At 54.0% G+C, this 243,793-nt stretch overlaps 3 protein-coding genes and 1 long non-coding RNA gene across 19 annotated transcripts; 3 read left to right on the top strand and 1 right to left on the bottom strand.

The window, feature by feature from the left end:
* The first annotated feature begins 1,124 nt into the window (after nucleotides 1-1,124).
* LOC309873346 lies at nucleotides 1,125-7,245 on the top strand. The gene is made up of 2 exons (XR_014316300.1): nucleotides 1,125-1,375; nucleotides 6,644-7,245. It is a non-coding gene; the product is annotated as an uncharacterized lncRNA (long non-coding RNA).
* LRP5 (LDL receptor related protein 5) lies at nucleotides 1,896-99,681 on the bottom strand. Its single transcript, XM_082748739.1, has 23 exons — nucleotides 99,431-99,681; nucleotides 72,063-72,459; nucleotides 66,469-66,666; nucleotides 63,005-63,201; nucleotides 61,802-61,933; nucleotides 45,437-45,833; nucleotides 43,921-44,092; nucleotides 35,093-35,309; nucleotides 32,734-33,023; nucleotides 30,973-31,199; nucleotides 29,480-29,664; nucleotides 26,878-27,201; nucleotides 25,674-25,873; nucleotides 21,119-21,327; nucleotides 19,552-19,742; nucleotides 18,850-19,059; nucleotides 16,562-16,687; nucleotides 13,414-13,650; nucleotides 10,987-11,097; nucleotides 9,004-9,240; nucleotides 8,646-8,785; nucleotides 4,104-4,201; nucleotides 1,896-2,363 (listed from the first exon to the last, which is right to left on the bottom strand). The coding sequence occupies exons 1-23, from the start codon at nucleotides 99,492-99,494 to the stop codon at nucleotides 2,102-2,104; spliced, it is 4,821 nt and encodes a 1,606-aa protein (XP_082604865.1). The 5' UTR covers nucleotides 99,495-99,681; the 3' UTR covers nucleotides 1,896-2,101.
* A 20,633-nt stretch (nucleotides 99,682-120,314) lies between these two features.
* Nucleotides 120,315-130,513, top strand: LOC309873345 (uncharacterized protein C11orf24). 2 transcript variants are annotated; one of them, XM_082748794.1, is made up of 4 exons: nucleotides 120,315-120,477; nucleotides 124,300-124,499; nucleotides 128,191-128,364; nucleotides 129,119-130,513. In XM_082748794.1, exons 3-4 carry the CDS (start codon nucleotides 128,289-128,291, stop codon nucleotides 130,231-130,233), a joined length of 1,191 nt encoding a protein of 396 aa, XP_082604920.1. In that variant the 5' UTR covers nucleotides 120,315-120,477; nucleotides 124,300-124,499; nucleotides 128,191-128,288; the 3' UTR covers nucleotides 130,234-130,513. The 2 variants fall into 2 exon arrangements, with proteins under 2 accessions (XP_082604920.1, XP_082604921.1); XM_082748795.1 differs by having other exon boundaries at nucleotides 124,300-124,512.
* Nucleotides 130,514-172,242: 41,729 nt separating this feature from the next.
* Nucleotides 172,243-225,018, top strand: KMT5B (lysine methyltransferase 5B). 15 transcript variants are annotated; one of them, XM_082748751.1, is made up of 11 exons: nucleotides 172,243-172,430; nucleotides 191,390-191,625; nucleotides 197,316-197,463; nucleotides 200,720-200,788; nucleotides 204,927-205,092; nucleotides 205,311-205,420; nucleotides 207,095-207,261; nucleotides 207,553-207,572; nucleotides 207,653-207,789; nucleotides 213,928-214,124; nucleotides 220,699-225,018. In XM_082748751.1, the coding sequence occupies exons 2-11, from the start codon at nucleotides 191,466-191,468 to the stop codon at nucleotides 222,180-222,182; spliced, it is 2,658 nt and encodes an 885-aa protein (XP_082604877.1). In that variant the 5' UTR covers nucleotides 172,243-172,430; nucleotides 191,390-191,465; the 3' UTR covers nucleotides 222,183-225,018. The 15 variants fall into 15 exon arrangements, 14 of the variants coding, with proteins under 14 accessions (XP_082604877.1, XP_082604875.1, XP_082604874.1 ...); XM_082748749.1 differs by having other exon boundaries at nucleotides 172,244-173,218; XM_082748747.1 differs by lacking the exon at nucleotides 172,243-172,430 and adding an exon at nucleotides 172,737-173,112.
* The last annotated feature ends 18,775 nt before the right edge of the window (nucleotides 225,019-243,793 follow it).

Below are 243,793 nucleotides of genomic sequence, written 5' to 3'. Positions count from 1 at the left end.
ACAGGAACCCCCCCCCCCAGCCCCTGCAAGCAGCTCCCTGGCCCCGAGGGCCCCACCACGGGCCTGAGCGCTCAGGATGCTTCCTTGAGGTCTGTGGGTCCTTAGCTGTGTGACCTTGGGCAAGCCTGTCACCTCTCTGGGCTTTAATAAGTCATAGCTTTCATTTACCAAGGGGGTACTACCTGCCCAGCGCTCACTGGGCAAGGCTTCTCTCCCGATAGGCTTATCTCATGGAAGCCTACGACAGTCCTAGGGCACGGGTGACGCTGCTCTTCCGTAACGGGTGGATGCGGCCAGCAGGGTAAGACGATAAGAGGCGAAGCTGGCCTGCCTTCCAGGCAAACCCAGGCCCTCCTGTCTGCCAAGGGTCCTTCAGTGTAGGTCCCCACCAGGTGGCACAGCAGCCCTGGGGCAGCACTCAGGCCTGGCCCTCCTGTGCTAGCTCTTGGCTTGCAGTAACACCAGGGGCGGGTCACCTCACCCTCTTGTCTCCAGTGTCTGGTCTTGGTCCCAGGGGTTTCACCAGCCATGCTAACTGTGACCTCAGGAAACTCCTGGGCAATCGGAGTGGGGGAGGGGCAGCTCCCCAGAAGTCTAAGGAAACCAGACTTGCGTGCCCCTGCTCTGTCCCCTGTTCCGGCAGTCTTGGGAGCACCAAGGGACACCACCTTTCCCAGGCTGCCTCCGCAGCACTGGGGCCCCAGCATCTCACTGTCCTGGGATTTCCCCATCCCAGAGGCTGTCACCTTCACATTCCAGGCCCTGGGGGTTGGCCCAGGGTTTGATCCCCAGTCCTGCTGGGAAGCCCTTCTTCTAGATCTTTGTGTTGATTCATAAGTGCAACGTGCGCCCAGGACTCCCAGTGGTGATTCTTCTCTGACCTCCCTGTGACATTCCGATCGCGGGTAGGCGCGGGTAGGCCCTTCCTGCCTGGCACGGCCCTGGCGGGGGGGAGGGGGGGAGGGTAGGGCAGCCAGGCCTCCTCATGACTCATGACTTTGTGACTTCTCAGTCTCCTGCAGCCTGGAGACCACCCCCCCAGCCCCACGCAGGGGCAGGCAGCAGGCCCCATCTCTCGGTCTCCTCCCCAGTGGGTAGCAGGACAGGCCTGGGGCTGTGTTTATTGACTGTCTCTGTGACGACCAGGCTCTCTGGGGCCTGTCTGCTGGGAAGGACAGGGCGGCAACCAGGGAAGGCAGGAGAGCTGCGAGGTTCCCACCCGACCCTGGGCCAGAGCGGCTGGGCAGCCCCAACCACTGGGGTCCACATGGAAGGGTGGGGCCGGGAGGGATCCGCCAGCCGGCAGAAGCCAGGGCGGCCACACACACAGATCAGATGGAAGCAGAGACTGGCCAAGAAGTAGCCCAAAACCCAGGTACGTAATCTGCAGAGCCCAGTGCAAAATGAAAATGCAGGACCTCTTAAAAACTATTCCAAGGGGCGCCTGGGTGGCTCAGTGGGGTAAAGCCTCTGCCTTCGGCTCAGGTCATGGTCTCAGGGTCCTGGGATCGAGCCCCGCATTGGGCTCTCTGCTCAGCAGGGAGCCTGCTTCCTCCTCTCTCTCTGCCTGCCTCTCTGCCGACTTGTGATCTCTCTGTCACACAAATAAATAAATAAAATCTTAAAAAAAAATTTTTTAAAAACGATTCCAAATTTCAGCATGGGCAACAGCGGAGCACATAAGAAACAGAGGCCCTTCATGATGGACAAATCAGGTCTCCTGCCTGCGCGCCTCCACCCCGGGGTTCTGCCTACCTTGTGGGGGCCTGATAGAGACACGGTGCTCAGGAGGATGAGTGCACAACTCTGACAGCTGTCCAGGGGAGGGCGGAGGCTGAGATTGCCTCTGTGAGGACACTCGATTCAAAAACACACAAGGCACAAAAGAATGGCAGTGACGTTTTAAAAAAATTAAGTTTATAAATATTTTCTCCACTGTACAAAGTCCCCAGCCCTCCCACCCCCGTCACTGTTCACATTCCTCGTGTTTTTAAAATCCCCACTATATTTATTTTTTTTAAATCATAAAATATATTTTTTCTTTGTTCATATTTAAAACTATTTACAAGGAGGCAGAGAGGCCGGGGGGCCCTCGCGGAGGTCAGGAGGAGTCCGTGCAGGGGGACGGAGGGGGCGGGAAGAGGTGGAAGTAGCTCCTCTCGGTGGCGGGCGAAGGGGGGCAGCTGTCCTCCGCCGACAGGTACTGGCTGTGGGGCGTGGGCGGCGGCGGGTAGGGGTCTGAGTCCGAGTTCAAGTCCAGGTAGTACTTGCTGGCCTTCCAGCGGCTGGCGCTGTAGTCGCTGTCACAGACGTCCGTGCTGCAGGGCGTCGTCGGGGGGGCCATGCCTCGGATAATGTAGGGCCTAAAGGGGACACAGCGGAGTGGGCTCAGGGAAGAGACCCGGGGGCCCCTCCTTTGGGTGTGGTCTCTCTGAGCCAGAGTCCCCACCTCTGAAATGGGGGGGCCTGCACCAAGTGTTGTGGGGGAGGCCCTGGCAAGGACTGTCCCCCTGGGCCAAGGTTGCCTTTATGGAGAAGGGCTTCCAGAGCCTGCCTGGTGGGCCTTGGTTGAGTTAACTCCTCTGGGCTTCAGTTTCACCTTTGTGAAATACGAGTGAAACAGTACCTGGTTCCAAAGGGGCTTGTGAAGGGTCAATGAGATTCTGCATGCAAAGTGCATGGAAAGTGCTAGAAACAGTGCCGGACACCAGGGAGTGCTTGACAACCGTTCCGCATTATATCATTCCTATAAATATCAGAGACCACTGGGCCTGCAAGGGGCCCCCGTGGAGTTAAGGCACCCTGACCCAGGAGGTGGCTCCCAGACATCTCTTGCACCCTCAGGTTCTAGGTGGGGCAGCTGCAGGGCCCGAGCTGGGGATGGGGACTGGGGAGTGTTTCAGAGCCCCAGGGGGCTCATGAGGGCAAGAAGGCGCAGCCAGCACCTCGGGGCCTGCGCAGGACATGTGGTTCTGAGAAGGTGCGGCGGGAGGACCCTGGAGGGCCGGAAGGGACACTGACAGGCAGGGGCGGGGAAGAAGTGGCACAAAAATCAATGTAAGGAATAAAGCCGGGGGTGGGCCAGGGACTGAGGGGTCTGGCGAGTGTGCCTGGGGACACGAGGGCATTGAGGCACTGGGGGGGGGGGGGATGGAACCACTGCAGGTCCCCAACTCGGGCAATGACCCAGTAACAAGGGGCCCCACTCCTCTTCGGGCCCCAGAGTTCCTGAAACGGCCACCAGATGGCAGGCAAAGCCGCGCTCTGGGTCTCCGCACCAGCCTCTCCAGCGGGGAGGAGGAGGGGGAGAGGGGGGAGAGAGGAGAAGGGCGGGAGGGGTCTCCACTCCCAAGCCTCTGCCTCCACCTGCCCCTTCAGGTAGCTCCCGTGGGGTGAGGGGTCCAGGACACCCGTGCAGAAGGCCACCTCAGGCCCTGACCTGGCCCCTGGACGCAGGCCAGCAGCACAACCCAGATCCCTCTTCTCAGCATTCTCAAGTGTCCCCCCAACCCAGGGAGGTGGGGAATGCAACCCCAGCTGGACAACCTGGGGGGCGAGCCGACCTGCGGGGTTCCGGGCAGTGGGTCGCAAGAGAGGATCGTCCCGCTGAGGGCCCGCAGTGGTAGGGGCCACGACAGTAGTTATGTGACTTGGATCTGATCCTTCGGGGACAGTGGCAGCAGGTGGTGGCCCTGCAGCTGGCTTCGGACACAGGCAAACCTTCGCCCCTGGGTACTGGCCTCCACGGGTAGTGGGGGCCCGGCCAGGCCACAGTGGGAAGTCCCTGGTGGCATCATTCAAGGCCTCACCTATCTGGGCATGTCCCCACTGAACAGAATACCCCCAGAGCTACTTCTGGATTCCAGAGCCTGGTCCAAACATGGGATTTGGTTGGTTTCTGGAACTCCACAGGCAAGCCCAGTTCACTCCGTGGGGAGGCAAGCCAGGGATGGTCTGAGGGCCCAGGAGAGCCCACCAGCACCCTGGACCTCTCTGCCAGGTTTTTTCACCCAGGAAATGGGGACAAGGGCCCTCCTGTGTCCTTGGCTTGTCGGGAGGCCCAGCCGGCCAGGGGGTGCAGGGTGGTGGCAGGGACCTCGTACCTGTAGGGTCTCGCGGTGGTGGGAATGTTTGAAGAGTAGAACATGTCCACGTTGTACAAAGAGGGGTCCGTGGCGGGGGACGGCGGCGGGTTCAGGATCTGAGAAGAGCCAGGCAAGGGTTACGGGCTTCTGGTGGTGCCCCCCTCCCCCCAGCGGGTCTGCACGGGGCCTACTTGGCATGAGCCTCATGCTATGGGGAATCAGCAGCTGTCCCCTCAGCCCTGAAGGCCGTCACAGCAGTGCCTGTGGCCCAAATACCGCCTGAAGACCCCATGACCCCAGGCCCACGCCCAGCCACAGATGTCCCCGCAGGCCCTGGGGTGTCCCCCGGTGCCAGCAGGTGCCTCGCGAGGCTCCTCTGGGACTTCTCCCACTCCCCTTTTGGACTCTGACTTCCCCACCTCTCTCCACATGGTGCGAAGACGAATTCCTACAAGAACTTCCTTATTCCTATCGCCGAGGTGGCTCCGATTTCCGGCTGAAACCCTGACCCGGTACAGGGGTCGCCCTGCTGAGGGACGGGCCCTGGCCCCACACGGCCCCACCACGCAAATCAGGGAAAGGTGCCCCTTTCTTGGGATGTATTGCCCCAAACTGTGATGATGAACACGATGTACCCTCCAGAGCCGGGCAGCCCATGACCGGCCCCACAGAGGGACAGAGGGACCTGAGGCCCCCGGTGACACACACCATCTGTGTCTTCCCCAGCAGCCGCCACCGGTAACACCCCACCCATCACACGGCCCTTCTGAGCACACAGGCTTTTATGGGGTCACAGCCAGACCCGGCTTCTGGGGCTCCCCCAGCTGAATGGGAACATGGCTGTCACCACGTGTCCTGAAGGACTGGAGGGCAGCAGAAAGGCCTTTCCCGACAGGCAGATGGGTACGGGCCCTGATCAACCACTTCCCAGCTGCGGCGTGGCCCCGGGCAGATGGGTACGGGCCCTGATCAACCACTTCCCAGCTGCGGCGTGGCCCCGGGTGACATGTGGTAACCCGTAAGAAGTGCTCTTTGTGGGACGCCTGGGTGGCTCAGTTGGTTAAACATCTGCCTTTGTCTCGGATCATGATCCCAGGGTTCTGGGATCGAGTCCCATGTCAGGTTCCTTGCTCGGCAGGGAGCCTAATTCTCCATCTGCCTGGCGCTCCCCCAGCGTGTGCTCTATCTCACTCTGACTTAAAAAAAAAAAAAAAAAAAGTGCCCTTTGGGGAGTAGCAAGAGCCCCCCCACTCCTTATTCTGGGGGAAGGTCCTCCCTGGGCCAAAGAGCCAGCCTGGGGATTCCTCGGGATTTGTCCCCAGAGTTGGGAGCACACGATACTGAGGGGATGTCATTCAGAGGGGGGAGCAGGCACCCGGCAGGGAAGCCCAGCAGAAAGGGTCTCCTAGATCCGCCCCTGCCCCCTGCGCCCTTGGGGTTCTGCTTCCTCTTCTGCCCATGAATCTGACTGGATCTGGTTTCCCCTCCCCTCCGGTGCCGAGGTGAGCTTTGGGATTCTGCCCACCTCCCTTCCTCTGCGGGGCGTGGGGTGGGGTGGGGGGTGGTGCTGCCTCCCTCAGCCCTGTCCTGGGGGCTCTTGCCAAGTTCCAGGGGCGGCCCCTCTGCCACGCGGGCTCAGGAGAGCGCCCCCTTCTGGTCGGGCGACGGAGCGCACAGAGCGCGGTGGTTCTGGGGAGCGGCAGACCAGCGGCGGAAGCCAGCTCTGAGCGGCTCTGAGCGGCTATCCTTGCCTTCAGATGCTGTCGTGTGGGTTCCAGAGGACACGTGTGAACCTACTCTGTGATCCTGGGACGGCACACCCAAGTCCCCGCACGCCAGTCCGAGCCCACAGAGCACACCCCACCAAGAGTGAGCTGTGCTGCTGGCGGCGGCCTTGGTGTGATTCTGATGTGTCCATGCGGGTTTGTCCGTTAGTATGTCACTCTGGTGCAGGACGGTGACCACGAGGGAAGCCGTCCACGTGGGGGGCAGGAGGCATGTGGGGAATTTCTGCACCTTCCTCTCCATTTTGCTATGAACCTAAACTGCCCTTAAGAAACAGCATTTTTTGTTTTTTAATCAGAGAGAGAGAGCACACAAGCAGGGGGAGCAGCGGGCCCAGGGAGAAGCAGGCCCCCCGCAGAGCCGGAAGCCCAACGTGGGACCTTAGGATCATGATCTGAACCGAAGGCAGCCGCCCAACCGGCTGAGCCACCTGGGCGTCCCAAGGAAGAGTCTTAAAAACAAAAAAAGCGCATTTGTAAAACTGGCAAAATCTGAACAGAGCCAAAAATATCCTATCAGGAGCGCCTGGGTGGCTCAGTGGGTTAAAGCCTCTGCTTTCGGATTGGGTCATGACCCCAGTGTCCTGGGATCGAGCCCCGCATCAGGCACTCTGCTCACTGGGGAGCCTGCTTCCTCTTCTCTCTCTGCCTACTTGTGATCTCTGTCTGTCAAATAAATAAATAAATAAAATCTTTAAAAAATATATATCCTATCAGTGCCCTACCACTTATCTTGTGCTACTGCCCTAGACTGAATACTTGTGTCCCCCCCAGAGTCCTGTGCTGAATCCTAACCCCCAATGCGAGGGCATCAGGAGGCGGGCCCGGATAACAGACCCCATTGTGTCCCGTCAGGAGGATGAGGCCGCCTTCTGTGAACCAGGAACGGGGCCCCCATAAGACCCCAAATCTGTCAGCGCCTTGATCTTGGACTTCGCAACCTCCCAAACTGTGAAAACCAGCTGTAAAGCACCCCCCTCCACTGTCCGTGATAACTTCGTCAGAGCGACCCAGGAGGACCAAGATGCTGGTGATGTGGCAGGTTGCTTTTGGGGGGATCTGGGCAAAGCGTATGTGAGCTCTCTCTATGTTCGTGACAACCTGTGTGAGTTGACAATGATCTCAAAATACAAAGTAAAAATAGTTACTCTCTCGGCTGGGAAAAGAAAGACCGGCCGCCAGCGTACTTGCTGTGTACAGATGCCCCGGAAGGACATTCGAGACGCTCGCCATAGGATGTGGCTCTGGGGGGCAGGGTTCTTGCTCGGGGTGAGGGGGTGATCGACCCTCTTTCTGCTGTGCATTCTGTTGTACCTTTTGAATTTTGTACCACGAGCCTCTATTACTGATGTGAAAGAATACAGTTAATTTGAAAACAGCTGGCTTCACAGGGGTTTCTTTCTGGCAAGACGGAAATGTTCTAGAATGGCGGCGACGGTCGCACACACCTGTGACTGTACTAACCACCGCTGAATTCCACCCCTTAAGTGGGTGAACTGTACGGAACGCTAAGCTGCTTATTACCAGCTGGGCTGGTAATAGTATCATCTCTTGCTGCTAATAAGAATCCCCCTACCCCGCCTCAGCTCCCAGCGGAGCCAGGGGACAGGGAAGCCAGGACGCCAAACCTCCTGGGGTCTGCATGGGCAGGCACAGGGGGTGGTCCTGGGGTGAGCTCGTATTTCTAGCGGGTCCCTTGGCGCACATGAGAGTCATGGGATGGGGGCGGCAGAGAGGATCAGAAGGGTGGTGGGGTGGGGAAGGCGGGGTGGGGAAAAAAAAAAAAAAAAAAAAAAAGAAGGGTGGTGGGGAGTGTTCTAAACTCCAGGCTTGCGGCAAAGAGCCAGAGGCTGCCCCTAGACACAGCCCCGGCCGACGCCACGAAGGTAGAAACACCTAGCCCGGGCGGGTGGGGCTCCCTGGAGCCTCCTCCAGAGAAAGCTCAGAGACAGTGTGCAGCTCAGAAGAGCATTTTGTTGCAGGAAGTTGGGTTTTTAAGGATTAAAAAGTGTAGAACAGGGTAACGCCAGATTGTCTGTGATTGTCTACACAGACTGAGCTCGTGCGTCGAGCTCACCCAGGTCCCTGGGGCGGTGCTCTTAGAAGAGTCCCCCCCCGGCCCCCTTCCCAGCCAGCCTCGGGAGAGGTCCCCTGGTAGGAATCTTCAGTGTTCTGCCCTCTGTACGGTCATTTCTCTGTAGTGTGTGGCTTGGCGAGGACCCGGCCCTCAGCCCATGCGGCCTCCACAGACCGTTTCTGCCACAAAAGTCGCCTGTGAGTGCCAGGACTTTGGAAAACAATCCAGCTGTTTTCTGGGACCCAGCAGGGCCTTGGGAGGGAAAATAGGGTGCTCTCAGCAGGGACGCTAAGGAGAGGGTCACACAGGCACCGTTGGGAGCACCCCGTCCAGACTGGCCCTACAGGAGGCGGTCATAGACGGGCGGGCCTATGAGGAGCAAAGCTGGTCACAAGGACACTGAAATGTCCAGCAGCAACGCTAGGAGGTGGGGTTATGGGGAGACTCTGCCCTGGCTCTCTGGGGAGGGGAGGGTTTCCAGGTGAGCCACAGTGAATGAGGGCACCCCTCCTAAGCAGAAAACGCCCCGAGAAAACGGCGAGATGCGCGCAGGGAAGAAGGCAAACCTCCCGCTCTTCTCCGTGCCGGCAGGACAGCTAATAGTTCAGGGAATCCTGAGGTCACACCAAGTATCCCCCGGCCAGCCACAGATGGTGGAGGGTCCCCGGACGGGCAGGCCTGCCCCCACCCCCCACTCACCGGCGGGTACAGAGTGGCCTTGGTGCTAGACGAGCTGCTGGACGAGGCCCCGGTGACGTGGTTCCGGTCATAGAGGGGCACTCCGCCCCGGCCCCCCATCAGGCTCACGGAGCTCATCATGGACTTGCCACATGAGATGCCTGCCACGGGGAGGGGGACCAGGTGAGTCAGGGGCCAGCCCCCCCACAAGACATAGCACATGCTCCTTGGCTCCTGCTGCCCCCTACATGCAGGTTTGGGTGGGTGAGCCCTGTCCTGTCCCTGCCCCCGATGGCCCCTCTGCTCACACCCCCGGTGTAAGTCTCAGTCACTCGCACCACCTCTGCCCAGGGCCTTGCACACAGCGCCAACATCTTACCTGTGAAGGGACCATGCTGGGAGCTGCCGGGGGCTATGAAATTGAGGGGAACGTGGGGGGTCCCACTGACGTACTCATGCGGGAAGGGCCCACTGGCCCCGGCGTAGCGCTGACACAGCACACGCTGGCACACGAAGTAGACCCCGCCCATGACAAACAGGGACAGGATGATGCCGATGACAGGCCCGATGGCGCTGCTATGGGCCGGGCTGTCGTCGGACGGTGGCTTGGTGATCTCTGCGGGAGAATGGACAGGGAGAGATGGTGGTGTTGTGCGAAGGCACAGGCTCCCCTGTGGGGGTGGACCCTGCGGGGCCCAGAGGGGCTGGTTCAGGCCCAGCACCCGTGGGTGGTGGTGGGGGGTGGAGAGGGAGATGCCAGGCTGCTGGGGTGCCTCTGACACACTGCCCCCCGCCAACCCTGTCTGCCCGGAGCGCCCTCCTCCCTCCTCCTCACCCGCCCCTTACCCCCTCATCCCCTCCTGGCTGGCTGAGCTCTACCTACTTCCCAACAACCCCTCAAAAGCGACTCCCCGACGGCAGCCTTGGATTCAGCCCCGGATCTCGGGGCTCCCTGAGTCACGGCCCCCAGACAGCTGGGCCTGGAGGCACCTGGAGCCGGGTCCTGGAGCCCGATTCAGGTGGGGGGCAGGTAGGCAGCTCCCGGGGCTGCAAGCATGTCTAGCAGGGGACGTCACCCACGGGCAGGGGCCGGCTGGACTGACGGCGCACCCAGGCCAGGAGGCCTGCCCTATGCCCCACGCACCTGCCCACACAGAGGCCCAACGTGAGGGCAGCATGAAGGGCGCCATGAGACAGAGCCTGGGCCTGGGGGTTCCGCCAAACCTGCAAAGCCGGAGCCCGCTCAGGGCTGCGAGGAGCCCAGCAGTCCTTCTGGAGGCCCCACCAGTGCGAGGGCCAGGTGGGGGGACTCCTCGGGCTGGCTCCCCGCTCAAAGCCTCGGGGGATGGGGAGGGAGCCCCAAGGCTCGAAACTCAACTTTCACAAAAGGACAGTGGGTTTCCCATCAGGCTGGCCCGAGGAGCTCAAGGGCTTTCCACTATGCCCCTCCTGTCTACCAAAACCCAGGGGAAGGAGGAACATGCTGGCTCGGGTGACAGCACCAGACTACAGATAAATGTCCCCCTGACACCGGAAACACCGTCAGACCGGCACCGGCCCAGCAAAGGGGCGGAGGCTCAGACCCCGGGGGGCAGCCAACTCTGTCCGCTGGCCCCAGGTTACTACTCACTTGCTTGAGATGGTAACTGAGGTGCCTCACCTGGCTTCGCATGAAGGTACAAAACTGTTTGGGCCCCCCCCTTCCCCACTCACAAGACCTCTCTCAGCCCAGGTACCTCGACAGTAAACGGAGAGCCCACGGTCCCCAAACACATGTGTACATTCCCACTTCCTATCTGGGGCTCTAGCTCCCTTCCTGTCTGAAATGAAGACAGACTTTTGAGAGCCACCACCTCCAGGAAGCCTTCCCTGACTGCCCTGGCCTCATGTCCTGTGGCCCCCATCTCTGACTATACAGGCCGCGTCACTCAAGAGGCACAGAGCACGTGTGTGCATGGGGACGTGCACGTCCTCACCCGGAGAACAGGCTGACAGGGAAAGGACCACCCCAACCCCATCAGAGCAGTCTCACTGCCCAACAGATGCCCCGGTGTGAGGTCCTAGAGGGCAGAAGCATGTCCCCTCAGGCACAGTCAGCTGCAGCCCCCCCCATCTACCCCACAGGGGGCCTGTCACTGTCACAGCCAGAAACACCCCAGGGCCAAACCCCCCTGCCCTAGCTCAGCCTCACCACTGCCTCTCCTTCCCGGAAGGCTTCCCTGCCAGCCTCCCTCCCCTACCCCCGGCCTCCAAGGCCGAGTACTCCCAACCTTCTAGCCTCTTGGTTCGGCCCCCAGCCTATTTCCTCCCTCTCGGACCCCGCACTCGTGCGGGGCGACCCCTCTGCGGGAAGCTGGCTCACCGCACATGAGCTCATCGGAGCCGTCGATGCAGTCGGGGAAGGAGTCGCACTGCTGCTTGATCAGGACGCACTGGCCGCTGGCGCAGCGGAACTGGTTGGGCAGGCAGATGGCTGCAAGGGGGAGTCGCGCGTTCAGAGGGGACATGGGCCGTGATGCGGCCAGGTGCACTACGTGGAGAGCCAAAAGCCAGTGCTCCCCACCACAAAGACCCAGCAAGGAGGTCAGGTTCCAGATGCAGAGCAGACCAAAGGGACCCCTTCTAGGATGGGGTCAGGGAGCGGTCACAGCAAACCTGGTCTCTACCCTCCCCACGATGTCCCCCGGTTCCAAGGCCTGTGTGATGCTGGGGTAGGGCTGGCAAGGAAGAGACCTCAGTGACCCCTGGGAGGTATTTATCAGGCTCCTACCACAGGTCAGGCCCAGACAGGGCCAGGACTAACACCCTCCGCCCCAGGGCTCGCCTGCGTGACAGGGAGGCAAGAGCCAACAGGAGGAATGACCTAGAATGGGTGGGGCAGGGGACAGGTGCTTTCCCAGCGGAGTTCCCAGGGCAGAGGAGCAGGAAGGTGGAGCAGATCTCAGCCAGGAAGGCCAAGGCAGGTCACAGCCTCCTGGACCAGGAGGAAGAATTCTGCCTGTGTACTGCCTGCTGTCTCTCTCCCTCCGTGCCCAAGAAAGCGGACCGGGGAGGAGCCACCACTCTCCAAGGAAGACACTGCGGGGGAGAGTGGTGAGCTCATCGGAGCCGTGGATGCAGTTGGGGAAGGAGTGGGGGGGGGCTGCTCAGCCATCGCCCTCCCCCAGAGTCTGCTATTTAATCTCCCCACCGGCCCTGCCCCGAGGGCCCCTCCTTGGGAACCAGAGATGAGGGGACCCTGTCCTTGCAGCGGGTGGGACAATCTGCTGGCAACAAAGCTGGGAGGGGGCTTCCGAAAGACAAGGGAAAGCCCAGAGCCCGAACAGGGCTCACTGTCAGGGCTGAACTTTGCACCAGGATCAACATTCACGGGGAAAGAAGCAGGGCATGGCTCCTGCCATCCTCGGAGACTGTCACCAAAACACTTGCGCTAGGGCGAGGGTGTACAGTGGCACTCCGCAAACTCTCCCGTAAGGCGCCAGGTAATAGGTGTTCAAGCTTTGAGGGCTGCAGGTCTCTGTCCTAAGGACGGAACTCTGCTGTTTCATGGCAAGATCAATATGTAAATGTACATGCATATGTATGTGAATGTATGTAAATGTACATGCATATGTATGATGAACACATGTAAATAGACAACGTGTACACAAACGAACCTGGCAGGTCAGGATGTGGGGCATCTGGGGATCTGGCACTCGCTCAGGTGGCAGTCGGGGTCTGGCGCTGGGGCTGCGTCTGCCAATCCCTAGTCTGCCACCGCCCTCAAATTCTCAAAGGGTCCCTAAGCAGGCAAGACTCCCCGCCTGCAGCTTTCTATAGAAGCAGCTGAGGAAGCAGCACCCCACCCTCAGGCCCTCATCTCCCACAGGATGGCTGCTCATCATGCCGGGGACAGTGGACGGTGACCAATGAGCACGTGAGTTATCTAAGAACACACCTGGGCGCCTGGGTGGCTCAGTGGGTTAAGCCGCTGCCTTCGGCTCAGGTCATGATCTCAGGGTCCTGGGATCGAGTCCCGCATTGGGCTCTCGGCTCAGCAGGGAGCCTGCTTCCCCCTCTCTCTCTGCCTGCCTCTCTGTCTAAGAACACACCTGCCAGCTGTGGGGGAGACAGCGCAGCCCCCCCAAGCTCAGTCGTGGGGCCGTGGTGCTGACGGTGCGCAGCAGTGAACTACGGGAAACTCAGAGGAGGCGCACAGACGGGACCCTGCTGGTCAGAGTGGACTGGCGGTGACTAAAGAACCTTTGTCCCTTGGGCTCAGTGGGGTGCTAGATCCAGCCAGGCGCCACGTTACCCCGTACACCCTCCGCGGAAGACAGCAATGCCTGCGGCCGGGATTGGTCAGAGCGCGCACCCCGGAAGTCCCGCTGACTCCGGGATCTGCCTTGGGCTCTGGCGAAACTCGACCCAGTGCGGGAAGGCTCTTTCAGTGTGTCTTCAAGCCAAATCGCCTGACCGGACGGGGCGGCGTGGATGACATGGTTTTCCTCAGGGGGCCTAAAAGTAACCTTTTCCTCTCCTAAACCGAGGAGCGCCTGGCAATTTGACCCTGGCAAAGGTTCTATGGCAAACCTGCTCTTACGTGGCCCGACTGAGCCCGAGCTCTAGGAGGCATCTGGGGAGGGGCAGGGGTCCGGGGAGGTGGGGAAGGGCCAGGGCCGGCATGGGAGGGGGTGGGCAGAGGTGGGCACAGGTTCTGGGAGGATCTAGCAGGGGGGGGGGTGAGGACGGGGCCTGGAGGGGCAGAGCCGGGAGGGGGCGGGGCCAGCAGGGAGCCCTCCGGCCTCACCATCGCAGTCAGCCTCGTCGGAGCGGTCCTGGCAGTCGGCCTCACCGTCGCATCGCAGGCGCAGGTCCACGCACTGGCCCCGCGCACAGGGGAACTGGGCGGCTGAGCACACAGGGCAGCCCTCCTCGTCGCTCTGGTCGTCACACTCGGGGAAGCCGTCGCAGCGCCAGGCCCCAGGGATGCAGTCAATCTCCCCAGTGGCACAGGCGAACTGGTCGGGGGAGCAGGTGGGAGGCTCTGCGGGAACACGGCGAACACCATCACCCACCGCACCCCACCGCACCCCACCCCCGCCCCGGGCCAGGCGCTGCTGGGCTTCCAAGCGGGAGATAGTTCAGCTCCATCAGGGTGCTGTATGGCCCTGTCTCCAGGGCAGTGTGACCGGTCACAGTCCTGCCTCTAGCCCCAGTGTAAGATGAAGGTGGGGGTCATAAACGTTTGCTGAAGGGAGACACGAATCCCCTTTGTTGCTTTTTGTAACTGTAGGGAAAGGGTGCTGAATGGAAACCTGAGCTTTAAGCAGCAGGTGAACACCAAGGTGAGCAGAAAATGCTCTTAGCTAGAAACTCCACTCTGACCACTGAGAAGCCAGGGCAGACCCACCTTCCTGTGGCTCTCCTCGTCACACGCACCTCAGGCACTGGGCCAGGTCTCTGGGGATGCCCACTGGAGCCCCAACTGGGGCCCTGCCTGGGGTCCCCAGCTGGGCTGTCCGTCTAGTGTAGAGTCTGTACGCATGTCCGCCTGGCCACATACACACACACACAACGCACACAGCCCCCAGGAGATGGGGGGTCAGAAAGCAGGTGCTCGGGACCTGCACCTGTCACAGGTCTGGAGCAGCTGGAGCCGTGGGCTGGGGCTCTGCGGGTGGTCAGCACACCCCCAGATACAACTGGGGGTGAGGAGCAGGTAAGGAGAGGCAGGAGAGTGAGGAGGCCATGGGAGGAGGGTGCACAGGGGAGGAGTTAGGCTCCCAGTGGAGGGAGTCCCTCAAAAGTGGGGGACTGGGTGAGCAGGAGACAGGAGCCCTGGGGCCGGGCCACCTCCTCCCGGGTGACCATTCCTCACATCCACCTTCCTCAGCACAGGCCAGGTACCGGCCAGGACGCAGCTGGGGAGCAGGATGGGACAGGCGGGGAGTAGGACAGGGCTGGGGGTGAACCTCGGTGCCCTTCGGCAAATCTGTACAACCAGACGAGCGCCCCAACCTCGCAGAGCCTCCGTTTCCTCATCCCCAAACAGAAGCAGCCACGCTGCGTCCCACGTCCCTCACAGGATGGCAAGGCGAGCGTGGCTGTGTGTGGCTGCCTCTGGCTCAGGAAGGGCGCAACCGGCTTTAGTGGCAGCGCCCGAGAAAGCTGAAGCACGTGGCTAGCTGCCCCTTCTGCCGTCCGGCTCCTGCCACCTCGGGAGGCACAAGGGCCTTTGTCACCCCCGAGAACCCCTCCAAGCTCTTATGCTTCTGTGCCCCCCCCAGAGAAGCAGCCAGGCATCCACAAGTCTGAAGGACCAAACCGAGGGCTGGGAGAGGGGCCGAGGGGGCACCTCGTTCAAGTAGAGGCCCAGGGTTGGGCTCCAAGGGACAGCTGAGCACTCTGGGTGGTGCCCTATTTCCCAGAGCAGCCTGGACATCTGCGGGGGTCAGAGCCACTCAGACCACAAAACCATGTGAGCCCTGAGGCTGGAACTTGGAAAAAAGCCATAAAGAAGCTCAGGAGGGTCAAGGTGGCCCCCATCAGGGACAGACACAAAGTGTCCCCTCTGCTCTAGGCAAAGATCTCTGAGGTTCACAGTGTAAGACAAGGCAGGAGAAAGTTCCAGAAGGACAGGCCCTGGGGCCCTACCCCCTGAGCTCCAGGGGCAAGGCGAGCTGAGAACGGGCATCTTCTGTGTGTAGGACACAGTGTGGGAGCCCTCAGGGGCGAGGATGAGCAGAAAAGGGACGGAATTAAACCAGCCTGAGTTCTGGGGCAGGAGAGAGGAGAGAGGAAGCGCTGGGATGTGGGCTTCATCGCAGGAAGGGTAACAACGGTCATCTTTCACGGGGACCGCCCAGCGCCCACCACCAAGAGCAAGCTGGCACTCGTGTGGGCCACGTGCTGGGGACCATGCTAAGTGCTCGTTACCGAACACCACACAGCTCCGAGGCAGGTGCTCTCGACCTCTCTTTTCCAGGGAAGAGAAAGCGAGGGCTCAGAGAGGGCAGGTGATCAGGCCAGGACGGCTCAGCTGGGAAGTGGCAGAGCCGGGGTCTGCGCCAGGTGCGCCTGACCCTAAGCTTCCTTACATTCTTGACCACTCCCCGCTCAGCTTTAGGGGAAAAAGAGGGTCCGGGGTGGGAGGAGGGAGAACAGACAAAATTACAAAGAGAAACAGGCAAGCAGAGCTCGCAGGCGGCCTGAACACCACTACCCATCCACTGGCTCTAACGGACTTCGACAGAATACTTCCCCCGACACGAGCAGATGACCTGTCCTCCTCAAGCGGACACGGAACACTCACCAAGAAAGACCACATGCTGGGTCATCATATACACCTGAACAAAGCTCAACAGTAGTCAGACAAAGTATGTTCTCTGACCACAGTGGAATTGAAGGAGAAATCTGGGGCTCCTGGGTGGCTCAGCTGGTTAAGCATCCAACTCATGCTTTTGGCTCAGGTCACGATCTCAGAGTCCTGGGATCCAGCTCTGCATCAGGCTCTGCACTCAGCAGGGAGTCTGCTTGAGATTCTTTCTCTCCCTCTCTGTCTCCCCCGACTCACACCCTCTCTCTCTCAAATAAAACTAAACAGATCTTTAAACTAGAAACAAGTCACAGACAGAGAGCTAGGAAATCCCCAGTTATTTCGATATTAAAACAACACACTTCTAAATAACTCAGGAGCCAAAGAGAAGATCTTAGGAGAACTTCTAAAACAACTGAAACTAAAGGAAGAAAATAGAACTTATCAAAATTTGTAGGATGCAGCAAAAGCAGTACTGTGAGGGAAATTCGCAGCCCCAAATGCATACATTGGAAGAGGAGGAACAGTTGGCTCTGGAGGCTGGATGCCACAGTGACTGTGATTTTAAAAGGCTGTGAAGCGGGGACCTGGCAGGCGGGGAACCCAGGGTCCCAGTAGTAACCCTTGAAGTCACACCTACCGCCACAGGTCAGCAGGTTCTGCAGGAGCACAAGGTGGACTGGGCAGGAGCACCGTGGGGTCCCGTCGCCCTTGGCAATGCAGATGTGGGAGCAGCCGCCGTTGTCCCGGGCGCACGGGTGGGCCGCTGTGGAGACACAAAGAGGGAGCGGGTCGGGCCCTGGCTCTCACCTCAGGACTGCAGCCTGGAGGGTGCTGGTAACCAAGGTGAGGCCAGAACTCACAAGAATGGGTGTTCCTGTGGGCTACACATCGCCCCACTTAGTTCCCAGGGCAGCTCACACTGCCAGTCTCTCACGGTGTAGCGGATTGGGCAGAGGCCCCCACACACCCACGTCCTAATGCCTAGAATCTGTGAATGGGACTTTATTGGGGAAAAGGGTCTTCACAGATGTAATCAAGTTAAGGATCCGGGGAGATCATTCTGGATTTTGGGGGGCCATAAATCCAATGACACGTGTCCCTGTAAGAGACTCCAGGGGAGGCAGAGATGCAGACACAGGGGCAAAGTCTGTGCGATGAGAGAGGCGGAGACTGGAGCCCGGGGGACGCGAGGAACACCGGCCACCACCACAGACCAGAAGGGGCAAAGAGCCGTCCCCACCCACAGCCCCCAGAAGGGACGCAGGCCCCACTGCCCCCTTGACCTCAAACATCTGGCCTCCAGCCTGTAGGAGAACACGCTGCCATTGCATTGGGTCACTTGGGGGCGGTTTGGTACGGCAGCCCCAGGAAGCTGACCCACGCGAGGATAAAGGGCAGGACAGTGAATGCCCAGGGAACTCACAGGTTTCAGCTGTCACACAAAGGGGGCTGTGTGTGGCACAGAAAACGGGCGTGGCCGTGTGCCAATAAAACTTTATTTACAAAATCCCAGACGGGGCCCAGGGGCCGGAGAGCGCCACCTGTGGTTTAGAGCTGAGCTGCAGAATTTCCAGAGTAAGTAGGTTGGGTGCCCCACATCCCAAATCAACACGGGAGAGCTCACTCAAGGAGCTCCCACTCTCCCCAAAACGAGGAGCCTCTCCGTGTCACCCCAGACATTGCACGTTTGCACTCACAGGGACGCCCCCGTTTCCAGCCTCAGCCCGGTTTCTTAAACCCTCAGGTCCAAGGATCTGCCCTTCGGCGTGCTGGGCTTCGTGCCAACACCTGTAGGACTGGACACTCGTGGGCTCAAAGTTCACCATGCTGACCACAGGCCAGCAGTTCTCTAGGCTGTGATGCCCAAGAATCCATGGCTTGGCTGAGAAGGGAAACTCGGGCCCTCGGACCCCCATCCACCAGGCACCCAAGTGACTTGGCAGCCGCTTACCCGGCAACTTCACTTATCCCGGACCCGGCCAAGAACCCACCAGGCCAGAAACCAGCCACCCAGCAGTCAACACAGAAGCCACCGTTCAGTTCATCGGGGTGACGTCCCCAGCTCAAGAGAGAAGCTTATCCACTAAGAGCAGGACACCTGAGTCAAGAGGGAGCCAAGGAATTAGCAGGAGTCCCTCCGAGCAGGACAGGAAAGGCAATCAGAGACAGGGACTCCAGGGAGACGTGAGCCAGCGGGAGGGTGAGGGGCCGTGGGGGAGGCGGGGCGGCCCCCAGGGCCCGGAAGATGGGCAGCTTAAAGGTAGCTGGACAGGACAGGGACAGTGACGGCCCTGCTCACCGCTCTGTCCCAGCAGCAAGCATCCAGCCGACAGCCGAGGTCTAGTTACTGAATACAGACTGGGCAGACAGACAGACAGACAGACACACACACACAAGCTCCTATACCCATCTCTAGCCATATACGGAGGGGGTGGAGGAACAAGAGGTCCCCAGGGGAGGGGTCCCTCCCTCCCAGCCTTTGGGCACAGCCCGGACTGTTGCAGGTAGAATCCTAACTTCCGCCTCCCGGCCTGCTCGCCTGCACGGTGGCGGTGACGAGCCGTCATGCCTGCAGTCTGGTCACCGAACACGACAAAGGGGCTTCGCAGATGGCAGTAAGGCTACTGATCAGTTAAGTGGGAATTCTTCAAAGGGGACACTAGTTCAAAGGTGGGTGGCGCTCACTACAGGACCCCCGAAAAGCAGAGCAGGTTGCCCAGCTGGTAGTGAGGAGGGGTTGGCGTCGGACGGAGGGGCGGCGGATGGAGGGCCCAAGAGCGACCCTGGCCAGCGGCGCGTCCCGCAGCCCCTCACCCCGGCCAGTCTCCTACTCGCTCCGAGGGGTCGGTTCAGAGCTCGGCACCGATGCCCACCCTCCCGGCAGGCTCCTGCCCACAACACCCACCCCCGCCCCCCGACACGTACAGAACTCCTCCAGGCTGATCTCCTCCACGGCGTGGATGCCAGTCAGGTGGGCGACACGGCCCTGGACCCGCGTCCGCTTGTCGCCGGTGGTCTTCTCCACACGCTCAATCATCTGCTGCTGCCGGTCGATCCAGTAGAGGTGCCTGCCCAGCACGGTCAGGCCCGCCGGCTGCACGATGTTGGCGTCCTCCAGGGTCAGGCGGTTGGCCCCTGCGAGTGGGACAAGGACCAACCCCCAGAGCTCAGTCCAGGCATGGCTCCGAACAGAGGCTGCCAGAGACCCCGGGGGGATTCGCTGCTCTGGCCCGGGGCAGGGAGCTCATGCAGCTTCCCTGGAAGCAGCCTCGCTTGGAAGATAAGCGCCTCGGGGGCGGCTGTAAGTGCAGTGCCAGAGGCAGAGGGGTCCGACTCCAGGTCCCGCCTGCACTGGGGGACCCTGGGCAGGCCACCCACCCTCTCTGAGACTCCTCTTCTGCCTTAGCAGGTGGGGATCGTTCAGGACCTACGTCTGGAACACTCGGCCAGGACCGTCTGTGGTAGATACCAAGCCCCAGACACCAAGCCCACCCGACACGGAGCCCTGACGAGCGCGGCGGCTGGTACCCCATGACGGATGACGGGGGGGCGGGCGGGCTGTCCCGGGAAGGTCAGACCTAGGGCTTGCTGAGGGACCCAAGCCCCGGGCGGCCCCCGGGCACATACCTGACAGGTCACAGCTCTCGATGCGCTTCAGGTCCGCGTCCACCCAGAAGAGCTTGCCCAGCCTGTTGTCCACCACGAGGGCCACGGGCCGGATGAGGCCCGTGGTGAACAGGACCTCACGCTCGGTGCCATCCAAGGCCGCTCGCTCGATCTTGGCCGCGCGGTCCTGCATGTTGGTGAAGTACAGGTACCTGCGGGGGGTGCGGGGTGCAGGTGAAGGACGGGGGTCGCGACCCGCCACCTCCGCAGCCAGGATGGAGCACGCCAAGCACCACACAGGCCAGCCCTGGACCTGGCAGGGCTGGCCCCCAAGGCTGTGCAGGACTGAATGGTGTCCCCCAAGAAGTCCTATCTACCCAGAGCTCAGAACGGGACTTTAATTGGAAAATGAGTCTTTGTAGATGCCATTAAGAATCAAGGTGAGGGGATGCCTCGGTGGCTCAGTTGGTTAAGCAGCTGCCTTCGGCTCAGGTCATGATCCCAGCGTCCTGGGATGGAGTCCCACATCGGGCTCCTTGCTCAGCGGGGAGCCTGCTTCTCCCTCTGCCTCTGCCTGCCATTCTGTCTGCCTGTGCTCGCTCTCTCCCCCTGTCTCTCTCTGATAAATAAATAAAATCTTTAAAAAAAAATAAAAATAAAAATAAAAAGAATCAAGGTGAGGCCACCTGGTCAACACCTGGAGCCCCCCCAACCCCGAAGCTGGAAGAGAGACAAGGAAGGGTCCCTGCAGAGCCTCCCGAGGGGGACAGCCCAACTGACTTCAGACTTCTGGCCCCTGGCACGGTGAAAGACCAGCATCTGTTCCTGTAACCCCCTGCTGAGAGTCACTTGCTGTGACAGCCTCAAGGACTAGCAAGCGCTCTGGCTGAGAAGTCCCTGCCTCTATGGAGGCCAGCCTCAAGGGAGACCCATTAGGTTGCTAGAGAGACCCCCGAAATAACTAGGCGTGGGCCCCCCACGCCCTCGTGTGCTGCAGGGGCTGACATCACCACCACCCTCGGATTCCCGGATGGAGACACCGAGGCCCTGAGCTGACGTCCCCTGCCTGGGGTCCCACCGACAGCAAGTGATGGGGTCAGGTTTCGACTATGGGTCTGCCCGGCCCACCGGGCAGGGTTCACACGGGTCATCCCCAGGCCTGAGCCCCATAAGCGGTCCCTCCACAAGTCTGAGCACCACCTGGTGGCAGCCCCGTAGGTACCTGAAGTACCTACCTGCCGCCCACCCGCAGACTTTCACGTGCCTAGCTTTACTCCTGAGCTTTAAGTCACGCAGCTTTCAGTGCCCCCCCACCGCGGTTATTCCCGTTCGGACCCTCCCGAGTCTGCCTGCCCCTTCATGGAAGGAAGAAGCTCCGTGGAGTTGAGAGTGAGCTCCCCGTGATGGAACATATGCAAGTGAATGCACAGCCCTCAGCTGGGATGCTCTGGAAGGGATTTTTGTTTTGGGTTCAGATTTGAGGGGGACGGTGTAAAATCTAGGAACCAAAACTTCTACCCTCCCCATGTCTCCCCGCTGGGATGCAGAACCCCACACTGCGGTGCCCGCCCGCCCCTCGGCCTCGCACCCCCGCTCGGCGTTGACGACGATGGCCCGCGGCTTGTCGCGGTCCCCACGGAGCACCACACCCATGGCGTCTCCGTTCAGCCGGTGGACGTTGATGGTGTTGGTGGCCTCACATGTCCAGAAGAGCATCCGGCTGTAGACGTCGATGCTGAGGTCGTGGGGCTGCCTGTCCGGGTTCTGGCTTGGGCTCGGCGAGGTCAAAACGAAGGGCTGTAACAAGGAAGAGACGAGCCTTGGCTACGGACATCGCCGGAGGGCGGAGGCCTCGGTGCCTGCGTGCAGACTGCAAAGTGGGACTCCAACCCAATCTGGGGTCCCCTCTTGTCGGGTCAGTGCGCACCGCACGCCGACTTGAGCGGGAAACTGAGCAAGCAGCAGCTCGCGGCCGGGCTCTCGGCCAGTAGCTCGGGTCTCCAGCCCAACCACCCACAAATTCACAGTGGGCCGTCAGCTCCCAGGCCCTCTGCGTCCTGTTCCTGCCCCACAGAAGGGCCGCCTGGTGGCTCCACAGTGAGCCCAGGCTCACAGCTGCCTTCTCGAAACATCTGCTCTCTCTTTGCTTTAGTGTCTTGGACTCGTGCTTTAGGAAGGAGACTTTCCAACCTTGTTATTTTTTTCAAATTTAGGGCACCAGGACGACAGGTGCATAGAACAGAAGTCTAGCCCTCGCAGCCCTCTTCCCTAAGGGGAGCCCGGCAGCGTGGCCACCCTGCGTCTCTGCCCCGGGAGGCCCTCTGCGGAGCTCTGCCTGACTCCGCCCACGGCATCTCAGGGTCGAGCCCTGGCTTACGGACCGTAAGAGCTACCGGCAGAGAACGCTGTTTCACGAAATGCTGCGGGAGGAGGGGAGAGCCCAACGTCACCCTTACCTCCCTTACGGCCCGAAGCCTGACTCCTGGGGGATCTGGGCCCCTTGGGTTACCCAGAAAGACCAAAGTTCGGGTTCTCAGGTGATATAACCTGGGTCCAAGTGGGCTTCCCAGAGCTACCACCCAACGGTTTGGATGAAAAGTCACTTCCTCTGAGAGGGCATCATTAGCACGATGCTCGGCTAAGAGGTCATTGTAAACTTTGCCATCTCCTGCTAGCAGTCAGCACGAAGTCTCCGGGTGCAAGATGGGGCCTGCGGCAGAAAGGAAGCCCCTTCCCCACACCCAGCCTCTGGAACCCAGCTAGAAAGGAACACCCCCCCACACACACACAGCAGCCCCTGGTCCAGAAACACTGGGCAGCTAGAAGTGTGTGACACATCTGAATGCAAAGCACCACTTTAAAGGACTGTGTCTCCACAGGTACCAACATCTACATCCCCAAGAGCTGGGGGCTCCAGGAGCCAAGCCTCAGCTCCAACTGGCCACATTCCTTTCCTCAAACCCATAGACTCTGGCCAAAGACCAGAGCCCAGAGCACCTGCCAGGCTGGGAGTGCGGCACGATTCCAGTCGGCCCCAGTAGGAATCAGGTTCCCCAGGGAGGGTGGATCTTCGAGGCCGGGTGTAAAACCAGCCGTTGGGGCACGAGTTCTGGGAACAAGCAGCTGCGAAATGCGTGGGGCAGCCACACCTCTCCTCTGGCGGACGGGCGGTAACGACCAGCCCGTTAGAAAACCCGAACTCCAGCTTCAGTGTCCATAACGATACTGGCGCAAATGCAGAATTCCTTAATAGAATCCTATGGGACACCACAATCAACACCCCTCCCTCTCGCCAGCCCTGGACAGCAGGGCATGTCCAGGACTATGTCCTAGCCATGTGGCAATGTCCACGGCAGGGCAGTCATGACAGCCCGAAGACCCAGCGTCAGTTGTCTGCACCGTGGGGTATACTCCGCCTTAAGAGGAAGGACATTCCGACACCTGCTATGATGCAGATGAACCCTGAGGCCATCATGGTGAGTGGAAGAGGCCAGACACAAAGAGACGAGTACTGCGGGATCCCGCCTGCATGACGTACTTGGAAAAATCAAATTCACAGAGACAGGAAGTAGAAGGGAGGTTGCCAAGGGCTGGCAGAGGGGGTGGGGGAGCAAGTGTTTAGTGGAGACAGACTTTTAGTTTGGGAAGGTGACAGAGTTCTGGAGACGGTCAGTGGTGACAGTGGCGTGACAATGGGAGTGTCCTTCGAAAGGCTGAGCTGCATACTTGAAAATGGTTAAAATGGTAAGTTTGGGGCATCTGGGTGGCTCTCAGTGCGTTGAGCCTCTGCTCTCAGCTCAGGTCATGATCCCAGGGTCCTGGGATCGAGCCCCACATCGGCCTCTCTGCTCAGCAGGCAGCCTGCTTCCTCCTCTCTCTCTGCCTGCCTCTCTGCCTACTTGTGATCTCTCTGTCAAATAAATAAATGAAATCTTTAAAAAATAAAATAAAATGGTAAATTTGATGTTATGTATACTTATTAAAGATTTTTTTTAAATTTTACTTGTTTGCCAGAGAAAGAAGAGAGAGCTCGCACACAAGCAGGGGCAGCAGCAGGCAGAGGGGGAAGCAGGCTCCCTGCCGAGCAGAGAGCCTGATGCAGGACTCGATCCCAGGACCCTGGGGTCATGACCTGAGCCGAAGGCAGAGGCTCAACCTACTGCACCACCAGATATATGTTACATATATCTAGGAAAACAGTTCAGTCAAGTAGATGATTTAAAACATCACCCTTGGGGGATGGGGGGCGCACCTGGGTAACTCGGTCCGTTAAGTGTCTGCCTTCAGCTTGCTCAGGTCATGCTCTCAGGGTCCCAGGATCGAGCCCCGAGCCCCCATGTCCTGTTGGGCTCACCGCCCAGTGGGGAGCCTGCTTCTCTCTCTCCCTCTGCGCCTCCCCCTGCTTGTGCTCTCACACACCCTCTCTCTCAAATAAATAAAAATCTTTGAAAATAAATACGTAAATAAAATAAAACATCATCCTTGGGGGCAAAGGGCGCCCCCGACAAAGAATCAGAGCCACCAAAGGGTGAAGCCAGGCAAGACTCCAGGAAGGGAAACAGATGTTACCCAAATCAAACAGAAACCCAAAAGGTGTCCCTGAAGGACTTTTCCTCCAAAGTCCCTCACTGCTTTTGTCAGACACCAGGCGAGAACACCTCCTGATGCGACGTTAAGGCAATCTGCGCCCAGTACCTTCCTCTGCAGGGACGCTACGGGCCATCAATTCACACTTCCCATCCTGCAAAGGACTGCTTGTGGCTGTCACCTGCATGGGATGGATGAAAGGGACACATTCCCACCATTCTGCCAGGCTCCACCAACCGCAGAGGTGACACCACGGCTGCCCGGGCTCAGCTGCAACTTTTATCACCAACCAGGGACCCAGAACGCAAGGGACAGTTCATCAGCGCCGTGCTGTCCACGGGGCACTCTGTCCAGAGTGAGGCCCAGCCCGGACGTACAGCGCTGGGACCCAGGTCAGGGCGGAGAACAGCCAAGGGACCTTCACAGAGACAGATATCGTCTGGAAGTTTCCACCAGCAGCATTTCTCTGCGTTACCTTGTAACAGCACCCAGACTTCACCGTGAGGACAGGAAGTCCAGCCCCGACTGCGCCGCAGAGACAGGGAGCGCTGGGCCCGGCAGCTCCTGGATGCCGGCAGGATGAGCCGGGCATGTCGGTGAGCGCCACCCCAGCAGAAGGTCAGCGCCGCCGGGCACAGGGAGACCCTGTGAGGGCCCCAAAGCCGCTGGGGGACTGTCCTTCATGGAACAGGCCCCCGACAGCTAACACGAGAGCCGCCAGTTCCGCTACGAGAAGTACTTTGAAAATGCGTGCGGGCTCTGATCTAGCGATTCACCGGGGCCTGTGTGAGCCTCGCACAGAGTTCGCATTTGCCAAAGCACAATCTCAGCTGTAAGAAAACGCTAGGTGACCTCGAGGACGGCCGCGGCCCCGAGCGAGCCGCATGCACAAGCACAAGCACACGCCAGCAGCGCCCTCCACCCCCCATGGGCTGTGAGCCACGCCTGGGCACGCTGGTGGTTCAACTTCCTGCCCCATCTCGGAGGGGCCACCTCCCGTGGGTCCATGCAAACCCTCCGGCCCCAAGTCCCTAGCCAACTTCAGGTGTCTTCAAGGTCATTAGGAGGTGTGCCTTGAATCATTTAACGTAGGCAAAAAGGTGCACCTGTACTTATGAGGTCCCTATCCTCTTGTCCCTGGCCAAGAGCTTCGAGGGCCGTGCACCTCGCCCTTTTCCCACAGCCCTGTGGCTTTGCTGTGTGATTCTGCACAGCGTCGTGAGGTTTGGGAACGCACGCGTTGCATTACAGCGAAACGGACTCTACGGGTCCTATGAACTAAGAATAAATCCAGAATAACCAATACCAACCACCCTGGCACAAAATCCCTGTGGAAAGAAAAAAAAAATCCCATTTCTACATATAATCATAATTGGAGGGTTTCTCGCTGCTCAGGATATACCCCGGATGACATAATTAGAGCGCAGATGGTTGTTGGCACAAGCTGTGCTCTCTTGGCGCTCCTCTGTTAACCAAAATGGTGTGGCAGCCTGGAAACGGTCCTGGGGAGCTCCTTGCAGAAGGGACCCCCGTGTCCCCCCAACAGGTACACTTGCCTGGGTCCCGTCGTCCTTGGCTCGCTTGATGTTCTGGCGTCCATCCACCCAATAGATGAACTTGTCCAGGGGGTCATAGTCGATGGCCTTGACGTTCCTCAGCCCGTGCAGGGGCAGGATGAGGTCTGGGCTGTGCTGGTCGTCGGGGATCATGCGGCTGATGGCACATTTCTGGCTGAACAGCAAGAAGGTGGTGGGCGCTAGAACGGGGCGAACAGACCAGGGGCTGCACGTCAGCGTCCGGAGCCGAAGACGGGGCAGGGAGGGACGGCGCTCCGCTCCCCCGTGAGAGGCGCATTTGCATATGCACCTACTAGAAGCGGCAGGGAGAGCACTGGAAGGACATAAAGTGGCTTCCGGGGGGCGGGGGACAGACTATGGCAATTCTCCTTTCCATGTTATGTGTGTCTCTGCTGTTGCAGTATTTCCTAAATGCATGAGCTATTTTGAAATGGAGAGCATTTTTAAATGATCAAGACTCGAGAGAGAAGAAAGATAACGATAGTAAATATCAAACGCCCCCCCCATAAATGTACTTAATGCTTGGATAGCTCTATCATTTGCCTCGTGCCTACATGTGCTCATGGGAACCGCTGAAACTGTACGCAGTGACCTTGACACGGGAAGGGACTCTTTAGGGGCGTGCCAGTGAGTCAAACAGACTACGTGCAGGAATGGCACAGCCGAGCATGTGTAAGAGGCTGACAGTTCGAGCCACTGTCTGAGAATTACAGTTGGGTGATTTGAAACTAAATCATGGCCCCAGGTCTGCCAGCCCCAAGGGCAGAGACTCAAGTCACAGGCATCCCCACCAGTGGGTTACCTGCAGCTTTCTTGGACTCTTCAAGGTGATGGCCCCCAGGGGACAGGGACTGTAGGACCAAAGGGAGCACAAAAGTAGGGAGGCCCCAGCTGAGCAGAGGACCTGTTGCCTCATCAAGACACGAATGCACGGGCCAAGCCCTCAGCTGCGACAGCCCACAGGGGGATCTCTGGATATAAAATCCAGTCAATGGGGAGAGCACTCCCTCACAGAACCGGGCCTAGGCCTCCAGATACCACATGGCTTATGCAGTGCACAGCCCACTCAACCATCCATGGACGCCAAGGTACCTCCAGAGAAGAGGCTCCTTTGCGCCTCTACCCCCAGAGCCAGCCTGAAGTACCACAGGGTGGGGGTGCGGGGGCCCAGCGAGGCACTCACGGCTGCAGTTGCGGCTGCTGGGGTCCAGGGTGTAGTGTGAGGCACAGCCACAGCGGTGGCCGCCGGGGACGGCGAGGCACAGCTGCCCGCACTGCCCGTTGTTGTGCACGCAGTCGTTGAGGCCATCCTGGCGGGAGGAGTGGAACACCAGGATGTCCATCACGAAGTCCAGGTGGCCCTGGATGAGGGTGCGGTTCCGGCCGCTGGTCTTGTCGGCCCTCTCGATGCTGTGCAGGTTCCAGTCGGTCCAGTAGATGTAATCGCTGTACTGCGTCAGGCCGAAGGGGTGCGGAAGGTCGTCCGCAATCACAACGCGCTCCTGACCTGCGTGGACACACGCCTGCGGCATCAGCGACACACGGCCGGGCCTCCACGCAGGGTCGACCGGTTCAAGGCTGCCCGGGAACCTGCGTTCCCCTACTTTGGAAAGAGGCAGGGGTGACGGCAGCTGGAGGCCACCTACCCTGGGCCCAGGCACATCCCCCCTCACCGCAGCGGAAACGCACGTGCTGTCACTCCAGTGACACAGACTACAACGTGTGCAGAGCCACAACTGGGAGACAACCCGGGCGCCCATCACTAGTAGAGTGGACGGGGCACCTGGGGGCTCAGTCGGTGGAGTGTCTGCCTTCAGCTCAGGTCATAATCCTGGAGTCCTGGGATCAAGCCCCGTGTCGGGCTCCCTGCTCAGCAGGAGGTCTGCTGGAGGCTCTCCCGGTCCCTCTGCCCCTTCCCAGGCTCGAGCACATGCAATCTCTCGCTCTCAAATAAATCAATAAATCTTTTAAAAAACTTTTTCAAAAAATTAATTAAATTGGGGGGCCCTGCAAATAGCTTTGTCCTTGGAGCATGCAACTCTTTTTTTTTTTTTTTTTTTTTTAAGATTTTATTTATTTATTTGACAGAGAGAGAAATCACAAGTATACTGAGAGGCAGGCAGAGAGAGAGAGAGAGAAGGGAGCAGGCTCCCTGCTGAGCAGAAAGCCCGACGCGGGACTCGATCCCAGGACCCCGAGATCATGACCTGAGCCGAAGGCAGCGGCTTAACCCACTGAGCCACCCAGGCGCCCATGGAGCATGCAACTCTTGAAGGTCATGAGTTTGAGTCCCCTACTGGGGGTAGAGATTATTTAAAGCCTTAAAAAAAAAAAAAAAAAAAAAAGAAAGAAATAAACATTTTTGAGATTAGGGGGGAAAATGCTGATACAGCAATATTGATTATCATGGGGTGGTGAAAATTATGAATAATTACTTTCTCTCCCTGTATTTCTGTGTTTTCAGAAATGCCCTACGTCAATTATTTTGCCATCAAAAACAAGCCCGTTATTACATACAGACGCTCCCGAGTGCTTCCATGAAACACAGGCTCGCGCACGCGCCCCTGGGCCCCGCACTCCCGCCGGCCACCCTCGGTGAGACGTGCTTTCACCCAGGTCTCCCCACGGCAGCTGCGTGGGGCGGTGCTATCCATGTTGGGGAACCGAGGGCCCAGGAGGGTTAAGGACCGTGGCTGAGGCCACACCGTCAGAGGGAGGCCCCCGGTGTGTAAATGTCTGCGGCATTAAACGGAGAGCGTGCTAGGGCAGAGTGACAGCCAGGCCCACGGCATGTGGCCCCCTGCACGCAGCAGGGCCGTGGAAGTTTCTGGCACTGATTTCCCCGCAGGGCGTCTTCCCTCTGGGGCCGTCAGTGAGCATCATCACTTCCCACAACCACCGCCATTCAGGGACGGCCTCCTCCTCAGGCATTGGCCTCTCGTAAATCACTGCTAGGGGCTGGTGTGGCTCACTCAAGGACACCTTCCAACCTCGCCAGCGGACTCAGAAACCCAGACAGGCAGCGTGCAGGGCGGGTACGGCCTGCCCCGAGCAGAAGCCAGGACACTGGAGTTCCAGCCTGGCTCTGCTCACACAGTACCTGGGACAAGCCATCCAGCCGGCCCATCACAGGGGCAGCGGCGATCAGAAAATCAAATTCTCTCCATCGCATGGGGCCACCTTATCACTTGGGCATGTGAGAGCTAAGCTAACATAGCCGCTCCCTCCGGCGGTACAGCCTAGATTTGCATGTCCTGCCCCCAGTGGTGGGGTACCTGGAATGAGGTTTATTTTTTTTTTTCACCTGATCCCAGGATGTGGGGTCCATGAGTGGCCTCTCGTATGTGACCTATGAGTGAATCCGAGAGTAATGGCCTGCACAGAGTAGGTGCCCCGGGTCAGACGGTGACAGAATCTGGGCAGCACTCTGCGACCTCAGGGAAATCCTGGCACCTCCCTGGGCCTCAGTTTCCCCATCAGTGAAAACCTACACCATGTTAGTGTCCCGGCACAAAGCTTCGCAGGGCCCTGGTTCTTCGTAGGTGTGCAGGAAACGGCTGTCCCCAGGGCTCTGCAGACATGCCTACAGCAATGGCACCAGGAGGAAAGGGACAAGCCCCAGAAGAAGACAAAGCTGGAGGAGCAGCCGGGGCTGGGTCCACATCTCCGGTGGGGCTTAGCGGCTCGCAGGCCAGAAGGAACAGTGCAGTGGGGGTGGAGAGGGAGTTGCCCCCTCCCCCCACCCAGGGATGGCCCCTCCCAGCAGGACCCCACCTGGCCCTCACCCAGCATGTCGGATGACTCGATCATGTTGGTGTCCAGGTCGGTCCAGTAGAGACGCTGGTCAGCGTAGTCGATGGTGAGGTCGTTGGCCCGACCCACCTTGTCCACCAGCGTCATGCAGTTGGTCCCGTCCATGAAGGCCCGCACGATCCTGGGTTTCCCCCCCCACTCAGTCCAGTAGATGTAGCTGGAAGACACAGGGAGGCCAGGGCGGGCTCAGGCGCGTCCACCCTCACGGCAAGGCAGGGGGACACAACCACCACCGTGCCCTCGGCGTGGCCCTCTCCATCCTGGAGAAAGCCACATCGGGGACATCCCTCCAGGAAGCGGGAGAAGGGCAACACCCTGGGAGCCGCCTACGACCCCACTGTGCCCCCAGGTGCTGTCACCGGGCTGCCTCCTGCCTCCTGAACCCCCACAGCGCTCACCTGCAGGGTAAGGGCAAACACATCCGTTTACAGACCCAGACTGGGGGCACAGATGGGGTGACCTTGTACTAGAACTCCGGGGAGACACTCTTGTCAGAGACAAACGCTAATTAAGCTGGACAGGACACCAGGGTGACCGGGGAAGCCAGGATGAATGTGGGCGAGTCAGGACACACTGTCCCCTTACTCAAAAGGGGGACAGAGGACAGAGGACGAATCGGAGCCCAGCAGGCACTACGGGGCCAGGATCCAAACGCGGCTTTTCCTGCCTCCAAAGGGTCCACCTCCCTCCTTCTTCAGCAGCTCTACAGAAGGAGCCCCTGTCCAGAACCGTGTGCGTCTTACTCGCCCTTCGGCTACAACTGGGCCCTTCTCTCTGCTCGGCCATCCTGCAGTCTCTCCTTCCCTAACCGCGTGCGACAGGCAGCGCTTGGGGTATGGCGGACACAGCTCTGATGCACTGGGGGGCGAGCCCGGGTCTGCAGCACAGAAGACTGTGGCGCACAGGGAGGCTCAACCCTGGCCCCCGCGGCCCCCGTGCCCAGGGCCTCCAGGCTCCTGCCAGGTCAAAAAGAGCAGGTGCCTGGTGAGGCAGGTGGGACCCTGCCTGGGGGTCCAGCAAGGAGCCCCTTCTGAGCTCGCCAGGGTCCAGGGCCTTCAGAGCCAGCAACATGGGGCAAGGGAAGGAGCCCAGCTCTACCCTCCCTGCTTACAGGACGCTCAGTGAGTCGCTCAGCTTCTCTGCGGCTCCGTTTCCCCCTCTGGAAATTCAGGGACAGAGACACTTGCCCCTTGGAGGCCCTCCACCCCCCAGATGCTGCACTGAGACAAGCATCCCCCCTTCCTCCCTGCTGCTCTGGGCCTCAGTTTCCCCTCTGTGAAATAAACTAGAGACCTCCACGGGTCCTGCTGGCCCCAGCCGCCTCAAAGCCGGCCACGCTTGGGACTGCCGTCACGCGAGGGCCCGCTGGGCAGCCACCGCCCCGGGCTACGGTCATCACGCGCGGGCTGATGTACGGAAGCGGCGGGGCGAGGGGACATCCATGGTGGGCAAAAATGGCTCTTACCCTTTGGTGGGGTCCAGGGCCAGTGACCTCGGGTTGTCCAGGTCCCTCCACACGAGGACCTGCCGGAACTGTCCGTCCAACCGGGCCACTTCGATCCTGTTGGTCCCAGTGTCCGCCCAGTAGAGGTTCTTGCCCACCCAGTCGACGGCCATGCCTTCCGGGTAGTCGAGGCCGAACTCGATCACGTGCTCCACGGAGCTCCCGTTCATGAACGCTCGGCTGATGGTCTGTAGCAGGGGAGGAGGAGGCAAGGGCCGCGGGTTAGGAACCGGCCTTCCCCCAGACCTCGGACCACGAGATGGACCCCCCGCCACCCAGAGCAGCTACTGACCGCGACGCGCACCCGATCGCCAACGTGCAAGGGGTTTCTCAATAAACGCTTGAAATGTAGCAAAATACTACGTTTTTAGGGGGAAAAAAGATTTGATAGTATTTAAATTCCATGAAGTTTTGTCCCAGGAAACTAATAAAAAATGCAAAAGATGAGGAGTCATGGAAACCACAGAGAGGCTGGAAGCTAACACGTTTAAAAGAAGGAAACCGGTTACGTAAAATAGGGAGTATCTGTGGAGACTACGTCCCTCATCTAAAGAGTTCCTAGCAGCATATCAGTTACCTCATACATATTTTATTTATTTGACAGAGAGAGAGAGAGACAGCGAGAGAGGGAACACAAGCAGGGGGAGTGGGAGAGGGAGAAGCAGGCTTCCCACTGAGAAGGGAGCCCGATGTGGGGCTTGATCACAGGACACGGGGATCATGACCTGAGCCCACGGCAGACATTCAACGACTGAGCCACCGAGGCGGCCCGAGCTCTTAAGCTGTTAAGTGAAAGACACCAGGATACAGAACCCTCTAGCGCTCCTGACGGGGACTGTGAGCAGCACTGACATGGGGAGCTCCCTGGAAACGTCAGCTGTGGGGAGATGAGGGATTTTTATTGTTTTTTTATTTTTACTTTCTTCGTTATCCTTTTCTCTCTCCTGCCCTCTTTCTTCAGTGAGCTCCCATGACGTTCAGAATCCGAAAAATCTCAAAGAGATGTGCAACACCATCGGGAGAATAAGATCACGGAGTTCGGCTGTCCGGGACAGAACAGGGCCTGGCACACTTCTCCATAAAGGGGCACACAGTAAATATGCAGGCTCCGAGGGCCACATGGCTCTGGGGCCACTATACAAGTGCAGGCGCGGACAAGCCATAGACAAATGGGCATCACTATGTTCCAATAAAACTTTATTTACTCAACCAGGGAGTCAGCCCGCGAGCTAGTTTGCAGAACCCTGCTTTACAAGAAGAAAGGGCCCTTCTGTGTATCCCCGTGTATTTGCGCCATGCATAGAGACAGCATTTGCTAAGCAGGTGGGCACTGCTGAGGGAGCGAAGCCAAAGACAATGTCAACTTACAACAAAATGACTCACAGATCCACAATCGCTCCAGAAAAGCCCATCTGTGTCTAGGGGATCTGCTTGTGATAATCGTTTGTGCTCATTTATTAAAACAGTTTGCTCAGACTTTATGGTCGTAGGTCATGTTACCGTAAATATTACAGCTTTTTTTTTTTCAAGTAGGCTCCATGCCCAGCACGGAGCCCAACACGGGGCTTGAACTCACGACCCCAAGATCAAGACCTGGGCTGAGATCGAGAGTTGGACCGCTGACCGACTGAGCCCCAGGCGCCCCTAAATATTACAGCTCTTCCGAAAAGACCATGAAAGGCTTCAAGACGGCGCCGACGGAGGCCACCTCGCGGACCATACCTTCAGGCTGACGTCCGTCCAGTAGATGTGATTGTTGGACACGTCGAAGTCCAGCGCCGAGGCCTCCTTGACGCCCGTCAGCGGGATGGCCACGTCGTTGTTGTTGGTCTCCAGGGAGATCCTGTGGATGGCGGCTCGGCTGGTGAACACCAGGAAGGCCTCGGGGACGATGCAGGTCTTCAGGTCGCTCAGCAGCTCCAGGCCGATGGGGCAGCCGCACTTGGCGGCGTGAGGCGTGAAGAAGCACAGGTGGCTGCAGCCCCCGTTTCCGTCCGCACACGCGTTGGTTCCTGGAACGAGCACAGCGGCTCTGGACCCGGCAGCCCCGCAGACAGAGGCGTGCGTGGCTCCGTGGTCACACGGGGCTGTGCCCCAGCCAGACCGCACGTGGGGACACCGGAAACGGAGGTCCTCCCCTGCTACAGGGAAGGGACGCTAACGATGTCAGCGTGGCTGGCTCTGCGCCCGGGTGACCCAGTGCCTCTGAACTCGTCCGTCCGTCCGTCCGTCCGTCCGCCCAGCAGCCGGGGAGGCGGGAGCCACTCCCACTCGTTTTCTAGTCATGGAAAGTGAAGCCCAGGGAGGCTGGTGAAGGTGACACGAACAGGAAGGGGCACAGGTGTGAGACCGCCACGTGAGGGGGTAACTCATATGCACACACGCGCGCACACGCACCCACACGCGCGCACACGCACGCACACACATGCACACACGCAGGCACCCGGGCCTGGACTCCGGGCCTGCTGGTCGGACTGACTGCCCCGGTGGCCCCCCGGACGCCGACGCCTCACACACTCAGACTCGCCCAGGAGCGCCAAAGGGGTCTTCTCACTGAAGCAGAAAACTCAGGCTGTTCGTTTGTTTTGGCCCCCGTTCCTCTCCGGTAGCTACTGAGGCGCTGTTGAAAGTGGCTTTAACGTAGAGTTAAGTATTTTAGCTAAAAGAAGAATCCTTCTCCCCATCTCTCTCGGAAAGTTCTAAGAGGAGACAGAGAGATGAACCCAGTCTCTCAACTTGAAAGCACGCCCGATGGACGCATCTTTTTTCTGACCCGCTGGGTTCTCTTTCGTGTATCGCTGAGCTCGCACAGGGGCTCACCTTCCACGGTAGATAATCCGCGGGTTCTAAAGGGTGACGGCGAAACAGAGCTTACCGGTCCCATCGCCTCTCTGTCAGGAACCCGGGTCGCTGGACGGCTAAGGCCTCCCCTCCGGGCCTTTGCACAGCTGCCCCTCGGCCTGGCCCACCCTGCCCCCACCTGCTCCCTCAATTCCAAGTTCAAGTGACCTCCCCTGTGTGTTAAAGCCAGGCATCCCCTCCACCCCAGCTACAGCCGCTGCCTGGAGTAGCGCTACGGAGGGTCTCGGCTGCTGGACAGGGAGGCTGGGAGCTACCGGAGGCCAAGCCCAGGATCTCCTCTGCCCGTTCATTCATTCATCCATTTGTTCGTTCCTCCAGCAGAGGTCCATAGAGCCCCTCCGACGTGCAGGTGCTGCAGCAGGGGCAGAGGCCCCCCGCTGGGCACAGCCCGCCCCCACCACACCTGGATCCTACTCTCTCTCCTGTGTAGCCTAATGACCCACATTTGGAATCGTTTTCAGAAGGAGACAAATCACCTCCGGGCCTTTGCACAGCTTTTTAAGTGTTAAGTGAGTTTTTTGCAGATCCTGGTTTTCAGATAAAAGCTGTGTGTTTGGGTGCCTGGGTGGCCCTGTCAGTTAAGGATCTGACTTCAGCTCTGGTCATGATCTGGGGGTCCTGGGATCAAGCCCCGACCCTGCTCAGCAGGGAGTCTGCCGGTCCCTCTCTCCCTTTCTCTGCCCCCCACCCCGCCTCATGCTCTCTCAAATGAATAAATAAAATCTTAAAAAACAAACAAACAAACAAACAAGGTGTGCATCTGAAGGTCCAGCCTGGCCACACTGGACAGCCATCACAGCCCACCCCAGTGACAAGGTTGAGGCAGACCCAGAGTGAGTCCCGAGCTTGGCCACACCAGCAACGTGGCCATGCGTCCCTCCTCCTTAACAGGGCAAATGCTATGGGGAGGCCATGCTATGGGGAGGCTCCGGGCATTGCGGCACTCAGCCCCAGCCCAGCGCACAGCAGACACCTGGCACACATCAGCCGTGACTGCAACAACTGCGCCAACAGCGCCCGTCCACAACCACGATCTAGTCAATACCCCCGGCGGAGACACCACGCCCCTTCCCAGCTGTCCTCCACCAGATCTCACATACCCTGCCCTGCCCATCCCCGGGGTGGGCGCCCGTGGACCGAAGGGCAGCCGCGAGCCCACTGCTTCTTCCTGGTGCCGCCCAGCTTGGCTCACTCGCGGCTGGAGGCTGAGCAGACTCACCGACAGCCTTGGCCACGTTCACGGCCTTCAGCCCCATCAGGTCGGGCAGCTGGTCGATGATGACGTCCCGGCTGGCCTTGACCTTGTGCACGCGCTCGATGCTGCGACGCTGCCAGTCGGTCCAGTAGATGAAGTCCCCCAGCAGCGTGAACCCGAAAATGTGGGGGAGCTTGTCTTCCAGGAGTGTCCGCCTCTTTGTCCCATCAACGTTGATCACCTGCGGGACGGCAGACACAGGTATGAACCGGCCTCGGGCCTGAGCGGGGACAGGCCCAATGCCTAGGAGGCTCCGTTCTGCCTGCACCCCGCGGGGCCATGCTATGACGCCAGGGGCCGTGGCTCCCGGCAGAGCTGGACGAATGACATTTTCAGTGGTGGGGCTGGCTCGGGGCTCTCCCCGCAGCCTCCCCTGCCTGGGTACGGACACGGCACTGAGAGGGCCAGGCGAGGCAGACAGCTGTGCTCAGCAGGGCTCAGACCGGGCCAGGCTCTGACTGCAACAGTCTGCCGGCCGGGAAGGTGTCAGATCACAGGCTCGACGAGGACGTGAGCTTCCAGGGGCTGCATGACTAACACGCCGGGGCGCTGGGCAAGACGGCGCACTGGTCTATGGACCCATGTCTTGCTTGGTCAGGCCCAGATGACCTCGGAGGACCCTTCTGGCCCTGAGTCTGAGCCCGTAACTCTCAGATGCTTTTCAACCCCCCCCACACGACTGGCCCTTTACTCTGAGCTGTGAAAGCTAGCTCTTCCTCTTGAAGAACCAGTGCTGATAAAAAGCATTAACCACAAAAGCCACAAAGGAAAAAACTGCTGTCAGACATAAAAACGCCTTAACCGACGGAAACACCCAAATGGGGTCAGATGGGATTCCGGTGACAGATGATCCCGTAGCCGCTGATGTTGAAAGCAAGACTCGATAAAACACAACATCGGGCTTCTCCGGCTCCTGGGCCAGGATGAAAGCGACACAACACGTCCCAGCAGGCCCCCTGCAGCCAGATCGCGTTTCCAGCTCCGCAGAAAAGCGACAAACACTCTGTTTTGCAGGTGGTGAGAACAGAAGACAGATCAGATTCACGCTGAACAGAAGAGACTTGGGTCCGTCTGCCATAGGACAGCACGGGACAAAACTGCCAGGTCACCCAGGAGGGGCCCAGCGCGCCCCCACGCCCGGGGGGCCTCAGTTTCTCCACCTGCGACTCAGGGGAGCAGCTGACATCATCCAGACAACTTAAACAAAGACAAGGCCCGGGCCCCCAACCTGGGGCAATTCACACAGAAGTGGGAGGTGCCGGCCCCCTGTGGATCCTGAAAGCGGCTCCCCGCTGGAGTTCCAAGGCGCCCCCAGGCCAGAATACGAGATTGGGGGACACCCTTGTACCCGAAGCAGGGGTGCTGCCCGCCTCACCTGGAAGGAGGAGCTCAGGTTGTACCAACTGCTGTGCTCATCTCCAGGGCACCAGGCCGGCCCGCAGGTTAGCAGCAAGTGGCAGGTGGGGGACGAAGCCTTCCAAACGGTTTGGGCACCGGCCCTCAGAGAACGCTCTGCACAAAACTTGCCCGCGGGTGGGGTCTCATCCTGGGCTCGTGGCCGAGGAGGTGAGGTGGGGAGAAGGGGAAGATGGTACCCTCAGGAACACATCCCGTCGGAGAGCGTGTAAGGGAGTAAGTGAGTGAGCAAGGCTGTGTGTGCGCCAACACAGCATCGTGCACGCAAGAAAGAGAAACAACTCTGTGGACACTGAAATTTGAATTTCCTGTCATTTTCACGTATCACGAAATACTGTTTTTCTTTCGATTCTTCCCCCTGATCATTTAAAAGTGTGAAAACCGGGGCGCCTGGGTGGCTCAGTGGGTTAAAGCCTCTGCCTTCAGCTCAGGTCATGATCTCAGGGTCCTGGGATTGAGTCCCACATCAGGCTCTCTGCTCAGTGGGGAGCCTGCTTCCCTTCTTCTCTCTCTGCCTGCCTCTCTGCCTGCTTGTGATCTCTGTCTGTCAAATAAATAAATGAAATCTTAAAAAAAAAAAAAAAAAAAAACAAGTGTGAAAACCGCCCTGCGTGTGAGAGCGGCTCAGACACGGTCAATCCGGCCCTTGGGCTGTAGAGTCTAAGCCCTGGTCTACAGCTGAGCACCTGTGCCCTTGATCTTCAGGAAAGGAAACTAGACATTTCACCAAGACGTTGTGTCAAGAATGTTCATGCCGGACGCCAAGGGTGCCCAGGGCCAGCGCTGCCCTCTCTGAACTCTGGCTTCTGTCCTCTTGAGCAGGGCCAACTCCATGATCCATGCCCGGGTCTAGGCAGGAGGGCCACAGAGAGGTGGGACAAGTAGATCCCAAGGAAGCGCACCCTCAGCTGTGCTCTGAGGGGCAGCACCTGCGGGGGGTCTACAGGGAGGCCCACAAAGTGGTGGGCTCAGAAAGCCACCTGCTGAGAGTCCGGAGGTCAAGACCAACCCTTTGAAAGTGTACGTTTCAAGGGAAAAAGACTCCTGTTTTCTGATGGAGTCTCCATCACAGTCAGACGTAACCTCCCAAATTAGAACCATCCTGGTTATTTTTTTTTTAATATTCTACTTATTCATTTGACAGAGAGAGATCACAAGTAGGCAGAGAGGCAGGCAGAGAGAGAGGAGGAAGCAGAGTCCCCGCTGAACAGAGACCCTGATTCTGGGCTCGATCCCAGGACTCTGGGATTATGACCTGAGCTGAAGGCAGAGGCTTAACCCACTGAGCCACCCAGGCGCCCCGCCCTGGTTATTTTGTTCCACGTAATAAACAAGATCTTAAACTCGCACTTGGCGGCACACACACACAGCTCCGTTGCCCGGAAGCCCCATGTTCTACCTTCTTCCCGGGGGCACGAGGGACACCCAGCCACCTGGCCCGGCGGCCGTCACTCCCCCGCCCCGAGTATTTACCTGGGCTGTGCCAGAAGTCCCCTCCGCCAACCCAGTCCGTGTCCGGGGGGCAGGGAGACAGATGTATACGTAACTGCTCAGCCATGACTTCTTCTCAGCCCACCTGCCAGCCTGCCCCACAGGCGGTGTGGACCAGGTGCTCTGGCACAGAGCTGGCCCCGACAGCAGGTGTCAGGGGCAGGACCCACCAGCTCCCACTGCCCTGGCCAGGGTGAGACAGCAGGGGGCCCCAGAGAGCCCAGATTTTGGGGTGCAGGGCAGCAAGTCTGCGGCAAGCCACACGCAGGTGACACCCCCTGCTACAGAGACAGGCTAAAGAGCCCGGGTTGGCCTGAGACCTCGGCTTGGTCCATCCACGAGTCCAAGCACCCCAGAGGGAAACAGCCGAGGACGAAGCTTCACAAAGACCGCTCGGGGCTTCAAAGGGGCAGGACTGGTCCCCGCTTCAACTCAGCATCGGCTGAAACCACCCTCCGGGGACAGGCATCACGGTGTGTGCCCGGCCGTCTGAACGCTTTGTCCCTGTCAGCACTGCTAAGGGGCAGAATTCCTCCCTCTACTCCGGAAGCAGAAGACAACAGGATTTGCACAACACGTCCGCGAAGGCAGGGCTTCGAGACACACACGGCTAGAAAATCAGCTCAGGCGCTGTCCGGGGAGCCAGGACGCCGTCCCCCCCCGCGCTCATCCCCTCTCAATGTCCCTCCGACGTGCCGCTGCTGTCCCGTCCCCCCGTGTCTATCTTCCCACCTGAACGTCCGCCCCGTCGGGCCACAGGTCTGTCCCTTGCTGCTCTTCCCGGTGGGGCGGCGTCCCTGGACGCCTGGAAGGGACAAGTGCTCACCAGGGGGTGCAGAGGGGGCGGGGGGTGTGATGGCAGCTCTGTCCAGGGACCTGCTGAGCAGCCGTGGGAAAGGGGCCAGTGGGAGCCACGGCGAGAGCGTGGGAGCAGGCCCTCTCCGTGCAGACCCGGCGCATCCTGACTCCCCGCCCACCGGACCCACGGAGACGGCCGACCCCAAGCTGGGCCCGAGAGAGAGCTCCTATCTGCTTTGGGAGATGAGACCGACTGACAAATGAGTGAGGTGGTGACGATGATGGTGCTGGGGACCCGGCAGCCAATCCGGAGCACAAGCACTGGCCCGGTCTCAAAGGTGCTGTGGCTTCTGGCCGGGAGACGTGGCCTCCAGGTGGGAACCGGGATGTCAGCATTCTGGAGAAGGCGAGTCTTCCCCATGCAGGAGACTGGGCCATGTGGCAGGGGGAACTCTGGGCTTCCGAGGGAGGGGGCTGGGGGCGGCTGGGCACGTGGACTCGGAGGGCACTCGGGAGGGAAGGAGCTGCCCGGGGTAGGGGGGAAGGGGGGCCCACGCTGGGCCGTCACGAGCCTGGTGTCTGCCAAGCAGCAGGGATAGAGGCAGGAAGGGCCCAGCGTCTGCCAAGAGCGGACAGAGAAGTGCAGGGCCGCGGCAGCCACTGGTTAGAGAAGCTCGGGCAGACAGCAAGTCCGAGGGGCTTTTATGAATCTGGCTGACCCCTGTGACACGAGACCTAAGGCCTGTGGTCGGAGGAGGAGGGCAAGCGTTTTCAGGATGGGGGGCCCCGCAGGGTGGGGGGGAGTACAGGAGGCCGGTCCTGAGGGCGTGGCTGGGGTCGTGGGAGGGCTGGGCCCAGGGCTCTAGACTCCGGGAGATGGGTTAGGAGGTGTCCCAGGGAATTCCTAGCCCAGGAGGGTGCGACACGCAGCAGAGGCAGCTGGGGGAGGGGTACGGGGGGGGGCTGAGGTCCGTGGACACAGAGGGGAATCGGGGGCCTGTCCACGGACCTCAGCCCCCACCCACCCCACATGGCTCCAGTCTGCAGGAGGGAAGTCCGGCGCCTCCCAGAGTGAGCAGCCTGAGCCAGCCCCACCGGGGGGAGCCACCCTGCAACTCCCAAAGGTCACGATGGCAGCTAGCAGGCCAGCCGAGGGGCTGGCCTGGACCCGACGTGCAGGACAGCTGTCACAGACAAGGCCGACAGGAGGGCCCACCTGCAGGGCAGCCCAGACATGCCCGCAATTCGGCCTGTCCCGTACGTCGCATCCACATGCCACTAATGCCATCCAGATGAATCCCCGCGTCACCAGCCCGGCCCTTCCAGACCTTTGTTCTCCTCCTGGTTCATCCAGGATTTAGCCGCAGCTGCCCTAGAAAGTCCTTCTCGGGGGCCTGGTGGGTGGGACACGGGAGCCCGATTACCTCTTCAAAGGGACAGCCCGTTTGTCACTGTCTGCAGCTCCTTTCTTCCAGAGCCTTCCCTCTGCGTTCAGAGCCAGGCCGAGCACACAGCCAGGCTGCACAAAATCCATCCTCCCCATCAAAGGCAACTGGGCGAGGTAGGCCCGAGGCCAGCACTCCGGCTCCTTAGCACCTGGCCCGGCCGTTCCGTTGTCACTGGGCGTCATTTCTGGGAAACGTCACCACGGCTAGAAGCATGTCCTGTTGCTGCCCTAGCCTGGTTTATTCCTCCCCGGACCATCCCTCCCACCTGGAAACTGGAAAGTAAACACAGCCCCTGGTCCCTCAGCGGTTCCCCCTGGAAGCCCCGGGGAGCCTCCATGACCGTCAGCATGAAGCCTGTGGCCTGATCCAAAGCGTGGTCCCCAGGGGCACAGCAGAGGAACAGCGGTTGGGCACACGTACCGAGCCGGCCCAGGAACCTGGAACAGAGCTGGCACTCCGCAGGGGCTCGGCAGCAAACTCCGGGGCCCGAGAGCGAGGGCCGAGAGGCCACAGCAGGGACGTGGAGGCAAGGCCCCTAGCACGCTTGGGCCACCTCCAAAATGTTCACACCTGTGTCTGGGGTGTGTCCCCACTGAAAGAATGCTGGAGTCCGAGAAGCCAGCACAACACTCGCCTGGGGCATCCCCACTGCGGGGAGAAGACACGCTGCTTACGTGGAGGTCTCCACGTCCATGCATGTGAGCAGCGCCCCCCCACCGCCCCCGGGGCAGGGGTGGAGGGGTGCCCGGCACAAACCCCGCAGCTAGGGTCAGCCCTGGATGTGTGCGAAGTGGCAGCCACGGGCTCCGCATTCCCAAAGTGTGTGCCACCAAAGCCAAGGCGGGGAAAGAAAGGGACCCTCAGGCATGTAGTTTGAGAACACCGACACACCTGCATTTCCCAAGTCGGCCTGATCAAAGATTCCCCAATTCTAATTCTGTAGCGTCTCTCTTCACACTTTCCGGGGATTAGCTCCAAACAGATAACACGCTCTGCGCAGGCGTTCTTGGTCTGCCTGCGTGGCCCCGTGCAGGTGAAGACTCCGTCCCTGACTCCGGGCCCTCCCTCTCCTCACGCTACCGTGACAGACCGTCTTCCTTGGTCGGTTGCCCTCGAAACCGCGCTCCTACCTGTCCGCAGCCTCGCGCCTCCTGACTTCTGTCCCTTCTACTTAGTGATTACCAAGAGGATAACGTTTAGATTCTGTCTGGAAACCTGACGCTGCCTTAGGGCTTTGTCTGAGGATTGGTTCTAAACGTGGAAAACCAAAACCCACCCACTTGCCACGTGACCTTGAGCAAGGTACCGTCCTCCTGGACCTCAGCTTCTCATCCACGAGTGGGAACCACGCCACACACCTCCAAATACGCTTGGGGGACAAACAACCTTTCGCCCGTCATCGGGAAAATGCCCGTCAAAGCCAGGGACACCCCCGAGCGCCCGGCAGGATAAAGGGCGTGGAATATTCCAGCGGCCAAGGCTGTGCAGAGAGAACACGCGCTGCCGAGGACAGAGAGCGTGGAGGGGGCACACGGCGGAGCACTCTGACGGCGCGTCCGTGAACCACGCGTGAAACCCCACGTGGCCCAGCAGTTCGGCGCCTCCGGGTGCTCCCCGGAGAAGTAACAGGCGCGCAGAGAAAACTAGCACGCGGTGCCCTTGACAGCCTCGCTCACGGCAGCCACGGGGGGGAAGAACGCAAATGCCCGTCAACAGACGCTGCACAGCGCGGTCCGTCCGGGTGCCCAGGGTCATAGGCCGTAAAAACGAAACGAGGACAGATGCCGCCGTGTGGATAAACTCCAGAAACAACGCGCGGCGTGAGGAAGCCCGGCACGGAAGGCTGCGCGCCGAAGGACCACACTCGCATGAAACCCCTGGGACAGCCAGCCCCACGGGGACCACAGGAGATCCGTGGGTGCTGGGGGCTGCTGCGGGGAGCGGAGACCAGGCCTGGCTGCTTAGTGGGCACGGGGTCTCGGGTGACGAAACGTTCTGGAACGGGGCAGCGGCCGTGGCTGCTGGGGTTCAGCTGTGACTGCGGGAGAGGCCGCTGAACGGCACACTTTAAAATGGTTAAAACGGCCATCATCGGTCACGTGTGTTCCCACAGTAAAGGGCCCCAGCACCCCACCGCGGGAGTACACGGAGCCACGCCTGTTACATGTCCGGCAGTGTCAGCCGACACACACATCCCCAGCCCCACAGCTGCTCCCAGGGGCGGGTGGGGTCCCGGGGCGAAGCCTTCTTGGCTGACCACAAGGGAAACAAGGGTTGTGCCTTCAGGCTCAGAGGCTCGAGGGAAACTCCCTTTAGCAACAGGGTCGTCTGTAGGGAATCCAGCAGGAACTGGCCACTCGGACAGCGACTTGGGCGGAAGAGGCACCTACTCAGCCCAGAGCCCCTGTCCAGGAGCGTGGCATGAAACCCTGAGACCCAGACGCACGTCCGTCTCCCTGCTCCCACCCTCCCCTGGCAAGCTGCCTGGTGGGTGGCTCCCCCCGAAGCCAAGAGAGGAGCGAAGTTTACCCCCAGGTGAGTGGTCCATAAGCAGTGATGTGACCAGCACTGAGGGGAGGCGTCCACACCGAGGACAGGCACATACGTCGGGGTTTCCCTGCTGTGGGAACGAATCGAACGACTGTCTCCGGAGCACCTCCAAAAAGTACACCCACGAGCAAAGAGCAAGTTGCCAAAGAACACATCTGCACATCGCTTAAATTAATCACACGGAATCACACAGAACAGGATGACGCTCCGTTCCGGGACACATCCACCTGGCAAGAGAAAACGCCTTGGGAACGCGTCACCAGATTCAGAATGGTGGTCACCTGGCTGCCACCACGTTGGTAAGATTTTTTTGTCTTACGCTGCATGGTGGGCACATGTGTGTGAGTTTTCACTAAGATTTTGTGTTACGAGGGACACCTGGGTTAAGCAACCGACACTCTTGATTTTGGCTCAGGTCATGATCTCAGGGTCGTAAGATCGAGCCCCACATCGGTCTCCATGCTCAGCAGGGAGTCTGCTTGGGATTCCCTCTCACCCCTTCCCTGACCCTTCCCCCACCCCTGCTAGCTGGAGTGTGTCCTTCACCCAGCTCCCCCCGAAAACCTCTCACACAAGCGCAGTGCCCTGCGACGGGGTTCACTTGGCCACACGGCTCCTTACAGGCCTCCTGCATGTTGGAAAAGTATCCTAATAGACTATTTTTTTGAGGATCCTATTTGGCCAAAATGCAGAGCACAGGGGCTCAGTGGGTCAAGCAACCGACTCCTGATTTTGGCTCAGGTCACGATCTCAGGGTCATGAGACCGAGCCCCGCATCGGGCTCTGCGCTCAGTGTGGGGACTGTTGGGATTCTCTCTCCCTCTGCCCACCCCCTGGCTCGGGCGCGCGTGCGCGCGCGCACACACACACACACACACACACACACACACACAGGAGAGCACGCACTCTCTCTCTCTCTAAAAAAATAAAATCTTAAAAAAAAACCCAGCAGAGCACAGGCATCCATCCGCTGCCCGCCTGGTACACGTCATGGGCTCCAGGGCCTCCAGGCCTGCTGGGCTGTGCCAGGCAGCACGACCTTCGTTAAACAGCTTCGGGAACCAGCGTCCACCGGCGGGGAGGACTCACCTCGATTTTGTCCGTCTTGGCATCTCCCCAGTACAGTTTTCCCTCCTGCAGGTCCAGGGCCAAGCCGTTGGGCCACCCGAGGGACGTGTTCACCAGGATGTGCCGCTCCTGTCCATCCAGGTTAGCGCGCTCGATTTTGGGGTTCTCCCCCCAGTCTGTCCAGTACATGAGGCTGGAGGGGAAGCACATGTCCTTGACGCTGTCCGGCCCGTCCCCACCGCACGCCCAGGGCCGAGGACAGCACCCTCCCCATGCTGAAGGGTGCACACGCAGTGCTGGCTCCCTGCCCACATGAGCGCCAAGCCCCCCGCACGCGGGACCAGGGGCTCCACAGGAAACGGGGTGCCCACAGCATGGGCTTCACAACCCGGCGTCCGGGGACTCGAAGGGAGCAGGTGGGACCCTTCTCCGGTCCTGCAGGTGGGTGGACAGCAGATGTGCTGGGAGACCCATGGGCCGGAGGGCCGAGCACCAGGCAGGGGCCCACGTGGAGTGGAACCTTCCTCAAAGAGCCGAAGGGCTCCTGTGCACAAAGCGCAGGCTCCACGGGCCACGAGGCCCCGCTCTGCCAGCAGGCACCTTGAGCGGGTGTCCGTGGTTTTGCACCTCTGAGCAGTACCTGACAGCCCCCGCCAGGGACCACGGTTACAACCACTGCGGCTCTGCTAGTCCCCACAAGGCACAGCTCCCAGGTCCCCCTCCTGTCTTTCCAGCTCCTCCTCCAGGCTGTCTCCAGGATACCACGCGGCACCAGGCACGGAGGGCCAGAGGCTCCCCCTGCAGCCCTGGCTCCACCGCCAGGAGCTCCAACTCTTCCTCCTCCCCCCACCACTTTCCCGTTGTTGGTCATGAGCCCCAGGAAGGGGGCTGCTACCCTGCTCTGAGCTGCAGAGGTTCTCGGAAAGGCTCCTACATCGACAGACGAGCTGTTTTCACAGAATCCCAAAATGGAAAGTTGGAGCCACACTGCCTGGTCCGATCCCAGCATCCTGCTGTGTGACCTTAGGTGAGTCCCCTAACCTCTCTGGGATTCAGCGTCCTCTACTCTACGACTGTACCCACCTCCGGGGGAGAGAGGAGGAGGTAAAGCTTCCCCGTGTGCAATGCTCAGGAAAGGCCGTTAAGTACATCCCATCATCAGCCTAGAAACCACCCTGGTGAAGCATTCTGCTTCACAGGTGAGAAGGGTGAGGCCCCTGGAAAGACTCCCCCCAGCTCTCCAGGCCTGGTACCCACGTACACGACATCATAGCATTGCAAAGTCTGGGCCCTGGGCCAGCAGCAGCATCCCCGGGGGGAGCTTATGAGAAATTCAGGTTCCCAGGCCCTGCCCCAGACCTCCTGAATCAGAATTCCGGGAAGGGGCCCAGCCACCTGCATCTTAACAAGCCTCCTCTGGGGGCATTCTGATGCCGGCAAAAGTTCCAGAGACGCTAGTATCTCTCACTTCTGGTGGCCTGGTTCCCAGCCCCCCACCAGGCTGGAGGTCCAACCCCCCCCACCCCACCCCGCTTACCCCATCACAGGGTGCAGCACAATGGCCCGGGGCTCGTCCAGGTCCTCGGACACCAGAATCTTGCGGGATGTGCCATTGAGACGTGTCACCTCGATGCGGTCGGTGCCCGTGTCCGTCCAGTAGAGGTTGCGGGCCACCCAGTCAACCGCGATGCCGTCGGGGTCGTTGATCTCGGTGTTGACCAGCGTCTGTGCGCCTGACCCATCCAGGTACGCCCTGCGGATGGCCCGCACCTCGTCGTCCGTCCAGTAGACATAGCCCTCCAGCGGGTCGTAGTCGATGGCAATGGCATGTCGGATGTCGTCAACCTGCAGCACGATGTCGGTGAAGTCCGGCGTGTCCAGCGAGATCCTCCGCAGATCCGTCCGCCGGGCCAGCAGCAGCACCTCCTCGGCTCCTGAGGGAGCACATGCGGTGGGGTCAGAGGCCGGCAGCAGGACAGCGGACCAGGCCTGCGCTGGGCATGGCAGGGAGGGGCTCTGCCAGCCCCCAGGGTCAGAGCTTCCGCGCAGCCACCGGTGACAGTAGGTAACACTCGCTGTGACCCTCCTCTGTGGTCACTAGCTCATCCCCCTGAGGGCTCTAGGAGGCCAGCACTGTTTGTATCGTCATAGTATCGAGGAGACCATGTAGGCACAGAGAGGTCAAGCAACCAGCAGAAAGCCACACAGCCACCTGACCTCCACCACCATGGAAGAGCTGCTTCACACTCAGTGTCCCTTCGCCCCTGCAAGCTCCTCTCCTGGCCACAAACCAGTGCCAGATGCAGGTCCCACGGAAACACTGGGCTCCAGACCGCCACTGGCAGCCACACTTCTCAAAGCCCCCACTGGGCCGCACCTTCCACGTGCTCCCCCTTCACGGCTCAGCTCAGATGCCACTTCCTCATGAGCCCCCCCCCCAACCCCGCTCACCCCTCCAAGGCAGCTTCATGCCACCTAACGGCACATATCACTGCACGGTCTGATTCCTTCCCACGTGACTCTCTCACTGACGAGGGCAAGCACCGGGGGGCAGGTGCCCCGGGCTCCCTCTGCCACCCCAGCAGGGCTAACATCTCAACCCCATCCTGGACCCTCCCTGCTGGGATTTGTTGGACCTTCCAGGACAAACAGCACAGGGAGCCTCACGGCACTCCCCAACCCTGACCAGGACACCCCTGGAGGCTGTGTGCCCTCCCCCAGAGCTGGGTCCTTGTCCCCTCATTCACTCTGGCCTCTTCTGGTCTCAAGGACTTGCAGAGCCAAGTTTAGGCCCAGAGACCCCTTCCGGAACTTTGGGACCACTTGCCTGGTCTGAGGAAAGGCCCAGAATGGGGAAGGACCTGCCTCAAGTTATGTAGCAACGCAGGATGGGGACAGGGACAGAACCAGCCAGGCACATCCGTCAACCTCAGGCCCCCAGACCCAGCTCTGCAGGCCTGGTCAAGCCACAGCCCTCAGACAGCAGACCCTCTCCGGCGCCCGGTGCCAACTTCTTGCCCCAGTGGCAGAGCCCTCGGAGCCCAGTGCCTCGCAGAGTCCACCTGGGGTCCCCTGACCTGCATTTCAAGTAAGGGTGGGACGGGGAATCCTCGCTCCGAGGTGCACAGCTCATCACCCAATTCCTCCACTAGAGGGCGACACATGACAGCACTAGTTCTCTGAGCCCAGGCCTGGGAAACTGAGGCAGGCAGTGCCCAGAAGGCACCCCAAGTGCCTGACTGCTTTGGAAACTCCGAGACCCAAATTCAGATTTGGCCTTGATATGGTGTGCACTGGAAGGAGGGGAGGGGAACTCTGAATTTTAACAAATTGTCTTCCTTGGGGCTCTCTTCCCAAAATGTTCTGTTATCTGACCTGTCCTTCAAGGCCCAGGTCCCACACCTCCCCCTCCTCCTCCAGGAAGCCTTCCTACCACCCTTACCCCAGTGGATGGGCTGGCTGCGCGCACACACACACACACACACACACACACACACTGCATGGGCACCACACTTAATGTTTCACTGGGATTTGTGCACATGCCTCCTCGGCTCTCTGCAGACCCCGGGCCGCACCCAGGGCAGGTGCTGACGTCCTTAGACAAGCCAGGAGAACGCAGGGCCGAAATCTCTGTGTGACTCTGCACAGGTCTCTAACTTTCTCCGGGCTCTGGTCTCCCCATTTACACTGAAGGATCAGCCCAACCTGCTGGTGTGTGAGTTTCTTTCTGGCTCTGACATCAAGGGAACCGTAAAACCAAACTCCGGGAAAGGCTCTGGCTTCATCTCCCATGATGGAGGGACAGGGGATGCCCCTCCAGGGCACGTCCAGGAAGAGCCCTGTCCCAAGAGGGTGTCTACAAGACCCATCCGAAGAGGCTGTCGTCGGGCTCCCGAGCGGAGGCCAGGGCAGCTCACCGTGCAAGGCGGAAGGGTGTGTGTCAAACCGCACGTGACCTCAAGCGGGACTTCCTCCCCAGAGAAAACACTGGTCCCTGAGAGGAACCAATGCTCTGTCCCAAAATACATTTTTTTTTAAGATTTTTTTTTTTTTTTAAAATTCGAGAGAGAAAGAGCACACGCGGGAGGAAGAGGGAGAGGGAGAGGGAATACCAAGCAGACTGCTTGCTGAGCACAGAGCAGGACACAGGGCTCAATCTCACGACCCTGAGATCATGACCTGAGCCAAAATCAAGAGTCGGACGCCTGACTGACCGAGCCACCCGGGTGCCCCACAAAACACCTGTAGCACCTGTTTCCCCATCCCCGTTCCTGGGGTCCTCCAGACACAATCACCTAAAATAGTGTGAGCCTCACGCCATCCCAGAGGTACAACTACATCCCATTTTACTGATGAGGAACTCAAGGCACAGAGAGGTTAAGCTCCCCGCACAAGGGTCTACAGGAGCAAGTGGAAAAAAAAGGCCCCGCAAACACTTGGCTTTCACCAGATGGCACACGCAGGAAGCCCGGTGCTGGTGCGCCGCCGGGCGGCTGGCTCGGCCCCCCAACCAGGTCTCTCTCTGCGGCAGCTACTTTAGACCAGGAACTGGGGGCGGAGGTGGACAGGCACAGGATCCCCCGGGCCCCGCCGGTGCTCCTGGGGTCACACACACAGGGCAGAGCCCTTCGGGGAGGAAGAGCGTCCGTGAACGGGTGCTAGGAAGCAGAGCGGGGGTTACAGGTGGGCCTGTAAGGGACCAGCGGAGACGGGGGAATCCTGGCCTCCGGCTCCAAGAACCTCAGATTCGTGCAGCTGTGACCGTGTACTAGACTCCAGCAGAGTGTCCCCGAGGGGCACAGAGCCATCAGGGACCCCAGCCCTCCATCAACCAGGTCAATACAAAGCCTCCAGCACACCCCACGGCCAAGGAACCCCATTATCAGCGTCTCTTAAGTCTCTGTGACTAAGGCAGTAATTAAATGCCAGGATAAATCTGTAGGTGATAATTGACTCTGGGGGGGAATGTCTGACACCCCTTGGGCTGCAGAGCCTTTGAAGTTTTTATTTGAGCTTGGCCTGGAAGACGGGGACCGCGGGTGAGAGCCCCAGCCCAGCCCGCTGCCTGAAGCGTGGAGGACCAGAGCTCTCTGTCCAGGACCAGGCCCGCGGCGGGGTGGGGGCGGGGGGGGGCAGCTGCAGAGAGAGATCTCCCTGCCTGGGCTCCGTGGGCCACTCGCCGAGGCTCCCGCTCCCAGGGGACCTCCAGGGCTGTCTGCAGCCAGGTCTGAGCGGCAGCCCTGGCCTCGGGCTCTCTGGGTGGGTGTCGGGCACTGGGCCGGGCCAGGAGGAGGGGAGGCCACCCCCTTCCCTGGGACGAGACATGGATTCTGGGTAGGGGTTTGTTTAAACACCAAGGAAGTAAATTGGTTAGAAACTAACAGTTGGCCAAATGGCTTTCTTTGGGGTTGTTCAAACAAACAGGCTGCCCCACGGGGCTGCCAAGGAAAGTGAAACCTTCCCCTCGCCGGCTGGGCAGCCGTCCCTGGAGCCTCCTTCAGGCGGACTCCTGACCTCTCCCCTTCCTCCCTGCACGCACAAGCGCAGGAAAGAAGGGCAGCGCTCCTGTCCTGGGGCCAAGCGCAGGGCACGGACCCCAGGCCAGGCCAGGGCACAGCCTTCCTGGCAGCGGGCGTTCTCAAAACACAAAAGCAGACCCAAGGGATGGCCCAGAGTCACGGGCGTGGCAAGTTCAACACCATCCCTGCCTGCCCACGTCCCTCCGGACCAAGCTGGCTTCCATCGCAGGGCACCGTCCCGTGGGTTACACGGAGCAGGCGCGACGCGGGAGAAAGCTGCCGTAACCCATCAGCGCAGACGGGGGGAGGGGCGCCTCGTAACGGCGGAAACGGACTCCACGGTTCTGGAGGCCAGAAGTAAATGCCCCAGGTGCTGGCAGGCCCATGCTCCCCCTGAAGGCTCTGGAGACGTCCTTGGCTCTTTCAGCTTCTGGTGGTTACCAGCAAGACCCAGATGTTTCTTGGCCTGTGTTTTCACCACTCCAGCCCCTGCCTGTCTTCACGCGGCCTCCTCTCCGGCGTCTCTGGGTCTCCATTTCCTTCTTATAAAGGTCACTAGTCATTGGACTCAGGGCCCACCCGACTCCAGGAGGACCTTATCATAACTCGGTTCTACCTGCAGAGACCCTGTTTCCGAGTCAGGGCCCATTCACAGGTTCCGGGAACTCAACACATCTTTTGGGGGGACACGATACACCCCACACGCGGTGGGGAGCAGAGGTGAGAGGAAAGGTTCTGTGGAAGGACAGGCAGGTCCAAGGGCCGGGGGGACCTCCAGAGCGCACAGGGTCACTGCTGCAGCCGGGACGGACAGGAACCGGGCTGGCCCACGTGCGCCGTGCGCACTGGACGCTGGGACAGCGCCGCGCCCGTCGCCGCCTTCAGGACAGCCTCGTGCAAACCACGCTCTCCGTGCAGCAGGGGCCCAGCCACAAGACAAACAAGAGCCTCCCCGAACAAAAGCCTGGCAGGAAACACACGCAGATGTCCCCAGTGACTATCTTTGGTCCATTCCCGGTCTTCCTTCTGGTCTCCGGCGGGGTCTGCACACGTGCGCTGTAAGGGACCCGCCTCTGTGGGCCGGGCTTCATGGAGGGACACCAAAATTCGAATTCCCTATCCTTTTTCCACGTCCCCAAACATTCTTCTTGTGAGTCTCTTTTCAACCCTGCAAAAATAGTCGCACAAAAGCAGGTGGGGAGCCATGTGGCCCTCCGGCCGAGCGAGGCTGTGGGTCCCCGGCCCTCAGGTGTGCCTTTCACAACAGGCGACCGCCCGTCCTAATCACAGTGGAAGCCGTGTCAGGAGGGCGAGCGGGGCCACAGGAACTCTCGGGAGCCCCTGCTCAATTTTCCTGAAACCTAAAACAGCCATACAAGGCAAAGTCTACGCCTCATTTAAGTTCACTGAAAGGCGTCCAAGTCGAGAAAAAAACCACCCAGACCTCAGCAACGACCAGAAGAGACGGGTGATCTGAAGAGGGTTCCAGAGGGGAAAAGGCCAGCCGCTCGGCGCGGCTGCAGCAGGGCCCCCGCCTCCCGGAGGACTGTGCCCGGCCCACGCTTCCTGGACGGCAGTGTGGCTCGGGGACCCCGTGACCCTCCAGTTTCCCCTCTGCAAGCCCAGCCCGAAGCAGCCGCTGGACACACAGGCAGATTCCTGGCTGGGGAGGGTCACCGAGGCCTCTCGATCACAGCAAAACCCAAACCCGCAGAAAAGGGCCTGTGGCACCGTCCATACCCCACAACCTGGGAACAGCGAAAAGGGCCCCCGGGAGCACCGGGCTCGGGGACAGGGCTGGGGTTGGAAACGCCCGGCAGGCGGTGGAGGAGGTCGGGCACGGCGGGGCCCCCACACGATGAGGGACTCGTGCCAACCCAGATCTGAACGCCAGCAGAGGGGACAGGAGAGTGTCACATCTGGGCGGCCACATTGCGGGTGCTTTTATTTTCTGTTATTTTGTGGGATGTCGTCCTTTCAAGGGTGATCACGAATGTTACTTTTCAACCAGAAAACATCAAGACTTTAAAACATGGTGCCTGGGTTGATGCGGAGAGGCCTCGTGGTTCGCGATGGGGGGAGGGAGGGGCTGGGCTCGGCACAACAAGGCTGTCTGACCAGGCAACCAGCGGGAATGGAGTGGCCATGCAGGGCTGACCTATTTGGCCTGAGCCAAACAGGAGGGAAGAACCAAGAGGAGGGACGGGGCGGGGTGGGGGGGCAGTGGAGCCGCAGTCCCTGCCCCGTAGCCCAGGAGGAGGAGAGCCCCCTGCCGGGTGGTCCAGCAGGGAATCCTGGAAGGTCTTACGGTTTTTCCCCTCTGCTCCCCAACATGGGAAAGGATTTTTCACGATGAGCAAAACCACACGTTCCAGGATGTGGACTGACCAAATCAACAGAGGAGAGAGGCGGCGGCCCCAAGCCCCGCGTTCCCCCCACCCCGGCACCCAGCATCGGGGCCCGGCCTTCCCAGCAGGCAGAGCGGACGTCACAACTGTCCCCACTGAACCAGCTGCGTCTCCAAGAGAGGACGGGCCCCCACCCGAAGGCTTGCACCACCCAGTCGGTCCTTCCACCGGCTTCCTCGTGCTGGACTCAGGATGAGGAACCTCCCGCCCCCATTGGGCCCCAACCCCGCTCCCTACCCGCCCCCACCCCGGACCTCGCACGGGCAGAGCCAGGTCCCAGCGCAGCCCGCCCTCCGCGCTACCGTCTCTGAGGCCATAAACAGCTTCACAGCTGGTCCGCAGCCAACTTATTTTTGTTTTTCAGCAATTGATTAAATTTCCCCATGGCCTCCTGGGGTAAGCTGTTGGACAGGCGCTGAGACCACAGCCCGGCGCCCTGGCCCAGAAGGCCGTGCCGAGTGACCACAGGGGAAGTGGCTGGGCCAGGCACTGGCTCCACTGGAAACCAGAGGCCCGAGCAGCTGTCTGTCTGCGCGACCCACCCCGGGCCTCCCGGGAGTCCGTGGCAGGCTGTCGCCTCGGCCCAGAGTCTGGGCCTCCATCTGCACAGCAATAAAATGGGGGAGTCACTCCTCTGCCTTGAGACCTGGAGCAGCCAGGGCAGCGAGCTCAGTGTCAGCCTCCCGACTCCCTTGTTCCCCCTCAGCCAGGGGTCAGCCATGGTCCTCTGCCACCTGACCTTCCCCCTGCCCCTCAGGGACTGCTCGCCACCCAGCCCGAAGGTCACACCCAACTGCAGCCCCCAGCCATAGTTCCTCACTGAGCCACCTGGGGTGAGCAACTTGACCTCTGTGTCCTCACAGGTAAGAATCAGGAATGGCGAAGGCTCCCCAGGGAGGCCGGGAGGTCCTGTGACAGTCAGTGATCACACCTCGGAGCCCAAGGCCACAGCCCTCGCACAGGTCCCCCTTCCAGTGGCCCAGAGCCCACCCCGGGGACCGGCCTCAGGCCACATTCTCTTTGAGCTACAGCCTCAGAGATGCACCCTGAAGGCTCATGACCCAGCCCAGAGGGCCTTGAGAGACTCGTGAACAAAGGACAGCTGATTGGACCAATTAAAGGTGGGCGACTGGGAGCCTGAAACAGGGGGACTCGGGGTCGGATGACATGAAACAGTCAGGGACCCACAGGGAGAAAGCCCGATCCCACCTCTCTGGGCACGTGGCTCAGGTCTTTCAAAACAACCACACAGAGCGCGCCCGGCTGGCTCAGCGGGTTAAGTGCCTGCCTTTGGCTCCGGTGTGAGCCCAGAGTCCCGGGACCGAGTCAGAGCGCGCCCGACTGGCTCAGCGGGTTAAGTGCCTGCCTTTGGGTCCAGTGTGAGCCCAGAGGCCCGGGACCGAGCCCCGCATTAGGGCCTTCTCCCCCTTTCCCCTTGCTCACGCTCCCCCTCACTGTCTCAAATAATTAAAATCTTACAAAAAAAAGAAGGAAAAAAAAAGCACACAGAGTGCCTTCCCGAGCCCAGGCAAACTGCCCACGTCCCATAGTCTTCCTCTGATGACATCCTGTCCTACAGCTCCTGGAGGTGGTGGCAGCCACGCCCCCCTCTGCACTGCCCAGGAAAGCTCCCTCGGGGCAGGCTGCTTGGTCCAAATCCTGCCTCCATCCCTTCCCCTGGGGCCTTGCTTAAGCTCTGGCTGCCCAAACCTCCAAAGCAGCCGGCCCCAGCCCCTCGGACCAGCTCCTGTGAGGCCCCAGTGTTACCGGGCACCGTAACCCGGCAGCGAGGCCAAAACCACGGAGGAGGCTGGGGGTGAAGGGGGGTTCCAGGGTTCGCATGGTTTACCCTAACTCAAGGGCACTGCACCATACAGCGTTTTGTCTGGTTTGGTTGTTTTAAAATAGGCTCCATGCCTTGTATATTGCCCGACGTGGGGCTTGAACTCACAACCCTGAGATCAAGACCTGAGGTGAGAGGTCGTGTCGGATGCTTAGCCGACAGAGCCAGCCAGCCTGGCGCCCAAGCACCTCAGGGTTTATAAGGTTCATTAGGAGACATGAGCCTGTTTGACACTCCCAGGTCAGTGAGACGAGAAGACCCTGCATGTCACCAGGTCACAGCCAATCAGATCCCAATTCCCACCTAACCAGGAGTAGCAAAAAGGGGACAAGGGTGCAGTCAGCCAAGTCCTGGGGCCAGGACGACCAAAAAACCTCAGCGCTTGCCATAGCAGATGCTCTGGAAGTCACCGTGTCCACACTCCCAGCATTCTTCCTGGGCCTGACACTGGTCCCGTGGGAAGCCAGGATCCCTCCTGTGCGGGGGACAAGGGAGCGCATCATAACGCATCTCCTGGAGGGGTGGCAGGCGTCTGAGGACATGCCAGAGGCCCGGGCGTCGGCCTAGCACACGAGCCACCAGCTCACTGCTTCCAGGGCTCTGCAAACTGGAGAGGGTAAACGTGCCGGGCCACGGTCCATGGAACCAAGACAGAGGACCTGCAGCCGTCCCCAAAGCCAGAGCGGGCACGAGGGGCACGTGGCCGACAGGGCTGGGCCAGGTGAGGCCTTTCTCCTGCAGCCGATGGCTTCACCAAGGGCCTGGACCTCGGGCCCAGAACCTGACTCCGCAGACGACAGAAGCCGCCTGAGCTCTGGGGCCGGGCTGGAGCTGGACCTGGCTGGGCCAGCAAGGGGGACACTGCACAGGCTGCGGGGGCGGGGGGTGGCTGGGGCCAGCGCAGGGAGTGACTGCGGCGTCGCTCTCCACCGGGGGACGCGGGGCCCCCGGGAGGCGCCACCCGGTCTCGCCGGGCCCTGGGATGACAGTTTTCTCTTTCTAAGAACAGGGCGTGCTCCCCTCTCGTCTTTTATTAGATTTAGAAGTTAGTCTTCGGGCTCAGACACAAAGGAGCACACGCCGTGCGGTTCCGTTTCTGGGGCGCTGCAGAACAGCCAAGCTAATCCATGGTGACGGAAGTCAGGCGGGGGCTGCCCCGGCGGGGTGGGGGGGGTCTGCCGCGGGCCCCCGGGAACGTTCCGGGAGCTGGAAGCATTCTGCATCCGGACGGGGGTGGGAGCGAGGCAGACGTGCGTGACTGTCAAAGCGAATCACAGTGGACACTTAGACTCTGCATTTTACTGTCTGCAAGTTACACCTCCGTTTCCCGAAGAAAACGAAAAAAAAAAAAAGTTAGTGCCTGGACTTGTGACACCATTTCCTGGGACTGTGCAATCTGATTTCCTTGCTATTAAAAACTCACGGTCCGTGGCTGAGAACAGCAGCTGCCTTCTGTTTGCAGAGTCAACGCCAATCACGGCCCGGGCGGTGGCGGCCCCAGCCACAAGGGCCTCCTTTCTTTTCCCTTTGACCTACTTCCCTGATAAGTGACAAGACAGCCAGACTGGGAACAAACGCGCCCCTTATTCCTCGGCCCCGAGCCTCGGCTAATCCACCCAGAGAGACGGATGGACGTGAGGGGCTGTGAGACATCGGCCCAGTTGTCAGTCTGCCCGTCAGACCCGACAGTGACGCCTCTGTTCCCCCACCCCCTACCCCGGCCCCCACATCCCCTCGTCCTTCTGTTTCCTGTCCCTGCAAACATCTGTTAAAACTACTTCTTGGCGAGGTGCGGCAGGCAGACCCGTAAATCACGAAGCCCGAGCCTCCCACCCGCCCCAACAAGCAGCCACGGTGGAGGGCACAAAACGGGGTGGCAGCCTGCCCCGTCCCCTCCCCGCAAGGCAGTGAAGCCACGTGCCCTGGACATAGCCCCAGCAAGTCACCTGCCCAGGTCACTCAGCCCCGAGCAGGGCACACACCGCCCAGAAGCCCCTGGCGGGGAGGAATGCCCAGGAACAAAAGTCACAACAGGGGCTTGTTCCACAAGGAGCCGCCGCCGGAGCGAGGGGGGCCATGGGCTTGCTCGGGGGACGGTGGGAACTCCCAAATAAGGCCCCGCTACTGCTGTTTTTAGCCCATCCCACATAATTGGAAAAACCTGGGGAAAACCAAAGCCAGCTGGGCGCCTCCATTGGCCAGGCCGCTGGGGAGGGCTGGGGGAGGCCGGCGCTGGAGGTCGCGTGGTGCGTGGGATCGCAGCCTGGCCCAGGCACCCTCCCCCACTGGCTCTGGGGACAAGAGTCACTCAGGCTCCCAGGGTCTCACCAAGTCCCCCGGCCAACCCCCAGAGCTGGGGCCCAGGAGGGGGCCACTGGCTCTGCCATTCTTCCCAGTCTCAGAGCCTACAGGACCCCTAGGGGGCCACATCATGAGGGTCTGGGGGACCGTGAGACACTGTACCCTGCAGCGAGTGGCTGTCCCCCGCCCACGGGGCCAGAGAACACAAGACACTGCTGATTCAAAGGAAGAGAGTCCATATCTGCTGTCCTGTCTGTGTGGCCCCCACCCAGGCACCGGAAAGCAGGCTCTCATCTGACTCCCCAGCCGCGGGGAAGGAAGTCTTCCTGCTCGCATCTCACAGGTGAGAAGGCCACACCCTGCGCCGGCGCAATCCTCTGCTTCTACGGGGCAGTGTGCAGGCCCTAGGCTATCACACCCCCCTTCACTGGGGTCTGAGCATCACGGCCACCGCAGCCCCCTCCTTGGGGGAAGGCACCTGCTCCCTGCACAGGGCAGGCTTTCATCTGCTCAAAAGCAGGGCATAATAGGGCCCGTGCATATCATGACAATTTCTTCCGATTTAACTCCACAGCACAAATGCTCAGACGCCCAGAGTGAAAGCCCCAGGAACCCAGAAGTCATGCCTGAGGCCATGGCTTCGGGTTCTGAGATGCTACCCGCCGTGCGGAGGGTTCCCCCAATGGCAACACATCAGCCTGCCTTGGGCAGGTGTCAAGGGCAGACCCAGCCCTTCACCTTCCACGCCTGCCCCTTGTCCTGGACGCTCTGATTTGCTGGGGCTGGGCCACCTGGATGTGACGTCCGTCAGGCTCCGAGGGATTCTGACACATCCAGACCCCCGCCTCAGACCCCAGTCCCGCCCGGCCCGATGCTGGCCTTCACCCCTGGAAAGGAGCCACGTGTCCAGTGCACTCAGGACACCCACCTCACTCTTCTGCCCGCTTCCCACCGGCTGTGTGAGGAGGCCCCCACCCCGCCTACGCCCCCTCAAACCTCCTCTTGCCACCACCCAGCCTCATCAGCTGCTTCTGATCTCAAGCACTCAGGGAAGAATTCCTCTTCTGACGCCAAATCACACTGCCTGCCTGGCTCCAAGTTCAAGTTCAAATTGAAGCACGGCTCCTACTTGCTGGCCAGCCAGGCCGTCCTCCCAAGAATCAGGTACTTTTTCCAAGTGAAGCAACTGGAAGCACAGAGAGGCCGGGTTATTTTCCCAAGACCACACAGCCAGGATGTGAGTGCCGGTATCATAAAACAGTAACTAGACATACAAAGCCATCACCTGACTGGAAATTGCTCTAAATTCTGGGTCTCCCTGGGACTGAATTCCTCACCACCCCCAAAACTCTCCAACGGACTCAGCTACAGGTCAAAGCCATGTTTCATGCCACGAAGGTCACCTCTGACACCTCCCCTTTCAGAGCAGTGGAAGTTGGGACCCTCGATTTCTCTTTTCCAAAGGCCTTTCCTCTAGACCAGGACCTCCTGGCCTTCAGTGTGCGGCATCAGTATTCACCCCTAAAGGCCCAGACCACACCCATTCCGTGGCCCCGGAGAGGTCCTCCTGGGCTGACGCTGCATCCCATCCTCCCCGTGGCCACCAGGAAGCCCCTCCCCATTGCCGGCAGCGTCCACACGTTCTGCTCAGTGCCGGCCAGCAAGGGGCCCTGCACCACGTTCCCGCACGCTGAGACCTCTGAGCTCCGCTCAGCGCGGGCAATCCGCAGAACTCAGTGTCTGCTTCCTCTGTCTTACCCTTGTGTTGCCAGCTACGCTCTCCAGGCCACTTTCACATTAGCCTGCACAACGTCAGCGGTCAAAATCCACACTCTGTGTGTAATGTACACCCGCCGACAGGCACAACTACACACACCCTTGCACGCGGGGCGGCCTGGAGGGCCAGGCGAGGAGAGGAAAACACCCACAGTGTCTTCATCAAACATTTTGCTTTAATGTGACATTCTGAGGCCAGGAATCAAACCTGGAGGGCAGGAGATCTGCACCCTAAAACCCATCTACAGGCGGAGTTGTCACGTGCTGTAAAATCCCAATACCTAAGCCCCCACTCGCGGCCATCTCTGTGATTATCGCCCCAACAGAAGGAAAGCCCCTGAAGAAGAACGCATTCCTCGCTCATGCCCCAATCCTTCTGGGTTAAGAAACATGCACAGATATCCCCCACATTTCCACCCCAAATTTCCAGAAAGCCACCTTGGTGGCAAACCCTTGCAATGTTCTCAGAAGCTCCTGGATTTCTTCTCAACTCAACCCAAAACTTCTAGGAAACTGTCCCTTCTCACCCCAACTTCTAGTGGCTCCAGGGAAGGAAGCCATAGAAGCCCCACGCAGGCCCCAGAACCAGCCAGTCAATGAGCAGGAAGCACGTGGGGTGGGAACCGCTCTTAGAGAAACACGGAACCCGACGGTCACCCTCGCACACAGAGCAAGAGCCCAGCCCATCCCTTCTGTGTCCTCTGGAAGCTTCCTGCTCCCGGCAGACTGCTGCTGTTTTTAGCCCGTCCCACATAATTGGGAAAACCAGGTGTACACACAGGACACCTGAGCAAAAGCAGGACACAATCTCAGCCCCTGGGTCCCCTGAGCTGCTCCGTGTGCCTGACTCCTGGACCCCCACCCACCTGAGCCACAAGGATGGCTTTCTTCTCACGCGCGGCATTCTCCAACTGAGCGACTTATGAAAGTGCCCTTTCCAGCTGGGAGACGAGACAGCTCTCACAAGACCAGGGATGGTGGCCCTGTGCCGCTGAGTGCCAGGGGACTCTGCACGCTGGCCAGGAGTTTGCGGACCGGCCCCCTGCCAGCAGCTTCCCACTGGGACAGGCTGTGCTGCTAATCCACCAGGTCCAGCCCACGGGGGCCGGTGTCAGCTCTTCGCCATAGCTCCCAGCCCCCTCCCCGCAGGACAGCCGCCTCTGGGAAGCCCTCTTACCCCAGGGCATCTCCTCTCCGCCACCCTCTGTCGACCCCGCTCTGTGGATGTTTGCAGGAGGAACAGAATGTCCTCCAAAGGGACCGTAGGCAGTGGTGCCCAGAGAGCAGAGGCCCCAAGAGGGAGTCAGAACGTCACTGCTCCTCTGCCTGGCAAAGAAATCAGCCCTCCCCCAGGGGGTGGGAGGACCGACAGACGGTGCGGGGGGTAGGGGAGGCAAACTTAGGATGACCCGCCCTACTCCCTCTGGCCCAGCGTGCAGACAGATGGACGCCAAGGGTGTGAACGGTGGAAGGGGCTACCACGTTGTGCCCCGATCACACACCCAGTGCCCCGCACAGGGCTTCTGCGTCCCATCAATGTGCCGTGTCCTTCCCCGGCCTCCCTGAGGAGGGCGTGGCCGTGACCCCCATCGCACGGATGAGGAAGACGGGCGCACAGCAACCAGGCCCCAGACATCATCCACCCCCGGTGATCAAAGGCGGCCCCGGGCAAGCTCCCCAATAAGGCAGGTACTTCTGTGTGTCCTACCTTGCCAGGGGGTGGGGGGAAGTTGTGCCCACCCCTCACTCTTTCCCTAAATGTCACGTGCACCCGGGTCCAGACACCCCATGCGGGCAGAGACGGCAGCCAAGCCTGCATTCGCCACGCCTGCCCTCCTCCCAGAGCCAACCTCGCCTCCCCAGCCAGCACCCCGGCTCGGCAGGGCTTGCCCACAGACGGCAGCGACACACACCAGATTGTGCTCCTCCACCCCGGAGGCCAGGCCCCAGGCCGGCACCGAAACTCGTGTTTTGGAAGCATATACACCTCCTGTAATTACAAATAATGTCCAGTAAAATGCACAGATGCACGTGGAAAAGCAACAGAAAAAGACCCACAAAAATATGAAGACGGCCTCCAGACTGCCCTTGGGTTTCTCCTACACACAAAGCAGGGCTGGCTGCAAAATCTGCAAGGCGGCCCCCAAGCAAATCTGTGGGGCCCCTGTCCAAAAGTGATTAAGCATTTCAAGTCAGCAACAACAGAGCCTTAAACCAAGCACAGGGCTCTTGTGAACTTGGGGCCCTGAGTGATGGTGCAGACCGCACCCCTGTGAGGTCAGTCTGACACCGCCTGGCCCTTGCCTCAGGGCCGCCGCACTCGCTGTTCCTTCTCACCATTCCTTGCCCTTCCTCCCTGATAATCCTCCAGTCTCAGCCTGAGCTGTGTCTCCAGGGAAGACCCTTCTCTGAACTTTCATCCCGCTGCCCCCACCCCCATCTGAGTCCCTCCTTTGTGCGGTTCTCACCCTGACCCAGTCTGAATGGGCTTTATTCATTCCTGCGCCTGCCAGCTTCCTGTCAGCCCCATCCCCACTAGCACATTTGCTCTAGGAAGGGCTGCGGGGGAGGTGGGGGGAGGAGGAGGGGGATAGGGCAGCCACAGGCCAGTGTCACCGACTGCTTTACTCTCCACACCCAGCCCCTGCCCAGCCCCTAACCCGGCGTCATTCCCCGCGGATTTATTTATGTGAGAGAGAGAGAGACTGAGAGGGTGAGCACAATTGGCAGGGAGGCAAGAGAGAGAGAGAGAGAGAGAGAGAGAGAGAGAGAATCTCAAGGAGATACCATAGTGAGTGCAGAGCCCGACATGGGGCTCGATCCCACGACTCTGAGATCCTGACCTGAGCTGAAACCAAGAGCTGGGGGCTCCACCCACTGAGCCACCGGTGCCCCCAAACATCCTGTTTTAGACCCGCGCTCACGGGGCCCCTGGAAGGCTCAATCCACTGGGCGGCTGCCTTCCACTGGGGTCGTGATCCCAGGATCCTGGGACGGAGCCTGCACTGGGCTCCTTGCTCAGCCCGCTGCTCCCTCACCACTGTCTGTGCGCTCTCGCGTGCTCTCTCTCTCAAATAAATAAATAAAATCTTTAAAAAAAAAAAAAAAGTAAAAATAAATAATTTTTTTAAAAAAAGTAAGTAAATAAATAAACGTGTGCTCGAGTTCTGGTAACACTCCCTCCCCGCCGCCCCGAGGTCCCCAGGGAAGCCCTGGCCTCCCTTTCCTTCCCTTCCCCCAACGGTGGCCGGCCCAGGGGTGGCCGCTCCCTGACGCCTCTCACTAGCCCTTGCCAGCCGGTCCGGGGCCCTCGGGGCCAGCCAGCTGCCCTGGGCCCGGGACATCCCCAGCGACAGCGGCGTCCTAGCCGCAGTCCTTTCCGGACGGGCACGCTCGGAAGCCGACACCCGGCAAGGAGAGCCCCAGACAGTGCCCCAGACGAGGGGGTGACGCTTCACGAAAACAGAATCGAACGCGCGTCCTCGAAGAGCCAGTGCTGCGACCTCGGGAGGGGAACAAAGAGGCAGACGAACTCGTGAAACAAAGGAAAACCCGGTGCGTGGGGCGGGCTTTCTCCCATTGAGCATGTGCCTCCGGCCCCAACTTCCAGGGGGTGGGCTATGGGGCGTGAAGACCCCATCGAGATGGGATGCAAGGATAAACACGAATCGTAAATCCCATATCAATGCGGACGAAACCACAGTGCCCTGCGCCGGATTGTGGGGTGCCTCCCGGCTCACGGGGTCCTCCCGCACAGAGGTCATTCTTCCAGTCCCCACGGTTTCCGTGTGGCAGTTCGCGACAGCGAGCATCTGGGCCACCGTCACGGCGTGCAGGCGGCCCCCTGCAAGCTCACCCGACGGACCAGAACCGGAGTCCCCGAGCCCAGTGACAGGCCCGCCGGGCAGCAGAACCCAGATCAGACCCCGGTCCCAGCGGGTGGGAGCCCAGATCGCGTGAAACCCTTGCTGCGGGCAGGACGGGGCGCTGCCCCGGGGCTCACTCCCGACACCCGCCCCCCACCAGGCCAGCCCCCAGCCGGTGCCCCATCTCACCTGCCTTGCACGTCTTGCCGTTGTCATGGAGCTGCACACCGGTGGGGCAGGCGCACGTGTAGAAAGGCTCCCTCGGGGACAGCAGGCACAGGTGGGAGCAGCCGCCGTTGTCCTCTGCACACCGCGTGTGGACTGGGGAAGACGGGGCAGAGTGAGGGAAGGCTGGAGCCGCAGGGCCCTTGACCCCACTCCCGCCCCACGCACCGTCCTGGTGGGGGCTTCCTCCCTGCTCTGCCCCTCCCCCCACTTCTATAGTCAAAAACCCACTCTTCCTCAGGGCCCCTTAGACAACACCTCCTCCATGAAGGCCACCCTTGGCCTTCCCCAACAGGATCTCAGGACCTGCCCGTGCAGTATGGACTGGAGGCTCCTGGACCAGAGGCCTGTCTAATCTCAGTGATGAGCTTGGACCCCACGGGATCGGCACAAGCACTTGGTGGCCAGGCCCAGACGCTGCCGGTGCTGCCGGCAACCCTTTGCAGTCTCCCAAGCCCGTCTACATCCAACACCAACAGACCCGAACACTGCTGGCATTTCACTCTGCCCGGGGCAGGCTGGGGGGGCTGTACCCCAAAATGTAGACTATGAGGGGGCTGTACCCCAAAATGTAGACTATGAACCACCCCCATCAACTGGAGATTTCTGGGGTGGTGTCTCTCCTCTCCCTCATGCTGCCTTCCGGGTGTGGGCTGCCCCAAGCGTGGAGCTAAGGACCAAGATGTTCTCAACAAAACACAATTGCCAAGAACCTGCCCTTGCCTTTGGCACTGACAGCGGTTGCCCCCTTTGGGCCCCTCACTGGTAAGTTCAAAGCAAGAAACTTCTACAGCACCCTGGTGCCCAAGGACCCTGCTGGCTGCCTGTCACCGGAGCCCTGAGCCCACTCGTCACCAACAAGGACCCCAGCCACCACCCTCTGGGGACCCCAGGCTGAGAGCCTCAATTTACAGCAGATCATTCCTCGCTGACTATGTATCTTCTGGAAAAAAGTGACCTTCCTCGGGAGTCCCTCTGTCGCCTGCACAGAGCGGACGGCGCAGTGGGGGTCCCCACCCGCCGCTGCCCCCCAGCCTAGCCCTGCACTCTGAAAACCCCTCCCGCCCGTCTACCAGCACCTCCTCTCTGCCGCTGTTGCGGTCGGCGCCCCCAGCCTGGGGGCCTCAGCCGAGGGAAGCCGCCAGCCACCCCCAGCGCCGCGCTTACAGTAAGGCTGCCGCTCCGGGCTGAGCACTTGAATGTCCATGGGCGAGTAGAGGGCGCTGAGGATCTCCTTCCTCTTCTCTCCGGTCCTCTTGTTACAGGCGTGGATGGAGCGGGTCTGCCAGTCCGTCCAGTACAGAGTGTCCCCAGAGAGCGTCAGCGCAAAGGGGTGCGTCAGGCTGCCCTCCACGACCTTCTGCCTGCAGGGGCGTGAGGGCAGGGCAGGGAGCCGTCAGCAGATTCCCCAGCGCCCTGCGCACTCCCGGCTTCGAAACACCCTCCCCGTCCCTGTGGACCCACTCACATCACACAGGACAGTAGGACATCACATCACACAGGACAGTAGGACACAGCGGGGCAGGCATCCTGGGAACCGTCCCGGTGCGTGGGGGGCACTTCCCAGATGCCGCCAGCCCCCTGCCGTCCCTCCCAGAGCCACGAGCCTCCCCTCCGGACCTGTTTTGAGAACACTGGCTGGTGGCAAAGTGCTCCCCAGGGGAAAAAGGAGGAAGAAAAATGGCAAGCGGGAAGCCGCGGCTGACATCGCAAGGAACTGGAGACCAGCGCGCCTGCTCTGCCCTGATGTTTCGACAGCTTACAGACTGGACCAAATGCGCCTGCTCCTTGCTGTCATTTATAGGATCAGGCTACACTGAATTTGATAACAATGCAAGGGAAAGCAGCTCTTTTCTATGTATTTATAATGTTCAGCAAACCAAGAACTAGTTTTTAATTTGATTATGGATGCTGGTTCTGATTCAGAATTTGACACCTGGTGTGGGGGGGTGATTATCCAGTTTAATGACCCTCCCTGCCTCCAGGCTCCTTGGTGGGGGACGGATGCAGGGGGCTGGTCCCCAGCACCACCCCCCGCCCCAGCACGACACCGTGGAGACAGCAACACGTTCAAGGGGTTACTAAACAACTTAAAGCCACATGCCCTGCTCTTCCCAGACCTGACCCAATGCTGCCCCCCTTTTGTCTTCTTGAAATCACCTTTTAAGATCTTTTTTTTTTTCAAGATTTTATTTATTTGAGAGAGAGACAGTGAGAGAAAGCACAAGCGGGGAGAAGGTGAGAGGAAGAAGCAGACTCTGCACAGAGCCGGGGGCCCGATGTGGGACTTGATCCCAGGACTCCAGGACCAGGACCTGAGCCGAAAGCAGCCACCCAACCAACTGCCACCCAGCCGCCCACCTTTAAAGATTCTTACGTATTTGTCAGAGAGACAGCACAAGCAGGAGGAGCAGTAGGCAGAGGGAGAAGCAGGCTCCCCGCTGAGCAGGGAGCCCCTCGTGGGACTCCATTCTGGGCCTCTAGGACCATGACCTGAGCCAAAGGCAGACACTTAACTGACTAAACCACCCAGGCATTCCCTTGATGTTACTTTTTAAAATAAACTATTGAGAGAAATGCATGGAACACAGAATGAACCATTATGTTAAGTGAATAATTCTGTGCTATGCAGCACGCTTAGAATGTTATTCAACTACAGCCTCCATCTCTTTCCCAACCATTCCCATTATCCTCAGGAGAACCCTGAGCCCCTCAGCTGTTACCCCTCAAATCCCCTCCACCCCAGTCCCACTATCACTATCACCATCACCACCGTCACCATCATTGTCACCATAATCATCACCATAATCATCATCATCACCAACATTGTCACCACCACCACACTCGCCATCAACACCATCATCACCATCACTGTTACCATAATCATCACCATCACTCCTACCATCGTCACCATAATCATCACCATCACCACCATCACTGTCACCATAGTCACCATCATCACCATCGCCACCATCGTCACCATCATCACCACCATTGTCACCATCGTCACCATCATCACAATCACATCACCATCACTGCATCACCACCATCACCATCACCACCATTACCATCATCATCACCATCATCACCACCATCACCATCATCGCCTTCGCCATCATCACCACCATCACCTCCATCATCATCACCACCATCACCATCATCGTCTTCACCACCATCACAGCCGTCACCACCATCACCATTTTCATGTCGTAAGTGCCACCACCATCCCTGCTGGCTGTCACGATCCCTCCACCAGGCACCCACAGACTGCAGCCTTTCCAGCCTCCAACACTCCCCTCACAACAGCCAGGGTCACTCAGCTTCCCAAGGACCACATCTCCGCAGGCTGCCACACTTTCCAAGTCTCCACCCAAGCCCCAGGCCAGTCTGTGCTCACAGAGACAATGGGCTAGAATGTTTCAAACCAGCTGGATATGGTCAGCAGAGGTCAAGGAGGAACTGAGGCCTCCTACCAACAGCCGTCAGAGTGGTCCTCCAGCGTCGGTCAAGCCTTCGGATGACCACAGCCCCTGCCAGGAGCTTGACTTTAACCACAGGGCACACTCTGAGCTAAGTCAGCTAAACCACTCCTAATTCCTGACACTCTTTCCCCACAAGAAAAAACCCTATTTGCTGATTTAGGTGGCCAGGCTTGGGGGTATTTTGGTACACAGCAACAGATAAACTAGTACGCAGGCCTGGATAAAACGTGGCAAACCTGCTAACACCCTCAGATCTGTCAGCCTCATCATCTGCCTGTGTGTGCAGAGATACCAGCCGAGTCCTCCCCATGCCGCGTGACCGCAGCCCACGACACCGGCACCCACTACCTCCCCGCCTGGCTCAGGAGCTCCACCGAGCAGAAGCAGGGTCTGTCCTCCAGGAGGATTGCCCAAGACCCGGCACAAATTCAGTACATGAAAATAAACAAAGCCCTGTGCACAGAAGGCACGTCCCTGTGGTTACAGCATGACCACGTAGAGGGCTGTTAAGCTAAGCCGACCAGAAAGCTCTACAAGCAATCACCTAACGAGTGAAAAACCCTTCATAGCTCACTCATTTAACTCGTTTTACTGAGCAAGTATTAGGTGTGAGGTCCTCTGGCAAGACTGCGGAATGCAGTGAACCCCAAGACCAGCCCTACTCCTGTCCTCAGGACGCGTACTTGGTGATGAGAGGAAGGGGGTATGGTCTACTCTTTACAACCCTGCTGGACCCCTGGGTTTGAGGTCCACAATCCCTTCTCCACCATTCTGAAACCCAAAACAACTTTGAAAATGGCAAGACTTCTGTGACTCCTTTGGTGCAAAAACCGTGTGCGGATGTGGGGCTGTTTTTCGTCTTCCGACCCCGCTCGGAATGACTACTCTGTGTTTTGCCGCGGACATAGTCACATGGCGGATGGCAGGTGCCCCCCCAGACCTCGCTCGGGGTGGAGTCTGACGCCCTGTGTGCACTCACCACTGTGTTAAGTTCTGAAGAGCCCAGAACTCCTCAGGCCCCCAGGGTTTCAGATACGAGACCCCGGGTCTGAGTTAAGAAGGGTCACCTGCCAACATCCAGCCTGGACCTTAGCGGGGGGCTGGGGAGCACAGGGAAAGGTGGGGACCCCCGCGCGGGCAGGCACTTACCGGAACGAGCCATCCAGGTTGGCACGGTGGATGAAGCTGAGCTTGGCGTCGGCCCAGTAGAGCTTCTGCTCCTCCAAGTCGATGGTCAGCCCGTTGGGCCAGTAGATGTCGGAGTCCACGATGATTTTCCGGGTACTGCCGTCCATGCCTGCTCGCTCGATTCGAGGTGTCTCGCCCCAGTCTGTCCAGTACATGTACCTAACGAGGGGGAAGAGCACGAGCAGGGAAGGCTAGCCCGGGGCTGCTTTGTGTCTGTCTTCTGTCTACACGAATGCAAACGTGTTAGACAGAGACCGAGAAATCGTCCCCAAATCTCGCCCACTAGAGGTAACCAGTGCTTAGGGGCTGGGCTAGTCTCGCTTCCGATTGGTCTCCTAAGCAGTTAGGAACATATTAATTCTTAAACCACGTTGGCGAACCAAAATATGCGATTCCAACTTGTCCCCGGCGATCCCCTGTGAGTATCCCCTCTTTCTACTAATAGAAAACCTCTTTGTTCTCTTAATGGCGATAGGATATCGTAAATTAGTTACATGCCGCTAGTTCGACGTTTGAGTTCTTTCTGATTTTTTTGCTCCTACAAAAATGCTGCAAATGAACTGCTAAAGCCAATTAAAAATATGTAGGGAGGGAGAGTGTTCGGCACATTATAAAAAAATGAGGCATTAAGCCAAGGAGGAATCTTAGATGTTTATTACTAAGAGAAAGAGCCAGTCTGGAAGGGTTAGGTACGGTGTGACTCCAACCACAGGACATTCTGGAAAAGGCAGAACTACAGAGACTAGAAAAAGATGAGGGGCTGCCCAGGGGTTTTGTTTAACAAAAACAAAAAATAGAGTCTATTAAAAAAAAACCCACACAGGTGGGCGTGACTGCAGTTCCGGCCGGAGGGGCTTGTGGGTGATTCACCCCTGCCCTTCCCCACCCTCCAGCGGCTGGGAAGGGGCAGGCCCCTCACACCCTGAAGCCCCTCCTGAAAGGCTTCCTTATGTGATAGCCCACCAAGTAGGTGGACACGATGTGCAGTGACACCAGGCATCTGGGGTGACAGGTTCAAACCCTGCCGGCACCCAGAGAACACGTCTAGCTCCCCGGGGAGGCGAAAACGCAGCGTGCTCCCCGAAGCCGGGCCTGGGTTCCCGGGGGCAGCTCAGAGGCACACCTGCCTGGAGGGCACAGGCCCCTCAGGTTCCGGTCGGACGTGGATGAGCCATGGGACACGCGGGTGGCAGACCTGCTTTATTTGGTCCGCCCGTGCCTCCCTGCTGACAAGGAGGACAGTGTCCAGTTTCCCTTGGAGAAGCCCCACTCCCACGAGTGGTCTTTCCCCACGGTGCAGTCTTACCCCCCCCACCAGGGCGGGTGGGCATGGGTGGGTCGTGGCTAATCAGCAAATCCCATAACCCTCGGCCTCAGGGACTGCTTTAAAGGCTCGTCCACTCCCCATGCCAGGCCACAGGGAGTCTGCCTGGAACTGTGACCTGGGAAGGCAGGGAGCTCCCTGCCCCACCTGTGCCACGCTAGGAGGCCCGCGGGTAGTGCAAATCCAGTGGGGGCAGACCGTGCACTGTCCGTTCTCGGGCATCCTAGTTCCCGGTCCACAGACGGCTCTCTTCACTTCGAGCTGCTTCTCTCCAACTTGGTAAGTCGCCCACTGCTCTGGGCTCTATTTCTTCCCAGGTGGGATCTCCTCCCTCTCAGCAAATTCTGAGCCGCTGATGTGGGCCGGGGGCCGGCACACTCGCCAGGGGCATGGGGACAACAAGCCCCACCCTGCCTCTCACGGGTGCTCGTCCAGAGAGCCCCCTGCGACCATGGGAGGTGTGGGTGCCGGAGGCGCCACCCCACGGGTGAAGCCATACAGCCTTCCGGGGGGGGGGTGTCATTCTGAGCCGATGCCAGGACGATCTGCAGGAGGAGCTGGGACAGGTCCCTGAGCCACGCCAAAGGCAGCCTCCTGCCCACATGGCGGCGAGGTTCCTGTCACCGAGCCCCCCTGCTTTCCAACCCAAGTGGGGACCGACAGGAGAAGAAAGCACCCGCACGCAGAGGCCTCTCCTTCACTCTCTCCTCCGCAGCTGGTGAGCACTTGGCGGACACAGGCGGAGCAGGAATCTCTCTTCCCACTGGACAGATGGGAAAACTGAGGCTCTGGGAGACGGACCTGCCACAGGCACGTGCCAGCGGCTCCGGGAGCACTCCATGGCTCTCTGGGTGAGGCCAGGGCCAGGCCGTCGGGGGACTGTCCCCTGGGCCAGCAGCCCCGGGCGGATAGGTGCTGTCCGCCAGCTCAGCAAAGGCTCCGGCCGGCCCGCTGGAGACACCCTCCTTCCCAGTGCCCGTCCCGCCCCCCAGCAGCCCGGAAGGAGCCAGCCCTCCCGCCAACCACCGAGAAGATATCAGGAGACTCGATCTCAGAGCCATCCGCTCGTAACCTCCCTAGATGCTGTCCCGCAGCCGGCGAGAAAGGCCGGGAAATGTGAAGGCTCTGGACCTCTGCAAGGAGCATAATTCAAATTCCTTCCCCGGGGTTTCATAACAGAGGCCCGCTGGTTTCCTTAAATGGGGAGTTTGTGAGCCACGCCGTTCCCAGAGACTCGCTGGCGTGGATGTGCTTTTGTAAAATCCTGAATGCTGCCGCAGACCCAGCCATGTTCCACGGGGGGAATCCACTTCCGAAGGAAAGCACAGGAAAGCAGGACTGCCTGGTCTTTGTGCGGTCGGTTGGTCGTGGGTCTGGCTGTGCGTTATTTTAGGGAAGGACCATTTTGCATTTTAAAGAAGGGGTTGGGTTTCAGCCTGGCTTTAGCTTTAGACTGGGAGTGACTGCAGCCCCTTGCTGGCTAATGCCGGCCTGGGCCTCCCCTCAAGCACTGGGCTGGTGTCTCTCCAGCTCCTGGTACTGGGCTCCCGGTACTTGGGGCCAGAGGGCCTCCCCAGGACTGGTTCTGCCCCACCCAGGGGCCCTTGACCCTGGGGAGGGTGGTGGCTTCCCTTAACCCTGTCTGGATGCTTACTTTGCTACCTGTGCCCAATGGGACAGAATGGGCATCCCAAACCTTCACCACAGGGGACGCGTGGCAGGAGCCAGTTCGGAAGCCCTTCCCAGGGCATCAACACCAAAGTCAACTTTGCCCTAGGGGCTGGGGGTGTTGGAAAGAATTCAGAGGCAAGATCAGAAAAGATTTCAAACATTTAGTAAGAAAGCCCGAGCCAGAGAATGACTGACCCCCAGCGATGGCACAAGCAAGGCCAGCCTGGACATGAACATGGAGAAGATCGCTCCCCACCAAGCGCCAAGCACCTCGCACCGAGCACCGAGCACCTCTCCACCAAGTGCCAAGCACCTCCCCAACCAAGAACCCAGAGCCTCCCCGCTGAGCACAAACCCCTCCCAACCAACCCATGGTTTGTCACAAGGGAGAGATCATGAGGAAGAAAGGTCATGAGGAAGAAAGAAGACACATGGGCACAGACACAGAGACTGTATTTGAGGTAGTGCACGAGGAGTATCTTTGGTGTTTCAACAACTGAGACTCACTGAAGCTGCTAAGTGTTCTTGGCATTTTCTGCATGACATGGGACATGGTCCCACCCTGTACAGATGGGGACACTGAGGCACAGGACAGCAGTGCGCGGCCCTTGCTTCTTGCCTTTGTCTCTAACCCACATGCAAAGAACCAGCAAACCTGTGTGGTTCTGATCCCGAATCTGGCCACTTCTCACCCACAGCCCATTAGCTTCCTGATCCATGCCCCCACCTTCTATCACCAGACCATGGTGACAGCCGCAAAAGACCCCCGGCTCCCACTCCAAAATCCACCCTCACTCCAACGGTCAGAGGAAGCCCCCACCCCGCAACTCTTCCACTCTAAACAGGACCTACCCTTTCCCCTGCTCTGTGTCCTCCATCCTCCCCTTCACTTCATTACAGCCCCACCAACAGGCCAAGCCTCCTCCTACCCCAGGGCCTTTGCACTGGCCACTTACACTGCCTGGAACATTCATCCCCCGGATGGCCACATGGCTCTCACTCTCATCGGCTTTAGGTCTCTGCTCAAATATCATCCACTTGTTCTTAGTCTCCTAACCTACGACAGGAAGCCCCTCGCCTCACCCTCTTTGTCCTCAGGCCCCATGTTATTCTCCTCCGTGGCACACGTCCCTCTGGGACATACTATCTGCTTGTGGTCCCTCCAGTGCATTGCAAGGGCCTCGAGGCAGCGCCCCTTAGCCTCTCCCAACACTGACAATGTCCCCTCTAAGCTGGGGAGACTCAGCCCATGCCAGCCACCACCTCCTGAAGGGTGGTCGGATTCCAGGAGTCCTGGGGTCACGCCGCAGTATGGGAGAGGTCAGAAATAGGAAACATCCTGGAAGGTCAGCCTGGCCCCTGGCAGCTCAGCCTGCTTGGAAGGGGGGAGCAAGAGGGGCCTGAGGGAAGTCACTGTTGAGTTTGGCCGCCCAGGAGGCTGGGGCTGGGGGGGCTCCGCCGGGGTAGATGCACCAGGCCTGTCTGGTCTGACTCCTGGACGATAAACCCCAGACCATCCCTGACCCCGTGTGTGTGTGCATGGAGGACACGAGAGCCGGGGGGGTGGGGGGCGTTTGCTAAGTCAGCACACTGTCAGGCGGGGTACTCGCCCACCACAGCACCCCTTCGCCCGGTTCCCCAGCTATCCAAACACCAGCCTCGGTGAGACAGGCCTCCACCTCCTGGCCCCTGTTCCACCCACCTGGGGCGGGCTGACCAGGAAGAGAAGGCACCGCCGGGACCAGGGCAAGCAGGCGGCATCAGGAGCAGAACCCAGGGGTCCTACTGTGTTCCTGTTCAAGATGTCCGGGAGCCATCCACCTCTGACCACCGAAGCAACAGAGAACCAGACACACACAGCCGTGGGTCGGCTGCCGCCACCAGGTAGCCGGACACCTGCCACCCAGGTAAGGCTGTGTCACTCCCAGGCTGTGGGAAGAGGGGACCGAGCGCGGAGGGGTGACAGAGCAAACTGCTCCCACTCGGAAAAGCCTAGAATGGGACCGGCCAGGCTGGGCCGTGCCATCGGCCACCTCCCCATGATCGGTCCCTCCCACCCAGCCTTCAGACCCCAGGATGTGCCTAGCTTCACTGCCGCTCCCACAGTCCCACCTGGAACTCAGGGCTGGGCCCTGAGCCTTCGTGGGTCACGGTGAGCTCAGCTAGATGGGGGAGCAGAGGGCTTCCAGACAATCCGCCCGGCCAGTTCCACTTCCGGACAAGGACCTCCACCTTGTATAACCGTTTTCAGCAAATGTCGTTAGAAAGGTGTGGAAGGCGCAGATTCAGCCTGCGGGAGGGTCTGACCGCCTCGGACACCATCACACACACAACAGAGGCCTCGTGATTCACCTCGGGAGCCTTGGACGCAGCCGGTTTCAAACAGAAACCGAAGCACGGCCTTTCAAGGGGGAACGGTTCCCAACACCAGGTTCCAAAGGGCAAACTCCTTTCAAGATGGCCAGGTTTGCTCTGAAAAAGCTGCTTGGGCTTAAGTCAATTCAAGAGGGAAACCAGGGACCCCCGGACCCCCGCCAAGGCGAAAGGCAGCTGGGCTTACCCGTGAGCGGGGTCCAAGGCGATGGCCCGTGGCTGGTCGAGGTCCTGCCAGAAGAGGACCTTCCGCGACGTCCCGTTGAGGTCGGCCACCTCGATGCGGTTGGTCTCCGAGTCCGTCCAGTACAGCTTCTTGCCGACCCAGTCGCAGGCCAGGCCGTCGGGGGACACCAGGCCGGAGATGACCACGTTCTGCACGGCGACCCCCGTCTGGTTCAGGTAGGTCTGCTTGATGGCTTCCTCGCTCACGTCCGTCCAGTACACGGCTCCCTTGGAGAACTGGAAGTCCACGGCGGCCGCATCCTCCAGCCCGCTGACCACGATGGTGGACTCCAGCTTGACTCCGCCGGCGTCCACCAGCCGCACGTCCCGGCGGTTGGCGAACAGCAGGAGAGGCGAGGCTGCGGGGGGCGGGGCGGAGCGATGGGTGAGGACCGGCCCTGAGTCGGGGGTCCCACGGCCCGGCATAGGGGGCCACGGGCCTCGAGAGCTCCTGGCCCCCATCCCCGCACCCCGACCCCTCTGCTCCTTCCTCCCGCTCCCCTGGGCGTGGGCAGGCATTATCCCAGGGGACTCCTCCTGCCACGCCTGCCCCCTCACGCCAGGATGCCGCGGCCAGGCCACCCGGCGCCTCTAGGGGCTACAGAGAAGTCACATCAGCCTGATGCAAGAGAAGGGGACGTCAGGGCACAGTCCTGGCTGGGCCTTAAGATTCCCTTACAGTTCCCGGACCCGTTGTCCCAACCCAGGCCCCTTCCTGGCACTGTGGCCTCGGTTTCCCACTCCGGAGTGCCACCCCTCAGCTCATACCCCTTCGACAGCACCATGTGCCGCGGCGGGGCTGAGAGGCTACCACAGCCAGTGCCGGGCTCCAACCCGGGCCATGCCCCTGAGGACATGGGAGACATTAGGAGAGCTGGAGGTCAGGACCCCCTTGGGGCTCCACCCCTGCCGCCAGCACCTGGCATCATGACGTCACAAGGCAGGGAGGGATGCTTGTAAAAATCGGACAGGGGCAGTGCAGCTACACGCGAGCCAGGCATCCCGACCTCCTGTGAGGAGACGGCCACAAAAGACCTCTGTCCCCAGACCTCCCTGCCCCTCCCTGCCCCAAGCAGACGCAGACAGAGAGGAAAGAACCTTCATCGTCACAGGCCACCAGGTCCCTGCAGGTCACCCACGACATGCAGAGCCGTGTAGGCTCCCCTGCAAGTGTCCTGGGGAGCCCGTGAGGGGCCTGGGCTATGGAGAGCATTGCACCCGGTCTGCGGATGGGGAAGAGGAGACCCGGAGGGGTGCCCACACAGCCAAGTTCAACAGCAGCCTCGAGGCCTCTGCACACTGGACCACTTGTGCGCTGGGCGCGTGGGTGTGTTTGGTCCGCAAACATACATTACTTTTCTGTGTATATTTACTTCACTAATAAGTTTTTAATCATTAAGAAATGGGACTTTTCCTGTTTTCCCAGCTTCTCACCGGACGCGCTCCCAGCACGCCGCGGGTCCACCTGCCCGGCTCAGAGCCCTCCTGGCCCTTGCCCGGCACACAGCAGGGGTCCTGCACATCCGGTTCCGGCACCCCACCCGCCTCCCGCACCCCAGCGTTAAGGAGGTCTGTTACCTCTGCCCCGGGAGAAGGGGAAGGAAAAGGGGGACTGTCCCGAAGGGTGTCGGTCCCCATCCCCAGCTAGAGGCCCCAGGGAGCGAAGAGGGACACCCACCGCCAACGGCCCGGCCAGAAGCGGGGCATCGTCTGAGACTCGAGAGCCGGCCAGCTCTAGAGCACAGTGGGGGCAGGAGAGGATACCCAGACTGGGGAGGGTCCAGAACCTTCCGAGGAAGAATCCATGAGGACCAGAGGCAGGGGGGGGCCTTCACTGCAAACAGGGTCATATGCGGGGTCTGGAGGACACAGCGACACAGGCAGGCAAAGCCACCACCAACAGAGACACCCCACAGCACACCCAGGGTGACAGGCAGGAGCACATTCCCATTCATCACTGCCATGCTGTTCCCGGTCACCCAGAGCAAGGATCACCAGCCATCCCGTTCCGCCAGTGAGGTTTACGGCGCCCAGACTGCTGAGGCGCCCAGACCGCTGAGGATCCCCGCGGCCAGGTCCCCTGGCTCGTCGCCACTCACCCAGCCAAGGCAGGACCTGCCCGGGTAGGCGGAGCTAAAATTCCACACTGTGATTCTCTACCTTCTGAGGACCCCAGGGCTCTCTGATAAATGGATCCTCTCCCCGGACACAGACCCCACACAGGTGCGCACACAGTGCTCTCACCAAGACCTCATGACGTCCTCCTACCGGGGAGGACCCAGCTCCGGCCCGACGACCCCTTGCTAAAGCAAGCAGAGGCCAGGGGTAGCTGCTGACTTCTAGAAGCAAGCTCCCTGTGGCCACAGCTATTCAAGCACTAGTAGGGCACTACAGGGGAGGGGCTTCTGGGGAGACGCACCAGGCGTGAGCGTCATCGGGGGCCGGCCCCACAGACAAGCAGTCTCCCATTGGCAGCGGGCAGGGGAAGCCCTATGGAAGAGGTACCCCAGGGGTGGGCGGTGAGTGGCCAGAAACCCCAACACCCTGCGCCGCAGGAGAGGAGGCTGGGCTGGGGAGCAGGAGGGGGAGCTAGGGAGGGAGCTCCGGGGAGCTGCCCCAGGCACAAAAAATCCTAGCTCTGCTCTACTTTCTCCCCAAACTGGAAAGACCACATTTTCACCAAGGCTTACACTCTGGGCAGTTCAGGTGCACCCTTCAAAGGCCACAGATGGGGGGTGTTCAATTTCTTGTGCTTTTCCTAAAGTGAGGCTCTCGGGCAGGGGAGCCACCCTGGAGTGCCAGGGGTGGGTGGGTGGGCGGCGGGCAAGGTTCCTGCAGCCCGGACGGGCGTGGCCCCACCAGGCAGGCCTTTTCCAGAAGGAGCCGCTCCTGCTTCTGGGATGTTTGGAAAGCATGGCACGCTCCACTCCTGAGTCCCCAGAGGCACTCGCCTCACCCTAGTCCCCCGGGGAACTCACAGCAAGGGGGGCTTCCCCAGCTGACACAGGCACACCCACTCTCCTGGTGGCCTGCGCAGGGCCTGGGGAACCTTGGCCAACATGGCCCTGGGAGACACGGCGTCCTGGGGGCCGTTCTATCCCACCGGTGGAGAGACTCCTGGGCAGAACAGCCAGGATCCAGCCTGCCATGCAGACGACGGTGGGAGCAGGGCCAGACAGAAGAGAAGAGCAGAGAGCAGAGCAGAAAGGAGAGAAAGCTCTCAAGACAGCAGTCAGGACGGGTGGCGCTCTGCACGGAGCCTGGACAGAGCCGGCCAGGAGAGTGGGGGCAGAGGGCCGTGACGCACCATCGGCGACACGCGGAACTCACCTCCATGTCCTACGTCACAACGGGGAAACAGACAATAAGCAACAAATACAGTAGATTGGCCAGGTTAGCTCCTTGAAACATCAATGGGTGGTTTGGAAAAACAGCGGGGTATGAGGTCTGGGAGTGGGGGCTGTCACTTCACGTAAGATGGTCAGGACAGTCGCCTTAAGAAAGTGACAATGGGGCAAAGACGTGAAAGGTTGAGGGAAGGAGGAAGGGAAGGCACCACCAGCAGAGGGAATGGCCAGTGCAAAGGTCCTGGGGTGAGGCATGTGGGAGGAACACATGCTGGTCCTTTCCTGTGCACCCATATGCCCAAGACCCTCTCATCTCCCTGGGATGAGGTTAACTACAGCTCTGGGAAAGGGAACCTGACCTACCCCAGGTCACTCCGCCCGAGGACAATTTGTTGACTCAGAACCTGAACTTCTGGGCAGTGAGAAGGAATCGCGGGAAGAAAGAGTGCAACGCAAGAGGGAAGAATGGGGGCATGGGGTGGACAAGAGCAGGAGCCACTGGGCCAGGCCACCTCCCAGCTCCGGAACCCACACGGGTCACTGGGAAAAAACACACCGTCCCTGGGAGGCCACAGACGCCAGGGAAACCCTTTCGGAAAACACGGTAGCAACTAGTATCAAGGACCACAAAAATCCTAACCCTCCCCCTGGGGGGCACCCTCGCAGGAATCACCCCTGGGAGCACCCGAGGGAGGAGGACAATCCCGACTGCAGTACCGGCTGCTGCCCTATTTGTAACCAAAAACGAACAAAACAACTCCAAAGTCGGGGGTTACCAGACTGTCCTTTTAGCTTAACATCACACCCGCAGAACCATAGGAAAGTGGCTGCAGTGACATCGGAGAAGGGGCACGAAAACATGCTGGGTCCCAACACGCCCACCAGCCTGACTTTAAGCTGCGATCTGTACCGGCACAGTTAATGCCAGTGCGCAGGGCGGGAACGGAGACGGAACGGGACGCCAGGGAAGGCGACCTTGCCGGGTCTCTGGGTGGACAGACTTGTCCTGTGTTCACCCTGAATTCCGATTATGTTGCTACATAAATATGTTATCTGCGCCAATATATTTTTCAGGACCCAAAACAGAAGGACCATCAGACCGGGTCCGTGCTCCGAGTGTGAGCCCCGGAGACAGCCCAGGGCGACAGCCCAGACCTGCCCGCTCAGACGGCAACGTCTGGTCTGAAATGAGGGTGATCGTGGTACCTCCACTTCGGAGACTATGGGGCGTGACCCGGGCAATTCACCCAAAGGTCCGGCCCAGAAGCGGCACATCTGAAATGTTCAGCGGAGAGCAGCCGGGGCGGGTAGTAATTCCTTCCTCCGTCCAGCCCCGGGCCGGAGGACCAGACTTCGTGGGGCCTGCGTGGACGCAGACTCCGGGGGCCTGGCCTCTCGCCATGAGACCGGGGGCAAAACTTCAGAGGCAGGAAATGAGAGCCACTCTTAAAAGGCATCCCTGGCCCCGAGCAGACTGAATCCCCCAGCGAAATTCTCCCTTGGTTTAACCAGGCACAGATGACCCTTTCCATGACCCTGGATGTCCACGGCCCCTTCTTGCCACAACCCTCAGGATACCCCAAAGAGTCCTGTGGGTTCTCTGCCCCTCCCTGGTGGGGGACTGGGAGCAGGCCCTCCCACCTGTCTGGAGGCGGTCGGATGTTCCCGGCCCCCCCTCGGCGGAGCAGCGTCGGACAGAGGCCATCTCCTTCTCCCTCCTCCCTTGGGGACCAGGACCTGTGACCAATTCCCAGTCCCCACCGCAGTAGGATCGGGAGTCTGAAAACCCAGCGCCGGCCACTGCGCGCGACCCCGTGTAAGCATATCCAGCATTTATATATAGAATTCTTAGCAGATGTCTGGCCGTCATTCCAATGGCTGTATTTTACACCGTTTACATGGTTACACCGAACACAGCCCGCTCAAGGTAACCCAATCCTCTGCGACTCCACCAAAGAAGCCACAGTTTTGGTGCCTGCCTTCCTGATACCCGGCGAGCAATGTATCACTCCCTGGAGCAGCGAGGCCTGGGCACCAGCTGTGGCGGGGGCGGGGGGCTTTCGTCACACACCAGCCCTCAAGGGAGGGAAAGCTACGTGGGGCCACATTCAGGGAGCCTGTGTCAGTCGGGCAGGACACGTGCTGTGCGCATAGTTAACTTAAACAAGAAGAAATGGCAGGTGAGTGCCACAGACGGGAAGTACCCGGCGCCTGAAGGACAGCGAACCTCCGGCTGGACATGGTGGGCTTCCTGGAGGAAGTGAGACCAGACCCCTAAAGGATGAGTAAGACTGTGAATGCCGAGCGTGCCCAGGCTCAAGACCAAGATGCATCTTTGCACTCAAGGTAATTGTACTCATGACGGCTTAGAGGCAACTCACCCAGCACCTGACAGCTCTGGGGGTTTGAAGCAGTTTCTCGAAGTGGGTACGGACACGACCGGCCTGCACACCCCATCCCCAGCGGCAAGAGCTCCGGCACACCTCTCCTGCTTGGGCCACACCTCCAGCTACACCTGGGTCCACTCCCGCCTTCCCTCTGCTCTGCTCTCACCCTCCTGTCCAGCCCTGAACCAGCCCACACACGCCACTCGGGGCAGAGCCAGCCCCTCCGGATTCCTCCCCAGCACGTCCTGCTGTCTCGGGCCCACTGCGGACCGCTACGCGCTTTCACAACCGGCCCCCTGAGTTGCACGGGCTCTGCTGGGAGGTTTTATGAAATCTTACAGGGTTCTCAGTATGAAAAGGCAAGAGAAGTCACCGCGCAGCCGGTGGGAAGGAAGACACACAAGGATGCTTACTGCACTGCTGTCTCGGAGCGAAGGCCTGGCTTCAGGAGCGCATCGACGTTGCCGTGGGAGGCGGGTGCAGGGGGCGCTCGCATGACTGCGTGACCGTACTTCACGCCACGGGGCTGGATGCTTTTACGCAGTGAGGACGCTACATCTTCTGTGCTGAGTGTTTTAACACAACAACGTAAACCAAAATGGATGGTGCAGTAACATTACAGAACGTTACCAGCTACTGAAGAGAAAGACTTGGAACTCCCCGTAGAGCCTGCATTCGGGGTCTGTTTTATTTTATTTATTTATTTATTTATTTTAAAGATTTTATTTATTTATTTGACAGACAGAGATCACAAGCAAGCAGAGAGGCAGGCAGAGAGAGGGGGGGGGGGAGCAGGCTTCCCGCGGAGCAGAGAGCCCGACGCGGGGCTTGATCCCAGGACCCCGATATCATGACCCGAGCCGAAGGCAGCAGCCCAAACCACTGAGCCACCCAGGCGCCCCTCGGGGTCTGTTTTAAACACCGAGCTCTCATTAAACCATGTCGTGATGCGCTCCTTATCCGTGTATTTAAGCCAGTGTAGACTCACTATTACAGGTTACGATCCAATGTTCCCGTTAGCTCTGATGTCCATTCCTCCCTGCACTTGGACAGCGAGATTCCCTGCGCGCTGGCCTGGTGTGCTCTTGGCACCTCCCCACAGCCCCCCAAGGATTTCTTTACTTTTTGGCCCAATGATGCGCTCCTGACACAGGTGCCCCTTTCCCTCCCCAGGCCTGGCACCGGCCTCTCCTCTGACGAGCTCTGGCTCATCTCCGGGGAAAGTGAGCTTTGGAAGCCTGGACCTGGCCACGGGCTGTGCTCGCTGTCCCTGGGAAGTCACCGTCTCTGGGACTGTCGGGAGACAGAGCTAGGGAACACAAGCACGGGCCACCCGCATCATCTGCACACATCCAGTGTCTGGGCGGGCCACTCACCACGTTTGATCAGAGCCCCCAAGTCACTGGTGGAGCGTCTGTGGTCGTCCCTGGACACGCACGTGCACGCACAGGCAGAAGGAGCCATCGCCCGACCAGCGTGTCCCACTGAGAGGGACAGAGACAACACTCTTGCCACAGCGTTTCCACTCACACGGCAAGCCGGTGTCCTTTCTGCGGCCTTGGGAGCGCTGTGATGCTCACATTCCTGTGCCTGTGGGCGTGGTGTCACCCTTCCAAACGGTCCCCAGGCTGCAGTGCCCAGCGGCGTGGGTTCGCGTGGGAGGGATTTCCTTCGGGCACGACCCCCAGCACAGCGGCCTTGCGTTCCGGGCTCCTGACTCAGCCACGCATGCGATACGAGGGCTCTTTCAACGAAAGCCCGTGGGAAACTAGATTCCACGCAGCTCGCTGCTCGGTGGCCGAAGCTGTGTGACCAGAGGCTCCCGGGAAGCCAGCCCTGCATTTCCCCACCTTCGCTGATTCACATTGGCAGCGAGTTTCCAGAACGCACGACTATAGATAAGGAGAGATGGTCTGGTATACATACGCTTTTACACACGTGTGCTCCTAGAGCTAGTTCTGCGTCTCCTTCTGCGTGGGTCTGTGTGCACACGCAGTAAAAATCCCCCAGCACGCGTGGCACATTTCCCGGGGGCGCTTTCTAATTCTCCCCCTCGCTGGGCAGGTCAGCAGCTTCTCCGAACCGGACACGGGCCGTTGTGACCAGCGAGCCACTTATTTGCTCAGTATAACTGACTTCCCAGGCGCTCCGGCCTCTGCCGCTCACCGCACCCCTCCTAGCTTCTTGGTGGCCCGGCGCCGCAGGCCATGTCACTACCAGCACCTCCAGGCCGCACCCCGTCACCACCTAGTTTCCTCAGGTGCCAGGGGCCAGCATCTGGGCTGGGGGAAGGCAGGACACTGTGGACTCGTGCTGAATCCACAGACCAACGTGGAAGAAAGTTGCCTCTCTAGGATAGTGTGTTCCTATCCATGCACGTTGATTTTAATCTTGTTTAGGATCCTTCTATAAAATTATATCATTTTTCCAAACAGTCTTGTACGTTATTACTGAGAATCCTCGTCCAAACCATCATTAAAAAAAAAAAGTCGCAGGACTCCAACAGAGAGAAACTGCAGAATTCCCGCAACGGCTCTGATAAAGCAGACCTCAAAGGCACGCGGGCTGGCGCAGGGGCTCGTTGAAGGAGCTGTGGAAGCCTCTTCCCACCGCTGGGGCAGGAAAGTTCTATTTCCCCTTTGAGAGGAAATGCAGGAAAGGCGCTGATCTGGCTAAAAGGAGAGGGACGGAGGAGAAATCGGTGTGGCTTCCAAAGTGCGAGGGAACTCGGCTCCAAGTACAAGAATCCTAACCTTGACTGCTTAGCGCTGAAGTCAGGGATGTTAAAATGGCTGGAAATGCCTGTGGCTTGACTGTGAGCACCGGTCTCAGCAAAACCCCAGGGCAGCTTCTCATGGTAGCTTCCAGACTACGGTCATATTAAACGCCCAGACAACCTTTTATGTGAGCAGTTCCTCAAAGTTGGGAACCTCCCCAATGCGGGCTTCTGCACCCCGGGGCCCAGAGCAAGGGGGGCACCCTGTCACTGGGGCCAGAGGCCGCGGTGACCGTTATCCCAGCGACAGAGTCTCCCCTTCTATCTGGGGCTTCCCGCTCAACTAAGAGAGGCCCCTCCATGACACGTCCTGCAGTTCCACAACGTTCCAAAGGCGCGACTTGACATTTACAACAATAATAAATGTTGGGTTTCCTTTAACTGAACAGATGTTCTGCCTTTTATGGAAAGCTCAGGAAAGTCCAAGTGGTCAGACTGAATGGGCCGAGCCGGAGCGGAAACCTTGAGAACCTCTCCCAAAGCCCAGGGAAGACACCGCACCCCCAGCACCCCTCCCCGCACCTGCACTGTCACAGCCCCCAGAGCCCCCCCGACCCAGCTGTTCATCCTGGACCCAGTCCCCGAGGATCTGCCCAAACGCCTCTCCCACCCTCAACCTGGTCCCAGCCCCCAGGCTTCCCGCAGGACCCCACTCCCCCCAGAGAAGACCAAGGAGACCGGGCCCTCCCTGGTCCCACAGCCAACCCAGGTGAAAGCGGGGTCCTCCATGAGACTGCCCAGCTGGCGCCGTCTCCTTGGGGCAGGGATGGTCGCTGCCACCCATGGGCCCAGGCACAGCCCAGCCCAGCTGCCTGGGGGTGGGGGGGACGCACCTCCAAGGCTGGGCCTGGCACCTGGGGCTTCTGGCAGAGTGCTCTCCTGCTGCCCATCCTGTTCCAGGCGCTAGCCCGGGAACCACCCAGCCATCGATCAGGTCTGCTGACGGTTGCACAAGAATTACAAATAAATCTCCTATTTTGCTTCAAACCCAAAGCAGATACAGCCAAGGCTGGCATAAGACGATAACCCATTACAGAGGACCTGCTTATCTCTCCACTCCCACACCAAGGCCGCTTGGGATCAAAAGAAAGAGCTTTCATGACAAGTGTGGGGAGTTCAGAACAGACAAAACTTGAGTGGTGCCTCCTGGGACAAGGCGGGCAGGAAACAGTTAGAAAAAAGCTCGAGGAATCTTCCGGAACACCAGAAGGTCTACTCTCGACCTGGACTATGATGCCAAGCTGTGGACATTCATTGGCGAACGTCTCTGCTGAGGTGTACGCACATTGCTGGGTCAGAAGCGAGACCACACCCTCCCGTGTCCCAGCCAGTCACAGAGGTTGGTGCCAGCCCTCAGGCTTGCCTCGCACCTGCCGGGCTCCCAGAGTCTGCCCACCTGCTCCACCGTCCACAGGCTTGCCAGCCTGGGCTCACAGCGCCGCTCAGAGCCACCCGCTTCCTCTGGCTTGGTGACCCCATTTCTGCTGTCCCCAACGGCCATGCTAGGCTTCCTAACCCTAGCACACACGCGCATGTGCACAGACACACACACACACACACACACACACACACACACACACACGGTAATTAACTCTGAGGCCCAGGCAAGTTTCCAGAGCAGGGACCACATTGCAAAGGTCAGGGACACAGACAGACAGGAAAAGACAGGGGCAGGTTTAGGGGGTGGAGCAGGAAAGAAGAAATCAGTGGCAAAAGATACAAAGAAAATGAAGTTTCAGACACCTCAGAGCACAAAGAAGCTTAGAGGAAAGCCCTTAATTAGGGTTTCCATTAAATAGGGAAAAGGGCTGGTGGGGGGTCCCCGCTCACCCCCTGCGTGTGGGGGAGCTGTGCCCTGGGGTAGGCACGAGGACACTCCGGCCCGTGCTGAGGAAGAGCCTGGTCTCGGGTACTCCGCAAAGTCCTGGGAGGCAAGCAAAGGCCCAGGACCTGGCACGGACCCCGAGACCTGCCAGAGGGACCCTGAGTATCAGTCTGGAGTAGCCCACTACCGCCAGGGGCCACTGTGAGGTTCCCAACCCTGGCCCGAGTGACATGGGCCCCTTCCAGGGGTGACTGTGTGGCCCTAATTCCCACCCAGCATAGGCTCAGCCCTAACCCAGGACATGCGCAGGGATGACCATCAGATGGTCAGCAAGCCGCCCACCGTGCAAGTCCCGGAAACCACTTCTCAACTGAAGCCAGCGCCCCAGCACCAAGCCCCCACCCCAAGTCCCACACAGGTCAGCGGACCCCAGAGGGACTGGCATCTGCCGTGGGCCTACAGCTCATCACCCTGCACCCTAACCCAACTCGATCTCAAAACACATTCCACGCCGGCCTGACAGAGGAACAGGCTTATTTTTATTTTAATTTTTGGAGATGATGAATCTCTCCAGCAGCTCACTGAGGTCACACGGCAGGCAATGGGGGCAGGGGGGGGGGCTGAGGGGTGGAGCCCCTATCCTAACCTGGCTCTTTTCTCCACCGCCTCCGACCATGCCCCCCATCCCACCCAAGTCTATTTGAGGGGACAAATCCCAAAAGCAACCAACAAACAACCTCACGGAATGTCAAAGTTGACGAGTCTCACCCAGTCTCTGGATGGGAGTAGGTAGGAACTTCCTCTGACCTTGGACTCAGACATGAAGCTGGGCCACTCCCAACAGTCAGCAGAGTGAGACCACTGCCCAGAGGGGACAAGTGTGAAGAACCACACCAAAGCAGGTAACAGGAAGGAACAATGCTGGTGACATCCCCTGTCGGTCTGGGCACAGCCCAGCTCGCACACTGGTAACCACCCACCTGTAAAGTGAGTCTAGGGAGAGGGGACATAGTCTAGCATGAAATTGCCATTTTAAAGGCTCTGAGAAGGGCACCTGGGTGGCTCAGTGGGTTAAAGCCGCTGCCTTCGGCTCAGGTCATGGTCTCAGGGTCTTGGGATCGAGTCCCACATCGGGCTCTCTGCTCAGCAGGAGCCTGCTTCCCCCCCCGCCCCCTCTCTCTCTCTGCCTGCCTCTCCATCTACTTGTGATCTCTCTCTGTCAAATAAATAAATAAAATCTTTAAAATATATATATATATATAAAATTTTAAAAAAAAAATAAAGGCTCTGAGAAGTCCTGCAGTGAGGAAACGTATTTCACATCCTACACCCAGGACTTCCAGAGTGTATCTGATGAAAGAGCACCATGTAGTTTTAACCAAGGGGACACATTTTGAAAAATACTGGCCTGAAGGTGAAGTGAAACAGAAAACACAAAGCAAAACTGAACAGGAGCCATCAGGAGAGACTGGCCAGAAGCACCACAAATCTGAGCATGCCGGCCATATCCAGCTCGGCACACTCGCTTCCCAACCCCCAGCGACCTCCTCCCCTCCGCATGAACAGGAAGAATGATGTCCAAGGCTGGGGGCTTTCTGGGGCCACATGGTCTTCTGACCAGAGGATGTCAGTCCTATCAAAGAGGCTTTCTGCATCTGGCTACTGAGAAATCACCTACAAAACCACCCCAGACACACGTGACCCAACGAGCTCCATGACACTGGTCCTCACGGGCAAGAAAGCATCGTACCCACCAACACAGCACAGAACCAGAAACGACCCCAACTGCCTGGGACCCCAAGGCCACGTCCTTGAACGTAGCCCCAGAAGTGCACAGGGCCCCCAGAGCTGGTCCCAGTGCCAGGGAGGGAGGACACGGCCCACACCAGGGCCGGTTCCCAGAGACGAGTTGCCCTTCCTGAAAAGGAGCCCATGAACAGAGCCCACTGGTGGTGGATGTCAGGGTCTGGTTACAAGCACTGCAGAGATTTCCCTGGGAGGGAAAGTGCTTCTCCTGGAAGCCACCTCCACTACCAACTAACTATGTTTTAATTGGGCAGATATATCCATTTTGCTGCAGTGACCATGCAGGTGCTGACAGCTGCCGGGGCCGGAGCACAGGTCCGAGCACCTTCGAGGGAAGGAAGCGGGCGGCCAGGGCTCACCCACAGGCAGCCCAGGGTCCCCCTCCCGCCCCCTTGCTCTCTCGCACACGCGCACAGGCACTCTGCAAGCTCTAATTTAGCCCCTGTGGAATGCTACCAACTCAGGGATACCTAGGACAAGTTGGTAGGAAAGATGACATTTGATTTATGTTTGCAAATGTGCGTTTTTCACTAATTAGAAGGTTTAGGGCAGAGCAGGGGAAAATATGTATTTCAGAGTCCCAGTTTGACTTGCCAGAAACCAGCCAGTTACTAACATTCTTATTTTCGACAAAATATAGCATTCTGATTACATACCATTTCGGTTCAACAGCTCCCTGCTCCCGGAAGTGGCCCAAGGCCACGGCAGAGACTGACTCGGGGGCCCTGGGGGCCTGACCTGCTGGCCCAGTCCAGCAAAGGGGTTGGGGGCAGTGGCTTCCACCCAGCATCCTGCCCCATGCAAACAGGCACCACAGGACCGCTAGGGTTCCCACAGAAGGTGGGGCCACCCAGGAGCAACCTCTGGCCTCAGTACCCTTCCCACCCCCCCATAATGAAAGCCGCTTGTTGTACTGGGGGCCTGGCAGTCTATTTCCTTTAGAGATGACAGAAAACACTTTTATGATTCAAATGGCAGCGAAGGGGTAGGCAGTGGGGCCTCAGCTGGCCAATTTGTAGGCTCTAACCTTGGTCTACTCCTGTGGTTCCCCAGAGCGACTGCAGGGATTAAATGAGTCCACTGGACTCCCCTTACAACCTGCTCGGAACCCCATAAACGTGCAGGGACTAGAGCTGTGTTGTAGGTATTCTAAGGCAGGAGGCATCGACCAAAAAGTAAAGATCTCATGAGATGCACACCCTGTAGAGAACGTTCTTGATGGAGACCAGTATCAAAACCATCCTGAGTGCAAGCTGTTACGGGTCTCTTCGCCGTCCCTGGAAACCACCCAAGAAGCTTCTAAGGGTACTGCACGTGGGTGCACGCGTGTGTGGATCATGGGGGAGCGCAGGCAGAGTGTGCGGTTCACAGCTCCCAAGGAGCACACGCACCCCTCGTCACAAGTGGCAAAGGGGGCAGGTCCACCAGCCAGGGAAGGCCTGAGGCTCTGCTGACCCTGGTAACGCCCACCCAGTTCTACCTGGCTTTCCAGCCAGCTCGGGCTCTGCGCTGGGTCCTGGATCCCTGCCCTTTAGCCAGGGACCAGTATCAGATGCAAGAAAGAAGGGGCCAGATCAGCTCCAGGGAGCCCAGACAGTTCCACATCCCAGGGAGCACGGAGGCAGCGCACATCCAAGAATTTAGTACAAGGCCACACAGCAAACTCAAGATTCGGGAACAAAGGTGCAGAGCGCCCCGAGCCTCTAAGCGCCTCCCCCACCCCACACAAGCTCCCACCACGGCTGCCAAATCCGCAACAGTCAGCGGGGGTCTCTCTCGGGTCGTTTCCACTGAAGAGAGAAGGTGGGACCACTGGGGCCCTCCCCCCAGCCCCACTGGCGAGGAAGACGGCGCTTTCCCCGTGTGGTCACAGAGATCTCATTGTTCTCGGCAGAGAGGAAATAACTGAGCTCGGAACGCATTTTGGAATTGGCAGAAAAGAACATCTGGGAGAGGAAGCGCATTTCAGAAACAAACATACCTTTGTACCAGCTTTTATGTTCTTTCAGTGGTGCAAAAATAATAATAATAATAATAAAGGTGTGCCAAATTTACCATCCCTCTACAAAATCTCCTTTTTACGGGGCAAAACGGGGAGGCTCTGCTTTCAGATGATCTGCTGTTCCTGAACAAAGCAGCCCGCTGGGCACGGAGGCCCCGAGGCTGCGGCCAAGAGCTGAACAGAAGACCTCAGGCTCACGACGCCTCTGTCCCAGGCAGGGCAAGGTGGACAGACAAACCATCCTCCCGGTGGTCTGCTTCAACCTCTCGCCTCTCGGTCCCCACTACAGCCTCTCTGAGCACTGACATGCCTTGAAGGGCGGGATCCTCTGGGTCCCGAACGCAGGGCTGGGGGCTGCCTATAGAGCCCAGCACTGGGGACCAGCTCTGATTACCCTGGGAACAAGCCAGGGGTCGAGTCTGGAGTTTCATGAGAATGTGGAGAAGCCGAGCTCTGTCGGTGTGTGGGTGCAGGGATGCGGACCAGGGACTGAGGCACGACGGGACCAGGTATCCTGCCCAAGGTCACCCTCGCTAGTCAGCAACACACGAGAGCAAAGAGTGTGGCTTCTTGCCCAAGTACTTGAAGCTCATTCATTCTGCCTAATGGGACACTGAAATGACCCCAAGATCTCTCTGCAGAAGGGTCAGAGACACAGGAGAGACAAGGTCCCTCATAGGGACCCCCAAGGCATGGCAGTGACCCTGCCACACTCTAAGGAGGAGGGCCCATCCCTCAGCCTCTGTCCCTCGGGACAGTGGCCTCCCACCACCTGACCACATATCCGGGTCCCGGTTTCCAGGACAAGCCCTGCGTCCCCAGAGAGAAGAGGAAACAGAACAGAGAGGGGCCCCTGCAGCCTGGGGCTCCACACAGCTCCTCCTCAGGCAGAGCGAGCAGGTCCCAGAAGATTGTGGCTTTAGAGGGGGGACCCAGGTCAGACGGGGGGAGCAGCAGCCCCTCTGGTCATCCTGAGGGTCCTACCCCAGCCCTCACCCAGCAGCCCCCGGCGTCCTGGCACAACCTGTACAGGGTCCAGGTTCTCCTGAGTCAGCATTCCCATCTGTAGGAAGCGGGTAGGGACACGCAGAGTGCGCGGTTAGAACCACACAGCAACCCGGGAGTGGGAATCCACACTCCCTGAGGACCCCTCACGGGGACCCGTGGGTCCTAAGCGTGGAGTGCCACGTCTCCCTCACGACAGGGCCCAACACTCCTGTTGCAGACGGAGCGGGCAGTGCCGGGGTGGGGGGAGGGAGCCCCTGTCTCCCCACCCTCCACACACAGGCTCACTCTCCAAACCCAGGTCAGCACCCTGAGCCTCTTCGGGGACCACGGAGACGTAGCCAGCCCCCCTGCCTGCAGGGCTACTGTGGAGGTCGCAGCCGTGGAAAACCAGCCCGCCAGGCAGCGACGGCAAACACCGCAGGAAGGGAGGCCGCCGTGCTCTCCCGAGAGGGCGTGAGCCATGCCGAGGAAGCGGGGTCCAGACGGCACAGGGTGGGGGTGCCCTCCCCTCACGGCCTCTCCTCCAGGGCAGTCCCTGCTGGCCGAGGTTCGGAGCGTTCTAGTCCCGTGCCTGGCCCGGCCTGGGCGGACCATGAGGACAGGGCCATGGCCTGCCTGTGTTCATCCTGTTCCAGGGGCCTAGTTCTGGGCCAGGCACACAGGAGCACCTGCTAGGGGCTTAGATTACTCTCGGGCTAGAGGCAACAGGAAGTCAGGAAAGCCAGCCCCGGCTGCAGAGGGGACAGGCAGGTCCCACCTGGGCTCGCGGCCAGAGGGCAGGTGCAGAGGGAAGGGCAGGAGCTCAGGGCCTCGGGGCCTGAACTCCTCCTGTGGGCTGTGGCAGTGGGAGACCCGGTCTGGCACACGGGCTGGAAAGCAGCCTTTCTCACCAACTACCGAGTGCTTACTGAGCACAGGGCCCCCGTCTGCCACCCAGAGCAAAGGCACTGACCATCCACATCCCAGGGCGGGGAAGTCGGATGGAGCAGAGAGCTCGCCCGAGGGTGAAGACGTGGTGCCCGGGCTCCCTCCTCTGCCTTCAGCGGGGAACTGAAGGGGCAGGAACACTGACCAAGACGAGAGGGCCAGGGACAACTGCTGGCCAGCCAGGTGGCCGAGCCACTGCAGAAGACACCCTGCCCCCAGCCCAGGACGAACACAGACAACGGGGCAAAGAAAGCGGGGTCCCTAACAATTTCCTTCGAGGAGGGACAGGCAGGGGACATACTGGCAACACCCTAAAAATCGATGCCAGCAAATCCAGAGGATGGAATGAAACCCAAAGCGCCCTCAGCCACGCCTCTGACAGAGCAAAGATCCCAGGAGGCATCCCCATCCCCGAGGGACACGCACCGGCTCCCCCAGGCCTGGGGCTTCCAGAGCCCAGGCCCGCCGGGCTGCTCCAAGACGAGGAAGCAAATTCAGTGCCGAGGGACCAGGCTGGATGCGGCCGTTCACGCGGCCCAGCGCCCCGACTTCCCGTGAGTCTGAGCTCAGCTGGTTCCAGCCCAGCCACCACTCCGCTGGAGTTGAACCTGACTCCCGAATCCCCGAGGGCCCTCTCCCCGGAGAACAACAATTATGACTGTAATAATAACCCTAATAGCTAATAATTATTGAGCACTCACCGGGAGCCAGCCCCGTGTCAAGCACTCTGCAGCCTCGCCGCATCCTCGGGCGACGATTACCAGCCCCCGAGACGTGAGGAAACTGAGGCCCAGAGGAGCCGACTCACTTGCTCAAGGCCGCAGAGCTGAGAGCAGAGCCAGGAACATGGGCCGGGCCGGGCCGGGACAGGTGGCGGAGGCCTGCACCGCCTGGGGCTCCGGGCTCCCCAGGGGCTCCCCGCGCTCCCTGCTGGGATCCCTCTGACATCCCCCTCAACTGCTCACAGAGAACCTGGGGGAGGTGGCGGGGAAGGAGGCTAGGGTGCAGCATGTCCTCAGTCCAGGGGTCCAAGACTCTGCTGGGGGGCCAGCCCCTGAGTGGTGGGCAGCTGCTGGACGCAAACACCCACCATGCCTCGTGTGCGACAGTGGGGCGCCCTTCCCAAGTACTCACTGGTGACCCAGCTGGCCTTTGGGACTACAGGCAGGCAAGAAGAAACGAGGCCCACCTGTCTTCTCCACACCCACAAAGAGTGGAAGGGGGGGACCCTTTAACCAAATGTTAAAATGAGGACCTCGTGGACCGTGGACAGGAGCGCGTTCCTAACTCTGCCTTCCCATCTGCTTCTGCGTCTCGCTCTGCTCCACGACCTAGTACCACACGGGAAAACCCCGAACCCCTCCCGTGCCCAGATGCCAGCCATCTGGAAGAGACCTTCCTCCCTTACTGTGGTGACAGATGAGGGATTCCAGGCCCAGAGACCCTGGGCACTCTGTCTCGCAGGCCCACGGTCAGGCAGGACCCTAACGGGATCCCTGGGCCTGCGTGATGGGGGCGCCACCTCTGGTCCCGCTCTATGCTGATGGGGCTGGGGCCCCGGCAAGTCCTTGCTCCCTGGAGACATCTCAAGAACCGGGCCACGCAGGGATGCAGGAGCCCAGCAGGAGGGCTGCTTCGCGGCGGTGGGGAAGGAGGCATTTCGGAGCAGGTCCTTCTGGATCCTCCCAGGCAAGGGGACTGCTGGGGCCCAGCGCCCACCTCGTGGCCAGACCTGCCTGGATCCTGGAATGTTCCACTTCACCCACCAAATCGCTTACTCCCGGCCCAGGTCTACGACCCAAGGGACCACAGAGGCACTTCTGGTACAGAAAACGCTGAACAAAGACCCTCTGTGAGGGCAAAGGAACCCGAGACTGTTTCCGGCGCCCGAGCTTCCAGACCTTGCGGAGCTCCGACCGGCTCCACGGGCCACGTGCATGGCCAAATCAAGGGCCCTTTCCCTGAAAGGAGACAATCTTTCCAAACCAAGGGAAAATGTTTTTGAGACTAGAAATGGTAGCCCAGCAGACAAAAACTGCTCTTTTGCTTTAAGGGGTCCCCCCCACGCCCCCCGGAAGAAGGTGGGGACTACAGGAAAATGACCAGAGCCTCCTTCTGCTCCCTCTGCTACAGCCACCTGGGGACAACAAAGGCAGGGACCCCCCGAGCTGCAGAGGGCCCACGCCGCATCCTCCCCCGGGGACGGGGCCCTCTGTGCCCAGCCTGGCAGGTTGGGGGCCCGGGCAAAGAGTGACACGCTTCGGGGCTGTTCTGCTCAACAGAGGCAAGTCCAGGTGGTCACCTGCTGTGTGGGGAAAGGCAAGGCTGGGGCCACAGTCAGCACCGAGACGACCAGGCCCACGCTCCTCTCGGGCCGGTGGTGCCCACACAGGTCCCTGGTGCCAGGGCTGCTCCCTGGCAGGGCTGGGGAACCAGCCCCGCGGCCCTCGTGAACCAATACTTAACCCGCGCATGGGACAGGAGAACTCTGGACAAAGACAGATGACACGGGGACAGCCAGCACGACCCCCCACAGTGGGTAGTAGTTCATGGACACGGGACTCCATGATTAAGTGTGTCCAGGACGCAGCAGGTTTCTTGAAGTAAAACAGCTGATTTTTAGTGGGTCCTCTCAGAGGCCATGCCTCAGGGATACGGGTTTCTGGGGTGCCTGGGGGGCTCAGGGTGGTTAAGCCTCTGCCTTCACCTCAGGTCATGATCTCAGGGTCCTGGGATCGAGCCCCGCATCGGGCTCTGTGCTCAGCAGGGAGCCTGCTTCCCTCTCTCTCTCTCTGCCTGCCTCTCTGCCTACTCCTGATCTCTGATTGTCAACTAAATAAATAAAATCTTGGGGAAAAAAAAAAAGGAATACAGGTTTCTGGTGGCAGACTGGGCCCCACACTCAGCCCCACGCGGCCCCACAAGGCTTCTGCTATGTAGGACCGGTTGTTCTATAATCCAGGGACACAGCAGCACTGGATGCTACGATGGGGGTGGGAGTTCACCACGCTGTCGATCTAAGGATGTGTAAGATTTGCTCCCTGGACAGAGGAGGCCTTAGGAAGCGTCAGGACAGCCACCGAGCCTCTCCCCCATGCCAGACGGCAGGGGGAAGGCCAAGCATGAAGGCAGCCTCTGTCCCCAAGGTCCTCTCAGCGTGGGTGGGCCACGGAAGGTTCTAGACTCTAGAGGAGATGGACCTGTCCGGAGAAGTGCTCAGCCCAGGGAGCATAGGAGAGGGCTAACGCCAAACTAGGGGCCGTACGGAATACCAGGCCCAAAAGTTCCCACTTCAGATGTTGGGAAACTGGTGTCATTTTCTGAGAAGGGGAAGGACATGATGAAACGAGTTTTGGGAAAACATAATCTGGCCAGAGTGAAAGGTAAATGGGTGGGGGTGGGGGGGCAGTTCTAGAAGACCAGCTGGTGGAGTCTCCCACTCCAAGGGTGAGAACTGAGGGGACCGGCAGGTGAGGCCTCGGAGCCGGAGAAGTGGGGGGAGGGGTGGGAAGGAAAGGACCCGGGCTTTCCAACGTGCAGGAGGGAACAGAGCCCAGGCCCGTATCGCAGGGCAGAGGGAGAGCGGGTGTCAGGGTCGGCCCCGCGCTCCGGCCTCAGTAAGGGGGAATCTGGAGGAGGAGCGGAGACAGTTCTTTCGGAACTGATGTTCTGGAGAAAGTTCAGAGAAACGGCCTTCCCCCCAAAAAGCAACTTGCAAACACAGCTTGCTCTGGGGCCACCCCCATGCTCCCACCGTGGAGAAGGCCAGCTCCTCCCAGGGACGGCAGCTGCTGCCCGCGAACAGGCTGGAAAGCACCCAGGCCCCCGGCTGACATGTTCTGGCCAGGGCCACGCGCTCGGGCGGCCTTTAATGCCCGGTTGAGCAATTCCCTAAGACTTCTACTCTCGGCGGGTACCACCTCCCCACTGGGCTAATAAGGGGGTGCGAGCCAGGTAAGAAATTAAAGTCAGTCACATTTTGTTCTGGAATGAACTCGGGGAGGGGGGCGGTAATTTACATAATTATATTCGCCTTGGGGCTCACGCCGGAATTAGCTGCAGCAGAGCTGGTTGCCTGAGCAAATGCTGGTGTGAGCCCCGGAATGGGGGTGCAGTGGGAGATCCAGCACATGTCACCTCTAAACCGCTCCGCGCAAGAGGAAGCAAAAATATGAAGACTGGCTCCTTTGTGGCGGAAGATGAATCTACTTCCAGAGCCAGAGGCCAGCTTGCTTGCCAGAGAACCCGTCTGAAGTCCAGCCCTCTGACACCTGTTGAATGCGGCCATTTACGGTCTCCGGATCAGGAGATCAAAGGATGCAACCTGATCGGCTCACTGTGAAGTTTATCAGGAAGGAATAAATGTTCAAGAACAGTCGACGCAGTTTTTTGAAGACAACGAAGGGGGAGTGTTACACTCAGTCTCAAAATTCACCACGACGCTACCAAGGTTCTAACCGCGTCCTGGGAAAGACAGACACCCACAGGTCCACGGAGCAGAACGGAAGGCGCCAGGACACGGAGCCACGCCATCTGTGAACACTGCACACGGAATAGTGAGTGGTAGTTTACCTGAATGGGGGGTAGGATGGGCCTTTCCATCAAGGTGCTAGGACAATTCCCTATCTCGTGATGGTGGGGGGTCGGGGGAGCAACACACATCAGGGACAGATCAGATCCCTACCTCACACCGTAGACCTCCCCCAAATCAGTGAAAATAATGTCTGAATATAGAGCACAAAACACTAATCGCCCTGGAAGAAAATAAAGGAAGAGATGTTTAGAACCTGGCAGGAGAGAAATAAAGCACAAAACCCAGAAACCACAAGGTTTAATGCCTTTATCATAATGAATTGCCAGAAAGAAGGATGGAAGACTAACTTCAGATCAGAAGAAGAATGTGGAACACATTTTACAGAGTCCCTGTCCATGCCAAAGAAACAGCTCCTACAAATCAATAAGGAAAAGATAATCAACTCAACAGAGGTATGGGCTCGGGACAACAGTAGGCAATTTACAGAAAAATACATACAAATGGTTAAATGGCCAAGAAGCCAGTCATTAGGGATGCACCAATCAAAATATGTTATAGTTTTTAAGCAAATCGCTTTAAGAAAAATGGAATCTGTTAATTGCCAGCTGCGGCAAGGGCACAGGAAAGCACATACCTTCACAGATGCCCAGCAGGGTTTGAACTACTGTGGCCTCTTTGGAGGAATTGGTCAGTATTGTTACCAGCTTCCAAGTGGATATACTCCGGGGCAAGGAACATATCCTACAGATGTGCCCGTGCACAAATGCACAGATATGACTGAACAAGGGGGTCACTGCCGCATGCCATGATTGTAATAGCACTTAAGCATTTAAGTATTTCTACCTATTCTACCTATTCGTAGAAGCAAATAGACAACAAGTACATGCCAAAAAAAAAAAAAAAAAAAAGGCAAAGCAAAGAGGTGTTGAGCAGGGTGTGGAGAGACTGGAACTCCCCAGCCACTGGCCCCTTACACAGGGCAGCCGCTGAACAGCACAGACTGATGGATCCTCCAAAATCCAACACAGAACTAACATGTGGTCCAGCAGTCCCCCTCCCAGGCACGTGCCCCAAAGTGAAGGCAGGGGCCCAGAGAGATGCTCGCACACCCAGGTTCTCAGCAGCAGCCAGAGGGGTAAGAGCCCCGGGGGCCACCAGCAGGTGCGTGGGCGAACAGAACGCGCGATGTCCATGCGGGGAGACAGGATTCGGCCACAAGAGGAATGAGGTTCTGCCACACGCTACGGCTCGGATGGACCGGAAACACCGGGCTAGATGAGATCAGCCACCGAAGGACAAACGCCGGACGAGTCCACGAAGAGGAGGCAGGGAGTACGGGCAGGTTCACGGCCACGGGAAAGCAGGAGGGGGCTGAGCGGGAGCTGCGGAGAGTGAAGACCGGGGCATGACGGCTCAGGGACACAGTTTCTGTTTCAGGCAATAAAAAAAAATTGTGGAAGTAGGGAAGCTTGGGTGGCTCAGTCAGCTAAGCGTCCCCCTTCAGCTCAGGGCATGATCCTGGGGTCCTGGGATCCAGCCCTGCTGTGGGGGGGCGTGGGGACCCTCTCAGCGGGGAGTCTGCTTCTCCCTCTGTCCCTCCCCTCTGCCTGCCATTCCCCCCTGCTAGTGCTCCCTCTCATTCTCTCTGTCAAATAAATTAATCAAATCTTAAAAAAAAAAAAAGAAGAAGAAGAAGAAGAAGAAGAAGGAACTGAGGTTCTTGGAAGAGAAGTGCACCCTGGAACCCACAGGGAGGCCGTCAGGGGCCCAGGGTGCATGCGCAGCTCCGCTGGCTCCTTCCAACCAGAGGAGCCTTACCAGATGCTCAGGGGGCGCAGGAGACCCCAAAAAGGCTAAAAACTACTTTCCTCCCTGAGCGAATCTTGCTTACCTTTAAGCACTGGAAAACAGAAATGAGGCAAACTGAAAGCGCTGAATTAAATACCAACCAATAAAGCAAATAAGAAAATACCCAGAAAGCACAGTACGCCCCACCCCTGCACTATGCCCCACGCCTGCACCAGGTTATCACCACGATAACCTCCCCCCTGGAGGGGGGGGGTCCACAGCAAGAGGGACCCCAAGCAAGAAGGACACAGTGGACATGACTCTGGGCACGAACTCCATCTGGACCTGAGGTTCCAGCACACATAGCCGCCGTGAGGGGGGCACTCCCCTGGCAGGCCAAGGGTGGGGCCTGTAGAGGGTTAACCAGCCCCACCAGGTGGGCAAGGCTGGCCTGGGAGCCGCACAGGAGCTGGGAGGGGCGGAATGGATGTGCACGAGGGCGCCGCGTGGCTGGGGGAGTGGGACACCCTTCCTCACCAGGGAAGGGTCAGCAGCCAGGTCTGCTCCCGGTTGGAGCTCTAGACAGGTTCAGGGCTACCAGGCACCCCTCGCGGACAAGCCAGCGCCAAACCCAGGCTCCCAACAGGTCTCAGCACTCCTGGCCCCACACTGGGGAAGACGTTCTCCAACTTGACTCTGACCGTGCCCTCCAGCACACTGAAAAGACAACCTGGACACCTAGGGCAGGACCCCTTGGGTGTCCCTCCCACTGAACCCGGTCTTGGGGGAAAAGCCTCCTGGTCCCTCCTCCTGGACACTGGCTCACTGAACCCCACAAGCCAGACCCCACGCCCCACTTTTGCAGATGACGAACCTGAGGCCAGGGGCTAGCAAACTGCTCCCCCGAGAAAGCAGAGACCAGATCGAAGCCACAGGCGGGACCTGGGGGCTCGGCTCCTGGCCAGACGGGCAGCTGTCTCAACAGGTCAGCGCTGGGACCCACGCTGTCCCCAGGACAGCCCCCCGGCAGGCCTAAGTATGTTGGCGAACCAGGGACACAGCGTCTTAAGCAACGGTCCAAGAGACGGCATAAGCCACAACTGTGCAGTGTCTCTTGGGGCTGCGGCAATACTGAACATGGAGCAAAGCCCACCTCCTGGCATCCCTCCTCCTGGAGGCCAGCACTGGCCCTCGGCTTGTCCCCAGCCTCGGCCCCCAGCTCTCAAGTCTCCGAACCCAGATGCAGATCTAAGGACAAATCTGTTTGCTCCTGGCCCAGCTTCCAACAGCTCCACCGTTGCAGACCCCACTCGGACAGCAGGGCCTGCAGCTCATGCCTGCAGAGCAGGCCCCAACCGAGGCCAATCCACGGGCGGGTGAGCGGATCAGCGAAATGCACTCTGACCGGACGACGAGTACTGCTCAGCACACAACGGAGCAGGGACATATGCTATAGCATGGATGAACCTCGAAAACACGGAGGCTCAGAGACACAAGTGACAGAAGTGACAGAAGCCACCAGACACCAATGGCCTATGTCTCATGTGACTCCATGTATAGAAATGTCCAGAACAGCAAACCCCATTGAGCCAGAAAGCGGGCTGCTGGCAGGGGAACGGGAAGCTCTTGTTCAATGGGTGTGGGGTTTTATTTTGGGGACACAGAAATGTCTGTCACTAGACTGAGTGGCGACACAGTACGGTGAAAGCACTCAACGCCGGCAAACTGTATCCTTTCGAAAGGTTCATTTTAGATTATGTGATTTTCACCTCAATTAAAAAAAAAAAAAAAATCAATTCAACACCTTTCACCTAGGATGGGCCTGACAACTCCAGCCTACATTTCCTATCCTGTTTCCTAGTCCTGACTTAATTCTTCCAGAAGCTTCCATTGCCTTCCGGAGCACATCACAACTCTGCATGGCGATCTGGCCCCTTTAAGTGGCAGAGACCACCCGGTCGTTGAGGCCAGGACTCTAGGACTGTGAGGGAGAGACCCCGGAACCTACTGCTCCCACAGCTGCACCAGCGCCTTCCATGTGCCTGTCTTCGCATCGACACAGAGCGCCCCGACAGCCTCCTCGGCCACCGCCATTCTGTCCCCACGCTTCATACGGAATCGGGGGCCAAAGAGTCACAGCAGCAAGGACAAGAGCTGACGGAGTGCCAGGCAGGCGTTAACTCACCGAGTGAGCCGTAGGAAGTACTATTAACCCATTTCGCAGAAGAGAAAACTGAAGCCCACAGGGTGAAAGCTTGGCCGGCCGAGCTCCTCCACGCAGCAAGCACCCCGGCTGACGTCAGGGGCTCTGTCCCCGCTGCTCATGACCTCAGGAGCCCCCACCAGGGTGGCAGCAATCAGTGAGTCAGGACACTGGACTAGATATCCAAGGTCACGTGCGGAAGAAAAATCCAGATTGTGTAAAAAGCACTTTTGGACCTCAAAGCACTGGACACGGAACAGCTAAGTCAGTCAGCCAAAGTAAAATAGCTCCTGAGTAGGGAAACCCAGGCTGGGCTGACCCCAGAGTCGCCATCCTCAGCCCAGGCTGTGGGGGCAAGCAGCTATGCTGAGTCCTCCTCACCTGACTGCACCCCTCACCCCCCACCCCTCCCGCCACAGCAGTGTGCAAATTCTGCTAAATGCCTGAGCGGTGATACAGTGCGGCTGAAATTAAATGGGTTCCAAATGCGACAGGATCTCCACAGCAAATGTGGGATCATAGGGGCTGACGGGGTAAATTCTTGGATTTGAACAGGGAGGGTTAAAAGCACGTGGGCCCCGCTTTGAGAAACGGTGTGGGGGGGAACCTCTCTCAGGGGACGCCACACAGCATTCAGTCCTGAACTCAGCACCCACCTGCTGGGCCCTTCCGGTGGGCATCTGCAGGAACCGCCCTCGGCCGGGGGGCTGGGGGGGGGGGTCCTGGACAGGTGGTCCCGTAGCAAGTGCTGTGGGGCCAGAGAGAGGGGAGAGGCCTGTGCCTGAGGAGCCGGGAAAGGCCATTCCCAGCACCGGGACCACTAAAACAAAGGCATTTCCGTGGGCTCACAGCTTTAAATTGCAACAGGAAGCAATCAGGAAAAATAATTAGCTACCAGCTTACTGGCTCCACTCCGGACCAAGGCGTAAATCTGACACAGAAATCAGGGGCACCCGCAAGCACCGTGGAAGCAGTTGTGCAGAAGGAATCCTCCTTCTCCTTCCATTTTAGGACTGGGTTGCCACATTGGCCCGTGCCGCTGACATGCTTCCTAATGTTAAAATAATCAGCTCTATTTTTGCCTCCTCCACGACTGAACTCCACAGATGGGATTCCTTCTCCTTAGGGCCTCGAACCACGAAACGACAGGCATTCGACTCCAGCAACGTCACCCCAAAAGGTACAGGAAATCCAAAACAGCAGCAAAGTGAAAAGCAACACAGCCCGCCGAGAAACCCCACCTTTAAAACAAACATCTTCCAAAAAAAAAAAAAAACCTTTTGCCTCCGTGATCCAGGCATTTCCGGAAAGAAAAGAAGCAGCGTTGGCCTGAACTACCCAGATACTGTTTTGTCGTCACCTTGTTTTGCTAGTATCAGACATGGCCGAGAAATGTAAACACACTCCCCAGGGAGATAAATTTGGGGTGAACCCGCCAGCATTCTGGAGGCTTGGACTGGGAGGCAAACGGACCTCGGCAAACTCTTCCCTCCAGCACCCCCCCCCAACCTCAATGAAGAGGCCGCAGCACTGGGAATGTGACCACAGCGCCTGGCCGGGACACCTCCCGGCAATGTCCCACACTGGAAATATTCAGGGAGACAGCTGTTTGCCTTAAAGAGGCCCAGACAAAGGGACCTGAGCCACCACCACCGTCACCACCAGCACCACCTCCAAAAATCTGCTCCCAGCAGCAGAACAGCAGCCCGGGGAGCCCAGGGCTCTGTGGCCCTGTCCGGTTTGGCCAGCCACACTCCAGAAAAACAAAACACTCACGTCCGAAGAGAATGATTTAGGTAGCAAGAGATTTGCTTCAAAACCACATGGCAATCTCCAAATTAAAAGAACATGTGTAGCGTTTCACAGCGCGCTTAGGTTTCCTGAGTCCTCCTGACCTCAACTCCACCCCTTGGGACACACCAAAAGTTGGAGAGGAAGGTCCCCAGCCCTCGATCTCGCGAAGGGTGTGCACAAGGGAGGGCACCAGCGCGCCTCTCGACCACGCCGGGCTCTGCGACCACGTCACCCCGCGCGGCGGCCCCACGAGGCCCCCCCTGGCGTGGACACCCGCCCGGTGCCACCGCGGGGTGCTGGGTGGGGGCGGGGGGCCCGGCGGCGAGACGGGTCCTCCGGGCACCTGGCAGGTGTCGGTCCGCTCGGAAGCCCACAGCCTCGCAGACGGCAGGGGCCGCGCAACAGGCCAGGCCGCCGGCGCCCGATCTGAGAACTTTCTCGGCAACTTAAATCAGTTCTCGGGGCTGGCAGGCCGGCCGCGCGGCCATCGGAAACGGGCTCGAGGGGCAGTCCCCGACGCAGGGCGGCGAGGCCTGTCTCCGGGCCGAAAGTCCCCGCTCTGCGCCGGCCCGCGGCCCGGGGTCCCCACGGTCCCCGCGCGGCCTCTCCCGGCCGGCCCCACGCGGCCGCACTCCGGAGCGCGCCCCGGGCCGCGGGCAGGTGAGGACCCGCCCGCGCCGCACCTGGCGGGGTCGGCGCCGCCCGCGCGCTCTCCTCGCCGGCCCGGGGCGCGGGACGGGGCCCGGCCTTCCCGGGAGGGGCCCGGGCGGGCGAGACAAAGGGCCCGCGCGCGGTCACCACCACCACCACCCCCCGGGACGGCGGCGGGCACCCGCGGCGCGCGCCCCAACTCGCCCCCAACTTGCAAAGTCGCTTCCGCGCGCCGCGCACTTGGCCGCCGGGCCATTGTCCCCGCGGCCGGCGCCCACCTACCCGCGGCGGGGGCCAGGCTGCAGCAGAGCGCGAGCAGCAGCAGCCGCGGCGGCGCCGCCTCCATGTTGTCCGGGGCCGGGCGGGCCCGCGCGCGCTCACTCGGGCTCCATGGCGCGGCGGCGGCGGCGGCGGCTCCTCGCGCGGCTCCCGGCGCCTGCCGCCTCCCCTCCTCGGGCGCCGCGGACCAGGACGGCGGGGGAGGAGGGAGGAGGCGCGGGAGCGGAAGCCGCGCCGCGTCTCCGCCCCCCGCGCCGCCGCGCCCTCCCGCGGGCGCCCCCCGGAGCCGGCCCGCGGCCCTCCCCGCGCCCCCGCCTCCCTGGGGGGCGCCCGCGGGAGGCGGGGGCGCGGGGTCCCAGCTGGCTTGACCGCCCGCGGGGGACGGGGGCTCCGGGGCCGATCGAGTCCCGGAAGCAGGTGTGTCACCTGTAGAGCGGCAAGGACCCGGCTTTTGCCGGCGGGGAAACTGAGGCACAGGGGGCGGGGCGTGGGAAGGGGGGCACACCGCGGGGCAATTCCTCGGTGGGAAGCCCGGAGCCAGGTGTGTGCACTTTCCCGCGACCGCAGCCACCCTGGCAGGGTCCCGTCGCCCGGGGCGGCCCCAAGACACCTGCTCTCACCGGTGAGGGCGCCCTGGAGGGCCGATGAGGGTGACCGCGAGCCGGTCAGGGGCAGGGACAGAAGCGGATGATGAGCAGAGGCGGGAGCTGCCCGGCTGACAGTGGGGGTGAGCATGGGGTTAATTTTTTTTTTAACTAAATATATACCTTCTATGCTAGTTAGAGTACACGAGCCCTGAGCAGTAGACACGCTGTTCTTCCAAATGCGCTTCTAGACCCGCTGAGGCAGAGAGCCCCTCGAGGATGTCAGACCTCACCTCTGGCTCATAAAGCAAGCATGGAACCGAGCACCCCCCCCCTTCCTCCCGGCTCTGGGCCAAACGGAGCAAGCAGCCCCGCTCTGAACCCTCAGGACCCAGGAGGACCCAGGACCCAGGAGCAAACCCTGGCTCTGCTGCTTCCTAGAACCCGGTGTGCTCTTGGGCAGATCTAACCTCTGGGGTAGTCTTTCCTCTCTTATAAAATAGGTATAGGGATGGCTGTCAGAGAGCCAGCTGTAACTCACACGAGCAAACCCATACTCCAGGATACGCACTTGACGCCCGCTTGGCTCTTCGTGTATTTGGGACAGCTTTACAAAGCCAGTGGTCAGGCAGAAAGTCTCTGTCCTCCTGGGGCTTATGTTCTAGAGAGGGAGAAAAAAGTCATAAAATAAAATACAAGAGACAGATTAAGACAGAAAAACAAAAACACCATGAACAGACTACAAGAGAGGCCACGAAAAACAGATGGTGTTAGGTGCAAAGTCTTGGGATATTGTGACTTAGGGAGGTGGGGACATGCTGGCCACAACTCAGGACCGGGCACGCTGTGGGGAGAGCAGTTCAAGCAGAGACAGCATCAAGGGAGAAGGCCTGGGCAGGGGCCCGCCTGGATGCCGGACTCCTGGGAGGAAGCCCAAAGGCCAAGGCCGCAGAGGCTGCGGGTCAGGGTGGAAGGGGGCAGTGCTGCAGTAGGAGAAGAGGATGGGCCTGGAAAACACGTCCAGAACTTATCACAAGAGCAACAGGAAACCATTATATGGGTTTAAGTAGCAAAACCTGTTTCCTTGCTGTTCCTCACGCAGGCCCCAGGCACGGGTCCAGGAGCCCGTCCTGCTGCCTCTCCTGGGGCCAGATGCAGACTCCCAGTGCTTGTAGCCTCTCCACTACCAACACCTCTCCACCCTGATGGGTCTCCCACTTCCTGCCATGACCCCCCTCACCCTCCTCTCCCAGCATCCAGAGTGAGCCTGTTGAAACAAGATAGATCACGTTCCCTCTTCTGCTCAAGAATCTACTATGACTCCCATCTCAGAAGAGAGCTGAAGGCCTTATGGCACCTACGGGCCTCATCTGGCCACATCTGTCCCTTTTTCACTCCGACTTCCTAATGCACTGTCCTTCCTCTTCCTCACCCTGCTCCAGCCACAGAGGTCCCCTTACTGGTCCTCAAACACACCAGACACACTCCTGCCCCAGGGCCTTTGCACTTGCTCTTCTCTCTGCTGGTACTTTTAACCCAGTTTTCCACCTGATTTATACCCTTGCCTCTTCGTCTCCTCATCCAGGCCTCCCCTGACTCTCTTTTGAAAATAGTAAACCGTACCCCCTCCCTCACCCAGCCTGGCAGATACTTCCTGCTCCTTTTTTTTTGTTGTTTTACTTTTCTCCTGGCTCTTACCAACATCTGACATACTGTTGACTCACTTTTCTGCCCTCCACTAGAATAGAATCTCTAGAGAACAGAGATTTTCATTTGTTTTGTTCTCTGTGTATCCCGAGTCTAGACCGGGAGACAGTTGGTGCTCAATAAATGTTTGTTGAATGACAAAATGAAGCAAAAAGCTCTGACTTATGTTCATAGAAGGAGCACTCTAGCTGCTGAGTGGGGACGGGACAGGAGAGAAGAGGCGATATGGGAGGCCGGTCAGCATCTGGGTCCCATGGCAGCAGCCAGGAGAGATGGTGGCTTGGGCGGACAGGGTTGGGGGGCAGGAGGCTCCCGAATGGCAAAAAGAACTGGGTTCAACATGCTTTAGGAAAAGCTCATGAGACTGGCTAAAGGCGCTGGGGAAGAGCCCCAGGGCCTCTGCTAAGAGGACGCCTCCAACAGCAGCTGGTCCGAAGTTCGAATCAAGCTTCTAGGTCTGAGAAGGAACAGAGGGGAATAGAGTACCCAGTTATACGAATGATTAAAAGGAAAATGAACCAGAGTAAAAAGGACACACAGACAGACATGGAGATTCTTGGTTCTCAAAGAGGGAGATGGAAAGCTTGACTCTCCAAATGGGAGAATTCTGTCAACACAGAAGACGCCGTGCTGGGGAGGGGATGGCGGGGCTGGGGCTGCGGGCGCGCCGCTCGGTTTCCTGTGCTGACCCTGAGATGCGGAAGGTGAGGAGCCAGCAGAGACCACCCCCAAGAAGGGAAGAACCGAGCCCCGGGTCTCAAAGCATCAGAGCAAGATCCTAGGTTGCCTGACTCCTATCAGAACTTCAGAAAAGTCATTTGCAGAGAACACAGGAGAATGAATCCCTACAGAATGTGATTCTGTAGGATTCCATCGTCACGAGGGCAGTAATTTTTAGACGCCTCGCTCACGTAAGAAGCAACCGGAGAACGTGCTAAGCTCCCACTTCCCCCGAAGACTGCCTGTCACAGCTCGCCACCCCGCCGACCTTTCCTCAGGCCTCCCGCGTGGAAGCGTTGGCTCTCAGTTCGTCCCTCAGATGCAAGTTCCGTCCCGGTGAGGTAACGGGCTTGGCACCTGTTGGATCTCATCGTTTCCGGGGACAGGGGCTCAACTGGGGTCCATGTAGGGCCCATCAGAGGATGATATCTCAGCCCCGGGACACTTGGGGGAAAGTGCCTTTTAGGTTTTCCTCCCAAGCTCTGACTCTAGGGAGAGTTATTCTGGGCACGAGCGCCCTCCTGACTGGTGGGCCTGGCCACTGTGATCAGAGGCATGCCCTGGGGTCCCAGTGTTCCCGGGCTTTCCCGGCCACAGTCATCCTCCCGAGGGCCGCTCGCTAGAGTTGCGCGGCAGGCATGTCGCTGAACCCCAACAGCCTCTCCCCTGCACCGCTGACTCCCAGCTACCTGCGCCGGGGCAGACGAGGGATGGTGGCCACTGCTGAGTGGGGGTGGGCAGTGGAAGGCTTAGGTGGCAGCGGGCATGATGGCATGGAAACAGCTGAACTTCACCTCTCTGAGGCTCTGTACCACATTCGCACAATGGGATTGGTGCTGTCTGATCGACTTATCTGCCGGTGCTGGCGTGAACCTCGAGTAAGAGGAGACACGGAGAAAATGCGATTTAGGCTTAAAAACCCAGCCCAGATGTGGATTGTGATCAACATGGGCCTCAGACAGGGCAGGACAGTGGACGTGGACAGTGGACCCACTCAGTGTCACCTCCCCACCTTGCCTGCTCCCTCGGATAGTTGTCACCAGCCCTGACCTTCTGCAGCCCTGAGCTCCAGCCCTCCTGATGGCTCGGCAGCCGTGTGAGCTGCGTCCTTGGGGACCGTGTTCTCGAACGAGGGGCACCGGGTTCTGGTCGTCCATCTCGTTTTCTTTTTACTGCAGATTAAGAAGCTGTTGTTCGGTTTTGTTTTCCTTTTAAGGCACTTTAAAGATACCTGTAGTGGGTTGAATGGTGGCTCTCCCCTTCGCCCCAAAAAAAGACATATCCCACATCCTGATCCCAGGAGCCTGGGCACGTTCGCTTACGTGCACAAAAGGTCTTCGCAGGTATCGTTAAGGATCACAAAATGAGGAGATCATTCTGGGATTATCTGGGCGGACCCTAAGCCCAGTGACAGTCATCCTTATGCCAGAAAGACAGAGGGTGACTTGAGACAGAAGAAGAGGAGAAAGAGAAGGAGCAGCCTGTGTGACCACAGAGGCACAGAGGCAGAGGTGGGAGGGATGCGGCCACCAGCCCAGGAGCACCTGGAGCCCCCAGAAGGCAGAAGAGGCAGAAACGATCCTCCCCCAGAGCCTCAGAAGGGAACGCAGCCTGCTAACACCTGCGTCTCAGACTTCTGGCCTCCAGGGTGCGAGACAATACATTTCTGCTGTTTTAAGACCTCCAGCCTATGGTTTGCTACAGCAGACACAGGCCAGTAGTACGGATCCTAATTTTCTCAAACCCATTTTACAGGGAAGGGAACTGAGGTCAGAAAGGTAAGGGTTTGTCCAGGGTACCGTCCCCGAACTGTCTTCAGACCATCAGGGTAAGGTCAAGGAGTTGCAACAGAGATGCCTGTAAAGCCTAAGCTGCTTGCTGTCTGCTCGCTTACAGACACATTTCCCACCCGTGCTCTGGGGAGTCATATGGTAATGCCTGTTCTGGAAAAATAAAGCCACGTTAAGAGGATCAAGGGATACGAAAGGCAACATCCGTTGGCAACATCTGTGGACTAGAGAAGGGAGGGAGTGAGCCTTGCAGCCAGCGGGGAAGGCCAGTGCAAAGGCCCAGAGGGACAGTGAGGGGCCAGCCAAGCAGGGAGAGCCAAGGTCAGAGAGGAGTGGGCCAGCTCTGCGGGGTCTTGGAGGCCTTCACCTCTCTGAGGGAGAGGGCTCCCCAGAGGGCCAGGAGCAGAGGGAGCATAGGATCTGATTTCTGTGTTATGTTCTGGAATCTCTCCGCTACTGTGTGGGAAATAGGCAGCAGGGGCAGGAGAGCAAGTGGAGGGGCCCCTGCAGGGATCCGAGTTCAAGGTGGTGGGGACTAGGATGGCAGCAGCGGAGACAGTGAGAAGTTGTTGGATTCTGGGTCTCTCTGGGGGGGAGAGAGGACATGCAGAGCAATATCAGGGCTGAAAGCAGGAGTCAAGGATGCTGTCAAAGCATTTGGCCCGAGCCCCTGGAAGGCTGGGCTGCCATTCATTGAGATGGTGTTGCTGAATGAAAGGCAGGAGACAGGAGGCTCAGGGTGTGTGGCCGTGAACTCTAGCTATTGACTTCCCGGAGGAGGAGTGGAAGGGAGGGGTCTGGGATTCAGGGAGGGGGGCCGGGGTGGGCATAGCAACGCGGGAACTGTCAGTGTTAAGGCCAGGATCCTGGAGAAGCATCCAAGCCGAAAAGGGTCCAAGATGGTTCCTGGGGGCCTCCAAGCTCAGAGGTGTGGGGACCAGGACAGAGGGGCTCCCAGAAGCCAGGGGAGAAAGTGAGTGGAGGGCCGGGGCCAAGTCTGGTTGCTGCCCGGATGAGCAGCCTGGGGCTGGAGACTCGCACCCCGGACTCAGCAGCTGGGTGGTTGTCTGTGACCTTGAGGAGCCATTCGGAAACGCACAGCGGCTCACGTGCACCTGGCTCTTCCCCAGCACCAGGCATGCAGCGCACAGTTAGTTGAACACAGAGGACTCCCCGGTGGGGGCAGAAAGCACCTGGGCCCGAGCACCTCTGTGGAAACTGAGGCAGCTGCCACACCTCTCTGGTCACTCTCAGGGGCAGTAAGGTCCTTGGGTCATTTCTGGTCCCCAAAACAGCATTGGTTAGCAGCTGCAATCCAGTGGTGGCTTAAGGATCAAAACTAAAGTTTATTTGGGATGCCTGGGTGGCTCAGTTGGTTAAGCAGCTGCCTTCGGCTCAGGTCATGATCCCAGCGTCCTGGGATCGAGTCCCACATCGGGCTCCTTGCTCCGCAGGGAGCCTGCTTCTCCCTCTGACTCTGCCTTCCACTCTGTCTGCCTGTGCTCGCTCTCACTCTCTCTCTCTTACAAATAAATAAATAAAATCTTAAAAAAAAAAAAAAAAAAAGAGTCTGCCTTCGGCTGAGGTGGTGATCTCAGGGTCCTGGGATCGAGCCCTGGATCCCACTCCGCACTTCACTAGGATTCTGCTTTCCCCTCTCCCTCCTGCTCATGTGCTCACACTCTCTCTCAAATAAGTAACCTTAAAAAAAAAAAAAATTAAAGTTTATTCAAAGTCATTTCTTCTCCCTTCCTCCAGCTGGACTGGGCTGGGGGCAGGGGAGCCCCAGCATGAGAGGGCCAGCTGGCCTCTGCTCTCCTTCTCAAGGCTGGAGCAGGGGAGGGAGGGACACGGGGGAGGGCAGGGCGGGGGTGGGAGTGGGGGGAGGGGGAAGCGAGGGACCCGCAGGCTTCCCTGTGACCCAGCTGGGCACCTGTAGGTTTGGGGATTCCAAATGTCGATTCTTTCCCTCTTGGGGTCTTTGTGGACACCTTGGCTATTTCTCAGATGCTGTCTGACCCCTGGACACATGACTGCCCAGTTCCGTGGCTGGCCAGGCAGGTACAGCTGCCTTGACCTTTAATTCATCAGGCACAGAGCAAGACCATGAGGACCCGGGGCAAAAGCACAAAGCAGGTCCGGCACTGTGCCTGCCACCTAAAGGTTGAAAATCCCTCTTGAACACATTGATGTTGGATTTTTTTTTTTAAGATTATTTATTTATTTGACAGACAGAGATCACAGGTAGGCAGAGAGGCAGGCAGAAAGAGAGGAGGAAGCAGGCTCCCTGCTGAGCAGACAGCCCGATGTGGGGCTCGATCCCAAGACCCCGGGATCATGACCTGAGCCAAAGGCAGAGGCTTTAACCCACTGAGCCACCCAGGCGCCCTGATTTTATTTTTTTTAAAATAGAGGGATTTTCCTAAATAAAAAGAGACAAAAAAGATATCCCGGCTGGTATATCCTGCTTAAAAAAATAATTTTGATGATATTAAAAATTATGAGCATCTTTTAAAGATTTTATTTACTTAATTGAGAGACAGGGTGAGCAAGAGAGAGAGAGGGTGCACGAGCAGGGGGAGGGGCAGAAGGAGAAGCAGACTCCCCGCTGAGCGGGCAGCCCTATGTGAACGGAACCAAGAGTGGGACGCATGACCAACGGAGCCACCCAGGCACCCCCTAAACATTTTTTTAGTTGTGACAAACTGTGTTTGTAGGAGAATTTTCCTAGGAGATCTCTTCCAAACTATTCAGTGGAGAAACACCCTATGTCCTCGATATTTATATTTTCAGCAAATGTGGCAACAAAACCTTAGCAAATTTAGAATCTGGGCGGTGAGATTCTGGGTGGTCACTGAAAAAAGAAGTTATAAATGAAACTATGGAACACGGAATGTTCTGTCCCCCCGGACATCAGTTCTGTCCTTCCTAACATCAGGAAGCCAGTGCCGCGTAGAATAGCGTAGAATCGTCTGGATTCTCGGGAGTTCTGCGTTGGAATCTGGTAGCAAGAATCAGGTGAGCTCACCTGACCTCTGCCCCAGGTGACATCGGCAGGTGGGAGCGTGGGTCCGAGGGAGCCCAGCGCACAGCCCGGACTCCGAGCTCTGTGTTGCTGGAGCAGGGATCCAGGGTCCCAGGTGGGGTGGGGCACTCCTCCTGCCAGGCTAATCCCCTTCCTTTCTCAGACCACCTCTCCTTCCCCAGGAACTCAGCTCCCGCCAGGACCCCTCCTGATGCTGCCCCTCTCCCAGCTCCACCCGCTCAGCTTCAACCCAAAGCCCTGGCTCTCTGGGTCTAGTGGCTGTCCTTCTGTCGGTGTGATGGTCACTGGGTGAGGCCAACGAGCGCGCTCAGACAGGGATGGGGGAGGGGCAAAAAGAAAGTAGGTTCTGCAGAAGCTCCGCGTGGGGGAGGCCCCCATCAGCCATCACTGAGGGTGAACCGGGTGAACTTTGCCCTCACTGAGGGTCAGCTGGGACAGGCAGCCCTGGAGAGGCTGGGTGTCCCTGGTAGGAGACAGGGTGTGTGCTTGGAATGCTGACTCTCAGATCTGAGGCCAGGCGCAGCTGATTTCTGGGGTGCGGAGGGGAAGGGGGTCTATAGGTAGGCAGGCTGTAGGGGCAGGGACCCAGACAGGGGATCCCCCTGATGAGGGCTTTGCATTGCTGGAATACTGTGCATTGTCCCCTCGGGCGCTCCAGGAACCCAGTCAGGGCCTCAGCCCCGTCCTTCCTGGAGGACACACTCCCTCCCAGTAGAATCCTGGGATGTGGACCCCTGGGAGCCGTGACAAGAGAAGTCATGGAAGGCACTCAGGGCAGGAGGCTTGGCCTGGACCAGGTGGAGGAGGGCGTGAGTCTCGGGCTGAGGGCACACCCAGGGGGTCTTGTGTGTCCCTACTAGTCCCAGAAAGTCCCCTCCGTCCCCTTGCTGAGGTCTCAGAACAGCAGCCCCTAGGCTCTGGTCGGAGTGGCCTCAGCAGGTCAGCAGGAGAGCCGGGCCTGGCACTGCTGGAGCGTCGGGGTGGCCAGGAGGAGGAACCCTCACGAAGCTGGTGAGGGAGACCCTGGGCTTGACTGCTCCTCCCTGAGCCTTGGCCCTCAGCCCTTCTCGGGTGCAGGAGGTGAAGCTGAGAGCCTGAGTTTGGGGATACCTGGCCATGGGGGACGTGCCTCCCGCCAGTGTCCTCTCCCAGGCCAGGATCACATGCCCTTCCTGTTTTCCTGTGATTCTCTGACCAAAGATCACAGCGGGCAGTGGACAAGGGCACTGAGCGCCTTTGATGGGCGGCCCCTGGCTTTCAGTCAACAAAACTCTGCAGACTTTGTATGGTCCTATTTTGTCCCTGCGAGGAGGAAGCGGACCTCAAGCCTTCTCCATGATCTCCCTGTGCCAGAGGCTGCAGGGCGAGCTATCCAGGAGCCCCGTGGAGCAAGGAAGGTCTCACTTATTTATGCCCATTTTGCAGAGGGGGAAACTGAGGCCAGGGCCAAGGTGGGTGACTTGACTGAGGTTCCTCAGTGACCAAGGGATGGGGCTGCAGACTCCGTTATTTCTCCTCTCCACAAGGCTCTGCGTCCTTTCTGCAGAGAAGCAGCCGGGGCCAGGGAGGGCTGACCAAGGAATCCCGGGGCTCTGGGCGCTCCGGGTCCCCTGGCCTGCAGTCAGCCATGCGGCCAGGCGGGGGCAGCAGCCTCCTGCCCGGCCTGGCTCTTCCGGACGCTGGGGGAACCAGCGGAACCGCTCTTGCGAAGGCGGATCCCCTCCCCCACCCCCGCCGAAGAAACCACAGCACACCAGATGCTGTCATGATAAGAGAAAAGAACGCGGGCTCGCTGATCGGTGGACACTGATGGAATGCCTGCTTGGGCAAGCTGTTGAACCCCCTTCCCTGGGGTCCTCAGTTTTCTAGCCTGTGCTAATGGAGGTAATCCTATCCGCTGGCTGGGCTGTGTTGGGGACTGAGATCACCAGGTAGCCAGACCTGGAAAAGTCTTGCCTGAAAGCCTAAGGTTCCCATTAGTTACTAAAGGGGTGTGGCAGAAAGAATGCTCCAGAAAAAAAAAGAGAGAGAGACAGAGAGAGAGCAGAGGAGGAAAACAACCACCACCACCACCACCAACAACAACAACACACATAAAATGCTACCTGTTGGCTGGGCTTCCAGCATGTGCTGGGAGGAGGGGTCCTGGACACCTAGGCTGGATGGAGTCTCCTAACACCTGGGTAGGTGCCGTTCAGGACAGAGCCACTCCAAGTCTCCCTGGTCTGCCCATAACCTTCACAAGCAGGGCACCTTGTTCCTCAGCCCACACTGGGGACCGACACATCTGGAGACCTATAACAGCCACTGAGCCTCCGTATCACCACCCCCCCAGGTGGACTCTGGTATCTCCATCTTGTGATAAGACAACAGGCTCAGAGAGGCTGAGCACCCCGTCTGGAGCCCAGCCAGCCTTACCAAGGATCCCAGGAGAGGGGATTTATGGGGGTGGGGCAGTGCCTCCCAAGTCCCGCAACTTTCACTAAAGGCTGTTCAAGTGACCTCTGCAGGGCCAGGGAGGTTGATGTCCTTCCAAATCCCCTCAACCAAGGTGAGCAGCTGCCACCGACACTTTGAGGGTTGTCCTTCCTCATGCCTGCCCTGGGCACGTTTGCCAGATGTCTGAGGAAAAACTCTAGGCAGCTCCACTGTTAGCCTGCCCTGCCCCCTCCCTGCTGGCTCAGGACCCTCAGCCAAGGGCAAGACAATGGGCAGGTGGGGGAGGGATGCAGTTGGGATTCCCCCCCAATCCCTTTGTAGCCCCAGTAGACTGAGGAACATGCAAATGGCCTGGGGCAGCCCTGTGATCATTACAGTAAGGCTAGTGTCCATGAGGCTAAAAGTCAGAGAGAGAGGAGCCCAGTTTCGGGGCCAGACCTATGGTTTCCATTAGGTTAATGGGATTTATTCTGTATTCTGCTTATAGAATTCATTCATGCTCACTGCAGATGGGAAGGGATAAAGAGGATAACAAAAATCCTACAGAGTCTTCAGACAGAGCTCTCAGCACTGTTACCGTTGTTCTTTATTTCCTTCCAGTCTTTTTGTTTCTAAGCATATATGTGGAGATGACTTTTTTTTTTATAGATTTTTATTAATGTATTTGAGAGAGAGAGAGAGAGAGAAAACTTGGTGGGGGGGTCCAGAGGGAGAAGCAGACTCCCTGCTGAGCAAGGAGCCCAATGCAGGACTCGATCCTGGGATCCCAGGATCACGACCCGAGCCAAAGTCTGTCGCCCAACCAACCAAGCCATCCCGGTACCTCAGAGATGACTTTTTTTTTTTCTTTTTAAGTTCATTTTTACATGATCTCTACACCCAACACGGGGTTCCAACTTAAGAGTCACAGGCTCATCCGACTGAGCCAGCCTGGTGTCCCTGCGATGACATTTTTACTGCAAAATTGTGGTCAGAAGCTTCTGTTTCTGGCAGAATGACAGGCTGTATCCAGAGGGCACCTCTTGATACAGAACATGTAAAAATACTGAAACGATATTAATTTTTAAAAGCTTTTTTTAAGGCATGGTGGAGTTGGTAGGACAGTAGGGGACATCTTCCCAGCCAGACGTAAAAAGAAAGCCATATTCATATTTTTGAGACAATGGGCAAGTTGAGCCCTGATTATAGCAGGAATGTAAACACTGATGATACTAGGGAATTATTATTCAAAATTTTTGGTATGTGAATACAGATATCGCAGCTCTATTTTTTAAAGAGCTGTCATTGTTTGGAGACTCGTACCCAAGTATTCAGATGAAAGAACCTAGTGTCTAGAATTTGCTTCAAAACCATACGGAGAAGGGCGCCTGGGTGGCTCAGTGGGTTAAGCCTCTGCCTTTGGCTCAGGTCATGATCTCAGGGTCCTGGGATCAAGCCCCACATCAGGCTTTCTGCTCAGCAGGGAGCCTGCTTCTGCTTCTCTCTCTGCCTGCCTCTCTGCCTACTACTGATCTCTGCCTGTCAAATAAAGAAATAAAATCTTTTAAAAATAAATAAATAAATAAAGCAGTCCCCATCGGTACTGCTCCACAGAGCCTGACAAAGCAAAAGAAACTCAGGAGCAAATGCGTTTCAGACCAAACCCACAGAGGCTTCCCGCCAATGAAGCAAAGGAGTGCACGGAGCACGTTGGGAAATGAGCCACCATGAGCAAGCGCCAGCAAGAAGAGCAAACTGTGATCCAGAGCTGTGAGGGCTGCAGACCCTCAAGTTCCAGAGGAATTTTGATCGCGAACCATAAAAAAAAAAAATCCTCTTCGATTGTTTGAAAAAATAAAATGGGGGGTGCCTGGGTGGCTCAGTTAGTTAAGCATCTGTCTCTTGATTTCGGCTCATGTCATGATCTCAGGGTCGTGAGATGGAGCCTCACGTAGGGCTCTGTGCTGAGGGGGAGCCTGCTTCAGATTCTCTCTCTCCCTCTGCCCCTCCCCCTGCTCCTGTGCTCTTGTCTCTCAATAAATAAATAAAATCTTAAAAAAAAAGAAAACAGGATATTGAAAGTATGACAAAGAAGCAAGAAACCATCATATTTTCAGAGAAATTACAGAAAAGGACTAAATAAGGACTAGGATTCAATATTTAATCTTTAATTAATATTAACATTTAATATTAAAAGGACTAGGATTCCAGAAATAAAAATGATTATTGCAGCTGGGAACCGAGGGGCCAGGTTAAGGATGTGACAGGAGTGGTGAGTGATGTGGAGGCAGATGGGAGAGATTGCCTGGAGTGAAGTCAGAGAGACAAACAGGTAAAAAGGAAGTTAGCTCCATGTTTCTGGTGGGAACGTGCAATGGTGTGTTCTATGCTGTTTCTACCGGAAAACACTCTGGAAGATCCTCCAGAGGTTATACCCAGCACTACCACGTTCCCAGGCATCTACTCAAGAGAAATGAAGGGAAAAATCTACATGAAATCGTGCACATGAAATTTTGCAGCGGGGTTATTCCTGATAGCCCCAAAGTAGAAGCAACCCAAATGATTAGGTATCGATATTGTATCTATAAATCCAGAATGCTATTTATCAATACAAGGGGATATTATTTGGCAGAAAACAGGGAGGAATCTCGAAACTGTTATGCTGAAGGAAAGAAGGCAGGCACAAAAGACCACATGTTGCATGATTCCGTTTATTTGAAACAGCCGGGAGAGGCAAATCCGCAGACACAAAGCAGGTTAAAGGTTGCCAAGAGTGGGGGGATGGGAGGATGGAGAGCGGCTGCTGATGGCCGTGGGGTTTCTTCTCAGGGTGATGAAATGTTCTAGCGTCAGTTGAAGGGATGGTTGCACAACCCTGTGAACGTATGAAAAACTATCGTATTCTTTGCTTGAAATAGGTGACCTGTGTTGTATGTGAATTACAGCTCAACAAAGATTTTTGCAAACGAGAGGAAGGGACACAGGGCTGGTGGGCAGGTAAGAAGACCTCACAGAGCACCAGCCTGAAGAAGGAAAAGCCACAGAGGGGCAGAGGCTCTACTCATTGGGCTAATGGTTCAGAGTTTGCAAAAGTTTAAAGGAGTGATCACGGACCCGAAGTCCTCAGAGTCAGAAAACCCAGGGAATCCCAAGCAGGAATTTTATTTCTTTTCTTTTATTTTTTCAGATTTTATTTACTTATTTGTCAGAGGGGGGGGGAGGGAGAGCACATGCAGGGGGAGAAGCAGGCACAAGGAGAAGGAGGTTCCCCACTGGGCAAGGAGCCTGAAGTGGGGCTTGATCTCAGAGCCCTAGGATCATGGCCTGAGCTGAAGGCAGACACTTAACCGACTGAGCCACCCAGGCGTCCTTATTTTATTATTTTTATATTATTTATATATTTTATATAATTTTATTAAAATATTTTATATTTATATTTTTATATATTATTTTTTAATAATAAATGTGTTCCCTACATGTTTATTTTTAGATGTTATTAATTTATGATTGGTTTATGTGAGAGAGAATGAGAGAGCATGAGCGGGGAGAGAAGCAGATGGGGAAGCAGTCTCCCCGCTGAGGAGGGAGCCTAATGCAGGGCTCGATCCCAGGACCCCAGGATCATGACCTGAACCAACGGCAGATGCTTAACTGACTGAGCCACCAGGTGCCCAGCAAACAGGATTTTTTTTAAAAAGAAAGGAAAAGAAAAAAAGAAATCCACACCTAGACACATTCAGGCCCAGTCAAGAGACAGAAATCACATAGTCATTGAACAAGGAAAGTTTATGCTAAAGAAAAAATAACGGGGAGGGGAGTGAGGGGGTTGGGGGAGCAAGAGGTTCCAAAGAACACAGGAGCAGCAGATACAAGGACTGAGACAAAGGGCCCAGCAAAGATGGTCCCCAGGCAGAGACCAGGCAGAGATCCAGCCCTCCTCACCCAAGAGGGCAGAAGATGCTGGAGAGGTCACCGAGGTGTGGTGCCAGCAGCACTTCCTGGAAACCCACCCTCGAGTGCCAGGGAAGCCTATCGTGGCAAGGTGTCCGGCTGGTGGCCCTCCTGGAGGAAGCTGCCCAGGAGAGCGGGGCAGGAACACACAGAAGCAGGACAAGCAATGGGTCCTCTGCCCCCTGCCCAACAGCGAGACCTCAGGACAGAAGAAAGAGCTCCCAAAGGTGGCCAGAGGGAAGGGAGAATGCACATGGGCCAGTGCCCACCAGCCCGGCAGTGGGGTGGGGGGCAGCATCGGGGGAGGGCCTCAGAGCGGAAACACCTGCACGGTGCATCCCAGACCCAGCACAACCAACTTAGAGCTTGGAGGCAAGGAAAACCGTTTTCAGACATTACGAAGAGAGTTCGCCAGTGCACCCTCAGAAAAGACGGTGCTTAAACACGTTCTTAGGGGAAAGGGAGGCAACAAAAGTGGGAAACATTTGGTTAAAACAAAATAAATGTATGCAGTAGTGGTAACGTCCGCTGTGTGTGTGGGAGAAACCGTAGGACAGCGTTGTGGGTTTCTTCGTTTTTCTCACTTGTGTAGATGAGTGTGGACCCACGGGTATCGGGTTTATTCTTTGGGTCCTAATCACATACTGCCCTTCTTTATTTTGTGAGCCCAGCTGTTGCAGTGCTGGTCATGGGAGCTCTGTACTTGGCTCCTGTCCCTGTAACGAACGTGAGCCCCCCCCCCCCCCGTGCTTCCCTAATGTCTGGCCCCATAAACATTCTGGGACCATCTTCAATTTTCCCTGCCCCAGAGCTAAAATCATCGGTTCTCCCAGGAGTCCTGGCTCCTTGGATGAGAGAACAGTATTTAGAAACCAAGATCTGAGTACTAAGTCTGTTTCATCTTATTTTTTATTTTAATTTTTAAATTTATTTACTTATTTATTTATATAGAGAGAAGATGCACACCTGCAGGGTGGGAAGGGGCAGAGAGAGAATCCCAAGCAGACTCCACGCCCAGCATGGAGCCCGACAGGGGGCTGGATCTCATGACCTTGAGATCGTGACCTGAGTCAAAATCAGGAGTCAGATGCTTAACCAGCTGAACCACCTAGGCGCCCCTGTATTTTAATTATTTATTTTTTTAAAGATTATTTATTTATTTATTTGACAGACAGAGACCACAAGCAGGCAGAGAGGGAGGCAGAGAGAGACGGAGAAGCAGGCTCCCTGCCGAGCAGAGAGCCCGATGCAGGACTCTATCCCAGGACCCTGGGATCATGACCCGAGCAGAAGGCAGAGGCTTTAACCCACTGAGCCACTCACTGAGCCTGATTTTAAAATTTTTCTACCTTGGGCTTTCTATTTAATCATATTGCTACCAAAGAGAGAGAGTTTTACTCTTTCTTTTCCAATATGTCTGTGTATTACTTCCTAAGCATCTGCCTTCGGCTCAGGTCATGATCCCAAGTATCCGGGATCAAGTCCTCCCTTCATTGGACTCCCTGCTCAGTGAGGAGCCTGCTTCTCCCTCTGCCTGCCGCTCCCCCTACTTGTGCGCTCTCTCTCTCTCTCCCTCTCTCTCTCTGACAAATAAATAAAATCTTTAAAAAAAAGTCTGATACCTAACCGACTGAGCCACCCAGGCATCCCCAGATTTCCGTAGTTCTGCCTGTTCTTTTTCCGTTCCAGGAGCCCCTGTGGGATGTCACCTCACATCTAATCCTGTCTTCATAGGCTTATCTGGGCTGGAACAGTCTCTCAGACTGTCCTTGCTTTGGCTCACCTGGACAGTTTCCAGGAGCACTGGTCACAAGTCTGTACATAGAATATCTCGCCTTTGTAGTCTTTCCCCTCATGATTAGACAGGGTTTAGGGGCTTGGAGGAGGAAGGCCACAGAGGTTCATCACATCACACGAAGGAAACGTCAACATGACTGGCTTACCACCGTTCATGATGACCTTGACAGCCTGAGGTGTGTGTGAGATTTCCTCATGGCAAAGTTACTCACTCCGTTTCCACACGGTGCTTTTTGGAAGGAAATCCCTCGGGGCAGCCCACAGAGAAGGAAGGACGAGGTTCTCCACCTCCCCAACGGTGGGCTATCTGTATAAGTTATTTAGAATTCTTTGGGGCGCCTGGGTGGCTCAGTGGGTTAAGCCTCTGCCTTCAGCTCCGGTCATGATCTCAGGGTCCTGGGATCGAGCCCCATATTAGGCTCTCTGCTCAGCGGGAAACCTACCCACCCCCACCGCCTGCCTCTCTGCCTACTTGTGATCTCTGTCCGTCAATAAATAAATAAATAATCTTAATTAAAAAAAAAAAAAGAATTCTTCTGCATAGGACACTGAACTCCCCACCCCCCATGGCCCGCTCCTATGTACCTACCAGACATTTATTTATATCACTCATGGGTATTTATTTTATACTTAGGGCTTAGTTCAATACTATTTTATTTGTTTTCTTGCTCAAATTTCTTCAGCTGCAGTCACTGGAAACCCCTTCAGTGGGCTCCTGTGCTCCTTTGACAAACACCCTCCATTAGGGGCACTGTATAATTATTTGTATTCTTTTTTTATTTTTATAAAGATTTTATTTATTAATTTGACAGACAGAGATCACAAGTAGGCAGAGAGGCAGGCAGAGAGAGAGGGAGAAGCAGGCTCCCCGCTGAGCAGAGAGCCCGATGCGGGGCTCGATCCCAGGACCCTGGGATCATGACCTGAGCCAAAGGCAGAGGCTTTAACCCACTGAGCCACCCAGGAGCCCCAATTATTTGTATTCTTTTCAGCATTTCCCTACTTGTTGACTCTAAAGGTCCTTTGGGATTATCTGGCATATTCCCTGCCCAGCCCTAGAGTCAATCACTTCACCAGTTCTCCAGGGAATCTTGTTCCTTTTACAAAGAGTGGTTTTTAGGGGCACCTGGGTGGCTCAATGGGTTAAGCATCTGACTCTTGATCTCAACTCTGGTCTTGATCTCAGAGTCATGAGTTCAAACTCTGTGTTGGGCTCCATGCTGCATGTGGAGCCTACTTAAAAGAAAAAAAAAAAAAGAAGGGTATTTAGAAACCAAGATCAAGGGGGGCGCCTGGGTGGCTCAGTGGTCTAAGCCGCTGCCTTCGGCTCAGGTTCTTTACATTTTTAAACTGGAAATACAGTCACATGGAATTCATGAAATACAAAAGAGTAATTGCATTTTATATGCAGTCTTTATCTTTTTTTTTTTTTTTTCCACCTGATACTATGTCCTGGGCACCTCCCCATATTCTTCGCAGTTCTTCGCAGGCTGGTGGGGCCAGCGCTGTTACTCCTGTCATCCCTACCCAATTACTAACCCCCTTTCCCTTCTGGAAGTTCCATCCTTCACAGCAGAGGCCTTCTAGATCTGACTTGCAGATCTCTGCTCTCTTTCGTGTCAATTTCCATTTTCACTATAATTTTGCTTTCTGCTCTCGGCTTTCCATCTGATCTTTCAGAAGGTTCTCACCTGTGACTATTGTTTTTTCATATTTCCTCTTTTGAATTGTTAATGTTGGAAATGATGTCTTTTTGGTTTGGGGAAACTGTATATGGCCTATGTGCGCCCACTGTGAGGCTCCTATTAGACTCTCCCAGGCTCTTCTGTGAGCTCTGACTCCGTGGGAGCCCCCTTGTTTGGCTTGCCCTCACTCTCTGGAGGCACTGAAGTCCACAAGCCGACTGCCATTGATTTCTTCGCCAGTGCAAATGTGCAGGTTCCTCTGGCTTCTGATAGGGCAGGCTCTAGGGTTCTGCAGTGTACCCTGACAGACCCCACCCACCCACCCTTCCTCCCCTGGGACTGAAGCACTTGTTCCCTGGTGGCTTGGACTGAGGGCAGCCAGCTGCTCTCAGTGGAGTCCCTCTCCTGAACTTGATCTTGGACAATGGAAGCTGCCTGTCCCAAGGTCACGGCCCCTTCCTGGGGCAGCTGCGTTCAATGACTGGCTGATGTCGGGGCATAAAGACTCAGGCCCAGCCCCTCATCCCCCTGCAGAGAGCCCTGTAGAATGACCTGAGGCTGTGCTCTGGCCCCATCTCAGTCCAGAGGCTTCTTTGGTCTATTTCTGCATCCTGCACTTCCCCATGGGTGTCTGTCCCAAAAACCTGCGTGATAAACCTCTTGCACTCGAACCCCAGGCATCTCCGAGTCTGACTTCCAGGGAACCTAACTGCAAATGTGTCTCTTGGGCAGCAGAAAGTCCACACGTAGTGGACGAAAAGGGAGCCTTTGTTCGAGGGGCCTGGCTGCAAAGCACTCAGCAAGCCAGGCCCTCCGCAGAGCTGTGCTGGGCAGGACACTGTCCTTTCCCAGCTGCAAACTGAGGGGCCCATGTGGTGGACAGGAACACTCTGCAGCCCCCAAAGAGGGTCACTTCTGCTGTAGGGAAAGAGATGAACAGTAAGCGTGGAAGGAAACGAAGACCGCCCAAACGAAACAAGCTGAGGCTACTGAGTCAAGCTTGCTACAGCAAAGAAGTCAACCACCATCGCTCGTGGTTAGCAGAAACTCAGGCAGGCTGAAGGGCGGGACGGTTCTATTGTGGGGAAGGGAAGGCTCCACGTGTGCCCTGATTGGAGGCTGCTGGCCTGGGAAGTTGTAGGCAGACTGCCTAGAAGTGGGTTGTCCTATGTGACTGGCAAGGGGAGCATACTTGGCTTCCTGTGGTTGGCCTTCAGTGAAAGCAGGGACAAAAATTATGGAGATGGGCAGTTGTTAATAAAATCCTGGCCCTACTGGGCTGGTTGTTGCGAGAGTGATGTTTACCTTCCTGCGTTGTTGCTAGAGATCTCAGTGTGGCTGCCTGCAAGTCTGACTTAGAGCAGGCTCCTTTCCTAGGTCATGATCTTACTGTCAACGGTTTGAGCCCTGCACTGGGTTCCGGCTTGGTATGGAATCACCTGTAGAGTCTTCCTCCCTCCCCTTCTGCCCCTTCTCCTGCTCATGCTTTTTCCCTACCCAACCCCACCGCCTGCCTCTCTGCCTACTTGTGACCTCTATTTCTCTGGCAAATGAATAAATAAATAATCTTTAAAAAATTGCATTAAACCTGTGGATTATCTTGGGAAAATTGACATCTTATGAGATTTCATTCACTTAACGGAATCCACTACCACCAACAGCAGCGCAGAGCCCTGCTCTCTACTCTTCATAATACTCTGCTCAAGCATAGCTATGCAGGTACCAGAGCTATGCTTGGCACGAGGCTCCAGGTAACCCCAATTCACTGGAAAGGTGCAAGATTCCTCTACAAGAGAATGAATTTCCCTGTCTTCTGGACCCTCATGGCAACACAGTGCCACTGTCCTCTGAAAACCATTTTCTAGTAACACCTTGGGCTGGGGGCTTGCAAATATTTTCTGTAAAGGACCAGGCAGTACGTATTTCAGGTGTCGTGGGTCATACACAGTTTTTACTGCAATTATTCAACTCTGTCCTTGCAGTGCAAAAGCCTAGACGATACATAAACGGTGTAACCGTGTCCCAATAAAACTTGACTTGCAAGAGCAGACAGAGGCCCAACAGACCGTTCCCTAGACGAGGAGGTCTTCAGGGAGGCGCGTGTCTTGACCTTTTTAATTTCAGCCTCAGCAGTAAAAATCGTCCTGATTTTACCGAAGAGGAAAACAGCCGCAGAAACCGATTTCTGAGGAAGTCCGGCCGCAGCACGACAACTGGCCATTGGGGATATTTTCTCCTGAACACAGACGCTGCCCTTGTTGGATGTGAGCGAGTCGGGGAGATCAGAGCAAACTCAAAGCAAAAGCATCTTGTCCTGGCGACGCCCCGCACCTGGCCTGGGTCGCGGCGAACTCGCGTGCGCAGCGCAGTTCCACGCCACTTGAGAGGAGGAGGTCGAACTGGGGTTGGCGGCTCTCAACCGCCTTTCAGGCGCTCCCCGGGCTCCGAGCAGGGAGGTGACCTCCTCTCCGCACACCGCCTGGCTTCGTCTCTCAGCCCAGGACCCCAGGACAGGCTACACGGCGGCCTGAAAATAAAGCGTTCGGAGACCAGCCTTCGCAGACAGGCTTCCTTCGCACGTGGGGCTCCCGAGGGAGCTTTACACGGAGCGGGGTTCCGTCACACAACCAGTCATCCGCAAAGCCTCCGTCTAGGTCAGGTGCTACGCACGTTCCCTCGCGCTCCACGCGGCCCCGTCGTTCCCCGGCGTCTCACAGCGGCCGGACACGGGGTCTCCGCTTCTGCATCTGTGAAAGAGGCACGAAGCCCCCACAGAGCTGTCGCACTGAACCTGCAGGTCAGACACGGAACCCCGCGCGGGGCCACCACCCCCACGACTCCTTACCGACTGGACCCCCCGGGGGCTGGGCTGAGTGGGAGGGAGGAGGGCGGCACTGAGGGCCACCCCAGGGCTCGGGCCCCTGCGCGCTGTCGGGGCTCGTCCGAGCTCCCACAGGCCAGCTGCTGAGGCGCAGCACCGCCACTTCCGCCGCACGCCAGTCCGAAACCGCGGCTCCCGGCCGCTTCCGGCCACGAGCTCGACGGAGTCCGAGCCGCCCCGCGGTGGGCGGAGCCTGATGACAGCCACGCCCCTCGCTTCCGGCACCCTTTCGGCGGCTCCTGGCACCGCGGGCCCCTCCCTGCTCCGGGCGGAGCTGCCCCGCCCACTAGGGCCCGCCTCCGGTGACGTCAGTTCCGGGGCGGTCCGGGCGGGGCCCGAGCTGGGGCGGCTGCCTTGAGCAGTCTTGGCTCGGGTGCTCTGCTCCGCTGCCGGCCACGTCTCCACGCCGGGCCGCGGGTACTTCCCCGCCGTCCGACGGCCGCCCGGCCGCCGCAGGCCTGCCGCGCCCGGGTAAGGGGCCCGCGCCGCCGTCCGGGGAGCTGTTGTCACGGCTCCCTGAACCGGCTTGCGAGCGAAGGAGGGAGGTGGGGGCAGGAGGAGGCTTGAATGGGGGCACAAGAGGCAGGAGGGCGACCTGGCAAAGATCAGTGGGGGCACAGGTGCAAGACGAGGAGGCCAGGAGGGAGGAAAGAACGGAGGGAGTCAGGTGGGGCACCGATGGGGGACCGAGAGGCCGGAGGGGGGAGGAGGGCTGCAGGGGGTATCCCTAACCCGGGGAGAGGCCGGCTCGTTGGAGTTTGGGAGCGGAGGGTGGGAGAGTCGGGACACTCCCAAATGCGCGGGGAACTGAAAGGTTTTCCCGGGGCAAGGCTGGGCCCCAGAGTGCTGCCCTCCAAGAAAGAATTGGCTTTTTAGGTGACCCAGGCCTTCCCCAGGCCCTCCACCTGGGAGGGGTTGTGCCTTTCCATCCGCCTGCCTCCCTCCCCCGTGGGAGCCGGGTGGCTGCTTACTGTGTGCAGCTCACGATCGGGCTGAGAGGCGGAATCAGCATCCACATGGTTTGCCATAAGACATAAACATCATGCTTAGAAACCTGCCTATCCCAACATGCAGTTATTTTTACCACCCGGAGGAAGCATCTTTAAAAATTTCCCTGAAATCGGTGAGGAAAATATTTAAAATACGAATTTTCCACCTATAGTCAGGACTTGCTTCATGGACAAAGGAGTGCCAGATTTGCCCACAGTGCCAGCGAAAACTAGCCTTTGATCAGCATTTAGCTGTGATACAAAAAGGTGCAGAAACTTACAGAACTTAAACTTACAGAAGCAAGCAGGGTAATTAGGATGATATCCACTTCAGTCCCCATCTGCCACGAAGACACGTCCTTTAGACCACAGGGCAATGTCTGTATATGCAAAACCACACACCTGTGTTCCTTGGGTTCTGCTGCCAAAGTTCAGCCAGGTGAGGTGCTGGGATTAGGTATCTAGGGTTTGCCCTGTATTTGTTTTCTGCACTTCCTGCTCCTTGCTGTATAAAGCTTGTCCAGCTTGGGGTAGGGGCCCAGGCCATGCTGCTGCTGATTTAGATCTTACTGGACTGATGGAATGTGGGGGGTGACACCTATAATCCCTTACCAAGCCTAAGGGTTACTTGTATAAGCTCCTGGGAACAGTCTAAGCCAGGAGAAGGAAGCCAGCCATTCAGAGTCTGCGGCCATGTAATCAGCGCACAGCACTCGACATGTAACAGGTTCCTAAAAGAGTTTTTGTAAAACTCAAGCCAAGGGGTAACTGGGTGGCTCAATTCGTTGAGCATCTGCTTTCCGCTTGAGTAGTGATCTCAGGGTCCTGGGATCAAGCCCCATGTTGGGCTCCCTGGCTCAGTGGGGAGCCTGCTTCCTCCATCTCCCTCTGCAGCTCCCCCTGCTCTTGCTCTCTCTCTCTCTCTCTCTCAAATAAATTTTAAAAATCTTAAAAAAAAAAATCAAGCCAAGGTTGGGAACATAATAATTCAGAGACAAGGGGTATTGGAAGGTATCATGAGATCATGGACCAGATAAGGATCAGGAAGTTGACACCTAGGGCCACAGTCCGGGGATGCCTTTCTAATGGAGGGTCACCTGGCTCGGGGTGCTCCCCCCCAGGGGAACTTGTGGGGAGCTGACCGTTGAAAAAGAGGGGATCCCAGCAGCAGCCCCGCCCCTGTCTCTCCACCTGTGGGTCTTCCATTTAATAGTAACTTCATTCTTTCTTGTTTATTCCCTTCTTGCACCAGTGGTCTCTTTTCTTTCCATCTATTATAGTCTGAGGCCTCGAGCTACCTAGTCTCCCTGCACCCTAATAATGAGAATGACTGGCCGGCCCCTCGCTTAAAGCTTTGGGAAGCCTTTGCAAGACGGAGTATCAATTAAATCTTGCTCATGGTTTGTCCATTGTGAGTCAGCTTACAAAGATCAGTGCAGGTCCTCACACATGAATCTTGACATTTAGAATGTGCTTTTGGAAAGTGAAGGCAGAACCTTCCAGACAGATGAAGTCACGGCCCAATGAGGGCCTGTTCTAGACTCTATGGGTGGCCAATTCCCATCTCTGTAGGAGTGACCACCAGCGCCAGGGGCTGGGAGTACATAAGCAGGGATGGTGTCCGGTAGAAGTTTCTAGAGAAACTTGTGGAGTTTCTTTGACATAGTCTTAGAAACATGCTCCGTCTGTGCACCCACATGTGTTTGTAACTGTGTGTGCGATTGCACACATGTGTGTGTGCGTGTGTGTGTCTGTGTGTACACCTGTGGGAGTTTGTATTAGAGAGTAAGCCCATGGGGGTCCTCACCATCCCCACCTCCTAAGGAGGTGAGGCGCTATTTCTTAATCTCCCAAGTTTCCATTAAATAGTCACCAGGGAGAGAAACATTTGTGCTGGTTACTGTCTTTGCATTACAACTGTCCTCCTGATTCCTCTGAAGTTGTGGCTAGCTCCTAGAAGAATGAAGTTCCTGATACATAAATTATGGAGTTTCTCTAAATCATTAAAATCTACATGTGAAAAACTATATCCAGCAGGGTTACTCTGTGCCTCTCTGCCCCTGCAGCTCAAATACCTGAAGAAAATCAGACATCGTTTTCCTTCATGGGTCGAAATGTTTTCCAAAATGCTTGTGCAAGAAAAAAAAAAAAGATGGAAAATGAAAATCACCAGTAAATTTGTTCCCCAGGCATAACTATCTCCCATCCAAGTACTAACCAGGCCCGACCCTGCTTAGCTTCCGAGATCAGACGAGATCGGGCGCGTTCAGGGTGGTATGGCCGTGGACACCCCAGGCATAACTATCACTAACGCTCTGGTGTAAATCTCTCCAGATCCCTTAACCAATGTCTATTTATTTATTTTTTTAAAGATTTTCTTTATTTAACTGACAGTGAGAGGGACAACCAGAGAGGGAACACAAGCAGGGGAAGTGGGAGAGGGAGAAGCAGGCTCTCCGCGGAGCAGGGAGCCCGACATGGGGCTCAATCCCAGGACCCCGGGACCATGACCTGAGCCAAAGGCAGACGCTTAACTGACTGAGCCACCCAGCGCCCCAACAAATGTCTGCTTAAATAAAAAGAGAATCCTGGTGCATATACTGTTGTATGACCTGCTTTTTTTCATCTATTGGTACATGTGGCCCATGTCAATAAAGAGAAAGCTATATATATTTTTTAAGACTTTATTTTTAAGCAATCCTTGTATCCAGTGTGGGGCTCGAACTCACAATCTGGGACCAAGAGCCACACATTCCACCGACCGAGCCACCCCGGCACCCGGAAGTTGTATATTTTTTGAACAGCTGCCATAGTATTTGATATGTGGGTGGGGCCATATCTTCTAAAACTACACCGGTTGTTTTGCTGTTATAAATAACACCATGATGAACATCTTTTTAGACCTCCATCTTTAGACATCCATCCACTTGCTTCCCTGGAAGAAATTCCAGCAGTAGAAAGCGCTCCATTGCCAAGTCTTGGAATTGAAAGTTTTTTTTTTTTTTTTAAAGATTTTTATTTATTTATTTGAGATCACAAGTAAGCAGAGAGGCAGGCAGGGGTGGGGAGAGAAGGGAGCCCAATGTGGGGCTCGATCCCAGGACCCTGAGATCATGACCTGAGCCAAAGGCAGAGGCTTTAACCCCCTGAGCCACCCAGATGCCCAACATTGAAAATTCTAATAGACATTGTCAGTCTCCCAGCACAACGGTCTATTTAAGGCTGTTCTGCCAGTGACTCCCTCCTCCCCGGGCTTTGGCCCCCTCTGCTTTACCTAAGGAGTATTTACTTTTTTGAACCGTAGATGCGTCTGTTCCCAGAGCGGGGCATCTGCCCATGTCCCACGTGGCCACAAAGCATGTCGTGGCCTGCAAGTGCTCCTCGAGGCCGCTCTCACCTCTTGCAAAGCCAGACCTCGCCCCGCAAGCACACGGTGCCAAGCCCGCCACTCTCCAGGGAGGACAAGGGCCCAGCGTGGGAGCTTGCCCGGAGCAGCTGCGTCTGGTGAGTGTCCACGGTGAGTGTCCACTTGCTCACCATTGAGAGGGCCCCTCGAGGGCTTCGCTGCAAAGTGGGGGAAAAGGACAGACAGCAGAGCCCAGAGTGGCCTGTTCTGTGGCATTTCATGGACAGCGGTTTTCCCTTCCCAGGTAGACCAGGAGGGCGGGGCTAGGAGCAGGGACAGATAGGAGGGGCTGGGAGCACGCGGTGCTCTGTGGCCCTCTGCTGTTCTGGTGACACAGGCTCCCAAACCGCAGCAGGTTTCCTCTGGGCCTGGTGTTGAGATCTTACAATGCTTGCCCCTCATCGATGCTGGGGCTGGGGGGGTGAGGAGCCGCCTAGCAGCAGTCATTCTGGGAGGAGAGAGGCCAGAGTCTATCCCCTGACCACCAGCGAGACAGTCCAGTCCATGTCTGTTCCGCATGAGGAGCTGAAAGAAAAGGAGGAAATCCACCCGGCACTGTGACTCAGTGCCTCTCTCCCTAAGCTCGATGATCCGCCCTGGAGTTCCTTCCAGTGCTAGAACAGGGTTGGCAAACTATGGCCCGAGGGCTGAGTCCCACCTCCTGTCTGTTTTTGTAAATAAAGTTTTATTGGGACACAGCCACACCCATCGTTCACAAGTGTAGCTGAGACAGAGACGGCATGGCCCATGAAATCTAAAATATTTGCTGTCTAGCTCTTTACAGAAAAAGTTTGCTGACTCTGGCCTGGAGATTTGTAGCGAGGGGGGCAGCAGATGGCACTGGTGCCCGGCGTGCATGCAGGAAGCCTGGTCACGTCATCCTCCCCACCCCCGGCGGAGCCCAGAGCCGTGCAGGGAGCATGTTGGGCCCAGCAGTGCTAGCATTTTCAATACATTCAGTAGATGTGAGCGGCCAAAGAAAGAGCCATTTAAATACATTTATTCACTGAGCGCCAGCTGCGTTGCCTCAGTTCATGGGGAGTGTGGCTTCTTTGTTCCCGAAACCTTCCAGTTTCAATTCTTTCGTCTGTGGCATTGGTCTGTGTCTTCTCTCCCCACCCTGCCCCCTACTTGTTTCTGTCAGAACAAAGAATGTCTTTTGCACTCAAGAAAACAGATGCGGGGGCGCCTGGGCGGCTCAGTCAGTTGGGCGCCTGCTTTCAGCTCGGGTCATGATCCCGGGGTCCTGGGATCGAGCCCCGCTGGGCTCTCTGCTCAGCAGAGAGAACTGCTTCTCCCTCTTCCTCCACCCCTCCCCCGCTTGTCCTCTCTGGCTCTATCTCTCTGTCAAATAAATAAACAAAACCTAGAAGAAGAAAAGAAAAGACGCAGATTGGTAGCTTCTGGCCGAGTCCTCTAGACCTCTAAGCTCCCAGGAGCCCTTACGGACAGTTTTGGATGGAAGGCGCAATGGAAACTTGAATAAAGCTGGGGACTCTTGCAAAGGGGTGAGAAGCATCAAGGAAAGCGCCAGCTTTCCGGAAGAGTTTGTGCTTGAGGGGCTTTCCTGTCGTGGGGCTACTTTCCCACAGTCCCCTCTGATCACAGGAGCCAGAAAGCCACCGGGCGGCCACTCTCTACATGTCCCTCTCTGCCACGCAGGGGCTGCTTGGTGGAGCTCCTAGCAGGGCCAGACGGGCTTGTTGGGGCACACTGGTGGCTAAGCCTGGGGAAGGGCTAGAAACTTCAGGAATTCCACATGCCCCATGGGGCCGGGCCTGGGGGGCAGAGGTAGCTGGGCCAGATTTTGAAGGCCTCCTTGGCCGTGTTAATGAGTTTTGGGGTTATCCTGGGATAGTGTGGGGTCTGAGTGGAGGCAGTGGAGGCAGAATCATCTTTGTGGGTTCCAAGGATCTTTCTGGAAGCTGTGGGGTGGCATGCGGATCAGGGCCAGGATGGGGATGCATGAAGGTGATTCATTCATGACTCAGGGCTCGTGGAAAGACGGTGAGCCTGGCCCGATCACCAGGGGCCGCCTAGGTGTGGGGCCACTGAGGGTAGTGGGGAGTCGTCATGCCAGCTGAGGAGCCGATCAGGACATTTTCACTTAGTGTGACTCGAGTGCTGCCTTCCATGACGTCCTGTGCAACTCAAGAGCTTCATGGTAAGGGCCACTGGAAAGACCAAAGGCCTTGGGTGTCTGCGGGCCGGTGCCCTCGGGAGCCCCTGGGCCATTGCCTGCCCTCCTCCCAGCAGGCTTGTTTTCAAATGAGGTGTTTAGTCATGGGACCAAGCATGACTGCGTGTGACTGCATCATTGTCCGGAGAGGACCTGGACCTTGCTGACAGCCACGCGGGTCTCAGGACAGGATTAGGGGCCACCCAGGACCAGGAGGGCGTGAAGTGAGGGGACTCTTAAGGCTAGTGGGCCCCTCTGCTTCCCAGTGCACCCCTACAGTGAGGGACACCAGCCGACCAGCACACTGGAGGGCCCCAGGGTGAGGGTGGAGAGACCCCTGTGTGCTCGGGAAGCCAGGTCTGGCTGGGCCCAGTCCTCCTCTTGGTGAGGCTCAAACTGTTGTGGCATTTCTGGAAGTTTCTGCAGATAGCTAGGTGACCAGGTCCTCGCTACTACCTCTGTCTCTTGCAGTGGCACCCCCTGGTCTAGTCCTTCAGGCTCCTGCGGCCTTGTCCCCTTCTGCCCGTGTTGCTACCCCTGCCGCCTCCTCACTGGGCTCCTGTCACGCCTGCCCCTCATCTGTCCCTCCTGCCCAAGCATCTTCCCGTGCTGGTGACACACCGGCCTCGGCGCCCCCGCAAACCCCAGCTGCCCCATGGTGGCCCGCCAATCTCCGGTCTGATCCCAGCTCTCAGCACGCTGTCTCCCCGCCTCTGGCCCCGGTGCTGTCACCTGTTGCGCTCTCCCCCCACCTCCCCCACACCATCCCCACCAGGCGGATCCCACCCATCCTTCAGAACATGGCCCACCTTCCCAGGAAGCCTTCCCTGGCCACGCCTCTCCACCCACCAGAATTCAGTGCCTCCTCTAGGCCCCACAGCACCCTGCCTCCCCCACTCACCTCTGGGGCCTCCACACAGAGGACCAGCCTCCGACTGACATGTCAAGGCCTTCCCGTGCACCATCCGCTGCCTGCTCCGGGCACGGAGTCACGCCTCTCCTCTATGCTTGCAGAAGCTTGCAGTGACCTCTTTTCTGTGTTTCCTCCCGGATGGCAGTCTGCCTAGAGGGACAGAGTTGTGTGGCTTTCGTCTTTTTGTTCTACATGCATTGCCCGGCCCATGAGCAGGCACTCGGGGAATATTGGATGGATGGTGGGTGGGTGGATGGTGGATGGGTGCATGTTGGGTGCGTGCATTGATGGCTGGCTGGGTGGGTAATGGGTGAATGGGTGACACACGATGGACGGGTAGATGAATGGGGGCTAGTTGGCTGGCTAGCTAAACGATATCTCCCATGTGAAAGGTGAGGTCAGCTCTTCTGCTCTTTCACACTAGGAACTCTGGGTGGGAAAGTGGGTGCTTACAAAGGTTGAGACACAGAATGAAAGTGGGTCGAGGAGTCTCTAAACCCATCAAATACAGGTGTGGGACAGGTCACTAGATTGCCGTGGATGAGAGGTTTCACACTGTTCTGGGTGCCAGGCCCTGGTCAAAATACTCAGCTCGGTTTGCAGCCTGGACCTTCTAGAAGCCTCCGTGGCAGGCACCCCACCATGCCCCATGGCCCAGGTGAGGCTGTGCATTACTGACCAGACCTTTCTTGACCAGATCCTTCAGCCAAGCAGCAGGGAGTCACCAGCAGCCTGAGGAGCGGCCAGCTGGGAGCCCCAGGGACTGCCCAGCCTGGCTCCTAGCTCACCCACAAGATGTGGACAGCCCTTGTGCTCGTTTGGATTTCCTCCTTGTCCTTATCCGAGAGCCAAGTGCCATCCCAGGATGCACGTAAGTGAGAAAGCCCTGTGACTGCTGGTCAGGCCCACAGTGATCCCGAAGCATCCTGAGCCCACGGGACATGTGCAGGCCTAGTCCAGCGAGTTGCGAGCCCCAGAGCCGCCAAGGGCCAGCTTGGGGAGAAAGCTCGCAGGGGACTGGGCCTCTGAGCTCTGAGTCCTGACAAGGCCACTTGCTTGGCCCTGCACAATTTCTCCTATAAAACCCATCTTCACTGGGGGATTCGTCCGCTCACACATCATATATCTCATTACACTCCTGCTCTGTGCCACACACTGACCATCTCCGGGAATTCCTGCCACAAATCCTTCCAGAAAGCCAAGAATTGTTTTACGATGTGACTGTCTGGTGATGATGTATCTGGTTTCTAAAGCGCATGTGTGTGATGGGTTTTGTTAATGGTGAATCACACCTCTGAGGTGAGACTTTCCCTCTGATTGATGTTTTGGGAATTGGACCCAAGAGAGAAGTTCTTGAGCCTTCAACGGGCTCGGGTTCAGAGGACGAGGGAGTTCTTACGTCCAAGTGCCGAGTGCCCCTCTGCGGGGCAGCAGGCTGCGTGTGCTCACGCAGGAGGATAGGAGGGAAGCGTGTTCACGATTCACCTCCGTCGTTCTCACGGGGCTGAGGCCAAAAGGCCACCCGGGCCAGACTGACAGGCCACAAACTAAGACACTCTGAGCCATCTCCCTGCACAGGACGGAAAGTGACGGTATCTTTTTTCTCCCTTTTCTGACTTTTTAAGGGCACTTAGTCCTCAACCAGACAGATAATCCAGCCAAGAAAAGTGTATCTGTGATGACAGTTACCAGAGTCCTTAATGGAATATCCGGAATAATGACCGCAGTGACCCCTTCTCCTGTCCCATTGGCCACAGGGACCCCGGTGGCCAACGCCAGCTCTCCTGCAGGCACAGCAGGGAGAACACTCAGGACAGATGCGGGGACAGAAGGTTCCCCTGAACAAGTAGCCTCCCGGGCACCCCAGCCCCCTGCCCCGGCGGCATCACAGCGGACCCCATCCTCCACCACCGTCCGTGTCCCCCCCACACAGGTGCCAAGTGGCAGCCCACTGCCAGGGACAGCAGCTCTGACGACACTGGCCACCAGTGCTCAGCCCACCACTGGGCCTGTCATGACTGCCCACGCCCCGATGGGCACACACAGCCCTTCCCAGCATACCCCCGGCAACTCCACAGCCAGTCCCACGGCCACCTCGGGTCCCCAAGTGCTTAACGTGTCCACACAAGCCCCCGCCGTCCAGGCATCAACAGGCTGGCCCACGGCTGACACAGCAAGAGGGCCCACACCCACCCTCTCCAGCACAGCCTCGGAGCCCACCCGCCCATCCGTGACTCCCGTGGCCACCACAGCAGGGACCACCACCACAGCCCATGCCCAGGAGCCGACCACCAGCTCAGCGCCAGCACCTGTGCCCCCCACCAGCCCGACCCCCAAGGGGGAGGCCACGTCCCCCACGACCCGGCCGAGCCCTGCTCCATCAACACCTGGGGCTGCGGGGCCAGGGACAGCCCGGACACCCCAGCACGTGCCGCCTGAAACCCCTCCTGGCACGGCGTCCTCCGCCCCGACGCCGGGGGCTCCCGGGAGCACGAAGATGTCAGCCACAGACCTGTGCCCGCTCAGCACCCAAGGCCAGTACGTGGTGGTCACCACCAGGCCCCTCAGCCCGTCTCTGGTGAACAAGGGTTTCCTGCTGACGGCGCTCTTCCTCGGGGTGGCCCTCTTCGTCGTCGTCGTGGTTCTGCTCACCCTGCAGGCCTACGAGAGCTACAGGAAGAAGGAGTACACGCAGGTGGACTATCTCATCAACGGCATGTACGCGGACTCGGAAATGTGAGCGGCGGCGCGCCCCGCCCGCCCCTCCGGCCGTGTTGCCTCTGAGACCAAACCAAGTGCTTCCAGATCCTTTTGGTGCAATTAGGAGGTAGGCTGGACGTCTCTGCACATTTCCTCGCGTTCGGATTAAGCCCACGATCACTCGAGAGTGGCTGCTTTTTCGTATTTATTTTTGTAAACAATCATGTCCAGGCGACGGGCAGCGATCGCGCCGTGGGCGGGGCTGCAGGGCCCCCGTGTGGATCCTGACCCGAATTAAAGCAATGACCACCTTCCATTCAGACCCGTGTCCCCCCATTTGTGAAGGTCGTGTCCTGTCCGCCATCGCGCCCGGGGGGCCTTCCTGGGACACGCGTGATGGGGTTCATGTTCATCAGCATTTACGGTTAACACCGGGGTCTGGGGTCTGCTGTGTCTGCGCCCTTCCTGGGGCCTCACTGTTAATTCTGAACGTGCCTGTGCTCAGTGGGTGGGGGGAGGGGCGCCCCAGGCCCTGGGCATGTCTGGCACCCCCGGAGACAGGGCCTTCCCACAGATGTCCCTTTTCTGAATTGTTCACTGGTGCAAGCTTGGAGCCGGATTTGGGCACGAGAGAGCTGAGTCCCACGCGCTAAGCCGGTGAGCTGCCTGTTGTGGTGGCTCAGCCCAGACCTGCTGGGACGGATTCTCAGTGAACCCGCCCAGCTCACACTGTGCACTCGCCTCGTGGAAACCCAGTCAGCCAGTGTGGTGGGACTGTCCCTATTAGCACCTTGCCCCACGTCACCCCAGAAGGCAGGCGAGCCCCAGGCCTGAGTGCACCCAGGGCCCTCTCTCCCGAGCAGGATGATATCCCTGGGTTCGGATTCCAGCCCTCAGAGCTGACACAGAGTGCCTGTCCAGTACCGGCTGCTGTCCTCGTGCCTAACGCACTAACCTAACCCCCTGCTCAGCCCCAGCACAGAAGTACTAGATCCCCATCCTAAAGGTGGGGGCACTGAGGCACAGGAGGGGGAGACAAAGTCACCCACTGAGGGCCAGCATCGGGGTTAAACCCATTCTGGAGTCCTGTGTCTTTGGCAACTCACCTGCCCCTAGGGCATGGCCTTGGCTCTGCCTACCTGCCCCAGGCTGCGGGAGCTGGTGGGCAGCCCCTAAAGCTGTCTTCCCAGACCAAGGGTGACTTGGAGCAAGTGTGGCATGTTCTGGAACTCCGCTTCTTCATCTGTGGAATGGGGAGACCTGGAATCCCCTAGAAATGCCAGAGGAGCCGAGGATGGAGAAGCAGAGCGGGGAGCAGGGCATCAGAAAACCCCCAGAGCTTGAAAGTGCCTGGGCGGCCACCAGCCTACACCACTGTCCCCGGACAGCAGCTTTGCATGTCAGCGTGGGGATCGGGGCTTTGGAGGGTGCCCTTTCCTCCACCGGCTGCCCCCTCGCAGCCCGGGTTGGGACCTACCCGCCTACAAAGGCGGGTTTCACACCCTGGCTGGTTGAGTCTCCCACGAGACCCAGAGCTTGGAGGCTGTCCCACAAACTGGGTGCTTTGTTCCCTTCTGGGGAGATAGGATGGGGGCAACCCACAGGGATGACTTTCATCTTCAGCTTGCGACCAGGGGCCTCTGCCCGACACGCTACTCACAAGGACTGGAGACTTGGGGTGTCAGGGCCTGCCTGAGTCCCCTGCCCCAGCCCGGGACTTCCTGCCCTTTTATCCCCTGAGAACTGGTTGCAGTGTCCATCCCTCCCTCGTTGGGGGTTCATGTTCCCGATCATCTAGTCGTTTTGGCTCCCCATGCGGGCCACAGGTGCCTCAACTCATGGTGTCCAAGGCCAAGTTCAGCACCGGCCCGTGGAGTGTGTTGGGCCTTTGGAATTCTTCCTAAACCTAAAGGCATTGGTGTTTACCTGAGCTAGAGACTTGGCCTTCAGCCCAGGGTCCCACCAACCACCCTACATGCTTTTTTTTTTTTTTTTTTTTTAAAGAGATTTTAAAGTAATCTCTGCATCCAGCATGGGACTCAAACTTAACAACCCTGAGACCAGGGGTCGCCTGCTCCCCCGAGGGAGGCGGGCAGGCACCCCTTCCCCGTGTTCTTAGGAACAGGCCCCTGCCACAGCTGCTGGGGCTGCCTGGGGCCCCACCACCAACGGCCAGCCGCAACGCAGCCATCCTCCCCTGGAAGCCAGAGGCCCCTCAAAACACACACGTGACCCCACCATTCCCTGCTAATACTGCCTCCTAAAAGAAAAGCCAAGCTGCTCTGCCTGGCACTCCAGACTGAGACGAACCCCATTAGTGGGTCCCGGCCAAGCACAGCACAAGGGAAAGAGCCAGGCTCTAGAGAGATCTCAGGTGCCAGAGGCCAGGGCTGTCCAAATCTACGGGGGCCACAGGTTTGAGTCCCGACGACTCCCCTGCCTTGGAGGCCCCGAGACTGCGGTGAGCAGGCAGCCATTCCTGGCCTGCTCGGAAGACCCATTCAGCATGAGCTTATCGCGGACTTACAGAGCACCGGCGGTTTGCCAACCCATCGGGGATTCAGGGAGGAACCCAACTGCCTAACCCACAGGAGCTCGCATGGGCCGGTGAGATGTGAGGAAGGAGGCAAGAGGTGGTCGGTTCACAGAGGAGGCGCCTGACCCTCCTGGGAAGGTCAGGGAAGGCTGCCTGGCAGAGGGGGCTCAGAGCTCTCTTCCTAGGGTTTTGGGCGGAGGCAAGGGGCTCTGGCTGGTTCAGGGCCGGGAGAAGCATGGTCCCTGTTCGAGAGTCTGAATGGAAGGCCAACGTGCAGGGAAAACCAGATTCGGGGCTCGGCCCCCAAAGGGTCTCTCTTCCCTCCAGTGAGTTAGACCAAGGTGTGGGGAGGCCAAGGAGCTTGCCCAAGACCACCCATCCCGCAAACGGCAGGACAAGATCTAGGGACACGGGCAGCTGGGACACCCAAGGAACAGAGCCCCTGCCTATTTCCCCTGGGGGCAGCCCCCCCCTCTCCCCGCCCCGTCCCCAAGCCAGGGAAGTCCAAGGGCTCCCCCTGGTGGCCAAGCCTCCCTCCCTCACCCCGCGTGCTCCGCCCGGCGGCGCCGGGCACCCCGACTCTCCCACCCCAGGGGCATCCCTCCAGCTTAGCTCCCCTGGAATTCCTGGCAGGCCCACCCTAAAGAACGCTCGCCCCTGCGTGCCCCCAGACTGGCTTGTCTTCCTGTGGGACGACTGTTCTCCGTGGAATTCGGTCACCTGCGCTTCTGCAGAAGGACAGCAGTTCAGGTAGAACGAAGCACCCTCCCCCGCGCACCCCTGCGCTTCCTCCCAGAAGCAACCCGCTGGGTTGTGCGGAGCGAGCCACCGGCGTCCACGCTCAGCCGCATCATACCCCACCCCCCACTAGGTCCCTCGGTGGCTTCTGACTGCCGGCGGAGGCCCAGGAGGGTGCTCTGCAGAAGCATGTCATCTGATTTGGGGTTTAGACATTATTTTGTTGCACTGAAGTCTCTACAGGTGGAGCGGTGTGCGGTCTGGGGTTCACCTTTTTTTTTTTTTTTTTTAAGTAGACTCCATGCCTAGCGACTGTGGGGCTTGAACTCACGATTTGAAATTCAGAGTCCCATGCGGATCCAGCCAGACGCCCTGGGATTCACCTCAGCATGAGAGGCAGGTGATGGGGGGAAGATGCCACAAGACAGCAAGCCACTCCATCCCATAGGGTCGTGGGCGTGGCAGCGTCCACTACCTGCTCCCTCTCTGTGCACATCTAGAAATTCCGGGATGACAAGTTGAAAGAAGAGAAAGGGAGGGAGAGGCTGAGTTGCCACTTCAATCTCTCAAGTAAATGATGGCCCTGGTGGTGACAGGGAGGGCAGGCTGGGGGCTGCGCGCAAGGGCTGGTTCGGGAGGGGGGGCTGCTCCATTGTCCCAGGCGGCAGTGACGGTGACGCGACTTGGACTGGGGCGTGCTCCGGGGAAGACATGCACGTGAAGGTGGGGACATGTTTTGGAATCGAAGTCAACCGGACTTCCACTGGTTCTTTCCACACCGCCCCCCACCCCCCCACACACACACCAGAAGCCAGGAGGGCTTGAAGAACTGGGACGGTCGTGATGTCATTTCCAGGAGGTGGGAAGCAGGGCGCCCCTGTTCTCAGCACTTTGCGCATGAATTCACGGTGACAGCCCTATGAGACCGAAATATCATTATCATCATCCCCCCCAGCCCACAGAGGGGAGACTGAGGCTGGAGAATTACTGAGCTTGCCCGACATTATCCAGAAGTAGGGGACAGAGCCCAGAGTCACACCCTAGGACCACGCCCCAGCTTCCCTGCTTCTGCCAGAGGCTCTGCTGCCTCCTGCTGGGGGGTTGCGGGGCAGTGGGCGGGGAATCCAGAGACTGGGGAGGTGTTAAGGCTGAGATGTCCCTTAGGTGTCAGTAGGATGTGGGATACGCATCTCTGGGCCCAGAAGGCCCCCCCCACGGAGAGAGCCTTCGGGAAGTCCATGGGGAGGTTGAAGAAGGCAGGCAGGTGAGCAAGAGGGCAGTGACCTTGGGCAACGATCTGGAGAGGTTTTGCCATGTGTGGGGGTGGGGTCGGGGGACAGGACAGCAGGTGGTGGTGGATAGAATATTTTCAGGGAACCAGGAAGGATATTTTCAAATTTCAGTATAGTTAATGTACAGTGTTGTATTAGTTTCGGGTGTACAATCTAGTGATTTAATACCTCGGTACGTTTCTCAGTGCTCATCGTGGTAAGTGTGCTCTTCATGCCCAAGAAGGATTTTTTTTTTTTTAAAGAGAGCACGCACATGAACGGGGGTGGGGGGTGATGGTGGGGGAGGAGAGGTAGAGGGAGACAGAGAATTTTTTAATTTAAATTCTATTGATTAACATATAGTGTGTTATTAGTTTCAGAGGTGGAGTCCGTGATTCATCAGTTGCAAGTAACACTCTGTGCTCGTGACATCACGTGACCTCCTTCATGCCCGTCACCCAGTACCCCAGCCCCCACCCCCTTCCCTCCAGCAACCCTCAGTTTGTTTCCTGTGATTGAGAGTCCCTATGGTTTGTCTCCTCTAATCTCATCTTGTTTTATTTTCCCTCCCTTCCCCTATGCTCCTCTGTTTTGTTTCTTAAATTGCACATATGAGTGAAATCATGTAATTTTTCTCTAACTTATTTCACTTAGCCTAACACCCTCTAGTTCCATCCACGTCGTTGCAAAGAGCAAGATTTCATTTTCTAATGGCTGAGTAATATTCCATTGCATATATGTACGACATCTTCTTTAACCATTCGTCTGTTGATGGACATCTGGGCTCTTTCCATAGTTAGACCATAGTGGTCATCGCTGCTATAAACATTGGGGTGCACGTGCCCCTTTGGATCATTCCATTTTTATCTTTGGGGTTAATACCCAGCAGTGCAATTGCTGGGTTGTGGGGTAGCTCTATTTTCAACTTTCTGAGAAACTGTTTTCTAGAGTGGCTGCACCAGCTTGCATTCCCACCAACAGTGCAGGAGGGTTCCCCTTTCTCCGCATCCTCACCAGCATCTGTCGTTTCCTGACTTGTTCATTTTAGCCATTTGCACAGGTGTGAGGTGGTATCTCCTTGTGGTTTTGATTTGTATTTCCCTGATCCCGAGTGATGTGGAGCATTTTTCATGTATCTGTTGGCCATCTGGATGTCTTCTTTGGAGAAATGTCTGTTCCTGTCCTCTGCCCATTTCTTGATTGGATTATTTGTTCTTTGGGTGTTGAGTTTGATAAGTTCTTTATAGATCTTGGATTCTGGCCCTTTATCTGATAAGACACTTGCAAAATATCTTTTCTCATTCTGTAGGCTGTCTTTTGGTTTTGTTGACTGTTCTGTTTGCTGTGCAAAAACTTTTTATCTTGGGGTGCCTGGGTGGCTCAGTCGGTTAAGCATCTGCCTTCAGCTCAGGTCATGATCCCAGGTTCCTGGGATAGAGCCCCGCTTTGGGCTTCCTGCTCAGCGGGGAGCCTGCTTTTCCCTCTCCTCTTCTCCCTGCTTGTGTCCCCTCACTTGCTGTGTGTCTATCTCTGTCAAAAAATAAATAAAATCTTTAAAAAAACTTACCTTGATGAAATCCCGATAGTTCATTTTTGCATTTGTTTCCCTTGCCTTTGAAGACGTGTCCAGCAAAAAGTTGCTGTGGCCAAGGTCAAAGAGGTTGCTGCCTGTGTTCTCCTCTAGGACTGGGATGAATTCCTGTCTCACATTTAGGTCTTTCATCCATTTTGAGTCTATTTGTGTGTGTGGTGTAAGAAAATGGTCCGGTTTCGTTCTTCTGCATGTGGCTGTCCAATTTCCCCAGCACCATTTGTTGAAGAGAATGTCTTTTTTCCATTAGATATTCTTTCCTGCTTTGTTGAAGGTTAGTTGACCATAGAGCTGAGGGTCCATTTTTGGGCCCAGCATGGAGCCCAGGTGGGGCTTGACTTCATGACCCTGAGATCATGACCCAAGCTGAAATCAAGAGCCAGGCAAGCAACCAACTGAGCCATCCAGCCACCCCCGCAAGAAGGATTTTTTTCAAGAACAAATATCCTAGAGCACCAAACAGTGAGTGCTTCACTGCCTCCCAACACGGGAGGAACCATTATTGTGCCCATTTCCAGATGGGAAAACTGAGGGCAGAAGGTTAGATGACTAGCCCAAGGCCAAAGGCAAGGGCTGAGCCAGGCACTGCGTTGGGTCCATCTAACTCCAGGTCACATGTTCGCTCTGCCGAATCGACTAGAGCACCAGGTTTCCTCCGTCGGGGCTGCCACAGCCTGTTGGCCAGTTTGGTATTCTCAGTGAGCAAGCTCACCAGGTCCTGTGAGCAAGGCACACGACCAGGGCTTGGCCCCACCTTGCCGACCGTGGAGTCACCCGGTGTTCAGGGCCCTGATCCAGGGAAGCCGGTAGAAAGGAATCCAGGTAAGCAGAGAAGGAGCACAAGGGGCTCCAAGGTGGGTAGGTCCTGGGGCGCTGGAAATGGAAGGGCGTGAAAGAGGAAGACCCCCTGCTCCCCTCAGCGTTTCTCCTGAACCTTTGGGGGACCGCCAGTGGAGCATCTTGAGAGCCCCAGAGAACAAGTCCATTTTATCCCATAAGCCCTGAGCAGCTCTTTGTCTCAGACCACCTCGGGTAGCAAGGAACAGAAACCTTGGGCCTTCCCAAAGGGAGAGGGGTTTGTCACAAAGACGGAAGAAGAGCCAGGACTCCTGGGAGCTGCGCTGTCTCTCCTCTCTGTGTATCTCCATCCTCCTTTGGGCAGAGCCCCTGCCTTTGTAAGTCTTAGGGTCTGCTTTCCCCCAAGGGGCTCTAGTTGTAATCTTGGCACCAGCAGTGGCCCATTTAAGCTGCATTGTCCAGGCCCAGGGTCACCTGTTGTCTGTCCACCGTGGCCAGGAGGCTGTCCCTAGCGGACTGAAGGTGCAGCCCAGATGTTAAGAAGAGAGTGCGGAGGGCGCCTGGGTGGCTCAGTTGGTTGGGCGACAGCCTTCGGGCTCAGGTCATGATCCCAGAGTCCTGGGATCGAGTCCCGCATCAGGCTCCGGCTCCACAGGGAGTCTGCTTCTCCCTCTGACCTTCTCCCCTCTCATGCTCTCTCTCTCTCAAATAAATAAGTAAAATCTTTAAAAAAAAAAAAAAAAAAAGAAGAAGAAGGAGAAGAAGAGAGTGCGGACAGAGAAGAAAGGATACCCACATCTTGGTGGGTTTCTGTGCCATGTGCCAGGCCCTGGCCTGAGCTCTGGGGCACAACGACTCAAAGGATGAGCTTCCTGCTCTCAAAGAGTTGCAGGCCGGTGGGGCATTCAGATTGGAGGGTGAGGCCCAAACAAGGCTTGTGGGAGGCATGGAGGACCCTGGGCTCTGCTTCAGAGCGCAGCGCAGCACAGGCCCTTTGTAGGGCAAATGATAGGGGCAATAAAACACAGATGTAATCCCATGCCCGGTTCCTGCCCTACAGAAGCACAGAGGAGGCTCAGATTACAGCATTGTTGACTGCCTTCCTTGTAAGCACAAAAATTGCAAACGCTCTAAGTAGTCTTCAGGAGGACTGCAAAACGTGGACGGCAGTTTAGAAGAAAGCGCTAGGGGGCGCCTGGGTGGCTCAGTGGGTTAAAGCCTCTGCCTTCGGCTCAGGTCATCATCCTGGGATCCAGTGGGGCATCCCATTGGGCTCTCTGCTCAGCAGGGAGCCTGCTTCCTCCTCTCTCTGCCTACTTGTGATCTCTCTCTGTCAAACAAGTAAATAAAATCTTAGAAGAAGAAGAAGAAGGAGGAGGAGGAGGAGGAGGGGGAGGAGGAGGAGGAGGAGGAGGAGGAAGCGCTAGAACTATCTGTGACAGAATCCGTAGTTTCCCAAGACATATTTTTGAGCAGAAAAGGAAAAGTTACTGATAGGACAGTTACCATACTACTTGCATTTTCCAATTACCTATTTCTCCACAAATTAGGAGTTTCCCAGTTTTTTGTGAGTCAGGAATCGGGCAAGGCTTTGCCGGGTCTTGTCCCTCAGGGACTCACAGAGATTGAATCAAGGAGTCGGCCTGAGCTGCGTTCTCATCTGAAGCTCACCGGGGAAGGAGCCACTTGCACGCCCACAGGGCACCGGCAGGACTCTGCTCCTGGCCAGTCTCCAGACCGAGGGCCTGGGTTCCTCACTGACCGGATGCTGGAGACCTCCCACACCTCACCACTTACTCCGTAGGCTGCTAGCAACTTGGCAAGCTGCTTCTTCAAAGCCCACAAGGGAGTCTCCAAGCAAGACAGACATAGGATCTTTTACTTTACCTAATGCAATTATTTTACATAATGTAAAATTTGCTATTTAAGTCATCTAAAAGTGTACAAGTTCAGGGGCATCAGGCATATTCACAGGGTTGTGTAACCATCACCACTATCTGTTTCCAGAACTTTTTCATCATCCCAAACAGAAACTCTGTACTCATTAAGCAACAAGGCTCCGCTCCCCTCCCCCAGCCCGGGGAATCTCTACCCGACTCCGTCTCTATGAACTATGACTGTTCCAGGTACAGCAGGATCATAAGGAGAACCTATTTGCCCTTCCCTTACTGAGTTTAGTCCTTTGAGTGTTCTTTCTTTCTTTCTTTCCTTCTTTCTTCCTTCCTTTCTTTCTTTGCCTTAGTTAATCTAGTCAAAGGCTTGTGAATTCTGTAGAGCTTTTCAAAGAACCTACTTTTGGTGTCATTGATTTTCTTGATTGTTCTTTCTCCCTCCATCATGTTTGCCTCTACTCTAACCCTTACTGTTTTCCTTCCTTCTCCTGGCTTTGGACTTGGTTTGCTCTTCTTTTTCTAGTTCTTTAAGATATATGGCTAGGTTATTGATTTGAGATCTTTCCTCCTGTTTAATACAGACATTCACAGCTCCAGATGCCCTGAGTGTGACTTTGTCTGCACCCCGTCAGTTTTGGCGTGCTCTGTCTTTATCTTCATCCATCCCAAGGCGTCATCTGATCTCGCTTGTTTTTTTTAAGATTTTATTTACTTATTTCACAGACAGAAATCACAAGTAAGCAAAGAGGCAGGCAGAGAGAGAGGAGGAAGCAGACTCCCTGTGGAGCAGAGAGCCCGATGCCGGCCTTGATCCCAGGATTCTGGGATCATGACCTGAGCCAAAGGCAGAGGCTTTAACCCGCTGAGCCACCCAGGCGCCCCTTGATCTCACTTGTGATTGCTTCTTTGACTGGTTGTTTAAGAATGTGTTGTTTGATGAAATACTGGGATCTCATTAAGATTAAAAAAAAAAAAAACTTCTCTGCACCGTGAAGGAAAGAATCAACAAAATTAAAAGGCAGCCTACAGAATGGGAGAGGATATTTGTAAATGACATATCTGATAAAGGGTTAGTGTCCAAAGTCTACAGAGAAGTGATCAGGGGCACTGGGTGGCTCAGTTGGTTAAACAGCTGCCTTTGGCTCAGGTCATGGTCCCAGGGTCTTGGGATCAAGCCCTCCCTCGGGCTCCTTGTTCAAAGGGGAGTCTGCTTCTCCCTCTCCTGCTCCTCCTGCTTGTGGTCCCTCCTTCCCGCTTGGTCAAATAAATAAACAAATAACATCTTAAAAAAAAAAAACTTATCAAACTCAACAGCCAAAAAACACATAATCCAGTTAACAAATAGGCAGAAGACATGAATAGATATTTTTCCAAAGGAAACATCCAGATGGCAAAGAGACACATGAAAAGATGCTCGACATCACTCATCATCAGGGAAGTGCAGATCGAAACCACCATGAGATGTCACCTCACACCTGTCAGAATGGATACAATTTTCAACTCAAGAAACAGATGTTGGGGAGGATGCGGAGCAAGGGGAGCCTCCTACACTGTTAGTGAGAAGACAAGCTGGTGCAGCATGGAGGTTCCTCAAAAAGTTGAAAATAGAGCTACCCTATGACCCAGCAACCGCACTGCTGGGTATTTACCCAAATGATACAAGAATACAGATTCAAAGGGGTCTCTGTACCCCAAGTTTATAGCGGCATTATTAACAACAGCCAGAGTACGGGGAGAGCCTGAGTGTCTATCAGCTGATGAATGGATAAAGAAGACATGCTGTTTGTATACAATGGAATACTATGCAGCCGTCAAAAGAATGATGTCGGGGTGCCTGGGTGGCTCAGTAGGTTAAAGCCTCTACCTTCAGCTCAGGTCATGATCCCAGGGTCCTGGGATCGAGCCTCGGATCAGGCTCTTTGCTCAGCAGGGAGCCTGCTTCCCCCTCTCTCTCTCCCTGCCTCTCTGCCCACTTGTGATCTCTCCGTCAAATAAATAAATAAAATCTTTAAAAAAAAAAAAAGAATGATATCTTACCATTTACAGCAACATGGGTGCAGCTAGTGTGTATTATGCTAAGCAAAATAAGTCAGCCAGAGAAAGAAACATACCATATGATTTCACTCATATGTGGAATTTAAGAAACAAAACAGATGAACATATGGGAGGGGGAACAAGAGAGAGGGGAAACAAACTATAAGAGACTCTTAATGATAAAGAACAAAGTGAGGGTTTGGGGTGCCTGGGTGGCTCAGTCGGTTAAGCGTCTGCCTTCAGCTCAGGTCCTGGTCTCAGGGTCCTGGGATTGAGCCCTACATCAGGCTCCCTGCTCAGCATGGAACCTGCTTCTCCCTCTCTCTCTGCCCTCCCCCTGCTTGTGCTCTCTCATTCTCTCTCCCTGTCAAAAAAATAAATAAATAAATAAATAAAATCTTATCGCCCTCGCCCCGCAAGGACGACAAGATGCCCTGGTTCGGATGCATCTTCTCTCTCTTCTATTTCCGCAAGTCTACACACTTATATACGCTTACATGACCAATCAGCGAGCAGGGTACAGGAGGGAGCGAATCAGGCTGTGCACCTAAACGAACAACTTCGCTAGCAACCAATGCTGTTTACTTCCTCTTTGGGCTTCCGCTTAGTCTCAAGAGACAATCCTAACCTGGCAACTAGCCAGGCGCCATCTTTTAATGGCGGAGGCCGCCCTGGCCAGGGGCCTGCCTCCGACAAAATCTCAAAAAATAAAAAAAAAACCCTGAGGGTTGATGGAAGGAGGTGGGTAGGGAATGGGCTAGATGGGTGATGGGTGTTAAGGAGAGCACCTGTTGTGTGGAGCCCTGGGTGTTATATGCAAGTGATAGTCATTAAATTCTTCTCCAGAAATCACTATTACACTGTATGTTATCTAAAGAGAATTTAAATAAAAATTTGAAAAAGAAAAAAAAAAGAGTGTGTTGCTTGAATTCTGCATATTTATAAACTTCCCAGTTTTCCTTCTGTCCTTGAATTTCAGTTTCATTCCCTTGTGATCAGAAAAGATACTTAGTATCATTTCAATCTCTTATGACTTCTTAAGACTTGTTTTGTGGCCTAACACGTGATCTGTTCTGGAGAACATTCCATGTGTACTTGAGAAGAACGTGTATTCGCCTGTTTTTAGGCAGTGTTCTGTATATCTCTGCTAGTTCCAACCAATTTATAATACTGTTTAAGTCTTCTATTTTTGTTCTCTTTTTAAAAAAAGTTTTATTTATGGGTGCCTGGGTGACTCAGTCAGTTAAGCATCTGCCTTCAGCTCAGGTCATGATCCCAGGGTCCTAGAATCAAGTCCTGTATCCAGCTCCTGCTCAGCAGGGAAACTGTTTCTCCCTCTCCCTCTGCCTCTGCCTCTCTCTCTCTTTCATGAATATATATACAAACCTTTAAAAAATCAATTAAAAAAATTAAAAAGTTCTATTTATTTAAGTAACCTCTACACCCAACATGGGGCTTGAACTCACAACTGCAAGATCAAGAATCATACATCCTAAAAAAAAAAAAAAATCTTTAAAAAAAAAAAGGAATCATGCATTCTTCCAACTGAGCCAACCAGGTCCCCCAAGTGCTCTATTTTCTTATTAGTCTTCTGTTTCATAGTTCTATCCCTTACTGAAAGTGATATTGGGGTACCTGGGTGGCTCAGTTGTTAGGCATCTGCTTTCGGCTCAGGTCATAATCCCAGGGTCCTGGGATCAGGCTCTGCATGGGGCTCCCTGCTCAGTAGGAAGCCCGTTTCTCCCCCTCCCTCTGCTGCTCCCCCTGCTTTGTTCCCATTCTCACTCTGTCCCTGTCCCAAAAAAATGGGTAAAAAAAAAAAAAAAAAGGTGAGGTATTGATATCTCCAACTGTTATGGTAGAAATGTCTCTTTCTCCTTTTAGTTCTCTAACTTCTTGCCTCATATGTATTTTAGGTTGCCTTTGTTAGGTAGGTATAGATTTATAATTATTATATTTTCTTGCTGGATTACATCTTTTATCAATATGTTCAATATATAATGTCCTTTTTATCTCTTGTAACCTTTTTGGCCTAAAATCTATTTTGTCTGAAAATAATGCGGTCATCTCTCTTTTGGTTACTATTTGTGTTGAATATCTTTTTTTTAAATTTTATTTATGTATTTGACAGGGAGAGCACAGCAATAGAGGGAACACAAGCAGGGGGAGTGGGAGAGGGACAATGTGGGGCTCGATCCCAGGACCCTGGGATCATGACCTGAGCTGAAGGTAGACACTTACCGACTGAGCCACCCAGGTGCCCTTGTGTTGAATATCTTTTTCCATCCTTTTACTTTGACTTCTCTGTGTCTTTGTATCTGAAGTGAGTCTCTTATAGATAGCAGATACTAGATCATGGTTTTATGCCCAGTCTTCCCATCTCTGTCATTTAATTGGAGAATTTAAGCCTTTACATTTAAAGTAATTACTGATAAAGAAGGATTTACTGTGCCATTTAGCAATTTGTTTTCTGTTTTGTATTTTTCTGATCTTCAATTTCCTCCATTACTGCCTCTTTTTGTATTTGATTATAGTTGATTTTTTTTTGGTAGAAATCTATTTTGATTTCCTTCTTCTTTTCTTTTCTTTTTTCTTTCCCTTTCTTTACTTTTATTTTTGAGAGAGAAATAGAGAGCATGTGCATGCACAAGCAGGGGAGAGGGGAGGGGCAGAGAGAAAGGGAAAGAGAGAATCCTAAGCAGCTTCAATGCCCAGAACCCAGCATGGGGCTTGATCTCACAACTCTGAGATCATGACCTTTGCTGAAATCAAGAGTAAGAGTAAATCAAGAGTAAGCCACCCAGGTGTGCCCCCCACCTTTTCTCAATATTTTTTAGTTATTTTCTTAGTGGTTACTTTGGGCATTACAATTAACCTCTTAGCCTTGTAGCAACCTGGTTTGAGTAATACCAACTTTGTTTCAATAGTATAGCAACGCTCCGCCCTTGTAAATCCCTGTCCCTTCCCCTTTATGTTGTTTTTGCGCAGATTACATATTTATTGCCCATTAACATAGATTTACAATTATTGTGTTATGCACTTATCTTTTAAATCATATCTGAAAAGAAGATCCGTTATGAATCAGAACTACAATAATACTGGCCTCTATATTTACTTATGTGGTCACATTTACCAATGTTTTTTATGGCTTTAAGTTACAGTCCTGTGTCCTTTCAATTAAACCTGAAGGACTCCTTTTAGCATATCTTGTAGGGAAGGTCTACTGGTAATAAACTCTGTCAGATTTTGTTTATCTGGAAATATCTTAATTTCACCTTCAGTCTTGGAGGACAGTTTTGCTGGATATAGAATCCTTGGTTGAGTTCCCCCCTCCCCCCCAGGACTTCACATATCTCACCCCACTGCTTTCTGGCTTCCATGGTTTCTGAGGAAAAATCAGGTAGCTATCTTTTGAGGATTCCTTGTATGTGATAAGTTGCTGCACTCTTGCTACTTTCAAAATTCCCTCTGTCTTTGGATTTTGACTGTTTCACTGTAATGTGTCTCAGTGTGGTTCTCTTTGAGTTCATCCTGCTTGCGATCTGTTGAGCTTCTTAGATATGTATATTCATGGTTTAGTTAGTTAGTTTGTTTTTTCGATTGGGGAAGTTTTCAGCCTTTGTATCTTCAAATACTTTTCTGCCCCTTCCCCTCTCTCTCTTCTCCTCAGACTCCTATAATGCATTTGTCAATATGCTTGGTCATGTCTTACAGGACCCTTATGTTCTGCTCATTTTTATTTATTCTTTTTTCTTTCTGCCCATCAGATTGTATAATTTCAATCACCTTATCTTTAAGTTTACTTATCCTTTCTTCTGCCTGCTCAAATCTGATGTTGAACCTCTCTTCATTTCTAACTTCATTTCAGTTATACTTTTCAGCTCCAGAATTTTTTTTTTTTTTTTTTTTTTTAAAGATTTTATTTATTTATCAGAGAGAGAGTGAGCACAGGCAGACAGAATGGCAGGCAGAGGCAGAGGGAGAAGCAGGCTCCCCGCTGAGCAAAGAGCCCGATGTGGGACTCGATCCCAGGACGCTGGGATCATGACCTGAGCCGAAGGCAGCTGCTTAACCAACTGAGCCACCCAGGCGTCCCTCAGCTCCAGAATTTTTATTTGGCTCCTTTTTGTGTCTCTGTCTTTTATCTGATATTCTCATTTTCATCAAGCATCATTTTCCTGATTTCTTTTAGTTCTCTGTCCCTGGTTCCCTTTAGCTCATCGAGCATATTTAAGAATTGATTTCATGTTTTTGACCAGCAATTCCAATGTCTAGGCATCCTCAAGGATGTATCCTGTCAAGTTTGGGTTTTTTTTTTTCCTGTGAATGGGCCATTCCTTCCATTTTATTTGTGTGTCATGTCATCTTAGTTGAGAACCGGATGTTATAAATTTCATAATGAAGTCACTCTGTCAATCTGATGCTTCCATTCCTCAAGGATTGCTGGTATTTGCTTGTTGAGGGCTGCGACTGTCCATTTGTGACTTTGCCAAACTGTTCTTGCAATGTGTATGTTCCTTGTTGTGCATGGCCAAGGAAGTGTCTGTCCCATTTAATCTGTGGTCATCCAGTGACCTGACAAAGATTTCCTTAAATGTCTGGGGGGAAAATTGTCTCTTTTTGTCTCTTTAAATTCCCCATAGATCCTTCCAGGGGATCTCAGCTGCTGCTGCCAAGGAGTCTGAAACCAAGACAAGCATCTTCAGTGACTCCTCAAAAACACTGCCAGACCAACCCAGCAAAATATACAACTCCAAAATACTTGAAGAACAAGGAACCCTACTGCCAACCCTGGCACAAGCCAGTCACATCAGCAACATGGGCTCCCTACCCCCACATCTGTGGCAAGATTGAGGAAAGGGGGTAGTAGATGGTTATTACACACTTCTCTCTTACCGAAGAATAGCAGCTTCTCCCTTCATTAAACATTCTTCTGAGTGTCGTAAGTATCCAGTCAGGTTTCAGAGTTCCAAAGTGGCTGGTTCAGTCCCTCTTTCCTACTGCATCATCGCTTCAAGGGTCAACTCCTAGAGCTTCCTACTATACCCTTTTGTGTGACCTTGTATGTAATATAACCACTTACCTGTAATTACAGACATTCTGTCACCCTTGCTGCATTCTACTGGTTACAAGAAGCAAGTCGCAGGTCCTTCCCACACTCAAGGGGAGGGGCTTACACAAGGTTATGAATACCAGGAGGCTGGGACCATTGAGGCTACTTCAGTCCATCCTCCGTACTGCTTTTGTGTTCCGTTATTTCTAAATAAACAAATATACACAAGTATATGAAAGAATGGGGAAAGTTCTGGAAAAAGATGCACTGAATTCTTACATAAGAGAAGTCAAGGGACAAGGATGGTTAGCAGAGCATGCAGAAAAGTAAGGAGGTCAAGTTTTGCTTTTTTGAAAGAAAATATATTTAAATATTATCCAAAAAATGGCTAAAGGATTGTAAATATCTCCTTCAGAGAAGAGATAAACATTAGTATTTGAGCTGAGTCTGGAGTTCTTCAAGAAGAAAGAAACATCTATTAATTTAAGAATGTCCACTGATTCCCTTTGCCCCAAACATTTGCAGGGTCTGGTCTAAGAATAAACATGGGAGCCCTGAAAATGTGCTAAATACTTAGATGTTAGGAGTCTCTTCCAGTTTCTCTCTTTTTTTTTTCTCTTACCATTCTGAACAATTCAGCCCATAAGCCATTAGGGAGGGCAGAATATGGAAGGCATTCTTGTAGGTGGAGGCAGTTTGATCTCCTAGAGTGAGGTGAAGGGGCAGGGCCAGGACTAGGGTAAGGAGAAGGAGGAACTCACGTTGGCTGAAAATGTTAAAAGCGTGTTCAAAAATGCATTAATTAAGACAAATCACATTTTAATGTACTACTTTATAAAGGCAAGATAAATATTAAAAAATCCAGAATGAGCAAAATATTTAAAATATTAAACAAAGGATCAGTATTACTGAATTATTCTTTTGTTTCAAGCTCCAATATGACTCAGCACAGCACCCTTCTTTCAAGAAGGCATTCATGAGTGGGTATGGCCAGATGTGGGGTGTTAGAACCTGACCAGAGTCCATGAGGTGTCCACATGCGTGATAGCTCAGCTTGGGGTTTCAGAGCCTGAGTGAGGACGGTGTCTGCATAGGAGGTATCTTGGTGCAGTGTCAGAGCCTTAGCTGGGTGTAGAGGACACTCACAGAGTAGTGGCCAGGTGCAAGGGGTTGGACTCCAAGAACAGTGAAGAGAATGTTCATGAAGGTGGGACAACTAGTGCAGATTTCTAGAACCCAGGGATGTTGAGAAGAGCTTCCAAGTGGCTATGTGCATCCTGGCCTAAGTCGTCAGAGTCTGAGTGTTGTTGAGGGGGGTGTTGGCATCAGGGAACGTCAGTGGCAGAGTTGGTTACATTGAAAGATTGATTTCTTTGATTAGGTAAAGAGATCAAGGATTTATTTTTTTTTAAGATTTTATTTATTTGTTTATTTGACAGACAGAGATCACAAGTAGACAGAGAGGCAGGCAGAGAGAGAGGAAGACACAGTCTCCCTGCTGAGCAGAGAGCCTGATGCTGGGCTCGATCCCAGGACCCCAGGATCATGACCCAAGCCGAAGGCAGAGGCTTTAACCCACTGAGCCACCCAGGCACCCAAGAGATTAAGGATTTAGAGACATGTTTCTCACAGCTGGAGAAGGGAGAAATGTAGAACAGAACCTATGGTGTTGGATGGGTATTGGACACACCGGTATGATATCACAATTTTCTTTTTTTTTTTTTTTTAAGATTTTATATATTTATTCGTGAGAGAGGGAGAGAGGGAGAAGCAGACTCATCTCTGAGCAGGGAGTGCAATGCAGGGCTCGATTCCAGAACCTGGAGATCATGACCTGAACTGAAGGCAGGTGCCACCCAGGCGCCCTAACATCACAATTTTCAATAAACTTCCAGTTACTGCATTTCATCCTTTGTGCTAAATTTTTGTCACACAGCTTACTTTTACATATTCTATAAATTACACATTGTTGGGGCATCTGGGTGGCTCAGTTGGTTAAGTGTCTGGCTCTTGGTTGTGGCTCAAGCCGTGATCTCAGGGTTGGGAGACGAAGCCCAGCGTCAGGCTCCGTGTTCGGCGAGGAGTTGACTAGGGATTCTCTCCTTCTTCCCTCTCTACCCCTCCCCCCACGCCCTAGGTCTCTCTTGCTCTCTAAAGTAAATAAATAAATCTTCAAAAAATTATACATTGTTCCCTGGGGATAGATGGTTATGATGGTTTAGATGGTTATGTTTTAGAGAGAACAGGAGAAATGTTTGAGTCTTTTAATATTCACCCTCAATGTAACCATTTCCACAGCTCATTTTTGTATGTTGGCCCAAGTTTCTGTTTGGCACCCTATTCCTTATATCAGGTTTCTTCCCAAAGAACTTCCTTAACAGTTTTTGCAGCATAGGTCTGCAAACAATGAATTTTCTCAGATTTTAGGTTTTTCTTTAGACGTCTTTACTTCATCCTCATTTTTAAAAAAAAAAAATTTAAGATTGTATTTTATTTATTTGTCAGAGAGAAAGAGCGAGCAGAAGCAGGGGGAGTGAACAGGCAGAGGGAGAATAAGGCTCCCCACTGAGCAAGGAGCCCAACGTGCCACAAGTGAGGCTTGCTCTCAGGACCCCAAATTCATGATCTGAGCCAAAGGCAGATGCTTCACTGACTGAGCCACCCAGGGGTCCCTTCACCCTCATTTTTTTTTTTTAAGATTTTATTTATTTATTTGACAGACAGAGATCACAAGTAGGCAGAGAGGCAGGCAGAGAGAGAGGAGGAAGCAGGCTCCCTGCTGAGCAGAGAGCCCGATGCGGGACTCGATCCCAGGACCCTGAGATCATGACCCGAGCCCAAGGCAGCGGCTTAACCCACTGAGCCACCCAGGCGCCCCTTCACCCTCATTTTTAAAAGACATTCTCCCTGTACAAAGAATTCTGGATTGACATATTTTTCTTTCAGTGTTTTAAAGCTGTCACTCTATTTTCAGTTTGCATATTTTCTGATGGGAACTTGGCTATAAGTCTCATCTATGCTCTTCTGTAAGCAACGTACTTCCCCCATAGTTCTGTTCATTATTTTCTCTTCTATTGGCTTGTCAGTGGTTTGAATATGATGCATCTAGGGGTGTGTGTATGTGTGTGTGTGTGTATGTGTGTGTGTGCATGTGTGTGTGTGTGTGTTTATTGAGCTTAGGGTTCTCTGAGATCCTTGAAACTGGAGTTTGTGAACTTCCCTTGTTTTTGTAAAATTCTTAGAGACATTCTTTAAATATTTGTTTTACTCCATTCTTTCTTCTTTTGGGACTCCAATAACATTATTTTAAAATTTTGTTATTATCCCACAGTTTTTTGAGGCTCCATTCAGTTTTTTTTTTCCTACTCTTTCACTTCATATTTCAGTTTGGGCACTTCCTATGTCATAATTGAGATTTACTGATTGATCCCTTGGCCATATCGAGTCTTCTGATGAACCTGTTGAAGGATATCTTCATAACTGAGACTTTTTAAAAATTTTAACATGTCTCTCTTTCGTGCTTTCTTTTGGTTTCCATCCTCTGTTGGAATTCCTGAACTGTTCCTTCATGTTGTCCATTTTTCCACTCAATTACCTTCTGCAATTATTGATTAGTTCGGATTTTATAAAGCTTTACATACATGGAACAGTATAGGATGTGTTTTCTTTTTGTGTGGCTTCTTTCACTAGTATATCGAGTGTGTCAACACTTCATTCCTTTTTATTTATGAGTCGTATTACATAGTACGAATCTACCACAGTTTCTTTGTTCCTTCCTCTATCAGTAGGTATTGTGTTTTTCCCAGCTGCAGCTCTATCAATGTTTGCGTACAAGTCTTTGTGTGGGCATTTGCTTTCGTTTCTCTAAGGTAATTAACTAGGAATACAGTGGCTGGATCCTATGGTTGATGTCTAACTTGTTTTTAAAGATCTATTCATTTGAGAGAGTGAGCGAGAGGGAGAGGAAGACAGAAAGCATGAGCACGAGTGCAGGCAGGTGGAGAAGGGCAGAGGCAGAGGCAGAGGCAGAGGCAGAGGGAGAGGGAGAAGCAGACCCCCTGCTGAGGAGGGAGCCCAACAACTCAAGGCTCAAACCCAAGACCCTGAGATCATGACCTGAGCCGAAGACAGATGCTTAACCAACAGAGCCACCCAGATGGCCCTGTCTTGAACCTTTTAGTAAGCTGCCAAACTATTTTCTAGGGTGTTTGTACCATTTTATTTTTTTTAAAGAGATCATTTATTTATTTGAGGGAGAGAAAGAGAGAGAGAAAAAGAGCACAAACAGTGGGTAGGGCAGAGGGAGAGGGAGAAGCAAGCTCCCCGCTGATCAGGGAGCACATGAGCATCTTGATCAATGGATCCCAGGATCAAGACCTGAGCAGGAACATGACCTGAGCCACTCAGGCGCCCACGTTTGTACCATTTTAAATTCTCACCATCAGTGTATGAGCATTCTAGTCGTTCCAAGTGCCCGTCAACATTTGATACTTTCAGTCTTTTTACTTTTAGCCATTTTAATAGGTTTGAGAGGTATCTCATTGTGGTTTTAATTTGTATTTATCTAAAGTCTAATGCTTTAAGCATACTTTCCTGCTTATCTGTTATGCATGTATCTTCTTTGGTGAATTGTCTATTCAAATCTTTTGACTATTTTTAATTGGCTTATTCTCTAATTGCTGAGTTTCAAGACATATATATATATATATTTTCATACATAAACTCTCAATGCAATTCCTTTATCAGATATGATTTGCAAAGATCCCCCCCCCCCCCCCCGCCCAGTACATAGCTAATGTTTTCATCCTCCTAATGATGTCTTTTGAGTAGCACAGGTTTTTTTATTTTGGTGAAGTCAAATTTATTTATTTATTTATTTAAAGATTTTCTTTCTTTCTTTCTTTTTTTTTTTTTTTAATTTTAGAGAGCGATAGAGTGCAAATGGGGTAGGGGCAGAGGAAGAGGGAGAGAGAATCTCAAGCAGACTGTGCCCTGAGTGCAGAGCTCCACTCGGGCCTTGATCCCACGACCCCAGAATCATGACTTGAACTGAGATCAAGAGTTGGGTGCTCAACCAACTGAGCCACCCAGGTGCCCCAGTGAAGTCAAATTTATAAATTAATGGATCATGTGTTTGGTGTTATATCTAAGAAAGCTCTGCCTAACCCAAGGTCACAAAGACTTTCTTTTATTTTTCTCTAGAAGTTTGCTATTTTACATGTAGGTCTATGATCTATTTTGAGAGAATTTTTGTATATGTTGAGAAGTATGGATTGAAATTTTCTCTTGGATGCACACGTGCAACTGTTTCAACTCTGTTTATTGAAAAGAATATCCTTTCCTCACGGATTTGCTTTTGTTCATTTGTCAAAATGAGTTGTAGATATATTTACAGACTTCTGAAATCTCTATTCTGTCCTATTGCTTTGTTTGTCTGTCTTCATGTTCATGCTATTTTTTACTGAGGCTTTATATTAAGTCTTGAAATCAGGCAATGTTAGTCCTCCCAACTTTGTTGTTCTTATGAAAGCTACTTTGGCCATTCTAGGCCTTTGAATTGCCATGCAAATTTTAGAATCAGCTTGTCCATTTCTTACAAAAAAAGTCTACTAAGATTTTGATTGAAATCATGTTGAACCTATAGATCAATAGGGGAAAATTGAAATCTGAGCAATATTAAAATTTCCACTAACCAGTTATGCATCTCTACTTATTTAGGTATTCTTTTGTTTCTCTCAATAGTATTTTGTAGTTTTTGATATGTAAGTCTTACACATCTTTTGCCTCTTTTTTCCTCAATGTTTTCTTTTTTGATGCTATTATACATAACATTATTTGTTTACTAATAGGTAAAAACACTATCAGTTTTTGTATCTTGCAATCTTGCTAGACACTTTCATTAATAGCTTTTTTGTAGATCTCACTGGATTCTTAACATGTTATCTGCGAATAAAGATAGTTTTATTGCTTCCTCTCCAATCTGATATTATTAATTTCTTTTTCTTGCCTGATTACACTCACCTGTAACTCCAGGACAATTTTGAATCGATACAATTAGAGTAGACTGTTACGTATAATGTTAGCTGTAGGATTTTCATAGATGTCCTTATCAGGTTGAGGAAGTTCCCTTGTGTTCATAATTTGCTTACTGTTTTTATCAGGATGGATGGAAGTTGGATTTTTTAAAATATTTTATTTGTTTATTTGAGAGAGAGAGAGAGAGAACATGAGCAGGGGCAGAGGGAGAGGGAGAAACAGACTCCCTGCTGAGGAGGGAACTCAGCTTGGGGCTCAATCCCAGGACCCCGGGATCATGACCTGAGCTGAAGGCTCAGAGCCACCCAGGCACCTCTGGATGTTGGATTTTATATAGTTTTTCTTATTTGGCTTGTTAATATGGTGAATTGCATTAATCTTCTTTTTTAACATTTTATTTATTTATTTGACGGAGAGAGAATGATGGCAAGAGAGGAAATACAAGCAAGGAGAGTGGAAGAGGGAGAAGCAGGCTTCCTGCTGAGTAAGGAGCCTGATGCAGAACTCAGTTCCAGATCCCTGGGATCATGACCTGAGCTGAAGGCAGACGCTTAACAACTGAGCCACCCAGGTACCCCTACATTACATTGATTTTCTTGTAGTTCTTACTGTTAAACCAATCTTGCTTTCTTACAGTAACAAAACTTGGTTGTGATATGTTATCTTTTCAATATTTCACTGGATTTGATTTGCTGAAAATGTGTTAAGAATGTTTGTGTCTATGTTCAACAAAGATAGTGGTCTGCGGGGTTTTTTATCATTGTTTTTCCCTGTGATGTCTTTGTTTCAGGATCAGAATAATTCTGGCCTCAAAGAATGAGTTAAGAAATATTTTCACCCCTTCAATTTTCTGGAAGATTTTGCATAAAAGTGGTGTCTTTTAAATCTCCCTAAATGTTTGTTAAAATTCACTAGTGAAGGCATCTGGGCCTAGAATTTAATTTGTGGGAAGAATTTTAAGTGCAAATTAAATTTATCTAATAGCTATATGGCTACTTGGGTGGTCTATTTTTTCTTGAGTGAGTTTTAGTAACTTGTCATTCAAGGAATTTGTCTGCTTCATCTAGATGTTGAATTTAGGATGTTGTTTGTAATTCTTGCTTGTTACTCTTTTAATATATATGAATCCTGTAATGAGTTACCACTTTCAGGCCCGAGACTGGTCATTTGTTTCTCTTCTTTATTCTTGATCCATATAGCTAGAGATTTATAAATCTGATCGATCTCCTAGAACCACTTTTGGATTAGTTGGTTTTTCTCTATTGTTTCTGTCCTCTATTTCATTGATTTCCAGGTTTATCTTCATTGTTTCCTCTCTTTTGCTTACTTTGGGTTTAATTTAATCTTCTTTTACTGGTTTCTTAAAGTGGAAGCTGAAGTCTCTGAGACCTTTCTTCTTTTCTAATATACATATTTAGTGCTTTTTATCTCCTCCTAGATACTTCTTCAAGAACACAGTTTGATATGTTGTGCTTCATTTTCATTGAGTTAAAAACAGTTTCTAATTTCTGTTCTGAGTTTTTGATCCATTTATTATGTATACGTGTGTTGTTCAGTTTCCAAATATTCAGAGAATTTCCAAAGCTATTTCTGTTATTCATTTCTAATTCAATTCCATTGTAATCAGAGAGCATACTTTGTATAAATTGAATCTTTTCTAATTTATTGAGACTTGTTTTATGGCTCAGAAGATGGTTTCAAGCATGTGAGCTTGAAAAGAACGTATTCTGCTGTTACTGGATGGTGTGTTCTATAAATGTCAATAGAGTCAAGCTGTGTGATAATATTGCCTTTCCATTGACATGTTCTATCAACTACTGTGAATGAGGTATTAAATCTCCAGCTAAAATTGTGGATTTGTGCATTCCTTCTTTTTTTTGTTTTTAAAAGATTTTATTTTTTTGACAAGCAGAGATCACAAGTAGGCAGAGAGACAGAGAGGCAGAGAGAGAGGGAGAAGCAGTCTCCCCGCTGAGCAGAGAGCCCGATGCGATGCTCGATCCCAGGACCCTGGGATCATGACCTGAGCCAAAGGCAGAGGCTTTAATCCACTGAGCCATCCAGGCACCCCTTGTGCATTCCTTCTTATATTTCTTGCACTTCTTGCTTCATGTATTTTGAAGTTCTGTTATTAGATGCATAAACATTTAGGATTGTTGTGTCCCCTCAATGAATTGACCTACTTTTCACAATGAAATAAAATTATTGATATCTAGTAATATTCTTTACCCTAAAACCTATTTATTAAAAAAGATTTTATTTATTTATTTCAGGGGATAGAGAGAGAGAGAATGAGAGGGGTAGCAGGAAAGGAATAAGCAGACTCCCCGCCGAGCACAGAACCCCACAGGGGCTCTATCCCAGGACCCTGTGATCATGACCTGAGCCAAAGTCAGATGCTTAACTGTCTGAGCCAACCAGACACCCCAAAAATCCACTTTGATTCTTATATAACCTCCCTAGATTTCTTCTTACTGGTGTTAACCTGATACATCTATCTTTCCCTCTCTCCCTCCCTCTTACTCTTTCTCTCTTTCTCTTTTTGCCTTTAACTTAGTTGTGCCTTTATATTTAAAATTGATTTCTTGGAGGTGGTATATAGGAAGGTATCTTTTTAAAATATAATTTGACTATCTCTGCCTTTTAATTGCAAAGTTTAGATAATTTAAATATAATGTGGTTATGGATATGGTTAGGCTTAAATCTATCATCTTGTTATTTGTGTTTTATTTGTCCCATCGCTCTTTGTTCCCTTTTCACACTCGTTCTGCCTTCTTTTGTACTAGTTGTATATTTTTTAGAATTCCATTTTATCTTTTATCTCCTCTGTTGGCTTATTAGCTTAAACTTTTTGGTTTTGTATTTTAGTGGTTGCTTTGTAGTATGTATCTTTAACTTATCACGGTTCTACCTTCAGGTGCTCTACATTACTTCACACATATTTTAAGAAACTTAAAACAGTGTGCTTCCATTTCTTCCCTCATAGTCGTTTGATGTTGTTACCCTACAGTTTACTTTTATGTAAATCCCACTACAGATTGTTAATATTTTTGTATAAACAGTCGGTCACCTCCTAATGAGATCTAAATAGTAAGAAAACATCTTGTGCTTGGTTACCATTTCCAAAGCTCTTCATCCCACTCTGGTTTCCCTAAGGTATCATTTTCCTTCTGCCTGAAGGACTTCCTTTGCTTCTGCCTAATCTGCTGTGAATCCTATCTAATGTATGTTTTTGTCTCAGCCATTGTAGTTTTTTTTTTTTAAAGATTTTATTTATTTAACAGAGAGAGATCACAAGTAGGCAGAGAGGCAGGCAGAGAGAGAGGAAGGGAAGCAGGCTCCCTGCTGAGCAGAGAGCCCGATGCGGGACTCGATTCCAGGACCCTGAGATCATGACCTGAGCCGAAGGCAGCGGCTTACCCCACTGAGCCACCCAGGCACCCTCAGCCATTGTAGTTTTAATATCTGCAAGTTTATGGGTATTTTAACAAATGTTTTCCATGTCTCTACTGAACATTCGCAATCTTTGCTTTAGTTTCCAGCATATGGGACACAGTTATAATAACTACTTTAATGTCATTCTGTGCGCATTCTATCCTCGTGTTATTTCTGGTTCAGTTCAATTAATTGAATTTTCTTCTCATTATGGCTCATAGTTTCTTGCTTCTTTGCATACCTGGCAACTTTCTTTTGGATGCCATATACCATTTATACTAGTTTTAAAAATAATGTTACTTTGTTTTGTGCTATCTTATGTTCACATAAATATTCTTGAACTTGGTTCTGGGACACAGTTATGATCCTCAGACAGAGCTTGATTCTGCCTAATCTTGTTTTTTGCAGCAAGATCAGAGCAGTGTTTAGTCTAGGGCTAATTTCCCCCACTACACAGGCTGCAACTTTTTGAGTACTTTACCTACCAAAGCTCTGTATTTTTCCCCTCTGACTAGTGGGAGAAGGGAATCTACTCCTGGCCCTACTTAAGCTATTCTGATTGTCCCCGCTGATCCTTTTGAGTGTTTCTTTCCCTGTCCTGAGCATTTCCCTCACGTGCGTTCTTGATTGCAGAGTCTTGAGTTCAAGCCCCATGTTGGGCATAGAGCTTACTTAAAAAACAAAACAAGAGAATGAGATGTAAAACACAGACTGAGGGCATCTGGGTGGTGCAGTTGGTTAAACTGAGTCTTGGTTTCAGCTCAGTTCTGATCTCAGAGTGGTGAATTTGAGTCCCACCTCAGCTCTGTGCTCAACGGAGAGTTTGCTTGCGTTTCTCTCTTCTTCTTCTTCTGCTCCTCCCCCTTCTCTCTCTCTCTCTCTCTCACTGAAATAAATCGTCTTAAAAGAGAAAAAGACATAGACCAGAAGAATATTTACAAATCACCTATCCAAAAAGGACTTATATTCATGGTATATTATAAAGAACTCTCAAAATTAAGCAATAAGAGGGGTGCCTAGGTAGTGCAGTTGGTTAAACATCCGATTCTTGATTTCAACTCAGATCATCTCAGGGTGGTGAGATCGGGCTCCTTGCAGGATGTGAAGCCTGGTCAAGATTCTCTCTCTCGGGGTGCCTGGGTGGCTCAGTGGGTTAAAGCCTCTGCCTTTGGCTCAGGTCATGATCCCAGGGTCCCGGGATCAAGCCCGGCATTGGGCTGTCTGCTCAGCAGGGAGCCTGCTTCCTCTCTCTTCCCACCTGCCTCTCTGCGTACTTGTGATCTCTGTCAAATAAATAAATAAAATCTTTAAAAAAAAAAAGATAGATTCTCTCTCTTTCCCTCTTCCTCTGACCCTCCCCTCCTCCCTCTCTTAAAAAAATAAAATAAATAAACAATAAGAAAACAAATAATCCATTTTTTAAAATATTTATTCATTTGTTTATGTCAGTAATCTCAACCCCCAATATGGGGCTCAGACTCATGATCCCAAGATCGAGTCCCATGTTCTGATGACTGACCCAGTCACATGTCTCACAAAGAACCCAATCTAAAAATCAGTAAAATGTTTGCGCAGACACTTCATCAAAGGAGACACAAGCATGGCAAATAAGCCTTAAAAAATGCTCACCCCCATTAGTCCCTAGGAAAATTCAAAATTAAACCCACATGATGCTGCACTCCAGACTTAGTAAAAATGGATTTAAAAAAAAAAAAAAAACGACTGAACCAAGTGTGGACAAGGAGTTGGGGAGCTAGACCTCACACCTGGCTGGGGTGCCACATGGCGCAGCATCTGGAAAATGTTCGGGCAGTTTCTTATAAAATAAAACATACACTGTTGGGCCCAGCAATGCCATTTCTGGTTGCTTACCCGAGGGGAACAAAAACTTCCATTCACACCAAAACCTGTCCATGAATGTTTATAGCAGCGTTATTCGTGGTCGTGAAAAATCAGAAACAACCCAAATGACCTTGACCAGAGAGCAGACAGGCAAACGGATAAACAGCCACACACTGGAATACTAGTTTACAGCCTAAAAGAACCAACTCTTGGTGCATTGACATCATGAAAACCTCTCAAAGCACTATGAAACAAGCCAGTCTCAAAAGGTTACTTACTGAAGAACTCAATTTCCGGGACGTTCTAGAGAAGGATGGGGAACAGAGCAGGGGCTGCCAGGGTTTAGAGGATGGATTGACTACAAAGGCCAATGGGGAGTTTGGGGGTGATGGAGCTGTTCCAGCCCTCACTGTGGTGGTGGTGTTTGCCGAGATCTACACAACTACGCAAAGATTTCCGTGAAATCTCACAGAAGCATATACCAAAACCAAACCAGATAAAATGGCGTCTAAGTAAGCAATCAATCAATTAAAAAATCTCAGTGGTACATTAGAAATGATTTTGAGTATGTTTTATTCAGCATTTCTGGGCGTTTGTGAGCAGATGAGTTTTCAGGTTATCTTAAGCCACCTTCTCGCCAGAGCTGGGCAGCTTCCTGATACTTTGACCCGTTTATCTCTTGGGGCCTCTTCCTGCCGCCATCGGCACCACCCACTCCCATGGCCCCACCCAGGCCTTCCTGCCACCGGGAATTACTCTGCCCCCAAATTAGCTCATAACTCAAAACAACCACTCTCTAAACCAGTGGCTCTTCACTGGGAGTGACCTCGTCCCCAGAGGGCATTTTTTGGGTCATGTCTGGAGACATTTTTGTCCTGACTGGGCCTGGAGTGGATAGGACACACATTAACGTCTGACAATATACAGAACAGCTTCTGCGACAAAGAATCATTTGGCCTCAGATGTCAAGAGCGCCGGATCGAGAGCCCCCTCCTCAAGCTTGCCGAGACCCCAGCTGAACCCATTTCAGCCTGACCCAGACCCCGTCCCCCCTGAGCTCTGGTCTTCTTTCCTCTTTCTCCAGCTTGCAGCCCGTGGCCACCACCAACTCCACCACTCCTTGGTGAATATTCTCATCTTACCCAAGACTCTCTTAATTATAAGAAATTTAAAAAAAAGTCAAAACAGGTAGGGCCCAAGGCAGGACCTTATTAGAAGAACTTGAAGGTGAAACATTGACAATTGAGTGAGAGCTGACATTCACTGAGCCCCTACACGAATGCCCCCAACCTCCACTGTCATTCTTTGAGGTAGATACCATACTGTCCCATTTTGGGGATGTCATAGGGAACCCACAGGTGGAAGGGGCTGCTAGCCTGCCCCAGAGCTGGGAACAGGAAACTAGACAGACAAAGCAACAAAAGAGGCTGTTCTTCAAGGTCTGTCTGGGACAACCCCTTCCCCAGTCTCGACTTTCTGCCTTTCCTTACAGAGCTGCTCTCTTCTCTTGGGAAACCAGCTAGCTCTCTGAGCCCTGGGGCACAGCGTGAGGGAGCCAGCTGAAGACTGCCGAGCTTACGTGACCCTTATTCAGGAGACCAGCTGGGTACAAAGGACATTTCTGATCTGTAAATTCAAATCCTTTGTTCAGTTGGTTTTTTAAATTAATCGACTCTTTCTCTCTCTCTTTCTTTTTCTTTCTTTCTTTCCTTCACTTTCTTCCTTCCTTCCTTCCTAGAGATTTATTTATTTATTTAAGGGGGAGGGGCAGAGGGACAGGGAGAGAGAATCCCAAGCAGACTCCCCGCTGAGCGTGGGGCCTGACGTTGGGCTCCATCCTACAACCCCGAGATCACGACCTGAGCTGAAACCAAGAGTCAGAAGCTTAATCAACTAAGCCACCCAGGTGCCCAGTCGAATTTATTTCTTTTAGAATGGCTTTAGAGCTACAGAAAAATTGAGGAGAACACCGAAAGTTCCAGTATACCCCCCATCTCACCCCACCCCAGTGTGTCCCCTGTTACCAATATCCTGTATTAGTGTGGCACATTTTTTGCATTCAATCAACCGACATTGATACATTATTATTAACTGAAGCCTATACTTTACATGAAGGTTCCCCCTTGTGTAACCGTCCGTCAGAACAATGTACTGACCAAACAGGCTTGAACACGTACCAGCCACAGGCCTCTGTTGATGCGAGAGGATGATACACATTCCTGAAGCGAGCCGCTGGGAAGGCCCGCCGGCTCAGGGTGCACGGCCGCCTGCTTCTGTTTTCTGTTATCTCCCCTCCTCAGAGATCACCTATAGTTAATTAGATTAGATGATTCCTTTAAATGTGTTTACTCAACCACAAATCCTATACTCCTTGATCAGACTTATCTTGCTTATCTATAATCTCCTTCAACTCCTTTGTTGATTGTTATCTGTATCTAATAAATACGGAACTGAGGAGCTGTTCTGAGCAACAGTCTTCTCAACTGCTGACCCCTGCCCCCTCTTGAAGTTGACTTGTTTGTGGCTCATTCTTCTCCCGTGCACCGTTGGAAAGCAGCAAGTGGCCTTTGGAAAGCGGCACTCTTGGTGTTGTGCGTTCTCTGTATCCACAGTCTCAGTGATACACAGAGCAGTTGCACACTCTCAGAGTTCTCTTGCTGCCCCTACCTCCTTCCCCACTCCCCCAAATCCCTGGAAACCACAGATCTTATTCCTGTGTTTACAGTTTAATCTTTTCTAGAATGTCTTACAGTTGAAATCACACAGTATGTGGCCTTTTTCCATTGGCTTCTTTCACTAGCAGTATGCACTTAAGGTTCTTCCATGACTTTTGTAACATAATAGCTCATTTCTTTTGATCACTGAATGACACTCCATTGTATGGACCTACCACAGTCTCTTCCTCCTTAACACCTGTTGCATGACATCTTGGTTGTTTCTGATTTTGGAGATTGAATAAAGCTGCATTCCTGTACAGGTTTTTGTGTGGACGTAAGTTTTCAACTCAATCCGGTAAATACCAAGGATTGTATGATAAAAAGATGTTTGGTTTTGGGTTTTTTTTTTTTTTTTACATTTTATTTGTTTATTTGACAGAGAGAGAGATCACAAGTAGACAGAGGCAGGCAAAGAGAGGGGGAAGCAGGCTCCCCGCTGAGCAGAGAGCCAGATTCAGGGCTCGATCCCAGGACCCTGAGATCATGACCTGAGCCAAAGGCAGAGGCTTATCCCACTGAGCCACCCAGGTATCCCTGATGTTTGGTTTTGTAAGAAACTACCAAGCATCTAGCAAAGTGGCGGTATCACTCTTTACTCTTGCCGGCAATGACTCAGAGTTCCTGTTGCTCCACATCCTTGTCAACATTCATTATTGTCAACTTTTTGGATTTTAGCCATTCTAAGAGGTGGGTAGCAGTTACTCATTGTTGTTTCAGTGTACAGTTCCCAAAAGACACATTATGTTAACCAGATTTCCAAATGCTGATTTGCCATCTGTATATGTGCTTCGGTGAGGTATCTGTTCAGATCCGTTGCCCATTTCTTAAACAGAGTGGTTGGTTCTCCTCCATTATGATATGATATCTCTCTCCATTTCCTTAGACTCTCTTTCATTTCTCTCAGATATGTTTGGAAATTTCCGATATACAGGTCTAGTGTACCATTTGTTAAACTTAGCCCAAACTATTTAATGTTATTGTAAATGAAATTTTTTAAAAATTTCTTTTTCCAATTTGTAGTCAGTTTAGAGAAATACGCTTGATTTTTTTTACATCAACCTGGTATTCTGTGACTTCCCTAAATTCGTATATCAGTTCTACTAATGCGTTGTTGTTATGTGATGTTCTGTGTAAACAATCATGCTATCTACCAGTTGGGACAGCTTTGCTTCTGATCTAGAGAGAGAACCTAATGCTTTTTAACCATGAAGTGTGATGTCAGCTGTGGGTTTTTTGAGGACGGCCTTTTTAAGATTGAACAAGTTCTCTTCTAGTCCTAATTTGCTGACGGTTTTCTTTCCCCTCCTTCTCCTTTTAAATCATCAAAGTACTGAAATCTGTAAAATGCTTATTAAATATATCTATTAAAATGTCACGTGGGTTTTCCCTTTAATTTTAATTAATTGACATATGTTTCAGTATGTAAATACAGTGAATTATATTGATTTTTGTCAGTATTAAATTAATCTTGCATTCATGGACTAAACCCTACTTTGTCATTCTGTATTTTTATCTTTCATATGTATTGATGGGTTTATTTTGCTAATATATTAGTAAGGATCCTTGCATGGAGGATCTCTCTCTCCCGGCCGTAAGATGAGCTTGCTCTGCCTCCCAGCAGCCCTTCTTGTCTGCTGAGCACTCTGGCAGCCAGAACCGAGGGGAAGGAAGCCAGTCCCTCTTCCTAACACCTGCCTCCTGCCTTCTGCCTGGAGCCTCCTTTCCCTGGTCCCTGCAGGGCTCTGTTAACCAGGTGTTTCTTCGACACAAGCTCTGGACTCTGGGAAGGGGAAGGAGAACCGCTTCTTGGAGGAGGAGGAGGAGGAGGCCAGCACCTGCAGGGCGAACAGCCAGGACTGGCCAGGGAGGACCTGGCAGCTGTGCTCACTGAGGTCCCAGGAGTCCCATATAGGGCTGTGGCTGCCTCTGAAACAGGTCAGCCTCGGCAACTCCACCCTGCCTTGTCCCTTCTCCAGATGGGTCAGTTTGCTTTGGCTCTGTCTCATCCAAGAGCCTGGAAGCACCATGATAGCAAGAATTAGACACCTTTGTTCTTTTATCCCTAGCACTTAGCATGGGTTTTTAGCAGAAAGGAGACAGTCCATAAATATTTGTGGAATGAACAAGTGAATGCACAGGCTCATCTCTTACCTACTGGAGTGACTGGAGGGCGACAGGTTTGAAGTCAGGACGCTTTCCCCATCCTCATCCACACTGTGTCCTCACCTCCGTTCCCCACCATCACTGAGCTGGGGGAGGGGGACCACGGCGGTGCAATTGCTGGCATCTGGCTCCAAGCGTCAGCGATGGCTGGGTTACTTCCTAAAGGACCCCCGCGCCCCTCGCCAAGTATGTTACACATTTTCCTGTCTATGGCTTCAAACTCTTTGGTCTTATATTGCAATAAATTCATTTTCTAATTTGAAAAAAAAAAAAGAGTATTTCCACGTGTGTCGTGAGAGATGTTGTTTTGCGACTTTATTTTCTTGGAATGGCTTTTCCAGCTATGGCCCTGGACTTGAGCTAGCTTTATAGAATGCGTTGGAAAGTGTTCCTTTCTCTTCTTTTTCTGAAGGGGTTTGTGTAAGACTTACATTATTTCTTCCTTAAATAAAACTAGAATTCGGGACGCCTGGGTGGCTCAGTTGGTTAAGCAGCTGCCTTCGGCTCGGGTCATGATCCCAGCGTCCTGGGATCGAGTCCCACATCGGGCTCCTTGCTCCACAGGGAGCCTGCTTCTCCCTCTGCCTCTGCCTTCCACTCTGTCTGCCTGTGCTCGCTCTCTCTCGCTCTCTCTCTGACAAATAAATAAATAAAATCTTTAAAAAAACTAGAATTGACCAGTGAAGACATCTAGGCCTGGACTCTGTGTGTGTGTGTGTGTGTGTGTGCGCATGTGCGCATGAGAAAGTGAGAAAAAGAAAGAGAGAAAGTTTTTCATAATGAATTCAATTACTTCGATAGATATAGGTATAGGGTTATTTAGATTTTCATATTTCTTCTTTGGTTATTCATAGTATTTTTTTTTTGTCTTCCGAGAAATATGCCCATTTTTTTGGAAATATGCCCATCTTATCTAACTTGTCAAATTTATTAGAATAAAGTGGTTATATATTGGTTATATATATCATACACATACATATATATATACATATATATATAAAACACATATCATCCTGTATCCAAATAAAGAATGTTTATAACTCACCCAACAAGACAAAAAGTCCAATTAAAAAAGTTGGCCAAAGATCTGAACAGAGGCTTTGCCAAGGAAAGATACACAATGGACAATGAGCTCGTCAAAAAAACAAAACAAAACAAAAACGCTCAACATCCTTAGTCATCGGAGAAATGCAAATTACATCCACCACCTTCTGTGTATTTTAGACTTGACCAAATAAGAACCTCTATTGAGGTTAGTGGGAGTCGGGTCTCTCCCTGGTGGGGAAGGGAGTTAAGAACATAGAACTGAACTCCTTGTTTTTGACGGACGGACGACATAGGGACAGTAACAGTTGTATTCGAGATATGTGTGTGTCGGTGTATGAGCGGCCTCGATGGCACACGCTGTCGGCCGCGTCTGCTAGCACAGCCGAGGAGCTACGATCGGCGGGTGGAAACATGCTCGGTTGGCATCAGAATCCTGCTTTCAAATCTATTCTCCACTAACAGGAAACGACCCTTCCTAGAGAAATGACTGGTTCAGAGCTGGGGCGGGGAGAGTACAAGTTGATTCTAGGATTTCTTGTGACTTCACAAAGTAAGGAAGTATTCTAAGAATGACAGGAACATGTCCAAGGGGACAGGGGCCAGCTTGAAGGGGATTCCACTGGCCAAGCCTGGGGCAATCAGAGTAAGTAATGGTAGCCCCATTGGCCAAATGTTTGTGTCTCCCCAAAATTCATGTACAGAAACCTAATTCCCAGTGTGTGTCCGTACTGGGGGCAGGGCTTTGGGGAGGCGATTAGGACACAGGGGAGGAGCCCTCATGAATGGAATCAGTGTCCTCACAAAGGAGAGAGCAGAGAGCTCCCTCGTCCCTTCTGCCACGTGAGGCCACAGTAAGAAAAGGGCAGGACAGGACGTCTGTGAACTAGGAAGCAGGTCCTCACCAGACACACAATCTGCGGGGACCTCGATTTGGGCTTCCCAGCCTCTGGAATCCGGAGAAAGAAGTGTCTGTTGTGTAAGCCACCCAGTCCGTGGTATTGTAACAGCTCAAACAAAGATCTTAGTCATGGGTTCTAAGTGTTGGTGAAGGGAGAATATGAAAATGAACCAGGAATGCTGTGTTGCAATTAGGCTGAAATCGGTGTTTATGCGTATTTATTTGTTTACTTACTTATTTTCTTATTTTGATGGTTATTTTTTAAGTGGAGCCCAGCACAGGGATTGAACTCACAACCCTCACATCAAGACCTGAGATCGAGTCGGACACTTAACCAAATGCATCCCCCAAATACCTTCTATACACCTAGACGTAGAAATATACATGTAGATGGGGCGCCCAGGTGGCTCAGTCGGTTAAGCGTCTGTTTTGGCTTAGGGGTCCTGCTCATCGGGGAGTCTGCATCTCCCTCTCCCTCGGCCCCTCCCCCACCCGTGCTCGCACTCTCTCTCTCTCAAATACATAAATAAAATCTTTTAAAAAAATGAAATATAAGTGGAGAGGCACCTGGGTGTGACTCAGTTGGTTAAGCGTGCGGCTCTTGATTTCAAGCTCAGGTCATGATCTCAGGGTTGTGAGATCCAGCCCCGGGTTGGGCTCCGCGCTGCCTGGAGTCTGCTCATGATTCTCTCTCCCCGGCCCTCCCTCCCTCCTCCTCACTCATGCACACGCACGCTCTCTCCCTTTCTTTCTCTCTAAAATAAATAAATAAAATATTTAAAAAACTAAATAGGTATAAATGTGTGCATAAATATATATATATATTTTTACACACACAAATGTTTGCATATTATATATGTGTGTGCATGTAGACTCATAGACATACACATTCTCTTGGTCCACTGAGAGGCCAGAGAGCAGCAGCACCACGATGGCCCTGGGAAATGCCTGGAACCCAAAGCTTGGCTGCCCAGACAGGAGCCAGAGCTCCTTGGAGAAATGACTGTCCCTGGGGCTGAGGGCCGGAGAACCATGGAGGCATGTAAAAGGGACAGAAGCCAGTGTGAATCCAGGACAATGTGCACATCAAAATGAACAGCGCTGGAGTGCGATGAATGGGGTGCCCCCCCCCCCAAAAAAGGTGTGTCCATGTCCTTATCCTCAGAACCTGCAAATGTGACCTAATTTGGAATTTTAAGTTACGGCTCTCCAGACGAGACCATTCTGGATTCTCCTGGTGGGCCCAGAATCCAACGACACGTGTCATTAAAAAAAGGTCAGGGGACGCCTGGGTGGCTCAGTTGGTTGGGCAGCTGCCTTCGGCTCAGGTCATGATCCCAGCGTCCTGGGATCGAGTCCCACATCGGGCTCCTTGCTCCGCGGGGAGCCTGCTTCTCCCTCTGCCTCTGCCTTCCACTCTGTCTGCCTGTGCTCGCTCTCGCTCTCTCTTTGACAAATAAATAAAATCTTAAAAAGAAAAGAAAAGAAAAGGTCAGGGGGATCTGACACAGAGAGCCTCACAGAGGACGGGCCACGTGAAGACAGAGGCAGAGTCCAGAGGGACGCCTCGGTGAGCCCCGAAGCGCCCGGGGCCCCCAGCAGCCGGAAGAGGCGGGAGGGATCCTCCCCGAAGCTTCTGGAGGAAGCACCTGTCAACACCTTGCTTTGGGACTTGGGGCCTCCAGAGCTGGGAGAGAATCATCTGTTGTTTGAAGCCACCGGAAACTACAAACGAGGAGGCCGTCCACTCCCTCTGCGCGGAGCCCTGTGCGGCTGGGAGCATGCTCCTCCGCTCGGGTCAAAGCCCGCGGGGCAGAGATCTACCCTGCGCGGAGTCTGGGCCTGGGATCCCGCTGGAACGCGATCCTGTACAACCAGTTCTGCCTTCAGAGCCTCAGCGGCAGGATGCCAGGGGCTTGGACGGCCGGTGGCTGCAGCCACCTGTGGCGCTGCGGGTGTGGGAGGGACCTGCGCGACCGACCCGACCCGCGGAGCCACCGCGCGCTGCTCCCACACCCTGGGAACTCGTTCGACCCCCGCCCACCTGCCCGGCGGACCAGCCTGTCGGCCCCGCCTTCCATCTCTCCAGCAAGTTCTCCCTCCCTCCCCCAGCTGGCTCAGCGGCAACTTGCAGCCCCCAACCGAGCTCTAGTCTGGGCCGCGGCTGCCGAGGGTCTAGTCTCCTGAGGGTCCCTGCCAGGGCCTGGGCACGGCAGCGGGCAACGCCTGAGGCCTGGGGGAGGGATTTGGTGCCTGTGGACGGAGGGGACAAACAAAGATTCTGATTCTCTGTTGCTTATCCTTTCTGTGGGCTCAAGGGAAGGGGGTGCTGTCCCGTTTCTTTGACTCTTTGATTGAAGAGCAAGAATGATCTCACAGAGGTGCCTCCGTGGAAAGAACGTGTGACTCTTGATCTCAGGGTTGTGAGTTCGAGTCCCACGTTAGGTGTCGAGATTACTTAAAGGGGGGGGGAAGCTAAATTAAAAATGCTCTCAAGGAGAGATAGCCTAAACCCCTCCTTTCCCCTTTGGTGAACTAGTTCCCTCTCCAACCCTAAGCCTTCTGGAACTGACCCCTAAGCCCCCCAACTCTGAAGCTAGGGCCTTTGCACCAATTGCCAGAGCCTTGGCCCTATCTCACCTTCTCTCCGGGGCCATCTCTACTTTTGACTCAGGAAACACCACCCCTAGGAATTTACGAGGGAACAAGCCAATAGCCTACAGTGTATCCATGAGGTACAACAAGGGAATTAAGGGTAATGAAACGGGGCAAACCCTGATGACACAAGATCTCCCGGCCAGAGACAGTCAAGGTCAACTGAAAGTTGGCTGGAGGATTCCAGTCCAGACAGGCAGCTAGGAGGGGCCCCAAAGGCTTGCAGGTTGGGGATGTGGGGGCACAGGGAGGCTCACCTGCTGGGAGAAGCTTCTATCACGTCCATCAGAGGCAGGAGCACTTTTTCCTTCCCTTTCCCTATCACTCAGCCACAGCCCGCTCTGACAGCGCAGGGAAGGGAGGAGCAAGAATCTTCCTCTCCCTCACCCGGGTTTTGGACCCTGAGCCTCCCGTTGAACCTGGGTCATTCCCAGGAGCAGTGTCTGAGAAACACGCAAAAAAAAAAAAAAAAAAAAAAAAAAACGATTTTGCAAAATGTACTCAGTCGAGAGACAAGTCACATTAAAAACCGGAGAGCATTCTCACAGTCACCTGGTTCCATTCTCTTTTTCCCTTGAGATTTCCCTCCTCCTGTCTTTTTTTTTTTTTTTTTTTTTTAATATTTTATTTATTTATTTGACAGAAATCACAAATAGGCGGAGAGGCAGGCAGAGAGAGAGGAAGGGAAGCAGGCTCCCTGCTGAGCAGAGAGCCCGATGCGGGACTCGATCCCAGGACCCTGAGATCATGACCTGAGCCGAAGGCAGCGGCTTAACCCACTGAGCCACCCAGGCGCCCCTGTCTTTTTTTTTCCTTAAGATTTTATTTATTTGAGAGAGAGAGAGAGAGCATGAGCAGGGGGAGCAGTAGAGGGAAAGGGAGAAGCAGACCCCCGCTGAGCAGAAAGACTGATTCGGGGACTTGATTCCAGGATCCTGGAATCACGACCTGAGCCAAAGGCAGAGGCTTAAGGGATCTGTAGACAGGTGTGAGCCACCTTGGTGCTCCCTCCCTCCTCTTTGGAGTGTATCATTCACATGAAGTAATTGGTGCAGAACTCAGACATCTGGCCCAAAAGTCTTCCCAAGCTCACATCCTCAGGTAAGCACCCTCCAAAACAGAATGCTGCCATTGTACCGGAAGTTTCTCCCACTTGCCCGGAGGCAAATGACTCCAGATTTCTATCCCTAGAGGTTTGTTTTTTTCTGTTCTAGGACACTACATATTTGTTTTTGGTTTTGTTTTGTTTTAAGATTTTATTTATTTATTTGACAGAAAGAGATCACAAGTAGGCAGAGAGGCGGGGTGGGGGGAGCAGGCTCCCTGCTGAGCAGAGAGCCCGATGCGGGACTCAATCCCAGGACCCCAAGACCATAACCCGAGCCGAAGGCAGCGGCTCAACCCATTGAGCCACCCAGGCGCCCTAGGACACCACATATTTGAAATCAGTCTGTACTCTATGGTTTCTGGCATCTCTTCCCTCAACATAATGCTTTTGAAATTCGCCCGGGTTGCAACTCATTTGTCCTTATTTCTGTAGGATTTCAGTGCAGGGAGGGACCCCACTTTGTCTACCCATTCGTTTGCTGGAGGGCATTTGCATTGTGATCAGTTTCGGGCTACTATAAGTGAAGCTGCCCCCCAAAATCTGTAGAAATACATTGCAGGTTTGATGAGGAATATGGTGTTTGCATCCCCTTACACACCTTTCCACAGAGTCCAAAGGGAGAACTAGTGACTCCCCAGCAGAGAGACTTGGCGGACATCCCTTCGTCAGGTGACCCAAGTGAACATCATCATTTATGGGGCAAACTGAAATCCTCCGCCAACCCGATAGGATGCGATGAGATCTCAGCCTCGCTCCCGCGACATTCCTCTCAACAATCCTTGACCTTAAGCGAACCATAAGGAGCATCTGAAAAACTGCAATGGAAGGACGTACTACAAAATGACTGGTCTGTAACCTTCAGGAGTGCCAAGGGCATGTAAGTCAAAGAAAGAGGGAGGAATGCTCCAGAAGGAAGTTGAGGAGACTTGACAACCAAGGATACATCTTTGTATTATATGTGGAAACTTCCTGTAAATTCGAAATTATTAAAAAAATAATATGATTAAGCTTTTCCTGCCCTTAAGGAAACCCGTTTTGCAGCTGCCATCGGTCCTTTCTGTGTTCACTTCTAAGCGTGTGTGAGGACAGGGGTCACCAGAGTTGGGCTTCTTTTTGGCGGTGTTGGGGACCAGGTCAACTGCTAAAGGTTAGCGTCGCCCTTCATGTTTTGAGCCTGGCAGGTCAGCAACCCGAGGCACTATTCTGGGTGCTGGAGATGCAGCCCAGCATGAACAAGGCAGACAAGGGCTCCTGCCCTCAAGGTGCGTCTAACAGCCTGGGAGGGACAGACGGCCAGTAGGCAGGATGAATAAGTAAGATGTGTGCTACGGAGAGAAAGCCACAAAGGCTGGTGATGGAGAATGAAAATTAGCTACTGGCCCTGAGCAACGGGAAGGAGGTCTGAGAGCTGTGAGTGTGCACACGTGCACGCGTGCGTGTGTGTTTTAGCCACGCCATCTATGAGATGTCTGTTAAGTACCTAAGGGGTGGAGTCAGAGTTCAGAGGAGGGGGCCAGGCTAGAGATCAGAATTTGGGCGTCAACTAGATGAACGACTGGAAAGACATGAATGCGTTCTGGGCAGATCCGAGGACCGCCACATTTCACAGTGGAAGGGGTGGTGTGTAGACAGGCCGTGTCACTGGCCCCAGATCACATGGCTGGGAGGTCGTGGAGCTGGGATTCAAACCCGGGGCAGACCGGTGTCCCTGCTGGAAGTGGCCATAAAGTCTTTGCTGCTGTTGACTCTGTGGCCTTGGGCAGGCCACCGGACCTTCCAGAGGCCGGGTGTCCTCATCTATCAAAGGAGAGGGGAGCAGTGTGAGAGCAGGGAAGGCAAGGATGGTGCAGGGAGCCTCGTGGTGCTCAGGCAGCTGGCGCAGACAGGTCACTGGCCTGGGCCTGGGTCTGTCCTCTACCCTTCTCCCAGTAGTCTTGGACACCTGTCTTCTGGGCAGGGGTGGGGGCCAGTGAGACACATGGGCGGAGTCCACAAGTCAAGATAGCAATTTACAAGAAGCCACTGCCACCCAGCCCGGAATTCTGGGGTCAGGGTGACCTGCGGGCCCTCCCTGTGGGAACGAGATTCCACCAAGCAAATCCCCTCCAGCCAGTCACTGGATGAACCTGGCATTTGAAGAAGGGAAATTAGAGAGTGACGCAGGGCCAGTGGGACCAGGCTGGGTCTCTGTGGTGTGCCCCTGGGTCCTGCTGGGAGGACTGGAACAGGCTGGGTAGCCTCAGCCAGTGCCCCGGCAAGGGTGCGGCTCCCAGGTCGGCTCCAGGCTGGCCAGGCCCCTTCCGCCAACTTAGTCTTTCTTTAGCCTCTTTAATATCTTTCCATCTGTCCAGGCCTGGTGGGGGCCCCACTGCCTCTGTGGCTTAGCACTTCCACTTTGGGGCATCCAGAGGCTTCACAGTGTAAATGCCAATGGGTCCTGTCACATGGGGGCTGGGCAGGTGCCTGGCCACAGGACTTCCTGTCCTCCATCCACCCCTCCCCTGCCAGTTGCCAGCAGGAGGCCTCCAGCTGGCCAGCCTCACAGTGGGGAAATCAAATTTCCAGACCCCCCCAGGAGGATGGCTCTGGGCTGTGCCCTCTGCCCAGCTTAGCCCTAGCCACCCTTGATCTGGGCTCCATCAATGTCCTGAGCCCTGACTCAGCTGTGCCAAGAGCTCCGGCCCACCCTGAGTAGGCAGCAATGCAGGGGGTTGGGGGAGAAGCAGATCTGGAACTGGGGAGCCTGAGAGGATGCTGTGCTGGGATCTACTCTCTCTTCCCTGCTGGGCTGCAGGCCTGGCCTCCTCCCTTGCAAGTCACTGACCAGAACACCTGGCCTGACCCCGAGCCATGAATAAGTGGAGTGTGCCAGCATCTGGGGAGTCTGGGGGCTTTATAGGAGTCGGGACTTGGGTGTCAGTCCCAGGGATCTGTGTTGGGGTGAACTCTGGAAAGCTTGGAATGGGGAGCACACTGGTGCCCGGGGCTGTGAAGGGCGGCTCAGGCATGGTTGGGCTTGAGGCCTGGGCATCAAGACCAACACAAGGCTGAGGCTGCCCATCGCAAGCAGATGGGTTTCCCTCATTTTCCTTTGCGGTTCCCATTGCATGTCCCCTGTGGACAGCCGGTGGGGGCGGGTGTGGCAAAGGCAATTTCAGTGTTTCTGGGATGTAACTGGAGTATGTGGAGCCAAGCGCTATAAAAATCTGGGAAAGAACGTTTAGTGATAAATCAGAAACTAACAAAACCAAAGCAATCATTTGCTAGTTCTGTCTACAAGAGGGACAGGGCAAGGGGAATTCAGATCCAGACCCAGCCTGTGTGCCTGGGTCTGCTTTATTTGGGGAGTGGTGAGACTCCAACCCCAACTGGCTTCCAGAGGGGGAGGTGGGGAAAGCAGGTGCCCACAGCGGGAGGAGCTTTGGTTTGGAAGATCTAAACCCCCTGTCTGCCTGTTACACACACACACGCTCCTGGCAAATCACTGTGCCTCAGTTTCCCATATGTGGAAGGAATAAGCACCATGCCTCCTACCCAAGGTCAAGGAGGGCAAATGAGGTAAGCACGTGTGTTGGGGTTAGTTGGACCCCAGTCCTTGCTATCATCCACAATCTCCCCATCTCCCCTGAATCATCCTTTATGGTGTGCCTCTTCTGTGCCAGGCCCTGGGGATAAGGAGAAACCAAGGCAGAAGCAGGGCTCTTCCTGGAATCCATCTATCCACGGGGCCTTTAGCCCGCAGGAGCCTTTTCTCAGCTCTCCTCTCCCCTTCCCTCCCCTTCTCACCAGCACTTTGCACTTACTGGTTCCACATTTCCTAACCACCCCTTTCCCCTAACATACTGCAACCTACCCTTCCTGTCCCCACTGCCCAAGGGGACACCTTCAGGCACCATCTCGGGGCCAACTTAACTTCCGCAGGTCTTCATTTCTCACCCGGGGAACTGGATGAGGGCTCTGGCTCAAGTCCCGACTCGCTGTCCTAGGGGTCACCTAACCTGCCTCAGTTTCCCTACGTGTGAGGAAGAACCACAACGGTCCTCACCTCCTGGGGGTGGTTGTGAAGAGTCGATGAGATCCGGCACCAAACCGCTGAGAACGGTGCCCAAGGTCCAATCCAGACTGTCTACACGTTACTCTCATTACTGATACTTTGTAGCCATTGTTATCAGGCTGCAGGACCCAAAGGGCGGCGCTTCGCACGCTTCGCCCTCTTCCCACAGCTCAGCGCCTGGAGCGTGCCAGACCCTGGGCATCTTCCGCACCTGCCCCAGGTCCGGGACGGGGGTGCGGCCGCAGCTCGGGCGCGGGCACTGCCCAGCGAGGGAGGGAAGCGGAAGTAGCCCTGGTTCTCGGAGAGGCCGGCAGGCACACAGTAGGTGCTCAGGGGACGGCCGGCTGACACCGCGGAGCCAGCGGCCCGGTGAGTGCACGCTCCCTGCCCCCTCTCTCCCCACTCCCGGCGGCGGCCACACCGTAAGGGTGGGTCCGCGCCCGACGACACCCACTCCCGCAACAAAGACGCTCGCCTCCGTGGGGGCCGCCGCCCCTCGGGGCCGCCGGCACACGCAGCGGCCGAGGGGCCCGCGCGCCCCCCGGCGCTGCCCCTAGCCCGGGGTCGGGAGCCGTCCCCCGCGGGTGCAACTGCGCCCAGGAGCCGTCCGGAGCCGGGGAGGCGCCCGAGGGGCGCGCAGCGACGCCGCCTCCAGCCGCGATTTAAAGGGCAGCGAGGGGCGGAGGGATCCCTGCCGACCCTCAGCACGGATCCCTCCGCCGCGGGCGACGCGAGGCGACGGCCCCTCACGGCTCTTCACGGCTCTTCTCGGCTCTCCCCAAATTCGCTTTTTGTCCCTCCGCCGCCGCGAGCACCCAGCGAGGAACTCGTTTCTTTTCCGTGTTTCTCCGCCTCCCCCGCTCCCCCCCCAAACCGCGAGTCCCGTAAAAGCAACAGAGGCGGCAGGGGTGGCGCGAGCCGCCGGTGTCCCTCCGCCCGGCCGAGGGCACTCCTTTTCGTGTCCTTCCACCGTTCCCGGGCGGCGTCCGGACGGCTCACCGGGGGCGGCGACGCGTCTGCGGCGCGGGAGGCGAGGCTCCGGGGCTATGAGGTGAGGGCGCTCGGACATCGGAGGCGGCGCGCGCGGCGCCAGGACCCGGGACGCGGACCCCCGGCGAAGGCGGCCTTGGGGACGCCGCGGCCGCGCGAGAGGCGAGGTGAGGCCGGGCGCGGGGACGCGGGGGCGCGGTGCGGTGGGGGCGGGGGGCTCCGGCCGCGGCTGGGACTTATTTCCCGACAGCGGATGGAGCGGGCGGTGCTGCGGCAGGCGCCGCCATCTTGGATTTTACTCTCCATTTTTCTCGGGAATTATTTTTTGGTGATTAATTTTTTGGGGGGCCGGGGAAGTGCCGCCCGGCAGCGCGGACCCCCCCAGCGCAGCGGCCGGGCCGCGGGGCCGCGTTGCGCCCCGAGGAGCAGCGGGCGGCGCCCGGCGGTGAGCGGGGGGCGGGCGCGGCGCGGGCGTGCGGGGGCGCCGGGCGGCGTCGGCGGCGGCGGCGGCGGGCTGGGGGCGGGCCGGCGGGAGCGGGGGCGCCGGGCCGGGCGGGGGCCGGGGCCGGGGCGCGGTGGGGGGGCGGCGGCAGCCGGGGGAGGGGCGCGGCGCGGCGGCGGCGGACGGCGGCGGCGGCGGCGGCGGCGGGGGCGCGGGCCTTGCATTGGGCGCCGCCGCCGGAAGGGAGCGGTAGCGGCCACCGGGCAGCGCGGGGCCGGGAAGCGCCGGGGCGGCCCGCGGCCGCACGAGGGGAGCAGCCCCGCCGCTCGCGATTGGGGGACTCTGTTTTCCCTCTTCTCCAATGGGCAGCCGTGATGGGGCTCGCCCAATCTGCTACCTCTGCCGCGCTCCGCTTCGGCTTGTTTTTGTTTGGGCTCGAGCCTCGTTCCAGGTCTCCTCCGGGGCCCGTCCCCCACCCTCCCCGTCCCGTCCCCCACCCTCCCCGTCCCTCCCCTGACAGCGGCGCCGGCCTCGGGCCGCGGCTCGCCTCCCGCGCCCCGCGTCCCCTCGGTCCCCGGCCGTCCCGCAGAGTGGCGGTCGTCCGTCTGCACGCCCGGAGGTGATGGGGATCGGCGTCGCTCCCACCTGTGGGGGGTGGGGACCGTGTTTTCGTGGCGACCGCGGGATCCGGCTTGCGAGATTGGTGGAGAAGCGCGCTGGACCGGAGGAAGCGGCTCTCTTTCTGTCGCCGGGCTCCTTTGACCCGGTTCAGGAGCTGTGGCTTCCGATCCCGCGAGCGGGGAAACTAGGGTTACTAAGGAGGTGAACGTGTGTTCCTTAAAGAGGAATTTTAGAAAAGTGGAATTCGGCCTCGCGGGGAGGTCTTAGGTAGCGTAGCGGGCGGATGAACTGGTCGGTCGTGATTGGGACTTTGCATCAGGTCCGTTTTACACTTAAGCTACTTTAAACTTTCTCAAAGTGTGACTAAACGTGGTCGGAAGACGGCCGTGGGATCGTCAGAGGAAGCAGTTGCCCGCTGGAGCTTTTTCCTGTCGTTTTTGACACGGAGAACACGGCTGTCACTTCTGATGATTAGTTGTAAAAGCGCAAGTGTTTCGGAAAGGGCGGGGAGAAATCATTTTTGTCTGAAATAATCGCGGGTAACTTGTATATATTGAAAATGACACGTACGTAAAGAGTTACTTGCTGTGGATACAAGTTTACTTTGTAGCCGAACGTTTGGCAACTTGAAACACAGGTGTGGCCCCGTCCCTGTCGGAGCTCCCCATATTCGCAGAGTAAAGTCCACAGACGCTTTAATCCCAGTGTGTGGGGAAACTCCCGGCCCATTTTCCAGTTCGTTCTCTTTAAGCATTACACGTTCGACTCTCCCTTTCCCAGGCTATAATGCAGCGAGCTTCCCATGCCTGGCGCTGTTTGGTCCGCATTCCTAGCCCGGCTCTGCCCCCTGCCCGCCCCCCCCCTACCCCATCCGTCAGAAAGGTCCAGTGAGAAAGTTCTCTGCAAAGACTGGCCCACTCTGGAGGACCACACTTCCTCTGCGTTCCCTGAACAGTGGTTACTTGGCATTTTATTTGGTTATTTGCCTGTCCCTTCAGGTTTTTTGTGAACTAACGGTTGGGTTATTACTTACTTCCTCTGCCTTGCGCAGGTGCCAAGTAGGTGCTTAGTAGGCATTTGATGAAAGTGAATTTGTTAATCTCCAGGTTACAGAGCTTCAAAGCTTGTATTTAGTTTTTTGAAATATGCCCTTTCTGATGTTATTTTAAAACATTGTTGTTATTCACAAAGCAACTTAGTTTGAGAATAAAAGGATTATTATGGATACTTAGTCTTCCAGAGAGGAGGGCTCAATTTTGTACCCATGAACTTTGAAACCAGACTCAAAGTCATTTCCAAGTGCTCTCTTGCTGTTCATCATTGTTCATCTGTCTTATCAGACGCACACTGAACTAACTGCTTTCTGTCCTTGAACCAGATACGGGTGGGCTTACTGGGGGGGGGGGGCGGGGAGGAAGGTTGGGGTTTATAGCAGAATAGGATGTGAAGGAAGTGGTCACAGGTTGTTCGTGTTTTCGAGCATAGTGTTTTGTGGGTGGAGATGTTAGTGTGTTAACTTTTCCTTTGTGTCATATAAATCTGGGATCGATTCTGACTTTTCTCTATGTAGGACATGAGTATGTGGCCCAGTTGTATTGCAAAGACATGTGTGCCATCTGAACAGCTCCTTGTCCCCAGGAATGTCCTTCCCATGGCTTGGGAGAGCAAATCCTTTCCAATAAACCATGTGGATTCCATTGTTTTATACTCTTGCCTGCCATATATTAGCTTTACTTTTTCTGCACTCACCGGAATCCTTCTCCGTGGCAGAGGAGTTGCAGGACTCTGTTATATGTTAGCCTTAGAACACTGTAATTGTTGAGTTTTCCACACTGGGATCCTATGTCCTTGCTCTACCGTGACCCAGTCCTGGTTACACAGACACACTGAGTAAATGGTGTAGTTCTAGCTCAGATACAGCTGTATGCAGTAGAAAGATGTTTTCTATATAGGATGTAACTGAATTTTTTAGTCTGATTTTTAGTTACTTTTTATTTTGGGAGCAAAAACTTATTTAACTGACATGTCTTGGTTTAGGAAATGGGTTTAATTGCTATAAGAAGCACAAGCTCAAATTATTACAAAATAAAATTAAAACTAGCTAATGCACTTTACATTGTAATCATTAGGGTGTCCTAAGCATTAGAACACAATGATTTGAAAAGTAATTTCTTGCATAGACTGCCAACTTTGAACTCATAAAACTACTTTCTGTTTGGAGCTCTTAAGTTTGAAATATGAGTTAAGCCCTGAAGTTTTAATGGCTGAGTTCCATTGAACATGCTGTACGAGGAAGGGGTCCTAGCGAACAGTAGGGAGTGAGTATCTTAGGTCTTTGTCTAAAGGATTTTTTTTTTTAAGATTTTATTCATTTATTTGACAGAGAGAGAGAGAGAGAGAGAGAGATCACAAGTAGGCAGAGAGAGGATGAAGCAGGCTCACTGCTGAGCAGAGAGCCCGATGCAGGGCTCGATCCCAGGACCCTGAGATCATGACCTGAGCCGAAGGCAGAGGCTTAACCCACTGAGCCACCCAGGCGCCCCTAAAGGATTTTTAATGAGGGAAAAGTTAACAGCTTTCTTTAAATTCTTTCTACTAAGTCTACATCATCCCCCACTCCCAATCTCTACAAATCTGTTTTTACTTTAGTTATTACTGTAGACCCTTTTTCCCTCCATAATTTGTTGTTTCCTAGAAGGGTTGGCTGAGAGGAAAGGTCATGCCTGACTGGTGTCTATCCCAGAATTTATTAATGTGATCTGAGTTTCTTTTTGTCCTACTCAAATAAAAGAAAGCATTTGTCATTTACAAACATATTTTGATTCAACAGATGTATTCCTAAAATTTAGTCTTGCATATCTTAATTTATTTGCATTATAGGATTTTACTATTTTAAAGGAATGCCATGGTAAGAATCCATCTGTATAGGAAAGACCCATAATCTTACTTTTGTAAAGCCATATTAATGCCTAATGTTAGGTTTAAAAAACAAAACAAAATAAAACGCTTTTTCTTTTGACATCCTGTATTGGAGACAGTTAGAGTGGATGTATTTAGTATCTTTATAGAGCTGGTGATGGAACCAGGAACCATTTGCATTCTAAAATATTCTCATGGGCGCCTGGGTGGCTCAGTGGGTTGGAGCCTCTCCCTTCGGCTCAGGTCATGATCCCAGAGTCCTGGAATCAAGTCCAACATCGGGCTCTCTGTTCCTTGGGGAGCCTGCTTCCTCCTCTCTCTCTGACTGCCTCTCTGCCTACTTGTGATCTCTGTCTGTCAAATAAATAAAATCTTTAAAAAAATAAAATAAAATACTCTTACAAAAGAAAGAAGTCACTGATTTCCATAGCCATCGAAGCTCAAAATTACGTTTTGCATCCATCACGCCAAAGGGTTCCTGGGACCAGTTCAGTCACTCACTGCCTCTGGCTCCCACCTCTGGCAGCCAGATCTGGGGCTGTCTGATGTCTGTGTGAGACAAACTTAAACTACACAGGGTGTATGCAATTATGACTACTTAACCTATAATTCTGGAGTTTGATGAAGGACCATTGGAGTAAGAATCAATACCTGGGTTTTAGTCCGCTCTGTCATTATTTATATAAGACATGGGGCCAAGCCTCAGCTTCTACAACTGAACTTTAATCTCTGAGATCACTTCCAATTCTGAATTCTGTTTTATCATTTACACTTAATCGCCACCCTGTTTTCTTATTTCTAAGAACTATTTTAATATTTTGATATCCTTCTATATACATGATTCATCTGTGTATCTTAGGTAGTTTTTCCTCTCTTTTTCTGAGTTGATGCTGTAGCTTACAGTCAGTTGGGTTTTAGAATCGAGAGGCCAGAGTATATTCATGGCCCCAAAGCTCGAGGGCTCCTGCTTCTGGATGGCTCCTGTTCATGACTTGCTTCTCTACTAGATGTCTCTGTTTTCTGTATTAATAAAGGTGCGCTAAGGAGAAAGTAGATAAACCTAGGGAGCATTCCCTGGTGAGAAGCTTTTTTCTTTAGGGGTGATGCACGTATCAAGTGGCTCAGGTGTTGGGGTAAACCCCAGACTTGAGTTTGAACACTGGGTTTTAGACCCGGCCTTACCACTGAATAGCAGTTTGACTTCAGGAAAGCAACTTTATTCCTGAGCCATAGCCATCTCATGCCTGTCTCCCTGACCTCGTAGGGTTGCCAAGCAGATGGACCCTCAGGGGTGTGTCGGGGTGAAAGAAACACCTGTGTTTTCAACTTGAACATCTTTATCAGAACTCCTGCCGGGCAGATCTCTGACGGCACCGGCATTGCCTCTCAGGTCTCAGGCCGAAGGTCCCTTCCCTGAAGGATCATCCTGCTTTCTACTCTGCATCCTTCTGCCCTCTTCTTCAGATAGCCAGTCTTCACAGGCTTCCCTTTGGACACGCAAAATCTCCCACTCTAGTAGCCATGCCCGGTTTCCCTGAAAGCTGAGGCTCATCCGCGCCCTCTAGCGTTCCCTGGACGCAATAATATTCCAGCACCACGAACAGTACCCAGGGGCCCCGAGTAGGTTCTTGATGAATGTTGGATTCTAGGTCTGCAGAATGATTCATTTCGTCTGTCCGATTTGTGGAACAAGGTAGCAGTAGCTGATACAGTGTAATGCTCTCTGGGGAGTATTTTTTTTTTTAAGATTTTATTTATTTATTTGACAGAGAGAGATCACAAGTAGACGGAGAGGCAGGCAGAGAGAGAGAGAGGAGGAAGCAGGCTCCCCGCTGAGCAGAGAGCCCGATGCGGGACTTGATCCCAGGACCCTGAGATCATGACCTGAGCCGAAGGCAGTGACTTAACCCACTGAGCCACCCAGGTGCCCCTCTGGGGAGTATTTTTATTTTCAAGGAAATGCCTGTGTTGCATGACATGGAGGGATGTATGTTCTTAGCAAGAAAACCAACCTGCTGTTAGAAGATGGAGTTCCCCCCACTGAGGAGTGAAGGGGGGCCTGAGCCTTCCGCCAGGGAACCAGTGGAGTCTGCGGCTGGAGAGGCCATATGGAAACCTTCTCTTTTCTCCTTCAAAAGAGAAACAAAAACAGACCTCAGTCAGGGTCCAAGAGGATAGTTGCCTCAGAAAATATTTGTTTGATATAGATGCCAGGAGTGTTTTTGACCCCACCCCACCCCCCGCGCAAAAAAAGAGAGGGGTAGGGGGGTTTTTTGTTTGTTTGTTTGTTTGTTTTTTCTATATTTGTGCTTTTATTTCTTTTCCCTGGTCATCTGGTGTAAAGTCTGTTCCCACCTGGTTCTCTCTAACATTCTATTTGTTTCCTTTAAAGTTCTTATCAGAATTTGCAGTTTCATACCTATTGGGCTCTTTCTTTTCCCCCACTCTCCTCTGAGACCCAAGAAATTAGGAACTAAGCAACTTCTGTTCTAGGGCCTTACTCTTCAAATATGGGCCAAAGTATGTTTAAAATTTTGTTTGTGTCGCTTTCTTCAGCGTGTCAGGAGTGGACGGGCTCTCCACTCAGCCTCGGCTTAATTTGTTTCTAATTCTCTAAGGCTTGCTCTCGTTTGTAAAATGGGGGTGTTATCGTGTATATTACTGTACACGTGAGAGAACTCAGTATTTTTGTTTCATGTTAAGACATAGTTGTATGATTAAGGGGCTGTGACGGGGTAAATGGCCGGGTGCACGTACAGGTGTTGGCGCAGTTCTGGGATGCTGGCGAGAGCCATAGCTTGGAAATGGTGCCTGGGACCGGAGCTCAGAGCTTTTCTCTGTCGTGCCCGGGACTGCCAGGCTGCCCCCGCCGCACCCAGTTCTCCACTCCCGCCTTGAGCAGACGTTTCCTTAGCTGTGTGTTGGACTTCACGGCACTTACCCGTCTGCAGGACCTCCGCCTCTCCGCGTGCCTGCCTCTTGCCCGACGTAGTTCCTTCTCTCTGCCCTCTCCCCTTTTCCTTCCACTAACTGCCTGTGAGAAAGCCCATTTTTTCCCTTTGGGTTCGTGTCTTGGTAGCCTGTGATCTTGTCAGGAGGAGTGAATTACTTTGGGCAGGCCAGGGATTCCTGAGCCTGGTTTTTGTTTTGTTGTGTTTTTTTTAATCTAAGGTTTTTTGCTCTGCCGTTCTGTGATTCTGTGGATTGAGATGATGTGGAAACGCTTGGTAAACTGTAAAGTCCTTTTGTTAGTGTTGCTCTCTTCATGGCTCCCACTTTTTTCCTGAGTTCTGAGGTCTTCACCTGGGTTGTGAACACCCCCCACCCCCCCCCAGTTCAGCACATTGAACCTTTCTCATCTTTCCTGGAAACCTGTTCTTTCTGTAGCTCAGTTTGTGGCATTGTAGTCTGCCCAGCTAGAGGCTTCTGGCCCCTCTGAATTAAATTCCTTTCTGTCCCTCACCACCTGTGTCTAATTTGTTACCAAGTGGCGCCGGCCTCGGCCTTCTCTTCGGACCCGAGCTTCCCTCCCTCCCTCAGCCCTCCGCCCGCTGCTGCTGTTGCATTTGAGCTGCTCTCCGCCTCCAGCCGCATGCTGTTTCACCAGTAGGATCCTTTCTAGAGTACAAGTGAGCAAATTCTGCCTCCTTCCGTCTGTATAATCGAGAGAAAAAAGTAGGTACTTTACAGGATTTGAGAATTAAATGGTAAATGAATGGAGGAACTATGATTTGTTGTTGCTTTATAAGTGGAGTTACAGTGGGGCACCCAGCTGGTGCAGTCAGTGGAGTGCGAGACTCTTGATCTCAGGGTTGTGAGTTCGAGCTTGATGCTGAGTGCAGGGATTCCTTAAAAAAAAAAAAAAAAAAAAAAAAAAAGTGAAGTTGCACTAAGAAAAAATATGTCTTACCAGAAATACAATAGGCTAACTTCCACTGTAACAAAATCTATAATCTCCTTGGATGTTGGTATGTGAGGTTTGGTAGTTTGGTAGGATTTTAAATTCTATATTGACATTTTAAATTCTGCATTCTACATTGTTGCCCAAAGCCACATCCCTTCTGGTCAGGAGCAGTCAGAAAAGCAAAGCTGGTCTCGGGTCTCTCTCATAAAGTGGCACCCCAGTCCTTTTATTCTCTTGAAACTCTTTTTGGTGGAAATGGTGATGTGGTTGTTTTCGTGGGGGAGTTATGGTAAGATAAGGAATGGAGGGGAAGTTTCTACTTGATTTAAGTTTTGTGAACAGTGTGTCCGCATATCTGACCTTCTGTTTCTACCTTCATCGCTTGAAAAGGGGCCAGTTGGAGATCTTTATGAGCTCTTTCTGCTCGTTTGATCCGTGTGCCAAACCGAGGAGGTAGGCTGTATTTTCCTTTTACTTAGGAGGCATTTGTGAGGTTAAGTGACTTGTCCCTGGCTGCCGTGCTAGAGAGTAATGAATGGGGTCGGAGTGGAACCTAGGTGCGTGGACTCCATCCCGAGCCCCATCCTGAACCCCATGTGCCCTGCCTCCTGCCAGACTTAGTCTTGGCCTCTAAGACCTAGCCCAAGAATTAACCTTTTGGAAATTTTTCCTCACCCAGGTCTTTGCCCAGTAAGAATGGATTTTTCTTTGTTCTGCTTACCTAGCGGCTTCTGAGGAACTGTAGGCTGTCCTTACAGACTTTTGACACTAGGTGGCATCTGTTTATAGAAAAGTAAAATGTGTGGGTCTGGGGGAGGAGTAACAAAAGAAGCATCCTTGATTTTATTTATAGGCACTACTAGGTGGACACATGGATCAGATGTGGCGAGATGGGGACGCAGGTGGTTTTGTCTTGTTTTTGCAAATTTGTCCCAAAAACCACATCAGCTAGAACCTTTAGTTTGGAAATGCCTACCAAGACAATTGAAAACGCAAATCTTTCTTATATCAAATCTTTTGTTGTGATACATTCTGGATGAAAATTGGATATTACTGGATAAATAAGGAACTGTGAATCAGTAGTTTCTGCCCTGAGGCAATTGGGAGTGGGGAGTCGATTATATGCCCAGTTGTGGATGAGCAGGCCTGTGTGTTGTAATGTCTCATCGAGGACTTACCCGTAGTACATGTTTTGCTGTTTCAGATGTTTTGCTAAGTGAAAAATCCTAACTAAGAGTTTTAGTTTTCATTCTTACTGTAAAATTTGTATGTTAATATAAAAATGTACAAGCATGATACTTCTACAGAAGGTCTTTGTTATCTGGGGTTAAAGCAGTTAAATGTATGATTGAGATGCTGGTTTTACCTTCAGAATCCATATAGCTCTCTCTGTAGCTGTGGTTCACACGTGCAGGTGAAGGGGGAAAATGATCTTTTTAAAAAGTATATTTAAAACAACTTTTCAGAGGTGTTTAAGAGTTTTTCCTGTGATATGTTGGAGTTTTAATGTATTTGGGGGATCTGGGGACTGTAGAGCATTTTCACTTTGGTTTATTTTGTCATGGTCTCTGTATTAGTTGCCTGTTGCTGCTCTGACAAGCTACCACGAAGTTGGTGGCTCGCACAGCAGAGATGGATTCTGAGTTGGGCAGGCTCTAGGGTCACCACCTTTTGCGCTTGGCTAAAGTCAAGGTGTGGTAGGGCTCCCCCTGGAGGCCGTAGGAGAGAATCCATTCCTTGCCTCTGCCAGCTTCTGCTGTGGCTGTCTTTTGCCAGTGACTGTGTCACTGCAGTCCTCCCCCTCTCCTTTGGGGTAAAGCTCCCTCTGGGCTCTCGTAAGGCCTCTTGTGATAACATTTAGAGTCCACTCAGATAAACTGTGTCATCTCAAAATCCGTAATTTAAATCACCTCCGCAAAGACCTTTTTCCTTACAAGCTGATAGTCGCAGATTCCAGATTAGGACCTGACATCCTTGAGGAGTGATTTTCAGCCCATGGCATTCTCCTTGGGGGCAGTGAGCACGCCCAGCGCAGCGTGACTAGCAGCACTGGACCGGGGGGGGGGGGGGGGGAAGCTGCTCTGAACCAGGTGCCGGCTGTGCTGGGTCAGGTGGGGCCTTACCACCTGCGGCAGCCTGGGGAGGCTGTCAGATTGGCTGAAGCAAAGTGCTTGCTGAGTTTGACTCTATCAAAGCTGGAAACGAAAGCAGAAACGATAGACGTCTAACTTCTCGAATAATACTTACTTCTGACAGTACTTATAGGAGCAGAGTGTCAGGTCACAGGTGTGACCGTGGATTCATGGTCATCTCTGACAGATGGCAAGTGCGGAGCTGTCCTGTTGGAGGGCATCACAGCCTTACTGTGTTGTGATGTGGGATGTTGATCACAGGTGTTGGTGCTTCTGGTAGCTTCGAGGGCTGCTCGTCTTGACCTGATAGCATGAATTCCTGTTTCAGGGTCCCATGGAGCCTTGGATATGTGTTGATCACAGATGAGTTTGGAATAGCCATTGGTAAAGACTGATCTGTAATTCCCTGATAAGTTATTGTAGAACCCTTTTGTAACTTCAGATTTACGAGAAAGACCTAGTCCCCAGTTGGGTGTACATGTCGCGGCTTGGTTTGCCATCAGAAGGGGGATGGATACGGATGCACCTGCGCTGTGTTGGGCCTTGTGCTAAGTTCCAGTGATCCAGAAGTGTGCCTTAGCCAGCACACATGGCAGTGGGGAAGCCAAGTATTACCATGTAATCACACGAAGAAGTACCATTGTAATAAGCACCGTGAAAGAGCATGTAACAAGGCAGTCTGTGGGATGAAGGACTGGGGTCCTGGGGGAGGGCTCCGCGCGCGAGGGCAGCTTGCCGGCATCCCAACACAAAGGCCCCGTGTAGGGAACACGCCTAGCACACTCGCAGGACCGGGCTGGGTCTGGAGGCGGAGCTGGAGCGAGGGGGCGGGTCGGGGCTGGGTCCCTCAGGCCCCTTCTAGGCACCGGCAAGGTAAGTTCTGTTAATGCTAGTTGGTAACAATTTCCAAATACTTTTGTTTTCGCTATGTAGGCCAGGAGTGTGAGCCTAGAATGGAAACTGGATTTTCACTTCGCAGGTGGGACACTGTTGGCACCGACCCTAGCGTGTGTGCTCACTGCTGGACCAGTGTGGGGGCTTCTCTTCCTCTGCGGCGTCTGTGTTTGTCTTTTGTCTCCTCTTTGGATAGTGCTGGCTTACATGTTCTGTTCTTGTGTTTGCTTCCTTGCGTTTATTTTAAATACAGCGCTCCGGGGGGCCTGGGACTGCGGCCCTTGAGCATCCGCGTCCGTCCACAAGCATCAGAAATGTGGGGACTTAGTTCAGTGACATGTGACTTCCCTGATGTTTGAATTAGTGTATCTAAGGTTGTAGAAATTAGCTTTAACTTATATACATAAGAACGATGTGGAAGGATTTTTGTGCTGTTTTATTTTTCTTTAAAATTTTTCTTATAAAAGTAATACAGGCTCATTTTGAAAAGTTGAACCTTGTGAAAAAAAATTACTCATGATCTCATTCTCTAGAGATAATACTGTTACCCATTTGGTGTTTTGAATCGTTTTCTCAGCATATTGTAGCCGAATCACTTGCAAAGTGTTTGCTCTGCTTTTTCTTAGTGAAGTTTTTCCAAGTCCTCCAGCAAGCTAAAGCCTGCTTTAGTTAACAGCATGTGTTACCTTCTCAACCCCTTGGGACTTATTTCTTTGCCACTGGATAACTTCTCAAAGATAAACTGAGACAAGTTCAACTTGTAAGCCATTAGAAAATCCTTGGTTATATCACAGGAATTATATATATTAAATTCTTGATTCTTTTAGAATCCATGTTTTCATTTTTTGGATACAGTTTTAAAAGCCTGGTTTGTGTTTAAGACATTCAGCAGGAAATGTCCAAAAGCTACAACTAGGAAAGGACTGGAACCAGAGTTTTCGAATTGGGCATGAGCAGTTAAATCAAAAGTCACTGAGCAGTTGAGAATCCCCCATGTGTCACAAAGGGGCGGTGGAAGGAGAGAAGTTCGTTGACGTTTGTCGAGGATCTGTCACTGCTGGAAACAGTGCGGGCACTTGACAGGAACCAAGCACAGTTTCTATGAAACAACTCTGTGCTTGCCTTTGAGAAAATTTCAAGTGTCAGCAGGTTTTTGTTTGGTGGTTTTTGTTTTGTCTTGTTTTTTTCCTAATTTACAAATAGTAAATTTTGGGGGGTGGGAATTTTTAAAAATATTAATCCTGTTCCCCCAAAGACAAGGAATGCTGTTGGTGATTTGGAATGGGTGGGGGGGGGTGTGCGCGCGTGCATCTCCTACCTTAGTGGCATTATTATAGAAAAAGTTTCCTTTTTTTTTTTAAGTATTCTCTACACCTGGTGTGGGGTTCGAACTCATGCTCCACTGGTTGAACCAGCCAGGTGCCCCCAAAAAGTTTCCTCTTTAAATACAACTCTGAATCTTTAAATACTTTCTTCTTTAAGTGCAACTCTTAGTTTAGAGGTTTTCTTTTTTTTTTTTAAGATTTTATTTATTTATTTGACAGAGGGAGACACAACAACAGCAGGAGAGGGAACACGCAAGGGGAGTGGGAGAGGGAGAAGCAGGCTTCCCACCGAGCAGACAGCCCGATGCGGGGCTCGATCCCAGGACTCTGGGAGCATGACCTGAGCTGAAGGCAGACGCTCAACAACTGAACCACCAGGCGCCCCAGTTTAGTGGTTTTCAAGTACGTTTTGTGTTATCACAAATTGCCTGCCTTTTAAAATTTATATTTGAAAGTAGAATCTGAAGTAGGTGCTTCCTTTCCCACCTGTTGGTCTGGTGAAGCTCTGTGAGGTGAATCCTCCTTTCCTGCTGACTTCAGAGTGGGGGAGCCTCGGGGGACTGGCACGGCCGGACGCGGGGCACTAGCGCAGCCGGGTGTCCTCGGAGCCGCTCGCATCGTTCTTGTGGCCGCCCTAAGGGAGAGGGAGCAGAGCTTGGCCACGCCCTCAGGAGCTCTGCCCTGTTACATGCAGATGGTCTTACCACTCGGTAGAAAACGATTCTTTTTTTTAAGATTATTTATTTGACAAGTAGGAGAGAGGCAGGTAGAGAGAGAGGAGGAAGCAGACTCCCTGCTGAGCAGAGAGCCTGATGCGGGGCTGGATCCCAGGACCCTGGGATCATGACCTGAGCCGAAGGCAGAGGCATTAACCTACTGAGCCACCCAGGCGCCCTGAAAACTATACTTTTAAAAACTTTTTTTAAAGATTTTATTTTATTTGAGAAAAAAACCTTTTTTTTTTCTTTTTTAAAAGAAAGATCCTTATAGGGACACCTGACCTAGAACTTAACTCTTTCTTTCTTTCTTTCTTTCTTTCTTTTTAAGATTTCATTTATTTATTTATTTGACAGAGATCACAAGTAGGCAGAGAGGCAGGGGGGGAGAGAGGAGGAAGCAGGCTCCCTGCTGAGCAGAGAGCCTGACACGGGGCTTGATCCCAGGACCCTGGGATCATGACCTGAGCCCAAGGCAGAGGCTTTGACCCACTGAGCCACCCAGGCGCCCCTCATTTATTTATTTGAGAGAGAGCATGAGAGGGGAGAAGATCAGAGGGAGAAGCAGACTCCCTGTGTAGCTGGGAGCCTAATGCGGGACTCGATCCCAGGGCTTTAGGATCATGACCTGAGCCGGAGGCAGTTGCTTAACCACCTGAGCCGCCCAGGCGCCCCTTAAGACCCTTTCTACTCGTTATTCCTTACATTCCCCTCTGCCATCTGACTCTTCACCAAAAGCCCATGTTTCAAGACATCACACCCATTTTAGAAGTTCTCAGTCGTTTCAGAGCGGGGCTCATCTTGTCCCTGAGCTTCAGCTCTTGCAAGAGAGTTGGGCCTTGCGAGCATCTGCAGCCGTGCCTGAGGGGGTCACTCCCTTCTGAAGCTCTGATTCCTCATTTGCTCTTGCTTCTCCCCCTCCCTCCCTAACTGCCCCTTCCAGTATCCTTTGCTGCTGGTTCCTCCTCTGGAGGGCTACCCCCTCTGTCCTTAGACTTCTGTCATCTGTCTCGTCCCTTGAGTGCTCCAACCAGCCTGACCGGTACTCCAGGCCCTTGTATCCCGCGGCCCATTCGCCATCTCTGCTGGGTCTCTGCTGGGCATCTCACACGTGAGCGAAGCCAAACTCCTGCAGCCCAACCCCTCCCAAAACCCGAGCTTCCTGTGGTCTTTGCCGCCTCTGTGGAAAGCGTCCTTCAATTCGGAAGCATATTAGACTCTTTCTTTCACGGATCTTGTCTGTCTTTGAACCTACCCTCGAACCTTCAGAAGAGATCTCGAACCCAGCTGCTGTGCTGCTCCCAGCTCCCAGTATCCTCTGGTTCATGGCAGTAGCCTCTTAACTGGTGCTTTCTCTTATGTTCCCCAGTTACTAGTAGCAGCATTAGAGCTGCTTTTTTTTTTTTCTTTTTTCTTTTCTTTTATTTATTTATTTTTTTTAAACATTGATTTGTGAGGTTTTCTCCAAATAGTGAGTAGCTAGCATGGGCCTTTAAAATAGTGACTCGGACCGCATCATTCCTGCTTTCCGTCTTCCTGAGTGTTCGTGCCCGCGTCTCAGCAGTGGCTTGGAGGCCCTCTGTTACACGTTCTAGCCATCCGTCTGACCCTCGCTCATGCCCCTGTCCCGCTCACCCACCACAGCCACACTGGGCACCGGGCTGGTCCTCCGCACACCCACTGCTGCTCCCCCTCCCCGACTTTGTGCTTGCCCTTTGCTGGGGCATGTTATGTTCTCCGCTGCTGCCTCGCTTCCCCTCCCCCACACTACCTGGAACACTCCCCGCTGCTGAGAAACTGCTCTATTTTCTCCAAGGTGCTTGCAGTGACTTGTTATTTCCTAGAGATTTCTTCATTAGAATATAAGCACATACGAGGGCAGAAACCTGTTTCTGTTCTTTGCTGTATCCTCAGGGCTTGGAACCAGAATATAGTAGACATCTAATAATTTTCCTAATGCTTTTACACACATGACCCTTGAACGCCCCCATGCAGTCAGAATTCCACGTACAACTTTTGACTTCTTAAAAACTCGGCTACTAACAGCCTCATGTTGACCAGGAGCCTTATAGACAAAGTAAATGGTTAACACAAATTTTGTATGTTGCATGTGTCACATACTGCACTCTTACAGTAATGTAAAGCTGCAGAAGATGTTATTAAGAAAATCAGGCGCCTGGGCGACTCAGTGGGTTAAGCCACTGCCTTCGGCTCAGGTCATGATCCCAGGGTCCTGGGATTGAGCCCCGCATCGGGCTCTCTGCTCTGCGGGGAGCCTGCTTCCTCCTCTCTCTCTGCCTGCCTCTCTGCCTACTTGTGATTTCTGTCTGTTAAATAAATAAATAAAATCTTTTTAAAAAAACCATAAGAAAGAGAAAATAAATGTATAGTGCTGTACTGTGTTTATTTTAAAAAACTGGACAAAGAAGTGGACCCACAGAGTTCAAAACCAAGTTGTTAAGGGTCAGTTGTACTGGGACATCAGAACAGAGAGAGATTTGTAGTTAATGCCATTTAAAGAGTGGCCAGTACTCCTTTCTTGAAATTTTTTTCTGCCTATTTTGGGATAAATTCCAGGTTACTTTTGCTCGTAAATAGTTAGTGGCCGCTTAGCTCAGACACTATCAGCCAAGTCAAGACCAAGGTGGTGTTTCTCTGTGAGCGGTCTGGTCCTGGCCAGAGAGATTGCGCCCTGGCTTCTGTTGGGAGCGGGACCTCCGTGGGCATCGGGAAGCCTTTCGGCCTTGCTCGCCACCCAGTGTCCTCAGCTTCTGCTTCGCCGCGGTCTGTTCCAGCGTGGGCTGTGGCAGTGTTTGAAACTCAATCTCCAGCTTCAGTGTGGACGCGTCCTTTTGGCGGGCGCGCTTGCCGGAGAGCCGTGCCGCCAGCAGCCGCCACACTCGGGCGGGCAGAACGATCGGTGCCCAGTTAGTAGGATCTGTGTTCATTTTGAGCTAGAAATTTTTTTTAAGATTTTATTTATTTGAGAGAGAGAACACGAGCTGGAAGAGGGGCAGAGAGAGAGAGAGAGAGAAGCAGACTCCCCACTGAACACGAAAAGGGGCTTGATCCGAGATCACGACCTGAGCCGAAGGCAGACACTTAACCGATTGAGCCACCCAGGCCCCCCCTTGAGCTAGAAGTGTATAAGCTGCTCCCAACTTTCCAACAGTTTCACTAGAACTGGTTTTACAGCAAAATTCATTTGTGAATGTAAGTCACGTTTTTTGCCTTAATGACAGCCGCTGTTAGCTGAGCAAGTGGGGAGTGTGGAGCTGCTGCTGAGGTGAATGTGGCCCTGCACGGCGCGCTCGTCCAGTGAAATTCAGTCGTGTGCTCTGATGGCCGGGCTGACACCTGAGTATTGAAGTTCCAGCACAGTAGTGTCAGTTGACTGACACGAAAGGTGATGAGTTTGCTCCGATTTGGGTAGATCATTAATCCTCAGTTTAGTTGAAACTGTGTGTAAATTAGAGTGATCTCAGGCTCTGTTGCATGAACTGGGCTGAAGTGCGCTGATTTATTGGCAAACTTTTCCTAATTCTCAGGGAATTAGGTATAATTAGGTATAATTTCCTCAGCTTAAAATTTTGGCGTCTGCCCTTTACCCTAACGGATGACGGAGTGGACGAGTGAGCAACTGAGAGCAGTCGCTCTGCCACGGGGGCTGACGTCAGGACAAGCTGCTGGGCTTCGTCCAGGTTTTCTGCTTTTGATCTCTGAGCGGGGGTCGTGGTTGGGGAAGTGTCTGCTCTTGGTTTCAGCTCAGATCATGAGGTCAGGGTCATGGGAATGAGCCCCGAGTTGAGCCCTGTGCTCAGCAGGGAGTCTGCTTTGAGTCCCCCTCTCTCTCTCGTCCCTCCTGCCACTTGTACACGTGCACATGCTTTCTAAAATAAAGGAAGATTTTAAAAAAATGAATGTTTTGTATTTTTGTTTGGTATCATTAAAGGTATGACCAGGTGTACATTTCTAGAAGTACTTCAGGATAATGTATCATTTGTGTTGTTTGTGGTTGAAAAAAATAAGGGAAATTGGCCTTTGGGGTAGGAAGAGATCCTCAGGCAGCAGTGCTGGGTTCTCCTTACTCTGCCACGGCCAGTGGTGTGGCCGGGGCGTGGGACCTCTCCGCCTCGCTGGTGTCGATTCCGCCTGCAAATCGGAGGAGTTGTACTGGGATCTTAAAGCCCCTTTAGCTCTGAAGTTCTGTGTGTTTGCACTTTCTTATCCTGGAGCTCTTTTTTAGTTTGATTTACAATAAAACGTGATTCCATAATGAGGCCGTGCCACGGACCTCCTGTTCTCATTCCATGACCAGCAAAATGTAACCTGTCGCAACCTTACTTCCACAGGTTCTTACGAATTACAGGCATCTCTCACTGCCGAAGTCATGGAGTTCCCAATTTCAGCTAATTAAAATTCAGATGGTGAAGGATATCTCTGTTTTAGCAAATACCGTTTCTCAATTTCTCTTGCTGTTGTAAAGGCAAACATTTCATGACGGGCAGTGTTTTGCTATTTGAGTGTCAGTCCCTGAAACACCTTGATGGTTGGCTTCACATTAACAGCGAAAGACAAAGCTGTTGTGGACAAAACTGAACTTAGATACTTTTTCTTAAGCTCTCGGAACAGAAGAGAGAACAGTAGTTCTCGCACAGTTAACATACCGTTACCAAAGCATGTCAGTTGGGCAGATTGCTGGGCTGTACCTAAGTCCCAGCATAACAAGGTGCAAAACGAACCTTCCTGGTGGCTGCGAGGGAATACTTGGAGCGTTTTCTATTCACCGGTCTCTGAGCACAGCGCAGGCGACATGCACGGCAGTGAGCTCCCTGCCCGCGGAGTCGGGGTGCTGGAGGCCTCAGCACGGCACTGGATGGCTTGGGGCGCCAAGTGGTCTTTAAAGAGTGGAAACTTTAGTTACTAAATTACCTCCCCTCCCCCAAAAGGCTTTATTCTACACAGAGAGGTATGGGGTTCGGCCCTTGGCTGCCCCCCGCGCCTGTGGGCTCCTCTCTCTTTCTTCCTCTTGGCACTGTTGGGTGTCCCCACCCGGTCCTCAGTGGACTCTAGGGGGCGCTTGTTCTTGGAGACCTCGAGCGGCCCGGCCCCATGGCACGCCTTGGATCATGTCCACGCGGACTCGGGGTGCCCGGTGGGGTGCCCGCGGCGGCTGAGGCTCGCCTGCTCCTGGCCTTCCGTCCTCGCCGCCCCAGCGGAGCACCCCCCACCCTCAAGGCCGCGGGCGGGCGGGGTTGGCTGCTGCTCCTCCGTGGCTCCTAGCACCGAAGCCGTCATGCCTTGTAGCTTTCTCAAGGGTCCGGGTAGTGGGGGCATCTGTGTACTTACCTCCCGGTTCTGTTTTCCACATTTTGTCTCTGTCAGGAGAGAACGTTGGAATTACTCTCTGAGCTACCTGAAGAGAGCGACTCAATGCACCTGGGTCAGGCGGTCTGTGGGCATGAAGTGGTTGGGAGAATCCAAGAACATGGTGGTGAATGGCAGGAGGAGTGGAGGCAAGTTGTCTAATGACCACCAGCAGAGTCCGTCGAAGTCACAGCACCCGGGCAAGGAGGCCACGAAGGCCGGCAGACACGCGGTTGAGCGGCGGCCAAGCAGATGTATGTACACAGCTCAGCCGCCTCCTTTTCACGGTCGCCTGGGCGGGCATTCCCGGCAGCGTGGGATGTGTGTGCTGACTTTCCCGAGCCCTTGTCCGTGGTCTCACAGTTAAAGTGCGTGTTTTTACCCTTTCAGAGTTAAAATGGTTCTTAGCACCTGATGTGCGTACCTCTCGGGTAACGCTTAATACGGTCGCTGTAGTTACGCTCTTAGATCCATGACCCAAGTTCTGTTTTGTAGAATGTGTACCTAAGTGCTCAGTCCGTTCTGTAAAAAAATACTCAAGTGCTGCCACTGGATTTCCTGCGAGTTCAAACTGTATTTTTTACATCTGATGTAAGTATGTCTTTCTTTGAAAGCTTAGCAATATGTCATCAAGTCCGCTGTGCAGGGGAAGTGGACTTCAGGGCACTGTCCCAAACTGTCGCCGTTGTTTCCATTTATACGGGCTGAACAGTCATTTATCCTGACACGGGAGCACGGGTGATGACGAGCGGCTTCTGTAACTTGCTACCTCCTGGCTTACTGCCGAGAGTTCTGAGAGCAGGGGAGGGCCCCAGCATAAGTGTGCACCTAAGTAGGCAGCTGGCTGAAGGTATCCGAGGGGGTACAGCCATGGTGAGGAGGACAGCTTCCTCCGTTCCGGCTGCTCCCGAGGCTACGTTAGCCGCCTTCCGGGAGAGCCTAGTTTGTGTTGCCGCGGGCCTGTCCGGAGGCGAGCTGGGTTGGCCGGGGACCTGGAGCAGGTTCGGATACATCGCACCGGTTCTGATGGTGCCCTCCCTGCTGTCCGGACACTCACGCACTTCACTGGGCCTGGGCCGCCCCCAGTGCTTCCGTCGCAGTGCAGGTCACTGCGGCTGTGAAAACGAGGCAGAAAGCCCCGCTTGGGATAGGAATTAGAGGGAGAGCCCCAAACTGAATACATGGACACCTGCTCACCCCGGAGCACGTGATGGGAACCTGAAGGAAGTGAGAGGTGTCGTGGCCCTGGCTAGTGGTATTGCCTCTGGTCAGTGGATGAGGCAATTTTTTTGGGTTACTTTTCTTTGTTTTGCTTTTTCAAATGGCTGTTGGCCTCATTAGTTTCATTGTTGGCTGTACACAATGACACAGAGAATGATCGTTACATATGCTGCACTCTGCCAAGTGCAGACCGGTTCTGAGGACGGGCTGGGAAACCCCAGCGAGTGTGGAGATGGACAGCGTCATGCTGAATGTGACCGCACAAGAGTGGTACAACGTGAGAGCCTAGAGTGAAGCAGAACGAGGTTGTGCTCCATCCTCAGTAGCTACAGCGACTTCACCTGACAGCAGAACTGCAAGGTACGTGACACAGCAGCAGACAAAACTGAAGGGAGAAATAGAGAATTCAGCAGTAATATGACCTCAGCTTTCACTAATGAATTGAACAACCAGGCCAAAGACCAACGGGGAAGGAAGACTGAAACAGTACCCTAAACGAGTTCTTCCCGACAGACAGCTGTGTCACGGACCACACGGTGAGCAGAACACACGTCCTTCTTCGGTGCACATGGAATGTTCTTCACAGTCGGCCGTAGGTTGGGCCATGCAACAAGCCTCAATAAATGTTGGAGGATTGGAATCATACAGTGTATGTTCTCTGATTACAGTGGAGTAAAGTCAGAAACAACAGAAATTTGAGAAAATTACAACAATTTGAGAAATTAAACAACACACTCCTAAATAACCAATGAATTAAAGGGGAAATCCAAGAGAAATGAGAAAGTACTTCAAGATGATTGAAAACGAAGATACAACATACTAAAACTTACAGGATGCAGCTAAGGCAGTGTCTAGAAGGAAATTTATAGTTGTGAACACCTGTATTAAAAAAGAAGAAAGAGAACTCTTCATCGGTAACCTAACTACTTACTTAAAACAGCAGAAAAAGGAGAGAATACTAAACCCAAAGCAAGCAGGAGGAAGGGGATAATAGAGTAGAAATTTACAAAGTAGGGAAATAGACAGCAGAAAATCAGCAAAGCTAAAAGTTGAGTATTTGAAAAGAGAAGAGGATCACCAAAATGAGCAAACCTTTACCCAAGACTAACCAAGAAAAAGAGAAGACTCGAGAAAGAAAGCGGTGACATTACTACTGGCTCACAGGAATAAAAAAGGTTACAACTCAATGTTCTGAACACCTGGATACCAACACATGAGACAACTTAGATGAAATGAACATAGAAAGTAGCAAACTACCAATACTGATTGAAGAAGAAATACAAAATCTGAATAAACCTGTAGCAAGTAAAGAGGTTGAATCCTTAATTTGTTAAAAAAAACAATACTAAGAAAATGGCGGGCCTGGATGGCTCTGTTGGTGAATACTGGCAGATATTTAAAGAAGAATTAACCCCAGTTCTTCACACACTGACCCTAAATACCGAAGGGAAGTGAGCACTTCCTCGTTCAGTGAGACCACTATTATCCTACCGCCGAGACCGAAGCTATCACAAGAAAAAATACCAGAAAAACAGCAGACCGATTGATTTCTAATAAATGTGGGTACAAAATCCTCACTAAAATAGTAACAAACCAAATCCAGCAAGAAGTGGGAAGGGTTCTATAGCACAAGCAAGTGGGAATTATCCCAGGAATGCAAAGTTGACTTAATATCTGAAAATTAATGTAATACTACCATATCAGTAATATGAAGGACAACAACCATATGATCATTCCAGTAGATGCAGAAAAAGCATTTGACAGAATTCAGCAACACCCTTCCAGGGTAAAAACACTCGACAAACCAGGGATAGAATAAGTAATTCTTCAACCCAGTAAAGAATGTCTACAAAAACCCACAGCTGATGTCCTGTTTAATGGTGAAAGATTAAATGCTTTTCCCCTTAAGGTCAGGGCTAAGACAAGAATATCTGTTCTCGTCACTTCTGTTCAGCATTGTGCTAGAGGTTCTAACCATAGCACTTAGGCAAGAAAATTAAAAGGCATCCAGATTGGAAAGGAAGAAGTAAAATAATGTTTGCAGATGACATGACTGTGTGTATAAAAAATTCTAAGGAATCCACTTAAAACTATTGGAACTGATAAATGAGTTTAGCAGGATAGAATCAGGATGCAGACAATAAAAGTATAAAATTTATATTCTGAAAACTACAAGTCATTGTTGAAATTTAAAAAGACCTAACTAAATGGAAAGACATCCCATGTTCATTGATTAGAAAACTTGGTATTATTACGATGGCAGTACTCCAGATTGAACACAGTCCCTGTCAAAATCTCAGTTGGCTCCTTTGCAGAGAAATTGGCAAGCCAATCCTGAAATCCTTGTGGAAATTCAGGGGACCCAGAGTAGCCAAAACATCTTGAAAAAGAACAAAGATGGCACACCTGCACTTCTCATTTTCAAAACTTCCTGCAGAACTGCAGTGTTACTATATTGGTATGTGGTTAGACACGATCCATGGAATAGAATCCAGAATCTGGAAATAAACCCTCACATTTACAATCAGTTGATTTTCAACAAGCATACCAAGAAAAACTGGGTATCTACATGCAAAAGGAGGAAGCTGGACCCGACTTCACACTGTGTGTGAGAAATTAATCAAAATGCACCAAAGACCTGAAGTATAAAATTCCTAGAGAACATAAGCACATATTTTCATGACTTCAGATTAGGCAGTGGTTTTTTAGGACACTAAAAGCACAAGGAACAAAAGGAAAAATAAAGATAAATGGAAATGCATTAAAGTTACGGACTTTTGTGCTCTAAGGGAGAACCTCAAGACCATGAGAAGACACTCACAGGATGGGAGGGAAAGAAATTTTCTTTTCATATCCTGTGTCTGATAAAGGACTGGCATTTAGAATATGCAAAGAACTCGTACAAGTCAGCAGGAAAAGACAAACTCCAATTCAGAATGAGCAAGGGAATCTGCATAGATATTTCTCCAAAGATACACAAATGGCCAGTACGTGAAAAGATGCTTGAAATCATTAGTCATCCGAGAAATGCAAATCAAAACCACAAGATACCTCTTCACAGCCGCCAGAATGTGTCAAACTAAAAGGACAGATAGTAGCGGATGTTGGTGATGATGTGGAGAATTTAGGAACCGTCATACACTGCTGGTGGAATGTAAAATTGTGCAGCCACTTAGGAAAAGTCTGGCAGTTTCTCAGAAGGTTAAACACAGAGTTACCATATGACCTAGCGCTTCCACTCCTAGGTGTGTGCCTAAGAGAATGGAAAATATAGGTCTACACAGAGACTTTTACATGAATGTTCATAGGAGCATTATTCATAACAGCCTGAAAGTAGAAGCAGCCCAGTGTCCGTCAGCTGATGAATGAACTAACAAAAGACGATCTGTCCACACAATGGAATATTATTTGGCCTATAATAAGGAGCAAAGTACTGCTGTGTGGTACCACATGGATGAACCCTGAAAACGTTATGCTAATTGAAAGAAGCCTATCACAGAAGACCTCATATTGGATGATTTCATCGATAGGCAATTTGCAGACCAGGCAAATCTGTAGAGACAGAGAGTAGATCAGTGGTTGCCGGGGCTGAGGGGAGGGAAAATCAAGTGACTGCCGCTCAAGGGTATGGGGTTTGTTTTGGGAATAATGAAAATGTAGTAGAATTTACTGTGGTGACGGCTGCACAGTTCTGTGAATACATTAAAAACCATTACACTGTGTGCTTTAAATGGGTGAATCCTATGGTATGTGAGTTACATTTCAATAAAGTAGAAAATACAACAACTTGGATACCTTTTAAATACCTACGTGCAAATGGTTTGATTCCAAAACATACACCTGCCTTTCCATAGGGGCTTCCGTATGTTTCGTGTTCAATTTGTTTTTTTGAGAGAGTGAAGAAGAGGTTACCTCTCACTGGGTCCTTCATTCTTCCATGCCTTACTTGTGAGAGGCTTAGAGCTACGCTGAAGAGACCGTCCCTGACCTACAGAGCCAATGCCAGTCAGCACTGATGAACTTCACCCAGGCGAGGGTGGCCTTCCCGTTCCCGGTCTGCGCTGTTTCTTCCGCCACCAGCCCCACTTAGTTCCGGTAGTTATCTGGGGCACTTCCCTGCTGGTATCCATCCGTTCACAGTCTGTTTCAAGTAGGTCGGAATCGGCCTGCTGCCCTCGCTCCTGCCACCGAACTCCTTCAGTCGCAGGCGAGCTGCCTAACCGGTGGGCCTCCGCCGTCACCAAGTGGGGATTGTTCTCCCCTACCTGCCCCAAAGCGGGAAGGTGAAGTAGTGTCCTCCGGACTCCTTTTGCCCCTGGGGAGCCACCGTGCTGGCACTTACTGCTGAGCCCGTCCTGTGCTCTTCCCGGGTCCTCGCCCCTCCCCCCAGCCGCAGTGGCTGTGGTGGTGGGCATCCGCTCCTCCCTGTTCCTGTCTCCCGGGAAGGGCCCACGTGGCATGTGAGCCCAAGGTGCTCTCACCTGGTCAGACCCTGTTCTTGGGAAACCTGACCCTGTCATCTCCCAATGACAGGACTCTCTGTGATTTCCCGTGTTTGGTTCCCTGTTTATGCAAAAGGTACTCAGTCCTCAATTAAACAGATTGAAACAAGTGGTTTCAATTCTTAGTTGCTGGCTTGAGAGGGCAGTGAAGCTAAAGGTTTTATGGGTAAATAGAAGTCGTTGTCCATTTGAGTTAACTTTTCTTTCTCTCCTTTTCATAGGTAATGGTAATTCGGGATTTGAAGGGCAGAGCCGATATGTACCGTCTTCGGGAATGTCTGCCAAGGAGCTCTGTGAGAATGACGACCTGGCGACCAGCTTGGTTCTTGATCCTTATTTAGGTTTTCAAACACACAAAATGAATACTAGGTAATTGTGAGTCTTTATCCTGAAGTGGAGCAGATGATGATGTTGAATTTAAGAAAAGAGATGCTAATTTTACTTCTAGTCAGAATTTAAAATGACATTAAAGGAGATTTTCTATATGTGAGCCAAGAAAAGCAACAAAAGCTTCTAAGGGTCTTGTCAGTTTTAATTCCGTGTTCTTATTTTATCTCAGGCTGTTTCTATTAAAATATAAAGCCGGAGGAGCATCTCATATTCTGTTTTACATGTTAATGATAATTATCTCAGCTGAAAGAAAAATCTTGTGAAACCTTGAAAATGTATGTGATTTTTTTTTTCTGCTCAAAGTAGGTTACATCAGGGTTTTTTTCCCCCCATGATTTTATCATAAACTTTTCTTCTTTTAAATAATTGCAACTGTATATAGGAAATTTTGCCATCATGCTTAATCTTTGAGGTTCAGCTAATCATTGTAGAAGTGAATATTTTTAAATACATGCTTCTGTTCAGGAAGCAGATGAGAGATGCGTAAGTGCTTTATTGAGTATCACATGCCCTGTGTATGAGGTGTTTGAGGAGATGTAACAGTGAAATCTGTTATATTGTCTTAAACATCATCTTTCCCCCAAAAAAGACCATTAGAAAATTTCATAACTGCCACCACACACGAAGTTCGAACTTCACAACTGTTCTTTACCTCTTGACTTGAGTTGGCAAAGGGTTCTCAAGGCTGGTGCAAGACTGTTAACAGCAGGGACTGCGGACGTCAGGCCGGTTCTCGGCCCTGAGTTCTCCCATCCTCCTCACACTTGCGCTGATTTTTGTAGCTCAAGGGCCAGTGACAGCCGTAGAGGGACCTGATCACCAAGTGACTAGTCGCTGCTAGTGGGGTGAGGGAGGAGCTGGTGAGTAGAGGTGACGAGAGGAAGTCTTGCGCCATTTTCCATTTCAGCTCTGTCCCTTGCTCGAATTTAAAACAAGAGACCATATGATTCTTTTATCAATTACATCCTAAATCAAGAAAGAAGTAATGCAGATAAAAATGAGCCTTTGGTGTTTTCTTTTTTCCTTTTTTCTTTTTTTTTTTAAGATTTTATGTGAGAGAGAGAGGGAATGAACAGGGGGAGAGGGAGAGGCAGACGGTCTGCTGAGCAGACAGCCTGACGTGGGGCTCAGCCCCAGGACCCCGGGATCATGACCTGAGCTGAAGGCAGAGGCTTCACCGACTGAGCCCCCCAGAGGCCCCCGAGCCTTTGGTGTTTCCCCGTGATTTCCCTTCATCTTTCCTTTCCTTGCTAAAATGAAGTGACGAGTTGCCGTGGATTGAAGACTTACTGAAACAGCCCCGGCCGTCAGAGGGGCAGAGACCTAGATTTTCTCCGTAAGCAGGTGGACGGCTGTTGTCTGGAAAGTCAGCAGGACCGGATGCCCTAGATCCAGTTAGAATCCGATTTGGATTGTTTTGAGTCCATTTCCCTTCTTTCCCCAGTGAGGCCGGCGCCCGTTCTCCTAGAAGGTCCTGATAATACTTCAGAAACGGGACTCACTTTCACATAGAAGTCTGAGAGATACTCTGGGTATGACTGCAAAGGCCTATAATTATGACCCAGAGTCATCCAGAACGAGAAGAAAGAATGAACATGACATTCATCATGCCTTGTATACTGAAACACGGGAACACGTAAGCTGCCTTAGAAAGCATCGCACCAGAATTCAGTTACTTTCTTGGTGGAGGACAGATTTCCTGTGTATTCACTTCCTCTCCCCAGCCATTTGTTCCAAAGATGAGCTTCTGCAATAGGAGATGATTCCGATTTTTAAATAAAAGTCCTCCTTGACGACTGCTTCCCACACTTAGTTTACACGTGAGTCACTTGGGGAGTCTTGTGCAGGCGCAGTTTCTGATTCAGGAGCTGTGGGCTGGGGTCTGAGACGCTCCGCTTGTAACCAGCTTCCGCCTGTGCTTGGAATAGCAAGGTCCTAGGCCATCTGACCTACTGAGCTTTGTCATGGTGTCATCAGTGTTAAAAAGTTCCTTATCGGTAGTTTCCTACGCTCACGTAAAAACGTGTGGTCTGGGGCCCCTGGGTGGCATAGTGAGTTGAGTGTCCGACTCTTGGTTTCAGCTCAGGCTGTGATCTCGGGGTCGTGGGCTCGAGCCCCGCTTCGGTCTCCGCACTCAGCCGGGCGTCAGCTTGAGCCTCTCTGCCTACTTGTGCGCTCTCTGTCTGTCAAATAAGTAAATAAAATCTTTAAAAAATTCCCTAGCTGGCTCCCGTATGAATGTTTATGTTTTAATCTTGATAGATCCCTACATTTATGGACAAGTAAGTCACGGTTATACCATGATTATCTAGAAATGGTATAAATAAAGTGGTAATTCCAATTTATTAGGAAATATTTAGATTTAGTTGACTTCTGTTAATTATGAACATGAAATTCTTTTTTCAACCAGAGAGCAGAGTTGCTAGTCATGCCTCTGATTTTTTTTTTTTTTTAATTGTCTCTGATTTTTTAAAAAGCGTATGGAGAGGGACACCTGAGTGGCTCAGTGGGTTAAGCATCTGCCTTCGGCTCAGGTCACAATCCGGGGTCCTGGGATCAAGTCCCACATCAGGCTCCTCTGCTTATGCTCTGTCTCTGTCTCTCTCTCTCTCACTCTGACAAATTAATAAAGAAATAAAATCTTAAAAAAAAAAAAAGGCACATGGAGAGGTGATAGTTTAAAGCAGGGGTGAACGCCTTGCTAATACCTTGTCGTAGGCGGCATGACCTGGAGGTTCCCATCTCCTGGGGAGTGGGGCACGCTGGGCAGGAAACAACACAATGAAGGAATGGGGAGAACCTTGCCAGGAATTCTGGAACTTTTCTCTATTTTCTAATCCAGTTTATACTTCGGCCTGTCTTACCCTTTGACTGCTGTGACCATCTAATTTTGTTTATTTATGTATTTGGCTTTAATATCCATTGTGGGGTGAGAATTTATAAATCACTTTAAATGTGACTTTAAAATCAAGTGCTTGATTAGAAAACATAAAGACATTCTTAGGCGTTCTAACTTAATGTGATCGAGGGAGAGAGGCTGTCGCGTGGGAAGGAGAATTTGGGCATCTTGGCCTTTGTCACTGTGCTGAGTCTGCCCACAGCTTCCCAGAGTTCTTGGGTGTCACAGTGTGGTTAGGACTTGTGGGATGACGACTATTGAAAGTCTGTTTAGAAGTTTAAGTACAACTTATACAAATAGTTTTTATCATTGTTGTTTGTTTTTGCATTTATATAGCGCCTTTCCTTCGAGGAGCTCAAGGCATTTTTCAAAATCTGACAGTTTTCCTCACAACAACCCTGTGAGGTAGGTAGAGCGCATTATGAACAGTAAGAAGATACCAACTAACCTGTGTCAGTCCGTGCCGCGTTCCTTTGTGTTAAGTAATTGGAGGTGTCAGCATAAACACGATTTTTAGAGCATTTTGTAAACCGTTTAAAAGAGTCTGATGTTAGTAATAGCTGCATTTAAAAAACCACTTGTACTCCACAACAGGGTAATTTTAAGAGAAAGCATTCATCAAAAGATCAGGAGTCCCCCCCTGGGATTAGCTGAGCACTGAGTGCAGGACTCAGCCAGGTATGTCTGGTGGTCGTTTCCTTTCAGGTCCAGAAGGAATGAGGAGCTGTGGTTCTAGCATGATTCCTCAGCGTCTGCCAACTGTCCGTGTGCAGTCGAACTTTCTTCAAAGGGGAAATGTGTTCGGTCTTCTTATTTCATATCTTAAATATTTGAGCATTTTCTCTCTCTTCTCCCTCCTTCCCTTGCCCCCTTTTCTCTGTCCCCCCTCCCCCCCCCCCCCAGTCAGCTCTTGGGTGTACATGCTAACGGAAGGGCACGGTAGTGCAGCTAACACACACCTGCCGCTTCCCTTCATTGCCACAGTGGTCCCTTGGGTTTGGAAACAGAAAAACCAAATAGCAAGAAAGCCTGGGAAGTCAGTCTCTGGAAAGAGTGGGGAACAGGTGTGTGGGAGTGTGAATTCATGTTTCTTTCTGCCCTTTTTAATAATAAATGATTTAAGTGACATATTTTTGTATTTCTTATACCAGCCATTGATCAGACATGTGGGAAGAGAAAAACATTTGGTTCATTTCAAGTTGTAAAGTCTGTGTTGAGAGAGGGAAGAGGGACATACTGATGTGGAAATGCCAGAGACCTGTCTCTTGTCTGCCATTCGCCACCCCCCAGACACCGAATTCAAAAGTAGATATTTGAGTCCAGTCCCGGTCTCTGGCTGGGCTCTGCTGTGCTCAGTGGCGAACGCGGGTCAGATCCTCTTCTGATCATGAGACAGCAGAGGGCCCTCAGCGTCCGCGTCAGAGAGTGGGACCGGGCACATGGCCTTGGTAGTAATGGTCCCTCCGTTAACAGTCCTCATGAGGCCCTGTCCCCTCACGGATGGAACGAGCTTCGTTTCGCGTAAGCTAAATATTCTTCCAGCTCCAAGAACCGTGGTGTGAGGGTCGTTTTGTACACTTTGCGTGGTAGGTTTAGAACGATTGTGGTTAAGGTGAGGACAAAGGGTATTTTTCTCCTCAGGAATAGAAAAAATAGTTCACTTTTCCCTAGGGTTTTCAGTGCCTTTTGCTCTGGCCCTATTAGTTGTAACAGTTATGTGACCCCGTAATCTATCTCCCCGCTTATCTGTTGTGACGGGGTTTGACTTGAACCGCCATCCAAGGGGTTTTGATGCGCCCCTATAGGGTCATCAAAAACCTGTCCGTCCCCTTCTGTCTGTACCCAGAACCGTCTCTTCCTCCTTTGCCTCACTGTCATTTCACACCTGGGGCAGCCAGCTGCGACAGTGCGTTTGGACAGGAAATGCCATCTAAAGTGAAATGGGGGTCCTCACCAGTGGGTAGCAGCAGGGGACAGTTGCAGGGGTTTTGTTTGTGCTCGAAGCAGTCGAAGTGGGGAACGCAGAAAGGAAGTGGGCGCGGGAGACCCAAGACATACTGCCCCCGGACCGACGGCCGGTTGTCTCGGGTCGCTTTCAGTGCGTGAGTTACTTGGCATCGTGAACAAAGAGGAAGCGGACCCAAGGAGAGCTGGCAGGTGTTCTCAGAGACGGAGGGCGGGCGTCCCGCAGCAGAGCGCGCACAGAAAGCCTGTCAGGAGGAGCCAGCCTCCGTTTCTCCGTTTCGGGGCTGTAGCTTACATCTGACGCGTTCTTAGGAGCTTTAGGTGGATGTCGCCCTGACTTGGGCTTGCTTTCTAAGGCATCGAGTCGTCAGGTCAGTTTAAAGCGTGAAACATGGGAAGATGGCTTGGTTCCCCGCCGCCGACATCGCAGGTGACTGCTCGCATCTGCTCTAAGTGAACGATTGCTTTTCTGCTTCCTTCTCAAAACGTGGGTCCTCTCTTTCCCGCCATTTCATAGTCTGGCGTGCTCGAGGAGCTGTGCCGGAGCCGACAGCTGCTGGGGCGTTTTGTGTGTCCTTTCTCTGCAGGGAGCTTCCCAGTGCAGCGCTGGGGCGAGGAGGCTTCAGGTCTTCTAAGAAAGCCAGTCTCAACGAGGTCTCTTCTGGTGGCTGCGAGTGAGTGGTTTAATATTCTGTCGGTGTGGCAGTGTGGATGTTCCCACAACTCTGCAGGGAATTTTGTAGATCCTTTTAGCAGTGTTCCCCAAAACCCTTTCCCGACAGCCTAGAGACCTTCTGAATTGTTTAAAGGACTTGCACTCGCCTGCCTGTGAGAGCTGGTGTGCTGATTGATTGAAATGGAAAATAATACAGGGCATTGTCCCCGTGGTCGTGTGATCTCTCCGGGATGCGCCTGGAGTCTCAGTTCCGCTCACTGGCTGTGGGAGGCTTACTGACACCTGAGGCTGTGCCTGTTGGTTCCCGGCGAGGGTCAGCTTGCATTTCTAGAGTGGAGATCCTCTAGGGGTCCTGTCCAGTAAACAGCACTCCCCCCACTCGGGGGCTCACGTCTACCCTCTTCCTTGATCTAGCACTTTGCCTCAGTGTTGCTGGCCAAGCAGAATCCCTCAGCCCCTATTCAACTCTTTGAATTCACCCTTGTTAAGATCCTCTGCTTCAACTTCCCTCACTCTGCCGCCACCACTCTCCTCACTGCTCAGTCACTGTCACCGCCAGAAGCCCTTCCCAAACAGACCTTACCCTTAGTTACAGTCGCCACACTTGGAAGCGCTGTCAGCTGTGGTTTGTACCCTGTTCCCTTGCAGTAGTGGAGCTGTGCCCCTGCTTAGCGGCTGGGTGCAGGTGAGTGTCTCTTAGTCCCAGAGGGGTTTTCCATTCAAGAGCAGCGGTCGTGTCTTCTCTTCTATTTTTTTCCACACCAGCTGTGTATGCAGCACCTAGTAAAGAATGCTTGGTGAGGTGCTGTGGCTTGAAATCTCGCTGACATGTGATGAGGGCCTGTGTGATGGCTTACCTGGAAAAAAGTTCTGCTTGGATTCTCCCCGTGCTGGAGTTAGTGCCAGATCTTACTTCCACATTCGTGCGCACAGCGTTCACAAGACGTGCAGTTTTAATTGTTGGAGTAAGATGCATAGTTCAAATACATTTTCTTCTCCACCACTAATACTTTCTTCTTAACAGTTTTTTTGAATAGCGGTATAGCTCCTATTTTATTGTTGGACATTCCAAAAACAAAAAAACTTTATTTGGGAAAATAAATCAAAGGAAATTGACACGAGAAGAAATTTTGAAATTAAGATGCAAGTACACGTTTTACTGAGAGAACACAGCTTTAGAATAAGGGGCTTTACAGAGTCTTTCTCGGGCCATCATGGTGCAGTATTCTGAAGGCATGGCTGGTTTTACGTAGAGGCCCTTCAGGATTCTACCCCAGCGGTTTTTCCCTTTGAGATCACCAGTCCAGCAGTATCCCCGCTAGAGTTGTGCTTTTTGCAAAATTCTCCTTCGCTCTCTGAATGCACTTATCAAAGCTTGATTTCACGTGGGTGTTAGAATGTTAAGACATGTTTTGGGAGCTCCTGGGATACTAGTTGGTTTGGGATTTTCTAACTGTGCACATGGAGAATGTTGTTGATGGCGTGGTGTGGTTTGCTTCATTCCTCTGAAGCTCATTGCCTTGACTCTGCTGGTTTGGTTCTGCATGTTTTAAAAAAATCTTGTCATTCTAACTCTCGGACGCATTCTGTTCTAGATATTTGGTACCATCCAAAGTAGCTGGCTCGCATGAGCCCAAATCAGATGGCTTTCATCTGAGTCCTCTGGTCATTTCTCAGTGAAATGAGGTAACAGTAAATAAAAATATCAACATACAGTTTGAAGAAAGAGAAGTTCTAGTTCCTAGTGAGCACTATTACTTGAGCAGTAGTTATCAGGATTATTGATTATTGTCTTTTTTAAGTCTGGCTGTTTTTAGGTTATTAGTTCTTATCTCAGGAGCTCACAGCAGTGTCCCAGGGATGATGACAGATAACTAACGTGAATATTTTGATTTTGTTCAGATTTCGGCCTATTAAGGGAAGGCAAGAGGAACTAAAGGAGGTCATTGAACGTTTTAAGAAAGATGAACACTTGGAGAAAGCCTTCAAATGCTTGACTTCGGGCGAATGGGCACGGCATTATTTTCTCAACAAGAACAAAATGCAGGAGAAATTATTCAAGGAACATGTAGGTTTATTGATAAGATTAATGTTGTTTTTCTGTTTGGATAAAAGGAAACTGAAGCTTAAATTTTAGTGAATACTGAAACAGAGTATTAATTATCTTGTTACTTAATTATCTTAAATGTTTTACATTGTTGGTGATGGTTTGCTTTTATAACTGAGCAAGTCTAATAGGATAAACAATTTGATACAAAGTTAATACCTTTTTTTTTTCTGTTTTAGGTATTTATTTACTTGCGAATGTTTGCAACTGACAGTGGATTTGAAATATTACCTTGTAATAGATACTCATCAGAACAAAATGGAGCCAAAATAGTTGCAACAAAAGAGTGGTAACTATTATACTAGTATAAACCCATAGCTTCGTTTTAATTAAAGGGCTCTCTTCAGTAACTGCGGAAGTGCCGAGAAACTTCTAGGAAGGAGTGAAGCCAGAGCTCACCGTACAGAAGTCAGGGCAGTGCCAGGGCCTTGGCCCAGTGACCTGGGTCAGTACAACAAAATTAGAAATTTCACTTGAACCAGACCCTGTCCCTAAGCTACCGTACTGCTTGTCTTCCTTTTACTGAGCCTGAGTGCAGCTCGGCGATGAGGCTACTGAAAGCCTGTAGGCACCAGGGCTGGAGCCCCTGGCTTCAAGAGTCCATCTCCTGCTGGCCTAGAGGAAGGTGGGGTGTGAAGTCTTAATGATCCTAGGACTTGCACAGATGGGAATGTTCTGCTGCATTGCCTGCCTCAATGTCCACACAGACATATATGCCCGTGTAAGTCAGGTGGTGAGGTTGAGCCCAGGTAGGAGGGAGGAAAGTCATTTAGGAGAGAAAGAATATGGGATTATGTGTTTCCTCTGACGCCTGTTCTTACGTCATCTCCCAGGACAATGAGCGTGTTGCCCTCTCATAAGCTGCCTTCAGTCCCTTCAGTATTTTGTATAGCAAAAAGGTTAGAATCAGGTACCCGAGAATGGGATGGCCAAAGAGCAGCACGCCCAGGCCTCTGGGATAGGCGTGTGCACGTGAGCGTACGTGGGAGCATCTCAAGCCCGGTCCCCTGCTCCGCAGGCTCCCTGTGTTGTAGGTGGATGTTGAGCTTTGAGGTCTTGTCTTCTAGAACTGCGCCGTCCAGTGCAGTGGGCACCAGCCACTTGTGGCTCAGTGTGAGCTGTCTCTGTGCTTTATGTGCCAGATGTTACATTAAACTGTAGTTCTCATTAATATTTCTTCTATTGATGACCTGCTGGAATAGGATTGGGGGTATATTAGGCTAAAATACACAAAAAGTAATTCCACCTGGTCTTTCTTTTCTTTTCTTTCTTTTTTTTTTTTTTTAAGATTTTAGTTATTTAGTTGACAGATCACAAGCAGGCAGAGAGGCAGGCAGAGAGAGAAGGGAAGCAGGCTCCCTGCTGAACAGAGAGCCTGATGCGGGGCTCGATCCCAGGACCCTGGGATCATGACCTGAGCCGAAGGCAGAGGCTTAACCACTGAGCCACCCAGGCACCCTGGTCTGGTCTTTCCTTTCTTAACATGGCTGCTAGAACGCAGAGGAGTCCGTGTTCGGCTCCTGTCATATTTCTCTTGGATGGTGCTGCTCTAGACGGTGGCATTCCAGTCCTGGGTCCCCGAGGCGTTTCCTCCTGCTTGTCTCTGTCTCCCTCATCCACTGTCAGCAGGCTGTGTTCAGGGCCACGGGTACCGGAGTCCTTCCCGCCTACAGAACACGACAGTGCGTGCTGCAGGGGATGCAGACGGGGGTGGCGCAGCTTCCGGCCTGGAGCGGGCTCTCGGAGCAACCAGGCAGCTGCACAGGCAGCCGGGGCACAAGGCAAGAGAGGGCGGCAGGGGTGGGCGAGGACGGAGCCTGGTGGAGGTCCCAGGGGCTCAGCTGGTAGACACACAACTAGGCATTCTCAATTTCTACTGTTGATTGGACAGGCTTATTTTATTAAAAAGAAGCCTTGTTATTTATAATTACTAGTAATTTTTAACATGACATATTTTAAATAGGAAACGAAATGACAAAATAGAATTACTGGTGGGTTGTATTGCCGAACTTTCAGAAATTGAGGAGAACATGCTACTTAGACATGGAGAGAACGACTTCAGTGTCATGTATTCCACAAGGAAAAACTGTGCTCAGCTCTGGCTTGGCCCCGCCGCCTTTATAAACCATGGTAAGCTGTGCTTGTCGGGCGGGTGCGAGTGGCGGGCAGGACTGCTAAGACTTGGCATGGCCTCGTCAGACCGCCTAAAACCTCGTCTCCCTGCAGAGGAGGTGGGCGATGGGACATCTTTATCTTTCCCCACCAGCTTAGTAAATAAATAATGATGTGGTTGAACTTGAGACATAAACTTCTATCGAAAGTTGTAAAATTATGTGGCAAGCTTATTTCAGATTTCTGTAATTGTTCGTGTTTCAGATCTTATCTACAGTTAATTGACTTTATCTTTTGGACATTTTTCAGATTGCAGACCTAACTGCAAGGTAAGCAGAGACCTTTTTTATTTCCTGTGTTTTGTTTCTGCCTCACCTATGAGTTTCTTAATGAGCCGTTTGTATTTCAGTTTGTGTCAACCGGGCGAGATACGGCGTGTGTGAAGGCCCTGAGAGACATTGAGCCTGGAGAAGAGATTTCTTGTTATTACGGAGATGGGTTTTTTGGAGAAAATAATGAGTTCTGCGAGTGTTACACTTGCGAAAGGTAGCGTATCAAGTAAGGCGGTTGTGGGCACGAGCTGATGTCACTTCCTCCATGCACGGTGGTCTTCTGTGTTCCGTAGCCTGGCATAGCGCGCGTGCGCAGCCAAAGATGCAGAGCTCTTCAGGGACGTTGGCACTTCAGCCTGTGAAATGTTATTACCAGCTGCTGCTGCTTCTGAGTAGCCCAGGATGCCAGTGTGCCTAAAGAGAGAATGGGAAATAACACATGTGTGTGCGCGCGCACACACACACACACACACACACAGTGCAGAGTGGGTTTGCCCAAAAAATGGCAGGTGACATTCACCACTGATAATTTGGTAAAAAGCCTGAAGTTGTCTTGGGTATTACCAAACTGTGGCTTCTGGAATTTTTATGGTTTGTTTGTTTTAATTTTTTTATCCGCGTGTATTTGACACACCACAGTACGTCAGTTTCAGGTGTGCAGCATAGTGATTCGACCTGTGTTCACGTTCTGCTGTGCTCACCACGGGAATTTTTTTTTTTTTTTAAAGATTTTATTTATTTATTTGACAGAGAGATCACAAATAGGCAGAGAGACAGACAGAGAGAGAGATGAGGAGAAGCAGGCTCCCTGCTGAGCAGAGAGCCCTATGCGGGACTCAATCCCAGGCCCCTGGGATCACGACCTGAGCCAAAGGCAGAGGCTTAACCCACTGAGCCACCCAGGCGCCCCAACCACGGGAATTTTTATATTTTGATGTCCATGCTTTTCATAATTCCTGAGTTCTGTCTCTTCCTTAATAAGGAACCTCTTGTGACCCATCAGGATTCTAGAGTGCATGTAGAAATCCCCCAGATCGGACGTGGTGGGTCTGCTGGTTCCCACTCACTCATTGCACTGGCTTCTGTATGGAAGAGGTGACCTCACGGGCTTGTCCGGCTTAGTGCTGCAGGAAGTACTGTCACAAGGCAGTGCACATTGGCACAGGCCACACAGCGGAGCAAACCTGGATTTCTTGGGTCCGTTTTTCTTACCTTGTGCTGTGCCAGGTGCTTTACGAACCCTGACTCGTTCGGCCTTCACGGCCATCCTGAGAGAGAGTACCAGTGACATGTCCACATGGCAAGGACAAAAACGGGAGTGTCTGAACCCCAGGCAGCCAAACTTAGAGCCCTCAGCCTGTACAGTTCATACTGCTTTTGCTGCTTCTCCCGCTAGAAGCACCCAGCCTGCAGCCAGCCAGCAGCCAGCCAGCCTGCAGAGAGCGAGGGAAGCCCCGGAGGCCTCCCTCCCCTCTTTCCAGGTGGCTTGAGGTATCGCCCTGTGTCCCGAGACAGCAGAAGCCTAGAGCCCTGGTGCTTCCCCGGCCATTTCTCTCCCGTCACCATGGTCCTTGCCACAAGGAATGGCAGAAAACCTGTGCCGCTGAGTTTTTGCCCCCTCCCTTTTTTGGGGGGGAGTGGGGAGTGGGTGTAAAAAATGTATTTTCTACATAAATAGTGGTTTGAATGTTGGTTAAATCTTAGAGCAGCTCACAAAAAGAGCTCTAGTCCACGGAGTGGTTTAATTATACTTGAATAATGCCTCACGACATGCCTGAGCCGAGTGCCATCTGCCGGAGCTAAGACACTGGCCATACTTCCACAGCTGTGAGAGCTTGAGCAGCTTAGGTGCTTTCTGTGCCTCACTTACACCATCTGTAAAGTGGGGATAACACTAGAAGCGAGCTCACGGGGTCACTGTGAGGGTTAAATTTGTTATTTCCCGTGAAGAACACAGAACAGCACAGTCAGTTCTCAGATGTTAGCTGTCAGGTTACTTTATGGCTTCTGGTCATTTGCCCATTGGAATGGAAGCTCTATGGAGGCAGAGATTTCTCAGCCTTTTCATTCACTGCTGTATCCCCAGCCTCTGGAACAGTGCCTCGCACTAACTAGTGGGTTCCTGATAAATATTCAGTCACCGAATGAACGAACGCAGCAAGTGGCATGCCGAATCAGCTTTCGGAGGCGGCTGGGGGAAATGTAACCGTGTACTCGGGATTCCGAACCCGGCCTGAAGCTGCTCTCTTCCTGGAATCGTGTGTGTCCTGCTCCTCAGGCACTTCTGTGCTCTGCGAGCCTCGGTTTCCCACTGGCCAGGTGGGGGTAAGCCCACCTCCCCCACAGGGTTAGTGTGAGGAGTAAGCAGACACATGCGCAGATCCGTTCACGGTGGAAAGGCTCACTCCCGGCAGGAGCCAAGGCTCTTTTCACACAGTTTGAGCACATCGATTCAAAGGTTGATCGCAAATATTCTTGAAAGTCTTAGGAACACCCAAGAGGGTGAGAGGATTCGGACTCACCCAGTTACTAGTCAGCGGTTACCTGAGTAGTTGACTTAGGTAAGGTCTGGTACATGCTGGGTGGACAGGCCTAGTGCGATGCCAGCTGTGAGGGCAGCAGTGACAGGGACATGCACACGTGCGCTCTGCCGGGGGCTGCAGGATGAGAGAGACGGGCGAGCGGAAGGCTTACGATGGCTCCGAGCTCATCGGTAAGCGTCCAGGATGCATTTGATGCTCCTTTCTGGCTGTCACCATCCTGATGATCGCTGTTGGGAATGGAATGGGTTCCTGAGTAAGTGCTGTGGATTTTACTGCAGAAAATGTGAGAAATAAATTCTAACGAGGGACCAAAAAATATGAAGGATTAGATTATTTTTTAAGTTTATATGGGAATATGTCTGATGATAGCCAAGAAACAATTTCTAAAGTAGAGTTAGAGGAGATTTGCATTAGTGGGTATCAAAAGTAGCCAGGAAACTGTTGTGATCAACACTGGATGCTGTTGGCCCAGAAGTGGACAGGTGGATAAAAGGACACAAACAGAGAGGCCTGAAACAGGTGAATGTGTGTGAGATCTGATATCCCAAGCTGAGTTCAAGATGGGTTAAAGATTAAAATTTTAAAATACAATACAAAATTGTTAGAAAAAAATAGGAGAATAGCTCTCTAATCTTGGTGTAGTAGAGATGTTTTGAAAGAAGTAAGGTAAAACAGTGACTACAAAAATGTTTCAAATGTCAAAAGTAAAATCAAAGACAACTGATGAAACGAAGGGAAAACAGTACGCAGATGGTAACACGTTAATAATCCGAATAACAGAAAGCTCCTGGAAGCTCCAAAGTCAGAGTCTAGAAGAGAAAGGTAAGGAGGCGCCGCACGGAAAATCATGGCCATAAACAAGGCAGTTAGAACAGTAATCAGGTTTTCGTTGTCTCTGTCCATTTGGCGAAACGTGAGAGAGAGTCTGTAGTGGCGGTGAGGGTGCGGAGGAACAGGCACTCACCCCGTTAGTAGAGCCGTGCGTTGTCTGACAGCATCGTTCAGAGTAAGTGCGCCTTCTGCCTGGGGTCGGTCCCCTATGGACGAGTCTCTCCTGTGGAAATAGCCCTCGCTAGTCAGGAGTTGGTTTGCAAACAGTACAAGGACAGTGTTCACGGTGGCAGACAAAGACAAACATCTGCACGTTTCACTGACCACCGATGTGGAATGAATGACCACATCATGGAGTGTTTGTTCATTCAGTGTGAAAAATACAGTTTCCAAAACCCGTGTTCAGTTTAGATGTGTTCGTCCGTCGCATGACGATAAAGCGGATTGTGGAGTGTTACCATACATTTTGGTTGTTTTTTTGGTTTTGTTTGCTTAATAAGGACTAACCGCATAGACGGGTGCATGGACCGTGGCAGAGGAGCAGGGGATGACACACGGGCAGGCGGTTAGCGCTGGTGCCGCGGCTCCGGGCATGCAGGCGGCTGACTGGCCTCTTGGGCTTCCTGGCTTAGATCTGGGATTGTTCTGCTTGTTGCACAAGGTGGAGCACGTCTCCCTTGCATACATTAGAAAGAGAAAAGCAGGGAAGTAGAGAAGCAGAGGAATAGTAGAGTTTTACTTAAAACAAAAAAAAACCTCTAATTTCCAGAAAAAATAATTCCACCATGATTATTTGTATTTAAGCATAATTTAAGTATGGCCCATTTTTCAAGACATGAATCAGAAATATTGTAGGTTATGGGGGAAAGATCTGGAATATCTCAAAATACTGTATTCCTCTCTTGATCCCTGTAAGATAAAATTGCCTTTGACATTTCTGCATTTTCTCTGCACACGTTTTTGTGTGGAGTAGAGTGGGAACTGCTTGTCTGTCTGGGTCGCAATTACCTGGATGTTTTACCATGACTTTCTTTTCTTTTAGATTTTATTTATTTATTTGACAGGCAGAGATCACAAGTAAGCAGAGAGGCAGGCAGAGAGAGAGGAAGGGAAGCAGGCTCCCTGCTGAGCAGAGAGCCGGATTGGACTCTGAGATCATGACCTGAGCTGAAGGCAGACGCTTTAACCCACCGAGCTACCCAGGTGCCCCTACTGTGGCTCTTTTTCTTTTCTTTTTTTTTTTTTTAAGATTTTATTTATTTATTTGACAGGCAGAGATCACAGGTAGGCAGAGAGGCAGAGAGAGAGAGAGAGAGAGGAGGAAGCAGGCTCCCTGCTAAGCAGAGTGCCCGATGCGGGACTCGATCCCAGAACCCTGGGATCATGACCCGAGCCGAAGGCAGAGACTTTAACCCACTGAGCCAGGCATCCCCCTCCACCATGACTTCTAACACACTTCCCAAGATCAGAACTGAGGCAGCCACACAATAAGTTTGTTGTGATTTTTTTTTTTTTAAGATTTTTTTATTTGAGAGAGAAGCGCACATACGAGCTTGGGAGGGGCAGAGGCCAAGGGGGAAGCAGGCTCCCCACTGAGCAGGGAGCCCGATGCGAGACTCTATCGTAGGATCCTGAGATCGTGACCTGGGCGGAAAGCAGACGCTTAGCCAGCTGAGCCACCCAGGCTCCCAGTTTGTTGTGATTTTTTTTGCAGTAATGGTAATAAAAGTGGAATACCAGATCTGTTCTGGAAACGTATAGAAAGCAAGAATGCTCACCCTACTTATCAGAGATGGTTTTGGTGATGGGTTTAGATGTGTGCCCCCTAAGCTATAAGAGGTAAGGTGGTAGGAAGGGGAATTGAAAGTTTTGTTGTCCCTTAGCTGAAAGTGGAGCACTGTGGTCACTTGGGGGAGGAGTTGCTGTGTCTTCAGCCACATCCTCAAAGGAGGGAACCACATGCGGAGGCCGGGCCTGCCCCCAGACTAGAGGGCGCCCTCAGCCTTACTGTGTGTGACAAGCTGAAGACAGAAGCAAGTCAGTGAAGGCAATTTTGACCAAAGGGATTTTTCATTTTTTAATTGTAATATGTAGCCCTTTTTTTTTTTTTTTAACCTCACTAACTTACATTCTCGAATTGAGCTGAGTAGGAATTCACCAGTAATCACTGAATAAAGTTCATGTCTGCAGAGCTATGTGCCGTAAGGTCAATGAGAGCCTTTCCTGAGCACTTTCATATCAGAAGAATTTATATAAAAATAGAAATTATTTTAAAATCTAGAAACTATTAGAGTAAGCTACAAATGATTCTTGTCCTGTGATAAAAGCAAGTCTTTTAATGCCCTTTATTAAGTAACATTGTGTTAATTATGGTCATTCATGTTTATCTTGGTAACATGAAAGAAATTAAAGTTTTTATTGTTCTAGAAGTCAGATTTTCACTGATACAGTGTAGCCACCTTGCATAGATTTTTAGTTAATATTTGTCTATATCTAACATCGAGTTCTAAGTAATGAATTAATTTATGGAAATTCTCTGATTCCTTTTTAATTTGTTAATTCTTAATATGCAGTGTTGTAGAGGTAAGTTGTGTAGAGCAGAGCTGGAATGCAATTAACAGATGGGTTAGTTCAGCCGCAATGTAGACCTGACTCTGGACTCACCAGCTTTGAAATGGAAAAATTAGTTATTTCCATCTACACCTGGACTTCAGGGTCCAGGAGCTTCTTATGGGCAGTGAATAATCAGTTGATAATAGTCACAGTAATTTGTTGTTTCAAGTTTAGAGGGTTTTCTGCATTAGTTTTCTATACATTTTTATAATTCTTTTGCGAGTCCTAGACTTGACAGATTTCCAGTGATTATTGAGGCCTCATCAGCGCGCCGCATCTGTTGACATGATGCGGTCGTGAGCCCTCAGCACCTGACCTTAGAGTAAGGACACTGTCTGTTTAACCTGTGCTGTTTTCTCTTTCAGACGGGGAACCGGTGCTTTTAAATCCAGAGTGGGACTGCCTGCGCCTGCTCCTGTTATCAATAGCAAATACGGACTCAGAGAGACAGATAAACGCTTAAATAGGCTTAAAAAGTTAGGTGACAGCAGCAAAAACTCAGACAGTCAATCTGTCAGCTCTAACACTGATGCAGATACCACTCAGGAAAAAAACAATGCAAGTAAGTAAGGGAGATTGATAAGCATCTGTCTTCTTTTATTATTATTATTATTTTTTAAAGTATTTTCACACAGTTGTCTTTCTAAAGTGTGCTTCACTTCAGTAGTTTCGATCTTTTAAATATTGAGAGAAGCTCTGGGACTCCCATGCTTCAGCAGCACCGCAAGGTTCTAGAAACGATCCGAGCATAAAAGCAGTCTGTATCCCGCCTCCAGATTCAGTCCTGTCCTCTAGACTGAACTGTCTGCTTTTCTTGAATTCCTGGTAACTGGATACTACATTCTTCATCATGTGTTCCAGGGTCGTCCTGTGTTTGAGAGAAACATATTCAAGGTGTTAGTTTGACTGTGGCGATGGTGGTAGGTCCTACAGGAAGACGAAGGACTGGTAGAGGTGTGGAGGCACGTCCGTGTCCCCACGCCGAGCCAGTCCCTTAGCACACGTGACGCCAGCCTGGGCAGTTCATAGCTCTGGCCTCAAGGCTTCCACCTTTTTGTCGCTTTCTTGCCCTTTCCAACCGAACTGAGCCCGTTCACCAGACCACCAGCTCCCAGGCTCAGAGTTGCGATAGAGGAGCGTTCGGAAGGTCGCTGGTACTGTGACGTGGTGCCCTAGCCACCACGGAGAGCCGCAAGAGAGGCGCCACGAAGAAGCCAGCCCTTAAGATACCGCTTGTGCGTGGGGGCAAGACAGTATGGAAACTGGAAACAGAACGGAGCATAAGAGGAAAGAAAGCGGAGCCAACCTAGCCGGGCAAAAGGAAGTGCGTCCTGTTTGTGGAACTTTGAAGTCCTGGGACCATGCTGGTGGCGGCCGGTTTCCTCTGGGTAACACCAGTTTCCTCTCGTTGCCACTAAAGCTGTAGGCGCGTTAGTCTGACTTGTTTCTGACAGGAATCCAGTTTCCACGTTTTGACTCAGTGATCCCTAGGGACACCTGTTTTGCCCTGCCAGGTGGCCATAGGTCCTTGGTAGCGCCTTGGTGCCTCTGGAAGTCGCGTTGCTTGAGGCTCCCCCCACCCCGTCTTCAGCCGTTTGCAACCCAGCGCGGTGCGCCCCTTCCCTGCAGAAAACCCAGGCGAGAGGGGAAGGCCTCCCCCGCGACGGGTAACGTCATGCCGTGAGCTCCTGCGTCCGCCTGCTGCTGGAGGTCAGGGGCCGGGTGTCACCCCGTAGCGGAAGAGCAGTACCGTGTTCCTAGTCCAGTGTCCCTGCCCCAAGTGAGCAGAAAGAGCGCAGTTAGCCCGCCACTCGCTGTTGACTGTTGGTTCTCACAATAAATGGAACATAATCAACGTTTTGTTTTCGGAGTCTGGTTCCTTGGCGAAACTGGAGACTTGAGAAGCCCGGTTTAGAAATACATGCATGAAACACTACAGAGCGCGGACACGGCCACCACGCTGCGCACGCCGGACGGCGCTGTGACACGGGGGGCATTAACTCTATTCCTACTGTATGCATACCGAACTCAGTACACCACGGAGTCAAAAAGAGCGTAACGTAGGCAGCCACTGAAAGTGTGCCGACTACCATGTGGCCCTCTGGGGAGTATTTCTTAGTAAGCCAAATCCTCAGAAGCCTCCTAGTTGCTGGAGAGCTGTGGAGATGTCTGAGACTCAGGCCCATCCCCCGGGGTGCAGGAAGCACCCGGGTCGTCACGCCGAGCAGGCTGCAAGCGCAGAGCAAGCCGGGGTCCCTTTGACCCGGGGTCTCAGCCTCACCGAGGGGCGATGCTGCGCTCCCCAGTGATTGCCGATGGGGGTGGAGCTGACGGTTCAGATCACCTTTCTGCAGGATTACAGTGGTGAGGACTGGGAGGGTGGTTGGCACTGCCGTGGAGGGCCGGGCGCTGGAGTGGACAGACGCGGCCCCCGCTCTGGAGGAGCTGGAGGCTTACCACCAGCAGCCCTCGCAGCCCGCCCTCCGCTGGGCCGTCACCGCAGTGTCCTGTCAGGTCCCCACAGGTTTTCTTTCAGAAGGGATTGCTTTTGGTGTCTGTGTCTCGACCATAACCTCCTACCTGGTTGAAAGAAGGACTTTTTGAGATCGCAGCTGGGAGCAAAGCCCAGGCTGCCCGAGCCTCTCCCAAAGGACGCGCTGAACAGCTTGTGTGTTCTTTTTTAGAGAAACATTTCTGCCTAGTCGGGAGAAAACTTCTTCCTTCTGCGCAGATCTCTTTTTGAAAGGTGTCTCTAGAGCCACGAGTTTGATTGTGGGCTTTAGCATCTGGAAAGAGGAGACAACAAGAAATCCATTTTCACAAGTTCAGTCCACAAGCCTGAATTTTAAGGCCATTATTAGAAGAGCGTGGTATCTTAGGCCTCTTGTGGCTCGATGGCTAGGCCACACCCCTCCCATAGTGCCGCGAACCAGGGTGTGAGTCGTGCCAGTGCCACAGGTCACTGTGAGGCCTGGAAGCCAAGGCGGGTGGAATAAGTTTATCTTAACTCTGGAGCGCCTGTCCTAGAGAGAGTGGACCGGGCCACCCTCTTCTCACTGTCAGCGGTCACAGACCTCACTGTCGATCTGAACCCTCCTTGAAGCTGAGCCGGTAGGATACTGCTCGGTCCATTTCCGACAGCCGCTGCAGGCTGTTCCTGCCGGCCTGGGCTGGTCGTGTCCGATGGAAGGTGCTTGTTGAGCCTGACATACTTGAACTGAACTCTACAGTCTCACTCAGGGTTTTCTGGATCTTCAAGTTCTGAAGATGCCAGGCTCTGGCCGGCCCTCATGTTCCCTTGGTTTATGGGCATAGTGTGCGTTTTGGGGGCCTTGCCAGTACGGAAGCCAGCCCAGGCGCACAGGAAGCTTTGATGTCATTTCGCTGCTCGTGTCGGCTGTCATTCTCGATGCGCACACAGGGCTGCCTTGTGCTTTGGAGGGCACTGTGAGGTGGCGGTGAGGGCCGTGCCGTGTGGGTCCTGTCCCTGGGAGCTAGGGACCGCCACTTAACTCTGTGGCATACTTAGTACGGTAGCTCTTGAGTCAGACGCCGCTCAGTCCAGATGCCAGCTCTCCCCCCTTGCCGGTGGGCGGCCTGAGGCGCGCTCAGCCGGACGCGTTCGGTTGCCCCGTGGACTTAATAGCACTACGAAGAAGGCACGTTAGGATTGAGAGCATACTGATTGGGCCATTCGCACAGCATCAGTATATAATAATTGTTAAGAATGTGTCTCTGCACCTAGAATGACTGTTTTTGATTTGTGCACTGGAGATCTGTCCCCGCCGCCAGGCCGTAGAGTCGCCCCATGGTGTGGCTGCACCGAGGCCAGAGGAGCCGCAGGGGTGCCTGATCTCTGCTGAGTCAGAGTCCTCAGTCCTTGGACAGACTCCCACTCATCAGCAGCGCGGCTGCTGTCTTCCTCTTCTAGCCTACCGTCACTGTCCTCCCGAACCAGGACAGGAGGACCCTTGGCGCCCACAGGGCTCCCACCTTCGTCACATGGCTCACGTTGGCCTTGCCCAGATTCTCTGGGTCTCTTCTGACCGACTTGATGATCATACCTCTGCTGGATTTTGTTGAGAAACTTTTTAAAACGAAAGTCTAGACTGACCAGTACACGAACACGTGTAAGTGAGGTCTCCGTATCAACAAATCCATAGCATCCAACACAGTCCGTTCTGTGTGGTTTAGAACACAAACACGAGCGCCCTGTGGGTGGGTCCCGCAGTTGGCTAGCCAGGGAGTCCTTTGGAAGCAGGGGTGAATTCAGAATCACCAGAAAATGAGACTCACCTAATGGATTAAGATATAAGCCAGACTAAGGAGGATCTCAGGTGCTTTGAAAACAGAAAGGGTCATTTGTAGAAAGTCCTGAAGGTCTCCCTGAGCAAAGCATTTCTTAAGTGGAGTCTTAAAGGGGGGAGGGGACTGGCTTAGGAAAGCGTCTTCAGGGTGGAGGGAATTCATAAATGAAGACCCGGGATGTGTGTAGGACCCGAATAAGGAAAGTAGATCGTGGCTGGAGTAGGGGGTAGGAAGGAGGAATATGACCGTTGTTGAAATTTTTGGATTTATTCTGAGGGCATTCAGTTACTGAAAGTCTTAAAGCCTGGCAGTGACGTGTTGTACTAGGAAAGTCACTCCAGCCACAGGGTGGAGAACAGGCTGTTGGGGAAGCGGTGGGAGGGGGGGGGGGAGTAGGGGAGGGAGTCGCCGCCGTTCAGGCAGGGGGCTGTGAAGCGAGAGAAGTAGATGGCCGCAGGGATGCGGCAGGAGGGGGCTCCATGGGACCTGGTGGCTGACTGGGGGAGGCGGGTAGGGAAAGCAGGAGGGCGGGGTGACCTCTCGCCGTCTGCTTGGGCAGCTGTCTGTGTGGATGGTGGTGTTCCTGCGCAGGATGGGGAATTTAGAGGGAGAGCAGCCGTGAAGCTTGATGCTGAGTTCAGTTCGGGGGGCATGTTGGCTGTGATGAGGGGTTCATCCTCGGGACGGTCTAGATGCCGGCAGGTGTGTGGTGGTACTGACCTGTAATCTAGGAGGGAGGCTAGAGAAGGTGGCTTGGGAGCTGCCGGTGCCTCAGTGGTAAGAGCCGTGCGGGGGGCCAGGGTGGGTGCTTGTCACCCAGAGAAGGCGTGTAGTTTCCAGAGGGTCTAGGACAGCAGAGACCTGAGGCATGCAGTTGCGGCGGGCAGAGGGCAGGGCACGCGAGAGTGTGGCCCTGTGGGCAGCCAGGGGGATGGGAGTTTTCAGGAAGAAAAGCGGTGAGCAGCGTCCCATTCTGCAGAGAAGGGAAGAGGAGGACAGGGCTGGAGAGTGGCCGCTGGACGGCACGACAAGGTCTTCCAGGGCTGCCGGAGGCTGTCTCACTAGAGGGACGAGCTGGATCCAGGTCGCAGCGGGCTTGCGGTCCAGCGCGTGGGGTGCGTGTGGGTTGAAGGGGTGGTGCGGGCACGGCGCGGGAGCGGGCAGCAAAAGGAACAGTGAGGCTGACAGCCACCAAGTTTGGTCCTGGAGTGGTCCTTGAGGAGTCTGAGCCGAGCCGGGGGCCTTCACAGTGGAGTTTGAGAAGGCCAAAGTGCCGGACGCCGGCGTGCGTTCACATCGGCAAGCACATGTCTTCAGTGGACCTCATAGGAAGCCTCATGAGCATAAAGAAATCCTATAACCAAAGAAGGCCCTGTATAGGCTCGTGTTTTAAAAAATCATTTCCAGCGAGTTTGTATGATTCCGGTTCATGCGACGTCAGTTCTCCGGTCGAATGGCGCCCAAACCACAACTCCCATTGTTCTAAGGACGAGTGGCTGCCTCGGGGTGGGTAGCCCATATGGAGAAGCGCCTTCTGGGTCCAGTCCAGGTGCTCGCTCCTGGGAGCTGTGCTGGTCTGAGTACCCCAGATCCTCTTATGAGACACCCTTGAGTATAGAGCCTTCTCTTCTTGCTGGTTTGCTATGTTGGGAATGCTTGTAGCGCATTCTTGTTCTCCCTCAATAGAAGCTAACTAGTGCTAACTTATTTGCTTAGCCATGCAGAAGGAACAGCCATCGCCCTTGGCCAAGTCCACGGCGACAGTCTCTGCTGGGCAGTGTGCTCGGTTTACCCATAGTCACTTTTTACTCGCCCTGTTTTCTGCTGAGAAGTGCGGATTCTTACTTCTGTCATCTCAGCTTCCTTAGTGGATGACTCTGGGGTAGTTTGATGAGGAAGGGATTTCAGGTGGGGGCTGCGGGGGGGCGATAAGGAATTGAGAAATGGACTCCTGTAAAACACTGTGCATACAGGTCCAAACAACAGAGAGAAAAACGTAAAGACAGCAGAAAGTCCCTGGTAAGGTCAAGCTCACTGCAGAAGCAGCTTAAACTTGAGTCACCCATAAGCCTTTTTGCGAATCTGATCGGGGTCCTCGGGTTGGCAATTCCCAGGAGGGTCCTCGCAGCCTTTCCATACGCTTGTCCAGAGGAAGTTGGATCCCCCTTTGTCCCACGAGTGTAACTCTAGTCGCAGGCTTCTTCCTACCTCGGTTGTTGGTTGGTAGCCGGCGGCCCCTGAAGGATGCAGCCGAGAACGCTCTGCTGCCCCTGGAAGTCTGCTGGTCCTCGCGGAGTGGGAGCAAGAACTTTGTGTAGTGCAGCTCGTTGTGGGATTGACAGTATATAGTTCTTAGGGTCTCTCTCGCTTGTTTGAAACCACTGTGGTAGAGTGTCTGTTAGAGCTCAGCGTCTGTGCTGTATTACCAGTCAAGTAATCTCCTTCCTTTGAGTCCATGAGTCACGGGTTTTAGAAACCTATCTTGAATGATGTTGAGAATTTGTGAAAGAAAATCCGATTTTTCCTCAAGTTTACAAAGACTTGAGGAAAAGAAATACTTACATGTCGGACAAGTATCACAATGGGTTATGGACGAGCTCTGGGTGGAGTGCAGGTCCGTGCTGCAGGAGGTGCCGAGGTGCTCCGTAAACCGGAGGCAGCGGTTGGGAAGTTACAGGAAGGCGGCATGGGGGTGCCCGTGTGCCGGCGGAGACCAGCAGGGTCCCCTCACACGCTGCTCATAGCCAGCAGGTTTGGGTGGTGTGTTGAGTGCGCCTGTGTTCCCCGGACTGGTTTTCATCCTTTTTTTTCTTCTTCTTAACTCGCAGCTCCCAACCGAAAATCTTCCGTCGGTGTGAAAAAGAACAGCAAGAACAGAACATTAACGAGGCAGTCTCTGTCAAGGATTCCAGCTTCCTCCAACTCTACCTCATCTAAGCTAACTCATGTAAACAGTTCCAGGGTACCAAAGAAACTGAAAAAGCCTACAAAGCCTTTACTTTCAAAGATAAAATTAAGAAATCATTGCAAACGTCTGGAGCAAAAGAGCACTTCTAGAAAACTCGAGATGGGAAACTTAGTACTCAAAGAGCCCAAAGTAGTTCTGTATAAAAACTTACCCATTAAGAAAGAGAAGGAGCCCGAGGGACCGGCTCCAGCCGCGGCAGCCGGCGGGTGCTTAACTAGACACGCGGCGCGGGAGCACCGGGCGGGCTCCGGGCGAGGTGCCCCGCCGCTGGGGCATGGCACCCCCTGCGCCTATACCACCAGGAGGTCCGCGCGGACGAGGACGACCCCGAAGGAGCCCTCTGACCTCCCACTGGATCCCAGCCCGTCGGACGGCTATAAGAGCGGCTCGCCAGCAGCGGGCCCGGACGGCAGTGGTGGCGAACAGCCGGCTGCCCCGGCACAGGAGGGGGACCTGGCCCCCGGGGCGGCGCCCAGCGGGGAAGCCAAGTGTCCGAGGAGTGACAGCGGCCTGTCGAAGAAGAAATCACGGCAAGGGAAACTTGGGAAACCGTTGGCGAAAGCCGAGGAACCTGCCGAGGGGCCGGACTCCCCTGGAGAAGCTGGCGTGGCGCCTGAGGTGCTGGGGGCCCCCTGCGAGCCGGCCGAGCTCGGCGCCCCGGAACCCGCGTCCGGGGCCTACCCGGACTGGGCGCCTTCGCCCGGCGGCGGGCCGGTCGTCACGTCCGACAGCTTCAAGACGAAGGACGGCTTCAGAACTGCAAAAAGTAAAAAGAAGAGGCGAATCACCAGGTATGACGCACAGCTGATCCTGGAGAATAACTCGGGGATCCCCAAATTGACTCTTCGGAGACGCCACGACAGCAGCAGCAAGACCAATGACCCGGAGAGCGACGGCGTGAATTCCTCAAAGATAAGCATCAAGCTAAGCAAAGACCACGAGAGCGAGAACAACCTGTACGTAGCCAAGCTCAACAACGGCTTTAACTCAGGGGCGGGCGGCAGCGCCACCAAACTGAAGATCCAGCTGAAGCGCGACGAGGAGGGGCGGGGGCCGCACCCCGAGGGGCTCCACGAGAACGGGCTGTGCTGCGGCGACCCTCTCTCGCTGCTGGAGTCCCGCATGGAGGTGGACGACTACGGCCGCTACGGGGAGGAGAGCACGGACGAGCCGTCCTCCTCCGACGGCGGCGAGGAGGACGAGGACTACGAGGAGGACTTCGAGGACGACTTCATCCCCCTCCCTCCGGCCAAGCGCCTGCGGCTGATCGTGGGCAAGGACTCCATCGACATCGACATCTCCTCCCGGAGGAGAGAAGACCAGTCTCTGCGGCTCAACGCCTGAGCGCCGTCTCCGTTTGGCCCGGGGAACCTCCTTTAAAGAAATAAAAACAAATTTCCGTCAGTAAGTCCTCGCCCGAGACCGCTGTAGCCGCGCTTCCCTCGCCTCCACTGAGCAGCGTCCTGCTGTCCTGCTGTAGAACGCGTGCAGCCCGCTGACTCTCCCGACGCCCGATTTGTGCACATTTTTATTGTACTTTCTAAATAGCCTTCCTACGTGCAATTCTGAGTTAGAGGGAAAGCCCAGTTGTAAAATAAAGGCTCCAGCGAAATTGTACAGTGACAGCGACTTTCCACACGGGACGTTGAAAACAATAATGTGGGTACACAATTTTCTTTTTCCCTTTTTTTTTTTTTCCTCTTCCCTTTTTTTTTTTTTTAACCAAGAGCATCAACTGGCTCTTTAATATATGACTAAACAATAATTTAAAACAAATCATAGTAGCAGCATATTAAGGTTTTCTAGTATATGCTAATATCACCAGCAATGATCTTTGGCTTTTTGATTTATTTGCTAGATGTCCCCCCCACCTCGGAGTTTTGTCACTTTCACACTGTCCGCTGGCCCAGGTGTACTGTGCGTGGCCTTGCTCAAAAGAGCAAACCATCGGTCGGGAGTCGAATTGGTTTCTTTAAAAAAAAAAAAAAAAAAAGTACAATGACACGCGTGACCGCTCACTTTCCAGTACATTGTCCGTACGAGAGCGGCGGTGTGGAGGTCGAGTTCCGAGTCCGTGTATTTATTGCTTGTCATGTAAATTAAAGACCTTGTATTTAACACTTTTCAATCCTTTTAGATAAAATTGTTCTTTGCAAGAATGATTGGTGCTTATTTTTTCAAAACTTTGCTGTGAACAATGTGATGACAACAGGCAACATTTATCTAATGAACTACAGCTCTCTTAATTAATTTGGGTCTTCAAGGTTTCTGTTGCACTTGTAAAATGCTACAAGGAATATTAAAAACTCTATTCACTTTAACTTATAATAGTTTATGAAATAAAAACATGAGTCACAGCTTTTGTTCTGTGGTAACCTATAAAAATGTTTGTCTTTGAAATTCAATGTAAAGAACTGAGAACAATGTATATGTTGTAAATATTTGTGTGTTGTGAGAAATTTTTGTCATAAGAAATTAAAAGAACTTACCAGGAAGGTTTTTAAGTTTAGAAATATTCATGCCAATAAAATAGGAGATTATAAAATATATAGTTTTAAGCACTGCATCAGTGGGAGTTCTTGGCTTATGTTAGTTTATGTATGAAAATATCAAAGATTTTTTGACTATATTATCAGTTAAACGAAAAGAGGAGTCAGATTTAATTTGTTTTTTTTTTTTTTGAAGCACTTTGAGAAGAGAAATTAATTTTAAGTAACTTAATGAGCAAATTCTTGATTACTACTTTATGTTCAATACCAACCTTTCATTTCTCTGGATTATTTTACAAATCATTGGACAAAGAATTTGGGAATATAAAGCTGTAGCAGGTGTTTGACGCCAGTGGGTCTCCTTATTTCTGGGAAATGTGTACGTGTACTTTCAGATATACAGTGTTCCTGAGTAAGATCGATTTAGGGGATTCGTGTAGTGTCTATAGAAAAGTAGCCCATGTCTTAAGATATTAAAAGGAATCTGCCCGTAACAAAAAGTCCAGTGGAGAAAACCTCAATGCTTACTCTTACTTTTGGTGATTCCTGCTGGTTGCCAGGTTCTGGGGAACATCCTTTAAACTGAGTCCCATAAAACAATTGCCAATAGGGGTTCCATGTAGAAATTAATAATATTCATAAAAGTGTTTGCAATGTAGAGTTTTTGTTTCTCCTCACGTTCTTTTAAGGAGTTACTCGTGTGGTCTTAACGTCGCCTCATTCCCGTCTGTCCCATGCAGGTCACCCCTCAGGTAGCGTGGAGGGCAGGTGCAGACCCGCTTCCCTGCCACACCCCCCGCCCCCGCCCCGCGTGTGGTCCGTCCCCCGCTGCGAAGCAGAACAGTTCCCCCGGGTTCTGTCCCGAGGCCCTCAGAGCGCGTTGTGGACCACATCTGTCCTCACATTGTCCCTCGGGGGAGAAGTGTGAGTCTCCAGCCTCTGAGGAAGGTCGAGCATAGACTCCGTGTCTGGAAAGTACCAGAAAGCTGTGGGCCACCCCTTTCACTCCCGCCTTAGTGTGGAGCATGTCGAAGAGGTTCAGAGACTTAAGTCTCAGACCGTCTCCCGGAATACCAACGACAGCCATTTCAGGACTTTCCCCCTAAAGGAAAAAGTCACAAAATACCACATTTCTCCATTTCGAAGCTTGATTTTAGTAACTTATTTACGTTTTTCGAAGCTGACCTTACCCAGGGGCCCCAGCAGCGGAGCCCTGGGGTCGGGGTGCACAAACCTTCCAGGGAAACCTGATTTCCGTTTTTCCAGGTGGGGGCCTCGGAGCTGCTCGGGCTCCGCCGTGGAACTTCCCTGTGTGGGATGGCGAGAGCCACACACGGGTGACACGGTGACCACTTGGAAGAGGCTGCGTTCCATACAACTTCAAGCTTGAGCTTGCGCAATGATTCGTAAAAATTTTGGCATTGTAAGAATTAGGAGATGATCATAAAAATACATGTAAAGTGTTCGATTTTCAATCATTTTTCAAATTACTGTTTTAAATTGTTTTGCTGAGTTGTAATACCTTTGAGATACAATGTATTCCTTGTACTGAAAGAATGAAAAAAAAGGACTTTTTCAGCATTTGAGGTAAGTTCTTTAACGTTTCATTAAAAACATTTTTTACAAATATTTTGTACATGCACTTGCAGTATTGAGGTTAATCATTTTAATAAATTCGGAAATTGAAACAATCTGGCCAGTGTTCGCTGTGTCTGAGAAGAAAGGATCTAAGGGGTGCCTTTCAGCACAAGGCTTCCGTTTCAAGTAGGATTTGTCAAGTGGAAAGTCTACAAGCTTTCCAGCATCTGCGAGTTAGAGTTAGCCGAACTGAGCCGCTGCCTATGTCCCGGCCTCCCATTTGCTTCCGGTGCCGCTCCTTTTGTTGAAAAGACGGGAAAGCAGTCCTTGTCTCCTGGGGAGGCTCCCCTCCAACCCCCCCGCCCTCCGACCCCACACTGCGCAACTCCCAAGGGCTGGGTTTCTGCCCTCTCTGAATGGACAAAACCGGCCTATCGGGTGGCATGGGTCCTCTGTCGTCCTAGTTACAACTCGATTGAGGGGAGACGTGGGCCTGGCTTAGGAGTCGGGGGGCAGGAGTTGGTCCAGCCCTGCTGCATCTGAGGGGCCCTGGGCGAGCTGCCAGCCCCCCCCCCCCAAAAAAAAGCCTCTCTGCAGCACCGTGAAGTCCCCGTGGATGCCCGAGGCAGGCAGGGTGGGGTGACGCAGCATGGACCGGGGAGCGCTGATGTCCCCATTGAAACTGCTGCCTCAGCCGGCTTCATTCCCGCCCACTACCCGGTGGCAGCTAGCTTGCAGCATGCTGCCCGGAGCCCTGTGTGGTTTCGTCCCTCAAGGGCCAGCTCTTGTACTGGCACACACCCAGTCATGCTTGCTTCCAAGCCCAGAGGCGCTTTGGTAACCCCAGGGTTCCAGTAAGCGAGGCCCTGGCCTGCGAGGGTGACGCAGTCTCCAGCGACTCCCTCCCCGAGGTCAAGAGGGTGGGCACTGCTTGCATTCACTAGTGGGCAGGCCCTTTGGAAAAGCGATTTTGAGTCCTTCGGAAGCGGCAGGGCATGTGGATGGGCAGGGTTGAGAACGGGGCCTTCCACCAGGCCCACCCCCGCCCCCCGTTACTGCACCTCCCAGGGCATCAGGTTTGTGTTCACGGAAACTGTTGGCAAAGCTTCCGATCTGGGGGCCCCAAGATGGCCTGCAGCCTCCTGTGGTGACTTGGGTCACAGTCTTTGAAAGAAAATTTGTCCGTTCCCAGATCCTGTTCTCCTTGTCAAATGCGTGAGTTTTTCTGCTAAGTTCAGTCGATCAAGACTTCTCTCTTTTGGGGGTACCCCTCCCCCCAACTGAGTCTGCTCCACCGTGGGGCCACTCACACACCAGAAGGCTGGCAGGGGATGTGCACGTGGCCGGCCAGTCTGAGACCCTGGCCAGCGCCATCCCAAGTGACCTAGAGTAAGGCTGCATTTCTTTAATACTCCTTGAGCACCTAGTCTGTATTAGTGCGGGGGAGGCAAGAGGTGTAATTAATTAAAACCCTGGGAGCAGGTGACAGGGACCTAGGAGAGGGGACCAGAGCGCCCGGCCCCTCCCCCCACCAGGACCTAGAAGAGGGCAACAGGGGCTTCCCGGAGGAGCCGGGCCGGTGGGGAGAGCAGAAGCAGCTGGGAGGGCAGGTGGCCTTAAGGCGGGGGTTTGTGTGGTTAATGAGGGACAAGCACAGTGAGATGAGAAACTTCCACGGGGGATGAGTTCACAAAAGGGAAGGTGGGGGAGTTATTCAGAGTCTGGGGGAGGCGGGCTGGCCTTAGTCTGGGTCAGTCTTCCTTGGTAACAAGAGGAACGAGGCGGAGCTGTGGGGGGGCCAGTTCCGGCAATGAAAGTTTCTGTTTTGTCTGAAAACAGGAGGCGAGGGCCCTCAGAGCTTCAGGAGCAAGAAGGAGATCCAAAGTCGAGAAAGGAAAAGCAAGCCAACTCTCCAAACGCAGCTCAATTCATTATGGAAACATTTACCAATTACTTTCTAGGTACTGGACTGTGTTCTAGACACCCCTGGAGCCAAGGCAGAGGGGCACAGCACTTCTCAACCCTGGTGTGAGACTCTCACCCAGGTGGCGGTGGGGTGGGGGTTGGGGGCAGACCACGGCAGGATAGAGGGCTGGGGGGGTGGGGCAGGAGAGGGCTTGAATGAAGAGTCCCGGAGAGTGTACCAGTTAAGGAAGAGAAGAAGAGTCTATGGCCTGAGTGGGCCCCTAGTCAGGGACAGTACAGTCACCCGAGGCCTGGAGATGCACCTGTGGCCAGAGAACGGACAAGCTAGTGGGAGGGGAGGAGGTTGTGTCCAGAGCGGGCCCTCAGAGCTTCGGAGGGACTGCCTTTAACTGATGGCAAAGACGCTGATGGGGCCTGAGAGAGAGTGTCCTGGTTCTGGGAGACCAAGACATTGGGCAGAACCAAGGTCACTCAAGATGACAGCTGACACCCTTTCCTGTGAGTCCTGGGAACCACTAGCTGGAAGCAGCCTGCAGGGGAGAAACACGGGGAGGTCCCCTGCTCAGGGTCGGGGGCGCCTTGCTGAAAGGGAGGTGAGCAAATGCTCAGAAATTTTGTTTCAGTGAATGAGTCAGCCTGCTTGGAGCCACAGGTCGCAGGGCCAGACCTGCCCAGACCTGGCCAGGTCGCAGGGCCAGACCCAGCTCCAAGGTCCTGGGTGCTTTTGGATGCATGCCTGGAGAGCACTAGCAAGAGTTCCAGAGCCAAGGGTCACTGGGCCAGCCCATGTCGCAAGGCCCCGGCTTCCCAGGTTAACTCTGGAAAGTTCCGCGATGACAAATGGTCTTTTGCCCTCCTTACCATGCAGTTACACGGGGCCAGGGGAACTTTGCCCGGAGGTTATCATGCAGATCAGCACGGTGGCCTAACCCCACGAGTCGAATAGAGTCCGGCGCTTGAGAAGTGTGTAAGGTGCTTCATGGACTGGCCTTGAGCTGAGTGAGTCGAGCCAGAGGAGGCCCGAAGACCTCCAGGAAAAAGTCCAAGGTTTCTTCCAGCCTGGTGAGCGGCTGACTCCATCTCGACAATGACCTCACGCAAACGTAGCCAGGCACACAGGAGGAGGGGGACACACTTTGGAAGCTAGAGTGACGAGTCCAGGGAGCGAGAACCCTCCTGCACCGCCAGCCGCCCCGCCCCCGCCCCCACGTGTTGTGATTTCTTACACCTGCAGGTGGGGCGGGGAGTCCGATGCGGATGGGGAGCGGCTGCTAATCTCTCCCCCAGCCTCTGGCAGGTTGGAGGTCACACTCCCACAAACCAAACAGAAAGACATTTATTTCCTCCTCTTGCCAGTGAAACCACATTTATCCTGGGGTAGGAAGGGGGAGTGACAGGCGGCCTGAGCAGCCTCCAAGTGGCCCAGACCCACTCCAGGCAGTGCTCAGGCCGGGGCCCTGGGGGCCCAGCGCTGTGGGTCCTGCTGCCCTCCCCTGCGGTTCCTCTCTGGTCTCTGTTTTCTCACCTCGAGGTAAGCAGGGCTTACCTCGCACTGACTATGCAGTTGTTCAGGAGTGACAGGAGCCTGAGCCTCTGCCTGGGGCCCCGTCAGGTCTGTGTGCTCGTGGGCTTCCTCCGGGCCTCTGACCTTTACCCTCTCCGGTTAACCCCTGCACCACCAGCCTCCAATCACAGTCTTTTCCATTCCAGCTTCAAATCGCTGGGCCCCTAGAACCAGGCTCCACTGGGACATGGTGGACGAACATCAAGGTTTCCAGTTCTTTCTTCCTCTGGCCAATGCCTCTGTCCGCCACGCTGGGCCTCCTCCGTTCCCAGAGCACACTCCTCCTTCCCCATGCCTCCCCTCCTTCCGCAGGGGCCTTTCGGGAGGTGTCTGCTCCCTTGCCAACCTTCTCACTCAGGGCGCTCAAAAGGCACGGGGTTCCGGGACTGGCTCTCCCGGAGCCACGAGTGGCAGGTGCATACATTGGCAGAAAGTGGGACACAGGCCGGGATGGGAGGAAGTGAGAAACCCTGAGGGGGTGCCCAGGAGGCGCCACTGCTGCTGGGGAATCGAGGCAGGCAGGGTCCAATGCAGAGCGGGGAGAGGAGAGACGAAGAAGTGTCCAGAGACCCTGGTATGAATAGTTCAGTAAGCCCAGGGGGCGGAGAGGCAGCAGACCGGAGGAGTCCTGGAGACAAGGAAGGACAGGATGTGCTCTGGAAGAATGCCGAGAAGTTCAGAGTGGCCAGTCCAGAAGATTCAAAGGGCCTGGAGGGGCCAGGTGGCCCTGAGGACATTGGGAGGGAGACGGGGACTCACTGGGTTAGGAGGAAGGGCCAGGCACCCTCAGGGGAAGCTCAGTCCACACCACTTCCTAACTGGGCAGCCTTGGCTCCCTGTTCTGTGAAATGGAAACAGCCGTGCGTGCCCACCTCACTGAGGAGCAGATGAAACAGCAAACGGGTGTCCGGGCACGGTGTGGCCCACGGTGGGAGGTCAGCCACCATGGGTCGCTTTCAGTTTCTGGGATCTAATTCCAGAGGCTGTGCGTGCTGTTTCTCTGGCTTCGCCCAGTGAGCCCCACCTGGGCTCCCCAACCCTCCTCCCGGCCCCAACAGTGGCCCAGGCACCCTAGGCCAGAGGCCAGAGGGACAGAGAGGGGTCGGAACCCCTGGCAGCAGGGACAGCCTGAGCCCCCCTGCTGGCAGTGGAAGGCATCCCGCCTGGATTCCAACACAGGCAGGTGCTGCTCAGGCCTCTTAGCAACCTCCACAACCTCCTCCCGGGAAAGCCAGGCCGCTGGGGGAGGATGGAGCCAAAGCACAACGGCCGAAGCAGGAGAGAAGATCCGGGGAGAAGGAAGGCCGCTGGCGGCTGCGCCACGGAAGCTGCAGAGCGGAGGCAAGGCAGGCCGGGCCGGGGGACGCGCGGACGAGGCATCCGATGACGTGCCTCCTGCCTGGACTTCATCCAGTGGGTCTCGAACACCCATCACCATCTGACCTCAGCCACTGCCTCTGAGAGACCCGCCCTGCTCATCCTGGAGCTGTCGCCTTTGGTCCTTTGCCCTGGATCCGAGACAGGTACGAGTTCCGTTCTCAGGCGTGGCTGGAGCTCGCCCACACCCAGGACATTCTCGACAGTCTGGCCGAAGGACAAAATAAAAACAAACACAGGCACTTGACCATGTTACTGTGCCCTGCACAGTTCATTTTTAAAGTAGAGCTTTGCGGGATGCCTGGCTGGCTCAGTGGGTTAAGCCTCTGCCTTCGGCTCAAGTCATGATCTCAGGGTCCCGGGGTCCAGCCCCCGTGGGGCTCTCTGCTCAGCGGGGAGCCCGCTTCCTCCTCTCTCTCTGCCTGCCTCTCTGCCGACTTGTGATCTCTCTCTCTGTGTCAAATAAATAAAATCTTTTAAAAATAAATAAATAAAGTAGAGCATTGCTACATATGCTTTTAGTCCAAGAAAAGTGCAGACGGAAGCAATATATAAATACGTATATATTTTTTGCCTTTGGGGAGGATCCTGCAAGTTAGTTCATCTTAAAGTGCAACACTGTTTCATCTTAAAACTGGGGCAGCTCTGCGGGAGGACCTCTGTACAGAGGCTTCAGTGATTGTTACTTTGACTTGCTTATGATTTCCAAAAATATAAATTAATACATTAATTGCCTGGCAGCCAGGCCCAGGAGGTTGCTGCCCTTTGACCATTGGAGGCCCTCACCAAAGCGGTTCATGTTCAACTCCCTTCAGCCCCTGGAGCTGCTGGCAGGGAGCCAGCAATAAGACAGACCCTGGCCAGGGCCAGACCACCACCTGTCTGCCCTTCCTCCCCCCAGAGAGGGAGAGTCCATCCTTGCCCTGGAGGCGCCAGGGGAAGGCGGTGAGTGTGTCTCTTGCATCTTTGGGAACACCGAAGCCTGGCAGGCTGGGATCCTCACTGCTGTTCCTGGGAGGGAGGAGGAGCCCGAGGCCCGGAGCCGGACAGTGTCACCAACGTCACAGAGTCAGTCCCCAGGACTCCACCACCCTGGGCTAGTTCCTAGGGACCCCTGCGAGGGTCTGGTGGGTTATGGCTTCACGGTGGGAGGTAAGGCTGGCGGGTACCCTGGGGCTCACCTGGGTTAGGAAGTCTTTCCTGTTCCCTCCGTCTGGACCCTCGCTCGGTCCCACCTTCACCTGAGCGGCAACTTCTGAGCCCTGGGACCTCTGGCAGATGTCAGCTCCATGATCCTCCCGGAGGCCCCACTGCTCTCCGATCTCCTCTCGGCTCAGTTCTGATTCCTCAGTCCCGAGGGCCTGACAGTGTCAGCCCAGGAAGGCCCGGGCAAGCCACAGGCTGATGGGGAAGGGGCTTCCTCCCTGGAGAAAGAAAACCAAATGCGCTCCAGCCTCTTGTCCCCTTTGGTCAGCTGGGCAGGGTTCAGGTCATCACCAAAAGCCAGAGCCTTAGGCTGCCACCAGCCATGGGAGCACCTGGGCCACCCTCTCCTCCCCCCAGTGACTTGGGGAGCTCAGGAGGCCACACTAGGCAAAATGGCTGTGCCAACCTGAGCCCCAGGACCCCTTCATCCTGTCCCAGGACTCCCAGCAGAGAAAGGGCCAGGAGGCGGGAGCAGAACTTTTGCTCCACATTGGATCCCTGGGACATGGCCCAAGGTCTGAGATGGGGCGGGCTGGTGGCCAAGGGACACGTGGGTGTGGGCAGCTGCCGCTGTCATAGCCTTCATGCCAGGCAAGGGTGGTGGACCAGCCAGGAAGGAACGCACTGTCCCCAGGCTGGCCCCGCCAGCCTACCTGGCGGGACAGATACTGCTGCTTCCAGGGGTTCCCACGCAGCCTCAAGGTGGGGGGGGGTCCCTCAGGTCCAGCCAGGGTGTGTGCTGGGCAGGCGCAGAGCAGGCACAGCCCTAAATGTCTCCTCGAGGCTGACCATTTCCCCTGTGGACGAGGAGGGAAGGCATGTTCTGACAGGGACCAAAGCTGGAGGCACGAGTGTTCATGGGGCACGGCGAGAAGGAACGAGACAGAGTGGGGGTGGAGGGGAGATTGCAGGGTGCCCAGTTGGAGACAAGGGACCCAGGGGGGCAGCCCTACCCCCACATGCCGGCCTACCTGCCCCAGGAAGGTTTGAGCCCAGTGCTCCCCCGTTCTGAAGCTGCGCCCCCTCGCCTCCCAGTGCGGTCGGGGCTTCCACGCACTCGGTCATTTCTTCACTCATTCATTCGACGGCTGTTTGCTGAGCACCCACTCTGTGCCATGATCTATACCGGGCACACACTGGCCACCAGGGAATTCCTGCTTCCCACCCTGTGGGAGGGGGGTCCATAGTCTGACAGGGAGATGCACTTCAGTTGGGGAACACGGAGGAGTGGACACGGGGGGAGGCCTCCTGGAAGGCTGGCCAGCCCAGCAGGGAAGGCTTCCCGGAGGAAGTGTCGTGGAACTTGGTTTTGGGCCCTGCCCTTCTCAGAGCTTCTGTCAACAGTAGCCTTTGGCCCCTGCCTTGCAATGCACCCCGGCTGGCAGGGCCCCGGGTGAGACAAGGTGACAGGCCTGGGCCACGGCCCCTCACTGTTCCACGTGGCAGCCTCAGGAAAGTGAAGACACGTTGACACCCCCTCCCCTTCATCCTGCTGCCCTGTCCCTCGGGACCGGGGCCACAGCAGACTTGTTTCAGGGCCTGAGGCTCAGCGAGAGCTGAGTGAGCAGCCGGGCCCTCTCCCTCCTGTGTTTGGACCCACGCCCTGCCACCTCCTGGCTGGGTCACCCACCGAAACGCCGCCAGCACCTCGAGCTCACTCTTGTCATCTGCCAAGTGGGGAGGAGGATAGTTACAGCAACTAACTGTCAGCTGTCCCCCAAGTGCAGGCACTGCGTGGGCTCGGATTTTCCACGTGTTGTCCTGATTTCTCCTGGCAAGGCGTGAGGCAGACCTCACCACTCGATGTTAGAGACTAAGACTCGTCTCAAAACCACAACCTGGGGTGCCTGAGTGGCTCAGTCAGTTAAGCGTCTGCCTTCGGCTCAGGTCATGACCCGAGCCCCGTCCTCAGGGTCCTGGAATCGAGTCCCGTGCCACGCTCTCTGCTCAGCGGGGAGTCTACTCCTTCTTGCCACACTGCCCCTCTCCCTGTTTGTGCTCACTCTCTCTCAAACAAATAAAGTCTTTAAAAAGCCACAAACCCCACAGACCCACAAAACTGGCTTAGGACCCTTTTCTTCTGTTCAAAATCGAGAGACCCCAACCACTTCCTTGAACATCGTTCTTACCAGGCCCTGTCTCAAGCCAGAGTCCTGCAGAGAGACACGGAAGGTGAGCACCGGGGCTTCCGTCTGCAGGAGCTGGGAGAGCCACAGGCGGGCAGTCCCCCTGCCCCAGGGTGTTTGGAAATCAGGACATGCTGGAATCGCCTGACCCTGGGCCTGAGGGGGTGAGGGACAGGAAGACCCCCCCAGAAATCACTGGCCAAGGGTCACAGCTGGCAAAACCTCTACCACCACCATTGCTTCCCCGGGAGCTCTTTCTGGTGGCTGTGGCTGTAGGATCCCACAGTGACACTGTCCCTGGTGTCATCAGTGGTGGCCACAGTGGCTCCTAGATCTGCCTGTTCTGGAAGCTTCTCTTTCTTTCCAAAGCAGGTTTCCTCCCCTTCCCAGGGGGATCTGGGAAGGGCTTTCCTTGAGAGTCTCCCAATAAATGATTTCCCTTCTTCTTCTTCTTCTTCTTTATTTTTTGTAAGTAATCTCTAAATCCAATCTGTGGCTCGAACTCACGACCTCGAGATCAAGACTTGGCATGCTCTGCAGACTGAGCCAGCCAGGCTGCCCGAATTACTTTCCTTTTGAAGGTGACCTGCAGTGGTGCCTGTTCTTTGCAGTCAACAGCGGGAGCAGTCGGCGGCTTGGGGGCTGTGGCTCCCATGTCAGTTCTGAGCGCAGACTCGAGCGCAGTGAGTGAGGGTGGATGGGTCTCCTCCGCAGCTGGGAACATGCAGCCACTGCCAGTGGAGTCTTTAAAGAACATTTCAAAGGACTCGGGAAAAGGCTCGTGATAGATGCTGCAGTTGAAGAACAATTTACACAAAGTCCACATGTTGCTTTGTTTGTTTTTAGTTACTTATTTGAGAGAGAAAGAGCCAAAGAGAGAGTGAGCACAAGCAGGGGGCGGGCAGAGGGAGAGGGAGAAGTGGACTCCCTCCTGAGCAGGGACCCCAACACGGAACTCGATCCCAGGACCCTGGAATCATGACCCGAGCCAAGGACAGAGGCACAACTGAGACACCCAGGCGCCCCAAGTCCACAGGTTTTAATATACAACTTCATTATTTTGGACATGATACACACACACGTGTGTAACTAGCACTCAGCTCAAGATATAGGACATTTCCAGCCCTTGGAAGGTTCCCAAAGGCTCCAGGTGCCCCTTCCCAGCAACACTGCCTACAAGGAGACCATTACCCTGACTTCTGACTCCATGGACTGCGTCTGCTGTTCTAGAACTTCATATAAATGGGATCCGTGGGTCCCCTTTTGTCTATCTTTCTGTGCTCTCCATCATGTCCATGAAATTCCTTCACGGTGTGGCATGTGCTCTTTTTTTCTTTTTCTTTTTTAAAAGAGCTTATTTATTTGAGTGAGAGCACAAGAGTGGGGTTGGGGGCAGAGGGAGAGGCAGACTCCCCTCGGAGCAGGGAGCCCAACGCGGGGCTCAATCCCAGAACCTTGAGATCACGACCTTGAGATCACGAAGGCAGACGGTTAACCCACTGGGCCACCCCGACGCCCCATGGCGTGTGCCCTTCATCACTGTCGCCCTCAACTGCGGGAATATACCACGATTTGTTTATACATTCTACCCCTGCTGGGCATTCCTGTGGCTTCCTCTATGGGGCTATTACGAGTGGTGCTGTGGGCATCCTTCACGCACACCTGTTGCTGGACATAAGCAGTGATTTCTATCAGGTACGGTCCTATATCCAGGAGTGCACTTACTGGTTCTCACTTCGTTATGAAAAATGTCAAACCTACAGAAAATGTGAAAGACTTGTTCAGTGAACTCTACAAGCTCTTCACCTAGACGCCGTAACTAACAGTCTACTGCAGGGGTCGCGTTGTATCTCTGTCCGTCTGCCCGTTCCTCTGTCCATCCATTGATCCATCTACTGTTCCTGAGGCAGCAATACAATTTTTTTTAACAATACAATTTTAAGGGGAAAAAAAAAGGGCAGGACACAAAATTATCCCAAAGCCATAGACTCAGAGAGATTGGGAAGATACTCAGCAAACCCCCAGTGGCCATGGTGATCTCTGCCTGGTAGGATGGGGTTAAGGTCCCCTGGAGGAAGCAAAGGTGGGAGGGACCAGGGAGAAGAACAGAAGCAACCCGCCCCCACCCAACCCCCCACCTCCCAATCCTGAGAGGTGTGATCGAAGGGCTCAGAGGGCCCCACACTGAGTTGAGAGCCTGATGTGGGGCTCAATCCCAGAACCCTAGGTTCATGACCCGAGCCAAAGGCAGAGGCTTTACCCCACTCAGTCATCCAGGTGCCCCAGCAGAAGGTTCTGGAGGAAGAGACCAGGATGGTGTATTCAGTATCAGTGTTTATTTCTTTTTCTTTTCTTTTTTTTAAAGATTTTATTTATTTATTTGACAGACACAGAGAGAGAGAGAGAGAGAGAGAGAGAGAGCACACGCAGGGGGAGCCTCCAGCAGAGTGAGACAGAGAAGGAGGTGGGGCTCGAACCAAGGACCCTGGGGCCATGACCTGAGTTGAAGGAGGATGCTTAACCCACTGAGCCACGCAGGCTGCCCCACTGGGAATTGACTTAACACTACTGAGCACTGAGTACCGTCTCTGTCCAAAGAGCGGAGTGTGTGTCCTGAGGGATGGAATCCAGCGTGGGGCTGGCTGGAGGGCACATCCTGCCAAGGCCATGAAGGGAGGGTTGAAAAGGGTCAGAACATTGTGGCCGGGGAGGGTCCTTGTGGAGAGCTCTGGGCGCAGAGCTGGAGCTGGTCGACCCAAAGCGGGCTGCTCCTGAGCAAATTTCAGGATGCGCCTCTTTCTGGTGGTGTGAGGGCAGGGCCTGGAGGCTGGCCTCTGGGTAAGAACAGAAGGCCGACTTCCAGTTATACAATAAATAAGTCACGGGGAGGAAAAGTACAGCACGGCGAATAGTCAATGATACTGCAGCAGCATTGCATGGTGACAGATGGTGACTACACGAACCGTAGTGACCGCCACTCAGGGTGCAGAACTGTCGAACCACCATGCCGTACACCTGAAACTCACATGACACTGTGCTTAATTACACTTCAATTTTAAAGAAGTGTTTTAAAAGAGGGTGGGGGGCACCCTGGGTGGCTCAGTCGGTTGAACATCTGCCTTTGGCTCAGGTCCTGATCTCAGGGTCCTGGTATGGAGCTGGGCACTGGGCTCCCTGCTCCCTGGGGAGCCTGCTTCTCCCTCTTCCACTCCCCCTGCTTGTGCTCCCTCTCGTTTCTGTCAAATAAATAAAAACCTTAAAAAAAAATAAAATAATTAAATAAAAGAGGGTGTAGACCAAGGTTCAAGAGCCCAGAGGCCAGGGTTGCCCGGGTCAGGCAGGTTGATGTGAACACCGTGTTCTTTCCAGGTTCACGCCCTGGCCACGTGCCAGGTTCTGTTCTCTGTTCTTTTAACGATTCCCTCATTTCATCCTTTTAACAGCCCTAGGAGGCAGGGCCCCCTGTCGCCCCCGTTTCACAGGCAAGGAACAGAGGCGCCAGACTGCGGCCCGGGTGGAGCCCGGGATGGGAACTCGGCCCCGTGGCGCGCGGGGCTCCCGCACCTCTCAGGGAACCGGCCCCGAGCACCCGGCACGTGCGCGCCCTGCAGTGGGTGGAGGGGCCGGGAGAGGGCGGGGGTCTCACGGCCCGAGTCCCCAGGGCGCGCGCGGCTTGGCGGAGGGCTGCGCGGGCCCCCGGCCTTGGTCGCGGCTCGGATTAGAACCGACTCCGGGGACGGGAACCTTCGCGGGGTCACACGCTGGCGCCGCGGCCGTGGCCGTGTCGTGTCGTGTCGCTGTCGCTGTCGCGGCACCGGCAGCTTCGCGAAGCCAGTCGGAGCGAGGGGGACTCGGCCCAGGTCCCGGCGGGGCTGGGGGACTTCTGGGGGAGGGAGGCGGGCGTCGGAGGTTCGCCAGGGGCGCGGGGGGGGGGGCACTTCTCCGCGCAGGCCCCGCCCCCTCCGCCTCCGGCCCCGCCCCTGCCGGGGCGCAGCACCCTCCCTCGCCCAGAGCGAAGCGCTGCAGGAATCCCGTCGGGCCGGATTCCCTACCCCAAGGACAGCGGCTGGGCCTGGAATTCGGCCCAGACAGCGGGGCTGGGAGGAGGGTCCAGCCGCAGCCTCCCAGGCCCCAGAAGATCTTCCAAGGTCGCCTTCCGCGCTCGCCTTCCTGCTCTCGCTCGGCGCCGTTACGGGGCGTTCCGAGAGGCTCTGGGACCCGCCGGGATCCCAGGGACGGTCGCCGGTTGGGCTTCCGTCGACCTCGGAGTAGCTTCTTCCCGCACCGTGGGGTCGGAGGGTTCCAAGCCGGTTAGCAAAAGGGGGTGGGGACAGGGCTAGGGCCGTCCAGGCTAGGGATGGCCAGTATCCCTAAGAGGAGAGACCCTCGCAGCAGGCAGAAGCCAGACCCTGGGCTGGGAGAAAGGAAGTGGGCTTGGCCCAGCGGTGCCCATGGCCTCCTGCCTGTGCCCTTGGATCTCAGCTCACCCATCTGCACAGGGGCATCTCTGGTTTCCTGCTGGTTGTTTCCCACAGTAAGGAGCTCTGCGTCAAGGCCATCTGGCCCAAGTCCAGGCTGCGGAGCCCGGGGCTGACGGAGGCGACTCAATAGGCTGCAGCTCCTGGCTCAAGGCCTCGGGACTTTTTTTTTTTTTTTTAAGATTTTTATTTGACAGACAGAGAGAGATCACAAATAGGCAGAAGGCAGGCAGAGAGAGAGGAGGAAGCAGGCTCCCCGCTGAGCAGAGAGCCCGATGTGGGGCTCCATGTGGGGCTTGATCCCAGGACCCGATCATGACCTGAGATCATGACCTGAGCTGAAGGCAGAGGCTTAAACCACTGAACCACCCAGGCGCCCCAAGGCTTCAGGACTTCTAACTGTGCTTTAAAACACAGATCCTGGGGAGACAGGACACCCTTTGGGGGGCCCTGGGGATCACTTCCAGCAGATGGATGGCCTCTGCCCCGGGGTCTACCCGCCCCCAACTCAGCTGGGCCTCCTATGTAGATTTTGGCTGTCATCTCTACATAAGGACAATCAGATTGTCACAGAGATAACGTGATCAGGCTTGAAAGCTATTTCTTCACACTGTACCCCTTCCCACTATCAGCTTGTGTGCAGTAAAATTAGCTCGTATGGGACCTTTTGCATGTGTGATAAAAGAACCAGTTTGTTTGGTATGAGTATTTAAAATACGACCCGGTTTTAATAATCATATTGAAGTATTTCTTTTGTTTTTTGAAAGTGGAAAAAGGCCTTTTTCCTCAAAAAATGGAAAATGATGTAGGGAAGATGACGTTAGAGTTCGAAGTCGACAGTTAAGAAAGAAAGAAATCTTGAGACGTCTTTAGTGCAAAGTGGTGGCTTATTAAAGCAGGAGGACAGGACCCGTGGGCAGAAAAAGCTGCTGCCCCGGGGTTGTGAGGGGTGGCTGGTTGTACACTGTGGGGTTGGGGGATGTAAGGAAAAAGGGAGGTTTTAAAAGAACTTTCATTTGCTAAAGAGCACGTACAAGATACCCTTGCCATTGTCAAGTTAAGGCTCCCCCCCCTCTAGCAAGGTGTTAGCATTAAGATAGTTGATAGAGATTCCTGGAAGAATGTCACTTGTGTCCCACCGAGGAGTGGGGGGGCGGGAGGCTGCAGGAGTCATTTGTGGTCCCCCCCCCCCCCCGGGGCTTCTGCTCCCTCATTAGAAAAGGCCCTCCCACCCCCACCCTCTTAGACCTCTGGGAGGCCCCACATTGCCAGAGTCCTTGTAGGCTTTGCTCTCCTAGTGGCTTGCAAGTGTGCCCTTCCTGACAACAGGTCCTGTCTTCCAGCCTCTGGGAATCCCTCTGGCAATCAGTAGAAGGGCACAGCTACCCTTTGTGGGGCCCTGACTCTGGCCTGCCCTTTCTCAGCTCACATCAGTGACTCACCACAACAATGCTGTAGGGTAGGAACAGCTATCTTCATCTAGTTTAGAGAGACAGGTGACTTATCCAAGGCCACACCGTCGGTAGAGGCACAAGATCCAAAGATAGGTTTCTACCCTTGGCGCTATCCTCAGGATCCCTGCCAAATGAGGGATGGTGGGAGGGCCTGTCTCATCCACCAGTCGCATGGGCATTCCAAGTCACCTGCTTTCTTTAAACCTGCTGGGCTCTACACCCTGCCTGTGGCCTGAATTCGCTGAGGCTCGGGGCATGGTAGGAGGCCACTAAGTAAGACCATACTTGGGCTCAGAGACCTCCAGGAAGCTGCTAGGCCTGCTCAGGCTCTAGCTAGCCTCGCTCCTCATTACACTCCTGGCCGGGGCTGAAACCCAATCGTGAGCATATAGGATTTCAGCCTGTTGGCCCTGAGCCCTCACATCAATATTTTAAGGCTTAGAAATGAAGTATGGGAGCCTGGTCTTGTGTGCAGCCTGGGAGAGGGTGGCAAGCCCAGCCCAGCCCAGACTCTACTTCTTTAGCTCTCTAGGAATCCCCCCCTGCACCAAGCCTCTTGGGGATTTCTGGACTGAAGGTGCCTTTGATGAAAGGCTCCCCTGGATTCTCAGGAAGTCCTGGGTTGGTCTTCTCCATTTCTGGGGGAGACAGACTCAGTAAGCCCTCCTTTTGAATAGGCTTTTGAGTTGGTGGCAGGGCTGTGGCCCATGGGACCCTGGTCTGCCCAGTGGCCGTGAAGGGTCCCCCGCCTAGTTCCTCAGGCCAGACCAGAGGAATGAGTCAGCAGGAATTCCCAGACTGGACAGAGACCTCCCAACCCCTACCCCTCCACCTCCCCACCCCCAGCCATTGCTCCTAAGGCCCATCACCTGCACCCTCTGTGTCTGCTCTCAGAATTCAGCATCAACTAGTGCTTTTGGAAAGTATTTTCTTAAGTCCCAGAAGGAAGTCTTTGTAATTGGAACCCCCTCTCCCCAGCCCCAGCACATGCCTCCTTAAGCCTCCACTAGTGCCCAAATGTGGACATTTTGATCAGAGAATGTACCTTCCATCCACAAATGAATCATGTGCGGACACAGCACTGTCTTCCTGGGCTGAGTGGCCAAGTGTGTACATTATACATTAGGAACGCTGGCCGCAGGCGGAACGCTGGGCCACGGAATAACCATGTGAACCCTCTGGCTTGCTGTGGGCTCCCCTCGCACCCTCTCCTTCAGCCCTCACAGCACCTCTGTGCCTTGGGGGATCACACAGCACCCTTCCTTTTCCCTCTTCCACCTCGTCATGCTTCACAGAGACTGCGTTCTGTAGCAGATGGAAGATTTCTGGCGACCCTGCATCGAGCAAGTCTACCGGTGCCAGTTTTCCCAACAGCATTTGCTCCCTCCTTGTCTCTGGGGCACATTTTAGTAATTCTTGCAATAGCTCAAACGTGTTTTTTTTTTTAAATAATTATTGTATTTGTTATGGTGATCTATGATGACAACTCATGATGTTTAGCATTTATTAGCAATACAGCATTTTTAAAAAAGATTTTAAAAAAGATTTTACTTATTTGACAGAGAGAAAGAAAACAACAGAAGTTGCTGCAGAGGGAGAGGGAGAAGCAGGCTCCCCGCTGCGCAGGGAGCCCAATATGGGGCTTGATCCTAGGACTCTGGGATCATGACCCGAGCTGAAGGCAGAGGCTTAACCGACTGAGCCACCCAGGCGCCCCCATAAAGTATTTTAAGTTTTTTTTTTTTTTTTTTAAATTTTTAGGTAATCTCTATACCCCATGTGGGGCTGGAACTCATAATCCCAAGATCATGAATTGCATGCTCTACCAGCTACCCTGCAATAAAGTATTTTAAATTAAGGTATATATATATATATATATGTATATACACACACACACACATACACATACATACATACGTATACATACATACATACACCCTGTGGGGTTTTTTTTAGATTTATTTTACAGAAAGAGAGCACAAGCAGGCAGAGCAGCAGGCAGAGGGAGAGAGAGAAGCAGGCTCCTCACCAAGCAAGGAGCCTGATGCGGGGTTCGATCCCAGGACACTGGGATCGTGCCCTGAGCTGAAGGCAGCTGCTTAACCAACTGGGCCACCCAGGCACCCTTTGTTTTTTTTTAAGACATGCTATTGCACACTTAATGAACTACAGTGTCATAGAAACATACCTTTCTCTGCACTGGGAAACCAAAACATATATTTGTCTGACTTTATTGTGACCTTTGCCTTAATTGTGGTGGTCTGGCATTGGACCTATGATATCTCGGAGGTTTGTCTCACATCCCCATTTTTACAGCTGAGGAAACAGGCTCAGTCCAAAGACATATGGTCAGTAAGTGCTGAGCCAGGAGTTGGGTGCAGTCGGCAAGTATCTGAGTGTCCACGGACATCAGAGCCTGCTGATCACGGGGTAGAGAGTGATATTCGAGCCCTAGCTCTCCTGGAGTTTCCATGTGGTGAGCAGACGGACAATACACAATAAACAAACAGGGATGAGGGGAGAGGGACTGGGTGACAGTGGGGTGGACAGTGTGGCTATTCTGGATTCGAATCGGAGCCAGGCAGAGCTGTTCTCCTCACTGTCCGGTACAGCCAATGATTGGCGCATTGAAGTTACTCGATAAATATGTGGACAATGAACCCTTCCTACCACCTTCAACCTGGCCACGTTTAACTCTCATCTGATACACCAGCATGGGGCCCAGCATCTTTTATAGCCTGGTCTGGGCGCTGGACAAACATTACTTCCAGCTTTCTCCAATCACAGATGGCAAGGCAGTGCTCAATATGATGCATGGGGCTTTTTGCTTTGGATAACTTCTTGGGAGAAGGTCTTGGGACTGGGGTCACCAGCTCAAGGGTTATGGGTGTATTTACCACTCTGGGGTTCTCCCTGTGGACAGTGATAGGTCCCGTACTTTTCCTGAGCACCTACTGCATGCCAGGCCCCATCGTCCTTACACATCCTCACAGATCACTTCTGGAAAGTGGACGGCCCAGTAAATGCTTTCTCAACCTTTCAAAGCCTTGCTCAAATGGCCCCTGGCGAGGCTTCCCTTACTTCTATGGCAGAATTGATCCTTTTTTGTGTAAAACCTATTATGTTAGTATCACGACCTGCCAAGCTTCTCCAGTCTCTGCCTGGTGGTCTAGCCAGGGTGGGCTCTGAGTGGCCAAGCCAAGGATTAGCTAATTAGAGCTACATTTAGGACTTAGTTTGGCTGCTGGGGAGGAAGTGTTCTGTCCTCTGGCAAGTCACACCCTTCACACAAAGGAGCCAGGATGCCTGCCCTTGTCTCTCATCTTAGCCATGGGACCTCAGCTGCAGCAGGCAGTCTTTGCAGGACTCAGTCTTCCCATCTATAAATGGAAGCAATAATGTATAAAACTTCTCCAACACCTTTAATAAGGCACCTTTTCCTCCCGCAGGGAGCTGCCATCCCATAAAGGCGTCTGTGGGCTCTAATAGCCCAAACCAGCAGATGCCAGAGTTATTTCAAACGACAGGGACCCAGCTCTTACTTCTAGTGCCTTTTTCTCCTCGCCAGGATTCTGGCATTCCTGAGATAACTAGGCGGCTGCCAGGGGATAGTGGGACAAAAGGTCTGTCACCTGGGCAGGCCAGGAACAGGGCCCCACCTCCTTACCAGGGTTATTTTTAGACAAAGTCCTTGACTAGCTTATCTAAATGGCCCGACTGCAGACCTTGACTTTTTAGCTCTTCAAACATCCAATGGGACTCCCACCCTGCCTTCCTCCTAAAGCCTGGGCTACTCCAGTACAGGCTTCCCCCTCCCCCCACAGCTGTCTTGTCAAAAGCCCCCTTTCATTATAACGCTTTTGTCCAATAAGCCCATCCCCCCCCCCCCCCCAGAGCAAGTTCAGTCAAGTACAGACTGTCTAAAAAAGAGATTTTTGCTGTGGGCAGATGGAAATCCCTCACAGGAGCCATTTTCTGTAATCCAGGCGCTTAATTTCCTAAGCAGCCTGGGAAACCTCGTGTCCCAGCTCATGTCCCATAAAATAGGATCTGTGATTTTTATACTTATCTGTAACCCACTTCCAGAAAGGATCGGGACGGCGGGGTCGAAGAGGAGTGAGGGACACCGGACTGTGTGGCCAATGGGAGCAGGGCGGTCATCCCCCTCGGTGGGCAAAGGTGCGTTAGTCACGGTCACGGGGCTGCCTCCTGCGCGGGGGCGGGTGGGGCGCGCCCACAGAGCCAGCAGCCGCACGTCATTCACCTTTGGTCCGGGTTCCGCGCGGCGGTGGAGGCCCCTCGGCGGGATGCTGCCCCGCCGGCAGGAGCCTCTGGGCCCCGGCGTCCTCAGCACCAAGGACAGGGAAACTGAGGCCGCCGGCGGCCTCAGAGGGCGGGGTCACCCGTGCGGCCTCGAACCAGTCACCTCCGCCCTCTCTCCGGCCCCAGTTTCCGACTCTGGAATCGTAACTCCTCCGGCTCTGGGATGGACGGAGCGTGGTCGCGCCTCCCGAGCAGCTCAGCCGCCGCGGACATGTAAAAATACAGCCCCGGAGCTGCAGAAGGAGGTGCCTGGCCCCAAGGTCGTGCGGGAAGAGAAGCCAGCTTCCAGGCACCAGCTTCCTGCCTGCCCCGTGCCAGGCCCCGGCCTCTGATGTCCTGAGGCCCCCGGGGGTCCAAGCAAGCTTTCGGCTGACAAAGCCAAGCCCTAGATGCTCGAGGCTTGGGGGCCGGCCCCGCTCGGCCCGGCAACGCTC

This window comes from Mustela nivalis, assembly GCF_964662115.1.
Source record: "Mustela nivalis genome assembly, chromosome: 9".
NCBI lineage: Eukaryota > Metazoa > Chordata > Mammalia > Carnivora > Mustelidae > Mustela > Mustela nivalis.
The sequence above is the reverse complement of the archived record's forward strand: the minus strand, read 5'-3'. Positions and strand labels throughout refer to the sequence as shown.

Coding starts and splice junctions, on each gene's coding strand:
- LRP5 (XM_082748739.1), bottom strand. CDS start 99,494: ATGGAGGCGGCGCCGCCGCGGCTGCTGCTGCTCGCGCTCTGCTGCAGC. Junction 27,202..29,479: donor CGAGTCATCCGACATGCTGG/GTGAGGGCCAGG, acceptor GTGTCCACGCAG/GTCAGGAGCGCGTTGTGATT. Junction 25,874..26,877: donor CAGCAGCCGCAACTGCAGCC/GTGAGTGCCTCG, acceptor GCCCCGTTCTAG/CGCCCACCACCTTCTTGCTG.
- LOC309873345 (XM_082748794.1), top strand. CDS start 128,289: ATGTGGACAGCCCTTGTGCTCGTTTGGATTTCCTCCTTGTCCTTATCC. Junction 128,365..129,118: donor AGTGCCATCCCAGGATGCAC/GTAAGTGAGAAA, acceptor TGACTTTTTAAG/GGCACTTAGTCCTCAACCAG.
- KMT5B (XM_082748747.1), top strand. Junction 191,626..197,315: donor TGAGCGGCGGCCAAGCAGAT/GTATGTACACAG, acceptor TCCTTTTCATAG/GTAATGGTAATTCGGGATTT. Junction 214,125..220,698: donor TCAGGAAAAAAACAATGCAA/GTAAGTAAGGGA, acceptor CTTAACTCGCAG/CTCCCAACCGAAAATCTTCC.